At 51.6% G+C, this 250,945-nt stretch overlaps 8 protein-coding genes and 3 non-coding genes across 18 annotated transcripts; 5 read left to right on the top strand and 6 right to left on the bottom strand.

Moving 5' to 3' along the window:
- Positions 1-11,038: 11,038 nt before the first annotated feature.
- WRAP53 (WD repeat containing antisense to TP53) lies at positions 11,039-21,920 on the bottom strand. 2 transcript variants are annotated; one of them, XR_008309934.1, is made up of 12 exons: positions 21,792-21,920; positions 20,181-20,644; positions 19,627-19,725; positions 18,804-18,912; positions 17,567-17,655; positions 17,019-17,109; positions 16,541-16,673; positions 13,911-14,119; positions 12,950-13,053; positions 12,369-12,512; positions 11,699-11,978; positions 11,039-11,224 (listed from the first exon to the last, which is right to left on the bottom strand). XR_008309934.1 is itself a non-coding variant. In XM_053262239.1 (11 exons), exons 2-11 carry the CDS (start codon positions 20,459-20,461, stop codon positions 11,789-11,791), a joined length of 1,449 nt encoding a protein of 482 aa, XP_053118214.1. In that variant the 5' UTR covers positions 20,462-20,644; positions 21,792-21,920; the 3' UTR covers positions 11,039-11,788. The 2 variants fall into 2 exon arrangements, 1 of the variants encoding a protein (XP_053118214.1); XM_053262239.1 differs by having other exon boundaries at positions 11,039-11,978.
- Positions 21,921-29,511: 7,591 nt separating this feature from the next.
- On the bottom strand, positions 29,512-67,702 carry TNFSF12 (TNF superfamily member 12). Its single transcript, XM_053260878.1, has 14 exons — positions 67,594-67,702; positions 65,454-65,989; positions 62,636-62,674; positions 55,055-55,139; positions 53,894-53,947; positions 53,663-53,698; positions 53,362-53,486; positions 50,683-50,925; positions 44,356-44,619; positions 39,927-40,038; positions 36,595-36,642; positions 32,505-32,623; positions 31,438-31,579; positions 29,512-30,701 (listed from the first exon to the last, which is right to left on the bottom strand). The coding sequence occupies exons 1-14, from the start codon at positions 67,700-67,702 to the stop codon at positions 30,592-30,594; spliced, it is 2,022 nt and encodes a 673-aa protein (XP_053116853.1). The 3' UTR covers positions 29,512-30,591.
- Positions 66,869-66,940, bottom strand: TRNAG-UCC (transfer RNA glycine (anticodon UCC)). The gene has a single exon. It is a non-coding gene; the product is annotated as a tRNA-Gly (tRNA).
- Positions 67,703-68,113: 411 nt separating the features above from the next.
- Positions 68,114-68,195, top strand: TRNAL-UAG (transfer RNA leucine (anticodon UAG)). Its single transcript has one exon. It is a non-coding gene; the product is annotated as a tRNA-Leu (tRNA).
- A 144-nt stretch (positions 68,196-68,339) lies between these two features.
- TRNAG-UCC (transfer RNA glycine (anticodon UCC)) lies at positions 68,340-68,411 on the top strand. Its single transcript has one exon. It is a non-coding gene; the product is annotated as a tRNA-Gly (tRNA).
- A 3,205-nt stretch (positions 68,412-71,616) lies between these two features.
- Positions 71,617-96,249, bottom strand: POLR2A (RNA polymerase II subunit A). The gene is made up of 29 exons (XM_053263714.1): positions 95,786-96,249; positions 94,621-94,753; positions 94,343-94,479; positions 93,079-93,252; positions 90,648-90,929; positions 90,208-90,369; positions 89,296-89,516; positions 89,084-89,216; positions 87,951-88,075; positions 87,475-87,685; positions 86,959-87,168; positions 82,951-83,119; positions 82,162-82,256; positions 81,599-81,802; positions 81,236-81,458; positions 80,694-80,877; positions 80,130-80,301; positions 79,756-79,861; positions 79,249-79,454; positions 78,393-78,617; positions 77,554-77,800; positions 77,356-77,456; positions 76,360-76,464; positions 76,061-76,243; positions 75,696-75,899; positions 75,411-75,597; positions 74,622-74,735; positions 73,879-74,028; positions 71,617-73,767 (listed from the first exon to the last, which is right to left on the bottom strand). Exons 1-29 carry the CDS (start codon positions 95,873-95,875, stop codon positions 72,611-72,613), a joined length of 5,910 nt encoding a protein of 1,969 aa, XP_053119689.1. The 5' UTR covers positions 95,876-96,249; the 3' UTR covers positions 71,617-72,610.
- Positions 96,250-97,128: 879 nt separating this feature from the next.
- ZBTB4 (zinc finger and BTB domain containing 4) lies at positions 97,129-142,939 on the top strand. Of its 4 annotated transcripts, XM_053260268.1 has the most exons (4): positions 97,129-97,378; positions 105,863-106,048; positions 126,563-126,645; positions 134,405-142,939. In XM_053260268.1, exon 4 carries the CDS (start codon positions 134,420-134,422, stop codon positions 138,185-138,187), a length of 3,768 nt encoding a protein of 1,255 aa, XP_053116243.1. In that variant the 5' UTR covers positions 97,129-97,378; positions 105,863-106,048; positions 126,563-126,645; positions 134,405-134,419; the 3' UTR covers positions 138,188-142,939. The 4 variants fall into 4 exon arrangements, with proteins under 4 accessions (XP_053116243.1, XP_053116244.1, XP_053116242.1 ...); XM_053260269.1 differs by lacking the exon at positions 105,863-106,048; XM_053260267.1 differs by lacking the exons at positions 97,129-97,378; positions 105,863-106,048 and adding an exon at positions 114,702-115,234.
- On the bottom strand, positions 108,451-114,760 carry LOC128329315 (solute carrier family 35 member G3-like). Of its 2 annotated transcripts, XM_053260273.1 has the most exons (3): positions 114,572-114,760; positions 112,563-112,610; positions 108,451-110,709 (listed from the first exon to the last, which is right to left on the bottom strand). In XM_053260273.1, the coding sequence occupies exon 3, from the start codon at positions 110,631-110,633 to the stop codon at positions 109,575-109,577; it is 1,059 nt and encodes a 352-aa protein (XP_053116248.1). In that variant the 5' UTR covers positions 110,634-110,709; positions 112,563-112,610; positions 114,572-114,760; the 3' UTR covers positions 108,451-109,574. The 2 variants fall into 2 exon arrangements, with proteins under 2 accessions (XP_053116248.1, XP_053116247.1); XM_053260272.1 differs by lacking the exon at positions 114,572-114,760 and having other exon boundaries at positions 112,563-113,860.
- Positions 142,940-144,602: 1,663 nt separating the features above from the next.
- Positions 144,603-158,735, top strand: SHBG (sex hormone binding globulin). Its single transcript, XM_053258891.1, has 8 exons — positions 144,603-145,352; positions 147,358-147,470; positions 148,482-148,671; positions 151,242-151,403; positions 155,160-155,328; positions 156,318-156,463; positions 157,175-157,394; positions 158,530-158,735. Exons 1-8 carry the CDS (start codon positions 145,257-145,259, stop codon positions 158,712-158,714), a joined length of 1,281 nt encoding a protein of 426 aa, XP_053114866.1. The 5' UTR covers positions 144,603-145,256; the 3' UTR covers positions 158,715-158,735.
- A 2,696-nt stretch (positions 158,736-161,431) lies between these two features.
- Positions 161,432-204,041, bottom strand: GRK1 (G protein-coupled receptor kinase 1). Of its 2 annotated transcripts, XM_053263113.1 has the most exons (9): positions 203,935-204,041; positions 179,097-179,207; positions 170,587-171,289; positions 166,969-167,096; positions 165,309-165,466; positions 164,540-164,623; positions 163,983-164,107; positions 163,173-163,374; positions 161,432-162,618 (listed from the first exon to the last, which is right to left on the bottom strand). In XM_053263113.1, the coding sequence occupies exons 3-9, from the start codon at positions 171,277-171,279 to the stop codon at positions 162,323-162,325; spliced, it is 1,686 nt and encodes a 561-aa protein (XP_053119088.1). In that variant the 5' UTR covers positions 171,280-171,289; positions 179,097-179,207; positions 203,935-204,041; the 3' UTR covers positions 161,432-162,322. The 2 variants fall into 2 exon arrangements, with proteins under 2 accessions (XP_053119088.1, XP_053119089.1); XM_053263114.1 differs by lacking the exons at positions 179,097-179,207; positions 203,935-204,041 and adding an exon at positions 197,897-198,049.
- A 4,077-nt stretch (positions 204,042-208,118) lies between these two features.
- Positions 208,119-233,502, top strand: ATP1B2 (ATPase Na+/K+ transporting subunit beta 2). 2 transcript variants are annotated; one of them, XM_053263012.1, is made up of 7 exons: positions 208,119-208,508; positions 217,779-217,907; positions 224,483-224,587; positions 226,466-226,668; positions 227,448-227,504; positions 229,944-230,042; positions 231,514-233,502. In XM_053263012.1, exons 1-7 carry the CDS (start codon positions 208,397-208,399, stop codon positions 231,676-231,678), a joined length of 870 nt encoding a protein of 289 aa, XP_053118987.1. In that variant the 5' UTR covers positions 208,119-208,396; the 3' UTR covers positions 231,679-233,502. The 2 variants fall into 2 exon arrangements, with proteins under 2 accessions (XP_053118987.1, XP_053118988.1); XM_053263013.1 differs by lacking the exon at positions 208,119-208,508 and adding an exon at positions 209,377-209,395.
- The last annotated feature ends 17,443 nt before the right edge of the window (positions 233,503-250,945 follow it).

The following is a 250,945-nucleotide window of genomic DNA, read 5'->3' as shown; positions in this document are numbered from 1 at the left end:
CTACTCCTGGTGCCCACAGAGCCCTGTGGTTGTCCTTGGTAGAATACAGGAGGGGTTTACCATTGCCTTCTCCCACGCAGTATGAGATGATGCCTTCCAGCATCTTCCTATATTGCAGCTGCCTGATATAGGAGTTTCCCATAGTCTGGGAAACATACCATCAGGGATTCGAACCAGCAACCTCTTGCTCCCTAGGCAAGTTACTTCCCGGCTGCACCATTAGGTGGCTCTATCACTTTATTAGGACCAACTAAAATATCACAGTGAGCAAGTTTTTGACCCGGACTCTTCTTCAGGCTGGTTGTTGTACAAAACAAGGGGAGAAAGAAAAAGAAAAATTTGGCCATGACATCAAAGCCTTAAAGTCTGCAGTTTTTAAATAGTCTTCAGGTGAGCAACAGCTGGCTTTCATATGTTTAAAAAATGGAGCAACGTCATCCTTGTTCCTTTGGCTCAGCAGCTGTTTCAGTGCCACCTGAAATCCGTTTTGCACCTAGCAGAGTCCAATCAACTCCTCCAGCACCTCATCTTAAGACTTGTACAGGCGGAAGACGACTTTGGGGCTTCCGCAGGGTCAGGTCTAGCTTTCTGCTTTCCCTCCATCTTTTGGTGGTTCAATTCAACATTGTGCTTGAAAAAGAGTTCTGGAGGACTCAGCCCTTTACTCTGGGTCCTACAGAAGGTATTACCTGTCTGCGGCTTTTTGATGAATAAATGATGTGATCCGGAAAGGATATCACTTGCGAACAGGAAGGAATCTTTAGCGATGGCCTCCAGTCTAGACAGTTTTAAAAGGGGATGAGACATATTCATGAAGGATAGGGCTTTCAGTGATGTAGCTACTCGCCTTGGTAGCTACATACTTCCCTCAAGATCAGAGGTGGTGGCATGCTCCTGAACACTAGGCGCTAGGGAGCAGGAAGGAAGGGGGTGGTTGCCCACTCCCTCCCCCATTTGTGGGCTTCCCAAGTGCACCTGGCTGTCTGCTGCGTAAGGCCTGGGCCTGATCCAGCAGCGCTGTTCTTAAGTTAGAATGGGCCCAAGCCTCTTTAAACTAAAACAGGATATTCTTGACCTGTTGAACATCTGCCTGAAAAGATCCACAGGAAGGCAATTCTACTGCCTTCTTAAATCTGAATATAGACCCCCCCATTTGGCAAGATTTACCTAACTCAGAGCAACTACCGTATTGTTTTCAAGTTAGTAACTATTTCGGTTCCCTACTTGAAAACAGTGAAGAATCCAAGCCACTTAACCATGAAAGGTGAGGATGTACGTGTGAGGTCTGCTTGAAGTTTTCTTAGCCACGCACCTTGCCGTTGAATTGCTCTCATGGCTAAGAAATTATTTCTAATGTTTAAGCGACACAGTTCCAGCTGAGGTTCTTCTCCCAGCAATGTAATTACTCTCCCTGCATTTGCCCCTCAAACAAATGAAACCACGCCAAGGGCACTCCTGAGGCTCCACCCTAATTTTCCTAGGGACCTTAAAGCAGCCCTCCTGAATCAGAGCCAAGGCCCAGCCTCCTGCCCTGCTTCCCACCATGGCCCCCTCTTGCTTTTCTTTCCCAGCATCTGATATTCAGATACACTGCCACTGAACACAGAGGCTCCATTTCACCCTTATCCATAACAGCCCCTCATAGGCTTCTTCACCTTCTCCAAGAACACTTAACAACAGTGTAAAGCAGGGCTTCTCAGATGTGGGTTCCCAGATGTTGTTGAACTACAATTCCCATCATCCCCATGGATGATGGGTGTGGTAGTCCAACATCTGGGAACCCACACTTGAGAACCTCTGCTTTAAAGCCATTTGAGCTCCTAGCCCAGGGATAGGCCACCTTGGCCCTCCAGCTGTCGTGGAACTACAACTCCCATCATTCCCAGCCAAATTGCAGTCATTATCATGTCTTGTGGCAGATAGCTCCATAAGCTAACCAGTGAAGAAGGGCTATCTTTTCTCTGTTCTGAATCTTCTGCCAATCAGTTTCATTAGATAACCTCTAGAGTTATGGGTGGTGTGTGTGTGCGAGAGTGAATTTTTGCTCTCTGCTTTCTCAGTGCCATGCATAACTACAAACCTCAAAGTACAAGGTGCTGGTCATCCTATACCATAAAAGCCTTCGGCGTGCGGCCGTGCTGCCCGTGTCTTTTTGGCCCATTCTGGGCATGCGCGGAGCGGAGCGCATGCCCAGATCGGGCCAAAAAGATATGGCCGCCCAGAGACGGGCGGCCATGTTGGCTCTAAGCAGGGAAAGGCGGCGGTGGCAGGAAGGACTGGCCCTGCTGCCGGAGAAGCCTGGCCCCGCTCACGGCAGCGGCGGCCGCCGAGAAGACTGGCCTTGCTGGCGGTGGTGGCGGCCGCCGAGAAAACTGGCCCCACTGGCGGTGGTGGTGGCCGCCGAGAAAAATGGCCCTGCTGGCGGTGGCCGCCGAGAAAAATGGCCCCTGGCTGGCGGCCGAGAGGAGGAAGAAGGGGGGGCCTGATCCAGCGCCCCGGACCGACCGGGCGCTCTACAAACGGGCGGGCGGCACAGCAGCGGGATGTACGCCCGCCCCCTTCCCTGCCATGTCTCTGCTCTGCAAAAGCGTTTTGGAAGGAAGCCTTCTGCGCGTGCGCGCGCAGAAGGCTTCCTTCCAAAACACTTTTGCAGAGCAGAGACACGGCAGGGAAGGGGGCGGGTGGGAGTACATCCTGCTGCCGCGCTGCCCACCCGTTTGTAGAGCGCCCGGTCAGTCCGGCCCGAGACCTAAGGGGGCGGCAGCTGCAGGGGGCTTCAAGCGTGGGAGGGGTAAGTAAAGCCCCCCCGCCCTAAATAGAACCCACCACCCCCATGCCGAAACAAAACCACCCCAAGTCCGGGGGACTGGGCCCGCTGGCAGCCCAAGGTGAGGCTGAGAGCAGCACCCCCCCCCCACTAGAGCCCGTTATTGAAACGGGCTTAAAAATACTAGTGACCTATAAAGCCCTAAACATCTTAGGCCCTGGTTATTTAAGAGAACGTCTTCTTCACCATGAGCCCCACCACCTGGTAAGATCATCTGGAGAGGTTAGTCTGTGGGTGCCTCCAACTCATCTGGGCAGCCCCTGGACGTTGGAATGAGCTCCCCGTTGAAACAAGAGCCTCCCCATCTCTGGCAACTTTTAAAAAGGCACCGGAGACACATTTATTCACCCAGGCTTTTAATGAGATTTATAGTTTTAAATAATTTTAATACAGGGTTTTAAATGTTTTTAATCTTTTAAATGATTTTAATTGTTAATTGATTAATGTTTTAAATGACTTTAATAACTGTAAAGCACCCAGAGATGCAAGCTTTGGGCAGTATAGAAATCTTTTAGATAAATAAATAAAATATACAAACCTCTAAAAATCCCACCTCTGCCAATCATCTTATTTCTAAGCACACCTTTCCTCCACTAGCCCCCTGACCATTATGATTGCCCTTCTCTGCACCTTCCCGGTGCTCAGATATCTTAATCTAGTCCTGGGAAAAAACCCCTACTCCACCACCACCCACAGTCCCACACACCCCTCCCTACCACCTCCACACACACTTCCTTGCACAGCGCTTGCTGTGAAGCCCCTGAGTCGAGAAGACCCCGCTGGGCAGCAAGGAAGGTGTGATATTGAGAAGGGTGCAGGGACAAGTCCAGGCAGGGCTGGTGGCGGGAAGGAAGGAAGGAAGGCCAGGAGGTGGGTAGGAAGGGGGCGGGGGTGGAAAAGGCACAGGGTTGGGGGGAGTCAGAGAAGCCAGCCTCTGGCAGAGAGGAGAGAGACGGGGTGGAAAGAATCCACAGCATCAGCACTGGCTCTTCATCTCACCCCTTTCCTTAGTCAAAAGGCATGCCACACCAGTGCCTCCTTTTGTGATTCGGTGTGCACGACTGCAGGGCTCCCCAAGCCAAAAGGCCATTGTGGCTGGGCATGATGGAGCTTGTAGTCCAACCCCATCTGGGCAGCCAGGCTTGGACGCCACTGCAGGAGCCTCTTCTGCCTGCAGAGAGCAAAGCCACGCCTTCCAAGACACAACGGTGGCACTCCAGATGTGGCTGAAGGCCAGCTCCCATCTCACACACACCCATTACAATTTATTGTGGCCGAGGATGATGTTGCCGTCCACCCACTTCCGGAGTGCCACCGGTTGGGAACTCCTGTCCGAGGAGATGCAGACGGAAGAGGGTGGAGGCCTTCTTAGCAGGAGATTGGAAGCAGCCCCTTTAAAGATCAAGGAAACAAGAACGTGTTTCGGAAACAGGCCTTCCTGGAAACCCCTGCCCCTACTCCTAGATGAGAAAGACTAGCCGTAGTGAGTCCTGTGGCGCACACCCTCAAGGGCCCTGCTAGAGGTTTAGAAGCTCCGGGCCTCGGGCCCACCGCCCCCCCCCCCTTTGATATTTTAACGCAAACATGCTCCCCACCAGGAATCATTATGTATGTGTTAAAAAGCATCTAACGTACTACAGCAGCTAGGAGTTCTCTCCTGCAAGCTGATGAGATTCGGGGTTCTGAGCCATTTATTGGGGGCCCGTGCTTCATGCACCACCCCTGCACTCCGTGCATGCTCAGAGGATGCTTGTACTCGTTCACCTTCCAGCGCGGACGAGGCCTGGCGTTCAGGCAGCTTCTGAGTCAGAGACCAGGCTCCGGATTACACCTTCGGAGGGAGGCCCCTTCCCAGCTCACCAGAGCCACAGGCCTCCTCAGACATAAAACGCAGAGGTGCGGCTCCTGATCTGTATCCGTTTCTATCCATTTTGTTATTCAAGCTATTTTAGCCCCGGGGACAGGACAGGCCTCCATCAACACTCCGGCACACGCAGGAGAGAAAATATCCCCCCACACAAGCAAGCCACGCACTCACTCCCAGGGCCGGTTCCGTTTACACGGTTGCCAGGCAACCGCCTCTCCGTGTGCGCGAGAATCCACTTTGGGGCCATTAACGGGAACTATTCCTACCAGCATGAAAGGGGGCCAGGACCAGTGGGGTGAGCGAAGAAGAGGCAGCCGGAGGGCCGGATCCTGCTCTCTCGGAAGCCTTTTACCAGCGGGCCTGAGCGCAGGCCGGGTTCAGGGGAAGCCAGGATCCAAATTAACCCGAGATGTTTTCCATCTGGCTTTTTAAAAGGCTTCCCCCTATCAAGCGGCTCATGCAAACCTCTGACTAGTAGGAGGGCACAGGAAGCCCTGGCGGGGCCTGCAACTCTTACAGTAAGAGGAGGACCAGAGGACTAATAGTGCACTTTTTAAAAAAAACAAAAAACGCTCCCCTGCTCCCAGGTGGCGCAGACTGTGCGGGGCGACATTCAGGCAGCCACCGCAGGGGTTGGACTACAACTCCCATCATCCCCTGCCACAATAGTCTTCGGGTTGATGCTCCTGGTGCCCAGTGGCACTCCTTTCTTAGCTGCCTGGGGACCCAAATTTGAGAATTCCCAGCATTTTAAGATTATGTTCAGAAGCCTCGGTACTAGGCTACTGAACAGCTACTCCTGATCTCAGAGGTTAGGCACATGGCAAACAGGGGGGAACGGCCCTTTTTGTGGTGGCCTCCGACTGCGGAATGTTTTCTCCCCACACTACTATCCTGCCCCTAATTCCCTAAAGCCCTGTTCAGACATTATGTTGGTACAAGAGTACCAGTGTCTGTACCCTTGTACATGTGTGTGTGTGAATTGACCAGGGCTGCTCAACTTCGGCCCCCCCTGCAGATGTTGGCCTACAACTCCCATAATCCCTGGCTATTGGCCACTGTGGCTGGGGATTATGGGAGTTGTGGGGGAAGCCCAACTGCTGCGGGGCCCAAAGTTGAGCAGGCCTGCAATTGGCTGTACTTGCATGCATGTTAGAAGTGAGCCTGGGTACAGGGCCCCTCTAAGGCATGGTACAGACCAGGAGTGTGCTGTGGTACCTGCGTTGAATATATAATGTAAAGAAGTGTACCTGTGTACAGATGATCTGTACATGAGTGTCAAACATAATGTGCCAATAGGGCTTAAATGTTCAGCGCTGGGCTAAGAGCTTTCTGCTCGCCCAATATTGCACCGAGTGTCCCAGTTGTTTGGGACTACTTACTGCTTTGCTGATGCTTCACTATCGTTGTGGCTTTTATGGAGAGCTCTTAATGTTTGTTTGTTTTTAAAAAATCTGTTTTATTTTGAAACTTGGGGGGAAATGACAGAAGGTAGGATGTATACATGGTTTTTGATGCAAAACAAATAGTATACATCTACCTTTGTGGAAAAGTGTAATTACTGGATTCGTGCACATCCAGACATTTATACAGGCACACAAGAGGGGCGAGAAGGTGCTTAAAGCACTGCATGTGAGAAAGCCCCCTGCACCTAGGAGAGGCTTTCCAGCTGCCGCCGCCACCCCTGCCAAAAGCAGGAATCTGGCTAATGCTGCCTTTGATGTTCTTTCTTTACATTTATACCCCACTCTTCCGCCAAGGAGCCAAGACCAGTGTACATGGGTATATGTTTCTCCTCACAACAATCCTGCAAGGTAGGTTAGGTTGAAAGAGAAGTGACTGGCTCAGTCACCCAATGAGTTTCATGGCTGAACGGGGATTTGAACTCAGGGCTGCCCAGTCCTATTCCAAAGCTCTAAATACTACCCCACGCTGGCTGCCTTGGTGGAAGACTCCGCCATCAGTGAAGGACAGCATCAAAAATGAGGATGGGATGGATATCTGTCCTTCTGTGCCAGGAATGAGCAAAGAGGTCGAGGTAGTGGGAGAGAAGAGTAACTGGCAGGTAGTAGTCATGGGTTCTCCGTGAAGGAGAGGAGCAGCAAAAGCAGAACCCTGGAGCAGAGAAGAGAGAGGCTGAATATTTCAATAAATTATGTTGCTTTCCCCACCTGCAGGTAAGGCAACATTGAAAGCCGAGAAGGAAACTCATGAAACTTTCCTATAGGGTACAGCACAAAGACCTGTAAATCAGCTCCCACTGTAAAGGGAATTGGCTGTCCTTTTTCCTAGCTCACCCAAGCAGTGGTCCCTCTAATTTTTTTCATCTCTGTGTGGAATGAATTTTGTTCTGGGTGGCAGTATCAAGGCACTGTGTGCACAATGCATTCAGAATGGGGCATTCCTAATCAAACCTGAGCGCGATCTAAAATTAACAGAGCAGACATCAGAAAACCTGTGAGTGCGCACATGTGCACATGCCTCACCAAGAACATCCTCTTGGATTGGACCAAGATAGGTCCACTCCGCTCATTCTCCTGACCTGTTGCCAACAGTGGCCAAACGAATGCCTCTGGGAAGCCCACAAGGTAGGCATGAAGGCAGTCGCCTTCCTGGTCTTTGTCTTCCATTCTCTGATCTCTGTATCTATATTTCTATATAATTATCTAAGGCGTACCTGTGGCTAATCCTGTGCGTGGCAGCTCTCACGTGAGTTCATGAGCAGAAGCAGCCTGGTGATTGGGCAGTGGAGATTCCATTTGCAGATAGGGAAGAGGAGCCTATGAGAGCAGAAGCACCATGGTGATTGGGCAGTGTGGATTCCATATGCAGATAGGGAGGAGGAGCCTGTGATGGTTAAGAACAGTTGGAATGCAACTGTTACTGGTCGGAAGATGTTCTTGATTGTAGAGGAGAGGAATCTAATCGATCTATCTGTCTAAAAGGATAGTGGGCAGGGGTCTGCGAAGGGAGGGATCATAAGGGAGGAAAGAGTCCCTTCAGGAGAAGGAGGCTGCCGCTGTATGAATTAAGATGAGGAAACAAGATGAACAAGATCTGTTAGCTCAGGAAGGGAGAAAAAAAGAGAAGAGGGGAAGAAAGACAGAGGGGAAGAGTGAATGGAGGAGAGAGAAAGAAGGGAGGGGAAGAGAATGGCCCCAGCCTGTCAGCGGCCTGAGGGGAAGGAGCAGCCATGGTGGTGGTAGCAGCAGCAAGCAAGGGCCCAGGTGCTGCTGCTGCTCCTGTGGGGAGGAGCAGGAGTGGGACTCGGGTGAGGGTGTCTCTGGTGATAGGGGGCTGCAGCTTGGCCAATAAGTGCCAGCAATGCTGCAGCTGCAGCTGCAACCAAGCGGGGGGGGGGGGGGAAGCAACAGGATGGAGGAGGAGCAGCAGGGAGGGCGGCTTAGGTGAGGATGGAGAGAGCTCTGGGGTGGGGGGGCCTGTGGTGGGGGGAGCAATCAAGTACTGGTGCGCAGATGCTCTGCCTGGGTTAAGCTAGTTTTAGTTATTTGATTCATATACCTCTATATATAATACGAGCCACCTCATGGCGCAGCGGGGAAATGACTTGATTAGCAAGCCAGGGGTTGCCGGTTCGAATCCCCACTGGTTTGTTTCCCAGACTATGGGAAACTACATGACACTTGATCTTAGCCAAAAGGCCGAGAGGTGAAACTCCTCTATCGGGCAGCAGCGATATAGGAAGGTGCTGAAAGGCTTCATCATCTCACACTGCGCGGGAGGAGGCAACGGTCAACCCCTCCTGTATTCTGCCAGAGACAACCACAGGGCTCTGTGGGCGCCAGGAGTCGGAATTGACTTGATGGCACACTTTACCTTTACCTATAATATAGAGGTCTATTATATACTTCTATATTCAGATATTATGCAGAGAGAGGCTTATGTGGCAACTCCTGATCACGTGATGACATTTGGCTCATGGAGCTAAGTGAATTCTACTTACTCCATGTCTTCTCATCAGTTTTGGGATTTCCCCTGGGGTGGGGCAGGGCAGGGCAGGGCAGGGCAGGGGGGAGTGTGCCTGTGTCTGCATGCATCTGCACGCCTTTCAAAAAACCCTAAATCGACTTTCTGCAAAATTTCTGTATTGGCCCAGCTACATAGAACCCTCTCCCCACTTCCTGCAGAGACGGGAGGAAAAACTGGATGAACTCTACAGGGGGGAAAAATGGGGCGGCAGGGGGGAGAGAGAGAGAGCGCACACCATCCCAGCCCCACAGATTGATTTACAGTCCCCAAGGAAGACCAAACAGACCTGCCAGAGGCTTGTGTGGGAGCAGACTGCCGCCTTGTGGCACGAGCAGAGCCTGACAGTGCTCTGCCCGCTTCCAGTCTGAAGGAGGGAATCCCGCAGGTGGGCGATTCCAGTCGGAGTTGCCGGTTTTCTGGAGTGCTGCAGTGGCCCATCCTAATAAGCTGGGGGGAGGCACCGAACGAAGCGCAGCTGCCTCTGGTTCCCAGCAGCTCTGTTTGTGCCCCCCCCATCCTACCCCCCGCGCTGAGAGCCACTCTGCCTGCAGGCTGGCCATGTAGAGTTGTGTGGCTCGACTTGACACACGGCTAGCCTGCAGGCAGCACGGCTTTTGTCAATGCTGGAGGGGGCAGGGCGAGAGAGGTGTGAACATTGCTGCTTCTGGGAACCGCACCCCTCGGCTCATTAGGATGGGCTGCGACTAGTGAGCGGAAGAACCAAAAATTCTGTTTATCAGGAATACACCTCTTCACTCCAGCCAGAACTCTTCCTCCAAGGACATAAGCACAGCCCTGCTGGATCAGGCCCAAGGAGGCCCATCTAGTCCAGCATCCTGTTCCACACAGCGGCCCACCAGAAGCCACAGGCAGGAGTTGAGGGCATGCCCTCTCTCCTGCTGCTGTGACTCCCCTGCAACTGGTACCCCAGAATTAAGTACATGGTTATGTTTCTCCTCACAACCACCCTGTGAAGTAGGTCAGGCCTAGAGAGAAGTGACTGGCCCAGAGTCACCCTGTGAGTTTCAGGGCTGAGTGGGGATTTGAACTCGGGTCTCCCCAATCCTAGTCCGACTCTCTAACCACTACACCACACTCACTTTTGAAGCAAAGTCACTGGTTCAGCTTCTTTATGGAGCCCAACATCGCCCCTCTGGAACTCATCCAGTCCCAGTTCTTAAGAGCGGTATTCCTAGTTGCCTGCTGTGTCTCCAATGCTGGTCTACAACTGGAGGAAGTATGGCTGTCCACACTCAGTTGTTGGCTAAGACTACCCTTCCCAATGGGCCCAGCCCCCTTAACCCTGGAGGATGGATGCCAAATCACCTGAAAGCGGACCCTGCTGGCGAAACTAACATCACTGGGGCTCTTCCCTCCCACCCACCCCTGCAACTACTATTCCTGGGTTATGAGCAGCCGGCCAGGACGTTTCTTAAACAGCACATAATGGATGCAGGGCCCCAAAACCTCCCTATCACTGAAAGCCTCAAGTACATAGTGGCACCTGTTGCATATCGAATGCAGCCAGAGGCCGCGGACTACAGAAGAGCCTTCTCCTTAGAGCGCCACAGTGCCCTCCCTTGGGCTGTGTCAGATGGAAGAGACAAGAAGATCCCCTTCCCAGAACGCCTGGGCCCCTGCGACGCTGGGCAAGTTGACCCTACCGAGCACGTCCTCCTACACTGCCTATTCTAGAGACCCCGACAGGACCCTCACTCTCCCACTACTTCCAAGGCTGCCTGGCCACACAAGCCAGTTTGACGCCTCCCAACTACACTCCGATGGCAGCCCTTTCAGAACACATCATGTCTTGCCACGTCCTGTGGGGCAGCGTGCAAAACCCTCCAGGAGCTGACCGCCAGCGAGAACTAGTCAGGCCTGACACAAGAGATGCCTGCACTGCCGCCCCTGCTACTCAGTTGGCTGTTTTCGTTTTGACCCTTTGGGCCCCGGATACCCGAGGGGACGCCTGCTTCCAAGGGTTCTGCCCACTTGATGCGGTCGTCTCGGGCGGGTGGGGGCGCTCTGCTCCAGGTGCCGACCACGAGGAAGGCGCGGCTGTCGTTCCTGGATCGTGGATTAGTCAGGGTGCTCAGACTGGTGGGAGTGGGGAAATTGTAGTCTGTCCCACAGACCACTGGTGGGGTGAGACATCACAATCCTCCAGAATGAAGCTCCTCAGAGGATATTATGTGCATGCACGCGCGCAAGCGCACGCACACACACACACACACACACACACACACACACACACTTTCATTCCATGCCCTCAAAAGCATCCAGCTTTTTTGTAATTTGCACTGATGCCCCCCTTCAAAGAAGAAGAAAAAAAGACAAGGGGGGTTGGAGGGAGGTACAGCATAATAATAAACTTCTATTTATTAAATATCTACCACCACACTTACTGGCTGGCTCCAGAGAGGGTGGATTCTTTAGTCCGAAAGCAAGTACTGAAGCTGAGTGTTCAGATGACCCCCCCCCGAAGAAGTCCTCCCCTCTCCAAGCTAGTTGGCACAACAGCCCACCTATCAAAGAGGTGACTGAAACAAGAAAAAACAATTTACATAGCAGGAGAGCAAGCGAGCACGTAAAAAAACCCTGAAAGAACAAATTATTCTCCCATAGCTTTAAAAAAGGACACAACTCATTCTCTCTCTCTCTCTCTCTCGGAACCATTCATTGGCCAGGGAAGAGGAGGTTTGGGCTACAAGGCATCAGCCCTCCTGGCCAAAAACGGCTAAGAGAGGGGGCTGTGTTTGCCCTGGCTTCGGAACAGGGAGGTGGGTCAGAATTGTGCCAAGGGTGGCGGGAATGAACCTGCCGACCAAGCCCAGGAGGCTTTGCCCCTCTTGGAATGCACCCCCAGTCTATGCTCCCCTCCCACTCCCTTCCGCCCAGCTCCTTCCCAAATTCCATTACTGTCTTCACCACACACATGTGCACCCCCTCTTGGGTATGGTTTTATATGCAGACACACTTCCAGACACACACACAGGAATACCAGCATCCCACACCTCCACAGCAGCTGGCAGTGTGAGCACTGACTCCCTTTGACTTCAGCGTCCAGAGAAGCCACACAGGTGGGGTTCCGTCTTCCCGGCCAGTCACGGCATGGCCTGTGGGGTCTCTGCCCCAGCATCTGCAGAGCAGCACCACCACAGCTGCAGGGAGTTGTCGCCGCGGGCCTGGGGGCGGCTGGAGAGGCTGCCCCCGTCCTCGTCCCCACTGTCCCACAAGTCCGGGAAGGTGCGCTGGCCGGAGGCGCTGGCCAGTAGCGGGAGGCTGGGGTGGAGGCTGGGGGGAGGGGGAGAAGGTCAGGCAGGTGCAATCCTCTGAGCCCCAAACGCCGGTTCCTCAACAGGCAAGCCGCCCAGTTTCGGGGCTGCCCCCGCCCCATCCCCACTGTTTGGGCTCTGCTACTCCCGGCGGCTATGCCGTGCTGGATTCCCACATTTCCATCTGGGCGCTTGGAGCATCAGCCCGAAGTCTACCATGGTTAGGGATGATGGGAGCTGTAGTCCAACAGCTCCTGGAAACCCAAGTTTGAGAACCCCTGACCTGCACCCTACAAGCCTCCGGGTCACACCCTTGAGTGTTCCAGTGCCCCACTTCCCTCTCTGAATAGAGGGTAAACCCTAGGCGCCCCCTTCCCGCCCCCCGCCCCCCACCCCACACAACCAGTACCTGATCCCATTGATGCAGTCTTTCAGGGCCTGGAACTGCAGGACGGGCTGCAGGAGGGGGCGAGGGTCGCTGCTCGGCGGCTGGGCCGTGTCCCAGGCAGTGATTCGCCCCTCGGTGTTGCCACTCAGCAAGAACCTCCCACTCCTGTGGAGGGAAGCCCAAGAGGTCCGGTAGCAAGGAGGGCGGCGACCCACGAGGTCTCCCTCTCTCAAGGCAGGTCCCAAAGGCACGGCCAAGATCTTGGTATGGTGGCCAGGATGTCAGCTTTCAACAGGATATTCTGCACATGGACTTTGAATGCACACCCATCCCGCGCTCTAGGGCAGGAGCAGGGCCGGGAGAAATGGGAGAAGCCATCTGGTCTCCATTTCTCTCTGCCTTTGCCCAGCGAAGCCCACCCCCATTACAGACCCCTCAACTCTGCCACACACACACACACACACACACCCCTGCCTTTATCCCGAGACCCTCCCCCAGGCCTGACTCCTATGCTGGAGAACCGGCGAGTCACAATTTCAAGCCACCACAGATATCACCCACAAGGAAAACTGCACAGAGGAGAAACACAGAGGGGCACTCACGGATCTAGGTCAAAATAGAGTCGCTGGTTAGTGGCAACCGTCCGGCTCATGGAGAAAAGCACCTCACCTGGCTGCCGGAGGTCCCAGCAGAGGATCTCAGAGTCCTTGGGTGGTGGTCGGGGGGGGGGGAGGGAGGAGAGAGAGAGAGAGAGAGAGAGAGAGAGAGAGAGATCATTATTATCAACAGCTACTAGTCGGAGGCTATAGGCCATCTCCAGCCTCAGAGGCAGGATGCCTCTTGTTGCAGGGGAGTCACAGCAGGAGGGAGGGCATGCCCTCAACTAGTGGGCCACTGTGCGAAACAGGATGCTGGACATACTTAGGCTTAGCTTCAGTAGGAGATGCAGACTGAAGGGTTTTGTCAGGGGCTTCATTGAAAAAATTGGTTTTGAGGAAGGAAAGAAGGAAGGAGGCATCATGCAGACAAGTCATAGCAACAGAGGAAGCTGCCATATACCGAGTCACTTGGTCCATCTAACTCAGTACTGTCTACCCAGACTGGCAGCGGCTTCTCCAAGGCTGCAGGCAGGAGTCTCTCTCAGCCCTCTCTTGGAGATGCCGCCAGGGAGGGAACTTGGGACCTTCTGCATGCAAGTGCTCTTCCCAGACTGGCCCCATTCCCTGAGCAGAGGCGCTTACAGTGCCCATTCAAATGCAAACCAGGGCAGACCCTGCTTAGCAGCAGGGACCACTCATGCTCGCTACCCCAAGACCAGCTCTCCTCCTGTCCAAGCATAAGGGGCAGCAAAGGGGGAATGATGGAGACGTTGCAGGGAGCAGGTAATGCTTCCAGGTCACAGGCAGGGGTGTAACAGAAAAGAAGAGGGAGAGGACTGCATTGCATGAACCAAACAGCAGCCACTCTGCACCTTAAACCACGCCCACCCACTGCAAGCCACACCCACCACCCACTCCTTTGCTCTTCCAAGCCCTCTGCGCCCTCCTCACGAGACGTCCTTACCTTGCGCCCACCAGTGAAGAGGTGGAAGCCGTCAGGGGAGAAGAGGGCATGAGTGACACCCCCCTGGTGCCCATGCAGCATGGCTAAGGGGTCGCCCTCGGCTCGCGAGTAGAGGCCCACTGTCTTCGCATACGAGGTGCAGGCATAGAGTGGCTGCGTCGGGCTGAAGGCGATGCAGGAAATGATGCCGCTCTGGCCTTGCTTCTTCACTGGGAAATGGGAAGGGGCGGGGTTAGGGCAGGCTCCTCCCACAAGGATCCCCGCCCTCCCAGGCACACACTCTCATAGGGCCCTCCAGAAATGAACAGTGCTAACAGGGCCTTTTCTGCCATGACCCCTCATTGAAACAGCCTCTGGGAGAAACTGCCTCAACATACAGGTTGAGTATCCTTTATCCGAACTGCTTGGGACCAGAAGAGTTCCGGATTTCGGACTTTTCTGGATTTTGGAATATTTGCATATTGCAATGAGATATCTTGGGCATGGGATCCAAGTCTAAACACGAAAGGTTACTGTACACTGTTTGTTTGGTTTTTTAGGTTTTATTTTAAAGTATAACAACAAATAAGCACTGAATTACGATAACTACAGGTAGCTGTAAATGTAATGAAAACTAATTGCAAGAAAATTTTCAACGCAATAATGTTGCTGGTCATGTTAGACTCAAACATGGCATTTTAGATGGAGATGAAATTCAGATTTCATGTGAAAATAATGTTTGGTTGGTGCTGCAGGCACACGCTGTGATGGTTTCCGGATTTTGGAGCATTCCAGATTTCGGAAGTCCAGATTAGGGATACTCGATTTGTATCTCCCATTCAGCCTCCCCAAAGCAAGGCAAGGTTCCCTCCTAAGCTATCTGGATGATGAGCAGGATATATAAATCTAACAACATAACAAAAAACAAAACTAGCATTAAGCAAGCAAGCAAGCTTCAGCCATATATAGTTTGCCTGGGTCTTTTACATTCAGCAGAGTTCTCTTTGTCCCCTGCTGTTGTTTGAGAGTTCTACAGTTTGCAGTATGCTTGCCTGTTTCAAATCCTTCACATGTATCATGCTTTTATTACAAGACTGAATTCTATCAGCCACCTTGCAATGATTTCAAATAAAACAATGAGATACATCAATACTACATAAATATCACCTGCTTTTTAAACAACTGCATCTGGTTTGAATGGAGATTTTAACACACACAACAGGCTTCTATTGATTTAAGATAGGCAATACCCCTCTCTTCAATCCTGGGATTCCCAGAGTGGCTTATGACACAATAAAACTAACACACAATTTAACAGAATTGCTAATACACGGCATATAAAATAATAAACTCAATAAGGCAACATCAAAATCATACTAAAAGGCCTAGGACAGGAGTTCTCAAACTTGGGTCCCCAGATGATGTTGGACTACAACTCCCATCATCCCCATCCAGCCACAATGGGAGTTGTAGACCAACAGCCTCTGGGGACCCAAGTTTGAGAACCTTTGACCTAGAAGGAGGAGAAGAGTTTCCACCTAAGAAACATCACCAGCCAAAGCTCAGTGCAAAGCGAATCCCACAGAGGGGGGCCGTCCCCACAAAGCAGTCCCTTCTCCCCAGCTGCCATGCACCTCAATTCTGATGGCAATCCCAGAGAGCCTTGGAGGGAGATCTTAGCACACAGATGGGACCACGTGGGAGGGCTGCAGTCTGTGAAACACGTGGGTCCTGAGCTGTTTACTGTCTGCCAATAGCTTTGTCTAATAGGCGTTACAACGCTAGTTTAGGTTGCTGACAAATTTGTCTTGTCTAAATTACATTCAACTTCTTAACTATTTGCAGACAGAACCATCTGACACAAGAAACTGCTGCTGACACTAAGCAAGCAAGAGAGAACTTTTTATAACATCTTAATGCAATCCATACTTCCATTTTTATTATTATTGGGACCTGGATATTTGAAGGACCTCCCTGCCCACAGCTCTGGTCCTCAGACAAGACCCTGCTCCATATTCCACCACCATTCTGGACTGCAATTGGTGGGAACAAGCAACAAGGCCTTCTCAGTGGTGCCACCCAGTCTGTGGAACTCCTCGCCACAGGAGATACAGCTAGCGCGCGCACCCACAAACACCCCGGTGCCTTAAGATTCCAGTTAAGGACTCTTTTCCCCCCAAATGTACTTTCCAGCAGCGTCTCTCTGAGCAAGTCAATAAATACCTGCATATTTATCATCACTGAACTGCTGTTCTTTTGTCTTCTTGGGTTTTGCTGTCTTTCTGTTATTATTATTATTATTATTTACACAGTCAGACAGGTGTTATTGACTGTTTTGTTTTATCCAGACATCGAGTCCTTCCCAAGGACCTGGGATGGCTGAATTTTATTTTCAGTGTTGTTGCTGTTATTATTATAGATATCATTGCAGAATATAGGCTGTTCCCAGTAATGTTGCTTTTTGTAATTGGTTGATGGCCAATTACAAAAAATTATCAGTTACTATTATTGCTTTCATAAGCAGTAGTTTGCTAACTTTTGCATTCTGCTGGAGCCTACTGCTAGAGTCAAGAGACACCCAGAGAGACCTCAGCCAGCAAGGGAGCTGCATTTCACTCAGCCACCTTGAAACCTAACCAAGGCCGACTCACCAAAAGTAGGCCGGTTCTCGCACATCCGGCCAGGTCTGGACGTATCGAACACCCGCACCATCTTGTCAAAGCCGCAGAAAAGCTGGGAGCCATCCGGGGTGAAGCACAGAGAGTGCGCGGCGGTGAGTTCATCCTGCGAGAGGAGAGGACAGTCCAGTGGGACACACAGACTCGGGCAGGTCGGGAACAAGGTAGGTTCTGCTCCTGCCTCTGGGAAGGGAACTCCACCAGTGGTCCCTCTAATTTTTCCCATCTCTGTGTGGAATGAGTTTTGTTCTGGGCGGCAGGACCAAGGCCCAGTGTGCGCACCTGCATTCAGAATGGGGCCTTCCCGATTCAACCTGAGCGGGATCCAGAACTAGCTGAGCGGACATCAGGACACTTGTGAGCACACACACACACACGTGCGCACGCCTTAAGAGGGAACAGTGAACCCCACCTCCCAGGTATTGCTGGGGACACAGACAGGCACACTCACCAGGTGATTGTAGGAGCGGAAGGTGGCCCGCAGGTCTCCGTAGAAAGCGTCCCATATGTGGATGGGGTTGTCGCGGCTGCTGCTGGCAACACTGCAGGGGCAGAGAGGCAGAAGGAGGGGCACGGTTGGGGGCTGGACCAGGCCAGGGAGGGCTACAGACACTGCAGGCAACAGCTCTCCCTGGGAAAGCCCCTCAGCCCTGGGTTGTCCATAGGCCACCACCGAATGCTGAGTCAGACCACTGGTCTGTCGAGCTCAGCGTGGTCTCCACTGACTGGCAGCAGCTCCCCGAGGATTTAGACAGGCGTCTTTCTTGAGTCTGGGACCTGCTGCATGTAGAGCAGATGGCCTTTTGCTGAGAGACGGCCCCAAGTCCAACAGGCCTTAAAACCTCTTGGCTTTTGAGGCAGACGCCAGTCTTGCTGCAACAGACCCAGGGCTATCCAGAGCCAGAACCCCGTTTGGCCACGATGCCGTTTTTAATCCTGTGCAGGTGGGGCTGGGTGGGGCAAGAGGGAGATGGGAAAGCAGGGGGCGGATGGATTTACAAACAAGTCTGTGGTTCAGCCGAGTTCATCAGAGGAAACCAGCAGTAATCGTAGACGGTGTCTCCTTCGGCCATGCGCAGCACGGGGCTCTGTGGAGCAAGCGAGGAAAGGTCAGTGGGTCTGGAGTGGGGACGGGCGGCAGGGTTCTAAATTCCCTGGCTCTCCAGCAGGGGTTATTCCAGAGGTTGTGCCGGGATTCTTTTCTGTTCAGGCACTTTTTACATATGGGAGCACATTCCCCACAAAGGGGGATTCATGACTCAGGATTTGTGTGAGGCTATCCCAGAATCCTCCTCTGCCCTGCATTCTAGGTAAGAAGCAGCCCTTCTCTCTATGTGCGACAGAGGAACGCGCTCCGGTATCATGCAAAAGACCAAGCAAGTTCAGGAGCAAGCGTAGCTGCTCCTCATACAACCCCAGAGTTGGAGAAACCTGCAGGCTATCATGTCCAACCCCCTGCTGGATGCAGGAGATCCAGAGCAACCCACACGGGCAACCATCCAAACTCTGCTTGAAGACCTCCAAGGCGACCTTAGAGTCTCTGGCTCCTTGGGAGTCCCGTGCATTTCATTTGGCCATGCCCCATCACTCATTTTAGTGTGTCTTGCCTCTAGTCCACAAAACATTCTGCTGCAAGAAATGTGTCTAGTCTTGAAAGTAACATAAACCTCTGCCATTTCTGCTACCACGTACCCCTCTGGGAGTGTCAAGGCTTTAATGGGCTTAATGGGGTGTCATCCGGATACCCCTTAAGGCAAGGCTGCACAACTCTGGCCCTCCAGCTGTTGTGGGACTACAACTCCCATCAGTCCAACTTTTGGCCACTGAGACTAGGGATCATGGCAGTTGTAGTCAACAGCTGGAGGGCTGAAACGGTTGCAGCCCTGCCTTAAGGGCTGCTTTCTCCCATATGACCCGGCCTGACCCCTGCTCTGTTACCCCTCAATGCTAGTGGCTAGGAAAGAGAGTCTTTTCTGTGATGGCTCCTATGCCTAGGTGGGGGGCCCAGCCTGGGGAGGTCCATCGGGCCTCTTTTCTTCCCCTTCCCCATTTCAATAAGTAATCAAGGCACACTGATTCGAACAGGCCTCTGACCAGCATACCAGCACATTAACAATCAGAAGCCTGCTTGAACCAGTTGAGCACTTGCCTGCCCGTCTGCGACGCACGCGAACACAACACACAACACACAACACACACAGAGGCGTACACAACACACACACGCGCGACTACATACCATTTCGGCAACAGCTTCCCATTCCTCAGCATACAGCTCTGCCGGAAGGTTGTAAATTCGCAGGGCATTGTCTGCACTGTTGGTGAGCAAGCAGGTCCCGTCAGGAGCCCTGGAAAAAGGGTGCGGCATAAGCACGCCAGAAGTTGGCCATCTACCCAAGAGGGAGACCCAAAGCCTTGACCCATCTCATGAATTCAACCACCTTATCCAGACCTCCGGTGGGCCACAAGCAGGGAAGGGGCAAGTTAGTTTCACAGATCAAGGCGCCAAGAGGCCCAGTCAGAAGGCAACAGGGAAAGCATAACCCCCCCCCACCCAGGGCTGTCAGCTAGTCACCATCTTTTCCTCCTCCCACCCCTCCAGACAACCCCCATGTCCTCCCCCACCCCAGAAATCTCATCTTCTGTTGGCGAGGCTTGGATCTTCTGCTGAAAGCTCTCCTCCTCCAGTTCTGTCTGGGGCCTGATCTCGCCTCCTGCTCCTCTCTCTGCCTCACAGCTCTCCTTGCTCTAGCCATCACATCTCCTCCATCCACTCCCTAGCAAAGCCTTCTCCCCTGACCCCTTACTCCTCCCTTGTGCACCCGTCTCCATCTCACTCCTCTTCCTGCGTTGCCTCCTCTGTGCAGAGTTTTCATTTCTCAGCCCCTTGGGACAGGTCCGGCCGTCTCCCTCTTTGCAAAGCGTCACGCAGGGCGACAGTGTCACCCAAAGAGATTAGCAAAAGGCCCCGCTGCAGAGCAGAGGGAGCAGCCATCATGCCCCCACTTCCCAAAGGCCAGGCAGTCGGTCAAGGCCCACCAGGCGGCTTCCTGCCCACTCACCATTTGCAGCCCTTCAGGAAGTTCTCCGCAACACGACTGTACTCAGCCCAAGAGCCTGTCAGAAGCTTGGGCGGCTGCAGAAAGTCGTATGTTGGAAAGCTTGGAGGAAAGAGCCAGGGAAGTCATGGCTGGAGTCTGTGTGTGAAATTAATCCCCACTGCCTCCCCCACAAGCACCCCATTTTGTAACACCCCATTTCCCCATCTCAGCTAGAGATGTGAAGGCCTGAGACAATACGGAAAACTGGGGGTGGGGGATTGTTCCCCCTCCTCCAAAAACTCACAAACGAAAAACACCTGGACATTGTATAAAAAGCCAAGGGGGGAGTTATAGAATTTTCCCGTCCTGCCCCCACCCCTCCAGCCCAAGCCCAAGAATGATCTCTTTGCTAGAAACGTTGGAACTTGGATTAGAACTCTCTCAGCTCTGGAACTCTGGGCTGTGCCTTCCCTGCAAGCAGGAAGAATCCTGGTTCCCAGTTTTCCCATCTGCCACAACTGGTTAAGCTCCAAGCGTCCTGCCCAGAATCAGAGAGGAGTTCTCTTCACACTTACTAATATTCTCCATCCTCAGCCGACGCTTCCTCTCCGTCTTTGTTCATTCCTTCCTCTGCTCTTTCCTCAAGATGCTGCATCACATCCCCCAAGGCGGGTTCCTCTCCACACAGCTCCGGTCCGGAGACTGTCTCACCTGTATTCCCTGCCTGGCCCCCGTTTAATCTTGGCACCTCAGCAGCAGACTCAGAAAACCCTCCCTTGGTTTCGCCACTACTGCTGGCTGGTCTGTCCAGTTCTGATACATCCTGGTCTTCGAGGGAGGGCTCAGCCTCCATCATGAAAGGCTCCAAGTTTCCCCAAGAGCCCAACTTCTAAGAGGTGCTACTAGGACAGTGTTTATGCAAGCTTTCGTCCCGCTTCCAGCCAGACCTCCAGATACAGCATGAGGGGACGGCAGCGTCAATGTCAGCTTTATACATCCCAGCATAAAAGTGGGGGGATGCCCAGAGGGACCGGGAGATCTGTAGGCAAAAGAAACATTAACAAAGCAAAACATGCCCAGGTTTGAGCAATACACAGGGCTGCCTGCATCCCACACTTCAGTATTATTATTATTATTACATTTATATCCCACTCTTCCTCCAAGGAGCACAAAGCGGTATACTACATAAGTTTCTCGTTCACAACAACCCTGTGAAGTAGGTTAGGCTGAGAGAGAAGTGACTGGCCCAGAGTCACCCAGCGAGTTTCATGGCTGAATGGGGATTTGAACGCGGGTCTCCCCGGTCCTAGTCCAGCACTCTAACCACTGCACCACGCTGTCTGGTGACAATTGCAGATTCTTCCTTCCTTTCTAATTTTCTTTGCACCCCACTCTGTCCCTCTTTCTTTCTGCCAGGTCTTTTTAGCCTCTAAGAGGGGCATGCTTAGCAAGCACTCCAGTAATCCAACTTCCAGGCATCCCTGTGACCGACAGAAAGCCAATTTCACATGTGGGGAAGGGGGCACCCTCCAGGCAGCAGGAAGTTTTCAGTAAACGTTTCAGCACTGAGATTAATGTAGTCTGAGAGGGAGGGAGAAAAGAGCAGGGAGCGACCCACTCCCTTCGAGGGGCCGAGTGTGGGAGAAAAGTTTAATAAAATCTTCTTGGAGAAGTTCACAGCCAAACCAGCCCTCTGCAGTAAGTCACCCCGGAAGTGTTTATACAACTGAAGAGCGGATATAAAACCGCTATAAAGACAAAAACAAATCCTCGCCAATGAGCCACAGAAGACACACAGCCTGGAGAGAGGGTGGCCAGATCTCCAGGACTGGCTTGGCAATCTCCAGGCCACTCTTAAGAGCACGCTTCAAGACTGCAATGGCTTGCTATTGTGAAAGAGAGGGGCGGAGCGGGGGGGCGGGGCGAGGGCCTCCAAGAAGAGCTTCAGTCAGAGTTGACAAGGCTGCCTGGGGAGAAGAAGCTGGCGTCTGGTCAACACCCCCCCCCCCATGCAAAATGCTTCTCGGGGGTGGGAAAGGGAGCAGGCATAGAGTCCATCTACTGGCATGCAGGGCGGGGGGGGGGAGGCAAACGGGGGGTGGGGGGAACCATAATGCGGGGGCAGGATGCTGGAAACCGTCCAGGCTCCCCTTAGTGGGTCAAGTGGGGCTGGGGATTCCCATTACCTCCCAGGGAGGACAAGATGCTGCAGCTTCCGGACCTCTGTTCCTCACCCAGCAACAGGCACAACACATGGGCAGCCACCGGAGGCAGCCATGACACCCGCGAGCCCCGCCCCTTTCCGGGCCCAGTCACCTCTCGCGAGAGCTGGGGTGAGGCGGTCGTATAGAGATACGGTCTCGGCTAGAGAAATTCGTTCGATTCCATTGTCTAGCAACGGGTCAAACAAAGCACAAGACATGGGGAGTTTTGGATGAATCCGTTCTTTGGTCCAGGCCAGCTTTTTGAAGTTACTTGTATTCCAGTCCTGGAGTAGAGAGGCGAGGCTAGCAAACTGCCTGCTAGCTTAGGATCGTCTACTCTGACTGGCAGCGGCTCCTAGGGTTTCAGAGAGGATTTCCCAGTCCTACTAGATGCTGCCAGGGACTAAAACTGTACTTTCTGCATGCAAAGCAGATGCTCTTCCACTGAGTTATGGCCTCATATAATGGCGTTCTGGATTTGGGAGTTTAAGGAGATTGATTGGCCTTTGCTGTAACTTGAGAAGTGTTTGGGTGGGTCCCCCCGTGGCCCCCGCCCCACTTTATTCTTTTCTAAAGGAATGCATTGAATTTCTGGACTGCCAGCGGTGTTCCTCTATGGCCGTTTGGAAGGAACCAGTGCCTTTCAGGCTTCTAGTTTTATAGTTTTGGTTTTGGAGTTTTTATTGCATTTTAAATTGTTTGAATTATGTTAATGTTTTAATGGTTTTATATTGTGAGCTGCCCTGGGACTTTTGTTTTTGTTGCATGGGGCGGTATATAAATGTACTAAATAAATAATGATTAATAAATCCTCTGTCGTTTTAGTATGTCCCCCTGCAAAACAGATCCCCAATCATGAACTCTTTTTCAGTTTGGGGGCCCTTTTTGCTCTCCAAATTCTGCCCTCTCCCCCCACTTGGCAAGCAGGGCCCTTGGCTCAGTCCTCCCACTGTCCGTCTCTAGTTAAAGGGCGCCGTGATCTCAATTGATCCCTGCTAGGATCCCTGTCTGTGAGTCAGGAAGAGGCGATCCCTTGCGTGCACAAGAAATTTAATCTGTGCTAGGACTGGGGCCTGTCCCTTTTCTGTGGCAGGTTTGCCAGAAAACTAATCCTAACACCATCTCGCCCCCCCCCCTTCCGAGCGTTCCAAAGCATGGGACGTGGGTCGGTTCAAGAGTGGGTTGCCCTGGCACCTCCTGATCCTTGCTTCTGGGTCTTCATTCTCCTTCTTGACAGCCTCCCTAGGTGAATAGCTGACCAACTAGGAGGTTGGGGGTTGGGTGGGGGGGGAAGAAGGGTGGGGGGAGACCCTTAAACAGGCCAGAGTCCAGGCCAGGCGAGTGGAGAGAAGCGATCCCAGAGTGGCCACAAGCTACATCACCTGGCCATGGGCCACCAGAGACCATGCAGCTTATCAGGGTGGGATCTTTGGAGAGGGGACTGCATTCTACAGTGGTTGCTGATAAGTTTCCGGGCAAAATACAAGGTCTTGGTTATAATCTATAAAGCCCTAAACAGCTGATAACAAATTGTTTAATCCAGGCCTACAAATTAGTATATAAAAGTGTGTATCAAAGTATAATTCAGGAAAGTTTGGTTCATATCCCTAATGGAGTATAGAGCCAGCAGGTTATTCAGAGTTGAGAAGCCTCTCGGTAACAGAGGCCAAAGTCAAGAGCGGGAAGCCCCCTCTCAAGAATGTGGGTTGAGAAGCCCACCAGAGATAACAGGTACCAGGAGTGGTCAAACACAGGCCATTAGCTGAATTCCTCAGTCAGCAGAAAGAGGGTCTTGCTGGTACGAAGAGATACCATAGGGATTAAAGTTGTCATAAAAGCCAGGTAGTAACTCATCTTCTCAGGCTCTAGATGGCACCTCTGGAATATGTAAGTTTAATAACTATTAACGTGTATTAATCGCTTTGTTGATATGCTTGTATTTTGAGACCTACAAAAACTAGCCAACTGTATGGCTCGGGCGCGCAGTATCAGCCAGATGCTCTCTGATGATACTCGTGCCTTTCATGACATGAAATAAAAGCTTTTTTGAGCAACACACCCTTGTTGTTTGACTCCATTCAGTTAGACAGCAAGTATATCGGCGAGAATTGAGCCTAATCCTCTTTGGTTCTGGCAAGACGCCCCATTCCCTATCCACGATAGGAGGATGAAAGCCAGTGGCTGAATCAAACAGGAAGGCTAGATTCTAGAGGTTTTTCCTGCAACACAGCTTGGGCCCTGGGTATTGAAGAGAACATCTTCTTCGCTATGAACCACACCGCCCATTGAGATCGTTTGCAGTTGCCACCGGCTTGTCTGGTGGCCTAAATCAGGCTCGAGCCTTCTCCCAGGCGCGGAGCCTGACCACCAGCAGCCCATATGCGGCCACATTAGCAGCCCCACTCACCCCGCCCACCCACCCCACGTCTGACGTCAGATGTGGGGGGAGTGGTCTGGCTCCCAAACGCTCCATTCGGAAGTGTGTGTCAGGCCGGCTCTACGAATGCAGAATGCCAATGTAGCGCTGCCTATTTAACTCCCGAAGGGGCCACGCGGACCCTTCGGGAGTTAGATTTGGGCTGGCGCTACGTCTGCAGAGCAGCCAGGAGTGGCTGAGCCACTCCTGGCCACGCCGCAAACGCAGCGGCCATTTAACTCCTGAACGGGGGCCACATGTTCGGGGGCTAAACCAGCATCCCTGTGTCTGATGTCAGATGCAGGGTGTGTGTCAGGGGCTGCGAAGCGTGGCCCCTGATTGGGTGCGGCCCGAGTTCTTTGAACTCGTTGGCCCAATGGTGACTCTGCCCCTGCCTTCTCTGTTGCTTCCCTGAGGCTTTAGAACGCACTCCCTGCTGAAATAAGAGCCTCCCCATCTCTTGCAACTTTTAAAAAGGCAGTCAAGTTGCATTTGTTCACCCAGGCTTTTAATTAGATACAGTTTTAATAGCTTAAGTGTTAATAGCTGTAACCTTTTAAAATTTTAAATTGTTGCAATGTTTTAACCTTTTTATTTGTTGTAAACTGCCCATAGACTTGCATTTTGGGCAGTATACAAATATGTTATATAAATTCCAGAACAGAATGGAAAGAGGCTGTGCAGAATACTCAAAGGCAGACATGGAGCTGGATTTCTGCCCACCGCCTACCACTGCTCCCTGCCTTTTTGTTGGGATGTTTATTGGGAAGAGGGGAGGCTTCTGTCCAGGAATTATTATTTTTTAATTCTTGAGAATGAAGAATCTTTTTATTCTTCATCTGGAGAATATTCCGCAAAGAGCTTGGTGGCTGCAGACCTCTTTTAGGAAGGAAAAGGCCTTCACACTACATCGTGGTCAATAATTCTGTCTTGCTTTTGCTCCCTTTAGGGGTGCTCAGAAGACTCCCACCCCAGGGTTTTTGTGTGGTTTTTTAAAGGGAGGTGTTTGAACACAGTGACAGTGATGGGTAGGATGACAGGATGACTCCTTGGAATCTCACTCCCAGAGAACCCAAGAGTCCTGGATTCAAGGGTGCAGCGTAACTGTATCTACCTCAATCTACCAACCCAACTATGCCAGTTCAGGGGTGGGGTGTGTGTGTGTGTGAGTGTGAAATATCTGGTGTCACTCTATCCTTCTTTTGTGTCTATGGTCAAGAGAGACAACTTAATAAAAAACATGGGTGGGGGGCTAGAAAGCCGCACCTCCTCCCCGTTCTCATTGGCACTTCCGGCCTAAACGGAACTGGGTTTTCTGCCCTTAACGTTCGCCGGGAGGTAATAGAGGGTTTTAATCATAGACATTTCAATGCCTAGAGTGACCATTGCATTTTAAGGATCGTTGCCAATGGAAGCGCTTGATTTTTACCGGAAGTTGAGCTCGATGCGGGAATGTAGAAACATAGACTTAATAGAGAGACTGAAACACAAGCGTGAACTTCCGGGTGCTTCAGACTTCACACTTCCCTGGGGTGGAAGTATAGTTAGAGAGCTGCCCATAGAAATCCATCCGGCAGGGGTTCCCTGCTATGGCTCCCCACCAGATATTTCTGGATTGCAGCACAAGAAGAGCCCTGCTGGGTCAGGCCCAAGGCCCAGCTAGCCCAGCATCTTGTTTCCCGCAGTGACCCACCAGATGCTGGGGGTTATTGTTGTGGCTGGAGATGATGGGAGGAGTTGAATGGAAACCACGTCTGGGGACTCTATGTTAGAAACCCCTGCAATAAAGCAACTTGATTTTTTTTTTAGCGTGGCTTCGATGGAGCAACAGAATTACACCAGAAGATAAGCCGCAAAGCAAAGACTTTCATGTTCTTCCAATCCTAGCTCGGGTCCTATTCCGCGTGAAAACCTTGATTGCATTAATAATATTTACATGGGAGCAGGCACTGGCAAGGGCAATTATTCAAATGTTTAAAAGACAACAACACAATTTCACATATAGGCTTAACTCCTGCCTTTGCTGGTGCACACATACTTGTGCTATCCAGTCGCACTTACACGAACATCTTGGATTTCTCGGTGCAGCTCATTCTTCTACCCAGGGGGACGGCAAAAATACGGTTTATAATATACACCCAGACGTTTCCCATAAACTAATGGATGGGTCACGCTGTCGTTGTCCTAGCTTTCTGCTCCTGCACCAATCCACTCCTACAGCCTCACTCCGGTTTCCTCTTTAATATAGCAAGAGTAAAACGCGCCCAAAGCCGCGAGAAAGATCACAAAGAGTCGCTCCCTCACAATCTGCTACATCATATCTCGCGATACTATGGCGTCAAGCCTTGCGAGACCCGGCTCCCATCAGCTGTATTCATGAGTTGGAGCTGCCTGTTGAGTTCTTCCAGGTGTTACATTGAAGGCTCAGAGCCTAGTACTGTGTCTCCAACAGTGGTCAGCCATGCCCTTTCCATGGAGACAACCAGCCTCAATGGTTTGGCCTGAAAAGAGGAAGTCCTGCTCTCAGAGCAATCCTTTGCCTGCTTACTCATGAGGAAGCCTTCCTGAGGTCAATGAGACAAATGCCTAGTGGGAACTCTGCCCAGGGCAAGGACCGCTCCTGAATGTGGCCTTGTTTGCAGCAGTCTGTGCTAATGGCCATAATCGAGTCTTGGAACAATGACGGATGATCTCATGCCTTGCCTGAAAAAGTGCTGCCTTTGTCCTTCTCTTGCAGCTTGTCCATTACTTGAGAGTGTTCCCTTATCCCCACAGGGCTTCTTTTGTTGTTGTTTTTATGTTCTGCAGTATGTGAGGGAATGGAAGGAAATAACAGTATCTCTAAGCATGCAATTAGCATCCCTCCCTTCTACAGAAATAATTATCTAGAACAGCATGTAGAGCAGGACTATTAGTTCCAAAGTCTTCCAAAGGGGAAAGTCTACAGCTCCCAGATTCAATTCCTGGTGTCTAAAGCAGGAGTAGCCAACCTCAGACTCTCCAGATAGGAACATAGGAAGCTGCCATATACTGAGTCAGACCGTAGGTCCATCTAGCTCAGTATTGTCTACACAGACTGGCAGCGGCTTCTCCAAGGTGGCAGGCAGGAGTCTCTCTCAGCCCTATCTTGGAGATGCTGCCAGGGAAGGAACTTAGAACCTTCTGCTCTTCCTAGAGCGGCCCCATCCCCTAAGGGGAAGATCTTACAGTGCTCACACGTTTACTCTCCCATTCGCAGGCAACCAGGGTGGGCTCTGCTTAGCTAAGGGGACATTTCATGCTTGCTACCACAAGACCAGCTCTCCTCTGGTCCTGTGGTAGCTACAACTCCTATCACCCCCTAACCTCAATAGTTGCCACCATATGTGAAGAATCACCCTACTAATGCCCAGTGAGCAGACTACAACCTCCCCATTACCACCAGTCTGAGTACCCTTCAGATACTTAATCACCCTGATTAATTTCCTCTATTGTTGAAGGTGATGTATTAGCAGAGAGATTGTCCCCCCCCCAAAAAAGAGAGAGATTAGATGCTACTAGATGCTATTAGATTTGTAACTACAAATCATGAGGGAAATAATTACAATAAACTGTCTAATTTAACAATAATAAAATTTAAGATAAATAATTGGACTGAAGGTTTCGTCTTGTTAGGCTGGGTTTAGTCCTGCTCCCTACCGAAGCCTCAATCCAGATGCCCTTTCTCCATCCAAAACCACTCACTGAGGCACCTCAGCGCCAAAAGCCTCACAATAAAGAGGACCCCCCGCCACTAGCCTCCAAGTAACATTCAGAGATTGGGGCCTCGGAGCTCCACTACAAGCTGCCCAACGGCCATCCTCCTGGGCCTTTGACTTGACTGCGGTCTAGTCTTCCTTTTGGTCCTCCACTCTGTGGCCACTTCACTGCCAGACTTCCTGAGGATAAGTCATCTTCAGTAGCCAGTGGCTAGGCTTTCTCAAGGTGCAGGTGTTCAGACCAGACACTCGGCTCTTTTGAAAATACCCTGGGCAGAGCTAGCCTTCCTAGTGACCAGCTCCTCAGCCTTTCCATTCTCCTCCCTGGGCTGCCTTCTTCCTTCTGCTCTCCAGACTCCAGAGCTCCCCATCTGACACCCCAGCCAACTCTCCAGAAGAGCCTGCTCAGACCTCCTATTTATTTACTCTCCAGCCAATCCTAGCCCAGCTGTCACCTTTTACGTTGATTGGCTGAAGACTTTACCTGCAGAGTCCCTTCTGCTTTAATCTGATTGGTCAGGACCTTTACCTGGAGGAGCCTTCTCACTGGACAGTTTAGGATACCACTAACCCACATCCCACGAAACTTTGTCAAAAGTCTTGCTGCAAACAGATCAAACTAGAACCAGCTAGCCCAGGGGCGTAACGATAGAGGGGGCAGGCAGGGCACATGCCCTGGGCGCCACTTTGTTGGGTCACTTGGGGGGCGCCAAAAAGTGCCATGGCCCCCCCATCCCCCCTGGATCGTGCGGTGGTGGCGGGCAGCAGCAGATTGCGTGGTGGTGGCGGGCAGCGGCGGATCGTGTGCCCCATGGCTTGTGGCGCACATTGGCGGCGTGGGAGTGACTGAGTGAGCGCGGCGGTGGCGCGCGGTGGCGGGAGTGAGCGCAGCGGTGGCGGGCGGGTGGGGCGGCGGATCGCCGAGTGCGCAGAGCAACGCCGAGGCCTGCCGTCTGGCCTGGCGTCACTTCCCAACTGCACAGGCCGCCGCCCGCCGCCGCCGCGCGATCTGCCGCCATGCTCACTCGGTCACTCCCACGCCGCCACTGTGTGCCACAAGCCATGGGGCACACGATCTGCTGCCGCCCGCCACCGCCACGCGATCTGCCGCCGCCCGCCACCACCCGCCACCGCTGCGGAGTCTGGCCAGGGCGCAGGTATGTGGGGGGGCAGGGGGCGCAATTTCAGGGGCAGAGCTTGCCCTGGGCGCTGTTTCCCCCCGTTACGCCTCTGAGCTAGCCAAGACAACAGACTCTTCACTGGTTACAATGCAACTGCCCCCATGAATATAGAGGTAATCTCCTACTGGAATAAAACCTCAACAGTTCTGCACAAACCAAATTAATGCACATGAATTAGTCACAAGAGTTACAGTCCAACAACTGCTGGAGAGCTCAGGTTGGCAACTCTGGGCCCACTGGGCGTCTGCCAGTCAGTGCAGGCAATAATTAGTCAGATGAACCAAGGTCTGACTCAGTATGGCAGCTTCCTAGGCAGACACCAGGTTCAAGATACTACTACAACAAATATTTATACACCACTCTTCAACAAAATTCTCAAAGCGGTTTACATAGAAAAATAAATAATACATAAATAAGATGGACTGACCTCTGAGTCTAACATTTGTTGGTTTCATCTTAAAATGCAGTCTCCTTTTCCACAAATCTTTGTGCAAGGCAACTTGTAATAAAACTTTTAATAACAATAATAATAGAGTTTAAACAACAAACTAGACATAATTTGCTAGGAAACTGCATTCTTTGAGGCAAAAGACAGTAAGCATCATAAAGCATTTGTATACCAGTTTTGTAAAAGGAAGAAAAAAGGAAGGTGTCCTTCATAGGAAGAGACATCCACACCTTTAGTCAACACTGATTTTGCATACAGAACAATATTGTGAATGGCGGAGAGGCAGTAACAGCACAACTTTGTACACAGTCTTGTAAGGATCCTTGTGCATTGCTTCCGGGAAGCAGAGGTATTATCCAGGGCCGTCCTCTCTTTTCCCTGACCGAAAAAACCTTGAACAGTTCTGCAGATTCAGTTATTCTTTCAGAGGCCCATTCACATGATGAGAAATAGTCTGAGCCTTGAACAGCTCTGCAGATTCAGTGATGCCCACTTCCTCGCCACCACATCTCTGTGCTAGGAAAAGGCTGCAGCTAAAGAGCGTGTGTATCTTTTCAACTGGAACCACTGCCTGGGGAGATAAAAACTGGTGGCAGCCTGCCTAGGCCAGTATAGCAAAACTATGACAGTCGCTTCCCAATTCCGGCAGGATTCAAAAACGGTTGTGACTGTACTGTGCTCTCACAATAGTGAGATCCCAGTTAATGAGTTTACAGCAGGAGGAGGCTCCCTACACACAAGTAAAGAACTTAGGTCGTCGGAAAATGGAGGGCCAGAAAGACCCCTGTGGGCCCCCCAGCTCTGGCCTAAATGCTCTAGCCAATTTGCTGCTGCAGGTATGCAGTCCCTAGCAACATACTGGCTGCAGACTTGAGTATCCCATGATGCTTGGAACAGCACCTACGATTCCTGGCTTCATCGTCTCCACCCCGCAGCAGTAGACCACTGGCCTCTCTCAGTCCTTCGGCGTGAGGAGGCTAGGGGGCCTGGCAGGCACCGCCTATAGCCGGAGCAATCCCAGGAAGGTCCCATGAGGGCTGGTATCAAAAGAAGCGTTGAAGCGTGGGATGCACAGATTCAAGCGGTCTCCCTGTTGCAGGTGGAATATCCCTAGGAGGAGGGAGGGAGGGAGGGAGTCAGAGAAGGTACCCACAGCCACCCTTTCTCGGAGTCCTTTCCGAGCAGGTAAGCTACCTTGATGTTTGTGCTAAAACCAGTCTTGGTACTCTGCCAAGAGGGATTCTGCAGTCTCCTTCAGACACGCAGACTAAGAACATGTGTGTACATTTCCTGGTTTTGCATCATGGGTTTCCTCCTGCCTGAAGCCTGGCCTCTTTGGCACAAGAAGAGCTGTCTTGTGATACTGAGATCTCCCCACCTCGCACTGCCCCATGGCCTGCATAGTCTGCAAGCCTCTTCTGGCAACCCAACAGGCTAGGAAGAGATCTGAGGGTTGGCTTTGTTTCTCCCCCAAACATTCCGCTCCTGATGCTGAATCCTATATCTGCAGATTGTCTGCATGGGCTACTGAATGCCATTTTGGTGGCCCTGCAGACCCAGTGGGGCTTTTTGCCGGCCCTTTCTGAATTGGAAGATTCATACGACAGGAAGCTTTCTAATTCCACAGAACAGATCTGCTTCCGCTCTCCCTCTTGCCTGCCCTAACCCACAGGATCCCATTCTCCTCCAAGGCAACCCAGGCAGGCGGCCTACAGCCTCCTCCCTCCAAGCCCAGAGGCTTGTTCACATGATGAGAAATAGGGTAGGACAAGCGTCCCACCCACTCATCCCACCCTATTTCTCACTGTGTGAACGAGCCTCAGGGCTGCATGACGCCTCCTCTCACCTCCGCTGTAGCAGCTATTGTAGGCATGGTCTGGATTTGCAGGCATGTTCTGGACACAGCGGAATAGGATCTGGCCCGGCTTCCCAGGGGCCTGCCGTTGTACCACCTGCCCCATAGTAAAGGTAGGATCATGGAACAGCACCTAGGGAGGGTGAGACAAAAGGGGGCAGTAGGTTCCTTCTACTGGGCCAGGGGGCTGATTGGAGAGGAGCGGAACTGGGGGATCAGGGCTTCCCTTCTCTGCTCACGCTCCACTGTTTTTATCCTGACGGCCTTTGCTTGCCCTTCTCCCCTGCTTTGGCTGCCTGAGCGCTGCCTCCTCCCACAAATGTCTCTGTCCTTTCTGGGGCTTTAGCTCAGTGCTGAAGAAGCCCCCGTTTTGTATGCAGAAGGTCACAAATTTGAACCTCCAGGTAGGGCTGGGGAAGACTCCTGCCTGAAACCTCGAGGAGACTCACTGCCTGTCGGTGTGTAGGCAGTAGCAAGCTGGATGGACCAAGGGTCTGACTCAGTCGAAGGCAGCTTCCGATGTTCCCTTCCCAACTGAAGTCCCTGCTGGAACCCCTGTGTGATGCCACCCTCTTACTGCCTTCAGATCCCTCCCCAAACCCACCTTTGACACAACCTCCTACTGCAAAGGAGATACATGTGTGGATTTGTTGGAACGGCTTATATACCGCCTCTCCCAAAGACTCTAGGTGGTGAACAACATATATGAAATAAACTGCATATTCTCCCCGTCTAGCCCTGCTTCCATCCCCTGCCAGACGCTTCCCCTGGGTTAAATTATGCATTGTAAGCCTCCTGGGGCAGGGAGCTGACCTCTTACGCTTTGTTCAGCATCATGCACAAAGGTGATGCAACACCAACCCACCAGTCAAGGGAAATCTGGAGCCTTCCTGCTCCTCTGAGGAGGGGCTCAATACTGTCGTGGCCAGGTGGTGGGTTATATGGAGAGACTGCCTCTTCGCCACCCCTGCCACCACAAAACTCTTGCTATTGGGACCCATCAGCCACCTGGAGCTGTGGCCAGGGGTCTTGGCTCCTTCAAGCCCTGCTCCCCTTACCTGGCTGTAAACAAAATAGAGCCCTGTGTGTTTCACCAGCACGTCCCGGCCACTCGGCTCCAGAGCCTGGCCCTGTCTGAGGGAGGGCTTCCACCAGATCTCTGTGGCGTCCCCCTCATCTAAGGAGGACAGGAAAACTGCAATTACATTGTGGTCCTATTGCAAATGGATCCATGGGTTATCCCAAAGAGAGCTGCCATCTCCCCACCCCCACTCCTATGCCTTTAGCAATTGGACAACAGCAGGCAGTAATTCAAGAGGTAAAGCTTTCTTCATCACTACTCTCTAGTGCAGGGGTTCTCAGACTTGAGTCCCTAAAGGCTATTGGACTACGACTCCCACCATCCCCAGCCACAATGGTTGGAGGCCAAAGTGGCTGGGGATGGACCCCAAGTTTGAGAAGCCCTTGGCTCTAGTGAAGTTTTGAGTTCCTGCTGTTCCCTTCCCACCCTTTTCCAAATTAGTACCCCTGACAGAAAACTTGGGAAAGGGGAACTGGGGAGGTCGGAGAGGCCCAACTCTTGGGGTTATCTAGAGTAGGAGTTCCCAACCTTCAGTCCCCAGCTGTTGTTGGACTACAACTCCCATCATCCATAGCAACGACGACTATGGCTGGGTGTTTTATAGCTGCTTCCCTCATAGACACAAATAAATCTTATGTAGATGTAAAGGTAAAGTGTGCCGTCGAGTTGGTGTTGACGCCCGGTGACCACAGAGCCCTGTGGTTGTCTTTGGTAGAATACAGGAGGGGTTGACCATTGCCTCCTCCTGCACAGTGTGAGATGATGCCTTTCAGCATTTTCCTATAAGGCTGCTGCCTGATATAAGTGTGTTTCCCATAGTCTGGGAAACATACCAGCGGGGATTCGAACCGGCAACCTCTGGCTTGCTAGTCAAGTCATTTCCCTGCTATGTCATTAGGTGGCTTATAACTAAAGGTTTATTCAGAAACAGCTCCATTTTCCCCTTCCATTTCATTTTTGTCTTCCCCACCCAACACACACACACACACACACACACACACACACACACACACACACACACACACACTCTACTCAATTTAGGGGCCCCCCAGCTGTTTTTGGACTGCAGCTCCCATAATCCCCAGACACAGTGGCCAAAGGCCAGGGATTATGGGGATTGTAGGCCAACATCTGCAGGAGGGCTGAAGTTGAGTATCCCTGCTCTACAGGCTCCCCACATTGGAAAAACATCTCAACAACATGAAAAGACCAGTACCAGTATACAGAATATTAGGGATTTTGGGAGTTGTAGTTCAACCAATGGCACAGTGGGGAAACGACTTGATTATCAAGCCAGAGGTTGCCAGTTCGAATCCCTGCTGGTATGTTTCCCAGACTACCTATATCGGGCAGCAGCAATATAGGAAGACGCTAAAAGGCATCATCTCATACTGCGCAGGAAGAGGCAATGGTCAACCCCTCCTGTATTCTACCAAAGACAACCACATCCCTCTGTGGTCGCCATGAGTCACCACCGACTCGACGGCACACTTGACCTTTGGGTTCAACCAAATCTGGGGAGTTGGGAACCCCTGCTTTAGAGGATTGTGGTGATGAAAGCTTTCTCTCTTGAATTTCTGCCTTTTTTTGGCAGTTGTCCCCACCTCCCACACACACACCCTGAAAAGAAGTATGGGGCAGGGGTGGGGGGCATTGAGTATGGTGTTTCTTCTTCTTCCCACTGCCTTAAATGACGACTTCTCCTTTCCCCCCCCTTACATTACTTGGTGGCTGGGACCTTTGCTTTCTGCTGGTTTTATCTGGGATGGAAGTGCCTCTTGCACTAATGGCACTGCACCGATCAATTACTAATTATAACCTTTATCATCGTATTGTATACAGTGACCAGACGTGTACAATAATTATATTAAGAAACAAACAAATCTTCTGGCAGCCTGAATCTAAAAGTCCTTAATCTAAAAGTCCTGCAATGTAAAAGGACAAGAATCCCATTAGGAAGTGGTATGGGGAAGAGAGGACACCGCTGCACATTTTTACTCAGAAGGAAATCCCACTGGGTTAGTGGCACTTACTCCCACGTAAGTGTGCCTAGGACTGAAGCCAAAAGGCAGGGGAAAGGAGGAGAGGCAGCTATTGGAGGTCAAAGGCTCTGGGGGAGAGAAAGCCTGTTTTCAGACTCCGTGGAAAGGGTTGCAGAGAGGGAGAGGGGATGGCAGGAAGGCAGAAGGCAGAGAATTCGAGAGAGAAAGGTCAGCAGCAGAAGGAAAAGGGCAGAGGCCTGAAATGGAGGAAGTAGCTCCAAAGAAAGTCTCTTGACTGTGCAAAATGTGACGTACATTCCTCAAGAAGGCAAATAATATGGATGGGGGTGGGCGAGAGGGAAGATGCTAAAAAAACAAACAGAAGCAGCTTGACGTGACTCCAACAAGGAAGCGGAAGCGAAGCCAGGGAGTGCAACCAAGAGCATAAGAACATAAGAAGAGCCCAGCTGGATCAGGCCCAAGGAAGCCCATCTAGTCCAGCATCCTGTTTCGCACAGTGGCCCACCAGATGCCTCTGAGAAGCCCACAGGCAAGAGCTCAGAGCATGCCCTCCTCTCTCCTGCTGTTGCTCCCCTGCAACTGGTATTCAGAGGCATCTGCTTCGGAGGCTGGAGCTGGCCTAGAGCCACCATAAATCGATATGCAGGGGGGAAATAAATGAGCAGCAAAGTGAAGAGGGAAAGGGTGGTGCTGAGAAAGAGGCAAACTAGAAGAAGGGAATTAAAACAGGATTCAAGCCAAACAACATGAAAGGAAGAACTCCTTGATTTTGCAGTGGGAGTGGGATGGAGAGAGATTAACAAGCTGGAAATAGCAAGTTTTGAATTCACTTCCGTTAAAGAATATAAGTGGAAAGGGAGGCATCAACGAAAGTGGTAAGATTTCACACATGGGTTCAAGGAAAAAACCAGAAGAGTTACTCAGCTGGCAAAATATACTAAATATACGACTATTACTACGAATATTTATAGACAGCTCTTCAACCAACGTTCTCAAAGTGGTTTACATAGAAAAATAAATAAAGCAGATGCTTGCCTGTCCCCAGAAGGGCTCACAATCTAAAACAAAAACAAAAACGTAACGCAGATACCAGCAACAGCCACTGGAGGGATGCTGTGCTGGGGCTGGAGAGGGCCAGTTGCTCTCCCCTTGCTAAGTATAAGAGAATAATCTCTTTGCTCAGTTAGCACGGGTTGAATATGACCATAACATAACATAAAACATATAATATAATATACAGGAGGCCCTTTGTTTGTGGGGGTTCTGTTCTCGCCTGACACGGTGAGTACAGAAACCACAAATACAGAAACCTTACCCCTATTTAAATCCAGGGGTTGAGGTTCCTTACCCGTTTTTTAAAAGCCCCCAAAGCAGAAATAAGAATAAAGCGCAGTACCTTGCTCTCCAGGCCTCTAGCACTATAGCAAAGCCCCCCCCCCCAAAAAACCTCAATTTTTTTGCAAATATTCTCAGGATTCTTTTTTTTTTTTTTTTTAGAAGTCACAAAACTGCTCTGTGCTGCAAAATGTTGGCCAGAAATGACATCAGAAGTCATTTCCAGCGACTTCAGGAACTGTGGATAGGCAAGTTTTGCTTTTGTTTTTACCCACCAATAAAGAAACAGAATCTCGAAGACCAGCGTTCCCTCTAACAGAGATTCCCAGATGTTGTTGACTACAACTCCCAGAATCCCCAGCTGCAACAGCTTTTGCTTTTGGAAACATCTGGGAATCCCTGGTAGAGGGAACACTATCGAAGACGCAGCCACGGATACGCGGAACCGTAATCCACAAGACTGTGGACCCCTGGTGGCGCAGTGGTAAAACTGCTGCCCTGTAACCAGAAGGTTGCAAGTTCGATCCTGACCAGGGTCTCAAGGTCGACTCGGCCTTCCATCCTTCCGAGGTCAGTAAAATGAGTACCCAGAATGTTGGGGGCAATATGCTAAAAAAAATCATTGTAAACCGCTTAGAGAGCTCCGGCTATAGAGCGGTATATATTGCTATAATGAGGGCTTTCTGTAATACAATACAAATTTCCTACATCATTGTGGACAGTACTCACCATTATTGGAATGGCGGTCAGGGACCATATGCAGGACAGATTGTCTTCCTGGAAGGAAAGAAAGAGAAGGCTTCAATTCAGACTCAGTTTTTAACTCCTTCCTTTTCCAAAAGTGCCCCTGGCCCCCGCCCAAGAAACCTCTAACCCAGGGCTTCTCAAACGTGGGTCCTCTGACCTTGAACTACAACTCCGATCATCCTCGGCTACAATGGCCTTCAGACATGATGAGAGTTGTGGTCCAACAACATCTGGGGACCCAAAGCTGAGAAGTCCTGCTCTAATTCTTTTGCTTTCTGTGGATATTCAGATTCCAAGTGCCAGTTCTAAAGAAGGTTCCAAGATGCTGCTCTCTCGTTCAGGCACTTCCCAGTGGGTAGTTTATATTACGAGCTTCTGGAGCTCAGGCCTGTGGGTTGCTTGCGATGACCAAGTGCAGGAAAAGCCCTCTGCACATGCTCAGGGGTGCCATCTCCTTGCCTGTTGCTTTGCAAGCTCCAAGACTGAGCCCTGACAACTAAACCACTTTTCAGGAAGAAAAGAGCACAGACCACACTCAATACCAAGCCCCGCTTGAGAACAGGCCTGGACCTAACACATATAAGAATCGGGATCTGCGGCTGTTGTGGCGAGTGGGAAAAGTTGGCAGAAGAGTTATTGCAGGGGGACCCCTTGGGTTCTTGGCCAGCAAGCTCAAGGACCTGCTGGCAGTGTGACCAGGCGGAATGAGGCACTGGATTTAGGCTCCCCTCTCTTTGGAGACATGGGTTCAAATCCCACCACTGCCAGATGCTTTCAAGGGAGGACAGCTGGTCTTGTGGTAGCGTGCATACATTCCCCCTCTCGGTTTGCATTTGGATGGGTGAGTGCTGTAAGATCTTCCCCGTAGGGCATGGGGCCGGAGCTCCACAGGAGAGCATCTGCATGCCTGCAGGCGGGCCGCTTGGGCAGGTCCCATAGGAGGCACTTCCCAGAATCCTCCTGGGACGATGGTGCAAAGACCTCCGGGGTGTTTATGTGCCCCAGCAGCGGCCCAAGCATTGCAGCAGGCAGAGTACCAAGCACGGCCTTGCCCTGTGCCGCAGGTGGGGGCCGGCCCCCTTTCCCATTTCAAAGTCTCCAGACCTAAAGAAAGTTGTAGACGCTTTGCTTCCTGTCTCCACAGAAGGCTTTTTCGGCTCCATTAACAAGGCAAACCAACTACCTTGCCTCTGAGCAAAACCCTTGTCCCCCTGATCACAAGGTCTGTTCCCCTCCCACCTTGATCCCTGGAACGAGCTGTTTGAGAGTGGGGGTCTGCCTTTCCAACCTGACCCTTGCAAGCTTCCCGGGGGCATCTGGTGGGCCACTGTGGAAATCAGGAGGGTGCTGGGCTGGGTGGGCTTCCTTGGGCCTGACCCTGCAGGGCTCGTCTCAAGCTCTGGAAGTCGGGTGGTGGGGTCGGGAGGCAGGTTGCCGGTTGCTAGAAGCCACCTTGCGCTTCTCGCAAACTTTGCAACGAGGGTGAGGAGAGGCACTCCGCGCCAAGCTCACAGGGGTCCGATCAGTTCCAAAGAGCTGCTCCCACAGCAGTGGTGGGGGGCATCTTGCCACACGGCTCGCACCCCCCTAATCCAACGTCCGAGGCAATTGCCTCACCCCACCTCATGAAAGAGCCGCCCCTGCTTCCCACGGCCACTGAGTGACCCCACTCCCGCTGCGACCAGACCTTGGAGAGGCCTCTTAGGCAAGGTTGCCCAGCTCTCTCCCAAAAGCTGGCCCTGATGTGCGCGCACACACACGCACACCCCGCCCTCCCCACCGTGCCAGTCAACAGGCACGGAGCCCCCACACCCCACAGGTCTCCACAGGGAGGGTGGTGGGTTCCTCGCATGGCACAACATGCCCCACGGCTGCTCATCTCACTTTCACTTCTCCCCTCGGCCACCTGCATCCTCCCCCTCCCCCTCCCCTCTTCCTTTCCCCCTGCTCTGTCAGGCCAACGGCAGGAAGTGGGTGACCCCCCACCCACTACCCCCTCCTGGCCCCCAACCCAACAGTGGCTTCTCTGCAAACTTGGGAGGGGGGGGGAATGGGAAGGGGTCTTGCATGAGAGAGCTGCATGTCTCTCGTGCACTGCCAGTAGCTTAAGCGTTGGTGCCCCAAGGACAGCAAAGTGTGTTGTGTGTCTTTCCCCCTTTTGCAATCATTTTTTAAATGCACTGATCTTCACTAGTTCTCAAGCGGGGGTCACTTGGGCAGGTGGTCTTCAGTGTGAGAGCCGTTTCCCTCTTGTGCTGACCCCCAAATGCAGGGGGCATGGCTCGGGGCTCGGGGGCACGCACGAGGAGGCCCCCTGGCTAAACGTCCCCTGGCCGCCAGGAACCTTGCTACGCCCCTGCTTTCCACCTGAGAGCCGTTTCCCACATGTGCTGAGCTCTGTGCGGTCCTGGGCTTTCCTCAGGGCCGGAAGGACCCTTCAGGAGAGACGGAGCCCTCTCCCCAGAGCTCTGGGAGGAAAGCCGAGGGAAGGGCCCGCCTTCCAAGATGGGGCAGGCAGGGGCTCCAGAGGGCTCCGTTCCCCTTCAAGGAGCCCCCCTCCCTCCCTGCACTGGGCAGCCCAGCGAGAACGGCCGTCTCCACACGGTTGGGCCAGAGGGGCAGTGCAGAGGTTTCCGCCTTGGCCGGAGCTTCCCCCAGGCCCAATCAAACAATGAGTCAGGGGCGGCACTCAGGGTGGGTGGCGGGGCCCCCCACTGGCCCTTGGGCCTTACCATGAAGGACACTGTCACAGAACAACAATATCTAGCACTTCTGTGGTGCAGAGTCTTCAAAGCCTGCGTGCTTCTGTACTACTTATTTATATCCTGCCTCTCAACTGCTGCTCAACGCGACTGTGCATTTATTAGAACTGCCCTAGACGGAGGGCCCCTATTTAGTAATCCCCACGGCATACTGAGGATTTGGACTGTCATTTTCCTGATCCCACCCAAGCAAGGCTTCGGCGGCTGCTTTTAGTTAACAGAGATATGACAGGCAGGAATCTAGCAGGTGCAGTCTTGCCTGCCTCAGAGGTGCAGAGACAGGTCGTGCTTGACCTGTTGCGTTTCGGGCTAGTGTACAGCAGTGAAAGTTCCCAAACTCCAGTAGGGCCAGGAAAGACTCCTGCCAGAAACCACGGAGAGCTGTTGCCAGCCCATGCAGGCAACAGTGAGCTGGATGGACCAGTGGTCTGACTCCATATGGCAGCTTTTTGTGTCCCTAAATACACAGTCATCTCTTGTTCCCTGTTTCGCTTCATGGGTTGCTCAGGAGTGGTCGTTTCAGGGTGGTGCATCTCCCATTTGTTTACTCACTGCGTTTCTGCGATCTTTCACATGGGGTCTTCTTCACGTCCCTCTTCCTCCTTTCCAGGTACATGGGATGCTTCCCCCTTAAAGCAATGGGCACCAGAAGATCACCAGCCCTCTAAAAATTAAAGCATGGAGGCATGAGGAGATCAACATAGGAAGCTGCCATATACTGAGTCAGACCACTGATCCATCCAGCTCAGTATTGTCTTCACAGACTGGCAGCGGCTTCTCCCAGGTGGCAGGCAGGAGTCTCTCTCAGCCCTATCTTGGAGATGCTGCCAGGGAGGGAACTGGGAACCTCAGATGCTCTTCCCAGAGCGGCCCCATCCCCTAAGGGGAATCTCTTACAGCGCTCACACATGTAGTCTCCCACCCAAATGCAAACCAGGGCAGACCCTGCTTAGCGAAGTGGACAATCCATGCTTGCTGCCACAAGACCAGCTCTCCAACCTGGTCCCTTGGCTAGAAGAACAAGCATGGTTTGCCCTTCCATCGCCTCGCCAGCCCCTGAAGCCAGGCACCCCCCCAGATCACCAGCCCCCTCCTCCTTCCACTTCAGACTCATTTTCCACCCCAGCCCCCTCCCCACAAGTATCACTCTTTTAAGAGAAATGTCACAGCAGCCAAGTGCCAGGCACTGAACTGAAGTGATAACTCAGCCTCTGCCCCCCTGAGATTTGCAGTTAATCTTAGAGGGACCAGAACATGCTCCCCCACTGAAGGTGCTTAGAACCACAGGACACCCATTGCTAAAGAAAAACGGTGGCAGTTGGAGCAGAACTTCTCTTCTTTGCAAAACCTGCACCAAGCAGAAACTAGCACAGACACAGCCAAGAGTATAATTGCCAACTCTTTCCACCCCACACACCAGGAAACCATTTCTAGGCATGCCTCCTCTGAGCAGGGTTGCCAACTTTTGCTAGGGCCCCTGCTCCTGCGCTTGTAACGGTATTCTGACATACAGAAATGGCGCCACTTTTCCGGGCATAGAGGCAGAATGATGGCAAACATGTAAACGGCTCACTTTTTGTGGGCCAGGATACTTTTTCAAAGCAGCAGAGCAGGACCAGCAGAAAGAGTTGGCAGCGGCAGCCCTGCTCAGAAAAGGCACACCTAGAAGCGGTTTACTGGCCTCTCACTGTGGTTGCTGCTAATCAGACTGTGGCTTCCCTCTTGCTTATAGGCGGGATATTGTGTGGGGTTTTCTAGCAAGCCGTAAATGAGCAGGAAGTTCAGGAACAAAAAGATAAGGGAGAGCTGCCTGCAGGCCGGTGGGGGGGGGGGGTCGGGGATAGCAGCTGGCTTGCATTTCTCCATTCTTCTCTAAGAAGAGGGGCTGTGAGGGGCCGCTGGACTCCTCCTCCTGGGTCCTCCTCCCAGGGCAGGATCTTTATCCATGTCCGTCTCCGGAGCCGACAGCAATGCACAGTCCTGGCATTTGCAACACAACACTGTGCCTCTGAAATGTGCAACATAACATTGTGCTTCTTCCTGATCAGTAGCTCAGAGGCAGAGCACTTGCTTGAGTTGGGGGGGAAATGTGATTACAGAGAGAGGTGACCGAGGGCTATACAGTTATGCGTGGAGTAGAGAGACTCGCATGGCTCTGTGGTTGCCAGGAGCTGACCCCTTTACTTTATTTAGAGAGAGGGGACAGAGAGAAATTTGTCTCCCTCTCTCACACAACACCAGAACCAGGCGTCATCCCATGAAACTGAAGGTCAGGAAATTTAGGACTGACAGAAGGAAGGACATAGGAACCTAGGAAGCTGCCGTATATTGAGTCCGAACCTTGGTCTGTCTAGCTCAGTATTGTCTGCACAGACTGGCAGCGGCTTCTCCAAGGTGGCAGGCAGGGGTCTCTCTCAGCCCTATCTTGGAGATGCTGCCAGGGAGGGCACTTGGAACCTAGATGCTCTTCCCAGAGCAGCTCCATCCCCTGAGGGGAATCTCTTACAGTGCTGCTCACACATCAAGTCTCCCATTCAAATGCAACCTCCTTTCCTGTCTATGGTCAAGAGAGACAACTTAATCAAAACATGGGGGTGGGCTAGAAAGCTGCACCTCCTCCCAGTTCTCATTGGCACTTCTGGCCTAAAGGGAAGTGGGTTTCCCTGCGGGGAAGATCTTCCAGTGCTGTTTACACATCAAGTCTCCCTTTCATATGCAACCAGGGTGGACCCTGCTTAGCTCAGGGGACAAGTCATGCTTGCGACCACAAGGCCAGCAATCCTCTCCCTTTTTCACACAGTGCATAATTAAGCTATGGGATTCTCTGCCATGAGAGGTGGTGATGGCATCTGCCACTAGCCTGGGTGGCTTTAAAAGGGGCTTAGACCATTTCATGGGGGACAGGGCTATCCACGACTACTAGTCTGGTGGCTGTGGGCCACCTCCAGCCTCAGAGGCAAGATGCCTCTGGATCCCAGTTGCAGGGGAGCAACAGCAGGAGAGAGGAGGGCCTGCCCTCACCTCTTGCCTGTGGGCTTCTCAGGGGCATCTGGTGGGCCACTGTGGGGTGACAGGATGCTGTACCAAATGGGCTTCCTTGGGCCTGATCCAGCAGGGCTGTTCTTATGCATGCAGAAGGTCCCAGGTCTAATTCCCTGGAGAACTCCTGCCCGTCAGTGTTGAGAACAAGTTGGAGCTGGACAGACCACCAAGGGTCCAACTCTGCAGAAGTCCGCTCCATAGATACATTCGTGTTCCTACATGCAGAGTGCATTTCTCTCACCCGTGTGCACACCAAGGGCAGGCTTGAACCAAAGGTGTGTGCAGAAGCAGCAGCTCTGTCCGGAGAGGCACTCCACACGTGCTCAGAGGCACCTTTCTTTGCATAGTCCAGGATTCGGCCTCAGAATTCCGTTCTGAATTCTGGCATGCAGGCCAAGAGAGGATGCCTGCTTCGTCCTTTACACACTATTTCAGGGGGGGTTGGGAGGAGGGATTCCCTGCCTATCCTGTCCCTCCCTCCCCCTCACCGCTCTTCGTAGACCGATTCCTGGAAATGGGTTCCAGAAATGAGTTTCCATCCAGGCAGGACAACAACTGGCCACGTGCCCAGCCTGAACTCGGAGAAGCCTTCCCATCCTTGTGGAAAAGAGGAGAGAGCGAGAGAGCAGATCTGCAGCCTTGACTGGTGGAGCCGCAAAACTAATCTGGTTTCTGGGAAAGCAGAAGTGAAAGGAATGTGCATGGCTGGAATGATGTGGGGTGGGTGGGGGGTGGAAACCCCACTTCTGGGAGAGCAGCTCTGCTTGGGCTAAAGGATCAGATTCGGAACGGTGCGCCCCAGTGCTCAGGGGCAGGTTCAGCTTTTTGCCACCCCTAGGAAAAAGGCTTTTGCCGCCCTTTGACCTTAAAAAAAGAGAACGGTTTGCCTTTTTACAGAAAAGGTTAAAGGCGGGACTTGCTTCTCGCCTACCCCGCCCTTGCTGCCGCTGCCCACAGAGAGGGGTGGCAAAATTTGGGGAGGGGCAAAATTTGCTGCCCCTCAAATTTTGCAGCCGCAGGCAAACGGCTGCGGCTGCGGTTAATCCACCACTAGCAATGTTGATTAAATGGCATGAATGTGCATGAGGCACTCCAATTTCACGCCAGGCATTCTTCACCTTAACCCTGAACTGCTCAGCCAGTAGCGCTGGGGTTCTCAAATTTAGGCTTCCAGATGCTGGACTACAACTCCCATCATCCCCTTCAACCAGTGCGGCAGGGGGTGATGGGAGTTGTAGTCCAGCGACATCTGGGGACCCCAGGTCACATAGGAGGATAGGGAGCTGCCTTATATGGAGTCAGACTACTGGCCCCTGTCTACACTGGCAGGCAGAGTCTCTCCGAGGTTTCAGGCAGGCATCTTCTTGCCCAGCCCTACCTGCAGCCGCTGCCGGGAACGGAACCTGGGACCTTCCGCGTGCAAAGGAAGGAGAATATGTCGTCTCCCATCCAAATGCAAACCCAGGCAGACCCTACTCAGCAAAGGGGACAATTCATGCTCGCTACCCCAAGACCAGCTCTCGGGCCCCACAGCAAGCAGGCGTTGCCACGGAGAGGTCCGTGCTGCTCATTCCTGGTCCTGCCTCCCCGTCACGGCAAAAACCCCCACCCCACCACCACCACCTCCACACCCCAGCCTGGACGAGGCTGCTTCCGGACTCCCCTCCCCGTCGCTGCCTGCCTTACAGCAGCCCTTTGGGACAGAGCGCTTGCCATTTCTAGGTCCCACCTGGGCTGCCAGGCTTGGGGAAAAGCAGGGCTTCCTCCTCAGCCGTTACCAGCGAGGCTGGTTGCAATGACCTTCAGCTCCGGGGTCAGGAACACGGGGGCAGCAGGACCCACACAGCCGGCAAGGCAGTGCCCCCGAACCCCCCCAGCCTCCACCCACTAGGCCCTACTCCCCCCCCCCGCTCCCAGTGCAAGCTGGGCTCGCTCTTACCTGGTGAGGCTTGGAGGGTCCCTGGTCTGCGGGAGCCCTAGACATCTTCAGCTCTTCTCTCAGCTGGGCGAGCTCCTCGCGAAGACTCCCCAGGCGGCACTGGACGGCGAGGGCCAGGAGGAGGCAGGCCACGAAGCCTGCGCCCAGGGCGCCCCCCGCCACCCAGACGGCAGCCTCCAGTGAGGACTGCCGAGGAGGGGACCCCTGCCTCCATCGGGACGGGGCCCGAGGGCCACCTGCTGCTGGAGCGGACATCTGGGGCCCCTGCCCCACACCGGGACTGTCTCAGGCGCCCCCAAGCTTCTCTGCTCTTCCTCCCAGCTTCTTCCCCGGCTGCAAAGCTCAAGCCCGGGGGCTCCAAGGGTGCCCCCACCCACCCACCCAGCCAGCCAGCCCAGCTCCCTCCCCCTCCAAGTCGGGGAGAGAAGAACCCCACGGCCCTGGCTGGCTGCCCCGCCTGGCCTCCCAGCAGCCGCCCAGCCCTGCTCGGAAGGACCCCTGCCCCTCCGCTAGGCTCCTGGAAGCCCCCACCCGGCAGGGCTCCCCTCCCCAAGCTTTCTCCCAAAAGGGACCCCTGGAGCAGCCCCACAGCTTGGCCTGAGCCCCTGGCTGCCCCCCAGGCCCCCCGTTGCACCCGCTCCCTGCCACCACGCCCCAGCCCTGCCTGTGCCCTCCTGTGCCCGGCCAGCCCCGGCCCACCTGGGCAGAGCAAGGGCCGCTGAGAGTGACGCTGCCAGTCTGGGCCCCTCAGCCGGCAGGAGCAAGGCTGGCGCGCATCTGCTGCGGGCAGGAGAAGGTGCCTCTCGTCTGCTTAGTGGCAGCAGAGCCCGTGCCAAGAAGGCAGCCGGGTTGCGCAAGGCAGAGGCTGGGAGGAAGCTGTTGACTGGCCACCGCGGCCAGCTCTACCCGCCCAGCGTGGAGCGCAGCCAACATGCCACTCAGCCCTGGAGCGCCTCAAGCCGAGGGCGGGGGCACCTTCCACACGAGCATTTGCTGAGCAGGGCATACAGGGGGCCGGGCCAGCAGGGGGAGGAACGACTCAAGGAGTCTATGGAAATATGCCTGGGGCGGGGAGAGAGAAGTCGCCCCCTGATATTGCTTGGCAGGGGGTCCAGGAATAGACCTCCTTCACACGGCTGAGAATTGACATACGGAACTCACTGCCACAAGGCCCGATGGCTACCGGCTTAGGTGCCTTTCAAAGGGGGATGAGGCAAATTGATTCCGGAGGGCTCTATCCGCCGCTATTATTCATGGTACATGAACTGAACCTCCATGCTCAGAGGCAGTGTACCTCTGACGATCAGGGCAACGGCTAGGGAGGGCTGCTGCCGCCTTCTCCTGCTGGTGGGCTTCCCAGAGGAATCCGGCTGACTAGTGGAGGCCGGGATGCTGGACTAGGCGGACCTGACGGTTGGTCTCGTGCAGCCAGACCGGTCGAACCCTCGGCTCATCCAAATGTGGGCGAGGCTCCAGTATCCAGGCTTGGCACGTACTGCCCGTTCCTGCAGGAAGGGAAGGCTTAAAAACCCCTCCCTGTGCTGCACTGGAGGATTCCTCCCAAGGGCACTCTCAGCCCCACACCAGAGTGGCCCTCGGGCCCCCCTGGAGACCAGCAGGTGGAGGAGGACTCTGGGCCCGTCCGTGGAAAGATGCACAGCCCGGCCAGAGGGGCACCTAGGTCATCTGGGAGCCTGCCTGGACCTATGGAGGCCCCCCTCCCCTGCAAATCAAGCATCATCATGCTCTGCCAGGTGACCACACCACCCGGGACAGACTAAAGAGGATTTGGGGGCCCCCAGGGGCGCTGGTGGAGGCTCTGGCCTCGAAGTCCAGGGGTCAGCGCGCCTCTGTGCACAGCCAACCCCCCCACCACCTGAGCAATGGCGAAAGGCAGAGGGCTGAGGCCTCCCGCCCCGGGCTGCAGGAGAGAGAGCCTCCCCCCCCTCGCCAAAACACGGAGGGTTAGAGGTGGTGATGACAGAAGCAGGCGGGGGGGTGGGGGTGGGGGGGTGGCGCAGCCCCCGGAAGAGAAATTCTCCTCCCCCTGCTTCTCTTTGTTGGAGCGGGCAGGGAAATCCCCTCTCCCGCTTTATGGCCCCGCTGCACCTTTCCTCATTGCATCACCTTCCCAGCCTTGTGCTTTCAAGTGTGAGTGCGCCTGAAAAGAGAGGACGGGCATTTCAAGGGGGCAGGGCCCCTTTCCCACGGCCTGAGCCGCACGTCATCCGCACGTCATCCGGGTTCAGGCACAACCCCCCCTGGATTGATTGATTGATTGATTGATTGCTATACCGCCCTTCCAAAAATGGCTCAGGGCGGTTTACGCAGAGAGATCACAAATAAATAAAATGGTTCCCTGTCCCCGAAGGGCTCACAATCTAAAAAGAAACATAAGATAAGACACCAGCAGCAGTCACTGGAGGTCCTGTGCTGGGGGTGGAGAGGGCCAGTTACTCCCCCCCCCCACAAATAAAAGAGAATCGCCACATTAAAAAGGTGCCTCTTTGCCAAGTTAGCAGGGATAACTGGAAGCATCCGCATACCTGGTGGGATAAGAAATGTCCCTGTGGAAATACCCTGCGGGGCTCTCTGGCCTTGGAGTGCTTCCAGATGTTCTGCTCCTGCATTTCCCGGGACATCTGGGAAGTCCCTACCTGCAAGAACCTTTCAGAAACAGAGGGAGCGGCCTTCTACTGAGTTGGACCCTGGGTCTATCTAGCTCAGGATTGTCTACCCAGACTGGCAGCGGCTTCTCCCAGGTTGCAGGTAGGAGTCTCTCTTGGCCCTCTCTTGGAGATGCTGCCAGGGAGGGAACTGGGAACACCCTGCACACCATCTGGCAGGTGTTCCTCCCCTGAGCCAGGGCACTGTCCTCTAAGGGGGGGGAGGGATATCTTATGGTGCTCACCCATGTCGTCCCTCATCCCAATGCAAACCAGAGTGCACCTTGCTTAGCAAAGGGGACAAGCCAGGCTTGCTGCCACGGGAGCAATTCTTCTCCCATAAAAGCTTCTCGCAGGTTTCAGGCAGGAGTCTGCTTTCCTGGCCCTCCCTGGAGATGCCGCCAGGGGTTGAACCTGGAGCCTTCTGCATGCAAAGCAGCTGCACAGTTGCCACTGAACTATGGCCCCCTCCCTCCCAATCAACCTTTTCAGGCTCCCAGAGGCCTGCAGAGGAAGGTGCACTTTATCCCTCTCCTCCTCTTGCCAGGCCAGGCAGGTGAGGAGAGCTGGTCTGGTGGCAGCAAGCAGGACTTGTCCCCTTAGCTAAGCAGAGTCCACCCTGGTTGCATATGAATGGGAGACTAGAAGTGTGAGCAGCACTGGAAGATATTGCCTTTAGGGGATGGAGCTGCTCTGGGGAGAGCAGAAGGTTCCCAGTTCCCTCCCTGGCAGCATCTCCAAGATCGGGCTGAGAGAGACTCCTGCCTGCAACCTTGGAGAAGCCGCTGACAGTCTGTGCAGACAATACTGAGCTAGATGGACCAAGGGTCTGACTCAGTATATGGCAGCTTCCTTTGCTCCTAGGTGTGTCTCAGGGCCATTGCCTCCACCACCCTCCTCCTGCCAAAAAAGGCTGCTGCCCAAGCACACAGAAGCCTCTGCCTTGCCTGTGAGTGGCCTTCTTTCACTGCCCTACAGCTGGTGAGGTGGGGTTGGACCAAGGTTTTCTATTAGAGAGACCGGGCAAGGCCCACGACCAGAAAGCTGTAACACTGCGCTTGATCTCTGCCCCTGCGCTTGATCTCCGTCCCATGAAACTGACTGCCAAGAAATTTAGGACCCACACAAGGAAGTACTTTTTAAACACAATGCATAATTAGCCTATGGCATGCTCTGCCACAAGATGTGGTGACAGCCACTATCCTGGATGGCTTTAAGAAGGGTTTAGATAAATTCATGGAGGACAGGACTATCCATGGCTACTAGTCCAGTGGCCACCTCCAGCCTCAGAGGCAGGATGCCTCTAAACATAAGTTGCAGGGGAGTAGCAGCAGGAGAGAGGACATGCCCTCACCTCTTGCCCATGGGCTTCCCAGAGGCATCTGGTGGGCCACTGTGTGAAACAGGATGTTGGGCTAGATGGGCTTCCTTGGGCCTGATCCAGCAGGGCTTTTATTAGGTCCTTATGCCTCTATGCCAAGGGTTCTCAAACTTGGGTCCCCAGCTGCAATTTATTGTGACAGCCTCAGGCTGGCCACCCCCAGAGGGAGGAGGTGGACCTTGGGGTGAGGGTATGTGTGCCAATCCTGATTCATCTCCCTCACTAGGCCTTGGGAACCTAGGAAGCTGCCTTCTACTGAGCCAGACCCTTGGCCCATCTAACTCAGTATTACCCACACTGACTGGCAGCAGCTCTTCGAAGGTTGCAGGCACCAGGCCTGCGGGAGGAGAGCTGGTCTTGTGGTAGCCAGCATGAACTGTCCCCACGGCTAAGCAGGGCCCACCCTGGTTTGCATTTGAATGGGGGACCATATTTGTGAGCACTGTAAGGTATTCCCCTTACACGATGGGGCTGCCTGGGGAAGAGCCCCTGCCTGCTTGCCTGCAGAAGGTCCCACGTTCCTTCCTTGGCAGCCTCTCCAAGAGAGGGCTGAGAGAGAGATTCCTGCCTGCAACCTAAGAGAAGCCGCTGCCAGTCTGGGGAGACAATCCTGAGCTCGAGAAGTGCTACAAAACAGGCGACGGAGCGTGTGCCTGGCTGCCAGGGACCTATCAGCTGCTGGGTCTCCTCAGGAGGAGCAGTGAGACACAGCCGAGGGGCTCCTCCTCCTGAGCCAGGCCTTTCCAGCCCACGCAAGGAAGGGGGTGGCTCTCACGAAGCAAACACGCGGCTTCCTGAGCTGTGGACCTTGCTGGTAGGTCCTCCTGGGTGCCTGGCTCTGACTCCCTTAGCCTCTGCTGCTGCCGCCGCCGCCACCACTGAGAACCGGTTCCCACTTTTCCTGGGAGTTTTGCTGCAGCTCCCAGCCCAGAACATGCCTCTGCTCTCTCCCGAGCCGCCAGGAGCCTGCATGGCCCATCGCCTCCCCCTGCCACCTGGGCCGTTGGTTTGCCGGGACCCACAAGGGGGCGCTCATCCAGCCGCACAACGCCAGGCCCCCATGACTTTCCAAGCCCAGGACTATGGCTCCTGCAGACCTGGAGGCTCTCCTAGACATGCAGAAACCTCCCACATAGCCGTGGGTGGCCCTGTGCTGATGCCCGCTGGTTGGCATGGGGGCGCCTCTTTCCACAATTAAAAGATTGCCCAGCTAGGAAGAGAAACGTGGGGGGGAAAGGTGGAAAACGTGCTCGGTCTCCCCCACCCCTGCTTCTACAGGCCCACCCATGCTCTGCTTGCCGTTGGGAGTGAAACCCACATGCAAAGAATTGCTTTCCAACACAAAGGTTCCTGTGTTATTAAGATGTCTTCATTTAAAGTTTTCCTTTCTGAATTAACAGCTAGAACAGCAGGAGCTGCTTTCTCTACTCGGACCCGTTCCCAAAAGCACCCGCTTCCTCCACAGCCAATGAGAAGTGCCTCGACATTCCATTGGCTGCTGACTGAGGTGGGCGGGATGCATAGACGACCGTTTCCTGTTCCTTTGTTCTGTCCCCTCCTGCTGGCCGCTGCCGGAACTGCAGCCTATATATACACACACAGAAATTCTTCCATACTGTCCCCAGCTTAAGAATGGTGGTGCAGGCTCCAGCCGGCAGGGTCCTCAGCATCTTACTCCACCACGTTGGCATGAGGCTTTTTGAGAGGGTTCAGCAACATCCAGCAAAAAAAAAAAAAAAAAGCAGAATAACCTAGACGTGTGGGGCACAGCTCTTCAGGGGGGCACAGGATCCCCCGTGGCAAAAGCGCAGCAGCATTGGGAAGAAAATACAGTCCAGGAAGGAAATGCAATGGCTGTCCGTAGAGTCGGCTCACTTCAGAATAAGGACTCCACTCCCTTCTTTGGGTTTACGGCTGGGCTCTAGCAGTCCCCAAAGGCCGAGCCGAGGATCCGCTGCTCTGGAGGAAGGGTGCAGTGGGTGAAGGGAGCCTTCCCCCCACCTCCTGCCCGTGTGAACACAAAAAGAGCCAGAGGGCGCCCGTCATCAGGGAGACCCAACGCGGGAGGTGCAGGGCTGCAAGTCGGAAGTGAAAGAGACCAGCGGAACGGAGGCGAGAACCAGCCCCTTGGCTGCCTGTTCCGACGCCGTGCAAAGCAGGGGGATCCACAGCGCCAGACCCCCAGGCCCCCTGCCTCTTCCTCTCAGCCCCTGGGGCCCCATCCGGCTCCCCAAGAACGCGGGCGCTCCAGTCCACCCGCTGCCCGGTCCCTCAGTGAACTTGGAAGAGGCCAAAGAAGGTGAAATAGCGGTCGGCCTTGAGCTGGACCTCCGCGATGGTCTGGAGCCGGATGGACTCTCCGGGCCTGAGCATCAGCAGTCCCGACACCTGGCAGACCCTCAGCTCAGCCTCCCGGTTGCTGGAGCTGGTGGTGGGGAACTGCTCCAGGCAGCGCAAAGCCCGTTGGCCGTCTAACATCACGTCCAGCTTCATGTAGCCAATGTTCCTCTCATTGAAATGCACCTGTGGGCAGCAAGGGAAGCGGGGAGAAAGGACTCGTGAGGTTCCAGGGGCCCGTTCTCACGGTCAAGGGCAGGGTTGGAGAGGCGTGCATGCTTCCGGTGGGCGGCCGCCAAGATCAAGGGAGGAGCTGGGGAGAGTGATCACGTGGGAGCCGGGAGGAGCAGAGTAGGGTGGCCTTTCGTCCACCCTCAATAAAATGCTGGGTGAATATGTGGGTTGCCCGCACCCATCCTACCCAGCTCCTGTCCCCCACACGTTCAAACTCTCCTCTTCCTACCTTGACCTTTGCAAACACACAGCTGGCAGCCAGGAGTAAGCTGGCTGGGCCCTCCTTGGACCCCGTTTGGGGTCGTGAGAACAGCCCTTGAATGTGGCCCCCAGCAGAGACGCCTTCAAACAAGGATTAGACACATGAATGGTATAGGAGATGCTAATGAGCATGATGGATAAACAGAGCCTTGATGTTCAGAGGCAGTATACCTGTGAATGCCAGATTTGCGGGGTGGCGGCGAATAAAAGGATATTGCCTTTAAGCTCTGTGTTTAAGAACCTCAGAAGAGCCTGCTGGATCAGACCCAAGGACTCTCTAGTCCAGCATCCTGCTTCCCAGTTCACCAACCTGATGTCTCCCAGAAGCCCACAGGCGGGGTGCAAAGCTCTCCTGCTGTTGCTCCCCAGCCAATGGTATTCAAAGATAGATTGCCTTTGAATCGGGAGGTTCCTCGTTGCTGTCACGACTAATAGCTGTTTAGATCTTTTCTCTTTTGTGGATTTATTTAACCCATGGGTTCTCCGGTTTGGATCACAGCATCTGGGGACCGAACTTGAGAACCCGTGAGTACTCTTTCCCCGCTGCATTCCCCCTCCCGCCCCCAGTATTCTTTTTGATATGGGGTGACCAGAACTGTGCACAGAGTTTTCCAGGAGGCTTGCCACAAAACTGCTGGGTGGCCACTGTCGGAATCACGGTCTCAAGCTAGAGGGACCGATGATCTGACCCAGAAAGATTATTCTCATGTTTTTGTTCAACCTTTCATCTATCCTGGATTCTCTAGGACGAAAGCTTATAGGTTAATGCAGAAAGGCTGATTAATTTAAATATAATTATTTATCTCTCTCTGTCCAATGCACTCACATCTGCCGTTCTGGCATCATCGTTCTGCTTTTCGACAACTGACAAGTGGATTATTTTGGAAAAAATAATTAGGAATTATGGCTTCTATTAGCTTCCATGACATTCTAGGCCAGGCCATTTGATGGGGGTTGGGGGTTGGAGGGTCAAACTCAAACTAATTGCAATAAAAATGAAATTGGGGTGTTTTTTTTTACTCAGGAAACTCTCTCAAGAAACATATCCAAAGTCTACCAAAATCTGAGTGGGGCATTTTAGGGGGAATGCTTTTTTCGGCCACTGTTTACTAAAGTGACATGAACTTAAACCAAGTTGTTCCAGTAAGAACTAATCTGCCTCCTTTCCCTTCTTTATCCCTACAGCTGTACCAAATTTGGTCCAAATCAGTTCCCACTTGCAGCTCAAACGTTCACGTGTCCGCCATCTTGAATCAGGGTAGATGGCATCATGACAAACTACGCCCTTGAGCTGTCCCTAGGTGTCCCTAAGCCTGTAGCAAGTTTGGTTCAAATCAGTTAAGGCAGTTCGCAAGTTAGCTCAATTGTGCTTCAAATGTTCACATGCCCACCATTTTGAATCAGGGTGGACGACATCATCACAAGTCCCTACAACCCTCTGTGTCCCTACAACTCTACCCAATTTGGTTCATATTGGTCCAGGCATTGTAAAGTTGACGGAGGCGGGGGAATCACACACAGACACACATGGAATGCCAGGTGAGCTCATAAGCCTACTGGAAAGTGGGCTAAAAATACACATATCAGGTCCGCTGTTGGTCCAATTCCTTTACAACTTGCTTGCCTAGCCTAAAGCTTATCTCAGACTAAAAGGTTAAAAAAAATAGTTATTGGTTCATTTGCACCGTTAAGCTAAGATACTTTCTCAAACAGCTTACACTAGGAATATGGAGAAACATCCAGTATACCCAATGTGTGGGTCATCACTACTATTACTACTACTAATTTACCGCTTTTCAACAAAAGAGTTCTCAAAGCAGTTTACATAGAAAAGGTGATGGTTTCCTGCCCCCAGAAGGGCTCACAAGCTAAAAGGAAACATAAGGCAGACACCACGACCAACAGCCATTGGAGGGATGCTGTGCTGGGGCTGGAATGGGCCAGCTGTTCTCCTTTGCTTAACAGAGAGTCCCCACTTTGAGAGGTGCCTCTTTGCCCGCTTGGCAGGAGCTGCTGTCTCTTCAAAGCCTCCGCTTTCTCCTCTTCCCCAAGAACTCCACTTCCTAGGCCCCCTTGCTCTTACCCATAAGTCCGCCCCCCCGAACCTGCCCCCCACAGCCCCCTCACCTGGCAGTACAGGTAATAAAGCCCCCTCTTGACCACCGTGAACTCCCCTCGGCCACTGTCATAACGAAGGGGGCTGGACGTGTTGAGTTTGGCTTCTGCCCATCCGCGGATGGTCCCGTTTGTATCTATGGTGGGGAGGAGAGGGTTGGAGGATTAATGCCCGGTCAAGCCCCCCAGATCGCACCCTCTCCCACCCGCTTTGACCCCACAGTCCCTCCCGGGTGCCTTTGCCCAGCATTTGTGAGCAGCCAACGGCCCCTCCTCTCCCCACGGCTGCCCCTTAGAAAGCCAGAAGTGTTACCTGCCTGGATCCCAGTTCGTCCTTCTGCGGGTTGCACTGGAAGAGAGAGACCGGGGTGAGCCCAAGGTCTTAAGGGGGAGGCGTGCTTGGAGGGAGGTGGGACCCTGCGATGCTGGAAGGGGAAGCCGTGGCCCAGGCACTAGGCTGCTTCCCCGCAGGGCGGGCTGGGGCAGAGGGCTGGCCTGGCCTGGCCTGGGCACAAGGGCCTGTTCCCGGCAGCTCTCCTCTCACCTTCGTAGTGTGCCGCAGATACAGGGCTGGGTCTGCGGGGCTTCCTCTTGGTAGCTGTTGGAAGAGGAAGAAAACGCTTTGGCAACGGCTCTTACTGGAGGGACAATCTGAGGAGGGAGAGCTGGCTGGCTGCTGGCAGGAGCCCCGCCTTTCTCCTGCAAGGAAACCGCTGGCCGGTCTAAGGGCCACAGGTGCCTCTCCCCGCATCCTCAAGCGTCTGTGTTAGGGGAGCAGATAGTATTCCCACGGGGGCCAGATCTGGCCATGTAGTTGCCAGGTGCAGCAGATCCCTGGGACAGAAGTGAATGGCGTCACGGTTGCTGGCCAATTATTCCTTTTGCTTGGCAGATGACTGTTTCACAGTCCAAGGGCCTGGCTGATGGGTGGGAAATGTCTGGAGATCTCTCAGGCATCAGCCATCAGAGTCGAGCATGCAGGAGGTGAACCCCTCCTAGCTAAGGGGTAGTGAGCGGCAAGGGGTGTGTGTGTGTGTGTGTGTGTGTGTGTAGCAGCTTAGAAGAGACAGGCAGTTTGGAACACAGAGCGCAGCTTGGAACACCCAGGGTGTTTCTCCTTGGGCATCTGATGCCTTGCCAAGAGAACTCCCCCTCCATTTTAACGGGGGCCATTCTGAGGCTCTCCAATGGCTGTTGGACTACAACTCCCATTATCCCCAGCCATTATAAACGGACTCTGCCAGTCAATGGAGTCGGCACTGGGCCGGATGCACCAAGGGCCTGACTCCTACAAGGCAGTGCCATGCGTTCAGGTGTGCAAGCACACTGACATGCCTTCCTAGGTTTTCAGCTTGATGGGGCCATCGCTCAGTGCATGCAGAGGGTCCCAAGTTCAATCCTTGGCAGCATCTCCAAGTAGGGCTGGGAAAGACTCCTGCCTGCCTGCAACCTTGGAGAGCTGCTGCCAGTCAGTGTTGACAGTACTGAGCTAGATGGACCGAGGCTCTGACTCAGCATAAGGCAGCTTCCTGTGTTCTTATGAGCTTTTTTCTCTAGCAGGAGATACCTGTGCAAAAAGCAAGGATCGCTTCCTGGCTAGGCTGAGCCCTGGCACAAGGCAACACACACTCCCACGCTCCCCCACCCCTGCTTTTTGCAGTACCCCACCAATGCTGAGGATGAGGTGAGAACGGAGCCGACTCACCGTGTCTTCGCTGCCGCAGCGCCCCCTGCTGGGCAAAATGGTGGAGGAGTTTCCCTTGGCTGCTCCAGCCTGCAGAGAGCACCACCTAGAGGGGAAAGCGGGGAACGCAAGCCAGAGTAAGCAGACGTCACAACAGAGCAAAATTCTGTCATTTATTTTCATTCTTCGACCCTCCACTTCTTCCAAGGAGCCCAGGGCTGACTCCAAGGGGTAGTGGACCCTCCAAAAATATTCCCCACTCCTCATTTTGCTCCCCACCACCACCAGACCAGAACTTGAGAGCAAAGTGTCAAATGATATAGTCATAGTGTATGATGATCTATTATGGTGCTAGAGCTGGGATTAATCGTTTTAAAAGACCTCAGTTGTTCAGAGAAGCCTCATCTGCTCACTTCTCCACCCCAGAACAAGCGGAGGAAGCCAGCACAGGAAGGGAGGGAGGAACCCCCTCCAGCCTCCCAGGAGCCCGGCCAGCCCTTTTACTGCCTTCCTGGCCAGGAACTGGGCTTCAGGGTGAGACCATGTGCGCAGCAGGGGTAAAGGGTCGTTTCCCCTGCAGACTTCTGCTGCCCTGGTACTGACCTCCCCCCATACACACTCTTCCCTGCCCCATAGAGAAAGCTAGCCTGGAAGGCTTGGCCTAATCCAAGAAGACACTATTTTCTAAGAGGCATATGACCCATTTTATGAATAAGTTTGAAAGTCTTAAGCAAGCTTTGCTAATAAGGTAAATAAACGAACAACTTTAATTGCCTTCCTTCCCTAAGTATTTAATGTACAGCAAAATACTAAAAAAACCCAAACCCTAAAGTTCTTTGCCACTCCTTTGCTCCCCCAAACTAGTTATTTTAGAGCAGCGGTTCCCAACCTGTGGTACTCCAGATGTTGCTGAACTTTAACTCCCATCATCCCCAGCTACGGCTTACTCTGACAGGGGGAGATGGGAATTGTAGTTCAGCAACATCTAGAGCACCACAGGTTGGGAACCTTGTTCTGGAGTGGCCCCTGTCCATGAGTATGGACCCACAACCACTAGCCCAGAAGCATCCCGTGAGTGTCAAGGCTGAACAGGGAGCTGGTCTGGTGGTAGCAAGCATGACTCATCCCCTTAGCTAAGCAGGCTCTGCCCTGGTTGCATAGGAATGGGAGACCTGATGTGTGAGCACTGTCAGATCTTCCCCTCAGGGGATGGAGGCACTCTGGGAAGAGCAGAAGGTTCCAAGTTCCCTCCCTGGAAGAGCCTCTCCAAGACAGGGGCTGAGAGAGATTCCAGCCTGCAGATTCCAGCCTTGGAGAAGCCGCTGCCAGTCTGTGCAGACAATACTGAGCTAGATGGACCAAGGGTCTGACTCAGTATTTGGCAGCTTCCTCTGTTCCTATGATCTGAACTTGGGTCTCACCAGTCTCTCACTCTAACCACTGCACCAGACTGCAGTGACCATTCGCTTAGGTTGCTTCCACACAAACAGCCCTTTTGTGCTGCCCACGCATTGCTTTCCCACCATTAGCTGGAAGCAGAATTAAAAGTGTTCCTCCTGTCGCTCAGTATATAGTGCTGAGTTGCCCTGTGATGCCCTTTCCCATGGCTGAGATCCTTTTATAACATTGCTTGGGAGGCCCAGCCAGCCAAGCTCGCCCGCAGCGTTCATAGGCTCCCACCCAGGGGCGTAGCAAGGTTGGAGTGGGCCCAGAGACAAGATTTTAAAAAGGGCCCCTTGCTGATACACACACACAAACACACTTCACACTATATAGTGCACTCACACTCACATCCCCATTATGAATATGGTGAATATCTAGTTCACATTGAATCTAGTTTTTTTGCTCTCTGCTCCTGCCGATCTCCAAGAGACTCAACATAATTCATAGGGGGTGCAACACGGGCGGGTGGGGAGTCATGTGATGTGCCTCTGGGGGCCCCTCAAGGCAGTGGGGCCCCAAGACGACTGTCTCCCCTTGCCTAATGGTAGTTACGCCCCTGCTCCCACCCCTTTTACGGCTTTCTGCCCAGCACAGCTGTGGGGGTATGTGTGTGTGAGAGAGGGAATGGGGCAGTGAAGGACTGACTCTTAACTGCACCTTAACTAGTCAATTCCTGCTCCCCACTCTGGGGGAGGCTTTATTTAGCATATTTATATACCGCCTGGTATATACATCCCCAGGCAGTGTATTTAAGGTATAATACTAAAAAAATATGAAAACAGGATGAAATAAATTACTGGCATTGCCCATCCCTTCCCCCCTTTTCTAAGGCAAAATAGCACTTTTTTGCAATTTTTTTTAAAAAAGGGAATATATTATAAAGGCGATTCCTGGGTCAACTAATAGGTTTTGCATCAGTAAGGAGACTGCTATGCTCAAGAGCACGGGGTTCCCAATGTTGTCTCCCCAGATTACTATGACTAAGATTTATATACTGCTATTCAACAAACATTTCCAAAGCAGTGTACACAGAACAAATAATCATAAGATGTCCCCAGTCCCCAAAAGGCTCACTATCTAAAAAGAAGAATAAAGGTAGACACTGACAGCCGCCACTGGAGGGATGCTGTGCTGGGGTTGGGAAGGGACAGTTGCTCTCCTCCTGCTAAATATAAGAGAATCACCACTTTGAAAGGTGCCTCTTGGCTCGGTTAGCAGGTGATACAACTCCCATCATCCACAACCACCATTAGGAACATAGGAACATAGGAAAATGCCATATACTGAGTCAGACCATTGGTCTATCTAGCTCAGTATCGTCTTCACAGACGGGCAGCAGCTTCTCCCAGGTTGCAGGCAGGAGTCTCTCTCAGCCCTATCTTGGAGATGCTGCCAGGGAGAGGAACCTTCTGCTCTTCCCAGAGCGGCTCCATCCCCTGAGGGAAATCTCTTCCAGGGCTCACACATCAAGTCTCCCATGCATATGCAACCAGGGCAGACCCTGCTTAGCTATGGGGACAAGTCATGCTTGCTACCACAATACCAGCTCTCCTCTCATTGTGGCTAGGGATGATGGGAGTTGTAATCCAACAACATCTGGGGACCCAAGGCTGGGAATCCCTGCTCAAGTGGAAACAATACATGATAACAACAAATAATAAATGATAACAGAAAGAAACTACAAGAAGCAATTGTGCAGCTTCTGGCTAAGGGCTGCTTTGGAGGGCTACTGTGTTTTGAATTCAAGACACAAGCCCTATTCAGACATTATGCTGTACAAGTGTACAGATGGCTGTACACTTGTACATGTGTTTGTGTGAATGGCTGTACCTGTGTTCCATTTTAAAAGCGGACCTGGGTACAGGCCCCTCGAATGCAGCGTACAGATAGAAAGTTTACTGCTGTACCAGCATTCAGCACAATATGTGACTGACTGCACCTTTGTGCAGATCTGTACTTGTGTACACGGTACACTCGTTGTGCGAGTGTTGAGCATAGTGTGCGAATAGAGCTAGAGTATCCCTTTAAACACCTCAGTCGGACTTTGCCAGTTCACAACGGATGGAACTGGCAAAGTTCACAACTGTGAAGCAGTTGCATTTTTAAACTTTAAGAAGATCACTCCAAATCAGGCCTGAAACACATACAGAAAGCACCAGAACGCAACGTGTGGGCAATGACGTTCTCTGGATGTTCCGAAGAAAGTGATGACCCCTCCAGATTCAACTGCCAGTGTGGAAACAGCCCTCCTTGAGTCACCAAGGGCACGGGTTTCCTACCCTGCTGCCAGACAAAACGTACAGTCTTGTCGGGGGTGGAGGTCTGCAGATTCATAGCCATGCCAGAAAACAGGAAGATCCATCGCTACTACTATTACAAAGATAGCAACAGACAGCAGCTACTGAAGAGAACTCCAACAAGCCCCATCACAGCAGGACACGCAAGCAGAGAAAGTGATGCCCAGTGAGAAGAGCCCTGCAGAGCGAATGGCTCAAGAAAGTGAGTCCAGCGGCACATTGCAGGAGAAGGACAAAGAGCCCCAGACTCATCTGCAAATGCAGGGTAGGGTTGAGAACCTTTTGGACTGGCCAGTCTTCGCTTCCTGCAGCAGGCAGGAATTCAACAAGGGCAGATTTCCTTAAGGGAGACTGCTTCATACTGGGGACTGTGCTTGCTTTAGGCAGTGCCAATTGGGTGGCTGCATGCCACACACCTTTTACAAGGCTGGGGGAAAGGTGGCAACCCTAACCTGGGCAGGGGCAGGGGGCCAGCATCTATTTCACCCAGCCACCTTTTGCTTTCTCATGCCTACACCCACCTCAAATCCAAACAACTTTCAGTTGTTGACCACTTATATGCATCTTTCTTCTTCCCCCTCCCACCTAACCAGAGGCAAAGAGAACAGCATTCTCTTGTTTTTAATAGTGGGATAGAAGAGAGAGCTGGTATTGTGGTAGCAAGCATGACTTGTCCCCTTAGCTAAGCAAGGTCAGCCCTGGTTGCATAGGAATGGGGGACTAGAAGTGTGAGCAGCACTGTAAGATCTTCCCCTTAGGGGATGGAGCCACTCTGGGAAGAGCAGAAGGTTCCAAGTTCCCTCCCTGGCAGCATCTCCAAGATCGGGCTGAGAGAGATCCTGCCTGCAACCTTGGAGAAGCTGCTGCCAGTCTGTGTAGACAATACTAAGCTAGATGGACCAAAGGTCTGACTCGGTAGACAGCAGCTTCCTATGTTCCCAAGAGTGACTTCTCTGTCCTCCTGTGCATCTGATCAATCGGGGTGCATGGGCATCCATGGGACCTTTTCCAAGGGTGAGGCAAAGTCAGCAATCTAATACTTTCTTCCCTGGGAGTATGCCCCATTGAATTCAATAGGAACGAGCTCAATCTGGGGCAGGGGGTGGGTGGCAGAGGAAATAGAATTACCTCCCCACCCCACAGATGCTCTCTTCCTCCTGCATTTCTCTCCTACTTTTCTCTCAAATGTTACTCCATTAATTGGCAAGATTAAATCAATTAAAAAACCTTTTTTAAAAAAGATATCCCCAATTAATCAGGCAGCATTTTTTTTAAAAAAATGTTAATGATTCTTAGCTTACTTTCTGCACAGAAAGTACCCTTGCTGTTCATGTGTGTGTCTGTCCGTGTGTCTTCGCCCACAACAGCTTCACAATGCCTGCACCCATTTGCACCAAATTTGGTACAGACTGAATGGCATGGTTTGTGATGACATCATGCACCCGACCCAAGATGGCGGCCACACGGAATGTAGGTGGATTAGTTCCTACCTGAACTGAACATAAGTACTTATTAAAAGAGCAGGTGCCTCAAAAGAAGCATTTGCCTTTTGCTCTAGGTAATTCCAAGGATAACGGAATCAAACACGTTACCCTTTTCCCACCAACTGCAGCCATAAGCAAATTGTCAGGCTGATATGATATACATTATACCCACTGGCAAAAGAACATCTTCTACAATATTTTGACAAAACCCCTACATATTATAGAGACTGAAATGTACAAAATTCGTAAGTGATGGAATCAGAAGCCATGTCCAAAATTCTGATTCTGTTACCAACATATTTTGCACGTTTCAGGGTTTGCAAAGATATGGCTTTATAGGAGATGTTCTCTTGCCAGTGGGTATATAGAATATCAACTTGGAAATTTGCTCATTGACAAAGCGGTAACATGTCTAGTTCCTTTACCCTCGGATTTCCCTCACATAGGAGACAACACCACTTCTAAAACGGCACCTGCTGAACCATCTGAGAAAAAAAGATGGCAAGGGGCACCTTAGAAGAAGCCTTCCCACTTGACCAGCACTCTCAAGACAGAATGCCTCTTCTAAAATGGCGCCCACTGCAATATATGCCAGCACCATCTAAAAATGAGGAACGGCAGCTTTTGTTTACAAAATATGGTTTTGACTGTATACACACACCTGCAGATTTAATTCATTGATTAAAACTGATCTGATTAATCACACTGGGTGACAGGCCAATGTTGTACTCTACTTCTTCTCTCACCAAAATAAAACAGGGTTGATGCCTCTGGTACAATGACCCAAACATGTTTCCCGAGTTGGCTCACTAGTTAAAGTCCAGGTTTTAGTCAAATCCTCTATCCCAAAGACAGAGCCCATCCATCACCCTTATGTAAACCAGACTATAAAAAAGATGGGGTGAGAGCGGGAGGCAACCAAGATGACCAGGGACCTGGAGCATCTGCCTTATGAGGCAAGGCTACAACACCTGCGGATTTTCAGTTTAGAAAAAAGGCAACTCAGGGCAACTCTACATGATGCCCTTATACAAAACTATGGTGCGGCTACACCTGGAGTACTGCGTACAATTCTGGTCACCATATCTAAAGAAGGACATTGTAGATGCATGGTGCAGAAGAGGGCAACCAGGATGATCAGGGGCCTAGAGCACCTTTCTTATGAGGCAAGACTACAACACCCAGGGCTATTTAGTTTATTATTTATTTATTTATTGGATTTATATACCGCCCTTCCAAAATTGCTCAAGGCGGTTTACAAATTAAATTTAGAAAAATTTCATCGTTCAGAAAAAAGACGACTGCAGGGAGACATGATCGAGGTCTAGAAAATCATGCATGGTGTGGAGAAAGTGGATAGAGAGAAATTCTACTCCCCCTTACATAACACTAGAAGCAGGCATCATCCCATGAAATTGATTGCCACGAAATTTAGGACCAACCAATGGAAGTACTTTTTCACACAACGCGTGATCCACTTGTGGAACTCTCTGCCACACAATGTGGTGTTGGCTACTAGTTTGGATGGCTTTAAGATGGGTTTGGATAACTTCATGGAGAAGAGGTCTATCAAAGGCTACTAGTCAGAGGGCTATAGGCCACTTCCAGCCTCAAAGGCAGGATGCCTCTGAGTAACAGTTGCAGGAGAGTCACAGCAGGAGAGAGGGCATGCCCTCAACTCCTGCCTGTAGGCTTCCAACTGCATCTGGTGGGCCACTGTGTGAAACGGGACGCTGGACTAGATGGGCCTCCTTGGGCCTGATCCAGCAGGGCTGTTCTTATGTACATGACAGAGGTCTACAACAGAATGCATGGTGTGGAGGGAGTGGGGAGATTTTTCTCCCTCTCTCACAGCACTAGAATCAGGGGTCATCCCTTGAAACCAATTGCCAGGAAATTTAGGAACAACAAAAAGTAGTACTTTTTCACACAGCACATAATTAATCTATGGAATTCTCTGCCACTAGGTGTGGTGATGGCCACCAGCTTGGATGGCTTTAAGCAGGGCTTAGACAAATCTATGGAGGACAGGGCTATCCATGGCTACTAGTCCAGTTGACTATAGGGTGTCTTCAGGCTCAGAGGCAGGAGAGCCAAGGACCACTTGCAGGGGAGCAACAGCAGGAGATGGGGCATGCCTCCTGAGGGCTTCCCAGAGGCATCTGGTGGGCCACTGTAGGAAACAGGATGCTGGACTAGATAAGCTTTGGGCCTGATCCAGCAGGGCTGTTCTTATGTTCTCAGAGGAGGTGAATTCCAGAAATAAACTCTCTGCCCCACCCCAAAACATACAAAGAGTCATGCAGGCATCCGGCCTTCATGCACACAGATCACCCACATCAGAGCCTGAACAGCGGCCAGAAAGATGAGCCACATACCGGGTCCAATTCCTCGACATCATCCTCAGACAGCAACTCCTGAGGGCCAGAAAGAAAGAGAGTGATCACCCCTCCAGACTGGGCAGCACAAGCAGGATACCAGAGAGGCCTCCAGCAAACAAATCCCCCTCTCCAAAGAATTAGGTTTCAGTTCAAATGTGAAACTAAGGTGTGTTCCACTCCAGAGTCTGCTGCATCCAAGAACTGAACCAGACAGCCCCGTGCATCAGCCAACCCCACCACCTCCATAGTTGTGGCAGCCTCAGAGGGCCCAGATCCAGAGTTTGTTATTCCGCAGCTGAACTGCCAGAGAAGAGTCCTTGGCTACTTTTATACCAACAAAGAATTGACGGGCCGATCTGATGGGGCACTAGCCAATGGGAAGTGCTTCTGCAGGACCCCCACAGAAATGAAGGGGAACCAAGTTGAGCTCAACGAGGACAACCTGCCCGAGGTCTGGACTGCACGAACAAAAATGTTCAGGGAATTTAATCCAGAGAACGAGCATTTTTGCCATGTAATGTTCTGGGATAATTTACTGCTTTGCACCTGGGGAGTTCAGCAACACAGGGTGGAAAGGTACTTGGCGGTGTTCTGCATGCAGAGGGTTACTAAGGAAACGCAGCAAACAACTCCCACAACATCCCAGCTGCTAGTGAGTTTTAAAATGTCAAACTTCCTATTCCGCCTCTGCCCCCTTCACCTCCAGCATGTAAGTTTGCCTCGGCTGTCTCGAAGCACCAGACCTGCCTTCTTGATGGTTCACTTCTAAAACAGAAAAGTGCCAGGGGCTGAAGGCTGGATACGACTGTATTTACCTGAATACAAAATGACTCTGAATTTAAGAACAGCCCCTTTTTAAAAAGAGAGAGGTTAAAAACACCCAAAGGGATGTACTCACCCAAAAGGGCTCTGAATGTAAGGCAACCCCCTGATTTCCAACATCAAAGAACGTCATCTTGGATTCAGGTAAATCACACAGTACAACCTCTGGCCCAAGGGAGCTGGACTCTCCAATGCAGAAGAGGGGTGGTCAGAAGAGGCAGAAGAGTTATAAAGAGGAAACACTCTGCATGTGCTCAGAAGTACTCCCTTTCTCTCCCAACAACCACAGAGATGATTTTGCAAGTCGTACTAGAAGTGTGACGGTTGTGCCATCCATTCTGGAGCTGGAACCTGAAAGGAGGTTTTGGAGTCTCCACCCAAAAATGCGTCTCTTGGGTCTCATCCACACTGAACACCTGCAAATGCTCTATATTCACACAGCATCGAATGCCAAAGAGAACTCGGGAGGGGAGGTTCAGAAGGCCGTTTACAGAGTTGGGGCCAGAGCAGGCATGTGTCCAGCCTTTGAGGTCAGCCCAGCTGTTGGGTGGGAGAGTCTGGAGGGGTCACACATAGCCGCCACCTCTGAGCCCCACACCAACACCTTGTTTGCTTGGGGATCTCAGCACAGCTCCTGAGCAGACCAGTGAAAAGGGTCCAGCACTGGTGGAGGGCGTGGAACAGGCTGTCACACCAAGGGTGAAGTCAAGAAGATGCCGGCCAAGTCTCCACTCAGGCAAGAGCAGGCTTCTTCTCAGGCCAGGTCAGCGGTGGACTCGCTTGGGTGGCCCTGGCCAAGACGCAGAGGCTGGAAATGGAGGAAATTCTCCGGAGAGCCTCTCCCACCCTGCCCAGAAGCGTGGGGCTGGAAGTCTGCCTGTCCCACACGCAGCTCCGCAGCAACGTCAGGCAGGAGTTCAACAAGCAAAGCTTTCCCCACTGTTGCAATGCCATGCTGAGAGAGGCTGCACCTGCTGGATTTGGGGCTGTCATGCAGACAGATTTGGGTCTGTGGCAAAGGAAATCAACACTGGCCTCCCAGTTTGAGGCTATTTAAAGTATTCTGAGGAAGCCTCCTGCCCACTCCAGAGACCATAATAACTACCAGGCTGTTTCTCATGGCCCCAGGACTCAGTGGGGGTGGGGAGTAGATGCCACGTACTGTTGTGTGTGGTTGCCTGTGTGTGTTTGTGTGAGATTTTCCCCACCCCTAGAGGTGTAGGCCGGACCCTCTCCAACCACCAATGCTACACGTGCAGCTCCCAAGTGAAGTGGAGACTCACCAGACTGATCTTGTCTACACTTTGCACCGAAACACTTCAGGAGGAACCTCCACTGCATGGCCTCTTCTTGCCCTCCCTCTTCACCCCTCCCCATCTGTCTCTCTCCCCTTCTCTACCTGCAAGCGGAGGTGAACACTTCGTGCATCCGATGGGAGGAAGTGGGCAGGAATCCAGCAAAGTTTCTGCCACCACAAACCTGTTAACCCTTAAAGGGGCCGCTCGGCTGCGCCTTGTTGCCAGGGAGGGGTCTGGCAACTGAGTGACAGGGTGCCCCCCCCCCGCCCCGCGGTCCAGACCCCCGTGCCTCTGCGTGGGGGGGGGGGGTTACAGCAGGTGGCCGCCGCCGGGCGATTTGCTATTTATAATGCTGCGCGAGCGGCTGGCCGGGCGTGCTGCTGTTGACCCCCGATGCCCACGAAGGCCGCAGCTGCCCACGCACTGATGCCCACGCACGGCAGCCAGAGCGCGCCGCGGGGTGTCGCGTGGTGGTGCAGCCCCGCTGCTGCGCGCCTTGCCAGCTAACGGGGCAAGGCGCGTGTGCGCTCTTCCAGGCGTCACCAGGCGGGAGAAGTCGCCGTGCCGCGCAGGGAGGAGGGCTGCCGCTGCTGCGCCCGGGGAAAGGCGCGCTTGCTGGCCCGCCTACCTGCCTGCCTGCCGCGCTGCGTGTCGGGGTGCCTCGCCCGCCCGGCCCCCTGCGCTGCGCCCCTCACCTGTGGCGTCGCGGCGGCGGCGGCTTCTTGCTGGAGGGCGGCGCGGGCGCCCGAGCGGGGCCAGGCGGCGAGCAGAAGGCTGAGCGAGGCGAGCAGCAGCGCCGAGCCCGAGGCCAGCGCCAGCGCCAGCAGCAGCAACCGGGCGGGCGGCTCCCTGGGCCGGCGGCGCCTCCCCATGGCCGGGGCAGGAGCGGCGGGTAGAGGCCGGCCGGCTGGCTGGCTGCGCTGGACTGGAAGCGGGGCGGCAGCTGCGCCCGGGAGGGGCGGGGGGCGGAGAGGCCGTCGAGGGGAGGCCGCGGCGCTGGGCGGGCAGCCAGCCAGCGGCGGCGGCGAGAGGCCGAGGCGGAGGCGCAGCACCAGAGCCCAGGACAGGAAACACCCGCCGCCGGGAGGGAGGCGCAGGGGAGGGAAGAAGGAGCGCCGCGGCGGCTGCAGGAAGCCGCGGCAGAGGCTGGGGGGCGGAGAGAGGAGGCGGCTGGGGCCCTCGAGGTAGACTGCTTCTGCGCCTGGAGGCTTCCTCTGGCTCGGCCGGATCCCTGGCCCAGCCAGGGGGAGCCTCCCTGCTCAGAGGCAGTCTACCTCGGCCTCCCAGTCGCTCGGGAAGTGGCTGGCTGGCTGACCGACCGGCCCCTGCTGGAAACAAGAGGCTGGGCGAAGAGGCTCCCTCCAGCAGGGCTTTTCTTAGCAAGGGGTCGGCGGGGTCGCGGAGGAGAAGTCCCAACCAGGGCAGGGCCATTCCTGAGAGAGAGGCGCCCTCTCTGGCAGCGCGATATAAGCTGCCGCCTTCTTGCGGACGGGGAGGGCCGGGGACGGGGGCGCGTGGAGGAGATTAGACGGGCCTAAACTTCACACATTACGTTTACTAGGTGTCGAATGGAAACCGGATTAAATACCCACGGCCTTGTCAGCGTGCCCTTATTTGCGCCATCTTCTCCTCAGGAGCATGGGCGCCCCTCTCCCTCCGAAAATGGGGGGCTGCAGGACAGGTTGGAGTGCAGGAGGTGGCCTCGTGAACGTGTGGACGGTCGAGCCAGCATTGCGTGGGGAACATGGACCTTGGGCATTTAAAAACAAAGCGGGTCAAAGAGTCACAATCCACGTGTCTTTATTCCATTAACCTCCTTTGGAAACATTACGCAGAGTTATGAGTTTGTTTTGAATCTTCAAACACTGGATCCACGGGCAGCTGAAAAATTAATGGCACCGTGTCTGAAATAAAGACATGTCTAGCGGGTACTCTGACGTGACATGTGACCTGTAAACTGATCTACAAGTTTCTCAGCTCTGGCGCCGAAGGACTCTGGATGTCCTTGGAACATCATTATTTCCAGCTCCATAGTTACAGCTCCAAAGCTGTGCGCCTTTGCAGGAGGCACTTAAAAAGGAGGAGGAAATATGGCGCAAAACTTCGGAGCTGCGTTGGCCGGGAATCGAACCCGGGTCAACTGCTTGGAAGGCAGCTATGCTCACCACTATACCACCAACGCATCTGGAAGAATTTCTCACAGCTGGAGGATGCTCAGCACGGAAAGAACCTCGTAACCCTTTCCGAGTGTATTACCGGCGATCTCTCCGAGAAAAACCAGGAAGAATCTTGCGGTGCCTTAAAGACTATTTTGTTTTGTTTGGTAGCAGACATTTTTCCACACTGCAGTCCCGGTCACGAGATGCAGGAAGGACTTTTTTTTCACTCAGCCAACCTAAATTAGATTAGAAAACAATGCAAAAATATGAGGTCGGACGGCGGTGAAATGCTCACTAGACTGGACTGAAACAAAGTCGCAAGAAAAGTGGCGGTTCACAGCCGCTGTATTTAGCGGCAACACAGGAAAAGCAGTATATAAATCACCTGTATTGTGTTTTATCTGCGGCTATTCCTCGCGTTGTTGGGGCTTCTTTGAATTAAGATGCTTTCAACGCCATTGAGAGGACGCAAATAATTACAGCAAGGGAATGAAGAAAGCGGCTTCTGAAGCGTGGGTCCCCAGAGGTTGTGGGAGTGCCACTCCCCTCATCCTTAGCCAGAGCAACTTCTGGGGAGGGACCCGCGTTTGGAATAAAACATGCCCAGCGTTGCCGTGTGAACAGACACTTTTGGCGGGGAGAGGAACCCCTTGCCTCGAGTCAAGCCTAAACAAACGGATTCGAACTTCCTGCTGGAGGAGCCCCTCTCGGAGGTTCCCGGACTTGCTGCAGGCTGGAGCGGAGCGGCCTGGGAGGGTGAAGGGGAAGGTCTGGATGATGCCCATGATCCTCCCCCCACCCCCGCCGTCTGCAGACAAACGGGGCCCATTTCTGCAGGTTGCTTTTGTGAACCTTTGGGGTGCGGGGAGGACCCACCAGTGGCACCTCTGGAGGGAATCAGCCGGCGACAAGGTCTGCTGTTTCCCTCTCCTCTCCTCCCTTGCAAGCACAAAGGTTCGCGTGCTGCCAGGCCGAGCAAAGGAGCGCAGGAAGGAAGCCTTTTTGTGCCGCGTGTTCTCCGCCCGCGAGCCTCTCCAGGGTCCCATCATTCAGGGCTTGCCTTGGCCTGTTGTTGGCCAGAAAGCAGCGAGTCCAAGGGGAGGCGGGGCACTTGGGGTCATGCCGGGTCAATCCCCTGTTCCACGCCCCTCCCTTTCTATCTGGGCTTCTCTTTCCAAAGCGGCACCTCTACTTAAGGTAGCGTGGCCGAGCGGTCTAAGGCGCTGGATTTAGGCTCCAGTCTCTTCGGGGACGTGGGTTCGAATCCCACCGCTGCCAGATGCTTTTCTCCAGCGGGGGCGCCTCTGGTGTGGGCGGGGAGAGTGCGAGTCTGCTTCGCGCTGCTCCCCCTATTCTTTTCTTTCGCAAAGCGCACAAACATTTCAGCATTTCTGGCTCCCAGCAGTAGTGAGTTAGTAAGCAGCGTTGGTGGTATAGTGGTGAGCATAGCTGCCTTCCAAGCAGTTGACCCGGGTTCGATTCCCGGCCAACGCAACTATATTTTGTTTCTCTGTCCTGTTCCTTTAAAAAACAAAACAAAAACTACCACATTGTTCCCAACAATCTTGGCTTTCCACCTTTTGTTACAACCCCCCCCCCCAAAAAAATACCTGGGAGGCAAACCAGGACAGTCGCAGCAGCCATGGGGTCTCCTCCAAGTCCAGGAACAGTTTTGTCTCAAACCAGCCAGAAGAAAAGGCAGTGTTGCCTGCCTAAGAAAGAGTCCTTCTAGATCAGACTGCCGGGAAAGGCACATGCCCAAAGGCAATACATAGCCCTCCTCTGCTGTTGGTGTTTAATGTCTGATATTGAGGGGTAGACTGCTCTGGCTATGGGTTCTCTACTTAGCTACTGTGGCTAACAGGCACCAAGATCCCAGTCCACCTCCCTCCCTTTTAACAGCCTCACCATCCCTCAGGTGGCTTGTTGCTGGTGTCTCCCCCTCACACTTCTTTTCATACTGTGAGCCCTCCTGAGAGGGGGAATCATCTTATGCACTGTTCAGTTTAAACTGCTGAGATTTGATTTTTTCTAATTATTTGTTTTTAGCAACAAGAGATATGTATGTCCATAGTAACAGGTCCTACTGGTTAGGTGTGCTCACATATAGAACACTCAACCACACTTATGTTCATTCCGGTGCATTGAGCAGCCCAGGGAATCCCCTCCATGGCCAAAAGGAGAGTCCCATGGGTAAGTGGACAGAAATCCAAGCAGCCAAATGCTTTCATCTTTCTCTTGCTCCTCCCCACTCGGAGTTGAAAGTGTACCTCTCACTTCTTGTCAGAAGCCATAGCCTAATGGGCATCTGCTTTATGGCCAGAAGGTCCCGGGTTCAATCCCTGCCCTCTAGTTGGGTGCTGTGGAAGAGAGTTCTCTTTCTGAGGAAGTTGGGTTCACTGCCAGCTGGAGCAGAGACCACCAGAGCTCACTCCAGACATGCACACAGGTGTTTGGGCACCTGTACATATTATGAATGACCATGCATAGATGCATTTTGAAACTGAACCGGAGCAGAGGTGGAAAGCATACCACTGTGTGTGCATTGAAGATCATGTGGCGGGCATGTCTTTATGCTGCCCAGAGACTGTTCGTGCATTGAAGTTTGCACAGAGAGGAGGCTAGGGGGAGACATGATTGAGGTGTATACAATTATGCATGGCGCAGAGAGAGTGGACAGAGAGAAATGTTTCTCCCTCTCTTGCAACACTAGAACCAAGGGCCATCCCGTGGAACTGAAGGTTGCAAAATTTGGGATTGACAAAAGTGCTTTTTCATGCCGTGCATAATCAATGGAATTCTCTGCCATGGGGATGTGGTGATTGGCCACCAGATTGGATGGCTTTAAGCAGGGCTTATACAAATTCATGGAGGACAAGTCTATCATTGGCTACAAGGTCTGATGGCTATAGGCCACCTCTAGCCTCATGCAAGATGCCTCTCAATACCAGTTGCGGGGGGGGGGGAGGAAGAGGGCATGCCCTCACCTCATGCCTGTGGGCTCTACAGCAGGGATTCTCAACGTGTGGGTCCCCAGATGTGATTGGACTTAAACTCCCATAATTCCCAACCAAAGGCCACTGGGGCTGGGGATTATGGGAGTTGAAGTCCCAATCACATCTGGGGACCCAACATTGAGAATCCCTAGTCTACATAAGCACTGAGAGCAAGCTGTACGCTTCCTCTTCAGGTGGAACACTGATGTCATCATGAGTTAGCAATCACTGTGACGCCAACTTCAGCTGGTCTGAGAAACAAGACTTAAAATAGTCTTGAGCTAAGCAGCGTGTGGACCAGAGAAGCATGGTGTTTCACAAGAGTCTGTGCATGGTGGAAGTCAACAGTACAATGTGCGTGACTTCCACCATGCACAGACTCTTGTGAAACACCATGCTTCTCTGGTCTGCACGCTGCTTAGCTCAAGACTATTTTAAGTCTTGTTTCTCAGACCAGCTGAAGTTGGCGTCACAGTGATTGCTAACTCATGATGACATCAGTGTTCCACCTGAAGAGAAAGCGTACAGCTTGCTCTCAGTGCTTATGTAGACTAGGGATTCTCAATGTTGGGTCCCCAGATGTGATTGGGACTTCAACTCCCATAATCCCCAGCGGCCTTTGCTGGGGATTATGGGAGTTGAAGTCCAATCACATCTGGGGACCCACACGTTGAGAATCCCTGCTGTAGAGCCCACAGGCATGAGGTGAGGGGCATGCCCTCTTCCTCCCCCCCCCCCGCAACTGGTATTGAGAGTCGCTGTGTGCGACTCCCATGGAGCATTTCTGCTGAAGAAAGCCATTCCAGTTTATCCAAGCCCTGCAAAGCAGGATCTGGTGGCGCTGAGAGTCTGGCCTTTGGTTAGCAACACAGGCAAGTGCTAGCCCTTATGGCAGCAAAGCTAACCTCAAAGAGTCCATGTGCAGTATCAGGTCTGCAACAGCAGCTCTCACAAGGACCGGTTTCCAGCCCACTTGCTGGGCTTCTCCATGACAAGCACAAGAGCACTGATGCCAGAAACAGGCACAAATATGTAACATCAAAGGGGCTGCAACGTTTAGCCTTCCTTGGTGCACAGGACACCAACCTGGGTTAGGGGCTTATATTTTTTATTTATTTTTAAAGCTCAACAGCTCAAAGGTCCCATGTTCATGGCATGCTAAGAGAACAAGTTGACATTCATCTAGTGCTGGGAGTCTGCTGTGATGTTCTTCTCCATTTGAGTCAGCCTGATGGCTGTGCCAAGGCTCCAGGCCATCTGCTCTGAGCAGCAGTGTCTCAAAACCAGTTTGGCCAGGGCTGGAACGTGCAGGAGCCTCCCCTCTATGGGCCAGGGCTTGTCCTACCATATGGGCCTACTAAGAAGGGCTCCATGCGTGCCTCTGAAGAGCCTGGGTAGCCTAGAATGGCTTTCCCCAAAGGGGAGACACAATGGAAAGCCTGAACCCTAATCAGGTGCGCTCCCCACAGGGAGCATCTAAAACGGGGCTGGAAATCCTGGCCCAGCCACATCAGTCGTCCCTTGTCCCAACCACGGACTTGTCCGCCATCACAGATGCAGTGTTTACCTCTTTGGACAAACTGACTGTGAGCTGGGTGCTGACAGAGAGGACTGATGGGGCTGAGGATTGTATCACGCCCAATGAGGGCTAGACAAATCACACTTATACACAGCTTTAACATTCCACAGTTGACACACAAGGCTGGAAGTTAGTAAAAGGTTTTTTTAATTATTATTTTCTCTCCAGAAAGGTACAGCTTAGAGCTCACAGAAAAGCAAGAATTTCAAACACCGCATAAACTGACATCCTTGTCATGGTTCTGGCCCTCTCCACTGCCCCCGTGTGTCTTGCACAACAGTCACGATACTTCTCCAAGAGCCTTTTCTTCCTCAAAGCCAAGTGGAACTGAAAGTAGCATCCAAGGAGCCCCCTTGGCAGGGAGACAAGCAGAACCAGGGAACAATTTTGAACTGTTAAACATGCAATGCAGGGCAGAAATGGCTGATTTGACAAAAGTTTTTTTTAAGAGTTAAAAACAGCTTTTCTTGAGAGCTTTTATTCTCAGACCAAAATAATAATAATAGAACACATAATGCACCTAAGTCAAGAAACTTCCTAAAGTTTTCAACATAAATAATTCCCGACAGACAAGTAGAGAAGCACAAGATCCTTGAAGCCAGAAGATCGTCAGAGCAAACAGGGGCACCCAAAGCCATCAATGCTTTGAAGTGCCAGATTCTTCTCTCTGACACAGTTGAGATCTGAAATTTGGCTCCATCTTGCTGAAGTGGTTGTTGGGGTCTGCATATCCCACCCCCTTCACCCTGAAAGGGAGATTACCCCATAGGGTATGGTACGCATTTATGGTTTCACTAGGTAGTCTATGAGATTATTTACAAGAGATTTTTTGAAAGATAAAAACGCCAAAGGTGGCTGACAGCAGAGATCAAAACCGTCTCTGTTGTGGGGGAGGCGTAAAGGGAAGGGGAGACAGGTATCGGAATCACAAAATCACAAGATTCCTTTCTGCACCCAAAGAGCTCCTTGGATTTCCCTGCAACTAGGAAAGCGACAGAAACTGCTGGAGATTTTATTTCTGTCTCCCAAGGGGTTCAAACATTTAACCAAATTACAAAAGCACATCACCAGGAGATCACACCCCAACTGATCTCCATGGTAATGGGCGCCCGTTGCTTTCAGTTTTCTTCATCACTGTCATCTGGACTGATAGCTGGGCTGGTGAGGCTGTAGGTTGGCGAAGTGGGGCTGTAGCCAGGGGAAGTTGGGGAGTATGTGGAGCCTTTTGGGGAGGTTGGCGAATAGGTAGGCGATGTTGGGCTGTACTTGGGGGATGTCGGCGAGTAAGTTGGACTTGTGGGGCTGTACTTTGGTGAGGTCGGCGTGTAGACAGGAGACGTTGGCGAGTAGGTAGGGCTGGTTGGGCTGTACTTTGGTGTGGTGGGGCTGTAGGTGGGCGAAGTCGGGCTGTACTTCGGCGAAGTCGGGCTGTACTTGGGGCTGGTTGGGCTGTACTTGGGTGACGTTGGGGTGTATTCTGGTGAGCTGGGGCTGTAGGATGGGCTGGTTGGGGTGTACTTGGGGCTGGTTGGGCTGTAGCTGGGGGAGCTGGGGCTGTAACTAGGCGATGAGGGGGTGTAAGTGGGCGACTGTGGGGTGTAGCGCGGACTGGAGGGAGAGTAGCTGGGTGAGGTGGGGCTGTAGGAGGGACTGGTAGGAGAATAGCTAGGCGAAGTTGGGCTGTAGTTTGGAGAAGTTGGTGTATAGTTAGGTGATGTTGGGCTATAGCTAGGGGAAGTTGGGCTGTAGCTGGGAGAAGTTGGGGTATAATTGGGAGATGTTGGGCTGTAGTTGGGGCTGGTGGGGCTGTAACTAGGGCTGGTGGGGCTGTAGCTGGGTGAGGTTGGACTGTAGCTAGGGCTGGTGGGGCTGTAGCTAGGTGATGTTGGGCTGTAGCTAGGACTGGTGGGGCTGTAACTGGGTGAGGTCGGGCTGTAGCTAGGACTGGTGGGGCTGTAGCTGGGCGAGGTCGGGCTGTAACTGGGGCTAGTAGGAGAATAACTTGGCGACGTGGGGCTATAGCTGGGGCTGGTGGGGCTGTAGCTGGGTGATGTGGGGCTGTAGCTGGGGCTGGTTGGAGAATAGCTGGGTGATGTTGGGCTGTAGCTGGGGCTGGTGGGGCTGTAGTTCGGGCTGGTAGGTGAGTACGAGGGTGACGTTGGGCTGTACGAAGGCGATGTTGGGCTGTAGCTGGGGCTTTGTGGTGTGTACCCTCCAGGGGAGCGGGGTTCGTAGGCCGGAGAAGTTGGGGAATAGCTGGGAGACATGGCTCCACCTAGAGGAATGGAAGAGGAACAGCCATTAGCTAGTGATACCACCATGCGAGCTGTGGAAGCCCAAGAGGTCAGACTGGTTGGGGAGGCACCATGGTGAGACCACTACTAACCTGGTGATGGGATATATGGGCTGGAAGGTCCTGGAGACCCAGGAGAGCCTGGGGTGGGTGACCAGGCTGGAGAATAGCCTGGACTAAAACCGCTGGCATCTGAGGCGGCGCTGGGAGAAAAGCCAGCTGCCCCCGGAGTCATTCCACTTCCTGCATAGAGGACAAAAAGGAGAAGTGAGAAAGAGGCCTATCAGAAGGGAGAGCCACAGCCCAGGAGCCCTTGAAATCCCAGGGCCACGACTGCTCATGCACACCACAACCCTGGATGGAGCTGGCAGTGATGACGATCACAACCCAATTTTGAAGAGCGAGCTTAAAAACAGAAAGCAGGAAATCACCATCGTTTCCCCTTCCGTGCTGGCCTCAGCAATTGGCGGCACAAGCCTGGCTTTCAAAGCCCCAACCACGCAAAACCTGGGGTTTGCTTGGGGCGATCAATCATGTGCTGTGTTTAGCAGCATGTGAATGCAGAAGCCCCCAAAAGGCCTGCTCACACATGTCCACAGAGTGGTGTTCTGTGCTTGAAATTCCCAACACTCAATGAAAACGCAAACATGCAAAGTTAACCCGTACTTAGTTCTAGCTACATGAAGAACTTCCAAGATGTACAGAAAGCCTGCTGAGAGCACACACCATGGCCCCACCCCACCCAATTTTGGCGGTGATCTGCCCACTTCTGCGGCCTGAGGAATCTCGGGGAATCTCTCCCTCCCACCTCCTCCGTGGCTCCAACCCACACGTACCAACACTGGGCGACCATGCTCCGTATGCTGGTGTGGCACCTTGGTTCCATGGGGTCATGGCGGGAGACATTCCCCCCATAGGGCTGGGAGCAGAGCCAAAGAACATGCCGGTCGCTGTAAGGAAAAGAGTGGAGGTAGAGGTCAGGACACGGCCCAGAACCCAGAGGAGCTATGTGAGAGAAACCTTCTCCCAAGGGGGTTCTCCCCCTGCCCCAAGTTCTGGTTAAATACTCCCTTTTAGAGCAAGGGGACAGAAGGAGCAGCCTCTCATGCTAATCCAGCCTGCTCCACACACTCTCTTAAGGACATCCACCCCCTCCATGCACAGCCAGCCTTGCTCACCTGAATCCCCATTTCCCAAATGCTTTCCTAAACCAAATGACCTTCTCCAACCCAGCCATGCAAAGTTCAGTCCAGAGCCCATCTCAAGCTCACACCCCTCCATTCCAGAGGAGCCAGACTCACAGAATTTCATGGGTCAAGGCATCTGTGATATCGAAGGAAAACTGATCAACCCCTTCACATGTGGGGAATAGTGGCTACAACTCAAGATCCTGCAATCGTACGCTAACCCCCACTTTGTCACTCTACAGTCTCTAACTGTAGCCCTCTTGGGACAGGGAGCAGATCATGTCCACGTAGATCCTGGTGCCCTTTCTGCAGCTGTGCCGATACCCCGAACGGACTGCTCTTCACCAGTGCTCCCCTCTAAAAGCTGGGACAACATCTGGTCTGCTGCCTGCATGCTCCCAACACCAGTGAGGCAGACAAGTGGGGCCGAGTACTTACGCCCGCCCACGCCCAAGCCCGGGATGTTGGTGGGGATCTCCATGCCGTATTTGCACTTCTCGGCATCCAACAGGAGGTCAAAGCAACCAGTGCCTGCTGGGGCCAGCTGGCCCAGCATGATGTTCTCTGAGACGCCCTTCATGGGGTCGCTTTCCCCGTGAGCAGCTGCTTCCATCAACACATCAACCTGTAGAGGGCAGCATAGAAGCAGGCAAGCCAGTCAGTGTGCTCAAGGTTCCCCCCAGGGGCAGAACTGAAGACGTGCGCACTCCTGGCTGCCCTTACCGTCTCCTCAAAGGAGCACTTCATGAGCGGCCCCGTGTCCTGCCGGTTGACGCCATGCCTGGTGATGGCCATCAAATGCCCACGGCAGGTCATGGTGTCGCAGAGCAGCGCCAGATGGCGGTAGTTGACGTAAGAGCCGTCAAAGGAGATGACGTGGTACAGCTCCCTCTCCAGGGCCTTCCTCACCGCCTCGATGCCCAGCACCTGTGTGAGGAACACCCAAGCCCACAAGTTCACATGAGAGAAGCACCGCTTAGACACCAACCTGCCCCGTGTCCCACCCCCTCAAATCTGCAGGGCTCAACAAATGCTGGCTGCTCTCCAGCCCGGGCTCCTCTACAGACATGTGCCTCCCGGATGCCTACCGTGAAGATCTCCACAATGTCATTGGAGGTGGTGCGCACGGGGTCCACATCCTTCTCGCTCAGCACCCTCATGAGGCTCACGCCGTCAGTCTCCAAGATCCACTCCTGCAGGGCCTTGAACTCCCCATCCTCCGTGATAATGATTTTCTTCTTGTTGTCCGTCTGGGGCAGGTGCATGTATACCTGGAGACAAGGGGGGGGGGAACGGGGGGGAAGGTCACGGATGCTCCTGCAGGAGGCGGAGGAGGCCAGTCCACCCCAGCCAAGCCCCCCGCCCCCCGGATGCCAGCCAGGCTCACCTTGCTGATCTGCTCAATGCCTTGGAGAGTCATGTCGGTCAGCATGTTGGACTCAATGCAGCGCAGGAAGACATCGTCATCCATCTTATCTACCACCTCTTCCTCCTAAGGAACGGGAAAGTGAGGGAGGAAGAGTCAGCCCCACCTGACGCACAGCACCCCCTGCATGCTGCAAATGTGGAATCAGGCCCAGTTAGCCCAACCGGCAGCTGCTGCTGCATGAAACCACCATCTATGTATCAGTCACCCCCCTCCCCGCCGCCCTCAAGAGAGCCATCTATGCTACCCAGACTAGTGTGCATCAAAAGCACAAGCCAGCATACAGAGCTGTCTCACAGCAAGCAAGAGCTTTGCTGTCACAGTATTGGCCTTAATGTCGCATGGGATCTCTCCTCTGAGATTGCTTGGGGTGGGGTGGGGGGTGAGGAAGAGAGAGAGGAGGAAAGGGAGGAAGGAGACGGTCTGAGGCATCATCACGGCCCGATGCTGTAGGGCAATCTAGGAATGCCTACATGGGGCAGGGCCAATCTGTGCTATCCATCAACCCAGATGAAGGAAGCCACTCCTTGTCTCCGGACCACATGAACTGGCTACCCAGCGACACTCCCATTGGCACAACCAAGAGGGCTCCTTCCTCCCAACAAGATGCCTCCAAAGGCCTCCCTCCTCAACATAGGGACATAGGAAGCTGCAATATACCGAGTCAGACCATTGGTCCATCTAGCTCAGTATTATCTTCACAGACCATCAGCGGCTTCTCCAAGGTTGCAGGGAAGAATCTCTCTCAGCCCTGTCTTGGAGATGCTGCCAGGGAGGGAACTTGGAACCTTCTGCTCTTCCTAAAGCAGCTCCATCCCTTAAGGGGAAGATCTTGCAGTGCTGCTCACACTTCTAGTCTCCCATTCATATGCAACCAGGGTGGACCCTGCTTAGCTATGGGGACAAGTCATGCTTGCTACCAGAAGACCAGCTCTCCTCTAAACATGCGCCTCCTACCTCCTGCATCTTGTTCTCGTCGCTGTTCATGATGCGGATCCGCAGCACCAGCTTCTCAGCATTGTCATCATTGAAAATGCAGTTGAGGTCATCCCCAAAGCCTGGAAGCAAGGGGACATGGAAGCAGGTGTGCTTTCAAGTGGGAAGGCAACGGGGGGGGGGGGGGGCGCACCAGGAGGAGGAGGAGCAGGGCCTCACCAGCATTGATCTTCTCCGCGATCTGCTCCATGGTGAGCTTGCGGTCCGTCATGTGCTTGCGGTCCAGCTCCACCCGCAGGAGCCAGGGCGAGATCCGGGTCACGTCAAAGTCCGGCATCTCATAGTACACGTTCACCCACTCTTGGTCCTCGGCCACCACCGTGTTCTGCGGGTTGGGGTCGTAGTAGATGGCCGTGTTGGCCGTCACCTTGCGAAGGGTGGTGTGCTCCAGGCGGCACAGGATGTCCTGGGGAGGCAAGGAGGGGGAGAGTGAGGCTAGGGCGTTGGGCAAGGGGACCACCGGGGCTCAGTCGCCCAGAGAGCAGCTGACTCTGCTCCCTGGGGGCTTCCTGGCAACGCTTCCATCTTTCATGCACAACTTATGGAATTTGTTGCCACAGGACCAGTTGTGTCAGTGGCTTCGATGGCTTTAAAAGCAGACGAGACTAATTCATTCAGCCCTCCACCTGCTGGACTACAACTCCCATCATCCCCTGCTTATTGGCCACTGTGGCTGGCGATGATGGGAGTTTTACTCCCATGACAGCCATAAAAGCCTCAGGCGGGCCAACCCTGCTTGGAGGAAGGGCCAGTCCTGGAAAGTCGAGACACAGCACAGCTGCTCTCTGGGGAGTAGTAGAGAGATTCAGAAGATACACAGAGCTTTAGGAGTGGCAAGGAGTGGCAAGACAAGCAACTGGGGAAACCCTCTGAATGTGAGAACATAAGAACAGCCCTGCTAGACCAGGCCCCCCAAGGAGGCCCATCCAGTCCAGCCTCCTGTTTCACACCGTGGCCCCTCCCCCTGGCCTCCCTTCTTTAGGACGCGGCCCACTGACCTTGGCTCTCTCAGCATCGCGGGCAGACTGCCCCAGCAAGAAGACCGTCAGCGAGGGGGTCTTGGGCTTCTTGGAGATGTTGATCAACTCCTTGAGTCGAGGCACTCCCAGCGTCACGTTCTTGGCCGAGACCCCGGCGTAGTGGAAGGTGTTCAGGGTCATCTGTGTGGCAGGCTCGCCCAAGGACTGGGCAGCCAGCGCCCCCACCATCTCGCCGGGGTGAGCCTGGGGGAGGAAACCGCCAACATGCAGCTGTTTCCTCGTCTGGGAGTGGGAGCAAGACCCCGACCCTCGCCAGGCCAGCATTCTCCACCCTGCCCTTTGCCTATATAATCAAGTCTTGAAGCTTAATTTCCAGAGCTAAAAACGAGCAAACCGAGCAAGGGATTCTGGGACAGTCCAGCCTGCTCCTCAGTGAACCTAAGGGCCACCCACAGGCCACAGCTCCCTTTGCTGCCGACAATACGTTCACTTAACTAACAAGTCGAAAGGTTAAGCCACATGAACATGCACAAAGCTCCGTCCTGAGTAAGACCTCCGGCTAATCTATCCCAGTATTGTCTACACAGGCTGGCAGCAGCTCTCCAGAGTTTCAGACGGCTTCTTTTCCCAGCCCTCTCTGGAGAGGGTGCCAAAGACTGAGCCAGGGACCTTCTGTAGCCAAATCAGGCGCACTGTGGTGCACTTCCTTGGACCCTGGCTGAGGCTGCTCACTCCCTTCCACACCCTACACGCATCCCTTGAGGCGGAAGCGAGTTCTGGACGAACAACCCCACCCAACTGGTTTGGGTTGCCTCCCTCCATACTGCTGGCCCTGGAAAGGTCCCCAGCACCCAGGTGGGCATGTGGCACTCACAATGGCCTGGTTGAATTTGGACTCAATTTCTCCCAGCAGCCAGTCGAAGGCCTCCCCGCTCAAGCGGAACTCCTCAATCATGCGCCGGCTGCAGAGTGTGGAGCGCAGGTGGATGTTGAAGAGCAGCGTGGCGTTTTCCTGCGCCTGCTTGCTTAGCGGGTCGTCTCCATTCACAATCACCAGCTTCTTGCTTAGCTCCTTCACTCCTGTCCGGGGAGGGTGGGGGCCGGACGGACAGTGGACAGATTAAGAGATCTCCTGGGGCCATCTTGGGCAACAAGGTCTATTCCCCACCCCCAACCAATAATTCACCCCCCTTGTGATCCATCTAAGTGCAGTATCCCCTTCCTCTAAGTAGACCCAGTAAAAACTATCCTTTCCTGAGCAGACACTCTACAAAGCCTCTGATCTGGGAGTCCTGATCCAGAACAAGATTCAGGCATGGATTTTCTTCCTAGCATGCCCAAGAACACATCCACCCGCCTCCAGCTGCTCCTCAAAACTCACCCTCCACCACTTTGATGGGGTGCAGGTCAGAGGGCAGGCGCGTGTTGATGTGGAAGATTTTCTGGGCATTCCAGATCATACGCTGCAGGTTGCAGGGCAGAACCACCTGTTTGGGGAAGGAAACGTTTGCAGGAAGCACCAATGAGCAACCAGCAGTGTTTTCAACTACAATTCCCATCATCCCCAGCCACACTGGAGGGGAAGGGGGAGGGACAGTGCACAGAAGGGCTCCTCCAAACCTGCAGAGCCAGGGATCCTTAGGGACAGAACCACACGCACGGAGGGGCTGGGAAGTGGAAGGTGGGAACTTGCCGGCCCATGAATCCTTGTCAAGCCCAGCACTAGCAGAAGCGCAGGGTTGGGGCTCCCCTCACCTTGCTGTCCCCTGTGGGGAAGATGACCCTTAGCACCTCCCGGTCCTCCTTCATCTTCTCAAACTCCCTCTCCAGTTCGTTCTGGATGTGTGCATTGCTGAGGATGTCCTTCACCATCTCCTCCTGCAGGGTGCGCCGCAGAGCTCGCTCGTTGGTGTAGTCAAACTTGAACCTGAGGAGGGAGGTGCAAAGAGGGCCCTTCAGGGTGACAGCTGCAACACACACACACACACACACACACACACACACACACACACACACAACCCTGCCTCTGCGTCCTCCCCACAGGTCACGGGCAGAGGAGGCCTCTCTCAAGGGGCTTTGTGGGGCTCTCCAGCCCAGTATGCTCTCCTCGTTGTTGGGTGCAGCTGAGGAAGCCAAGTCGACTCTGCCTTAGAAGGCCAAGTGTGAAGGCTGGCCACGCGGAGGCCTTCCCATCCAGCACGTGCGCCCCATCCCAGAGCGTGGATCCCAGCCCAACCGGGAGCCCCACAGGAAAGCAAGCAAGCAAGCAAGCTCTCGTCTGCGCAGGCACCCACGCTCCGCCTGTGCGATGGGACTCACTTCTTCTCAAAGGCCTTGTTGGAGGGCTTGAGTGTGGCCAGGTTCTGGAACTCCACGCTCTCCCCTGCCAGCCCATCCTCACCGTAGCGTAACTGCACCACCTGGTTGATGGAGTTGCGCACCGTGGCGTCATACTTCACCATCACCGACTCCATTGACTTGATCAGCCGACGCTGGATGTAACCTGATTGGGAGGAGGCGGCAGAAGCGGCGTGGGTTAAAGCCTGAGGGAGCACTGCTCCCCTTCCTAAGCCCGTGGGTCAAGTCTGACCAACAGGGGGTGGGATGAATTCGCACAGCCACTGGAATAAGCTCAGCACTGACGCACAGCTCTTGCCTGAGTGCTTCCTGCTCCAAGCCCTTTCCCTTCTCCTGGCCTCTCTCATATGAGGCTGCCTCCTCCTGAGTCAGACTCTTGGTCCATCAAGGTCAGTACTGTGTGCTCTGTCTGGCAGCAACTCCCCAGGGCTTCAGGCTAGCCCTGCCAGGGACCCAACCCGGTGCCACCAAGTGATTGCCCCCTCTCCCCTGCCCCAACTCACCAGTTTCAGCTGTCTTGACAGCTGTGTCAATCAACCCTTCTCTGCCTCCCATGGCGTGGAAGAAGAACTCTGTCGGGGTGAGGCCAGCCAGGTACGAGTTCTCCACGAAGCCCCTGCTCTCCGGCCCATAGTCGTCCTTGATGAAGTGCGGCAGCGTCCGGTGCTTGAAGCCAAAAGGGATGCGCTTCCCTTCCACGTTCTGCTGGCCCACCACAGCAATGACCTGGCAGGAGAAGGGAAGCGGGGAGATGGGATTAGCACCAGGGGGCCTGCGGCAGCGTGCAAGATGGGCAGGAGGGAGGGAGGGAGGGAGGGGCAGCGTGGCACTCTGGGCCCCTTGGACAGCAGCGGGACACGGCCTACCTGGGAGATGTTGATTTTGGAGCCCTTGGCGCCCGACACCACCATGGACTTGAAGTTGTTGTACTCGGAAAGGGACTTCTGGGCAGAAGAGCCGGTCTTGTCTCGAGCATCGTTCAGGATCCGGTTGACCTGGTTCTCAAAGGTCTGCCTCAGCGTGTTCCCTGGGGTGGGCTCCAGCTCATTGTTGTGGGCCTTCTCAATGACCTGGGAGGCAGGGGGTGGCAAGAGCCCTCTGTGAGATTAAACCCGAGCTTTTGCCACCTGCCAATGGGCTCTCCCTTCCTTCCTGCCTGGCCCCCACCCGCCCCTCTGAAAGACTCCCTCTCATGCACTTTCCCACTGACTGGCCAAACGCAATCCAACCCCCCTCCTCCAAGGGCAGTCAGGAATATTTGCAAACATGCCCACGCCCTGGATCTGGCTGTTGCCAACCCTGTTCCAAAGGTGACCAGCCTCCACTGCACCCTGAACCTGCGCTTCAAAGCTCCCCCACACCAGGGCATCCCAAACAAGCCCAGAGCAAGGCCTGTCTGCTGGGGAGTTCTCCTCCGTTGAGCTCATACTTCTATCACATCCTGCTTGGCCTTCTTGATGGTGTTCTGGATGTCCTGGTAGGTCTTGGCATCTGCAATGGAGTCCCCAATGCCGATGGTGTGACCTGGGAAGAGATGGCAGGCTCAAGACCAGAAGGCCATATGGCATCCCACCCTCCTCCCTTGGAAAAGGAAGCGTTTCAGCACAATGCAGGTGCTTAAACGAGCATAAAGGCAAAGGGGCAGCAGCCATTTCCAAGGGGGTGCCTCTCTGAAGCCCTCTTTCTATGGGGATCAGACCCCACCCCCCAGTATAGGTCCCCTCTCCATTTCAGGATCCTATTGACTTGGTTCTCAAAGGTCTGCCGCAGTGTGTTGCTCGAGGTGGGCTGCCCAGCTCACCGTCATGGGCTCTCTCAGTGACCTGGCAGGCAGGGGGTGGCACAACTCTAGGGAGGCCCTCCCTAAAGAGAACTGCTCGACTGGGCAGTCACCTAGGCCATGTGGGTTCCAGAGACCACCCTTTTCTTGTTTTTTTGGTCACAGAAGGAAAGCAACAGTGAGACACAACCATGTGCCCAGCGATATAAAATTCCCAGCATCCCCCCAAGATTACAATCTCCCAGGTCCTTTGCTACATTTCATCCTACTCTTCTTCCAAGGAAGTCAGGACAGCGTGTGTGCCTGGCACCCTGCATCCCATCTCACAACACTCCTGTGAAGTAGGCTAGGGTTGAGAGAGGGACTGGTCCCGGGCGTCAGGGCTGAGGGAGGATTTCCTGGCACGCCGCCATAATCAGAGCCCAAGTTGAGACTTGCCTTCAATCAGCAGCCAATTGTTGATGACTGTCTGGATGTTGCTGTAGAAGAGGCGGGTGACGTCATGGCCCATCTCCAGGTAGGAGATGTGGACCAGCGAGCCGGCTGAGGTGCCCAGGGACTTCTTACACAGGATGCCCATGATGAGCTCCCCGTTCTCCACAATGACCTACAGAGAAAGAATGAGGAGTGATTGGAGGATTTCTGGCAGAAGGGCTTCTCTGGATTCCAGGCCACACAGCTGGGCTTCACAGACAGGAACATAGGAAGCTGCCATATACTGATTCAGACCCTTGGTCTATCTAGCTCAGTATTGTCTTCATAGACTGGCAGCAGCTTCTCCGAGGTTGCAGGCAGGAAACTCTCTCAGCCCTATCCTGGAGATGCTGCCAGGGAGAGAACTTGGAACCTTCTGCTCTTCCCAGATATTCCCTGTATCTTACAGTGCTCATACTTCTAGTCTCCCGTTCATATGCAACCAGGGTGGACCCTGCTTAGCTAAGAGGACAAGTCATGCTGGCTACCACAAGACCATCTCTCCTGTCCAGGAGATGCTGGACACAAGCTGGATCCTAACACCAGAGCTGAGCCAACAAAGGCAGCACCATTTCCCCACAGGGTGGCAGAGAGGTCACTATAGTCCCAATCATACCCCCACCCCCACCCTGGTGATCACAAGCAAGTTACCTTGGATCACAAGCCTCAGGCTACACTGCAGCTTCCTAATGAAGGTGGAAAGAAAGCTTGCCTTGTCTGCCAAGTGTTAAGGACATTCCGCTCCTGTCTGGAAGGAGCTTCGCTGTGCCTTTGCGGCCATTACATACCATCAGAAAAGCAGCAGCTTTCAGAATGGAAGCAAGTGGGAAGCCCACAAAGGGTTAAAAAGGGTTTCTGGCATGTAGCTCAGTCTAAAACTGCTGCTCCAGGAAAGAGCCCCCTAGATCTGCATAACACTTCCCAGGCATTTTGAAACTCCACTCTGAATGCTTGCTATCATTGCCACTCAGGTTAAGAGGTTAATCAGAGGCCCCAGGACTTGTCCCAGGGGAGAATGGCTAAGTCAGCCAGCCCATCATGAGCCCAGGAGAAGGGCTGACACACCCTTCTCTAATCTAAGAGCCATCTCCAGAACAATGCCCACTTTCCCACTGAAAAGACTAACTCAATCATGCCCAGAGGCTCCCATCTCAAAAGGCCAACCTTTGCAGAAGTCACCAGCTCTTCCCAAACCTCACTGCCCAGCAAAGCCCAGTCTAGAGCCTTAAGTCTCAGACTAGCAGAACGGCAATTTGAGCACAACCACTCTACAGGTGAAACTCGGAAAATTAGAATATCGTGCAAAAGTCCATTAATTTCAGTAATGCAAATTAAAAGGTGAAACTGACAGACGCATTACATGCAAAGCGAGATAAGTCAACCCTTAATTTGTTATAATTGTGATGATCATGGCGTACAGCTCATGAAAACCCCAAATCCACAATCCCAGAAAATTAGAATATTACATGGAACCAAGAAGACAAGGATTGTAGAATAGAACAATATCGGACCTCCGAAAAGTATACAGTGTACTGTGCTTGATTGGCCAGCAAACTCGCCTGACCTGATCCCATAGAGAATCTATGGGGCATTGCCAAGAGAAGGATGAGAGACATGAGAACAAACAATGCAGAATTGCTGAAGGCCGCTAATGAAGCATCCTGGTCTTCCATAATACCTCATCAGTGCCATAGGCTGATAGCATCCATGCCACGCCGCATTGAGGCAGTAATTGCTGCAAAAGGGGCCCAAACCAAGTACTGAATACATATGCATGCTTATACTTTTCAGAGGTCCAATATTGTTCTATTCTACAATCCTTGTCTTCTTGGTTCCATGTAATATTCTAATTTTCTGGGATTGTGGGGTTTTCATGAGCTGTACGCCATGATCATCACAATTATAACAAATTAAGGTTTGACTTCTCTCGCTTTGCATGTAATGCGTCTGTCTCATATATCAGTTTCACCTTTTAATTTGCATTACTGAAATTAATGGACTTTTGCACGATATTCTAATTTTCCGAGTTTCACCTGTAGAACACCCAGAGAGAAGCAAGGCCCGTCTCCCAGAGGAGCCTGGCTGTGTCAAAAGTGCCCTGTCCATCTCCCAGCCGCTTCTCTTCACAGACAAAGGAAAGGTCTCCTGGCTGAAGCTCACAAACTGCCCAGCTCCCCCTCCCCAACCCCATTCCCTCAAATCCACTGCCCAGTCTTTCCTTGTGTTGCTCCCAGCATTCTCCCCACAAAAGCAGAACTCCTCCTTCTTAAGAAGTTTGGTCCCTTGCTCCTCTGTTCTTATATTGAACAAGCTGAGAAGCCCCCCTTTGGTTGCCAGTATCTTGTCCCCGCCCTCTCCCTCCTCCGTAGTCTTGGACCTGCTACAATCCTTTCTCCCAAATCATCAACTCTCCATCCAAGGAGAGCCCCTGCTAACTTGGCAAAGAGGCACCTTTTAACGTGGTGATTCTCTTTTATTTGCGGGGTGGGTGGGGGTGGAGTAACTGGCCCTATCCACCCCCAGCACAGGACCTCCAGTGACTCTTGCTGGTGTCTATCTTATGTTTCTTTTTAGATTGTGAGCCCTTTGGGGACAGGGAGCCATCTTATTTATTATTTCTCTGTGTAAGCCACCCTGAGCTATTTTTGGAGAGGCAGTAAAGAAATAAAATAAAATATATTAAAAATAAGTAAGGAGAAGCCATCTCCTGGACTCCTCTGTGTTTCCCCCCACCCCTCCCACTTTAGCTCATAACTTCAGCCTATTCCCCTCATTTACTCCTGTCATCTTTCTCCTCCCCCTTTCCCTCTCCAGAGCCTGCCTCTTCCTTTCCCCAAATCATCCCCCCAAAGTTCAGGTGACTCCATTCGCTTGCTCTGCAGTCTCTATGCCACCCTGGCTTCCATATTAGTCTAGGAGTTCTATCCCCAAGAATGCTAGGATTTAAGTGGATTTCTGTTCACTGAATTGCCTTATCGGCAGTTCATTCACTATTCCGTCAGTCTTGCATTACAGCGGACTGCATTACAGCGGACTCTCAGACTTAATCATCGTGTGCATACACCTTTGATTTTTCTCAATAAATACATCCTCATTCATTAGACGTTTGCCTTGCCTTCCTTTGTGCCACTTTGTTCCAACAGACAGTTGAGTCCCTTTCGTTTAAGCAATCCGATAGGCAAGTGCCTTCCCCACACGCCCTGTAACCTTAGGTTCTTGCAACACAAGCCTAGAGCCCAAATGGGCCTTCTCGGTGGTGGCACCTCAACACTGCCTCTCTGTCATGCTGCCGCCGAATGGCTTTTGAATAACTTAATGCGGCTTTCAACATTTTCTGCTGCTGCTGATCTGATTTTTATTTGGCTTTTGCTGTTTCTTACTCTGTTCATTGCTGTTTGGATAGGTGATTTATCGTTAAAAGGTGGGATACAATCAACATTCTTTTACTCCTGGGGATGGGGGAGTTGGGTGGACAAAACTTGAGTCTCAGAGGACCCAGAGAGGCTTTCTAAAGGGTTGCATCCCTTTGAGATCTTGCGGTGGGGAGGTGTCCACTGGGACACGACAGGTAGGCAGGGAAGAGATGTTATGACACAGCAGCAGAACAGACACCATGTGGTACCCCAGGTTTCCTTCTGCCAGCAACTGGGGCCCACTAGCTGACAAGGTCTTCAAAAGCAGCCAGCCACACACAGCATTAAATGCATGGAAGCACATGAGGCAGGATCAGATGCACAGAAGAGTTGGGCAGACATCCCTGTGCCTCTGAGGCTCTGTGACTGCGTCTCCGTTCCAAGGCTTTCCCTTTAAAGGGGTAACTGACTGTGTTGGGTGATGTGTGTGCAGTGAGGCAACTTCACATTTACTAAAGTGACCCTGAAAAACACGGATGTTGAGATGTGGTGGTGGTGGTGGCGGCGGCGGCAGCAGAGTGCTGCACCACAGACCCCAAAGCCCCCCTAGGTCAAATACCTTGGTGTCTCCGGGGGAGATGTGCTTGTAAGGGCCGCTGTCTTCATCATCCGGGTGGGTGCTGTGCGTCCGGATGCAGTTGATGTGACCAGGGATGATCAGGGAGAAAATCTGTTTCCCGGTCCAGAGCGGGCGAGGCTTGAGGATGGCCGGCTGGGGCACTTTGCCATCCCAGGTGGAGAGGAACATCAGCAGGTTCATCACCTCGCCCTGAAGGGGAGGAGCAAGGGGAGAGAGTACTGAAGCCGCCAGGGAGAAGGAGCACTCAAGTGCCCAACCCTCAGTTCCTCCAGATTCAAACCATCCACACTTTCTAACTATGGGACATTCCTATTTAGAACACACACTCAGTTCTCCTCCTCCACCAACTCTTTATAGGAAAAGAGGGTTTTATAGCAGGTATGGGAGAAAGAGGGAATAAAACATTGAGTTCATTTCAGTTTCAGAAGCTTCTCTGTTCTGGCTGAAAATGCAGAGTCCAGGAGCCTTCTGGCAAGAGGGTGTCCCTTCACTCACCCTCTCTAGGAAGACGTCTCTCTTGGTGAACTTGCGGACAGCCGTCAGAGTATCCTGCACGATGCCCATGACGGGCCTGTTGGACTGTGGCGTGACGATCATGCGGGGCACCATGGCCAGCTCCTGGATCTCGGCTCGCGTCTCCAGGGACTGAGGGAGATGCAGGTTCATCTCGTCGCCATCGAAGTCTGCATTGTAAGGGGTGGTCACACTGTGGGCAGGAAAGGCAGATGTGTGAGGCAAAATTCTGGCCAATGAGCAATTGGCCAGAGTCTGTTGCGAGCCTAAAACCATGGCGTGGAGGAAGAGAGCATGCAGTCGTGTCCACAGCCAGGGCACCGCAAGCCTCCTCAGTTGTCTTTGGGCGCACCAACAGTGCAGAGGCGGCGCCTGGGCTCATCCGATCCCACTCAGGAGGAACGTACTGCAAACACAAGTGTGTCAAAGAGGAACCAAGAAGCGCCTCGTTGCCTCACCTGAGATTGAGGCGGAAGGTGGACCACGGCAGGATGCGGACCCTGTGCCCCATCATGGACATCTTGTGCAGTGTCGGTTGCCGATTGAAAATGACAATGTCGCCATCGCACATGTGCCGTTCTACCTGGAAAGCAGGACAGACAGAACAGGCATCGTCACTGACCCAAAGAGAGGCAGGAAGGTACAGTCGAGGGGGTGGTGAGCACATATGCCCACCCTCCTAAAACTAGCAAGTACCGAGCCCAGTTCAGGGCTAATCCTGTCCTCTTCACCGTGTGTCAAGGTTGCCCTACAGAGCAACTTCAGCCGAAGAGGATACAGGCCTTGCCCCCCAAAACTAGCCCCACTTGTGCTTTTTGCTACAGCAGTATTATTTATACATTGGATTCAACAAAAACATTTACATTGCTATAGGAATGAAAAAATGGTTCCCTGTCCCAAAGGGTCTCACAATCCAAGAACACCACAAGGGAGACACCAACAACAGTTACTGAGAGACAGTTGCTCCCCCCGCTAAATATGAGCACAGCTCCTCTTGAAAAAGTGCCCCTTTGCCCAGTAAGCAAAAATATCTGACTGCAAAATAATCTGCGAGCGGTCAAGGTGGACCATGTTCTCTTTCATTCCATTATTTATTTACATTTATATCCCACTCTTCTTCCGAGGAGCTCAGAACTGAATCAATTAAAGCCCTATCACTTTGCTAACATTTTCTAGACTAGCAACATTTCACCAGTTTGGGAAATGCAGTAAAGCCTCAGGTCACTCAAACATTTGCCACCAACTGCACAATGTGCGTTTATGTCTTATTTTGCCAGAACTTTAACTGAACATTGTGTGATCTGCTATGATCCACCTGAACCCTATCGAGATGCAAGAAGCTCTCAGTCCAAACAGCAGATACTGAATTGTGCAATACTGTGTGTACAATGCCTTAACGTTCTCCAGTGATGCCAATGTGGCTTGACCACTCCCTGTAGTCTCTCTTCTTTCCTGGAGGAAGCCTCATGGGGGCGGCAATATGGGCTCCCAAACCCCTCCTCTGGTCAGGCATCATCTTGGCCACCTCTAGGGGACTGTGGTGCTCGCTCTCACTCCAGCCAAAACCCACCCCCTCCCCAGCAGCACTGACCTTGTACCCGATCTGCAGGTGGAGGTCGCTGGGCTTGGGGTGAAAACGCAGGTCAATCCTGTCGCCATTGTCCCGGATAATGTACTTAGCTCCGGGATACTGGCTGTTCCCTCTGCGCACCAACTCCTGCAGCCTGGAAGGGGCAAGAAGCGTTGACAACCAGGCCAGTGGGGGTGCTGCCTCTGCCTGCCACAACACGGGAAGCAGCTCACCTGTCGTTGTTGAAGGGCGTCACGATCTCTGCGAAGGTCATGTTGGCAGCAATGGAGCGGGGCACGCCCACCTGGTCGATGGAGAGGTTAGGATCCGGCGTAATGACTGTCCGGGCAGAGAAGTCCACTCGCTTCCCCATCAGGTTCCCTCGCACGCGTCCCTCCTTCCCCTTCAGCCTCTGCTTCAGGGATTTAAGAGGCCTTCCAGATTTCTGCATCGCCTACAAATTGAAAGGGCACACAAAGAGTTGAGGAAAGGCCAATCCACACTTGTGCTCCTCCCGCTGGAAGGGACAAGTTTAGTGTAATCTGTGCAGCCTGCCCGTAGGGTTGAACAAGAAGAGTAAACCATTCCTTTTTCCTTTTGTGGTAGGATTGTTTTTATGTCGAGTATACACTTTCCCCCTTTAATTGCACTTGTTCTGCTTTTCTGTGGAGCTCCAGGTGGTGTGTGGGGTTCTTCACCCCACAACCCTGTGAAGTAGGTTTGGCTGACAGAGAACGACTAGGCCAAGGTTGCCCGGTGAATGCCACAGCCAAGTTGGGAGCTGAACCCAGCTCTCCCAAGCCCTAACCTGAAGCTATAACCACGACTCCACACTGATGTCAGCAGGGACTCCATTTGCCAGTGTGCAGTGATTTAACAACCCTACCAGGAGCCTAGGTGGCCAGATTTGGCTTTAAAAAAGCCAAATTCTGGCTTACGGCCCATCTGACCCACGAGTATACCCCTTAGGTTCTGGCAACTCTGCCAGGAACCCCATCATGCAATGCTGCCCCCCAACTCAAAAACTGGATGCCTGTTTCCATTGGCAGGTTATGGCCAAGGAGGGGAGCCAATCCGCAGCTGCCCTGTTGGCATGTGGCAGCCTCTTCTCAACAGGCCTGGGCATGGGCAGCCCAGACACTCACCCTGGGCAGTCCAGGCAGCTCGTTGTCCACCATGGTGGCCACATGGAACTGCAGCAGCTTGACATCTTCGGCGATGACGTGAGCGGCCGCCCCGTTCTGCTCATTCCTCCGCAGCTGGTTGTTAATTTTCACAATGTCAGCCAGTTTGTGAGTCAAGTCATCCTTGAAGGGGGAGGGGAGAGGATTAGGGCACAGCTCACCCATGGGCCAAACCACCTCCAAGCCTCCGCCTCCACCCGCAAATATCTCACCCACCGAGTAAGAGCAAACATCACCAGCAGGAAAAGCCGAAACCCACTTGTCTGTTTTAACTGTGAACCAAACAGCTGCAATCTGAATCAACTCTTTTCACAGATGCGAGCACACAACCTGTCCTTGATGGGCATTGCCATCACTGCGAAGACCCAAACTTGTTCTCCTCTCAAGCCTGGCCCCCCTACCTGATTCCTGGCAGAGCCTTGCATGACAACAGCAGGCCGGACTGAGAGCGGTGGAACGGGGAGCACGGTGCAGATCATCCACTCAGGCCGGGCGTATTTGGGGTCCATGCCCAGGATGAAGCACTCCTCGTCCGAGATCCGTTTGAAGATCTCATGCACCCGCTCTGGGCTCAACAGGATCTTCTTCTCCTGGGAGTCCTCATTAACGTGCTTCCACTCAGCGTACAGCTCTAGGCCTGAGCGCCGGATCCTTGGTTGGTAGCGACCACAGCCACCGTGACCCTTGAGGGAAGGAAGGAAAAAAAGCATGGCTATTAGGCCGGAGCCTTCCCAAGAGTGGGCTATTCACAAACCTGACATCAGGCTGATAAGTTCCATTCAGTCTGAATCTCTCCCGCAAGCCTTGTTTTTTAATGGGAACTGAACACTTTATAGGCAAAGTTCATTTTTGCGGCCCCAACATGTAGAGAAACCTTGAGAGTATCAATGGAATTTTTCACTTTCGATACTGCCAAGAATATGGAACAGATCACTGCATGTAACAGTAACTTTATATATTATTAAGTATATAACACACGCAAGACGGGGGAAACAAGTGTTACATAAACATCTAATATTTTGATTAGGGCTAAATTATTTGAATCCACAAAAAGGATTTATAAATGCTGTATCAAAACAACTGAAAAAGAGCATTCAATAAACCACCTCCAGTTTTCAACTAAAGTATTATTTTCTCTGTTTCTCCTCACTAACTCTAAAAAATGCTGCTAAGCCAACCATTACAGCAAAGTGCTATAGATTTCTCTCCAATTCTTCATATGAAGGAAGGGTTTACTTTCATTTCCCAGTACTTTGCACAGCATAATCTGGCAGCAGCAAGCATAGAAGCAACGACTCCACTGCATAAGAACAACCCTGCTGGATCAGGCCCAAGGCCCATCTAGTCCAGCATCCTGTTTCACACAGTGGCCCACCAGACGCTGCTGGAAGCCTACAGGCAGGAGTGGAGGGCATGCCCTCCCTCTTGCTGTTACTCCCCTGCAACTGGTACTAAGAGACATTCTGCCTTTGAAGCTAGAGGTGGCCGTTAGCCCTCGAACTATTTTATTTATTTAAATACATTTTTATACCGCCCAAAACGCAAGTTCTCTGGGCGGTTTACTAGTAGCCGATGATAGACCTCTCCTCCATGAAATTATCCAAACCCCTCTTAAAGCCATCCAGGTTGTTGGCTGTCACCAGATCTTCTGGCAGAGAATTCCACAAGTTGATTATGCGTTGTGTGAAAAAGTACTTCCGTTTGTTGATTTTATTCTCCACTACAGGTTTAATTTGAATTCAATGTCTTTTGGTGTCTGGACACAGCCACCACACATGGAAGAAACTTCCAACATCTATTATCATAATTTATATAAATTTAATGTAATATATCTCAGGGGCAATATACTATCAGTCATTAATTTGCTACAATGTTTTTGTATATTCAGATACAAGGAAAAGTTGCTCTCAATCTGCCAGATATACTCCTAAACATAAAAAACCCAACATCCAAGATTTTGCCCTCATTTTATCATAGACCCCTTTCACTTGTTCCTCTACACACTGAAACTTAAACAAAACGGTATACGTTTGACAAGCAGTGTTTTGGGGTTTGCCACTGTCAGTTGGCTTTCCCCAAATTAACAGCTAAACTTCGGGGGGGAGCCCCCCCCAGATAGAGGCATGCAGCACAATCCAAAAGATGCTTACTGAGCTAAATTCAACGGCACTTCTTACACAGTAGTAAATCTAGTAGCAGAAAAAGAACACTAAAATGTTTTTATTTTGCAGCCCACTCTTCCATTAGCTGATTTTTAAAAAATTGTTTTGTTGTATTTTGTTTTTATGACAGTGTTGTACTGTAAATTTTATTTTATCCTTTAATTTTAAGCTACTCCAAATTTTAATGAACAGAATATTAACACATTATAAATAAATAGGCCAACAATAGTAAGTGTCTGGGCCTGCAGCCTTGTTACCTAAAATATGGGAAATGCTGTATTCAGTTAAGTCAACCTACTTCCTCCATTCTGTCATGAACAGAAATTCTTGAAATTTTGGATGAAATGTATGAAATGTTAGCAAGGCCCCATTACTACAAAAATCACATCAGTCTGCAACTTTGCTTACATATTAATAAGAGATGCACCTTTCTCAGTTATTGCTTTTGTAATCAAAACATATAAGTGGGTTTATATAATATGAAAATAAATCCATAAAGAAAGATTCACAAAGAAATACTGCTCAGAAACTCATGTCTTTGGGCCTAAGGAGGAGTAAGCCCTAAAAGGCTCAGAAGCCAGAGGTGGGTGGGATGACCCAAATATATTAGAACTAGACATGTCAACTGCACATCCAACTTTCCCCCCTTTCAGCAAGTTGATCCTCTGACCTTCTCCTTTGAGATGTCTTCATCACCCTCTGTCTGCTCCACTCCGAATTTGTTGTCCATCTCCTCTCCCCCTTCGCAGATGTTCTTGCCTTTGCAGAGGTCGTAAACATGGGTCAAGCGCTTCTTGGGCTGCCCTTTGGATTTTGTCAGAATGTCTTTAATTTTGGGGTTGTTCTGCAGAAAGGAAAAGAGAGCAAAGGGGTGAGATTCAGGTCAGAACCTGCACTCTCCCATCATCAGCCACCCCCACAAGTATCCTCAATGCTATGTTTTTTAAATCAATGTTATGCTTTGCAGAGTCCATGAGTACGTTCAAGACTAGCTCCTGTCACCTTATGTCAGGGTAGATAAAAGGCCAACAGTGGTCCACCAGTGGACTTTTGGCCAATTTTTGGTGAATTTGCTAGTTACTCGTATTTTTGCAAAGAACACTGGATGGGTGTGATCCAGCAAGCTACCACTTATGTTCTTAATAATGCATAGTGTTAAATTTATTTATACCCAAGATTCCCTGTTCACATTGCCTGGCCAGACTAATTATGTTTAGAAGTACAGAGTCTGAGCTTTTCCTTTGTACATTTTAAGACACACTGGTGACCACAGGGATTAAGACAGTACAGATCGTGAAAGATTGAAGTCAGACCACCCCAACTTTGTTTGTTGGTTGGTTCTTATAACCTGCTTTCTGGGGGTCCCACAACATCATCTTAAGCTGGCAGGGACACAGAGTGGTCCCTCACTGTGGGCTTTGCTCTCACTAGAGAACTGTGTCTGTTCCTGCACACACTTAGTTGCCAGATGACTGAAGATCCACTGCTGGTTATCTTTAGGGCAGGGATTCTCAAACTTGGGTCCCCAGATGATGTTGGACTACAGGTCTAATCATCCCCAGACTTCAACCACTGGGATGATGGACTGGACAATCCCAAGGTCAGTCTCCAGGGCTTGTAACTACCCATTTAACCAGCTGCCTGTGGCAAGTAAAGATCAGTTCAAGGCAACTGAGGTCTCAGGGCTAAAGCTAAGAAGGTCTGGATGGGAACCCCTTGTACACCACCTTGGGTTCCACCAAGGGGGGGGGAGGCGGGGAGAAGAGAGAGAGAAATGTAACAATCTAAAATAAGCCGAAAGGCTTTCAAGGTTGGAGACCTTCTTGTCTTCCTTGAAATGGTTGAAATCCCACAAACTGCACTGATAAGAAAACTCTTGGCAGCTTGAGCCTTGCCTGGACATATTTCAAGGTTGCAAACTAGCTGTTACTCACAGAGTCAACCAACAGCTTGGAGCAGAAAAAGCAAACGCAGCGGAGAACCTTCATTGTCTTGCCCAAGAAACCAACATGGAAGACCGGCTTGGCCAGCTCAATGTGTCCAAAATGGCCAGGACACTCTGTCATGTTACCTGTCAACGCAGAAGGAAAGAAAGTCCCATCAGCTCCGCTCTCAAGGAACACCTATATACATGGGCACTTTATATAACACACACCCCTAGCCCTTTCTGTTTCCCCACAGAATTGGTGCCCCTTTGGGCCAAAGCGCTCACCAGCACACGTCTGGCATCGCCCCGTCCGTTCAATGACTCCCTGTCGAGGGTCCATTAAGCCTCCCAGCTTGGGGCGACCCCCTTCTGTTGTCTCAGGATATTTGATCCCACCTTCCGTCACTGACATCCGTTTCTAAAGGAAAGGGGGGGGAAATTAATGGAAGCCGGATCCATAAATGCCCCTGCAGACCTCCAGTGCGGGAAAAAGGTGTCAGAAGTGATCATACACCAGCCTCCCTCTAGAAATTCAAACACACAGAATCTATGGTAGGAGAAGCATTTCTATGCAGTGAAACAGAAAAAAATGTTCTCTCCAATTATGTCACTTCCTTGGTGGCCCTCACAAACTCAGAAATTTTAATTATCAGGAAGACAAAAAGATTCTCAGGACAATCTGCCCTGCTGACTCTTACAGCCTCATTTTACCATCCACAAGCAACTGTGAAATTAAACATTAAAAAAAATACATATAGCAGTTGGGGAACAGCACTGGTTACTTGAGAAACTATTTTGAAGCAGCAAAAAATATGTAACGGGTGTATTTTTCTTCTTCAATTCATGCTTTGTTATAATGTAACTCACAGGGTCAAAATCGTTTAGAATCAAACTGCTGCATGAACTCACACTCTTAAAAAAAATGCAAAGCAATCTGCAGGTCCTATCTGTGAATCCATCTGAAGAGGCCCCACAGTGCCCCACACACTTGCCAAAAAAGAAAAATTAAGGCGATATCAAGTGTCAACAAACCCCTGTTTTAAGCCGTACACACGTAGTCCTCAATCACAAGCTGCTACTGTCCAGCAGTTAGAACTACAGGTGGGCAGACTGGCAGAAATGCACATGCCCCTCTTCTCCCCTCCTCGGACTTTTTTGTTTTGCTTTTACAGAAGCCTCAGCCCGCCCCGCAAAAACAAACAAACCCCAAAAACCACACACCTGGACCCAAGTTTTCAGAACAACGTTTAAAAATATGAAGTGACTCTAAAAACCTGCTGCTCTCCCATTCCAGGGCAAGTTGCCAAAGGAAGGAAAACCAAACCGTGCACCCCCAGCCACCGTTCCCCAACTTGCACCGCACTGTACAGAACAGCCACAGAAGTGCAGACAGAGACCCTCTTCCTGCCACCCTCCAACCCCACCCCACCGAGAGGCCTGCGCCACCCACCATCTCATCGGGGCTGAGGACCCCGAACTGCACGCGCTTGATGGTGCGCAGCGGGCACGCGCTGTCCCCGGAGGGCGCTCCCCCGTGCATCTTCCCTCCTCTCTCTGGCTCGCACTCTTTTGGGATCACGTGACGCAGGCGCCGCTCCGCCTCAGTCAGTCACCAGGCAGGAAGCAGCGGCAGCCGCCCCTCCCCCACGCCACCGCTCTTAAACCGAGACCCGGCGCCCTGGCGGAGCTCTGCCGGCCGGCCACCAAACTCGACACCGACCGCGACAGCAGGCTGGCCACACGCTGAGCAACAGCCGCCTCCCGCCGGCGTCGCCTCCGCCGCCTCCCTCGCGCGCCCGCGACCACGTCCGGCCGCTTCTCCCCTCCCTCCTGTCCTCTCCCTCCGCGCTCCTCAGCGCGTCTGAGCTTAGAAGCGCTTAGACGCCGCCTTATATAGACTCGCCCCCCCTACACGGGGCTACAGGAGCAGGGCTGCAAGGGCCAGTTCGGGTAAGAGGGCGGTGCTGCGTCTGCGTCTTCTCCGGCGAGAGGCGGGCTTTAGGGGGCGTGGTGATGCCGAGGCGGGAAAAAAGATTGAAAGGCGGGGCCGTCGCTGGGGGAAGGGTTATACCAATTCGGTGGGGGGGGGAGTTTTGTGTACTCCAGTATTATTTTAGCAGTAGTGGTTGTTTCGCGTGAATAAAGAAAAAATAATATATGGAGCCCAGAGACGCTCATGACTGGGGCTTCTTCCAAACAAGAGTGTGCACATCTATGCAGTATACCATTAATCCTTTTGCTCTGAACTTTAAGACGGAATTCTCTGAGTCACTGTAACTCAAAAATTCGCTTTAAAGGTTTTTCTGAACAGCCCCCAGCCCACTTGCTCTGTGTTTCTCAAGGGCTTCTATTTTTTTTAGATGATGATGATGATTATTATTTTTATTATTTGTTGTTGTTGTTATTGGAAATAAAAGTAATGTACTTGCAAAATATATTTGCTGTATTCACAACTTATTTCCAAAGTTTCCAATCAGAATGGTTCCAAAAGGAGAATTCTGAAATTGGAAAAATCTAGCGTACAGAATCCAGAAACATGTATCGAATGCATCGGAAGGCAATCCCATTTTTTTCAATCGGATTTGCTCTTAAAGAACCCATAGGAGACTGCATCAGCTCCCCTTCCCCCTTTGTTAATGGTACAGTCTGCAAAGAAGGCGTAACTTCTTCACCGTTCCGGCTGCCTTCGTGAAGACTGCGGCCCGCCTTATTGCCTATGCATAGGTAGAAGAGGGAGGGGGAAGTAAGCTGCCTCGAAAGGGGAGGGTGTGGCCAATGGCCCGAAAGTTGCCGAAAATGCCCGAATTGGTCCGAGGACTGAGAACGGACTTGCTTTCTGAGTTCGCTTTTAGTAAGAACGAAGTCGAGGTAGATGGAACTCTGCAGAGAGCGGCCTTCAAAGCCTCGGGCTCGCTTGGCACGCTTGGCCGGGAGATGGTGCGAGATTGCACGGACGCTTCGTCCAAGGAAGGGTGCGGCTTCGAGGCCTATCTCCGGAACTGAGTCGGGCCTTCGCGGGGAGGCACCTACAGCAGCCTTGGGGGTATGGAGGGCTGGGAATGAGGGGAATTACGGGAAGGAGAGGATAGAACAGAAGTGGATAACTGAGATAGGGGATCATATATGTAGGGGATCCATGGCGTTGAGGGGGGGGGAGATACCGGGGGGTGTCTTGGGGGTAGTTTCCCTGGTAAGCGGGCACTTGGGGTTCAGGGGGTTGACTCATATGAGTGAACGAGGTGGTGGAGGTAGTTGAGAAAAGGGGGAGTAAAGCGATCTACGGGAGGGGGGATAATTGAGGGGGGGTCGCTTGGGAGACCCCAGGAGTCGAGTTTGGGTTTCGGGCACTTGGGGTTCAGGGGGCTGAACCTCAAGTATGTATATGAGTGTGTGAGGTTTTGGAGGTAGCTGAGCCAGTGAGAGTAAAATGACCTGGGGGGGTGTAGTAAGGGTGGGGGGGAGAAACACCCCAGGAGTGGAGTTTGGGTTTCCCTTTGTTGGGGGCCAGAAATATTTGGGAACCCGTGAGTTCAGCAGAAGCAAAGGAAATACCTGAGGCTTAGAGGATGAAGGGGAAAGAAGCTGACCTCTGGGTGAGGACCGGCAGAAAGCTTGGCGTGGGTTGCGGGGTGGTGGTTGGGGGTTAGAGGCTCCCAGGTCTCTAGGAAGGCCTCAGATAGTTGCTGTCCGGGAGGGAGCACTGTGTGGGGGATGCTGTGTGTGAAGGAAGAAGTGCAACGAGCCTGCCTGGGCTTTGCAAGCGGGCAGGGTGGGGAGGAACGGAAGCCGGAGGTCTTCGTAAGAAAATGTGTTTTGGATGGTGTGTTTTTATGTCTTTTTAAAGTAGTTGTCCACCACCCAGAGCCTTTGGATGGGGTGGTTTATAAATGTAATAAATAAAATAATAAATACAAAAATACATACATAAAATGGCCTGGGAGGGTTTATACTTGGACAGGGTACAGAAGGCCTACTTCCGTGCGAGTCTCCCTCGGAACAGGAGAGGTGTGAGCTGAGCTGGGGGGAAGAGAGAAACCTTAGTAGTGAGCAGTGGTGGGAAGGGTGGCTTAGAAGCAAGTGGGCAGGGGAGAGGCTAGTGGTTTGGGGAAACGAAAGCTGGTTAAAAGGAAACTTGGGAGGCACGGCTGGGTGTACAAAAAGGACTTGGGTTGTTGATGGGGCCATAACTGTTGTAGAACATCTACTTTACATGCAGAGGGGCCCAGGTGTCTCCAGGTAGGGCTGGGAGAGACTCCTGTCTGAAATCATGGCGAGCCGCTGCCAGTCTGTGTATTGTAGACAGTGCTCCGCTCGATGGGCCAAGGGTCTGACTCAGAATAAGGCAGCTGTTGAACATCCAGGGTGATCCTTTGGGAGAAGCTTTGGGTTGAGAAGTATGTGATATATGAAACTTAAGGCTATTGAACTAGAAGAGCAAAGAAGTGGGGTGTGGGTGGTGTTGGGGAACATGAGGACTGTATGTTTGGAAAATTAGGGATAGAGGGAATCTTGAGTATTGGGATCCAGGAAGCCAGATTGAAGATGGGAGAGCTTGGAACTTAGGAGACCAGAGGGAAGGAAGCAAAAGACAGGATGGGAGACCCAGGAGGATTCCTACACAGGTCTAAGGACATCTGAATTTGGGGTGGGGGCAAGTTCAGAAGCTGCGATTACAGGGCGAGGGAGCAAGATACTTTGGGAGAAAGCCAGGATGAGATAGGGTCTGACTAGGACCTGAAAGACTCTGCTTCAGATCTCATCATGTCCATGAAGTGTGCTGGGTGACCATTAGCAAGTCATGAAAATCTCAATATATAAACAACTTAAACCTCGAGGTATCTCACTTTAATTAAATTTGCGCAATAAATAACAATTCATTAGTTCCAATATGTAGATCCTAAATACTAAAATTCTTCCAGTTATACGCACCTTAAAAACACACATTAAAAATACACTCCTATCGTCAAAAGTATATAGTCCACCACCCACCCCAAAAAACCACCCAGAGATTATTTCTTCCATGGTTCCCAGCCAGTGCAATATTTGTCTGTATGATGTCCTTAACAGGTAAAGATAAAGTGCTCCGTCGAGTCGGTGTTGACTCCTGGCGACCACAGAGTCCTGTGGTTGCCTTTGGTAGAATACAGGAGGGGTTTACAATTGCCATCTCCCACGCAGTATGAGATGATGATGCCTTTCAGCATCTTCCTATATTGCTCCATGGATATATCTTGAAAATCCATATGGAAGTATCCATTGTTTCAGAGAGATTTGTCCAATAATTCTTTACAATACGCCAGACGCGTTTCGGCTGTTTTTCAGCCTTAAGTGGCGTTGATTCAAGAAATTCTTCAAAACAGTTTTGTATATGTCATGTGTAACTCTTGTAGCTCAGAATGTAGCGCTGTTTGCCAGGAAGAGAAAATGTCTTCACTTTGAGCTACAAGAGTTACACATGATATACACACCACTGTTTTGAAGAATCTCTTGAATCAATGCCACTGAAGAAGGATGAGAAACAGCCGAAACGCGTCTTGTGTATTGTGAAGAATTATTGGACAAATCTCTCTGAAACAATGGATACTTCCATACGGATTTTCAATATATATCCATGGAGCTCTATTAAGGACATTATACAGACGTGTATTGCATGAACTGAGAACCATGGAAAAATATTCTCTGGATTGTTTTTGAGACTATGTTTATATACTTTTAATGAAATGAGTGTATTTTTAAGATGTGAGTAATTGCAGGAATTTTAGTATTGCGGATCTATATATTGGAACTAATGTGTTTATTACACAAAGTAAAGTGGGACACCTTGTGTGTTAAGTTGTTTATATATTAAGGTTGAGATTTTCATTTGGGGTTCTTTTATGTACCACTTACTGTTTCTTTGAACCCCCCAAAAGTTTTAATTCACAAAGCAAGTCATGGTCATCTTAGCCTAACCTACCTTGCCAGGCCTGACACAATTGGTTACACACAAGGACTGCTTTTGCGTGAGCCCAGAGGGTTGATTTTTCAACAATCTCCTTTTTCCTCTGCAGCTGCTTGTATCTCCCAGAAATATGTTCCTGAGGGTTGTGGGGCTCTTGGGGACATATTTTTGGAGATGCAGCTGCAGAGGAAAATGTGGTGGGTTTTTTTAAACTAAAGATGGCTGCTCCTCTCTGAACAGCAGTGGAAGTATTTTGTGCACACATAACTCTATCTTATGTTTGGCAAGGTGGTTGGGGTAGAATTGGAGGTAGGGTATGAGAAAATGTTTGCTGCCTTGAGGTAGGGCAGGATGGATGAAGACATGTATGCATTTGCAAGTCTCAAGCTTAGATGACAAGGACATCATCCACTTTCCCCCTTGGCTGGTCTTTATCTGAAAGGACTGTCCTTATTTCCAAATTTGTCATAAATACAGGTTAAAATCCTCACTCGAGCCACAAATAGGAACATAAGAAGCTGTCTTCTACCAGTCAGACCATTGGTCCATCTAGGGCAGAGATGCACAGCTTGAATGCCCCAGTGGGCCAGAATCGGCCACGACTTGATATGTGGGGGCTGAGGTGAATTTCCAACACATTATTACATTATAAATATTAAATAGGGATGTGCCCAAAGTGTCTCGGAGGCCATTATAAAGGCCTCTGAAATGTTTTGGCTTTGGGGGCTGTTTTGGCTCTTCGTTGCCAGCGGGGGTAGTTCTTTAAGGGCGTGGGAGGGTGCACTCACCCCTCCCGCCACATTTCCCCTGCCGGCGCTCCGTTATTTTTAAGCCCCTCGGGGCGGCAGCGTTCCTCCCTGGTGCCCTGTTTCCCCCATCGGCCGAGAGTAGCACGAGCGTGTGAAGTAGTCCCTTCTCTGCACGCAAAACAGATGCTCTTCGACTGAGCTTACTGCCCCATCCCCTAAGGGGATTATCTTATAGCAAGCAGTCTCATGTGTAGTCTCCCATCCAAATGCAAACCAAGGGGTACCCTGCTTAGGAAAGTGGACGATTCATTCTTGCAACCACAAGATCAGCTCTCCTCACCAAATCTGCACCAAAAGGATGAAGAAACACCCTCTCCCCGAACTACTCTTCTTCTCCATGTTTTTTAATTTTTTAATTGCTATCCTACATTTCCTCCAAGAAGCCCAGAGCAGTATACATGATTATATCTATCCTCACAACAACCCTGTGAGGTAGGGTAGTCCGAGAGATATGTGAACTGGCCCAGAGTCACCCAGTGAGTTTCATGGCTGAATGTGGATTTGAACTCATTCGTGGTCTCCCTGGTCCTAGTCCAACACTCTAACCACTGCAGCACACTAGCTCTCCCAATATACTCTTCTTTTCCATGATGATGACATTTATATGCTGCTTTTCAGCAGAGTTCATGAAGTGCGTTTTTGTAGCAAGCGGAAGCGTTTCACTGTCCCAAAGGGGTTCACAATCTAAAAGAGAAGGGGAGACCCCAGCAACAGCCGCTGGAGGGCCCCTACGCTGGGTTGAATAGGCACAGTTGCTGTTCGATAGAAGGGAGTCTGTACTAGGAAAGGTGCCTCTTTGCCAAGTGAGCAGGGCTTTCATCGCTCTGGGTGACTACAGTGCGGCAGTGAAGGGGTGCTGCTGAAGATCAGTTGCCCCTGGAGCAATGCTAAGCATGTTACCTGTGAAAATGGCCAGAGGAGCAGGCGCTGGGCCTTGGCGTGGCAGCAGGATTGGACTCTGTAGCGGGTGTGTGGGCATGTTTGGCAAGGGGGAGATCTTGGGGCAGGAAGTGGGGGTCCTGGACCCAGAGGGGGTCCTGCTGGGTGGGCAGCTTGCTGAGGTCTGAATATCAGGATGCGGAGTCTGGACTGGAGGTGAGCTGCCTGCTTGGAGTTCAGCAGGGAGAGGAGGGTGGAAGTCTGGAAGGGCCAGGAGGTGGTGGCAGGATCTCCATGTGAGGGCCACCTGCCTCCCTGCTGTGGGCTGCTTGTGTGCCCTCTCGCCCGCTAGATGGCAGGAGTGCACCATTCTGCCTCCATGCTGTGCTTTCGGCCATCCCATCTGGACTGGGCTCCGAGCCAGCAAAGCTGATGCTGGAAATGGCTGCGAGGCCGGGCCCGCCCGCCTGCCTGCCTCCCTCCCTCCCTCCCTCCCGCTGGGCAATGGAGGCTCCTCTGGAGGTTCCTTCGGGGCTGCTAGGACCCACCTAGCTGGCTCCGTGCATGGTGCCAGCTGGTCTGTGGGGTGACGAAGTTAAGCTTGTGGGAGGGCATTCAGTAACAGGGGAGCTAAGCGTGTAGTTGGAGGATGGGGTGGGAGTTGAACCAAGGAGGAGGGAATGTTTGTGTTGCAAAGGTAAGGTCTCCTACGGATGGATAGATGGGCTGTAAGGAACAAGAGTAGATTGGTCTGAGTTTGGGGGATGCACATTGTTTATAAGATTACATAATGTTAAAAAAAATCCTGAATTGCAAATCATTCTGTGATATGCACAGTGGCGTGGACTGCCCAGAGGAAGAGATGGTGTTAAGATATGAGTTTGGAAGCTTGAATTCTGGTCCCCTGGACTAGTTGGGTCCTTACCGCCCCCCTTTTTCCAGGGGACACCATCCAGGCAGATTCCTAGTAGAGGGAGAAGCCCCCCCCCACTCCTCCTAGCTGACTGCACCATGGACCTTCTGGGGTCACTTGAGGCCGTGCCCAGGAAGACTCCGTCTTGGCCCTCCCCTTCCCCCTTGAGCGTGATTTGTTGTGTGAATTCTCTTGGGAAATGCGTCTGATTTGCGCTCATAAATACAAATGCCATCTGGTTGTCAGGGACGTCTGCTGCCTTAAAGTGCCTCTGATTACATTTGCATTTTAATGAGCTGCTGAGAAGAGGTGCTTGGAGTGTGAGAGCTCCTGCCGTGGCAGATCCAGCCTCCTCTTCCTCTCCCCCCTCCCCCATTAAGTCTGTTTCTGATCAATACTGTGAATGGATGGCCTTCCTTTAAGTCTCTTGCAGTGTGTGTGTTTCAAGAGGTGGGTGGCTGCTGACTGCTCCCCTGAGGTGCTGCTGCTCAAAAGAGGCCTTTTGTGGCTCTAGCCCTCATGAAGGCAGAAAGATGGTGAAACTGAGGGCGGTTCCAAAAGGTCTGCAAAGCAGAATGCAAACAGAGACCTTCAGATTCCATGTTTGTTGTTTTCCAGACCTCACATCTTTGACTTGCTGAGTCATGACTCTGGAATTTAGAAATATCAGCACTTGTGGTCAGCTCAGCTGGTAAAAGGGGGCTGTTTACACAGTGCAACGTGCAGGGAATTGTCTCCTCAAACAGGAAAACTGCAGAAGACTGTGCTGCATTATGTTCTGTTTTTCCACTCGCCTTCAAGGCCTGCGTAGGTTGGTGTGCAACTCCAATGAAGCCAAAAACAGACGTGGGGACTCCTGGTGGAGCCACCCACGTCTTCACCGTGGCATAGTGGGAAAGCTCTGGGTGGGAGAGAGGGGGGTCTCTTAGCAACACTGCTCTGAGGGGCCAGATCAGTCTCTCCTGACTTGTGGGTCATCCGGTGAAATTAATTGGCAGCAGGTTTAGGACAAATGGGAAAATGGACTTCACACCACCACAGCAGATGCCCTGTTCCTGCTGCAGCTGGACTTCTGCTTGGTTCAGAGTGGAAGATTAACTTCTTTCTTGCATCTTATCAGTCTTGTGAGCTGCTTGGGGAGCTGTGCTTGAAAAGTGGGACAGAAAACGGATCAGTGCACAACTGAGGGGATTTGTTCTTATAAGACGTGGCACTGAAGGCCAGTGGTCTCTTTGCGGTTACAAAATGGAGCCTCCATGTTCAGAGGCAGAATACCAGATCCTGGGGGCAGGGTTTAAAAATGGGGGAGGACTATTGTCTTCATGCCTTGCTTGTGGGCTTCCTAGAGGCATCTTGCTGGCCACTCTTCAAAGTAGGATACTAGACTTAGGGACCTTGGCCTGATCCATTAATAAGGGGGAATCTCAAATATGGGTCCCTGCACATTAGATTACAACCCTTATCATCCCCAGGCATACCATCTAACAACATAGGAAGCTGCCAGATACTGAGTCAGACCATAGGTACATCTAGCTCAGTATTGTCCTCACAGACTGGCAGCGGCTTCTCCAAGGTTTCAGGCAGGAATCCCTCTCAGACTTATCTTGGAGAAGCCACGGAGGGAACTTGAAACCTGCTCTTCCCAGAGTGGCTCCATCCCCTTAGGGGAATCTCTTACAGTGCTGCTCACACTTCTAGTCTCCCATTCATATGCAACCAGGGAGGACTCTGCTTAGCTAAGGGGACAAGTCATGCTGGCTCCCACCAGACCAGCTCTCCTCTCTGAGAGGATGTGGGGACCCCCGTTTGAGAAGCCCTGTCTTAATGTGCTTATCATGTGAGTAGCCCAGGGTGATGTGCTGGCTTCCAGCCAGCAGGCCTGAGCCTGCCTGTTAAGCACTCCTGATCTGGATCCATCCAGCGCCTGTAGTCTTGACTGTGATAGGCAGTGGCTTTCCAGAGCCTTAGATGGAAGCCTCTTCTGCCTGGGCTGCCTGAGCTCTTTTTTATGGGGGGGGAGGGGAGAATGAGTGCAAAAATAGCGTGCATCAAGACCCAGTTGCAGGGGAGAGAGGACATACCTTCATCTCCTTCCTGTGGGCTTCCCAGAGGCATCTGGTGGGCCACAGACTAGATGGACCTTGGGCCTGATTCAGCAGGGCTGCTCTTATGTTCTTATCCCAGGTCCAAAGCAGAAACAGTAGCATGACATGCCTGTCCTCCCTCCTCCTCCCACTCAGCCCCACCACTTGCAGTTGTGAGGAAGGAGTGGAGATGGGAGCCTTCAGTAGTACTGGAGGAGCTGGGAAGAGTGGCTCAGGGAAGGCATTGTCGTGGGATTTCGAGGATTCGGATTTCTGTCACAATACTAGAATGAGGGGTCATCCCATGAAACTGATTGCCAAGAAATTTAGGACTGACAAAAGGAAATCCCTTTTCACACAATGCATAGTTAACCTATGGGATTCTCTGCCACAAGGTGTGATGACAGTCACTAGCCTGGATGGCTTTAAGAGGGGTTTAGAGCAGGCCTGCTCAACTTAGGCCCCCAGCTGTTTTTGGACTACAACTCCCATAATCCCCAGCCACAGTGGCCAATAGCGAGGGATTATGGGAGCTGTAGACCAACTTCTGCAGGAGGGCCGAAGTTGAGCAGCCCTGGTTTAGATAAGCTCGTGGAGGAGAGGTCTATCAATGGCTCATGGTCTGAGGGCTCTAGGCCACCTCCAGCCTCAGAGGCAAGATGCCTCTCAATCCCAGTTGCAGGGAGGGGAACAGCAGGAGAGAGGGCCTGTCCCTTTCAGCTCTTGCCTGTGGGCTTCTCAGAGGCATTGTTGTAAATTGCCCAGAAACAGAAATTTGAGTGGTCTACAAATGTGATAATTGAAATGAATCTGGTGGGTGTTGTGAGAGAGACGAGCAGGAGCAAGGAGGAGTGCTGAGGCCGAGCTTCAGACGTGGACTAAAACCTTGTTCTCGATCCAGAGCAAGATCGAAAGGCAGTGCCGGGATTTGCGAGCGAGAAACATACCACACTCCGCCCACTGCTTATCTGAATGCTTGCAGGACTCTGGAGAGCAGAAATGGCGATGCTGGAATAATGCACCAGGATGTGCTGTGAACTTTCTGGGCCACGTTCTGGCTGCGCACGCAGTGAGCCCTTCCTGTCTGGTAAGTTCCACAGGCAGCCAGCCAGCAAAGCCGCCAGAGGGCAGGATGGCGGCCCGGCCAGGCCTGTTCCTTCTTTGCACACAGCTTGCTCCCGCTGCAAAGCCGAACTGCCTCTTCTTGGGAGAAGCTCTGCTCCAAATCGGCCTTAACAAAGGCAGGGCCTGTTGTGTGGCCCAGGTGAAGCTGCGCCTTCTCTGGGGCGGGAATCCAATGGGGAGCAGGGGGCGGAATCCGAAGCAGACCAGGGAAAGCTCCCAGATTGTCTGGAGCCAGCACCCAGTTTTTGTAGCTGCCAGTGCTTTTGATAGAGGCTCTGCTCCTGGCATTCTTGCCCTTCTGTTCTCTTCATGCTTTCTTGGGAAAGTACACATTGAGCAAAGGGGAAATACCCTGTAGATAACGATGACTTTCCTTATGAGCCAGGTGGGCCTCCCTGGGACCAGGTCACCTCTTGAACTCTGAGACCAAATGGGCAAGAGGGAGGGTGGGAGGAGATAGCCCTGTGATTCAGGATGGCTGGAAATGGGGAGTGGCTGGGAGGTCTGCCTTCTGTGCATTTTTCTGCTTTGAAATTCTCGGGAATACCTGTGCTTCCAAATGTTACAAATTAAAACATGCAGACCTAATGATCAGAGCTTATAGTGGTCAAGGCCCAGGTCCTGATCAGCTGTGAATGCTTGCTGGGGAGCCGTGGTCATTGCCAGACTGGCTTGTGGTGGGGAGAAGGTAGGTGGCAATCCACCAGTGAACCTCTGGTCACCTTCTGCGAGGTGGCCATCGTGCCTGCTGGGTTTCTTGCAAAGCATGCTGGAGTTAGCTAGACTTGGGTCTGACCCAGCAAGACCACAGCTTCTGTTCTGAAGCAAGAGTGCAGGCTCAGGATCCCTCAGTGTAGACTAGGGGTCCTCCTGGGTATGCAACTCTGGGGTTTGTAGATTCTGAAGTGTAAGGGTTTTAAATGTGGCGTCTGGTAAGGATAAACCAAGGACTGAAGCAAGCCCAGCTCCTGCCATAGAGGTCAGTAGCTATCATTACACTCTCTCTCTCTCTCTCTCTCTCTCTCCCCCCACCCCCTCATTACTGGAATTCAGTACTGTGAGGTGATGCTCTTTTCTGCAGTATTGAGGGTTCATTTGTGTCTCAAGTGCTTAGTCTTGGTTCATAAAGAAAAACATTTCCCCAGAAATTCGTCTGCACTCCACCACATCCTTCTTGCTAACCACCATTACCTACTACACATCAGTGTCTGGATTCTGAATTAGGCCTGTTCAGAATCGGCAGGCAGGCTGTCTCTTTCCCCCTGCTCCCTCTCGGAGAAAGCTCTCTACTCCGCAATTCCTGTTCTGCAGGTCCAATCCGTGTATGTTTTCATTGATGGAATTGTCCTGCTGTGTTTATGATTTTGGTTGCTTTGGAGGTTTGATATGCTCCTGATTGGATTTGCGGTTTCCCGTTGTGTTCCTTAACTTATTGTTTTCTGGGTGCTTTGGGGCAGAAAGGCGGCATACAAAGTTTACAACAGACCTCTCCGCCCGTCCATCGGTTGCACTTCAGGCTTCACAGAAGTCCCCCCTGGAACCCTCTGAGCTGGTCTTGTTCCCCCATTCCAGGTCTGTGGCTTTCAGTCCCTGGGGAAATTGAGCTTCACCTGGTGTAGCCCCCTAATCCCCATGGGACCCAACTCTTGCTGCCTCTCCCCCTGCCATGTCCTATCATGCTTATTAAATGTATTTAAAGTTCCCCAACCCCAGGGACTCTCAAGCTTGGGTCTCCAGATGTTGTTGGACTACAACTCCTGTCATCCCCCAAACACAATGGCCTTTGGGGATTGTAGCTGGCCAACTCCTGATGGGACTTGTAGTCCAAGAACACCTGGGAACCCAAGGTTGAGAACCCCTGCTTTATTCCCACCTGGTCAGGATGGCCTACAACTCTGGCAAAGTTCTTCTGATCTGAGATGTAATCTATGCTGCCTCCCTCATTGAAAGGGGAGGCACTTCCCCACACTGCACCCCTTCCTAACCCACCCCTTTCACAAACTGATTTTTTTAAAGCCTTGAAAAGAGGTTCTTGGCTGTGCACTCACTCACTTCTCTACCGCCTACAGGAGCCAATTCTCCTTTCCCAGGACCTGAACTGACTTGTGGTGGGTGCCCTTTGGCAAGGCTTCATATACCAGGCATCGTCTTCTACAAGCAACAGATGGTGGCTGTAGAGAAAATGGGCATTCCCGCAGGGGTCACGGGCAAAATGAGTGCCCGGCTGTTCTCCCAACCCCTTTCCAGCTGTAGTACCCCTGGGGTGGCATTTGTGTGCTTGTAGGCTTCCTTAATTATCCAAGAAATTAACAAAACTGAGAAATGAGCATCTTAACCAACCAGAAGAAAGATACACATGGCATGTAAGCAGATGTCCTTACAATCTATAATGTCTTCTGAATGCAGAATGTGGATTTGCTTCTTGCAGAATTTAGTTGTTTTTAAGCACAGAATTCCAGTACCTTCACTGAAATTGTTGGCAGGCAGTCCGTTGGACCCAAGGCCCTTGCAGCTCCCTCTCTCTTGCAGATGCTTTTTGGGAACGGGGTCTCTGTGTGTGTGTGTGTTTGTGCCTTCCCCATTTTGGGGTTCTTACTTCATTGGGTCCCATCACGTCTTTCTCTGACTAAACTTGATTTGGTTCTCTCCAGTAGTCTTCCCTCCCCACCAGGTAAACCCCAGATAAAAAAACAAATCCCAGGATGTGAAGGTCACTGTCTCCTGGGTTGTATTCACGTAGGGCCTGAGAGCATCCAGCCTCTGTGCAAACAGGGCAATGGAGGTATCCCCCTCTCATCTCGTTAGACTTTCTCTGTCAAAAACAGTTCCATCGGCAGTTCTAATGCCATCATCTTCCACCTCCAGAGACCAATAGGTGTGAAAGGAACAAGCACTATGGATGTCCTGTCTCTTGCCTTGGGGCTGCATCTGCTTTGAAGGAGTTGGCAAGTTCTTGTCCACCCTGGCGGTCAGACAGTCACGGTGGTATGCTGGGCCCCAAAGCAATTCTCCAAGGACTTCTGTGGATGGTTGAGAAGGGCTTTCTCCATCTTTGTCGTAAAGACACTTGGAGGTAGGTGGATAGATCCCATCTGCTTCAGCTTCATTGTATGGGTCAGGAGTGCCCTGAGCCCCCTTAAATCCATAACCCGCAGTGGAGGTTTGCTGGGGAAAGAAACTAGCCACCTTGAGCTGAAGTCTGCAAACCTTAGAATTCCTAGACAGGCAAACTTAATTCGAAAATTCAGGCTGTATCCAAGTCTGGGTTATGTTGCATAGACGTCCAGAGGACTACTACCATCTTCCAGTTCATTACCACTCTCCAGCTCTCCTTGCCCCAGAACAGCAGCCAGGGGCCTTCTAAATCTCAAACATGCACACCCTCTGCAGTGGTAATCTTCCCCCCCTTTTCTTCCCCTGCTCCTGCTTCCAGTCTCTTCTGGATTACCTCTAGGTGTTGCTCCTTCCTGTTCGTTTTGCTTCTGCTCCTATCGGCCAAACCTTCCAACGGCAGTATCATCTTCCTCGGCAGCATCGCAGCTGATGTTCTGGGCTGTGATGATAACAATGCTTCCTAGGATGACCCCTGCCCCCATGATGTCAAAGGGCGTGACGGCTTCACGTAGCACATAGTACTGGACAGCTAGGGTTACCACCACTTCGGAGTGCAGAACAGCACACACGAGGGCCGGGTGTGCCTTAGTCACAGCATAGCTGGCACACAAGAAGGACAGCAAGGCAAGGAAACTGATTGTCACCACACAAGTCCAGGTCAGGGGATCCAGGGGCATCACCGGTTCCTGCAAGAGGAACATCATTGGAGAGCACACCAGGCTCCCAACCACGCCAAACAAGAAGGCTACAGTCACCAGCTTGGCTGGGAAGTCCAGCGCCCGGAAGATGACCAGGCCGAAAGCCAGCGCTATGCCTCCCAGGCAAGCTAAGAGATACCCAAAGGTGTCGTCCAGGCGGGTGCTCTTGTCCAGGTTCAGCACGTCTGGGACCACCATGATGAGCAAGCCCAGGATGCTCCCCACTAACCCAAACCAGTCGTAGCCCGTCAGGTGGCTGTTCTCGATGCACAACGCCAGCAGGACGGAGCTGATGGTGGAGGAGCCCTTGCGGACGGTGGCGGCGTTCCCACTGGGCACCACCATGAAGGAGCTGTAGGCACAGCCAATGGAGATGACGTTGACGGAAGCGTGCAGCAGGGCACGCTGGCGGGCCTCTGGAGGCCCAAAGAATGGTGCTTTCTTCCAGCGGATGTGGCAGATGAAGAGGAGATGAAGCACACAACGGAACAAGAGGATCTCCAGTGAGGGGATGCCCGAAGCCTCGTTGGCCATGCGGCTGAAAGGGGCCACAAAGCCGGCTGGTACACCACCCCCTAAGAGCGCCACCAACAGCCCCTTCATGCTCTCTGACAGGCGGTAGCGAGTCCAGGCTGGGCGACGTGGAGGTGGCGGAGGAGAGCAGGGAGGAGAAAAGTGCAAGAGATCTGCCACGGTCCATGCCCCTTTGTTGGCTGGCCTTGGCTCAGATGCCATTGGCCGCTCTTCCGGTGTGCACAGCGGTGGTCCGGTACAAAAGGATTGCAGGCACTCGGAGGAATTGCACCACAACCTGTGGGAGAGGAGGGAGGAAATGAATGGAGCTGGAAGCAACAGCTGGATTTACAGCCAGGTTGAACCCCACCACCCGCTCTGCAGTGACCTTTGGTGACTCCCGCTCTCTGCTTCCGCTCCCTGTGTTGTCACCTCCCCTACCTCAAAGGGTGGTTGAGGCTGAACAAGCTATTAAAACATAAAACTAAATGTGCTACGTTCATGACAGGACCATGTACGTTAAGCTTTTTCTTTAAAAAACCAGTATTCTGGGTGGAAAGAAGCCGAGCTCAGGGGTCTGCATAAAGTATGCAAATGAAGCCCTTCAAATGTCTGTCATTTGCGTCTCATCTATTCTGGTTATTTGGGACATGGGAGGAGTAACGAGCGGTGCGGACTGCTCAAGTCCTGTCCTTCCCACAGGGAAGTCTCTCCCTCATCCCTTCCTGCATCTTCTGAGATGCCCACACACTTCAAGCCTGAAGCACTAGAAAGTTGAAGAGGTCTTGGAGTCGGGGAAATCCAGGATTCTTAGAATGGTGAATTCTAAGGCCGGTAACAATGCTGGGCATGAACAAGGACCATGCAATCTGGTCGTCCACCTTCTTCTGCCGTTTCTTCATATCCAATTCCTTTGTTCCCTCTTACCGTTCTCTCACTACTTCCGCCTTTTTATTCTATGTTGCCCCTTATGAATAGGGGTCAGGGAGAGAATGGATTCCATCGCCTACCCAGCTATTCTAGGTCAGGTGGCCAACCGGAGACTCTCCAGGTGTTGGACTACAACTCTCATGACTCCCAACTGCAGTAATTGCAGCCGAGGATGATGGGAGTCATAGTCCAACAGCACCTCAAGACCCTCAGGTTGGCCATCCCTGCCTTGGGTGCTATGTTAACTCTGCCCGCCTCGGTCGCAAAGCTCACCGGGTGACCTTGGGTTGGGCTGCAAGATGGACGAGTTGCTATCTTGCAGGATTGTTTTGAAGAAAAATGAGGTACAATGAGCATGTATGTTGCCCTAAACTCCTTGGGGAAAGGGCAAGCTTAACATGTAATTAAACAAATAAATTACAATCCTTAATCTCATTGGCACAGTAATTCTGTCAGGTTAAATTGCCAGCATTCTGGTGGAAAACTGAAGTGAAAAGAAGCCACCCAGTGGGGTTAATCCTAGGCCCGGATCCGGGGTCAACTTAGCTTCTCAGAAACCAGCGTGGTGTAGTGGTTGGACTAGGATCATGGAGATCCGAGTTCAAATCCTTCTTCAGCCATGCAACTCACTACGTTCCTCTGGGACAGTCACTGGTCTCTCAGCCTAACATACCTCACAGGGTGGTTGTGAGGATAAACATAACCATGTTCCCCACTCTGGGCTTCTTGGAGGAAGAGTAGGATATAAATGTAGTAAGTAAATTATTTCTCACCCACATACCACCCACATCTCAAAGTTATCCTTCTATAGAGAGGCGCACCCCCACCCTACCCAGCTCTCCTCGTGTTTGATGTCAATAACTTTTGTCACATCTGGTTCTAGAAGGGCCTACCTAAGCCAGTGGTTCTCCAAGCTTGGGTGCCCAGATGTTGCTGGACAACAGCTCCCATCATCCTCTGCAAAGGATGGTGGGAGTTGTCCAGATAGGTCAAATGGATGGTCTGCTGGACTACAACCTCCCTCATCCTCGACAGGGTGTTGGGAGTTGTCCAGCAACATCTGGGCACCCAAGTTTAAGAACTGCTAGCCTGGTAACCTAGGCTGGGAGCCAGGAAGGTGGGTGAGGGTGTGGAAGGATTCCCGAGGTCCCCTCTCCACAACTAGGTCAGGAAAGGAAGGGGTTAGAAAATCAAACTCAGACCCTCGCTTGTCTGACTTACCTCAAGCTGCCATAAAAACACAGCAACAGCCTGGTCTGCTTCACTGTCCTGCAAGAAATTGTGATGTCATCATACATCCTCCCATCTCTATGACATCACATCTCAGGGAGCTCGTGGGGCCTTCCTCTGTATGGGGGTCACGGAAGTATTTTGTGTGGGAAAGCAAGGCTCTCATGTTTTGCTTATCGGTGCCAATTTTTCCCCATTGTGCATAGAATTGAAACAAATTTGGAGGAAGAAACGAATGCAAAATCTCCCTCATGACTTTATAAAATCCCCATGCTTTTAACAAAAAAAAGTTCAAGATAATGTTATACATGTTAGTAGTTGTGTTTATGGCTCTGCCCTTTTTTTTTTAACGAGTTTTATGGTAGTTTTGATGCTGTGTTCTGATTTAACTGCTGATTGTGTTTTTTTTAATGACTTAAAATTGGTTATATATCGCTTTGTAAAAACTCTGCCTGAACGGTGGTAGTTAAATTTTTAATTAAAAACTTTTGGGAAAACATTTGCTTGTAAAGTTTTAGATTTGTATTTTAATAGTATTCAGCTAAAGATGCTGTTAGATTTAGAGGGTTTTTAGAAAAAGCAGGCTGTACTATTGATATCGAAGATTAATTCTAACTTTAAAATCTTAGCAACAAGATTTGCTTCCTTTCTGTGTATGGGCGGGTAGGGGTTTACAATACCATCTTTCTTACGATTGTGCCATATAAACTATTTTCCAAAAATTGTTTTGTTTGATTTTGTTATCTGTTGCAGAATTGCCCTGAATGACCTGTTATGGCTAGATTGATTGATTGGCGTGAATTTTCAATCAATGAATAAATGAGGTCTGTTCAGATTTGGCCAAATCTGCCCTATTCTGAGGCCTTAAATTAGGTAGGAGCAGTTTTAAAGGATCCCTATAAAACCAATAGAATAAAGGAGATGGTGGCAGCCATTCTTGAGTGTCCTTGGTAATAATCTGTTTGTTCACAAATGTCCTGGTGTTTCGGTAAGCATGGCGGGGTGCATAGAAGCAAGCACACTGGTACTGCTAGTCCCAAAGCAGCAGGAACTACACTTGAAATCACAAAAGAAGCCTTCTTCTCCAGAAGCCTCTTAAAGCTATTCCAAATCAGGTAAAAGAAGTTTCGGACCTTCCCACCCTTCTAGTCTGCATGTGACTCAAGGTGGCTTCTGGCCAGAGTAGACAGATTGCCTATTAAAGTCCTTTGACCTCCATCAGTGACATTGTAGACAGAAGGCTGTAAAGTTAATCAAATTCAAAGGGACCCAGACCAGTTTGAGATGAGCCAAACTACAGGCTCAGCCTTTGGCATGTCTCCAACAAAAGGGTCCCTAGTGACAATCCTTATCCACTCCCCATGAAAGAAGTGGATTTTCATGATCCTACCCAGCAAACCGAGACAGTGAAACTGGTTTTAAGTGCCGAATGTAAACACAGACAACCACAAACATCAGCTGTTCCTTCTCTCAGGTTTCCTTGTGGCATTCTGCTGTGAGGCTCCCTTTAGGTACGAAGCGCAGTTCCAGGCAGCTTCCTCGGTTCTTCCCACAGCAGGGCTTTTCCAACTTGGGTCCCCAAATGGTTGGACTACCACTCCTGTTATCCTTGGCCACAGTGGCTGATGGGAGTTGTGGTCCAACAGCATCTGGGGGCCCACATTTTGGAACTCCTGTCCTACAGCAAAACGCCCTTCTGCTAAGAGGACTGCAATCATCCAAGGCTGGAATCCCATTTGTGGGGCTAGGCCTGGGATCATATGTGAGTGTACTGGAGGACCTCTGAACATCTATGGGTATTCTTCAGTACTTAAGGCCTCATCACAGCCAGCCCCCACCTCTTTGGGGCAAGGAAGAAAAGCTGCCAATTGAGTTTGCATCTCAATGGTGAAACCGCAGGCTTTCAAGACGGTGTGGCCCCAACTCGCAAGGATCAATTTCCCCGCCATCTTGCCCCCTCTTAGGCAACCTTTTCTGGGCGTAAAACGCATTCGGCTTACTTGAGTGAGCATGCCTAGGTGTGCATGCTAACCTCCTGTTTTTAATCGGGATTCGGCTATGCAGGATGACTTTAAAAATAAAAAAATACCACTCAGGGTTGATAACCCAGAATCCCACAGGTGAAGAGGGGGAAAGCGGTGCTGTTAGGAAGAGGAGGCTAAACTCTGCACATCCCCTTATTTCCTGCTCTACGCATTGGCGCCGTGATGCGCGACCCGAGGGTGCGTGCGGACGGAGGCCCGGGCGGCTTCCCTGATCCGCATTAGCGGGCGGTGGGCGTGGCGCGCAGCCACCGCGGATTGGCGAGCCCGGGGTAGCGCGCCTCCACGGCCAGGGCTCCGCCGCGACTGCAGCCGGCCGGAGTTCTGGGGAGTCGCCTTTGCGCTCGCCGCGGGGCGAAGACCCTGTTGCGCGCGAGGCTGAGCGGCTCGGTCGGACTCGGAGCCTGCGAGCGATGATGTCAGAGGGGGAGGCAGCGGCGGTAGCAGCAGCAGCAGCGGCAGCGGCGAGGCTGGGCTGAGGAGCGAGCGCCGGAGCTGGAGCGAGAAGGAGAGGGAGAGGCGCCCCGTGCCAAGCAGGCTGCGAGCATGAATGGCGGGGCGAGAAGACTCCATCTTGGGCTGCCACCAGACGCTTGCCGCCGCCGCCGCGCCGCCACGCAGGTAGGAGCCCCCGCCGCCAGCAGCCCCGGCCAGGGATCCCCGCTTCGGCCCCCCAAGGGGCGAGGCCAGCCAGGCGGCCAGAGGCCGGGCACGGCTTGCTGCTGCGCTCCTCTGCTGCTGCTGCGCTCTTGCGTGCCAAGCGCGCCCCCCGCTCGCCACCGCACGCCCACCCACCTCCCTGCCGTGCCCTAGCCTGGCCTGGCCTGGCATCGCCAGTGGGGAGGGGGTCGCGGTGCCAAGCGGGGGAGGGAGAGTGGCCCGATGTCGTGGCAAGATGATCGCCCCAGTCCTGGCTTCGCTTTCGCCGACCAGCTGCGGGTGTTTGGGGTTGGGTGTGTTTTGTTTTTGGCACGGAGGGGAGTGGGGGCGGGGGTCAAAGGATTTGGGCACTGGGGTCAGGCTGAGTTCCCTCCTGCAGTCTGCCTCCCCGGCCCCAAAGGCCCCCCCCCCGACCCACCCCAATGAAAGGAAAGTTTTCCTCCCAGGCTTAGGGAGGGCGGCTTGGGTATCAGGACGCGGCTGGATCTAGAACTCTCCGGGACCTTGTGGGCTGGTCCTGGAATCCAGGAGCTGGGGCGGGTGATCTTTGGTGATCCCTTGTGCGGGTTGCGAATTGCCTTCTTGAGGGGAGAGGGTTTGTGGTGAACGGATCCTTGAATTCCCCCCCAGATCTGTTTTTCTGGGATGTATAGGGCAAGGCTGACATTCTTCCAGGGTGGCTCTGTGACTTTGTAGGGTGGATCTCTCTGGATTTTTTCTGGTTGATCCTGGGTGGTCTGAGATTCTGTGGGAACAAGAAGACTAACTAGGGTGGCATATGTGTCTCTGGGTTTAGAGGAAGCAATTAAAATATAGGATGGTTTGGCATCCTATGGGGTGGATCTGGGATTCTAGCAAGTGGAGCTGTGGGTCATATTTTGGGGGGCAGGGGCAGGGGATGGAGGCTTGTGGACCCTAGAGATTTGGTGGTAGTGGCGGCAGTTCTAGAATGTTGCCCGTCAAGGGATCTGGGATTATAGGAAGGGTCAAGGGAAGGGATCCATGTTTATTGGAGGCTCAGTTTGAGGGGAAAAGATTTGCTGTGGGCTCCTAAGACCAAAAGGGTGATCTTCTTGAAGTTAGTTGTGTGGGGGAAGGGATCTAGGGGTTAGAAACAGGAGCTGAGGATCTTGGGGTTTGCTCCAGCTGGGAAATGGGACCTGGAAACCAGGGAAAGCGAGGAGATCTCCTTCAGCAAGTGCTATTTTTACGGAAACCTTGTGTCAGTGGGTGGGGAGGGGCAGCTGAAAACGGGCCCCCAACGTGGTACAGCAGGAAGAGCTGCGACCTCATTAGGAAAGGGCCACCTTTTTCTGAGCCTCTTCCTCTCCTCCCAGTCTTCTCCTTGGTTTTCTGCTCCTCAGAGAAAACCCTGAGGGTTAAAATAATAGAAGCCTTTCAGGCAGCCTAATGCAGTTCATCCCTGATGCACCTGAGGAGTCTGTTTCCCCAAACATTAATAAATGTTTGGGCAGATGCTCCTACTACCCAATAAGCACTCCCTGCTACCCTGCAGTCTTTGCCCTCATTTGTACATAGCTTCACAACCAGCTCTTTGCCTTGTATTTTCCACACGACGTTCCTTTTGACCCTAAAAAAGGAGCTTTAGCGCTGCTTCCTTCCTCACGGTTGCTCAGACTTGGTGTGCCTCAGATCCACCTCCTTACATAGCAGCCCACCCTATTTCTCAACCTCTTGGCAGTCCTGTAACATCATGTCGTGTTCTTGGGCTAAACAGACCCTCGTGTCCACCGCAGCCTCTCTTCGTTTCCTCACACAAACCCACATAGCGCACACACGCACACGCACGCTCTGTGGTTATCCCCACTTATCCCTGGCATCTCTTCCCCACAAGTCCTCCTCTCGTCTGAACCGCATCCCGCATCTATCACGTGCACATGCGTTTCCACACGGCCCTCTTCCACTGTCGGAGGCAGGCCTGAGACACTTTGGCGCTGCCAGAGGGGAAATATTCAAATGGCACTCCTCCGCAACTGATTAACACGTGGCCCAGTCTAGTGGGAAATGCTCCTGCTCTGTGACACAATGGCCTCAGGGCAGGAGAAATACCTGTGTGTTGGGCCTGTGGGTCTCCTGCTCGGCTGCCCTGAATGAGGCCCCAAATGGGCTGCCCGCGGTGCCTGTTTCACACTGCCTCATGGTACTGGCAGCCTCTGCTGTTTGTTCTCCTTAGGCTCATCACCATTCGGTATGCTGTCACACGCTCTTGAGCCGAGACTGGGAAAATATTTTACATTTCTAGGGGCCAGCCTCGGACTTCTTCGTGGCGAGCGCTGCACAGGGATGGAAACTATGTCTGGATTCTCAGGAGCCATTTTCAAATTCTGAGGCATGTGCGTTTTTCCAGCTTGGTCCTGGAAAATGTATCCCCATATCCCTCCTAACCATCTGCTCAGCCCCACTGCCACGCGTGCTTGGGGCACGCATGCACTCAGGCATGTTATTGCACAACCTTCTTTTATACACAGAATGTTTTGTTTTCCTCCTCTCCCTGCCCCACAACATTTTGGTCATTTCCCATTGAGTCTCCCTTAAACAAGACCAAATTTCCTCATAACTGTGCACACATTTTCTTCTCTACTGCACAACGCACAGAACACATCCTGTGGTCATCGCCCGTCTCTGGCTCTCATATACACATACGTTTCGATATCCTCCTCAGCCCCATTTCCCTCACAACTCTTGTTCACACCTTCTGTCATTCCCCTACCAGGTTCACATTATTTGTACATGCGTGCCTCCTACCATGCACTCTCACCTCCACTCGGCTCTTCTTATATGCTGTACCCTTCAAACGCCCCTGCTCCATGGCCTGTATCTCTCTCGCGTGCCTTCCTCTACCCTTTCACACCCATTAGGACTCTCACTAAGCTCTCCATGTTCACACTGCTATGCACTTGTGGACACGCAGAGCTAGGGACTGCCATCGACGTTCACACCAAGGGCTGCCCTTTTCACATGATGAGGATGTATGTTGACGACGCTCAACAGCAGCCATGCAAATCTGATTATAATTTGTGAGAACGTAATTATGAGCAGATACGCGTCCTTACTGTGTTGCTGAGAGGCTTTGTGCATGCGATACTCTGTTGTGCAAGTATGTGTAAATAATAGGATGTATCTTGTGCACAACAGCAGTGTCATTCTGTACATTATGCTCAGTGCCTGGATGTTTGCCTTGATGAGGAAAGTGGCTAGATTCCAGAGGGATGTTGTGTGGTCCTAGTTGTGTTTATGTGCAGGCTACCACAGCAATTTCAATATGGGGTGGGGTGGGGAGGGAACAAGGCCCCATCAACAAAATGCCACCACCCCTTGACGCAGCGATACGTGAACCAAGATGTGGAGATGCCTTCCACGGTGTCTCCATCTCAGACGTGTTTGTGACATCATTTTTAAAAACTCCATGATGTGTGCAAATATAATGGGGAAGATTTACATTTTCTACACACTCATGCATGCACCCACCCACATGTTTGTTTGTTTTAAGTGGCGTGCAGTCTGTGTTGTCTTTCGGAACTTTGCTGAAGGGTGGGGAATAGATGCACATTTCCTTTCCTACGTTTGAGGGCTTCAGACAGAAGGTGTGCAGGATTTTTGTCCACCTGTGGACTTTACAGGAGAAGTTCTGATGTGCTGACTCAACCCGCTCTTACCCCTGCAATCTGTATAGCATCTGTATCTTGCTTGGGCATATGCAGCCCACACCACAGACTAGAAGAATCATAAGGATGGTGTGGACAATGCAGTCAAGAGTAGGAAGGCTGCACGGAAACCATGCAACGTAGCAACATGTTTCCAGGTAATGCTTCCAGTACTTCAGGTTTTGCGCTAAAGTGTGTGTGTGTGTGTGCACACGCATGTGCACGCGCACTATTCTCTCCCTTCCAGAGGCCTTTTCATATCTTCAGCCATTTTCCAGTCAAAAATAGGTACACTTTGTTTGGCATCATGCAATTCAATGAGGGGACTTTAGTAGCCAATGCTCTCCACTGAAAACATTTGGAAATTTCAACTTAAAAGCATACATTTCCCTTCCATCTAGAGTTAAAAATAAAAAGGCCAAATATGTGTTTCCCCCACTGTGTCATGCAAATCTTATTTCCTATGTACTCTGCTTCCGTGTAGGTATATAGTTGCATGGTTTGTTTGTGTTTGTATTACATTTATATCCTGCTCTTCCTCCAAAGAGCCCAAAATGGTGTACATGGTTTTGTTTTATTCTCACAACAACCCTGTCAGGTAGGTTAGGGTTCAGATTCCTGCTAGTGCATAACGTTGGGCCAGCTGTGCATTCCCAGCGTAACCTCTGCACAGGGCTGACACCAGGCTTGACTTAGGGCAATTCCAGAGGACAGTGTGGCTGGCTTGGTTGTGTTTCCCCCTAGAGGGCTTCCAGTTTTTGTTTTCTGTTTCTTGTTTTGTCGTTGCGTTGGCTTCTCTCTCTTTCTCTTGTAATTTTCTCCTCTGTCAATTTAGTGTGGCCTCTTTCTTGCTGCTGCTATGAGTCAGGCCTCCTTCTTGCTGCTAACAGGAATGAGCTCTCGCCAACGAAAAGGTCATTCTTGCATGGAAAGCATCCCAGTTGTACGTCAGACAGGCCTTGCTTGGGAGCAGGCGGCCCTGAATCGTCCTGGGAAGGGCTCATGGTGCAGGATCTTTCCCCATCATACCAAATGCACCCTGAGGTGGGCTATCAAGGTGATTGGATGTAGATAAGGTAATGCTTGGTTCATTTGAACCATTTTTCATGCTTTTCAACCAGAGCATGTATTCCAGATGGCTGAACATGGATTAGGCACTATTCCCCACAACCTTTTCCTGTCCTTTTTGCTCACAGTCTGGGGTGGCTAGAAATGATGAGAGCTGGTCTGGTGGTAGCAAGCATGACCTGTCCCCTTAACTAAGCAGGGTCCACCCTGGTTGCAGGTGAATGGGAGACTAGAAGTATGAGCACTGTCAGATATTCCCCTCAGGAGATGGAGCCGCTCTGAGAAGAGCAGAAGGTTTCAAGTTCCCTTTCTGGCTTTTTCAAGATAGGGCTGAGAGAGATTCCTGCCTGAAACCTTGGAGAAGCCGCTGCCAGTCTGTGAAGACAATACTGAGCTAGATAGACCAAGGGTCTGACTCCGTATATGGCAGCTTCCTCTGTTCCTAATAGATCTGCCCCCCCTCCACCACCATTACAGGCACACACTTTCTTTGAGAGGCATAAACAAAATTAAGTAATAATACTAGTAATCGATATTGGTGAATATGAAATATGGGGTGTTAATAGTTATGGGCATGTATGTATGTATTTTAAGGATTTATATGTGGTCTTTCCTGTTAAAACAACCCAAGGTGATGACAACAAAACAAGTGAAAGCAATAACATAATACAATAAACCCTCTAAAAACATAAAAATAACAACTTTTGCTATTTTAGTAGACCCTAACAGAAGGTTGTCAGTTCGAATCCCCGCTGATACCTTTATCAGGCAGGAGCAATATAGGAAGATGCTGAAAGGCATCATCTCATACTGCTTGGGAGGAGGCCATGGTCAACCCCTCCTGTATTCTACCAAAAGAAAACCACAGGGTTCTGTGGGCGTCAGGAGTCAACACTGACTTGACGGCACGCTTTATCTTTACCCCAAGAGAGACCCTAAACACACTGAATCTATTCAGTTGAATGACAGCCATATACCGTATTTTATGGACTATAAGACTCACTTTTTTCCTTGAAAAATATCCGCCAAAATTCAGGCGCGTCTTATATGTTTTAACAGTTTAATATGTCAAAACTCTGAAAAACTGGATTAAAATTAAGGTGCGTCTTATAGTCCGTAGCGTCTTATAGTCCGTAAAATACGGTAATTAAAGAGACCTTGCAAAATACAGCAATGAAGTTTTCAGCTTCCCTTTAAAAATGGCCAGCCTTCTCTTTCCTGCAAAGGTACTCTGAAGATAGCCACCTAATGAATGGCTCAGCGGGGAAATGCTTGACTATCAAACGCCCAGAGATGAAAGTTTGGGGCAGTGTACAAATTTGATAAATAGATAAATAAATAAAGCCAGAGGTTGCAGGTTCATATCCCCGCTGGTACACCTATATCGGACAGCAATGATATAGGAAGATGCTGAAAGGTATCATCTCATACTGCGGGGGAGGAGGCAATGGTCAACCCCTCCTGTATTCTATCAAAGACAGCCACAGGGCTCTGTGATCACCAGGAGTCGAAACGAACTCGATGGCACTTTACCTTACTCTCAAACTCTCGATATGGTACTTCCACTGAAAAGGCTCTGTCTTTGGTACCCATCAAACAAACCTCAACCAAGAGCGGGACCTGAAAGCAGGGCCTCTGCAGCAGACGTTAAAGATCTGGTAGGCTTGTATGGGTGTACAAAGGTAGTTGGCTGGCATGATGTCAGTGGTAAAAAGGAAGGAATTCTGCTCCACCTTTTAATATGCATTCTTTTTTTTTTTTACATTTATATTTCGTTCTTCCTCCAAGGAGCCCAAAGCAGTGTACATAGTTAAGTTTTTTGTCACAACAACCCTGTGAAGTAGGTTAGGCTGAGAGATAAGTGACTGGCTCAGAGTTACCCAGTAAATATGGCTGAATGGGAATTTGAACTCGGGTCTCAGTCCTAGTCCAACACACTAACCACTACACCATGCTGGTGGTATATGGACAATGGGGAGAGGATCCAGATTCTTATTACATGGAATAGTATCAGTACCAGATTAAGGAATCCAAGTAAAGGGATGTGAGGAATGAGTTCTAATTCTGATTCCAAGACAATACTCGCTCACTGACTGGTAAGAGAAGTCAGTCTGCCTGTATTTTCTTTTCTTTTTGGTGATTCCTTTTTAGTCAGTTTATGGATGCTGTGGGGATCCCTAATGAGGGTTGCTACTTCTGTTTTGTTGAACTCCATTGATTGAAAAGTGACAGCTCATGCTTTCAGAATAATTACTACTGTATATATTTCATTGTTTAAAGAACTTTTCTGCAGGGTTTGTAGATAAGCTACCCTTGTTTGGGTGTGATCTTCCAGTTGAGGGGTTTTGTGCCCCTGTCCCTGCCCCCCCCCCCGAGTTCTCTGGGCCAGGAAGTGGTGCTAGCATCAACCAATGTCTATTTGCATGAGACAGCAATCTCCTGTCTAATCATCACCTTCAGTTTTGTGAAGTGACTCTAGTCCTTTACCCCCACACCCGAAACTGGAAAGGAGGTATAGAGTGGAAGCCCCTCTCTGGGTGCGAATTTCCCATATGAGGGCTTATTTCTTTACGTTGAGGAATAGTATTCTTGTCTGAATATGCATGTTTCTGGAGTGTGTAAATGGGGGGGGCGGTTTCAGCCTTGGGTCCCCAGATGTTGTTGGATGGATGACAGCTTCCACAATCCCCAGTCAATGGCTGAAGGAGATGGTGGGAATTGTAGCCCAACACCATCTGGGGACCCAAGGTTAAGAACCCCTGGAGAAAAGGTTTGCTTGTGTATATTTCCAGTTGCCACAGTTCATGCGAGCACGTGGGCACGATGCATATTTAGATATCTGAAAGCAAAGTGTTGGTGGGGGGGGGGGTTGAATCAGTGTGCATACCTGCTTGTGTGTGCATACAGTTGAGGTGTTGACTAAGAGCTTATTTGCCACAAACGTGTGTGTGTGTGTGTGTGTGTGTACATATGAGAGCTTCATTTGTGGATGCTTAAAGAGAGGTTTCATACTGGAAGACATTTCTACCAATTCTGTGCGCATGGGTTTGCGATTGTGACACCCATTTTCACGGGCTCTGAGAAGAGGCGTGTTGGTGTCTGCCTGTGTGCATATTTTTCAGAGGGTGCGTCCATCTCTTCAGTGGTGGGTGTGTTTGTCACTTCAGCGGGGGGGGGGGGGAGGAAGGGAGCAGGATGACCTCATAGGTAAGCTGGCCAATGAGAGCGCGCATCTTTCCAAGTGCCTTTGCTCCCTGCCATCCCATTGGCTCTGGAGGCTGTGAAGCCTGGGCGGGGCCTGCCCTTCTTTTTAAAGTAACAGCTTTGTAAATAGTCTTGTGCTAGTCCGAGAGGGAGAGAGCCCAGCCGAGCTGAGCAAGTCCTTCCTCTTGTTTCCAGGTCTCATATTTCTTTGCTGACCGGGGCTGCTGGTGAATGTAAGCGGCTGTTTCCAGGAGAACCATTGAATCTGGTCCCGGTTTTAATGGCTTCCTTTGCTGCTTGTCCTCTTGGTTTTGGAAAAAAAAGGTTGAGTGTTAGGCGTTTCTGTGGCAACGCCTGGTGTTGTTTTTCAGTTAATGATTTGTGAGTGCTTGGCCGCTTCCTTTGGCTCAAAAGCCATTTTTCTTGTGCTTGAAAGGAAAAATAATTCCGCTGGGTTATTTATTAGCTCCGCCGTGACATCGCCGGACTCTGCCTGGTGTGAGTGCTCAAAGCGCTGCTTGGCAAACAAACCTTGGTTCTGGCCAACTGTACATGTACGTCCACACACCTTTTATCCGACTGTACTCAGTGCCTCGTCAGAATTTCACCCCTGCATATCAGCTGACATGCCGTGCAGTTTGTTGCTTCTGAACCTTTGACCTCAACCCTACAGTTCTGTTGGGCTGTATCCAAAGCCTCTTATGTCATAGGGCGAAACAACATGTGATGTTTAAAGTGTTATCAGCCCCGATGGGGCTTGGATTTCTTTAGTTAGCAGCAGTTAGATGGGCCTCCCCACAGATCGGGCTTCTAGAAGAGGGTGGGGGGCATTAACCCTACATTTCACTATTTGCCTGGTTGGCTGCTGGGCGGGGTGGGGGGGCTCTTTTGCCATTGACTAAAGAAAAACTAAGCTCGTCAGGCCTCATAATGTTTTAAACATCCTGTGTTGTTTGGGCCAGACAGTGCCTGTCAGCTGCTACTAGTGTTGCCAGCAATCCACCTATAATTGGTACAACTTGCTTCTGATTTCCTATGGCGTGCACCCAAGTTCAACCGGATTTGGTCCAAAATTTCTCCCTTTCTCCCCTGCCCCCCCAACAACCAAATTATGCTAAAGTATGCAACTGCTAGTGGGTACAAGACACCGGAAAGTGTCAGCCATCTGTATCAGATAGTGTAACCCAGTCATCAGATTCAGTATTCCTGACTACATCATGCTCTCTGGAATAGCGCTATGATCAGTGTATGCAAAAGACACACACTCATTTTTTGGGGGGGGGGTGTGCGTTTGTGTGCTGTTGTGAGGTCCACACAGAGAAATCGTACCAGATGACGTCTGCCGCCACTCTGCCTGACTTAGCACATTGAAGCTGCATCTGACTGTACCTAACAGGAACACAACATTCATCTTTCATGTTGTTTTCCCATCCGGCACAGGAATTCTGCAGCCTCCTCCCCTGGTTGTACAAATCCTGGCCTAGCCAGACTGTGAGTGCCACAGATCGCATCCCCATCTTCAGTTACATCCAGCTGTAATGTTGGCACACGCAGGCAAGAGGCTCCAATTTCTCCCCCACGCACAAATGTGCACCTCGACCACTGAGTGATCCTTGTGCCCTGATCTGTTGCACAGCAAGGGTTACGCTGTCAGAATGGCTCTCTGAGATTGCAGCCCCTTTTTTGTTGGCAGCTGGAAGGGTTCTCTTCTCCTCCGCCTTGCTGCATTCTTCCAGTGCTAAGCTTAGGAGGAGGATGCTAACGCAACACGGCCCATTGGCTCTGCTGAGATCACAGGCTCTCCGGAAATGGAAGGGGATCAGGTTCCCTCTGAGCTTGTACTGCAGAGGCTTGACGCTTTCCGCGGCTTATGGGATATGGTGGGAACGTGCAAAGGACTGTAGGCAGCCAGTGGGGGAAATGGGGTAGGCACTGCTGCAGATCACTCAAGACTGGGAGCCAGGAAATATGTGTTCTCTGAAAGGAAAGGATGGAGGAAGGTGTCTGTCAGATGAGAGTCAGGATTTCAGATCCTGCCGTGAAGGGAGATTGATGTCTAGCATTAGAAGCAGAATTGGGCCAATGCTTTCTGGATTCTCTGTTCTAAAAGTGGGGCCTTGTGAGGTAGAGCAGAGAAGTCTGGATTGGAAACGAGAATGTGCTCCCAAATGTTTCGGTTGGGGAGGAGTTTGTAGCCCAGAGCAGATGATAAAGCCAATGAATAAAGCGATGCAAGGTAGTCCTTATGTGGGCATTGCCCCCTTGGCTTAAGAAAGTTGCTTTGGGTGGTAAGCAGGGAGGAGCAAACTCTCTGAGCCCCACAACTGACAGTGCAGCCTTTGAGCAAATATCTCTGCAAATCGGCATCTAAGGGCTATAAAAATAGCAATCATGTCATTTCAGAAAAAGATGCTGAACGCATCTTCTGAGTGCTACCAAAGAAATACGTTACCATTTTTAAAAATGCAGTGGGAATGGTTTCATTTTTATTTAACCCAGCCTCATCTGAGGATTCTGCATGAGGCATTGCATGTAAATAATGAGTCAGTCGGTGCTGTCATCTCTGCTGTACTTGACAAAGAAGAAACCGTGGCTCTTGGATCTCCACAGTTTGCTTCTGCCCTGGCAGGGTAGTCCATCACCTGGTATTTGTGCACATGGAATTTGAATTCTTGAGAATCTCGGCTTTCTTCCCACCCCCCCACCCCCACTTTTAAAAGCAAGTTTCTAGTCCTCATGAATGAGGAAAGAGGTGTTAATCCATACTCTGGAGGATGTGGTGGTGGGAAAGTCCTCTTTTAGTGAGTGTGGGAGGCGGGGTGCTGCACCCACTCTGTCGCTCCTTGGAGCCCTGTAGGTCCTGACCTTCAGATCTCTAATGCAGTAGCCCTAATTTTCCCCATACCCTGTGTCTGACCATGCTTTCCGCTTTACCATTTCTTGCCTCTTCTATAAAATACCAAATCTAAGCAAGTTGCTCAACAATCTTGAAATAAACAACATTACATATGTTTCACAGGACATGTTAGTTTGAATTGGATTGGTTGCCCTCCAAACTATTATCAAAGAGGGTGGGTTGACTTTGGGGTATGTATTTCCCAAATAAATGAATACCAGTTTGGATGTTTTGCTGCTACCCTTAGTTTTCTGTTTTGGTTTTTACATTGCTGTATTGTATTGAATTATGGTTGCAATTTTATTCTTATGAGATGCCTTGAGTTTTCTTTTGATTGGAAAGACAGACCTTTTAAATTCCCTAAACAAATAAAACTGTCTGTTAGAGGGGTCCTGTGGAGAGCCCAGATGATGATCAGTTAGGATTTGGTGTAATGCTTTGCTTCTTCTTCCCCAGAGGGTCCCTTCCTGGCGTATTTGGAGACAGGGGCTTGAGGAACAGCCACACAGCTGCCCAGTAGATGTGGTCAACCTGTCCAGGTAAAGCAGTTTCCATTACCCTTTCTCTCCACAAAGTCCTCCTGGCAGCCTATTTTGTGGTAGGCCTCTCTAGAAGATATAAAACCAGGGGTTCTCAAGCTTGGGTCCCCAGATGATGTTGGACTACAACTCCCATCATCCCCTGGGGATGATGGGAGTTGTAGTCCAGCAACATCTGGGGACCCAAGCTTGAGAACCCCTGATCTAGGCCCGCCTGCCTCGAGTCTCTATGAAAACGCTGCCTGCTTCTAGACCCACACTGTGTTCCTGTTCTGGTTGCCGTAGCAACAGCCGCTGTATCTAGGCCAGTCTCTGCCTCTTCCTTGTGTCTCTACGGCAACAGTGCCTGGATCTAGGCCAGCCACTACTTCTAGCTCTGGTCCCCATGGCAACCCCCATTGGATCTTGTGGCCTCTAGTCTTGTATGTCTCCATGGTAGCACAGGCTCAGCTTAGCCGGGGTGCCTGCCAACGTTGTCGTCTTCTAGAGCCTTCACTTTGGCTCGTTGCTTTCTTCTGGAACCTTCTGTTTGGCTTGCTTGTCTGTTGCAAGAAAATAGTGGGTGCACTACAGCTGAATTTGGATTACCCGAGGCCTGTCTACTCCAGTCCCTCTACAGGTTCCCATAGTAACAAAGTCTGTACCTAGGTCTCTGGTCTAATAAACTTCAGATCTGGGGGTTTCAACCAGCCGTGGCCCAGTTTGCAGTCCAAATTGTACCCATAGTGTCCCATCTAGGCTCTGCTTCAGTGTGCCCTCTAACAAGGTTTCCCAGATGTTGACTACAACTCCCATCATCCCCAAGCAAAAGCCATTGCAGCTGGGGCTTCTGGGAGTTGTAGTCAACAACATCTGGGAATCCCTGTTAGAGGGAACACTGCTCTGCTTGGCTCTTACTTGAACCTTGGATCTCCCATGGCAACAGAAATAAGTTTAAAAGGCAGAAATTGTGGTTTTACTGCCTTTCTAGGCTCCCAGTTGCCATAGCAACCTCTAGATTGACAGCCAGTATGATGTAGCTGATGTCAGCTGTGGAGCCACATTCTTGCTAAGCAATGAACTTCACTGAGTGGCCTTGGCTGATCACTTGTTGTGAGGAGAAAAGTGGGGAACATTGTGTACTACTCTGAGCTTGTTGGAGAAAGGGTTGGGATCAAAATATAACAGCAGCAATAGCTACTGTTTCTCTGTTCTAGGTATTTATGTTCAGATCTGCAACCTGAACTCTGCAATCGCTAATATTATTATTTGTAGAGTGCTATCAGTATACATTTTATTCTTATTTATTTATTTATTTAGCACATTTTTATACCGCCCTAACCCAAGGTCTCATGACACATTACCATGTTATATAGGTCAAATAGACAAATCCCTGCCCGTAAGAGCTTACAGTCCAAAGCAGACAATGGGGAAACTATCCAAATTAAATATGGCACGTAGAAGAGAGGAATGCCATGGCAGGCCCTGACTCCATTTGGGGGCTTTCTTTTCTTTTCTTTTCTTTTCTTTTTTTGCATTTTAAATTTTTATTGGCTTTTACAATAGCTTTACATTCAAATTACATTCATTTATTTAATTAAGTAAATATTGACTTCCCACTTACTTATCTGCGCAGTTCACGTTAACTATACATATAAACCATTGCTATAATAATTCAAAACATAGATATTCCACATTACTACTTGACTTTACCCAACCCAACCTGCTGTTATTACTATATTTCAAACCCTGCTGAAAAGTCCATATTAGAAAAATAGTTCTTTAAGTAAAGTAAAAATGGTTCCTAATCTTCTTTGAAAGATTCCAAAATTTCATCCCTTATAAGTGCTGGAAGCTTTGCCATCTCAGCATATTCCAAAATTTTTATCAACCAGTCTTCTTTTGAGGGCATTTTGGTGTCTTTCCATTTCTGTACATATCATTTGGGGGCTTTCTAGCTTAGGAAACAAAAGGATATGGGGCCCTTAACCTGCAGTTATTTTTGATCTGTTTCTGAAGAAATGTGGTAAACTATGAGATTCCTGTGGCATTATGGGTGCTGGGGCCAGGGTGCCAGGTCATCCTTTCCCACTCTTAGTGCTAAATCATATCATAATGACTTCATTTGGCCCATAGGCCTTTCTACAACCAGAACAGAATACAGAAAAATTACAATTAAAATGTGTATATATAGGTAATTTTCCAGTTAATATTTCAGACATTAAATAAGACTCTTAATATATAAAAATATTAAAGTTGCATAGTGAACTTTATTACAAACTTTGAAAAACATAAATTCCTCAGTATTTCAAAAAATAATAAAACTCCAAAATAATGGTGTGGTTTTTTGGATGTTAAATTTAACTCCTTTTAAAAACATTAAAACACTATTTAGTAGTCACTTGAAATCCTTATTTTAAAGCAAGGAATTTGTCTGTTTTCAGTCACTACACTGTCTAAACCAGATGGGAGATACGTAACATAAAACCCTCTTGCCCTGCCAGGGAGCGAGATCAAAAGTGGAGAAATGAAATGTTTCCTTATATCATTATAAAAAATACATTCTACAGGCACTAAATCCTGTTTTATAGACCTCACTTCTTTTTGATAGGAACTATTGTTCCCATTTTATGGATGGGGGGGAAACTGAGGCAGGAAACAGGGGAAGAGATACGTTTGCCCAAAGCCATCTAATGGGTTTTGGAGTAGCAACAATAATTAGGACTTATCTGCATTTTTAATACCTTTAAGGCTGTTATCTATCACTTCCTAAGCTTGCAAGGTGACTAGAGAGAAGGTTATCTGCACATGGCATTTCCCAGTCCACTGGACAACCAAGTCCTCACAAATCTAGGATTAGAGAACTGGTTCAGTTTATTTCTCCCTGCCTGCAAGGAGTTTTAAGCGAGCCAAAGTGAGGGTAATTCCATATATATTCTCAACAGGCCTGTGAGGTAGGCTGGACTCAGATATAGTGATGGTTCTTGGTCACCCAGTGAGCATCAAAGCTGAGTGGGGATTTGAACCCAGGTCTCCTCAATCCAATTCCCAAGTCTAAGCAACAGGATCAACATTTTAGGGGACGGCCTTCAAGCAGGGATTTGGTACAATATGTCACAGTTTTCAGGAACCTGCATTATATAATAATTAATAATAATAAAATATTATTTGCTAGCCACCCCATAACAAATTGTCCTCTGGGCAACTTACAACACAACATTAAAACATGAGATTAAAAAACACATTAAATCATAACAGACTAAAAAAAAAGGGAGAGAAAGAAAATACAATACAAATACAATCTTTAAAACTTTTTTAAAAGTTACATCAAAAAATGTTAAAAAATTAAATTTAAAAGGCCTGAGTGAACAAAAAGGTCTTTACCTGGAGTCTAAAATAACAAATGATGAAGCCAGGCAAACCTCACTGGTAGGCTATTCCATAAACGGGGTTCAACCACTGAAAAGGCCCTCTCCCTGTAGGTACATATTAAATGTAGGTACTTGTCAGCAGTGTTCCCTCTAAGGCGTGTGCACGTGTGTGCGCACACAGGTTTTTTGATGTCCACTCAGTTAATTTTAGATCCCGCTCAGACTGAATCAGGACAGTGCCACTCTGAATATACATACACACACACACTGCCTTGATACTGCCGCCCAGAACAAAATTTGCATCCGCACACAGATGAAAAAAATTAGAGAGAGCACTGCTTGTCAGTTTTCCAGTCCCAGGGCAGGCCTTCTGTAGGAACTTACCCTTCTAGAAGGTGGTATCTCCTGCACTCACGCTCTAAAATGGAAATTTTCACTTTTGGATATACTATTTCTCACACAGATGAGCTTTCCCCTTCCTGGCCTTGCATTCACTCTCCCTTGATAGGAACTTAAGAAAGGTCCTGCTGGATCAGGCCCAAGGGCAGCATCTGTTTTCCCACTGTGGCCCACCAGATGGTGCTGGGAAGCCCACCCACAGGAGATGAAGGCATGCCCCCTCTCCTGCCGTTGCTCCCCTGCAACTGGAATTCGGAAGCATCCTGCCTCTGAACTTCAAAATAGCATATAGCTGTCTAGACTAGCAGTCATTGGTAGACTTGTGCTCCATTAGTTTGTCTAATCCCTTTCAAAGCCATCTGAGCTATTACCGCATCCTGTGGCAGAGAGTTCCTTAGATTAATTATGCACTGTGTAAAGCAATACTTCCTTTTGTTTGTTCTAAATCTCCTGCCAATTGGCTGCATTAGATGACTGGTTCTGGTGTCGTGAGAGAGAGAGGAAAACTTCTTGTTCTTCACTTTGTGCGTAATTTTAAATGCCTCTTTCATGGCAGTCACGTTTTTCTCAACTAGAAAGTCCCAAGCATGAATCTAGGATTGCTGCTGTTCCCCCTACACTGCCGTTTCCCTGCTCCACTCCCTACAATCTGCTGACCTTGTCCTCTGTGACTCACAAGCTACAGGCCCGCAGAAATTCATCCGGCTTGTCATCTTGTTTATGTTCAGCTTGTGCATGTCTTTGTCCTCCCCTCCTCCCCTCCCCACACCCCAGCCCAGCCTTACTCCACCACCTTAGATGGTAGATATGGAAAGAGCTACTTGATCTCAACATTGATCTCAGAACCCAAATAGATTTTCTTTCCAGGAAGAACAAAACACAAAAAAACCCAATTCTCTTTCTCTTCCATCTCTTCCGGTGATTGTTTTCTTTTTGGGGACAGACATTCCTCTCTAAATTCAGGGTGGAAAATCTTACAAAATGTTGTGCTGATGGGTGGAGAAAGTCGTCGTATCAGCTAGGTAGGTAGCCATTTTGCACATCTGTATACCACCAAAGCCAGATATCTCTAGACAGTTTACACAAGGTTAAAATACAACTCCAAAATTAAAACAAACAAAACAGATTTAAAATCTTAACTACATGCTAACTGAGTCTCTAGCAACTATGGTAGTAGATTAAAGAGATCCTTCTGGATCCTGGGGAGGCAGGTGACGTGTCGATTCCTTCCTCTCTCTTTCACATTCCCAAAGCATCAGTTCTTAAGCTTGAGCCAGAAAATGTGAAGTCATATTCTCAAAAGTGCCTCTGTGCATGTGCCGAGTGTCTTTCACCACTGGAAGTAAAGCACAGCTGGTTCCTGATGGCCTTCAAAGTCAGAGACACGCTTGAATCCCAGGGATGGATCCCAGGCATAGATAGCTTTGTGAGAGACTCCAAGCCACAGGTGGCCAGCCTGAAGTTCTTCAGCTGTTGTTGGACTACAGTGCCATCACCCCCATCCACAATTTGTTGCAGCTGGGGTTGATGGGAGTTGCAGTCCAACATCTGGAGGGCCTCATTTGGCCACTGCTGTTTCTGGGTCTGTGGGAAGGAGCTGATGAGATCTGTGATTTCCCCGGATCTATAGGGAGAGGCTGGATGCGGTGGGGTCTTGGTCAGTGAGATCTGTGACTTTGGGGATCTTGTGTTGAGGGCTGCGGGGGGACTGCAGATACAACCAAGCTCAACTTAGGACCACTACTACCCCTCTTTCACAACATTAGAACCGGGAGTCATCCCATGAAACTGAATGCCAGGACATTTAGGATTTAGGCCAAGGAAGTGCCTTTTCATGCCGCGCATAATTAATCTATGGAATTCTCTGCTATGGGATGTGGTGATGGCCACCAGATTGGATGGCTTTAAGCAGGGCTTAGACAAATTCAGGGGGGACAGGTCTGTCAGTGGCTGCTAATCTTGATGGCTATAGGCTACCCATGTTCAGAGGCAAGATGCCTCTGAATACCAGTTGCAGGGGAGGGCATATGCCTTCACCTCCCGGTTGTGTGGCTTCCCAAGACCAGATCCAGCAGGGCCTGATCCAGCAGGGGTGCTCTACCGTTTCCCATGGCCCGTCCCTGCTTGCTTCCAAAAGATTGGCTTGAGGAAGACCTGTTCAGAAGCCTGCAGAAGGAGGGGACAGGAGCGTGGGTGTACCCCAGGTGGATCCGGGATCTCTTGGCCTCCGTGGACGACACACTCGATGCTTGACCTCTTGCCGTTCACTCCGGGACCCAGAAGCTGCCTCCTGACCGCTTTGTATTTCCCTCTGCGTTGATCTGCATCCCGGCCCTCCTCGCCACATTCCTCCGACTCGTGCTCCCCCCCAACACACGCATCGCTTCCTCTGTCTCCCCTTCCCCCTTTTTCTCTCTCTCTCTTGTTCTCTTTCCCCTCCATCTCTCCCCCCCAACACCACCACCATCCAGACTGTTTCCATAGAAACTCCCTTTCCATTTGGATACTCCGTCACAGCCAGGAAGAGGGTGTGCGGTGTGTGAATGTGTGTGAAAGAGAGATCCCCCGAAGGAACTGTTGTTGTCTCCTCTTTCTCTTTCTCTCACCCCCTCCGTGGAGGCCCAGACCCCTTCACAATAACCCTCCAAGCCCCATAGCCCCAAGGAGGGGGTGCCCTGAGGCCTAGACTCTCCCAGTGAGGCCAAGGAAGGTCAAAGAGACCCGAGTGGGGAGCATAAGGGGGGAAAACAGCCGGGAGGAGCTGTGGGGGCTCCACTTGTGAGCCCCCCCCCTCCGCTTGTTTTCACGCACTTCTGGTCCTGGGGGGGGGGTGCAGCATGCTTTCAGGGACCAGGCGAAGTGAGGAGGGCCAGGCAGGGCGCCAGCACTTGGCGCGAGGAGATGCCAGCAGGCCCGAGGAGCCAGTCCAAGCGTCTGGGGCAAGGGGGTGAACGGCTTGAACCAGCGCTGGTGCCTGCCCTGAGCCGGAGCCGGCTGGGCTAGCACGTCGGCTGTTAATCCAAGCTGGCACCAGCCTGCCTTCCTTCTCGTCAGCCATTTTAGACGGCCAGCTGGGGAACTCCTTCAGCAAAATGGCTCCTGAAGGAGAAGCGGGGTGGGGAAGGAAATCGAGCCCCTGTGGGGAGAGGTCTGAGTCTGGGGCCAGAGAGACCGGCCGTTCTCCCAGGCCAGCCTGGGCCCCACCGTTGCTGCCTCGGAGTGTGACACATCTTGATGGCAGCCCAGTGGCCTGTATGGGCCGACAAGGGCTGGACTCCCTGCCTCCTGAAGTGTCGCTGCTTCATTGGGGGCTGTTCCTAACGTTTGGCTGCTTTTCCAGATCTCCAGAGTCCTGGTTTGAAGGCTCTTCTTCCTGAGAAACTGGATGTTCTGGTGCATTGCCCTGGACCATCAGTGCCCTGGTTCCCATCCTCCCGGCTTCAGCCCCGTAGAGCTGACCCCTGGCCTATCTGGCCATTCTCAGACTTCTGTATTTCTGGCTCCTGTCCTCCCACTTTCACCCGATGGACTTTCCTCCCTGGAAACGCTCTCCAGCCCCACCTTCAGCTCAGAGGCCTGCCCTTCACCCCAGGGCAGGGGTTCTTAACTTTTGAGTTCCCAGATGTTGCTGGACTACGACTTCCATTATCCCCAGCCACAATGGCCTTTTGTGACTGGGGATGATGGGAGTTGTAGTCCAATGATATTTGGGGATGGACGATTAAGAACCCCTGCCTTGGGGGACACAGACGTCTTGTCTTCTGCCTCTGTTCCCAGGTGGTGAGCCAGGCTTATGTCACATGCTGAGAACTCGGTCCCCATTTTGAGTCTCAAGGTCAGATGTCTCCCAGAGCTCTTTACCACCACCACCACCAGCACCCCAAACTTGGTAGAACCCAGGAACCCTGGCTCGTGCCCCCTGGCAAAATCTAGCCCCCCCAACCCGAGTTGCCGTCTTTTAGACTCGGGCACCACGAGTCATCTCTGCCTCTCTCTTTCTCTTTCTGCAGCTCTGAGGCAGCGCGATGGCTCCGATTGTGGAGGTCACGGACGTCAGCCACTCCAGCTCCCTTCTGGTCCAGCTGAACGAGCAGCGCCTACGTGGCCAGTTCTGCGATATTACCATCATCGCCGAAGACACGAAATTCAAGGCCCATAAGAACGTTCTCGCAGCCTCCAGCCCTTATTTTAAGGAGGTGCTTTCGGAGGAGTCAGCGTCTCGCCAGCCGAGCCAGATCCTGGAACTCCCAGATATCCAGGCTGAAGTCTTCTCGGACATTCTCAACTTCATCTACAACTCCCGCCTCTCGGTGCCCAGCCCAGCTGCTGCCAAGGAGATTGGAGCTGTGGGCCGACGGTTGGGCATCTCCCGCTTAGAGAATCTGGATGACCCCTCAGCTGATGCCAACATGGACAGTCCCAGCGTTGACTCCTCCAGGCCTTGTGGCTCACCAATCGACCTTACCTGCTCTTCCCGCTCAGCCGAGCCTTCCAGCCCTCTCTGCTTCCAGGATTTGGCCAAAGTACCTAGCCCAGTGAGGGACCCTCGTCCTGACACTGAAACAGAGACCGCCAAGATCCTCTACAACCTCAGCTCGGTGGCCACTGCCCCACCACCTGACCTGGCTTTCACACTGAAGGGAAGTGTCGGTTGGGACCAAGACAATCCTTCTGGGAAGCCCCCTGCTGCCACCACCGCCACGACCACCACCGGTTCTGAAGCCGCCGAAGCACCAGCCTCCCCTTGCTCATCCCCATCAGGGGCTTCCCACCCGGCCAGTAGCACCTTCTGCTGCGGAAGCTGCAGCCGCTCCTTCACCACATCGTCGGCGCTCAGCCTCCACACGAAGCTCCACAGAACACGGCGTTCCTTGTCCTGCCGACACTGCGGGAAGAATTTCATCCACATCAAGCGGCTGCAGACCCACGAAGTCTTATGCAAGGAAGTGGAGAAACCCGAGGAGGGCGCTCCCGGGGGCGGGACGCTGCCAACTCCCATGCTACCTTCCAAGCCTGCGGCAGCACCAGCATCTTCCAAGAAAGGCATGCTCTTCCGCCACAGGGGCCTGCCACGCCTGGACTATATCTCTGACCAAGACCATTTTGTGAAAGTGGTGGATGGCCACATCATCTACTTCTGCACTGTCTGTGAGCGGTCTTACATGACGCTTTCGAGCCTCAAGCGCCACTCCAACGTTCACTCGTGGCGGCGGAAATACCCGTGCCGCTACTGCGACAAAGTCTTCGCTTTGGCTGAGTACCGCACCAAGCATGAGGTCTGGCACACGGGGGAGAGGCGCTACCAGTGCATCTTCTGCTGGGAGACCTTCGTCACTTACTACAACCTGAAAACCCATCAGAAAGCCTTCCATGGGATCAATCCTGGCCTCATCTCTTCCGAGAAGACCCCCAACGGAGGCTACAAGCCTAAACTCAATGCGCTGAAGCTCTACCGGCTCCTGCCCATGCGCTCCCAGAAGAGGCCCTACAAGACGTACAGCCAAGGACTGGTGCCTGATAACCTCCTGCTCCCAGCTCAGCCCCTCTCCATGCCGATGGGTGACGGGGAATCCTTGGATGCAAACCTGGTCTCCTCGTTGGGTACTAACGATGTTACTTCCGTCTTCACTGCTAACAGCGGTTCCCTGGAGTTGCCGGAGGCAGAGTCCTTTCAGCGGCAAGAATCTGTGGGTGCCCCAGAGATGCCCACACTCCCAGCTGTAGGTGAGAAGGCTCAGCAGGAGAAGCAATCAAGGCCTGTGGGCACAGAGGCCCCCACAGTCATTGCCTACGGACGTCCAGCCTCTTCTGTGATTGTCCACAGCACTTCAGTGATGTCGCAGCCCTCTTCGGTGATCACGTATAACAGCAAGTCTTCAGAGACACCATCCGATTCGGGACCCCCACCTCCGCGGTCATCGTCACAGCTGCCACCTTCCACCGTTGTGGCCAAGCCACTCAAGAAGCAAGTCCTGAAGGAATACATCCAGTCACAGAAAGTGGCTGAGCAGGCCTTGGAAGAGAACGGGAGTGACCACGGGCACATGGCCAGGGGACCACGGGCTGGACGTACCATGACGTACATGGCGAAGCCAGCGTGTATGGGAGCAGCCTCGGAAAGCCGCTCTGCACCGCTCTGCCAGATCACAGTGCGCATTGGCGAAGAAGCCATTGTCAAGCGGCGAATCTCTGAAACAGACCTCATGTTGGACAAAGGTGGCCGCATGGGGAGTAAGCGCTGCTTTGATTTTGGCAGGGACCAGAACGGGGAGAGGCAGCAGCCATTACCCCCAGCCCCTCACAGCAAACGTGCCGACCGGGGATATGCCAATGAGAGTGGTGAGGAGGACAGCGACCGGGGAGACACCGAAGACCAGCTCTGGCGGCCGTACTACAGCTACAAGCCCAAGCGGAAAGCATGTGGCAGTGCCGGCAGCGCCGTGCCTAAAGTGAAGAAGTCTCGGTGGCGTCGTAAGCTGCGCTCGTTGCGCTGGATGAAACGGTCGGAGAAAGCTGAAGAGGAGGAGGAGGAGGAAGAGGAGGAGGAAGCCAGTGTGGGGACCAGTGACCCGGTGTCTGTGGAGGTGTCTGCAGGCCTTGTGGGGGCCTCTGGAAGTGAGGCGACTGACTTGCCCCTCAAGGCAGGGAGTGGGAGCGGGCGGGGCTCTGAGTGGAAGCACGAGTGCAGCATCTGTGGCAAGCTCTTCTCTGCGCTCAAGAAACTGAAGAAGCACGAGCGGGTGCACGGGCGCCTCAGCCGGGACGACCAGACCCCCACGTCCTTGCCGGCTACGCCCCACCGTGTCGGCCGCAAGCCGCTGGTCAAATTCACCTGCACGCACTGCTCCAAGGTCTGCAAGACAGCGGCGGCGTTGAGCCGCCACATGAAGCGGCATGAGGGCGAGCAGCCTGAGCAGGCCCCGGTGCCGGCCCTCACCACTGTCATCGCCTACTCCAAGAAGGCGGCCGACATGTCTCCGGCAGCACCCTCACCGGTCGTCAAGGAAGAGACCATGCAAGAGATGCAGGTGTCATCGTCCAGTGGCGAGGCCCCTGTGTGCCAGCAGGAGGCACCAGACGAGGGACCTGTGGCCATGGAAATGCAGCCCTACGATGGCTGCCCCCTCGTGCCGGCGCCCGAGGAGGAAAGCCCCCCGCCGCTGAGGGAGGAGAAGTCCCCCTTTCACGAGGAACTGCCTGTTCCCCCAGCACCCCCGCTGGAGGCGACCACCAGCCTCGCCGAGATGCCCCCAAGTTTGCCCCACTCCCTCCAAGACCCCGTCATCTCGCATACAGGCCTGGCCCAGAAGGAGGTCCTGGTGCCGCAGGAGGTTGAAGAGGACCGGTACCCAGTCCAGGAGTACCCGTTGCCCTTGCTGGTGCCCGGCAGCTGTCGGACCCGGAAGGACCTGGAGGACAAGCCCTCCTTCCTTGCCTACCCCAGCGCCATCCAGTTCAACGCAGTGGGCAAAGCTGGTGGCAGCGAAGGGGACGGCAAGGTGAGCTTCTACCCCGACCCGTATCCCCTGATGTACGGCCACCAGCTCCTGGCCGCCTACCCGTACAACTTCACCCTGCCCGTCGCTCTGAACATGGTGGTCCCAGATGACAAGGGGCAGCCTCTCCCCTTCCTGCCCAGCGTCTTCAGCTACTCGATGAATCCGTGTCGGAGCGAGGTCCACGACGGAGGAGCCGGATCCCACGGGGGTGTGGTGATGGGGGGCGGTGCAGCTCGCGAGAGCAGAGGGGAACCAGCAGCACCCGAGCGGCTGAAGAAAGGAAGCCTTCTGTGAGGGACCAAGGGAGCTTGGGGTGTGTGGTGTGGGGCAGGCACTGTGATGCTGGGCGGGGAGGGGGGAGGTCTGGGGAAGGCGAGGGGAGGCATGCCGGTCTTCCTGTCGGTCCCGAGAGTGGGTCCACGTGCAGAGCGGCAGAGGAGCAAGGCTGGGCCGTGTCAGAGAGTTGAGAAGCCGGAGGGGAGTGGGACAGAGCCATCTGGCCCAAGGTCTCCCCCACCCACCCACCCACTTCATGTCTGTGGCGTATTGCGTGGGGCACATTGTAGGTACAATTTAAAAGTAGCAAAAATAGGTACAGGGTAACCCCTCCTTCCTCCCCTCCCAGCCCTCCTGCTCAGTAGACGCTGCCGTGAAGAGTGGATTTGCACAACCAGGCCGCCCCCCACCATGCGCGGCCGTCTGTCCCTTTCCCAGCACTGGTGGCATCACCCCCTACCCAGGAGGAGCATCAGTTGTGGGACCCACCAGAGGGTGTGTGTGTGGGGGGGTGCTTTCCCACGGCCCCTCCCACCAGATGGCGCTCCAGGGTTTCCCTGGTCCTCCCTCCCCGCTGCTGGTTTTTCTGCAAAGTGGGAAAGGGGTGTGTGTGTCTGGAGGCACAGACCTCCCCCCACCGGCCTTGCCAGCCCCTTCCTCTGGTCTCTTCTTGGTTTGGGGTTGGGTTCTCCTTTTTTGCTCCCAGCTGCTTTTGGTCCTGCCCAGTTCAAGCCGCTTGGCCTCCGGCCAGACCTCTGCAGCTGCTGAGCAAATGCGAGAGAGGGGCTTTTGTGTTTTGTTTTGCAGCTTGAATGGGATGAATCACATTTTCCTTTTGGCTGGAGGAGGGCGGTGCAGGGGGGCGGGGGCTGTGTGTTTCAGGGGGCAGGGCGTCTCTCTGTTGAGGCGCAGAGGGAGCATTTCTGTTTGGGTTTTGGGTCTTCCGGAAACTTCCTTAGCCCATATTGCCAAAGGCTAGGGTGGTGTTGCAGAAACCCATTTTTTACATTGCACATACACACACGGGTTGTGTGGGGCAGGGGGGAGGAGAGATGCCGATTGTCACCATCTTATCATGCCCTGTGCTGGTGGTGGCGGGGTGGGGGGGGAGCTTTAAGTATCAATGGGGTGTGGGGTGGGTAACCAGACCGGATTCCACTGTGTACCGTGACTTTAATTTTCCCAATGTTCATCCCACTTGCAGAAGGAGGGGTCTTTGCCCCACACTGCAAAGCCCCTACGCACACCTCCAGCCTTTCTTTCAGCAGCCCCTCATCTGCAACACCCTCCCCACCTAGACTATCTAAGATCAGCAATAGTTAAATTCATAATTACGTTTAGCAATCAAAACTTCCTGTTCTGTCCTGTCCTTGTTTTTCAAGAACTCAATCTTTAAGCTGCCTACTTCAAAAAAGAAAAAAAGGAAAGGGAAAGGGGGGGAAGCACCCTTCTTAAAGCAACAAGACAGTTTTGGAGAGAAAGCATTTTCATACATGTGGCTTAAATGTGGGAGAGCCTAGCTGCTGTGTTTGTCATGCAGATGAACATTCTGGTCAGGGCAGGGTTTGCATTTCACATTACAACACTCCCCCCCCCCCCCGCCCCAATGAAGCAAGTCCTGCCTCGAGCTTCCTGTAGTCTGTAGCGCTTGCAGCTGAAGTTTTTTTTTTTTAAAAAAAAAACCCCACAAAAGTTTTAAATTGTGGATAAGTTCCTTCCTCTCCAAGAAATATCCAGTATAGGCAATTGAAAGGTTGTTTGGGATTTTTTCTCCCTCTCTTGCTACAAACCCAAAAAAACGAGTCTCTCATATTTTTTAGGAGATTAGAGATGACTGATCCCTAGTACTGCATTCCAGAAGGACAAAAGCTCCATGTTTTGCAGGAATGAAAACGTGAAAAATAAGAAAAGCTGGCAATTTGTGCACGAAAAGCCAAAGGGTTAGAATTTCTGAGTTGCTTTTCAGTTCTTGGGATGATGATGGCTTTCCCCCCTTCCCTGATGAAAATGTTCCGAATTTCAATACAGTCTATGAACACTTTTCAGAAAAAAGGACCAAAACAGTGGATATCTTTATACACTGACCAGTTTTTCAGGGGAGAGAGACCTGAGGATTTGTTCAGGGGGAAACTCTCCACACGCTCTATTCAGTGTGCATCCAATCTCTGCAGAGTGTACACTTCTGTAGGCACATACAGTTATTCACACCTGCTGTCCAGTGCCCGTAGCTCCCTCTCTGGATCTTATACTTGAGTGGGCCTGTACCCAGGCTGTCTTTGAAAATGGACAGAGGGCTGGTCATTCACGCAGATGCATGTGGACAGACAACTCTCTTGCAGCTGCACTGTCATGTCTGAATAGGGCTTAGGTGGACGCTCGAAACAGTTTTCCAAAAATTGTCACTGTATGGAGTTTTTGGATGTCCACAATAAAAAAGGTGGGGTGGGGGGAGGGAGTGGGTCAGTGGAGTAATCCAGGTAACTTCCAAAAGGGTTAGGAAAATGAGGAATTGAGGAGAGAGAAATGTTACAGCAGATAGAACATATTTTTTAATGAGTGTCACCCTTATGAAAATTTGCAGACATTCCATTTCCAGTGCTCCAGCACAGCTCCCGTTAGGTTCAGTGGGAGGTTTGTGCAGGAGATTTTCCTGCTGGGTCACAGTTGCACCACTTCCAGTAGGAACTGGGATCGCCTCCCCCCTCCGCCAACCCTCAGGGCGCCCACAACTCTCTCTGCTTCCTACAGGGAGCTCAAAACGCTTGCTCCTTTGCACCTACAGCCTTCCTGCTCACAGAAACGTCTTTCTAAAATGGGGGCAGGGGTCTGAAAGAGGCGGGTAGTTGTCAGCTTTCAATCTCAAGGCTTCCCTGGTTTTTAAGGGACCCCCGGTTCCCTCCCCAATGGAGTCGTCTTTAGGGCTTGCAGTTGGCAACTTGCATCCTGGCGCAGACCCCACCAGGCCACTCAAGGTTCAGCACGTGTGAGTGGATCTGGGGCGGTGTGGAACGCGGTGGGTGGAGGGCATGCCATTTCTCTTGCTGACCCAGGGGTTCTCAAACCGGAGCCCCCAGATGTTGTTGGACTTCAGCTCCCATGATCCCCAGCCACAGTGACCAACATCTGGGGACCCAAGTTTGAGAACCCCCAGCCCTTTCCTTGGGTGCCCTGACGGCAGCTGTGCTGTCCTGAGAGTATAGGAAGGTGGGGGGGGGGAAGAGACCATGGGGCAGTGCCGGGCCGCCGCCTTGCTTCTGGAGGAAGGGCTTCCATCAGTCTTTGGGGGAGGGGGGCATGTGGCCTCTGAGCCTGCCTGAAGCGCAGCCGAGGACCCCCGTGCTCCTGTCGTGCAGAAAGTCAACTGACGCTCTGGGCAAGGCAGCCCCCCTCCCAACGCAGCGGGGGGGGGCACCTTCTGCCCACAAACGGCCCTCCCTGCCTCACCTTAGTAGCATCCACGTCACAAGAGTGGGATGCTCCCTCCCTCCCTCCCTCCCTTTCCAGCATGGCTCAGCCCTGAGATGCCCCCCTGCTTCTGGCAAGGGTGCCTTGTGGGGCAGAGTCTTCAGCGCGCCCTCCCCCCCCCCGCGCGCTTTTTGCTGCAGCGTCTGATGCATCCCACAGAGCAGCGCCCTGCCCTGCTGCTGCTGCTGCCGCCACCGGAGGCCCCTGCTTTGCTGCAGCGGAGCTCTCGGGCCCTGCTTTGCTGCAATGCAGTCAGTGCAGATCGCGCCTCCCCCGCGCCCGGCCGCCTCATTCCCCCAGCATAAGTGACGCATTCTTCAGGGCTGGCCTTCTGGAGTGAACTGCTGGAAAGGGCAGGCCCTTCCGCTGGGACCCGGCTCTCCTCCTCCTCCGAGCAGCCCCACCCCCACTTGGGCAGGGAAGGCAGTTTGCAAGCCGGGCCTCCAGACCTTCCCCAAGGCGGCCTGCGTCCCAGCTGGGGGAGCTGCAGAGGCCTGGGGGGGGGCGGCCTTGGGTGCTGCAGACCCCGCTTGCTTCTTGGCTGAGACATCAAAGCCAACGCGGCCGCTGCATTCGGCTGCAAGAAGATCTCGCTCCAGTCGGGAATGCACTGCCAGCCCTCGACCCGCCACAAGGAGGCGGTGTGGGGCGGCCCCTTCTTTCCCTGGGCAGCAGCCACCCCCACCCCCCTCCCCGTGCATTTTTTGGAGAGCAGTTGTGAGGCTCCTCCCAGTGAGGAAGCCCCTGCCGTGGGAGTATGAGGGGGCAGGGTTGGCCAGGTGGCCGAGAGAGAGCACCAAAGGTATCTGGGCATGGGGCCCTGCGCCCCTCCAGCAGGGAAGGGGGCTTGGGGTCACCACCGGGGGCGGGGGGGCAGAAAGGCGGTCACTGACATGTACATAGAGCTGTCCGTGTCTCTCCGATCTTTTGCACTTTGTCACTGGGGGGGCTCTCGGTGATTGTTGAGCGTTTGCTACTGAATGTAACTTGTCTTTTGTTTTTTTTTTCTCCTAGAAGCACCTCTAGCTAGTTTTATGGCACTTTAGAAATTTACTGAAACCATTTAAAGAAAACATAAAAAGGAAAACAATACCAAGGGTTTTTAAAAAAGGAAAGGAAAAACAAACAAACTATGGAAAATGTTAAATAATAATGAGGATGAGTAATTTCAGCCGCTTTTTCCCGGTCTCTGCTCCTAAGTGTGACAGTGTGAAGTCTGTTAGACAAAAAATGTATTTATCTTTCTGCATCTTTGTGTGTAACTCAAATAACTTCTTCAGAATAAAAAGACAATTATACACTCAACGCGAAATGGTTGACGTGCGCCCGGCTGCGCCCGCTTTGTCCAGTGGGAGGTGAGGTGGGCGTGGATCCCTGCGCGGGGCAGAAGTAATCCAGTTTCAAGCTGGTTTCCTGCTCCTGGCCCAGCGGAGGGAGGGGGCACTCAGCTTGAGTCCAGATCTGGAGTGAGGGCTGCAGTTGTCACGGGCAGACTTGGCTGGGCAGCTGCTGCTGAGACCCGGCCTGCTCCTGGGCACAGTGGCCTTTGGGCATTCCTCAGAGGAGGCACAGGCAGATCTGACTGGTGGCGAGGTGTTCTCTTGCACAAGCCCCGTCGAGATAAGCAGGGGCTCTCTGTTTAAGAGCAGGGCAGTGCCTCTTTGATGTTATGTATTATCCACTCCCTCCAAAGAAATCAGTGTGACATACATGGTCGCCGTCCCCCCTGCCCACAAACTTATTCTCACAACAACCCTGCAAGGTAGGAATAGGCCAAGAGTGACAGAGGACGAAGGTCATCCCCCTGAGTTTCATGGCTGAGTGGGGATTTGAACCTGGTTTCCCAAGGCCTGGTCTGATAAATCAAGCCAAGGTGCACAACTTGGGGCTCTTCCGGCTGTTGTGGGACTAAAACTCCCGTCATCCCAAGCCACAGCGGTCAAGAGGGTAGATGGGAGTTGTAGCCCAGCAGCAGCTGGAGGGCCAGATGGAGCGTTCATGCACATGCACGGCGGCCAACTGTCTGCAGCCTCCCAAGACTGACTCCGCCAGGCAGGCTAGATCTTTGCACCTTCCCTTCATTCCTCCTGGGTGTTGCAACTCTAGGCAAACAGCTGTTCACTCTTTCGCCTCTGGGATGATGACCGCTCCACCCTGCTGCGAAAGCGAGCGAGGTGTGGGTGGCTGCTGGCCGAGGCGTTTCAGGGTTTCTCATGTGTGCGATGGGTTTCCAACCTGTGTGCAATGGTTTGCGGTGATCTAGTTCCTGTTTTGCTGCAGCTTGGACAACAACCCAAACGACCCGGCATTTTTGGCCTCTGGGAGCCTTTTCGCCTGAAAAGCGGGGACAGAATGAGGAATCTGCCAGATGCACCAGTAAGGCATTGGGGGTGGGAAGAAGGGGTGTGTGTCTGTGTCTTTTGGACAGGCCTATCTAGGCCAGCATCTTGAACAACCCAACCTGGGGAGCCCACAAGCAGGGCATGAGTGAGCCCTGTTCTTCATACACATTGTCTAGCAATGAGAGGCATACTACTCCTGAACAGGGAGGTTCTTCCTTGCTAAAACTGCTGCTGGTACTGACCTGTCTTCAGTCTGATCCTAACACGGCCTTGAAAGGAAAAATGCCGTGTGGGTTCTGCTTGTTCCGGCAGCTTTTCCCATCCTGCATTTCTCTCCATGAAAGTTGTCGTCGGAGTCTAATTCTAATGGGAAAGGACGGAGGGCATATGCGTCGCTTTCCCCACAGCTGGCCTGTTGGGACCCCACAATTGCCACAAACAGGCACTGTGCAGAAGGCAGGGGTGACGTGGCCCCTGCCCCACAGGAGCGGCACTGAAGGGCTGGCGAGGGCCCTCCTTTGATCGAGCCGCTTCCTGCAGGCTTGTTTTGCTTCACAACGTTGCTGCGGAGCTGAGCTGCCAGGAGGCCGCGCACAAAGCCGGGCGTTGGTGAGGGGCTGCGTCAGGCTTGCAAGGCGTCCTAGGCCCATCCCCAGCTCCCAAGACCTTTCTGCAAGGCTCGCCTTCCTTCACTTGTGGAGGGGCTCCGTGGGTTCTCAGGCCTAGCCTGAGGATGGGTTCTCAGTGAGTTCTCAGGCCTTGTCTCACCGGCAACGCTTTCCAGCGGAGCTCTCGGCAGTCTCACGCCCTACATCCTTCCCGGGCGTGCAGAGGGGCTTGCGGCTTGCAGTCGGTGTTGGGGCACCTGCAGGATTTCCTCGCTTTGGAATCAGAAGTGGACTATTTGGGAAGCCACAGAGAAGCCAGGCGGCATCCCAGCATCGTTCAAACAGAACCGCTTGGCCAGAGAGCGAGGACAAGGTGCTCCTCCGAGTTGGCGGAGCATAACCACTTCCTGGGCTCTGAAAAGGATGGAGGCCCCACAGCCTCTCTCCTGCCCCATGCTGCAGGGAGGCCGAGAGCTGCTTGGAGGCCCCCCACCCCCCGGCCCTGTCCTGCCTGCGGGATTTTCTCTCTGCAGGCCTTGACCCCTGGAGTTTAAGTCAACAACGATTCCTGTGGTCAGCGAAGAATCACGGAGTTTGCCCGCTGCGCCTTCCGGCCTCGGCCACAGATCCCACTGGTTGTGCAGCCCGCCCTGGCCTCCCTCTGCCCTGGGCATGCCGCGACTCTCTGCTTGGCTGCTGCTCCTGCTGGGCCTGGGCCCCCTCTGGGCGACGGCGTCCCGGGAGACGGAGGAGCAGGATGGGGCCAAGGTGAGTTGGGAAGGCTGGTGGGCTGGCAAGACGCAGCTGCCACTCTGGTGAGCTGGGAGCCCCGATGCACAGGAGCACACTTGGGAGGATGGAGCAGAGGCACCCATCTCCCCTGACATGCACCCCAGGCCTGACATGCTTGGTGCTGGCCTCCCCCTGAGAAGCTGCTTTCCATGCCTTGGGGACATGGGAGGCCAGGAGTGCCTCTGAGCATGTGCAGGCTGCCTCTCTCCAGTCACCACAGCCAAGCATCTGGGTTCGGGAAGCCGGCTTCAGGAGCACGGACAAGATCTGTGGCTCCTTCACGAAAGGCTGGCCCTGGGTTGCGCCCTGTACCTCTGTCTTTTTGCAGCCCCCCCCCCCCCAATTTCTCTGAATGGACACTCTCGTTTTTAAAGCTGCCTGTCTTTGTCCTTGCAAAGTTCCAATGCCTTCAACATCTGCATGACAGGCAGGGTTTCAACTGGTAACACTTTCCCCCAGAGATTATCCCAAAGCATCATGGGGCTTGTCATTTGCAAGCTGCAATCAAGAGGTTTATTCTTCTGCTCTCACCCCCCCCCCCCGCACGCTGAGTTAGTGGTCTGAGAGGGGCTTCTGATACAGGTCCTCTGACATTTTGCATTCTGGGTAAAGCCCTGAATAAGTCATTGGCCCAGTATAGCATTGCCATCCCCCCCCCCCACACACACACTCTCGCCGGAGCTGTGTAGCATTTAACTGCTGCACACAAGTAAAAAAATAAAATAGATGCCCTGTCTCCCAGTGCGGAAGGCTTTGCCTGTTCAGTTTCTGCCTGCCACACAGCTGCTGTTAGAGCACAGGTACCCCTGTCAGAAAAAAGCTGACAGTCCTAGTGCCTCTTGCACCATGTTTAAGTGACTCGTTGTGTTAAGAGCGGTTCTGTGCTGTAGCAGCTGCATTATGGGCAGAAATCAAACTGATAAAGGAAAGCTGCCACTGCCATTACATCATACTAGGAATAACTTTACAGGTTGAATTTCTGCCTGTCACAGTTTATAAACGTGACATATAGATAAATCTCAGAGCTGGGAAAGGTAAAGGAGCTCTACTAGCAAGAAGAATGGGGCAACTTTGGTCTGTTTCTTGCACATCTTGCTATAAAATGCCAGACTTACTTCTCTCGGTGTAGTAGGGAATTTCTCGGTTCTGGCTTTGTTTTTCCCTTTTCGGTTATGGCCCCTCGGCTTTGGAACACCCTCCCTGAAGAGCTTTGCCAGGCTCCCTCCCATAGTATTTTAAAAATACAACTAAAACCACATGTTTTTAAAGAGGCTTTTTAATGCTCCATCTTCTGGTAGGTTCTTTAGTTTTTAGTTTTTATAACTCTCAATTTTTAGCTTTTAAAATAACTTTTAATGTGAAACTTAATACTGATTGTGGTTTTTAACCTGACTTTTAATGTGTTTACTTAATTTGGTTAATTTTATTACTTTGATTTTATATTGTATCTATTTTATTGTTGTGAGTAACCCCGAAGCAGTAGTGTACCGGACGGGTGGGGTATAAAATTTATACTATAAATGTTTTAAATAAATAAATAAATAAAATTCATATATGTAGGTCCTGGCTGTTTGAAGAGAAAGAGTAGGCAGGAAATACCATATACCGACTTGCGAATTATTGTCTCTTAAGCAGTAGTAGCATTCAGAGATAGACTTCATTCCCACGAGACGGAGAGCAAGAAAAGCCTGGTAAATCTGGGACCCCTCGGAGCGGCATCAAAATGAGACTCGCTGTTAATGAATGAATTAATTTTGCAAAGTAGTTTTTGAAACGAATTTCTATGCATTTCACGGAGCGACACCGCCCCCATGTGGCGCCTATGCGTAACCCCCAGTGATCATTTCCTTCCCGACACAGCAGTGACACACCAACTAGCCAGTTTCGGTAATGCACAGTCCAGATTTCCCCACTATCGGTCGCTGGTGCCACCTCGTGGCCGATGGGGGTAATGCCTGTTCTTTCTTTCCCCCCCTTGTAGGACCAGTGCTTCCAGACCCGCCCTGTTGAGGCAGGTGCTTTGAACCTTGGACAGAAATGGGGAGACCCCTCCCCAACAGCTATGTTAACTATTGACCTGCGTATGGTGACAAGGTAAACGGGGAAGGGGCTGGGGATTAATGCACCAGTACTCAACCCTGGGTCCCAGGCCAGCCCCCAGATGTTGTTGGACCACAATTCCCACCACACCCAGCCACAATGCCTGGAGACTCAGGATTATGGGTGCTGTAGTCCAACAACCTCTGGGCTGTGACCCAAGGTTGAGAACCCCTGGACCCTTGACGTGACCCTAAGTATTCACACAATGGGGATACGCGCCTGCGCAGAAGAACATTCGGGAAGCTCCTACAAGCTCTGTGCGGTGCTCCCGGCTCCGCCCCCGGTGCGCATGCGTCCGTTGAAATAGGCGGCCGGAGCACCACTCTCCTTGGTCCCTGGACAACCTTATCAGTTACAGGGAAGCAACCTGTTGTTTTTTAATAGTTTAAAGATGCTGGTGTGAGGTTGGGAATCCATGGGCCTTTAACAGCTGTACAACTGGTGGGCATTTGCCAAGTATTACTTTTCTTGTCCTGAAGAAATGTTGATGAGGCAGAGGAGGCCATAAGCAGAACAGCTGCTTTGCATGCGCAACGCCCTGGGTTCAGTTCCTGCACCATCAGTGCCGGGATTTCAGAACACAGGCTGAGAGAGGTTTCTGACCAAGAGCCTGAAGGACTCCTCCTGCTACTACTAAGAGCAGACCTGCTTTCAGCCTTGCGTCCCCAAGTGGTGTTGGACTACAGCTGTCATCATTGGCAGCCGCAAAGGCCGAAGGGGGTGATGGGAGTTGTAGTCCAACAGCATCTGAGGACCCCAGGCTGGAAACCCTTGAAGTGGGCAATGAAGACTAGTGGCTTGACTCATCCGTTTTGCAAAGCCTGCTGGATTTCTGCCTGCCGAGGCACAAAGCCCAGCCCCACAAAAAGAGGGCAGCTGTGGAACTTCTGGATTCCCTGTTCTCCATGGGGCGGGGTGGTGGTGGTTGTTGCTGCTGCTGCAGTATGCCAGCCCGAGCCCGGACACCTGCTTCTCTCCCTGATGTTCTCTCCCACCCACCCGCAGCGCTGCGTCCTCCTTTGAATTCCGCACCTTTGACCCAGAAGGAATCGTTTTCTACGGGGACATGAGCACCAGCGCCGACTGGTTCGTCCTGGGACTACGCAGGGGGAAACCCGAGATGCAGATCCACAACAGGGTCACCAACATCAGTGTCTCTGGCGGGCAGCGCCTCAATGACGGCCAGTGGCACCGGGTACGGGGTGTGCGTCTGCGCACCAGGTTTTATTTATTTACTTATTTTAAAAATTTGTATGCCACCTGACTCCAAAGCTCTAGGTGGTTCTAGGTGGAGAGGAGAGCTGGTCTGGTGGTAGCCAGCCTGACTTGTCCCCATAACTAAGCAGGGTCTGCCCTGGTTGCATTTGGATGGGAGACTAGAAGAGTGAGCACTGTCAGATATTCCCCTCAGGAGACGGAGCCACTCTGGGAAGAGCATCTAGGTTCCCAGTTCCCTCCCTGGCAGCATCTCCAAGGTAGGGCTGAGAGAGATTCCTGCCTGCACACTTGGAGAAGCTGCTGCCAGTCTTTGAAGACAATCCTGAGCTGGACAGACCAATGGTCTGACTCAGTATATGGCAGCTTCCTATGTTGTTATTATTATTATTACGTTTATATCCCGCTCTTCCTCCAAGAAGCCCAGAGCGGTGTACTACATACTCGAGTTTCTCTTTCACAACAACCCTGTGAAGAAGGTTAGGCTGAGAGAGAAGTGACTGGCCCAGAGTCATCCAGCAAGTCTTATGGCTGAATGGGGATTTGAACTTGGGTCTCCCCGGTCCTAGTCCAGCACTCTAACCACTACACCACGCTGGCTCTCATATTCCTATGTTCACATCAATAAATACACTAAAAACACAACAAAACAAACTATTAAAACAAAAATGATTTAAAACAATGCAAAATATTCAAAGATTACTAAAAGCCAGGTTAAAAAAATGTGTCTTAAGGGCTCTTATAGAAACGGATGCAGATGTTAAGCTACAAGTATCTCTAGGGAGCACATTCCACAGCCCAGGAGTGACTGCAGAGGAGGCCTGCTCCCGAGTCGCTGCCTGATGAGCTGGTAGCCTCTGGAGACGGACCTCCCTTGAGGACCACAATGTATGGTGGGGATCATGCAGAAGAAAGCGCCCGCTGAGGTACAAAAGAAAAGCCTGGCTGGATCAGGCCCAAGGCAGTTAGTGTTTCGATAAATGCATGGAGAACAAGCACAGTCCATGGCTCCTAGAGGCCACCTCCAGCCTCAGAGGCAATCGATTTCTGTAAAGGAAAGCAGAATTTGCTTTGCGAGCAACCTGTTGAGAAGTCAGGATTTGACCCACAGTGGGTCTTGAACTGCTGACCCGGGAGAGAGAGGGATGGGGACCTTGCTGCAGTCAGTGCCACAAGCTCTAGCCGAAGGAGGGAAACTGCGGGGTGGGTGGGGGGGGGCTGCCCTCCTCAAGCCCACTTGCACTGATTGGACAGAGTGGGTCAGGTGATATTCCACCACCCCTATAAAAACTCCTGGGTCAGGTTTGCTAAATGAAGCCTTCCAGCTGTTGTGGAGTTCTAGTCCAAGAACAGCTAGAGTGCCTCAGGCTGGCCACACACGCACTCCCAACAATGCCGTTGCTAAAGACAGCTTGCCTTCCGCTTCTCTGCCTCCCTGCTTTGTCTGGTTCCTGGAAGTTCGAAGATGAAGGCAGAAGGCAGTAGTAGTTGGATTGTGGGGGAACGGGACAGGATAGGACGCAGGACAGAACGGCCTTCTCTTTGCAGCACGTGGAGGCAGGCCCGTATTTCTGCAGCAAGGAATAAATCCTCCCCGCTCCCACCCAGCTGTTAATATCTCAAAGAGACAGCGCATCGCAATGGCTGGTTTGGGCCGAAAGAGCATCAGGGTCCAGTGACAGGCTCACCTAATGGCGCAGCGGGGAAGTAACTTGCCTAGGGAGCAAGAGGTTGCTGGTTCGAATCCCTGCTGGCATGTCGTGGTTAGAGTGCTGGACTAGGACCGGGGAGACCCGAGTTCAAATCCCCATTCAGCCAGGAGACTTGCTGGGTGACTCTGGGCCAGTCACTTCTCTCTCAGCCTAACCTACTTCAAAGGGTTGTTGTGAGGAGAAGCTCAAGTATGGAGTACACCGCTCTGGGCTCCTTGGAGGAAGAGCGGGATAGAAAATGTAATCAATCAATCAATCAGGCAGCAGCGATCTAGGAAGATGCTGAAAGGCATCATCTCACTCTGCTTGGGAGATGGCAATGGTCAACCCCTCCTGGATTCTACCAAAGAAAACCATGGGGCCAGGAATTGACACCAACTCGAGGGCACAACTCTACCTTGACCATAGCTAGCCTAAAAGTTTGGGGCTGGGGCAAAAAAGTAGGGGGTGGGGTAGAAGTCCCTAGTTGCTCTCCACTGCATAACAATAGAGCAGTTTTAACATTACTTGTGTGTCAAAACTTTAAAGGGGGGCAGAGAGAGATTCTGGGAGGGCAGGCGGCCCACACCCTGCCCCACTGCCTGGCTACAGGTCTGTTAAGCGAGCCGCTCTGAAGGGCTCTCAAGTCCGCTGGGTGAGCTTTAATCTGTCAGGGTGTTGTCTGCTTATCTCTCTTGATCTGGTGAAAGGCAAGGGGGTTGGTTTCCCTGCGGCAGAGGGTGGGGGACAACTATCAAGTGAGCGGTGGCTCTTTCCAGTGGCTGCCCCCTTCCTGCGGGGGCTGAGAATCGAGGAGGGGCCCGCCACGTGCCTTTTCTGCTTCTAATTCTGCCAACAGATCGTGGTGAAGAATGAAGGGCACAGCGTGATGCTAGAGGTGGACGAGGACGACGCGCTGACCCTCCGCCACGTCTCCCACGCCATCATCCAGGACCCTTCCTTCCATGTGCGCATCGCCGTCGGGGGCTTGCTCATCCCCAGGGGGGAGTTGCTGACTCCGGTAAAGGCCCCCGGGCTGCTCGCCTGCCCCAGAGGAGTCCTAGCAGGGTTGTCGGTCTGTGTGTCGGAAGTGTGGGACTGCTTACGGAACATCTGTTCAGATAGAGTTGAAGCAGCATTTTTTTACTGGGGTGGTGGTGATGCTCTCCGCAGCACCTGCTTACCCCAAAGCAGAATTAACCAGCCTCAAGGCTACAGTGCAGGGTAATATCTCCCACGAATCCTCGCCAATCAGTAGGAGAATAGCAAATGAGATGCTCTCCTCACCAGTACCTCCTGAGGATGCAAGCAACCATTTTATTTATTTATCATATTTATATACCGCCTGATAGATACATCTCTAGGCGGTGCACACAGTCCAAATTACAATCTAAAAACCAAAGCAAACAAAACACTTCCACAGAATACACACAATTCACAGAATGAAACAATTAAAATAATTTCACAGGATAAAAACAATTTAAAATTAATTTTTACTAGCCTAAGAAAACAGATGTGTCTTAAGGGTCTTTTGAAAAGCAATCGGAGATGGAAAAGCTCTTGTTTTTGACAGGGAACGTATTCCAAAGCCCTAGGGCAGCCACAGACAAGGCCTGGCCCCAAGTCACCTTCAGATCATGGCAACTGTGACTGGACCTCCCCAGGTGATCTTAATAGGCGACAGGGTTCATGACAAAGAAGGTGGACCCTCAAATACCCTGGACCCAAGCCATTCAAGGCTTTATAGGTAATGACCAGCACTTTGTATTTTGCTCAGAAACGTACCGGCAGTCAGTGCAATTCTTTCAGAATTGGTGTTATATGGTCTCTTTGTGTTGTCCAAACCAGGCTGCCGCATTCTGCACCAGTTGTTGTTTCTGAACTATGTACAAAGGCAGCCCCACGTAGAGTGCATTAGAGTAGTCAAGCCTAGAGGTCACCAGCATATGTATTACCATTTTAAGTTCGTTTACCTCTGGAAATGGGCAGAGTTGACGTATCAGCCAACACTGATAAACTCCTGGCCATTGCCTCATCCTGAGAAACCAGAAAGAGTTTTGGATCCGAGTGCATTCCAAGCTATGTACGTGATCTTTCGGGGGAGTGTAACCCCATCCAGTACAGACCCATCTCTCGGGTCTTGACCCCGCCACAATCAGTACCTCTGTCTTATTTGGATTCAACTTCAGTTTATCTCTCATCCGGCCCATTACCGCCTCCAGAGTCCAGGCAGGCATTTAGGGAAGCTGTGCAATTTCCTGATGAAGTTGATAGGAAGAAATAAATGTGGGCATTATCAACCTAACACCCTGCACCACATCTGATTATCTCTCCCAGCAGTTTTATATAGAGCATTGGAGATAGTATGGAGCCTTGTAGAACTCCACACAGTAACTCTTGCTTTGCAGAATGACAGTCTCCAAATTACACCATCTGGAATCTACCCGAAAGGTAGGAATGGAACTACTGTAGAACAGTGCCACCTAATCCCACCTCCCTCAGGCAATCCAGAAGGATACTGTGGCTGATGGTATTGGAAGCCACCGAGAGATCCAAAAGGATCAGCAGAGTCACACTCCCTCGGTCAATACAGAATTGGACATCATCCATCAGGCTGACCAAGGCAATCTCAACCCCATAGCCTGCTCGAAAGACAGTTTGAATTGGGTCTAGATGATCAGTTTCCTCCGAGACTGTCTGGAGCTGAGAGGCCACCACCCTGTCAATCACCGTGTCCAGCCACGGGAGATTAGAGATGGGCCTATAGCTGAATAACTCTAAGGGGTCCAAATTAGTCCCCCCCGCAAGTATGGTCTAATGATAGTCTCTTTAAGACAAGGGGGCATCCTACCTTCCCTCAGGGAAGCATTTATAACATTTACCAGACCCTCTTTGATAATACGGTTACCAGATGAGATAAGCCAAGTTGGGCAAGGGTCAAGAGAACAGGTTGTAGGGCGCTCAGTCCGAAGCAGCTTGTCCACATCCTCAGGAGTCACAAACTGAAAGTGATCCAGTCTGACCACATCCGAGGAGTTGCTGGATACCTCCATAACAGACTCTGCCCTAATTGTAGAATCCAGTTTGGCCCGAATATGAAAGATTTTGTCTGTGAAAAAAAATCATGACAAGCAGCACGGCAGGTAACCACCGATGGTTCTAAATTTGGATTCAAGGTGGTGAGAGCTCCTATGAGCCTTCTCACAACCCTAGACAACTCCACTGGACGTGAACTTGCAGATGCAATGCGGGCAGAAAAAGAATGGCGGCTTTGCCGCTCGTATTGCCAGAGCATAGATCTTCAGTTGTGCTCTGTGTTGTAACCTGTTGGATTTGAGTCGAGTCTTCCTCCGCGTACCCTCTCTAGCCCTCTATCTCACCGCCTCTGCTCCTGTAGTTCTTCTGAATACCACGGGGCTAATTTTGAAGCAGGCTGGAGAGGATGCTTAGGAGTGATTGTGTCTACTGTCCTAGTGAGTTCGCTATTCCAGGTTTGCACCGGAGCATCGACAGAAACGGAGCCATCGGCAGAGCCAACTTGAAACCCTTCCAAGGCTGCTGGGAATCCCATGGTATCTTAACAACATCCACACATGTTGCAAAGCAGATAACACCTTAGATGTGAAATGATCAAGGAAAGGAAACTTGCACACCCTGAGAAAGAAGACGTACTTAGTTTGAAATGAGCAGCTATTCACAGTATGCATGGGTGTGTGTGTGTGTGAGAGTGTGTGTGTAGCTTATTTTTTCAGTCTCAGGGCTGTTAAATGAGAGAGGACCATCCTTCGTTCTACACACTTAATAGCCTTTTATCAGCTTGTGAGAAAAGAGCTTCCGGTGCCCATTCAGCTGCTGGCCTAGATGTGTCTCTTTTGGATGGTGCCTTGGCGCTTGTTGGTTGGGGGAAAATGACCAGCAAGCCTCTTTTCACATTGCTCCTGACTGTGCCCCACAGATCTGATATTCCCCACAGCTTGGAGAGAATGTTAGTTGACTTTTTTTTAAAAAAAATGTGTCTTCAGGAGTGTGTCAAGTACAGTGGTCCCTCTACTTACGAAATTAATCCGTTCCGAATGCACATTTGTAAGTCGGAAAGTTCGTAAGTCGAAAAGCGGTTTCCCATAGGAATGCATTGGGAACGGATTAATGCGTTCCGGAGCCTAGAAAAAAGACCCAGACCCCCAGTAAGGCTTGCAAACTGCACAGGAACATTTCTTTTCAAGAATAAACAGGCAGTAAACAGGCAGGCAAGTCAAGGAAACCGCATGTGAAATTCGTAAGTCGAAAAAACCGCATCTAAAACTGGATCTAAAACTGCCGTTTGTAACTCGAAAAATACTTATGTCGAGTAGTTCATAAGTCGAGGGACCACTGTACCTCACAAGAGGGCTTCTTGCAACCCCTTATAATGCATGCACAAGAATAAAAGCAGACTCCTGGGGGTGGGGGTGGGGGTGGGGGTGGGGGGGTTGACTGACTTGTAATGAGGGCCCTAGTTCGTGTGCAGCTGTTTCTTTTCTATATGGTTGTGGGGGTTCCCCCCCCCTCTGAGGGAGGGGTGTGTCTAAGGCAGGGATTCCCAAACTTGGGTCCCCAGATGTGTTGGACTACAGGCCATTGTGGCAGGGGGTGATGGGATTGGTAGTCCAGCGCCATCTGGGGACCCAAGAGCTTGGCAGCTGCTGATCTGAGGGCTCAAGGAGTGCCTTTGGTGTTGTGGGGCAAATGGGGGGGGCGGCCTTTTGCTTCCTTCTCAGCTTCCCCTGCTGTCTTCCAGATGAACCCGGCCATGGACGGCTGCATGAGGCATTGGAACTGGCTCAACCAGAGCACGGAGTGGCCGGAGGAGGCCTCTCTGCAGGGCAAAGGCTCCAAGGCCTGCTTCGCCACCATCCGCAGGGGCGCCTTCTTCCCAGGAGACGGACGGGCCACCTTTCCCCTCTCGGGTACAGCCGGCGGTGGGAGCCTGGTTCCCAGGGGCGTGTGGGTGGGGAAGCCGCTCTGCTATTCCTGCCCTCATAGGAACATTGCAAGCTGCCATATGCTGAGTCAGACCCTTGGTCCATCTAGCTCAGTGTTGTCTTCCCAGACTGGCAGCGGCTTCTCCAAGGTTACAGGCAGGAATCTCTCTCTCAGCCCTATCTTGGAGATGCTGCTGCCAGGGAGGGAACTGGGAACCTTCTGCTCTTCCCAGAGTGGCAGCTCCATCCCCTGAGGGGAATCTCTTACGGTGCTGCTCACACTTCTAGTCTCCCATTCATACGCAACCAGGGCAGACCCTGCTTAGCTAAGGGGACAAGTCATGCTGGCGACCACAAGGCCAGCTCTCCTCCTCCATTGCATGGCTGTTTGTTAGTTTTGTTAGCAGAAGCAAAGAGTGCAAACAAATGTGTAGGTGTCCTAGCAGCAGCAGCAGCCTTCCTACGCCTCCTAGGGGGAAAGACCACTTTCTGGAGAAGGTATATAGGCCTTATAGGTTTAGTCATGGTAGCTCGGTGGAACCTCCATGCTGGGAGGCAGTCTATCTCCAGGCACCAGTTGCTGTGGAGCAGACAACACAGGGAGGGCGCCTGCCTGCCTGCCCTGCTTGTGGACTTCCTGGAGGCATTTTATTGGCCACTGCAGGAACCTAGGAAGCTGCCATATACTGAGTCAGACCCTTGGTCCATCTAGCTCAGGACTGTCTACACTGACTGGCAGCGGCTTCTCCAAGGGTGCAGGCAGGGGTCTCTCCCCCAGCCCTGGACTGAACCTGGAGGACCTTCTGTGTGCAAAGCAGAGCGACAGCCCCCTCTGGACTAGGAAGGTCCACTCTGCTCTGCTCCAGCTGGGTGCCCTTCTCTGTGTTTCCGAGCAGCTCCCTGGCGTGGACGGGCCCCCTTCTCCTTGGGAGTGGCTCTGAAGCCTCCTCTCCCCTGCTCGCCTCTCCCCACAGGCCTCCCCGCTGGACTCGGCACTGACGGCGAGAGCTGGTCCCTGGCTGTGGAGATGCAAGTCAGAGCTCCCCAGCAGGTGGGGACCCTGTTGGCTGTCTCCGCTGCGCAGCAGACTCCGGTTCTCAGCTTGAAGCTGCAAGGCACGGTGAGAACTGCACGGCTGGGCCCCCCCCCCTCAGAGCCAGCCTCAAGGTGCTTAGTGGCCGTGGGGGCTCCTTTGCAGGAGAGCTGGCTGGGCTGTATTGCGAGCTTTGTTGTGGAAAAGCGGCAGATGCACACCCACGGTGAGAACCACAAATGACCCAGGGGCAGAACTGGGGCACGGCATCCATACAAAAGGCAGCCCAAGAGCAAGACGCTGGAGTGGAGGGCCATTCCCAAGGCTCGGCTAAATCCAGGGCTCACTTGTGAAAGAGTTGGTAGCCCTTTTCTCCAGACCAGCCGGGGGTCCCAAGCTTGTGATGGGACTATAGCTCCCGACATCTCAGCAGCCATAATGGCCTTTGACCACTTTCAACCCTTGTGTGGCTGTGGATGATGGGGATTATAGTCCAACCGCATCTAGGGGCCCAAATGTGGGAGACCGTATGCTAGTCTGACCTTGCCAAGAGAGGAGGCCGAGGAAGGATTGATGTCCTCCTGAAATGTACTGCTGAAGGAGCTGGTCACGTTACCACCAATGGGTACAAGCAGGATGGGGTCTGATGGGACCTGAGATCTGGTCACCATCCAGGTTTTGTTACACGTCATGTGTCCATGAGTTCCTGAAGCCCCTTAATTTGGACAAGGGAGGGGCACCAGCCACATGCAGTGCTCCCGCTCACCATCTTTGTGTCACCTCTCTCTGTGGCTTTAGGATTTAGTGGCCCAACTTGGTAATCAGACAGCCGTCTTGGTCCCGCTGCCCGTGGGGGGCTGCTTGGATGCACCCCTTGCAATGCACATCACTCCAGCTCACCTCACACTGCGCCTGGGAGACAGGGAATCTGCTGGGCAGACCGAGAAGCCAGATTTTGAAAGGCTGCAGCATCTCTGGCTGGGCAAAGACGGGCGTCTTGACGTTGGTGCACTGCCTGGTACGTCTTTCCTTGAAATGGGAGGAATGTCTTGAGATAACTTTATGACTTGCATGTTATTTTCTGGCATATTAAGTCGCCATGAAGGAGTGTGTAGCCTACCGTGCTAATTGCATGTGAATGTTCAAATTAGTGCGCCCTCCTGTGGTGATAGCTGGTAATTAGCTCTGTGCGAGGAGAATCTAGTTTGCCCTCTTGGGGTAATACCAGCTCTTGCCACAGGAGGGCTCCTAGCCGTAGGCTAGTAACTTAATCCAGACCAGATACTGTATTTACCCGAATAGAAGAGGACTCTCAATTTAAGATGACCCCCTTTGAAAATGCAGGTTATAGAGACCCCCAAGGAATGAATGAATACATTTCTAACATCAAAGAACTGGATTAATTTCTAACATCAAATAATCTAACATCAAAGTCTTGGATTCGGGTAAATACAGTACTCACTATACGAAATTGACAAGGCAAACTCCAGCAGCAGCAGCTTTACAATGGCAAAGCGTCACACGAGGATCAGGGCCGCTGGAAAAGAGTTTGGGGCTCTGGGGCCACAGGAGCTGGGTGGGCTGGATTCCCAGGGCAACAGCGATGGGCCGGCTTGGCTCCTACTCTTGGGTCTGATGCCTGCCAGGTTTGGGGCCAAGAAGAGGTTGCTCCACAGGTCAGCTGGGCTTGTGAGCCGGGACTTCTCTTGCCTTGCTTCACAGCCTGCAAGTGGGCTCATTGACCCGAGTCATTGAGGGCTCCGGGCTCCACAGGAATCTCCGCTCTTCCCTTCTCCCTACCGGCCCACACCAGCCAACCAGATACCTCTGGGAAGCCCACCACCAGGGTGTCCTCTATCCCACTGGGGCTCTCCTGTAACTGGCCTTCAGAGGTATACTGCCTCTGAATATGGAGGGTCCATCTTGCCATTGTGATGGAAAGCCATTGCGAGACCTCCCTCCGCTCCTGCCGTGTATCTGTCTGATCCTCCTTCTTAAAGCCATCTAAGCTCGCAGCCATCTTCATCTTGTGGCAGACGGTTCCAAATGTCAATTGTGCATCGTATGAAGAGGCACTTTAAGCCCTGGAAGGTTCAGATGTTTGAGAAGCTTCTGGCTCTTTCCTTACTGTGGCTTTCGTGCTTGTATTCCAGGACAGGAAGAGACCCCGCAGGCCCAGGAGGGGACGTTTTTCCGGGGCTGCCTGCGTGAGATCCGGGTCCAAGGCCACCAGCTGGACTTTGACGCTGCCCAGTCCAGAAGCAACTCCATCTGGGCACACAGCTGCCCTGGGGACGAGAGCCACGGGACCAAACCCAGCACAGATGGTGGGAATTAAAGAGTGTGGCGGAGTATCAAAGCTTGCTCTCTTTTTGCACAACACAAGACAACCCACCTTTCCAGCACCCGCCTCCCTTCACACCCTGGAGTGTCCCTTGGCTACTGCTTTGCAGTGGGGTGGGCCTGGGGTGGCCGCTGCTCACTGTGGTTGCGTGTGGCTGTCCAGCTGCGGGGTCTGTAGCTGGGAGTGGGTGGTGCTGCTGGGGTGGCCGGCTTGTGGCTGCTACTGCCGGCCAACTGTGAGCCGCTAACCCTTCGAAGGTGTGCGAGGGAGTGACACTGGCTGTGCCAGAGAGGCTGCCTGACTGGTGGTGGGAGTGGGCTGCGAGTGAAGAGCTTCAGAAGAGCCTTGATGGCCCAGACCCACTTCCATCTGCTGGCCCAGTTTCCCGATTCCAACAGTGGACAGCCCTAATTCAGGGGTTTCCAAGTTTGGGTCTCCAGATACCAACGCAAGAACAGCCCTGCTGGATCAGGCCCAAGGAAGCCCATCCAGTCCAGCCTCCTGTTTGCCACAGTGGCCCACCAGATGCCTCTGGGAAGCCCACAGGTAAGAGGGGAGGGCAGGCCCTCTCTCCTGCTCTTGCTCCCCTGCAACTGGGATTCAGGAGCATCTTGTCTCGGAGCCTGGAGCCCATGACAGACCTGTCCTCCATAAATTCATCTAAGCCCCTTTTAAAACCATCCCAGCTGGTGGCCATCACTACATCCCATGGCAGAGAATTCCAAAGATGATGTGCCCTGTGAAAATGTACTTCCTTTTTTCGGTCCTAAACTTTCTGGCCATCAGTTTCATGAGATGACCCCTGGTTCTTATGTTGTGTGAGAGGGAGAGGTGTATCCACCCCCTCCTCACCTGGAAAGTGCATAACTTTATACCCCTCGATCATGTCTCCCCTTAGTCGCCTCTTTTCCAAACTAAAGAGCCCCAGATGCTGTAGCCTAGCCTCATTAGGAAGGAGCTCCAGGCCCCTGATCATTTTGGTTTCTCTCTTCCTCACCTTTCCCAGTTCTACAATATCCTTCTTAAGATACAGTGACCAGAACTGAACGCAGTACTCCAAATGCGGCTGCACCAGAGATTTATATATGGGCATTATTATAATAGCATTCTTATTTTCAATCCCTTTCCTAATTCTCCTTAGCATGGAATTAGCCTTTTTCACAGCTGCCGCACACTGAGTCAACACTTTCAATGAGCTGTCCACCATGGCCCCAAGATCCCTCTCCTGGTCAGTCACCAGCATATTTTTTGCCCCAATATGCATCACTTTACACTTGCTTACATTGAACCGCATCTGCCATTTTGTCGCCCACTCCCCCAGTTTGGAGAGTTCCTTTCTGGAGCTCCTCGCAATCTGTTTTGGATTTCACTACCCAGAAGAGTTTGGTGTCATCTGCAAATCTGGCCACTTCACTGCTGCCCCAGCGTTGTAGTCCAATGAGGTCTGGGGAGCCAAGGTTGGATCCCTTGTCCTAAGAGGCGACCTACTGGCAGGGTGTGAAGGGAACCACTCCCCACCACTGTTTGCCGGCAGCATCTGGCATTCTGAAATTGACTGCTCCTAAACATGGAAGTTCCACCTAGCCATCTTGCCTAACTGCCATTAATAAACCTCTCCTCCTCCAAGCACATGTCTACTCCCCTTTTAGATTACTAGTAGCCAGAACCACAGGGGCCAGCAAGACCAAATATTAATTCTGCGTTGTGCAGAGGTCTGCCCTGAATTTCCTTCCCATGCATTTCATTTGGAGACCCCTGCATTATAGCAGCAGTATGAGAAAGAACTCAGCCACCCCTTTGCTCTGCACCATATATATTTTTATAAACTGCTTATTGCATTTAGTTCTAAATTAAAAACCTCAAATGTGTTTGCTTTTTCTCACAAAGAAAGAGGAACAGCTGCAGCTGAGGCACTTCCAGATAGTGAGATATTCCAGCTTCTGTGCAAGTCACAATGAAATATAAAATGGGGCATCCACATGATGTAGGAAGACACTGCACAATATCATCAGCTCCATCTGCTGGCAATCTGCAGCAATGCATGCAAAAACTGTGGAACTGTGCTTTCTCAAACTCCTTTTATTCTGACTTTGAAATATTATTTATTATTTTTATTTATTTATTCGATTTTTATACCGCCCTTCCGAAACGGCTCAGGGTGGTTTACAATAAACAAAAAACACTGTTCATTCCTGGACTGCCAGCCATTGGAGCTGATAATATTGTGCAATGTCCTGGGGTGTCATCCGGGTTTCCTGTTATATCTCTCATTGTAATTTGCACGGTAGCTAGAATATATCACTCTCTGGAAGAGCCCCGAGATGTTTGCTGTGTGGGGCACACCTGCCTCAGTTTCAAACAGAGTGTGTTTATGCTGGTAGCTGAGTTTGGCCAGTGTGGGTGGGGATCATGGCAGTTGGGAAAGCCCAGTTTGGGAACCCCTACAGCCCACCTCCATGGGGAACCTCACCCCGGAGCTTGAGGGGCCTCCTTCGCCCACAGGCACACAGCCAAGAGCCGTGCCCCTTCCCAAAGGGCCAGGTAAGAATCCCAACGCGTTCTCCAGCTGTGGCGGCCACAAGCATCTTTATTGTTACTGGAGGTGAACTGCCACTTCACAGGGAGGGGCGGCCCTAGGCCACCCACCCAGGACTGCACCCCAAATGTGGCCCAACATGCAGCCCTCCCACCCCGCACCCCAGTAGGTCAAAGTGGCTGGAGAGGGGCCTCCGATGGCGGCGTCGGGGGGCTGAGGACCCTGTCGTGGCTCCATGCAGTCTTCCTGGGCCAGAGTGTGTCCACCCTCCCTTTCCCAGCACCACCCTGCTCTAACTCCCTAAGGGTGGGTGGGAGATAACATTACATAACAGAGGAATCCAGAGCCCTAGGAACTCTATTGCCAGAGACAAGAGACTATGCCTTCTGGGTTCCATTCCTTCAGCACCAGGGATCTCAGCCGAGTCCGGTGCTCCACGAGGAAACTGGGAACGGAGCAGGTCTTGGGAACGTCTTCAAGGAGGAGGAGGGGACCTGAGGCTCCCCAGCTGGCTTGGACCACAGCTGCTCCCGCCGCCTGCAACAGGGGCTGATGAGAGTTGTGGTCCAACAGGGGCTGGAGAGCCTCGAGGTGGGCCCTCTCCTGCCTGAGACGGCAGCTCCCTCTCTCCCCGCCACCAGGCCACTCGCCTTTGCTCGAACTGGCAGGGTTCGCTTTTCACCCGCAAAGTGGACAGACTGCCCAGGGCAGGAGTCCGCGGAGGAGGGAACCTCCTCCTGGGCTCCAAAAGAGGCCAGGGAACACAAGCAGAACTGACCGGTCGGTTAAAAGCAGGGAGGGCCTCCGGGCGGCATCTCCTACCTCTAGCAAGGATGTACAGTCTAGGGGTTAGGGAGGAAAGTGGGAACAAGCCTCCCCTTGAGTTTGGGCTCCAGGACACGTGGCGGAAGGGAAGGGGGCGAGCCGGGACGCCGGGTCTCTCCCCCACGACTCTGGAGCGGCATTGTGGCCCAGGGGTTTAGCCTCGACCTGTATCCCAAAGCTTGTCCTTGCTGTACGTCCTCTCCAGTTCTGTGAGAGCGGGAGGCTGCCGGAGCAGCCCCCTTCAGAGCAGAAGGCAGGTCCCTGATTTGCTGGAGACGGCGGAGGGGGGCGCGCTGCGGTCCAGGTCCCGAGGAACGGAGCCCTTGGCCCCCCAAACGTTGAGCTCCCCAAAGATCCCCGTCTCGATCATCTCCTCCTGCCAGGGGATGGGGATGTTCCCTGTCGAGAAGTCGTCGTAAAATGCTTTGTCTGTGTCGTCCAGCATGACTCCCTTCACCGTGGAAAAGGCACCCACGTCTCCGATGTCCTTGGCGTACACCACCTTGGGGTCCGGCACAAAAGGGGGCTCCACCAGGCCTGGAGGGGAGGGAGGGAGGAAGGAGGAGGAGGAGGATGCAGAGGGCAGGCGCACCCCCCCGGCCACACCCTGACCCTGAGGGCAGGTCCAAGCCCCCCACCCTGGGGAGCGTAACTGTCATTCCTGCTCTCCAGGGAGCCCTGGAAGGCAGGCGAGGAAGGAAGCCAAGGCAGCTGGACTGGGGTGGAAACAAGAGACTTCTGTAGCATAGACGGGCTCGGAGTCTCCCCTACGCCGTAAAGAGCCCCGCTACTGGACCCCGTAGGGCAGCAGCTCCCTCCACGAGCTGAGGCTGGCCACAAATCAGGGGTGGGTGGGGGGACATAAGAAGAGCCCTGCTGGATCAGGCCCAAGGCCCGTCTCGGCCAGCCCCAGTCTTCTCTGTACCTGACGACAACTCCCAGCACCCCCAGGCAACTAATTCCTGGGGACCCCAGGGTGGGGGCCCCGGCTGCTTGAGTCTATTCCCCGCCAGCCTGCAGAGGAGCGGAGCAGCGGGCCCTGCCCCCCCCCCCCGAGAGGGACCGGGGCTGCCCGCTCGCTCGCCCGTTACCTGCGTCCAGCCGGCCCCAGTTCACCTTCTGGAAGAGGGGCTGGCTCTTCAGCTCCGCGCACTCGTTGTTCCTGAAGCCCAGCCGCGCCGCGGGGTCCTTGGCCATCAGCCCCTCGCAGCAGGCCTTGCACTCGGCGCTGAACGTGTCCGGGTAGGCCACCGGGTCGTTCAGGATGCGTCGGGTCACCTCCTTGTTCTCGACCTGCGGTGGCAGGTGTGGGGAAAGCGGGGGGGGGACAGGCGGGCGCGTGACTGGGTAGCGAATGGGGGGCATGCAGTGACCCACGCTACGTCTGCTGCTTCACCCCAGCGCTGTCCTTTCTGTGAGGGGCCCCTGCGGTGAATTCCCAGGTGGAAGGCTTGGAGTGCCTGTCAGGGCAACATGGCGAAGGGTCCTCTGGTCCTGGGGGAGGCCACCTTGGGGCATGCCGGCTGTTATGGGTCTGCAGCTCCCATGAGCCTCTGCTGGGGATGATGGGAATTGGGGTTCCACAGCCGCTGGGGAGCCAAGGCGGAGCCGACCCGCCGAAGAGGAGTGGCCCGTGGAACTCCAGGGCTCAGTTTCTCCAGCTCAAGCCTGCAGCTCCAGCAAGTGGCCTCAGAGGCTGCAGAGCACACATCCTAGAGGTGTCCATCTCCACGGGGCCTGGGCGGGGCCCTGACGTGGCCTGGTGCTGGGGACCCAGACCCCACCAGGAGGCGGGCTGCCCTCTTCGACCGCCCTGCCTCAGCCTCCCCAAGCATCGCCCAGAGCCACCCACATGGCAAGAACAGACGTGGGGCGGCCCCCAGGCGGAGGGAGGGCCGTACCTTCTCCCCTCTGCTGCGGAAGGGCCCCTTGGCTGCAATCATCTCGAAGAGAGTGACTCCCAGCGTGAAGTAGTCGACACTCATGTCGTATTCCTCTCCTTTGAGGAGCTCGGGGGCCATGAACCCTGCAGGGGGGAGAGGAGGGAAGCGGGACTCAGGCACGGGGGCGAGCCTTTCACGCGGGGCGGGCGGGGGGGGGGACCCCTCTCTCCAGCAGCCGCTCAAGCCGGGAGGGGCTAACCAGCCAAACGAGGTGCAGTTGCCTCTGGTCCCCACAGAGCTCTCTCCCATCCTGGTCTCTCTGGCATCAGCAAGAGCCCTGCTGCCTTCAGGCTGGCCACTCCTCAGGTGGAGCTGTGCAGCACAGCTCCACCTGACAGATGGCTAGTCTGCAGGCAGCCTGGCTCTTGTTGACAAGAGAGAGAGAGAGGTGCAAATGGAATGGCCAGGATGGGAACCAGAGGCAGCTGCACCTCATTAGGACCCCCTCCCCCGCTCGTTAGGACAAGCCATCCCAGCTTCTACCTGCAGGCCGCCCCGCCCGCCCAAATGCTCACCTGGGGTGCCCGCATAGCCTTTGGTCTTATCTTTTCCATCCTCTAGTTCCACTGCCAAGCCCAAATCCGAAAGACGGACGTGCCCTGGGACAGGGGGCAGAGGAAACCACAATAAGACAATAGGTCAAAAAAACCCAAACCTCAATCAATCAATCAATCAATCATTCAATAAAGGGGTTAGATAAAGACCTTGGGGGTGGAGATGGGGGGGTGGAATTGCACAGATGGAGGGTGCTTGCTTATCAGTGCTGGGTCAAAGGGCGGAAAAGGACAGCTGGAAACCAGGGGTGCGCACGAACCTACTCTGGCCACTTCCGGCGCAAGAAGAAGAAGGGGCAGCAGGGAGTTATGCTGCCGCCCCCCCCCCGGGATTTTACAAAACTCCAGCACTGGGGGGGGGAAGCAGGAGGAGGGTAAGTTCACCCTCCCCCACCCATAAAGTCCTACCCCCCCCCTTGAGCCACCCCTGCCCGGTTCCGTGCACATCTCTACTGGACACCTCGAGGACCATTTTGCAGGTGGCTGTGCACTGAACAGCTGCCGCAGCAATTAGCGCCCAAGAGATCTTCATGTCCAAGCCAGGCACGGGGAAGGGTTTCCTTCACGGGCCGGTTTCTATAGCTCAAGCTTCTGCTAAGGCACAGGAGCAAGCTCGGCTGCTTGCTTTCCTGGCCAGCCCTCAGCCAGCCTGACCTTCTTTCAGTTACGTCTTCCTTTTTGCTCACAACTTTGCACACACTCCTGTTTGTAAAAACCAGCATCTCTTTACCTTCATTGTCCAATAAGACATTTTCTGGCTTGAGGTCCCGATAGACGATACGGTTTTGGTGGAGGTGCTCCAAGCCACAGATAATCTGAGCCGTGTAGAAAATTGCCCGGGACTCTGAGAACCCCGGGTTCTTCTCGTCAACGTTGTAGACATGGTACCTGGGGGAGGAAGGACACCTGGCTGTTGCGATTTGGAGCTGAGATACAATTCAGCCCAGAATGGTAATCCAAATATTGACATTTCAAGGTGTTCAAAGCTTGATTTCCAGATCTGATGTTAAGACTTCCTTTTTAAAGCTCTTACTTGTATCACAGAAATAGAAGTGAAGTGCTTTGCACGCTCAGAAAGTGCTGTCCTTGGCAGCATCTCCAGGTAGGGCTGAGCGAGGCTTCTGCCTGAAGCCTTGGAGAAGCTGCTGCCAGTCAGTGAAGACAAGACTGAGTTAGATGGACCAAAGGTGTGACTTGGTATAGGGCAGCTTCCTGTGGATGCCTCCAAGGCCTCTTCCAGCTCTAAAAGCAAGTCTATGATTCTATCTGGCTGATAAAATTTGAAGACAATCGTGTCAGGTGTAACCCTGCTGACTCTCATGCTTTACATGAGAGAACAGAAACTGGAGGCCTCCGTGTGTGTGTGCGTGCGTGCGTGCGCACGCATTGAGCTCCCACATCCCAAAGATTTAATTTCTGTGACCTGCTGCAGTAGAGGCCTCTGGGATAGAAAGCTGCCCTTCTGCTGAATCCTTTGGTTCATGGAGCTCCGTATTGTCTGCTGTTCTCCAGGGTTCCAGACAGGAGCCTTTCGCAGCCTTACCTGGAGACGCTGCCTGGGATTGAACCCGGGACCCTCAGCAGGCAAAGCAGAGGCTCCACCACTGAGCTATGATTCCTCCCCTTGAACCAGAACCTATTTTTGTAATTGTCATTTTATTTACGGTCATTAGACCAAACAGAGAATAAGAACTAATAAAAACTAATACTAAAAACTAATTTTAAAAACTAAGAATAAAAAACTAATATACACACACAGTTTACAATTAAGATGATGTCCCATTATACCTCTTAAAAGCAATATAACTAAACTTAGCTACAGAAATAGAAACTGAGGCATCTTTATCTGATAGCAGATAAACCTAGAGAGGTGAGCTTATTACTTACTGTAATACACCATAGTGACTGGCGACTAACTGAGAGAAACTCAGGAATTAAACCAACTGGTCGCAGATGTATTTTTCAACCAAAAATAGATAATTAAAAGCCAAGCCCAAGATTCAATTTTTAACAAGCCAGCCTCCGTCCTTAGAATCACATTCGCTGTACATTTCGGAGTGCCAGATAAGTTCCTCAAGAACCCTGACTGACTTCCTTCCAGAACGTCAAACCTTGAATATGGAACTAATTGAATACCATACAATAATTGAGGAATGACCTTTCCAGAACAGAGCTTTAAAGCAGCACCCTGAGTTCTAAAAAATCTTAAGATTGCTGTTGTGCTACGTTTCGCCGACTCTGTGACCAGACTTCTATGTGCTGATTTCCCAGTGTTCAGCCAGAACCTATAAAGTCACCCAGTGGTTATTTGCCCCAGAGCAAAGGAGGCCCACAGGGCAGGATGGAGCTGCCGGCCGTGATGGAGGCTCTTCCCCAGCCAGGAATCTCACCGAAGGTCTCCCCCGTTCATCAGCGTCATGACAAGGCAGAGGTCTGTCTTGGTCTGGAAGGCGTACGCCAAGGTGACAATGAAGCGACTGTGGACTTTGGCAAGGATCCTCTTCTCCACTATCGCCCCCTGGGAGAGAAACATGACAGGTGGGCAGCCCAGCCATGAAAGCAGCGGTTTTTAAGCTTCTTTCCTCGAGACCCAGGGTCCTCCCAGGCAGCCGTCAATGGCACAGGTTCAAAGCACTGACTTCCTGGTGGCACAAGCTCCCATAGGCTCCTGCACTCCTTCCTAGCAGGCTTTGATTCTCTGGCCACACACCGGAACCGTTCCCTTTTTCAAGACTACCTTTGTGGCAATTGCTGGTTCTTCTCAGAATACAAGCGCGGGCCACCAGGTGGCACTGTGGAAATTGCACAAGGCCACTGATCAGCATGTGCCCAGAGAATAAGGGAAGGTTTGCAGAAGTCTACGGAGCATGTTAACCCTAAAGTAAGATGGCGGTTTAAGCTTGGGCAGAAGCTTTAAATATTGCTCATTTTATTGCTGTCCAGAAAGACTCCCAATGAAAGACAGTCACTTATGCCCCATGACTCTCATCAGAGTTCATATCATCACAGTAGGGCAATACATGCTATTTAAGTGACTTAATATTCGATGACACATATAGGAGATCATAAACAGATTAATTCGCAAGGGGCTCATTGCCTAATATCCTGTGACCCAGGAGGACCAGGCTGCAACCTGTATTTTGAAAATCGTTGCTCTAAACTCTCTTTTTCCTGACAAGGCTCTGATGTGCATCCTGTGGAAGCAGGTAGGATGTGAACAGTGGCTGACATCCTGACTGGATTTACTCACAGAAGTCCCACTGGAGTTCAAAGAACAAGCTAGGCATGCACAAGTTCTGCACATGCTGTCCCAGGGAGAAAAGTAGAACCCCCAAGTCCTGCACAACTCACACTACCAATCAGTGTAGACCAGGAATTCCCAACCTTGGGCCTCCAGATGTTGGACTACAACTCCCATCATCACCAGCCACAAGACCACTGTGGTGAGCGGTGAGGGGAGTTGTCGTCCAACAACATCTGGGGACCCAAGTTGTGTACCACTGGTGTGTAGACAATACTGGGTTAGATGAACCAATAGCTTGGCTCTGTAGACTGTAGATCAGGGATTCTCAACGTTGGGTCCCCAGATGTTATTGGACTTCATCTCCCATTATCCCCAACCAAAGGCCATTGGAGCTGGGGATTATGGGAGCTGAAGTCCAGTAACATCTGGGGACCCAATGTTGAGAATCCCTGCTGTAGATGGACTTCATATGTTCATATGATACCTGTTCTTGATTAGGAGTGTGCATGAACCATGGTTCGAGCGCCGGTTAGAGCCCTGGTTGGGAGCGGGAGCTTTAAGAAAGAGGAGAGCAGATCCTTACCTGCTCTCTGCTGCCCCATGCAGCTTCCTGCTGGGGTGGCGCTTGGCCCAAGTACCCCCATGCAGCACCAGCATGCATACGGCATCTGCGCATGCATAGGAAACTGCACGGGGCAGAGGAGAGCAGGGAAGGACCTGCTCTCCTCTTTCTTAAAGCTCCCGCTCCCAACCAGGGCTCAAACCGGTGCTCGAACCGGGATTCGAGCACACCCCTACTCTCGATCACATGGTGAGCAGAAGCATTAAAACCCAGTTCTGGAGTCAACCCTTAGCTCCGATGGAGCTCTGAATATACAGAAAGCAGGCGCCATTGAAGAGGGACGCGGTAACAGAGCCGCACAGCAGCAGTGGCACAGCGGCACCATTGGGTGAATGGAAGAAAGGAGGCTTTGGCACCCCCTATGGAAGGAAGCAGATCATTGTGCCTCCATGTGCTGAGGAGCCGTATTACATCTGCGCAAGGGAGGTCTCTCGCTTTTGATCACCAGGGGGGAGCACCCACACCATCGGTGAATGGCTGGCATTGCACGGGGAAGGTGCCCCCGCCTGATCCCACGGCCACCCGAAGCGCTGACGCTGATTGACTCGGACACCTTCTTTGCCGGGCCCGCTGCCGCGGCTCAGTCGCAAGCTTCTTTGGGGGGAATAATTGGCCAGGGGATTAGCAGGGCTAATTTGCCCAGGCTGAAAATAATCCGGGGAGGGGGAGAGTAAACTGAGAGGGGGTGACGGGCGTGGTGCCAGGATGCCTGCGACACGTGGACCAGGTTGGGACGCCTGGTCAGGAAGGGGATCCTGCACAGTTGCATGCAGACAACTTCCAACAACGACGTAGACACTGGAGCACGACGTCATGGTGTCCGGCCCATCCTTCGCAGCCCAGACACAGCATATGGTGAGACATTCACCGGGAGAATGACACAGCCTTAGGCTGTTACTTTCCTACCTGATAACAGAACCACCCGCTCCATGATTATTGTACACACAGTAGAACAGCCATTTTTGCAACTCCGCCAGTCGCACACACACAACTGCTATTTACGCAACTCTGCACAGTCAGACGTACACGGTGCACTCGCTGATCCTTCCTCCCTGAGAGGAGCTGAAGAGGAAAGGTGGATCTCTGTGGGTGAAGAAGAGGGATTCCTCTCCCACTCACCCTCATGAACCTGACTGAGTCTCCATCAGCCCTGAGGCAATGCCTTCAGGGGAGGGAGGAGAAAGTTGCAAAAGTGGGTTGTGGGGGAGAGACACAAGACAAGGACCCTGTGTACACAGCCATTTGAATCTAGGTTTAATGTGGGTTACTAACATTACTGGGATTGTGTGAATCCATGCCAAGGCAGGGATCCGTTTCCTCCCAGGCCACAAAACACTTTGGAGCGTGGGTTTACACAATCACACTAATGTTGGTAACTCACGTTGGACCTAGATTTGAACGATTGTGTGAGCCAGTCCAAGATTGGGCCCTGGGTGGCAGCTGCCAACATCCATCGCGCACGGTATGAAAGGTAAACAAACAGCCCAAAGGAAGTCCGTTGAGCCAAGATGGTGGTGTACTGCCCCCTTCAGGATTGGCTCAGACTCTGCAGGCAACGGCATCCATCTCCCAGAGACCGTTAAAAAGAACCTGGGACATTTTAATGGTTTGATCTTATCAAAAATATTTCCAAAACTTGAAAAAGTATGGGCGGGGCGGGAATTATCCAGGAATAGCTTCATAGGAACCTAGGAAGCTACTGTATACCGAGTCAGACCCTTGGTCCATCTAGCTCAGTATTGTCTGCACAGACTGGCAGCGGCTTCTCCAAGGCTGCAGGCAGGAGTCTCTCTCTACCCAACTATTACAGTAACCAGAGCCCCGTATGAACCGAAGAAGGACCCTGCTGGATGGCGCCCCTGCATCTTCTTTCTCACAGTGGCCCACCAGATGCCTCCAGGAAGCTCACAAGCAAGGTCTGAAGGCAATAGCTCTCCCTTGCTGTTGCTCCCCTGCAAATGGCTTGGTTGCCAGATTGGCTTTTTTAAAAGCCAAATTTTGGGTTACGGCCCATTTGACCCACGAGTATACCCCTCAGGTCCTGGCCTTTTTGTCCTGCCCCTTGAGATGTTGGCCCTCCAGTGTGCATTAACTTGGGTTCTTATCAGTGCAGGACACCCCCAGCCTTGACTGTCCCCTCACCTCATATCCTTTGCGCTTCTTGAGTCTCTTCTTGTTGAGGCGCTTGTTGGCGTACATCTTGCCGGTGGCCTTCATCTGACAGGCACACACCTCCCCGAAACCCCCTTTCCCCAGCACCCGGAAGTCCATGAACCACTCGTCGGTGACGCTCTGGGACTCCAGCCACTTGAACTGGAGGAAGCGGAAGAAATGGAGGCTGTCCTTGTACTTGCTGAGGGCCTTCTGCTCCAGGTACTTCAGCAAGTGCTGCTCGGACTCCTTGAAGAGGTCCCCATGTCCATGCTTGGCGTCTTCTTTCACCCGCATGATCGCCTTCTCCTCGAGGAAGGAGCAGAACTCCTTGGAGGCCGAATCGAAGTACTTGTTGACGCTCTTCTGTGCGCTCTGAGGTCTCTCGGCCTCCTCCGATATGTTGTAGTCCTCCATGCTCTTCCAGAGCCCGGCGGCCGCCTTGAATTCGTCGGTCTCCTCCAGGAACTGCTGGAAGATCCTCTTGCCGATGGGCTGCCTGACGCAGATGTAGTTGAAATCCAGGTTCAGGGTGTCCTTGAGGTGCTCGCACTGGGTGATGTGCGGCAGCTTCAGCTTCGCCCGCATCTTCTTGTCCCGACCGCCCCCGCCGCCATCCCCGCTCCCACGAGCCGAGACGTAGGCCGAGTTGGCCACGACGGTCTCCAGACCTCCTATATCCATAATGTGTCACCTGAAAAGCAAGGAGACCGGGTGAGTTCTGGAGGGAAAGCAGGGCGGCCAAGGTGGCGGCGGTGGCGGCGGCGGCTGTCTCACCTCTTGTCCCCAGTTCGGGGGGTACCAAGACGGTTTTCTGGGCCCAGTGCACTGTATATCAGGGGTTCTCAACATCTTGGGTCTCCAGATGTTCTTGAAGGACAACTCTCATCATCCCCAGCCAATGTCAAAGGAGTTATAGGCCCACATCTGGGGACTCGGGGTTGAGAACCCCTGCCCACTAGACCCCTCCACCAGCATTCCCTGCAACAGGAATTTCCAAATGCTCTTGAATACAACTCCCATTACCCTTCGCTTCAATGGCCTTTGGCAGGGGGTTATGGGAGTTGTAGTCAACAACAACACTGCCCGCCCCCACTCTACCAGCAACAACTGCTGTTTGGCAAGGGTCTCTTACTACGATGACAGTTTGCAGCTCTGCGCCCAGCAGTTTTGCCTTCCCCTCTTTCAATGGTGGGAGGGGCTGAGAAACAGGCCCCGATGCCTGTTTCCACAAGAGGCTAAACTCTAGTCCTTGTAGAAGTGGAGTTATGGAGCAAAATGTGCCGTCACTCTTCTGCTCAAAAAATATTTTCAAGCAAATGCACATAATATGCAATTTAGGCACCCGGACTGGAAAACAGGACTAGGGCAGCCCTCGCCTGCATTCACTCTCCTTCCCAGGGAATCTCCAACCCAAGGCATGCTGCAAACCCTTCACCATTTGGGGAGATGCGACAACCATGGTTATGCTCAGTCGTGAATGGTCAGCTCTGCAAGTTTACTCCTCAGCTCTGCTGGGATCCCCTCCTGTTTAAAAGGAGAGTCTGGCGGGATCAGACAAAGTCTCCTCTGGGCCAGGATCCTGTTTGCGATAGTGGCCAACCAAAGGCTTCCCGGGAGCCCCCAAGGGTTGAAGGGATGAGAGCAAGAACTGGTATTGTTCTTTGTGTTCCCTAGCAACTGGTATTCAGAGGTATACTGCCTCTGAATCTGAAGGCTCCTTAGAAACATCATGCCTAACAGCCATTGCTAGATAGATTCCTCCTCCTCCATGAATGTTGTCTAATTCCCTTTTAAAGGCATCTAAGCTCATGGCCACAAACATATCTTGTGGCAGTAAGTTCCATAGGTTAATCATGCATTGCGTGAAGAAGCCCTTTCCCCACCCCAACCCCTCTTCTGATTTCTGAACTTTTTGCCGATCAAGTGATTGGGTGATGCTGAGTTATTGAGAGCGGAAGGAAATCTTTCTATCCACGTTCCCCACAACATGCAGGATTTTATACATCTCTGTTGTGTTCTCCAGTTGTCAAGCCAAGGGTTCCCATCCTTGGGCCCCCAGACATTGTTGGACTATGACTTCCAGCAAATGCTACTGGGGATGATGGGAGTTGTAGTCCAACAACATCATGGGAACCAAGGTTAGGAACCCCTGTTCTAAACTAAACAACCCCAAAGACTGTAGCCCTTTCTCGTGAGGAAGGTGCTCCACATCCCCACACCCCGGATCATCCTGGTTGCCATTTTCTGCCACTTGTCCAGCTCTGCTGTGTCATTTTTTTGCAGAAGGGCTTGAAGGTAAACCCATTGACAAAAGCTTTCAGTGCTTTACTCTGTTAACAAGCACAATGCTACCTTTATTTACTGAATATGCATAAGTGCAGGTGGCATTCAGAACCAGCCCTATATGTCTTGTCTAGGATTTTACACATTTATACTGACAATTAACTGACAGAAGGCAGGGGATTTGGTCTGCTGCTGACCCCCAGTATGGGAACCAAAGACAGTCAATATGCTACTGTGGCTGTGGTGGTCAAGTCTGTGACAACAATTGACTTTTTGACCATTCGGACTGCTGGGTGGGCGGGGGTGGTGGCAGCGGCAAATAGCTGTTGGTATGCTTGCAGCCCAGTTTCTGTGAGGGAAAGTGAAACTGGTTGTTTGGCTGGGATTAAAACCTAACCAACAAACTTGTGTGTTCAGGACTGACCACCTGAGGCAGGTGAAGACTCACATGATGGGGTGCTCCTCCACTAAAAACAGTCCTACTCAATCCACCTGTCCAGGAGAACTCTCCTTGAATCATGAGAGCTGGGTACTTGCTGTCTGAAATGGTACAGTACAGGCACTGGTTTATCACTCCATCTGATGTTGATGAGAAATGGGTCTGTATCAGACCCAGCTCTCATCACTCATTTGCTGAATGGCTTGGAGATAGAGTCTAGATTAGTACAGAGGAAAGTGCAAAAAAGGTGAAGCTATAATACTTCAGGAAAGACTTTAAGAAGAAAGGGATTAAAGGAGGCAGCTTGATAGCTAGAGAGGAGGAGGAGGAGGAGCGGCAATGGTGCCAGGAATCTCTTTCTGCCTTTGTTCCTGCCCCGAAGGTCTCTCAAAGATTTAGGATTGCCACCTTGTTATGGGCAGAAGCTCCATGCTAACAGATGGTGCACTCCGCACCACAACATCACCATGCTGAGAAAAAGCTGCACCGACTGAACCTCCACCTGTTGTGCAGCTGTTAAAGGCGCAGAGGGGTCTTTCGGGGAGGCAAGCCCTCCTCTTGGCCCATTTTGGCAGTCCTATGACCGGGAGGACCCTCACGCCACGAATGGGAACAGAGAAGATGCTGCTAAATCATGGAAGCCATAGACTGGCCACTGAATGGTGCCATGTTCCCTAGGGTGCCAGGGCAGGGGCGGCCATCCTGGTTGTGGGACTTCAACTCCCATCATCCCCAGACCCAATTTGTTGCAGCAGGGGATGATGGGAGATGTCATTCCGCTGTGCTCAGACGTTCAGCCATCAGGAAGGACGATGCTGTGATGTCGCATCATGTGCTTGCCTTCTGAGATGCATTCAGGGCTTATGACATGGATTTTATGGGCTTCGGAGGAGCTGCTTTTCTGTAACCCAGGGGTTCTCCGGCAACGATATAGGAAGATGCTGAAAGGCTTCCTCTCATACTGTGCGGGAGGCGGCAATGGTCAACCGCTCCTGGATTCTATCCAAGACAACCACAGGGCTCTGTGGGCGCCACGAGTCAACACCGACTCGAGGGCACACTTTACCTTTACTTCACTTAATACAGCACGATCTTATCCGGCAATGCTCATTCTGTGGCCAAGATCCTTCTATAACATTTACTCAGCAGTCAATCCTATCCAGCAAAAGTCCCCTGCAATGCTGATTAGTAGCTCCCTCCCCACAGCTTCTGCCCCAGTAGCTGCTTGACCTTATGATTTGGAGAATGCCAAACAAGGCCTCTCAGCCTGCTCAGCTCTACCTGACCAATGGCCAGCCTGCAGGCAGTGTGGCTCTCATTAGCGCCAGAGAGAGGGGCACAAACGGAGCTGCCGGGAACTCGCTCGGCACCCCTGTTCTTCTTCCCTTTGCTTCCTCTTCAGCCTTGCTTCTTAATTTGCCACCTTCTTAGGCAGAGTGGGAGGGAGTTTATTTCCTCTCCCGACGCTTCCTTTTCACGGACAGATGCAGCACAGAGGAAGCTACTAATTAAGCACCTTGAAAAGCCCCACGAGCGCTTCCCCAGGAGGACGCACTGCACAGGCTGCTGCTGCTGTGATTGGAACATAGGGACAGCGGAAGCGGCCTTCTACCGAGTCAGTCCCTTGGTCCACCTCGCTCAGTATTGTCTACACAGACTGGCAGCGGCTTCTCCAGGGTTAAAGGCAGGAGTCTATCTTGGAGATGCCACCAGGGAGGGAACTTGGAACCTTCTGCATGCAATCAGGCAGGGGCTCTTCCTAGAGTGGCCCCGAAGGGGAATATCTTACTGTGCTCACATGGATGATGATGATGATGATGATGATGATGATGATGATTGTATTCAATTTCTCTACCGCCCTTCCAAAAATGGCTCAGGGCGGTTTACACAGAGAAATAATAAATGAATAAGATGTCTCCCTGTCCCCAAAGGGCTCACATTCTAAAAAGAAACATAGGACACACACCAGCAACAGTCACTGGAGGTCCTGTGCTGGGGGTGGAGAGGGCCAGTTACTCTCCCCCTGCTCAATAAAGAGAATCACCACGTTAAAAAGGTGCCTCTTTGCCCAGTTAGCAGCCTCCCGTTCAGATGTAATCAGGGCAGACCCGTTCTCTTCCACCACCACCCTGACAGATTCCATGCAATTTTAGCTGCTATACCCTGTAAGCCTTGTAGCCGCAGCAGCCTCGATTGAATCCACCCGACATCTACCTGAGAACCTCAAAAGCCAATTGAACCCTGGACTTCTTCAGTTCTACCCAGATTTCCACAGCACGGTGATCAGCACATGGTGGACCCACTTTTATGGCTAGTGGGCTTGTGGCTCCTTCAGATAACTTCCTTCTTGCCAACTCCTGAGCTTTGTGAGTGTGGCCTGAAGTGGTCGCCCTCTTATGGGTTTCCCTGTAGTACGTGGGGTTGCTGCGTGAGAGCTGGGGAAGTGGGAGAAGGAGAGAGAGACCACTGCCCCTTGCTGAGTCTCACGTGCCAGAGGTGGGGGGAGGGAAAGGGCCTGTCCAACTCCATCAGGATCCAAGCGGCAAAACCTTTGATAATCCACGTGGTAAGCGGATTTCGTGGCCTAAGCGTGGCTCACGCCCTCTCTGTAGGATGCTGCAAGATCCCCAGTCATGGGACTGCCTCCCGCTGAGTTGCTCTTGCAGAGGATTCTGGGGACAGCTCCATTGTGGCGGCCCCAGGCAAGATGGCAGCCGTCCAGCGGAAATGGTGGACTTTCCCAGAGTCCTTTGCACCCGGCCTGTCACTGCAAACGGTTCTGGGAAGCTTTTGCATCAGGTTACGAGGCTCCTTATGAGCGCGGCAGGGTTACATAACATGCTTTCCTCTTTGCTTTGCGCCCACCTGGGGGACAAGGGTAGCTAGTGGCTCTCCCAGGATCCCTTGCACTGAGTCAAGGGACTAGCCGGGGCACTGAAGCAGCTGTGCTCTGTCAGAGGGCGGCCCGGCCAGGAGGCAAGATTTGGCCGCCTGGAGTGGGAGATGTTGGGTGCTGTCACAGGATGGCAGAGACCCAGACCTGACCCACTCTGGACTACAACTCCCATCACCCCCAGCCACAATTACTGCATGTATCCAAATAGATGATGACTCTGAATTTAAGACAACCCCCTTTAAAAGTACAGGTTACGCCTGTATTTACCCAAAGGAAGAGGGTTTGGGATTTAAGATGAAACCCTCCTGCTCCCCCACCTCTCCCCCCGCGCCCCTGATTTCTAACAACAAAGAACTTGGGGGAAAACTGGTCTTGGGTTGACCTGGCTTCAGGTAAAGCGAGTAAATGTTCCTCAAATTCAGACCTAGAGGCTGTGACACTCAGAATCCTGAGCACCAGCGAGGCACCAACAGTAACACACTGTTCATTAGCACAGACAAATCCCTTCAAAGGTATGCACAAACAAACAGCAGCACAAGAGAGCTTTTAAAGAAAGAGTTGGCCAAGGGGAAACCCACAGGTCTACTCACAGCATCGTAGGGGCGTGGGAATTTAGGAAGCGGCCTCCTAGTGAGTCAGACCCTTGGTCCATCTAGCTCAGTAGTGACTACCCAGACTGGCAGCGGCTTCTCCAAGGTTGCAGGCAGGAGTCTCTCCCAGCCCGACCTGGAGATGCTGCCAGGGATTGAACCGGGGACCTTCCCTACCCCCGAGCTACGTCCTCGGCGTCCCCCATAAAGTGTGCCCTCTCTGAGGCTTGAACTCAGGACCTTTAGATGATGAAGGCACAGCCTTCTCCCTTCCCTGCTTTCTCTCACTTGACCTAGAATCCTCCCTGCTGCCCTGACGGGGACTCACCCTCCGCTTGCCCATGGCTAGACCTCTCCTCCGCGGGGTCAGCCAACCCCTCCAGCTAGCCCCCTCAGGGAAACCAAAGAGGGGGAGATGGATCTCTTGGGCATCTTTCCCCCCAGAGCTCAGAGGGGGGCACTGGGCCTTGGCTTTAACCCACCACACACACACACACCCTGCCACTCAACCAGCCCCCCTTTCTACAAACAGTCCCCCCGCCAGCCAAATCTTAGCAACTCGTCCAGAAAGCTCACATGCAAATACTGTGCACAGAAGCCGAAAGGTCCCTCTGAAGGAACTCACGAGTTTGCTTTTTGAAAAGAGGAGCACCGAAGGCACCGATCTGAGTGCGGCTCCTGAGTCGAGGGGCCCGAGGGTGCCTTGCCCCTGCCCCTGATGAGGGGGGTCGGCCTGCTTTCAGACTCGACCCTTGAAAGCTCTGGAAGTGGGGGTGGGGTGGGGGGGCCGGTTGCCGGCAGGCTGCCTCCTTTGCCTTCCTGGTGCTTTGCAAGGCGGGTGAGGAGAGGCGCCCCACGCAAAGCTGGCAGGGGCCAGCTCAGTCCCCAAGACCTGCCCTGACAGCAGTGGCCGGGGGCAACTTGTCAACCGGCTCGCACCCCCGTAACCTGCCACCTGAGGCAGCCGCCTCCGCTTGCCTCATGAAAGGGCCGTCCCTGCTGCCGCCGCCGTTCCTCATTCATGGGAGCGCTCTCTCTCCTCCCCAAAACTGGCAATCCTGCCCCATTCTCACCTGTTCGGTCCTAGCAACATAGGAAGCTGCCATAGACTGAGTCAGACCCTTGGTCCAAATTGCTCAGTATTGTCTGCCCAGACTGGCAGCGGCTTCTCCAAGGTTGCAGGCAGGAGTCTCTCTCAGCCCTCTCTTGGAGATGCTGCCCGGGAGGGGACTTGGGACCCTCTTTCTCTTCCCAGAGCAGCTCCATCCCCTTAGCAGAAGATCTGACAGTGCTGCTCACACATCAAGTCTCCCATTCAGATGCAACCAGCCTGGACCCTGCTTAGCGAAGGGGACAAGTCATGCTGGCGACCACCAGACCAGCTCTCCTCTCTCTCACCTGGACTCAAACCAACCCACTTCCCCAGCTGGGGACCGGGCTGCAGTACATGCATGGGCTCAGGTTCAATCTCTGGCAGTATCCTCAAGTAGGGCTGGCAAAGCCCCCTGCCTGAAACCATGGAGGGCTGCTGCCAGCCAGTGCAGACAGTCGTGATCCGGACAGATCAAGGCTCTGACTCAGCAGAAGGCAGCTTCACACAGCCGCGGTTACGGCAAGACCAGCTCCCCACCCCAGACCAGGGCTTAAGCCAGGGGTTCTGCAGCTGGGCTCCCCGGATGTTGTTGGACTACAACTCCCGTCCCCTTGTCTGGGAATGCTGGGAGTTGTAGTCCAGCGGCATCTGGGGAGCCCAGCTGGAGAACCCCTGGCTTAGATGGCCTTAAAAAACAAAGTTGACAATGCATGGAAAGGCATGATGGCTAAATGGAACCTCCATGTTTAGAGGCAGTGTACCTCTGAAAACGAGTTGCTGGGGGGTGGGGGAGATGGCAGGAGAAGGTGTTGCCTTTGTGCCTGTGAGCTTCCCGGAGGCACTTAGCCGGCTACGGCGGGAAGCAGGTTGCTGGGCGAGACCAGATGGGCCCATTTCGACCTGATCCAGCAGAACACCCTCCGATGCCCTGCACCGCCCTCCCTCCGCACGGGCACAGGGCCTTTCTGTCCTCCAATGCCTCTGGTCCGACACTCCTTGGGCAGCCTCCAAGGCATCCTTCCTCCTCTCTCCACCCTCCCAAGGTACCACCCCAAATTCCTACTCCTCTGTGCCCCACTTTCTACCCTGCAATGTCCATGCAGCCCACCCCAAACCCACCCACAGCCCAATCACTGTTTAAGGGATGCCCCAAAGACCCCCACACACACAAAAGCAGAGGAACCCCACCTGGCTCACCTTTCAAGCTCCACGGGAAGGGGGGGAAGGTGGCTTCAGTGGGGGGCTCTGTGGTCCCCCCACCAGGCGTCACTGTTTGGCTGGCACCCGGTCCCAAGTGCTGGCTGCATCCTGAGAACACCCAACAGTGGGAATTAGCTGGGGGGGGGCAGTGGTTGCTGCAATCCTCCCAGGCTAAGATTAGCTCCCCCACCCAGTGCCAAGGCAGGGCTGGAATGGGAGGGGGCAGGGGAGGGACACAGCAGCAACTGTCAAAGGCAATTAAGGAAATCCTCCTTGCTTTGTCAAAGAGTCAAAGGGCATTTGCAACTCAGCGGGCCCTCCGAAAATGTTCCCACAATCCGGCGATAGAACCCTGGAGTCCAGGCTACCCACTGGGTGTTGCCCCCCCCACCCCCACTCCTTGGGAACCATAAACTGGAGTTTGTAGATTTTGTTTTCAATCTAGCGCGCGCGCACACACACACACACACACACACACACACAGTATAACGGAAGAAATAAAACAAAATCACATTATTTGACTGCCATGGGTTGAAGCAGGGACACTCAAGGTTCTGGGTATCACAGAATTCTCCGTCAGACAAAGAGTTATGTGAAACTCCAAACCTTGCATATTTCTATGCCAGTAAGAATAATAACAGCCCAAATCACAGAAATGTAGCAAAGCGTTTCCCTACTACTAATCTCCACGGCAGGAATTGTAATTAGATTTATAGAATCTATCATTGTTTTAAATTGTTCTAATATTTTGATGTTTTGACTTTGTTTTTATTCTGTACTGTTTTATTGGAAACCACCCAGAAATGTGAGGATGGTATACAAATCTGCTAAATTATTTTATTTTTTTATCAATTTGGCAAAATAAACTATAGGATTATTACTGGCGCGGAATCTTCTGTTCTTTTGAGACCAATCCAGCAAGCTACCAGAATTTGAGTGGCTTAGGACAGGAATTCAGAATGTTGGTTCTTTCCCCCAGATTTTAGCTGGTTATAGGATTACCAACCCCCCCCCCCGGATCTGCTCCTGTACCTTGAATAACAGCCCCAAGTCACGGAAATGTAGCCGTGCTTCTCCCCACTACTAATCTCCACTGCAGGGGGGAAAGTCCTTTGTTAAATGTCTGTCTGCAGATTAAAGGCACAGGAGTATATCCAGGAATAAAAGTTGGCAACCCTTGCCGGCTAGGGCTTGAGCTGAAGCTAGAAATTCACAACGCTGCCCCCATCCCTGGTTCTGCCATTCAAAGCTCAAGAGCGAAATTTCAGATGTGAAATCTGACATTTGCATTTTGAACACTCCAGTGCTTCAGACTCACTGGCATCACTGCCTTATTTTGGCTTTGGCAGCTGCCAGAGGCCAGTGGCCAACTGCCGGTCAGCCCAAGGGTCTCCAGCCAAGGCCTGCAGCAGCCAGGTCCAGGTGCCTCACTCCTTGCACCACCTGGCAAGAGGGAGCCGTTGACTTGAGTCCTGCTGCACCACAGCGCAGCCGGACCAGGCGATCTGGGGAAGCAATGGGAGCTTGCGGGACTCTGGGTTCTTCAGTCTGAAGAGTGCCTTGTGAGCAGCTGGCAGAGTCATCACTGGATCCCGAACTCTGCCCCCGTCTCTGATCCCTCCGGTCCTGACTTGCTGGCCCTGACCTTGGCCTTGCGCCTTTGGACCCTTGCCCTTGCCTCAGCAGTCCCCCAACTGGAAGCAGACCCCTGCTGAAGCCTGGCCGGAAAGCAATCAGTGTTAAGTATTAGGAACATAGGAAGCTGCCGTATACTGAGTCAGGCCCTTGGTCCACCTAGCTCAGTGTTGTCTGCACAGACTGGCAGCTGCTTCTCCAAGGCTGCAGGCAGGAGGCTCTCTCAGCTGTATTTTGGAGATGCTGCCAGGGAGGGAACTTGGAACCTAGATGCTCTTCCCAGAGCGGCTCCGTCCCCTAATAAGGGGAATATCTTCCAGTGCTCACACATCAAGTCTCCCATTCATATGCAACCAGGGTGGACCCTGCTTGGCTAAGGGAACAAGTCATGCTTGCTGCCACAAGACCAGCTCTCCTCTTCTCTATTAAATGTGATTGCAGTTCAACAGCGCAGTACTATTGCCATTGCATGTCTCCTATCAATAACTGTAAAGTTTCCAGGGTTGAGACTCAGTGGCATTTGCTGCCGATTACTAACATCAAATATTCAGCAAGTATCTTAATATTAGGACAACATCACCCCATCTGAATATCTGAGATCAACATTCACTCAGAGGAATTTGTGGTGAAGAACTTCATTTCAGCCCTACAGAGAGCAGGAGATTTGGGTAACCAAGACTGTAGGGAGCACTTGGATGGGATTGTGGGATTGTGGGTGAGATGGCGGGGTCTGGATGCTGGGACGCCTGGATTCCAAACCTTTAATACCTTTTTCTCCCTAACCTCCATTGTCCCACATCTCTATTTGTAGGGTGCAGTCCCTCCTGCTGTCACCAGGAGGTGCTAGAAACTTGTGGTTGGCAGTTAAGCTGTTCTTTGCCAAGAACTGGCTTTGGACATTCAGCATGGAAGGGGGGGGGTGTACATTTGGCTCTGGCGTTCAGCCCGGTCTGGACCCCTTCCAGGGACAAACAGTCATCCTTAATAAAGGCAGATGGTTACCTGGGAGCCCGCAGGAGATTTCATCTCCCCAGAGCGGCCTGTGAGATTGCTTCCACCACAATTCTAGGGAGAGAATTAAGGGCTTCCCACCTCCTCTTTCCTATTCTCTGGCAGGGTCTATTGGCTGTTAACAGGCAGAAATGCAACAGGTGTGGAATGCAATGCAGCAGTGGGGGGGGGAGAGGTGTGCCCTTGTAGGATTTCTGCCTAGAATGCACCTCTTTCAAAAAGCACTGGAGAAACCGATGGTAGCCTTTATTTATGTATTTTATTTATTGTTAAATTTATATACCGCCTTTCCTTATAACGATCCCAAGGCGGTTTACACAAAAATTGAAAATGAGACTATAAAAAATGACACAATTAAAATATTAAGCTAATATATAAAACAAATCTGATTAAAAAGATACAAAATACAAAGAAGCAGCAGTAGAGACAAACATTTAAGAGCCTGGGTAAAAAGCCAAGATTTAACACGCTTTCTACAAACTTGAGGAAGTCTGTGCTGCCTTTAGGTGCAGGGAGCAAGCCCAGGGGCTGTCTCCTGGTTATTGGTCAAAGACTGTAATAAAGACGGGCTGGCTGGCTGGCTTTCTCCTGCCTTCCGTCTTCCTTTGCCAGACCCGGTCCCTTTCTCAGAGACCAGGCCCTCGGCACCCCTTGCCACAGCTGATGCTTTGTCCTAGCCCCCCCCCCCACCCGGCCCAGGGCCCTCCCTCTGGGGCTCAGGGGAGGCTGCAATAGGGTTGCCCTGCAGCAAGGTATGACTCAGAGGAAAGAGGGAGATTTCTCCTCCGGGCCATGCTTGTCCCAGGGCTGTCAATCATTTGTCAAATAAATTTCTGACCCAAACCAGCCTGGCAGCAATCCAGGGATGTCTCAGAAAACCTGGCCACGGCTCTGTCCGGTTGGATGAAACTGCGGGATGGGGGAGCTTTTAACAGCTCCCTCTCTCTCTCTGTGTGCTGCTTTTAATTAATTTCACTGCTACATTCACAGCTTGTGCCACAAACCACAAACCCACTTGCCTCATCACAGCCAAAGGATTGGCTGGCTAGTTCACTTCAGACTTGGCTGGCTTTCAGGCCAGAGCCCCTGCAGCCTCCCAGCGCCCCCCCCCCCAAGCCCACTCCTGTTCTGGTAGCAGCAGACAGCCCTCCTGTCCCTAGGCCATGCATGAGGTTTTCCTCCTACGGGCCTTTCCTTTCCTTGAATCTCCGGGTCCTCCACTCCCACCCTTGCACAGACACTTTCTTTTGTACTTCTCTGCCCTTCTTCTATAGCTGCCAGCTTCCCCTTGAGCAGTTAGAATGTTTATGAGCATTCCATGACATCACAGGAGCTCAGCCAATGGCATAGAGGTGGGAGACTTTTTTTAATGAGTCTAGAAATGTGAGATGAGTGGGGGCTTAGACACAGAAACCATTAGGTGGTTTGGGAACTGAAGAAAGGTAGATTCTTGCCCCTTTCTATGGGATCCTGGCAAGGGCCGTGGTGGCTGAAACGGCCAAGCTGCATCCTGCCTTAAAAGGCCAAGAGCCTTCAATACAAGACAAGGATGGAGAGTTGTTGTGTGAGCCCAGAAGTAGTATGGTGGTCATTCCAGAATACATTAGGAACATAGGAAGCTGCCATATACTGAGTCAGACCCCCTCCTCCATTTAGCTCAGTATTATCTACTCTGACTGGCAGCAGCTTGTCATGGTTTCAGACAGGGCTATTTCCCTGCCAGCTATGCCAGTAGATGCTGGGGATTGAACTGGGGACCTCCTGCACGCAAAACATGCAACGAGCAAAATGACGGCAGACCATACAGTTGTCTGGTTGCCCTGCAAGGAGTGAGCTGTGAGTCTCCACTGGTTTGTACATTACAGTTTGGCACGGAAGAATGGATTCTCCTTGCCCTTTTCAACATATGCCAATGGATGGACTGGGGATCCCAACCTGTGTTGGTAGCTGCAAACACAGAACCAGGAAGCTTTTCACACGGGGCTTTTGTAGCCCTTTAACTCGCATCTCAGAGAGGAGAGCTGGTCTTGTGGTAGCAAGCATGCCTTGTCCCCTTAGCTAAGCAGGGTCTGCCCTGGTTGCATATGAATGGGAGACTAGAAGTGTGAGCAGCACTGTAAGATCTTCCCCTCAGGGGGTGAAGCCGTTCTGGGAAGAGCAGAAGGTTCCAAGTTCCCTCCCTGGTGGCATCTCCAAGATAGGGCTGAGAGAGATTCCTGCCTGCAACCTTCGAGGAGCCGCTGCCAGTCTGTGTAGACAATACTGAGCTAGATGGACCAATGGTTTGACTCGGTATATGGCAGCTTCCTATGTTCCTATCTCCTCTGCAAGGGAGGGTGTGTGTTCACATACATGCTAGATTTACCCCGAGGTCTCTGCAAGTTATCAGGGAGCAATTCACACACAATTTGGGGTTTTCACTGTGCATTAGAGTGTAACCCGATTTATATCCGGATTAATAAAATCCACTATTTGGGGAGATTTTTGGGAACAACTTCGAGTTCGAAGTAAAGCCTCCCCATAAACCCGCGGTAAAACCTGTTGTGCATAAAAGCTCCAGGAGGGGGACGTTATTCTGGCTTCTTTAATCTAGAATAAAATAGTGTGATCTTGCAGGTGTGGTGCAAGTCACACAGGCCCAGCCCAAGACATTTTTGGTGGGTGGGGGTTGAGGCTGAAACCCAAACGGCTTCCCACTGGCTAGCTGGGTCCACAACCCGGCAGGAAGCTATCCTGCTCAAGCACCATTGAAATGCACAGGGGCTTATCATGAGCCACAATTTTAAAACCAGGTGGGGGAAATGGCTGGCATTCTGTACACCAGAATCCATGCGGCATTCTGTATTTACATAGGAACATAAAAGTAAAATGTGCTGTCAAGTCAGTTTTGACTCCTGGTGCCCACAGAGCCCTGTGGTGTTCTTTGGTAGAATACAGGAGGGGTTGACCATGGCGACCTACCACGCAGTGTGGGTTGATGCCTTTCAGCATCTACATAGGAACATAGGAAGCTGCCATATACTGAGTCAGACCCTTGGTCCATCTAGCTCAGTATTGTCTGCACAGACTGGCAGCGGCTTCTTCAAGGCTGAAGGCAGGAGTCTCTCTCAGCCCTATCTTGGAGATGCTGCCAGGGAGGGAACTTGGAACCTTCTGCTCTCCCCAGAGCGGCTCCATTCCCTGAGGTGAAGCTCTTCCAGTGCTCACACTTCTAGTCTCCCATTCATATGCAACCAGTGTGGACCCTGCTTAGCTAAGGGGACAAGTCATGCTTGCTACTGTTATGAGCACCCCAAAATATTAATACATATATAGGCCTGTGTCTGATTTCATTTTATATTAAGAGTTCAATTAGATCTGCCTGGGTACTGCCTGGTAAATGATTTGTAGAGGCAGGGGTAATCTAGCATTGGTTATCAGCGTCTGTGGAAACTCACTGAGACAATGGGTCAGGCTTAATTACCAGTCTCACACTGCTGAGATTAACCTGTTGTCCAGTAACAGGATGCTTCTGCCTTAAGTCAAATGTGTTGATTAACCTGCCTCACACGTGTACACCTTTTGATGTTACTTTAAATACACACTAGATAGAGGTACACAAGAAATAATGTAATTGCTGTCTCACAACTAATTTTCTCACTAACTCTTGAAAATTTAACACCTTTTTGGGACCAGGCTAGCACATCTGGGATGCAGATTTGCTTTGGACTATGTCCCCTCCTCAAGATAGCAGTTTACAGATAAGATTGAGATCTCTCTGAACTGACCAAATATCCTGAGAGATTTTTGGTAATTAAAAGACAACATTCAGAGGATAGCAGAAATAAATGCCTTTTGTGATCCAGAAGACTCAAATGGACATCAAAGGATGGAACCACTATAAGAAGGAGTCTCTGGACATGGCAGTTTAGCAATCTTTTGCCTACAGCAAAAGCTGCTCACGAGGATCCCAGAGTTTGCTGCTAAGCCGCGGGGCAAAGCAGGAATTCTGTTCATGAACAGAAACTACAGCAATGCCTGAGTTTTGCTGCCCAAGCTGCCTGATCTGAGCACTGCAACAACTCCTGTCTCCGCCAAAGACTTCAGCTGAAAAGATCTCCGCTCGAGTCTCTGATCCTGGTAAATATGCTGCTCCTTTACAAGCCTTGGGTCCCTCCATCCTTTCCCTGCTCCCTTCTCCTCCCCCCCTTCTTTCCCCCTACTAATTCCAAAAACCATGCCTGCCCTCAGTCTCCCCACCCCCATCTTTTCCGTCTGTATCTGAACTGTATTAGGCTCTAGGAAGATTTAATTGCACACACATATGTTAGTTAGGCACACGGGTGAATATTGGTACTGGTTAGGATGTTCTGTTTAAATACTGTTGCTAATATTGATAGAGGGTTCTGCTTTCTGCTTTGCTAGATTAGTCTTTTATACTCAATAAAGCCCATTGAATCCTTTTGAGTGGTTTGATCTCCTTTCTTCCTTGCATCCAGATCATACATGGTCACTAATATAAAAGAACTTGGTCCAGACCTATTTTGTATACTAGCTAATGAGCATATTTAGTATATAAATCAGGCCTGGTCTGTAACACTACCACAGGATCAGCTCTCCTTTGCTGCTTCCCCTGTAAAAATATAAAAGACAGCCATTATACAACCTTCTGTTGTTGGTCCCTGACACCCTGTGATTTAGCGAAGATTTCCTGAAAAGGCTTTAAGCCTAGTAGAGATTTTGCAAGCACTCCGTGGAACTGCAAAGTGCAACAGGATACAGGCCTGTTGAAAGGATGTTGTCTTGATAACTGGATGTATAGTTTAACCTACAATGTATTTAATCTGCAATCACATTTTGGCTGGGGATGGTGGGAGTTGTAGTCCAACACCAAGGCTGGGAACCCTATAAAGCACTTCTGATTTAGGGTGGAACTTAGGAAGTGCAGCTAAAATCCTCATAGTCATTAAACAATGTGATTCTAAGGCCCTGGTCATCAAAGCTGGCACCCAAAGACCTGATAGTTAGCTCTGACTGCTAAGCTGTCGGGACATATCCCCTTGCAGGATGGCAAGTTACTAGCAGAAATGTTCCATGGGGCTTGGAGGCTGTTTGTAGCCTACACTGAGCACATACTATCAGATGCACTGTAATTCATATGTTGCTGCTGCTGTCCTAAATGTATTTGCAATTGATGGTCTCAGTTGTTCAGTTTCTAGATGCAGTGCCTGAAACACAGTCCAAATGGTATCCCTCTTTGCTACCAGTTTACTGGGGCATGATCCAGCAGAAACCTCTTCTGTGCAAGGAGACGAACAGGAGCTGAGCCCTGGGTGACGTCACAGGCATTAGCCAGAGGGTGCCTCCCATGCTGTTAGTGCTCTTGCTTCCCTTCCTTTCCTTTCCAAGAGGCTTGTGCAGCCCTCTTTTCTGCTGTATTGTGCCAAATCCATCTGGCACAAGATTGCCAAGTTGGCTTGCTTTGTGGTGGGGCTGGTTTTGAACTCGTGTCCTTCACCACCCAAGCAGAGAAGGAATATCAACCTCTATTTGCTCCTACTGTTTATTCTTTAGCACTGAGCTGCTCTCTCGGCTCCCCACTCCTGTGCCATTCAGCTTCTGAGCAGACACTTTAGACTTTGATCCAAACCTCTTGAGATCTTTTTACTAGCCCCCCTTTCTTGAACCTTGCAACATCTGCACATTTATTGGGGCTGGACTTGTTTGCTTTCTGGAGGCCCGAGGAGATGGGTTGTAGCCAGAAAGGAGGAACTTGAAAGCGGCTTCCTCCAGCTGTGAGGCAGTGATGACAGTTCCAGAATAAAGCTGCACTGCAATAATGTGATGTGCAAAACCAAGGCAGGTTCTCGCCTGAGGCAGAATCAACAGCCAGAAAGCGGAACCCTTCCATCTTAGCCAAAAAAGCAGGCACTGACTTGGAAATGCCCTGGATATGGAGAAACTGTGGGAAAATATTCTGGATTAACCCATGAAGGATCAAGAAACACATGCTTCCCAACCACCTTGGGGTGCCTTATGAAAGATGGCATATAAAGACATGAAGGGAAGGGAAGGGAGGAGGGGAGAGGAGAGGAGAGAAGGGGAGAGGAGGGGAAGGGAAGGGAGGAGGGGAGAGGAGAGGAGGGGAAGGGAAGGGAGGAGGGGAGAGGAGGGGAAGGGAAGGGAGGAGGGGAGAGGAGGGGAAGGGAAGGGAAGGGAGGAGGGGAGAGGAGAGGAGGGGAAGGGAAGGGAGGAGGGGAGAGGGGAGGAAGGGAGGGGAGAGGAAGGGAAGGGAGGAGGGGAGAGGAGGGGAAGGGAAGGGAGGAGGGGAGAGGAGGGGAAGGGAGGAGGGGAGAGGAGAGGAGAGAAGGGGAGAGGGGAGAGGAGGGGAAGGGAAGGGAGGAGGGGAGAGGGGAGGAGGGGAGAGGAGGGGAAGGGAAGGGAGGAGGGGAGAGGAGGGGAGGGGAAGGGAGAGGGGAGAGGAGGGGAAGGGAGGAGGGGAGAGGAGGGGAGGGGAAGGGAAGGGAGGAGGGGAGAGGAGGGGAAGGGAAGGGAGGAGGGGAGAGGAGGGGAGGGGAAGGGAGAGGGGAGAGGAGGGAAAGGGAAGGGAGGAGGGGAGAGGAGGGGAAGGGAAGGGAGGAGGGGAGAGGAGGGGAGGGGAAGGGAAGGGAGGAGGGGAGAGGAGGGGAGGGGAAGGGAAGGGAGGAGGGGAGAGGAGGGGAAGGGAAGGGAAGGGAGGAGGGGAGAGGAGAGGAGGGGAAGGGAAGGGAGGAGGGGAGAGGGGAGGAAGGGAGGGGAGAGGAAGGGAAGGGAGGAGGGGAGAGGAGGGGAAGGGAAGGGAGGAGGGGAGAGGAGGGGAAGGGAGGAGGGGAGAGGAGAGGAGAGAAGGGGAGAGGGGAGAGGAGGGGAAGGGAAGGGAGGAGGGGAGAGGGGAGGAGGGGAGAGGAGGGGAAGGGAAGGGAGGAGGGGAGAGGAGGGGAGGGGAAGGGAGAGGGGAGAGGAGGGGAAGGGAGGAGGGGAGAGGAGGGGAGGGGAAGGGAAGGGAGGAGGGGAGAGGAGGGGAAGGGAAGGGAGGAGGGGAGAGGAGGGGAGGGGAAGGGAGAGGGGAGAGGAGGGGAAGGGAAGGGAGGAGGGGAGAGGAGGGGAAGGGAAGGGAGGAGGGGAGAGGAGGGGAGGGGAAGGGAAGGGAGGAGGGGAGAGGAGGGGAAGGGAAGGGAGGAGGGGAGAGGAGAGGAGGGGAAGGGAAGGGAGGAGGGGAGAGGAGAGGAGGGGAAGGGAAGGGAGGAGGGGAGAGGAGGGGAAGGGAAGGGAGGAGGGGAGAGGAGGGGAAGGGAAGGGAAGGGAGGAGGGGAGAGGAGAGGAGGGGAAGGGAAGGGAGGAGGGGAGAGGGGAGGAAGGGAGGGGAGAGGAAGGGAAGGGAGGAGGGGAGAGGAGGGGAAGGGAAGGGAGGAGGGGAGAGGAGGGGAAGGGAGGAGGGGAGAGGAGAGGAGAGAAGGGGAGAGGGGAGAGGAGGGGAAGGGAAGGGAGGAGGGGAGAGGGGAGGAGGGGAGAGGAGGGGAAGGGAAGGGAGGAGGGGAGAGGAGGGGAGGGGAAGGGAGAGGGGAGAGGAGGGGAAGGGAGGAGGGGAGAGGAGGGGAGGGGAAGGGAAGGGAGGAGGGGAGAGGAGGGGAAGGGAAGGGAGGAGGGGAGAGGAGGGGAGGGGAAGGGAGAGGGGAGAGGAGGGGAAGGGAAGGGAGGAGGGGAGAGGAGGGGAAGGGAAGGGAGGAGGGGGAGAGGAGGGGAGGGGAAGGGAGAGGGGAGAGGAGGGGAAGGGAAGGGAGGAGGGGAGAGGAGGGGAGGGGAAGGGAGAGGGGAGAGGAGGGGAAGGGAAGGGAGGAGGGGAGGGGAGAGGAAGGGAAGGGAGGAGGGGAGAGGAGGGGAAGGGAAGGGAAGAGAGAGGGGAGGGGAGAGGAGAATCCATAAATAAATATAATGTTCAGACTTCTTTTTTTTTTTTAGAAAGATGAAGTAATGTGAAGGAGGGGAGGATTCGAGGAGCCAGGACTCCTGGCTTCCCTAGAGAACCCCCCAGGCACTCTGGCCCCAGACATCTTCCTGGCTTCTTGTGGGGGGGGAGCCTCGGGGCAAGCGATGCCTCACTGAGGATCCTGTGGCACTTGACCCAGTTTCCTTGAAGAGGACGGAAACGCAGCCCCTGGGTGCCAATGGGGAGCTGATGGTGGTGGGAATTATGTGGGTCACTCCTGTGTGTGCGGCAAGGCAGAGGCAGCCTCGCTCCAGGCCAAAGGGCAGGCAGAGCAGCACAATGGGCGCTTCACGGCTTTGCTGTTGGCAAACGGGGGGGCGGGGCGAGGAAGGGAGCCCGTGTGGCTCGCTGCTAGAGGACCTGGCTTACATTGGAGTGGCCTGCCTTCAAGTTCCGCCCTTGCCACAGATCTGCTGAGTGGCCTGGAAAGAGTATCTTTCCCAGCCTCATCGTTCACCCTCACAACAACAACCCTGTGAGGTAGGCTAGGCTCAGGGAGAGACTGGCTAAAGGTCACACAGGGAACTTCGGGCAATGTAGGAATTTGAACCTCGGTCCCCCTGGTCTCAGTCTGAGACTTTAACCCAGGAGGCCTACACTGCAGTCAAGGCTGATTATCATCAATAATAATAATAATAATAATAATAATAATAATAATAATAATAATTCTTCGATTTCTATACTGCCCTTCCAAAAATGGCTCAGGGCGATTTACACAGAGAAATGAGAAATAAATAAGATGGATCCCTGTCCCCAGAGGGCTCACAGTCTAAAAAGAAACACAAGATAGACACCAGCAGGTCCTGTGCTGGGGGTGGAGAGGGCCAGTTACTCTCCCCCTGCTAAATCAAGAGAATCACCACGGTAAAAGGTGCCTCTTTGCCAAGTTAGATGGGAGTTATCGTTTAGAGAGCCCTCAGGCTGACCACCCCTCCGCATCCCACTCCGTCACCACTCCACTGCCTCATGGGAACGAGGCTGTAGCTCAGTGTGGTCGATCCTCTGCTGGCATGAAGGAGGACCCAGCTGCAGTCCCTGGCTGGCAGCATCTCCAGGTAGGCCTGGAAAGACCCCGGACTGAAATCTTGGAGAGTTGCGGCCGGTTAGTGTAGACAATACCTGGCTAGATTATGGACCAAGGGTCTGACTCGGTAGGAAGCAGCTCTATGTGTTGCTACGGCATCAAGGCCAGGGGCCTAAATGAAGTTGCCACTTACTTTTCCTGGCAAGGCACTTTTGCTTTTAAGAGGCACACAGAACAGGCATTACTGAAGCAGCAAAGCCACATGTTCCTGCCTTGAGGCACACTTGAGTAACCTCCCCTCTTCGACCCGGGAAAACTGAGCCAGGATGCCTGGGTTTGTGCCCGCCTCGTGCTGACTGGTTTTCCGGTTGGTCTCGTGCCTCTCTGTTTCCCCGTCTGCGAAACGGGTGTGTGTGTGTGTGTAAGTAAGTGTGTGGGTGGCAAAAGGACTGCGACTCCTCGTGAGAAGGGCGTTGCCCTCCGCCACAGCGGCCCTGACCTGCTTGGGGAAACGGTTAGCGCCTCCCTCAAAGCGGCTTCTTTGGGGACAGGTGGCCCAAGGAGGAGCCCTTCTTCCTGGGTTAGATTGGCATAAGCCTTACCAATGGTTTTTGAACTGCATGGCCGTTGACAGGCAGACTTCAAAGGGGGACGGAGATCGGTTTTTTGATCCTGAGGCTCAGCCCTGGGACATGCAAAAGCTGGAGAGGGTGTCAGCGCCAGCCAGGTACCTTTTGCTTACCGCTAGTCAACCATAACCAAGTGGTGCCCATCTGAGATCACAGCCAGGATCACTAGGTGCAGGGGAGTACTTCTGTGGCAGCTGGAGGAAGGTAACGTGTGCCGTCAAGTCGATTTTGACTCCTGGCGGCCACAGAGCCCTGTGGTTGTCTTTGGTAGAATACAGGAGGGGTTGACCATTGCCTCCTCCTGCACAGTATGAGATGATGTCTTCCTATATCGCTGCTGCCTGATATAGGTGTTTCCCATAGTCTAACATCACCTATTTCAGAAATGTAGCCCTTAATAGAGATCTTGGCAGATGAGCAGCTGGGCTGGGCTGGATGACCTTGTGGTACTCCCAAGCCTGTGATTCCAAGAGGTCAGGGGAGGGAGGGAGGGAGACAGAGAGAGATTAAAACAATTGGGAGTGCCCAAGATCTGCTGTCACCCTCCTGCCCCAGTTAGTGGTAAGGACTGGTTGAGCAGGCTTTGCTTTGGAAAAAATAATGTAGGTTGGAGAAGAGAGCTGGTCTTGTGGTAGCAAGCACGACTTGTCCCCTTAGCTAAGCAGGGTCTGCCGTGGTTGCATATGAATGGGAGACTAGAAGTGTGAGCACTGTAGAATATTCCCCTCTGGGAAGAGCAGAAGGTTCCAAGTTCCCTCCCTGGCTTCTCCAAGATAGGGCTGAGAGAGGTTCCTGCCTGCAACTTTGGAGAAGCCGCTGCCTGTCTGTGAAGACAATACTGAGCTAGATAGACCAAGGGTCTGACTCAGTAAGTATATGGCAGCTTCCTATGTTCCTGTGGCTCAACAACATTAAATTTGTTGACGAATTAAAAAGACGACTGCAGGGAGAAATGATAGAGGTCTGGTGATAGAGGAAGGTGTGGAGAAAGTGGATAGTGAGAAATTCTTCTCCCTCTCACATCACACTAGAACCAGGGGTCATCCCATGAAATTGATTGCCGGGAAATCTCAGATCAGCAAACGGAGGTACTTTTTCACATAACACATAATCAGCTTGTGGAATTCTCAGCCACAAGATGTGGTGACAGCCAACAACCTGGATGGCTTTAAGAGGGGCTTGGATAACTTCATGGAGGAGAGGTCTATCAAGGGCTACTAGTCGGAGGGCTATAGGCCACCTCCAGCCTTAGAGGCAGGATGCCTCTTAATACCGGTTTCAAGGGAGCAACAGCAGGAGGGAGGGCATGCCCTCAACTCCTGTCTGTAGGCTTCCAATGGCATCTGGTGGGCCACTGTGTAAAACAGGACTAGATGGGCTTTCTTGGGCCTGATCCAGCAGGGCTGGTCTTATGTTCTTAATTTAAAATAATAACCATACACCTTAGGTTTCCTCAGGACTTGGAAGGTTTGCAATTTCCTACCACTAGTCCCCTGGGGTGGAAGAAGGGAGTGAAGATTGGTTTGGGGCTCCCTGATTCTGTATGTTAATTGCAAGATTTATAGGGGCTTCAACAAGAAAGATCATCATAGGCGGATGAAGTTGTGGCTTTTTTCCTCTGGCAAGGCTCTTGTGCAGGGGATCCATTTCAGATTTCAGTGGTGGGAGTGTGGATTTTAAAGGCCCCTCTTGGATATATTTGGGATTGTGCTCCAACAAAAGTGATGCAAATCAAGAGCTTTTATTGTTGCAATTTCTTATGCTTCGTAATAAGGAGAGCCAGGTTATCAGTGGGGGTCAAACATTCCACTTTTTAATATGCAACTGTATCGGGGGCCTTTGAAATGCTCACTTTGTACCCAGGCTAATTTTAATAGTAACTTGGTGCCAAATGAGATGAAATCCCTGATTGGATAGCTCTTTTCTTTTTCGGTTTTTGAAGTCTAAAAACAGCTGCTGATCTGCAGGGTCGGTGGGTGGAGGGAGAGCTGTTCATTTTTCCACACTGGGCAAATAGCAGCATATAAAGTGAACAATTTAGTTCAGAGAAATTGCATGCGGGGATGCATGTAATCCTGTCCCTTAGCACTACAGCCCAGAACCAATTACTCCCCGCTATGGCTGTTTTAAAACTTTGGGGTTTTTTAAGTGCACAGATCTTCATGTCTCATTTAGCTTGACCTGCCGTATTTAGAGATGCACCAGGCTGGCATATAAGGTGCTTCTAATTATTATTTTTATTTCAACTTATTTCTTCAACTTCTGTCATGCTTCCTGATTAATTTGCATGCTCCAAGCACTTCACACACACACACACACACACACACGATAATATATATGGCACGCTGCACCCTTAGTAGAATGCACCTTAACAGAAGGGAAATGCTTGACTAACAAGCAGAAGGTTTTCAGCTCGAATCCCACCTATATCAGGCAGCAGCGTCTAGGAAGATGCTGAAAGGCATCATCTCATACAGCACAGGACGAGGTAATGGTAAACTCCTCCTGTATTCTACCAAAAGACAACCACAGTGCTCTGTGGGCGCCAGCAGTCGAAATCAACTTGATGGCACACTTTACTTTACTTACTCTTAGTTGCTGTACATCAGGCTGAAATTCAACAGGCACAGGTTTTCTACAGAGATACAACAATCTCAAAAGTGTCATTCGCTGAATTTCTGCCTGCTGTGTTGCTGCTAAAGGAACCTGAACCCTGCCAGAATGTTGTGGTTTTTTTAAGGAAAAGAAAGAATGCAAGTTTCGTTGAGTCAGATGCACACCCAGTCCTAGTCTGTGCTCTGCAAGACAGGTACATGTTTCATGTTGGGTGCAGTGAAATCACCAGTGTGCATTATAAAATAATGTCTCTTACATGCATAACAAAATAGTGTACCTCGCTGAAGGGATGTCCTTGGGGGCAGAATGAGAGGGAGAAGGTGTGAATTGACGGTGGTGACGGAAGGAGGTACTGCCCCACCACACACTGTATTTAACACCTGGCTACAGTCCAGTGAGATCTGTAAGGCTTGCACAAGAGAACTTCCTCCTGGATGGTGTGTCATGGGACTGATCTGCCTGTGTTCCATTCTGCCATCGTGGCGCCCCAGCGCGTTGCAGAGGTCACATTTAGGAGTACTGCAGGTAAGGAGTGGAAGACGCGAATTCACATACTCCTCAAGCACACCTTAAGTGGTGCAGCAGGGAAATGCCTGACTAAGAAGCAGAAGGTTGCCGGTTCAAATCCCCACTGGTACTATATTGGGCAGCAGTGATATAGGAAGATGCTGAAAGGCATCATCTCATACTGCGCGGGAGGAGGCAATGGTCAACCCCTCCTGTATTCTACCAAGAAAACCACAGGGCTCTGTGGGCGCCAGGAGTCGAAATAGACTCTGGCACACTTTATCTTTACCTTTATCTTTACCACACCTTATCTTTATCTTTACGTTGTCCATTATTTTACTTAAGACATTTTTAGCCTACTTTCCAGGAGGCTTATGAGATCACCTGGCATTCTCTGTGTGTGTCCGTGTGTCCCCACCATCAACTTCGCAACGCCTAGACCTATACAAACCAAATCGGGTACGGGTTGGGACACATAAGGACACCTCAACGGCACAGTTTGTGACGATGTCATGCACCCTGACCCAAGATGGCGGATGTGTAAACTATTGAGGTACAAAGTGGGATGGCTTGTGAACTGCCTAACCAATTTGAACCAAATTTGCGACATCAGTTTATTTATTTATTTATTTGCATTTTATATCCCACTCTTCTTCCAAGGAGCCCAGAGCGGTGTACTACATACGCAAGTATCATGGCTGAATGGGGATTTGAACTCGGGTCTTCCCGGTCCTAGTCCAGCACTCTAACCACTACACCACGCTGGCAGTAGGGACACATAGGGATGCCCCAATGGCGTGGTGTGTGAAGATGTAATCTACCTCAAACCAAGATACTAGAAGCCCAGTTAGAATGTATACCAAAAAGGAGGAAAGTTATCACTAACTCCAGGAGGATGCCAGCATGGCTAACAGGTAGAGTCAAGGAAGCCATAAAGAAGAAGAAGACTTCCTTCCGAAGTTGGAAGGCCTGTCCAAATGAAGAGAACAGAAAGGAACACAAACTATGGCAAAAGAAATGCAAGGTGACAATAAGGAAGGCGAAAAGAGAGTCTGAGGAACATTTAGCTAAAAGCATCAAGGGGAATAACAAAAACTTCTTTAAATACATCAGAAGCAGGAAACCTGCCAGGGAGGCGGTTGGACCATTAGACAATGAGGCCGTGAAAGGGATTATTAAGGAGGATATGGAGGTTGCAGAGAAGCTAAATGAGTTCTTTGCATTTGTCTTCACGGCAGAGGATACTGAGCCTATTCTTGAACCATACCTGTTCTTGAACCAGGCTTTTTGGGGACGGAGGCTAAAGAACTGAGTCAGATAGAAGTTACAAGAGTTGATGTTCTAGACTGTCTGAAAAAACTGAAGACTAGCAAATCACCAGGGCCAGATGGCATCCACCCAAGAGTCTTTAAAGAACTCAAATGTGAAATTGCCGACCTCCTTGCAAAAATATATCACTTATTCCTATAATCAGGCTCTGTACCGGAGGACTGGAAAGTAGCAAATGTAACACCAATTTTCCAAAAAGGGATCCAGGGGCGATCCAGGAAATTACAGGCTGGTTAACGTCTGTTCCAGGCAAATTGATGGAAAGCATTCTCAAGGATAAAATTGTAAAGCACGTAGAAGAACAGGCCCTGCTGGGAGAGAACCAGCATGGCTTCTGCAAAGGTAAATCTTGCCTCACGAATCTTTTGGAGTTCTTTGAGAGTGTCAACAAGTGTGTAGATAAAGGTGATCCAGCTGACATAGTATACCTGGACTTCCAAAAAGCTTTCAACAAAGTTCTTCATCAAAGACTCTTGAGGAAACTTAGCAGTCATGGGATAAGGGGACAAGTATATGTGTGGATTGTTAACTGGTTGAAAGACAGGAAACAGAGGCTAGGGATAAATGGAGAGTTGTCACAACGGAGGGAAGTAAGAAGTGGGGTCCCCCAGGGATCTGTACTCGGACCAGTGCTTTTTAATTTATTCATAAATGATCTAGAAGTTGAAGTAAGCAGTGAGGTGGCCAGATTTGCAGATGATACCAAACTCTTTTGGGTAGTGAAATCCAAAACAGCTTGTGAGGAGCTCCAAAAGGATCTGTCCAGACTGGTTGAGTGGGCAACAAAATGGCAAATGCAGTTCAGTGTTCGCAAGTGTAAAGTGGTGCACATTAGGACGAAAACCCCCAAATTCAAGTATACGCTGATGGGATCTGAGCTGTTGGTGACTGACCAGGAGATGGATCTTGGGGTCGTGGTGGACAGCTCGTTGAAAGAATTGACTCAATGTCAATGGCAGCTGTGGAAAAGGCCAATTCCATGCTAGGGATCATTAGGAAGGAGATTGAAAATAAAACTGCTAATATTATAATCCCCTCATACAAAACCATGGTGCAGCCACACCTGGAGTACTGCGTACAGCTTTGGTCACCACACCTATAAAAGGACATTGTAGAACTGGAAAAGGTGCAGAAAAGGGCAACCAAGATGATCAGGGGCCTAGAGCACCTTCCTTATGAGGCAAGGCTACAACACCTGGGGCTTTTTAGTTTAGAAAAAAGACGACTGCGGGGAGAAATGATAGAGGTCTATAAAATCATGCATGGCGTGGAGAAAGTGAAGAGAAATTCTTCTCCCTCTCCCAGAACACTAGAACCAGGGGTCATCCCATGAAATTTATTGCCAAGAAATTTAGGACCAACGAACGGAAGTACTTTTTCACACAAGGCATAATCAGCTTTTGGAATTCTCTGCCACGAGATGTGGTGACAGCCAACAACCTGGACGGCTTTAAGGGGGATTTGGATAACTTCATGGAGGAGAGCTCTATCAACGGCTACTAGTCGGAGGGCTATAGGCCACCTCCAGCCTCATAGGCAGGATGCCTCTGAGAACCAGTTGCAGGGGAGTAACAGCAGGAGGGAGGGCATGCCCTCAACTCCTTCCTGTAGGCTTCCAGCGGCATCTGGTGGGCCACTGTGTGAAGCAGGATGCTGGACTAGATGGGCCTCCTTGGGCCTGATCCAGCAGGACTGTTCTTATGTTCCTAAGATGGTGGGCACGTGAATGTTTGAGGTCCAAGTGGGCTAACTTGTGGGCTGTCTAACTGATTTGAACCAAATTAGGTACAGTTGTAGTGAGTGACACACAGGGACACCTCAATGGCATAGTTTGTGATGATGTCATCCATCCTGATCTAAGATGGCGGACGCGTGAACATTTGAGGCGCAAGAGATCTAGCTTGTGGACCTCAATTTGAACCAAATTTTATCCAGTTGTAGAAACAGAGAAAGGAATGTAGCCTGATTAGTTCTTACTAGAACAACTTGTTATCATCATCCGGCCATACACACCCCACTACCATCTACCACATGCACATACCTGCTAACTGCAGTCTTCTTCAGAGGCCCTTTTCTGCTTTCCCCCAGCTCCAGAAGTTAGGCTGGGAGGAGGCCTCTTCTCTGGTGGTGTCCAAATAACGGAATATTCTCCCTAGATAAGATCACCTGGCATGTTCTCCGTTATCTTTTTATTGTGCAGATTCTCACATATTGAACCACCCAGCGACAGAAGTTTGGGGCGGCATACAACTATAATACATAAATAAAATAATTAAATATCTCAAACTGCTTTTTACGATATTGGATCCCATTCCAAGTGACTGGTTGCCTGTTTTATTTTTATTTAAGATCTCCAACTCAGATGCTTTTAAAAATAAAATACTTTGTTTTATTCTGTTCTGAATATCAGATTATTTAATGTGGTATCACTTGCTTTTTGGCATGTGTTTTTATTTTATTGAATTTTGATCTTTTTTGTAAGCTGCCTTGAGGCTATCATGGAAGGCAGAGTGTAAAAACACCGTAAACAGATGAATAATACACACTTACACCCCATTGTAAACCAGGAGCAACTCCGTACTGGCATGTGTATGTGTGTCTGTGTGCTCCCTAAGGTTGCCAGTCCTCCAAGATTGGTCTGGAGTGTCTAGGAATCAACATCAATCTCCAGATAACTCCAAAAGCAATCTTGGATATTTTAATGGTGTGATATGAAAATACTGAAAACGACATGTGAGTGTGGGGAGGATCTCCAGGAATAGCTGCAGTCAGAGTTGCCAACCCTGATCTATCCCATCATATGGGGGTTGCCAACTCTGTCTGAAGCTGTCTTGGGAGATATCCCCCCGATACTTTTCAGCCATTAAAATATCCCAGATTGCGTACACAAGGCACTGGGAAAGAAGAACTGGTCTACAGAGGAGAGCTCGTTTTGTGGTAGCAAATAGGGCTGAGCACCGGTTCGAGCCCTGGTTGGGAGCGGGAGCTTTAAGAAGCTGGCACTGTGCGAGGGTAATTGGGCCAAGCGCCACCCCAACAGGAAGCTGCATGGGATGGTGGACAGCAGGTAAGGACAGAGAACAGAGACCTGTTCTCCTTTTTCTTAAAGTTCCCTCTCCAAACCAAGGGCTCAAACTGGTGCTCGAACCGTGGTCCGAGCACACCCCTGGTAGCCAACATGAATTGTCCTCTTTGCTAAGCAGGGTCTGCCCTGGTTTATATTTGAATGGGAGACTCCACGTGTGAGCACGGTAAGATATTCCCCTTAGGGGATGGGGCCGCTCTGGGAAGAGCAAATGCAGGCTTGCATGCTGAAGGTTCCAAGTTCTCTCCCTGTCACCTCCAAGACTGCGTTCAAGAATCTTGACATAACTTAAGAACATAAGAACAGCCCTCCTGGATGGGTCTTGTGGTAGCAAGCATGAATTATTCCCTTTGCCAAGCAGGGTCGGTCCACCCTAGTTTGCATTTGAATGGGAGACTACATGTGTAAGAGATTCCCCTTAGGATGGGGCCGCTCTGGGCAGAGCACCTGCATGCTTGCAGGCAGAAGGTTCCAAGTTCCCTCCCTGGCAGCATCTCCAAGAGAGGGCTGAGAGAGACTCCTGCCTGCAACCTGGGAGAAGCTGCTGCCAGTCTGTGCAGGCAATGCTGAGCTAGATGGACCAAGGGTCTGGCTCAGTTTAAGGCAGCTGCCTATGTTCCTATGGATCAGGCCCAAGCCCTACCTAGTCCAGCTTTCTGTTTCCCACAGTGGCCCACCAGATGCCTCTGGGAAGCCCACAGGCAAGAGGTGATGGCATGCCCTCTCTCCCCTGCAACTGGGATTCAGAGGCTAGAGGTGGCCTATAGTCACAGTGATTGATTGATTGATTGATTGATTGATTGATTGATTGATTCAGTGCCGTCAAGTCAGTGTTGACTCTTAGCAACACAGCATCATGCCATTAAAACCCCCAAGATTGCTTTCAATAGTCACCTGGAAACTGATGGCAATTCCTGGAGAGTTAGCAATCCTACATGGACAGTGAATGAGCCAGGGAGATCTGGGTTCAAATCTTCCCGCAGCAGCCGTGAAATGTACTAGATAACTCCTGGGCCTAACCTACCAGGCTGAGCTTGTTGTGTACCTACTAAAGCAAGAGATCCCCACATAGGCCCTTTCAGATCCTCAGAGGAAGGGCAAGAATACAAATGTGATAAATCAGCTTATCTTGGTCTCTGTAAGATAAGAATAACGGTGACAATGGTGGAGGTGGAGGCAGGCAAGCCACATGAGAAGATTTGCAGATCTTTTTTAAAAAAAAATGCTGCATAGATTGTGGCAAAGTCAGTGAAGCAGCGTTCAAGCACCCCAGGCCCTTTTATTTGGGGTCCCTTTGTCTTCTTCCAAGCAGGAATGTACAGCCTGGAAAATGTGCATTGCTCTGTTTTGCGTCTCCTTGCGTGACATACAGATTTTGTCCTTGAATATTGTGAGGAGATAACAGAAAACCCCGGGACCAGGAGCCGTTTGGCCTGCAGGCGAGGGGACATATCTTTAATGACCAGGTGTAGAAATACAGGCCCGATAACAGCCTGGAGTGGAGTATCCGCTCTCAGCTGCACAGAGAAGCTATTTAGCCCTGAAGGACCAGTCAAACAGGCTCCCTTCTCCCCCCACCCCGGCTGCCCCCCTATTATAGAAAATTAAATTACTCCTTGTCTTGAGGGCTAAAGTTCCGGCAGACAGAGAGGAGGAGGAGGGAGAGGCTGTCCCGGCTGTCCTGGCTTTGAGGTTATTCACATGAGTGTGAGGAAGGGTTGCCAGCCCTCCTGGGTTGACCTGGGGTCTACTGGAAGTCAGCATCGACTTAGGTGCATAGGAAGCTGCTGTATACTGAGTCAGACCACGGATCCATCTAGCATTGTCTATCCAGACTGGCAGCAGCTTCTGCAAGGTTGCAGGCAGGAGTCTCTCTCAGCCGTATCTTAGGACAAAGGAAGCTGCCATATGCTGAGTCAGACCACTGATCCATGAAGCTCAGTATTGTCTTCACAGACTGGCAGCGGTTTCTTCAAGGTTGCAGGCAGGAGTCTCTCTCAGCCCCTGTCTTGGAGATGCTGCCAGGGAGGGAACTTGGAACCTTCTGCTCTCCCCAGAGCAGCCCCATCCCCTGAGGGGAATATCTTACAGTGCTGCTCACACATCAAGTCTCCCATTCAAATGCAAACCAGGGTGGACCCTGCTGAGCAAAGGGGTTAAGTCATGCATGCTACCACAAGACCAGCTCTCCTCCCAATCTTCCCGTCCAGCAGGGCTGTTCTTATGTAAAACCTGAGGGGTGGGGAAATGTGTGAGAGTGTGGGGGGAGAACCTGGAATAATTTCATCCGGTTGGCACCCCATATCTGCAACGACGCTTGTGTCTCTGGTGGAGGCGAAGATCAAGCTTCCGCTCCCGCCCGACACTGCTAGATCAAGCTGGTTCTCACAGGGTGGCTTCCGTATTTTTGCTGACCTCATCTCTTAGTTATCCCAAGATGCCACGTTGTGAAATGGTACAACCTTCCCACAACCCTTGATCTTCAACTGCCCCCTGCACCATTGGTGCCCCTCAAAGCAGGAGAGGTTTGTGTCGGTCACAGTGGCGTTGATTTCACCACAAATGTTGCCCATCTGCCTGTAACTGGGAACTTCCTAAAACATGCCTCACCGTTTAGGACAGGAGACACCCTTGGGCTCCGCCAGAGAAGCCTTTCTCCCTTGTGGAAAGGACACCATGTCCTGAGCGGAGAGGGAGGTGCTAGAAATCTGCTGCGCAGGAAAGTGGAGGAAGGGAAGCGAAGTGCTCTGTGGGCATCGGCTGAGATGCAGCCCAGGAAACGTGTTTGATCGGAGGCTCTGTTCTGTGGCATACCGGATGTATCGATTGATGCACTCCCAGGGCTGGCCCACAGCCAAGGTTTATAAGGCTCTGTCCAGTTAATGCCCACCTTACCTGGGCCTAATGTACTCTTCACATTCCGTACCCTGACGACCATGTTTTTATGACCACCGCAACTCCCGAAAGACACTTAGCTGGCCCGTAATACCACAAGCCTTGTATTTGCTTTGTCATCTTGTTCCATCTCCGCCTGGCCAGGTCCTTCTCGGCAACCCTTTCGTTGCCCTGCCAGGGTGAATGCTGTTAAACATTCATCATAAGCCCTTTGAGCACACACTAGGTCTATTTGCATCTGTCCTCCCAACCACCACCCCGGGAGAGAGAGGTCATTATACAGTGATACACACAAGTCACAGGCTTACCATCTCCATTCTACCAATGGGGAAACTGAGGCTGGGAGAGTCTGAGGATAGCTGTGGCTGAAACAGGGCTGGATTTCAGTGGGGGATGGAACATCAGAACAGCCCTGCTGGATCAGGCCCAAGGAGGCCCATCTAGTCCAGCATCCTATTCCACATAGTGGCCCAACAGATGCCTCTGGGAAGCCCAAAGGCAAGAGTGAGGGCATGCCCTCTCTCCTGCTGTTATTCCATTGCAACTGGTGCTGAGAGGCATCCTGCCTTTGAGGCTGGAAGTAGCCTGTGGCCCTCAAACTAGTAGCCTTTGATAGACCTCTCCTCCATGAAGTTATCCAAACCCCTCTTAAAGCCACCCAGGTTGTGGGCTGTCACCACATCTTGTGGCAGAGAATTCCACAAGCTGATTATGTGTTGTGTGAAAAAGTACTTCCATTGGTTGGTCCTAAATTTCTTGGCAATCAGTTTCATGGGATGACCCCTGGTTCTAGTATGATGTGAGAGGGAGAAGAATTTCTCTCTATCCACTTTCTCCACACACCATGTATGGTTTTATAGACCTCTATCATGTCTCCCTGCAGTCATCTTTTTTCTAAACGAAATAGCCCCAGGTGTTGTAGTCTTGCCTCATAAGGAAGGTGCTGTAGGCCCCTGATCATCTTGGTTGCCCTTCTAGTTCTACAATGTCCTTTTTTAGATGTGGTGACCAGAACTGTACGCAATACTCCAGGTGTGGCCGCACCATAGTTTTGTATAAGGACATTATACTATCAGAAGTTTCATTTTCAATCCCCTTCCTAATGATCCCTAGCATGGAACTGGCCTTTTCCACAGCTGCCACACACTGAGTCGAGATGATGCCTTTCAACATCTTCCTATATCGCTGCTGCCCGATATAGGAGTTTCCCATATTCTGGGAAACACACCAGCAGGGATTCGAACCTATAGCCTCCTGCTTTCTAAGCAGGTTACTCCCCTGCTGCACCATTAGGTGGCTCATCCTGTTGAACTAGTTGCTTCTAAATAAACACGCACAGCTGTTAGGACTGTAATTATTATTTTCCATTGCATTTTAGAGTTGGAATGGATCTTGAGGTCTTCTATCTAGTCCAACCCTCTGCATTTGTGGTGAAGCTTTCCCTATGTCTTTGCAGGAGGAAGGCTGCACCTGTTGCACTTCTGCCTGCCCTGCCACTGCTAAAGGGAATCTATTATGTATATCATTTTCTCATAGGAGAGGAATTACCAGTGCTTAAAGAAAGCACTTAAACGATGAAGGTGTGAAAGGGATTATTAAGGAGGATAAGGAGATTGCAGAGAAGCTGAATGAGTTCTTTGCATCTGTCTTCACGGTGGAGGATACTGACCATATACACTCTCCAGAATTGAGCTTTTCAGGTTTAGCGGCTAAGAAACTGGGCCAATTTGAAGTGACAAGGGAAGATGTTCTAAACTGTCTTGAAAAGCTAAAAATTAACAAATTGCCAGGGCCAGGTGGCATCCACCCAAGAGTTCTGAAGGAACTCAAATGTGAAATTGCTTATCTCCTAGCAAAAATATATAACTTGTCCCTACAATCAGGCTCTGTACCAGAGGACTGGAAAGTAGCCAGTGTGACTCCGATTTTCAGAAAGGGATCCAGGAGGGATCTGGGAAATTACAGGCCGGTCAGCTTAACTTCAGTGCTGGGTAAATTGATGGAAAACATACTAAAGGACAAAATTGTTAAACATATAGAAGAAAAGGTTGAAGGAGAACCAGCCTGGCTTCTACAAGGGTAAGTCTTGCCTCACTAACCTTTTGGAGTTCTTTGAGAGTGTCAACAGGCTTGTGGATAAAGGTGATCCAGTCGTCATAGTATACTTGGACTTCCAAAAAGCTTTTGATAAATTTCCCCACCAAAGGCTCTTGAGTAAACTTAGCAGTCATGATAGGTTCATGTGTGGATCAGTAACTGGTTGAAAGACAGGAAACAGAGAGTAGGAATAAATGGACAGTTTTCACAATGGAGGGAGGAAGGAAGTGGGGGCCCCCAGGGATTGGTGCTGGGACCAGTGCTCTTTAACTTGTTCTTAAACGATCTAGAAGTTGGGGTGACCAGCGAAGTGGCCAAATTTGCAGATGACACCAAACTATTTAGGGTAGTGGTATCCACAACGGATTGTGAGGAACTCCAAAAAGATCTCTCCAAACTGGGTAAATGGGCAACAAAATGGAAAATGCAGTTCAGTGTAAGCAAGCGTAAAGTGATGCACGTTGGAGCAAAAAACACCAACTTCACATATACACTGATGGGATCTGAGCTGTCGGTGACTGACCAGGAGAGGGATCTTGGGGTCGTGGTGGACAGCTCGTTGAAAGTGTCGACTCAATGTGTGGCAGCTGTGAAAAAGGCTAATTCCAAGCTAGGAATCATTAGGAAGAGGACTGAAAATAAAAATGCTAATATTATAATGCCTTTATACAAATCTATGGTGCAGCCACATCCGGAGTACTGCGTACATCTTGGAGTGCAGAGGGTGGACAGAAACAGAGAGAAACTTTTCTCCCTCTCTCACAACACTAGAACCAGGGGCCATCCCATGAAACTGAAGGTCGGGAAATTCAGGACCGACAAGAGGAAGTAGTTTTTCACACAGCGCATAATTAATCTATGGAGCTCTTTGCCATGGGATGTGGTGATGGCCACCAGCTTGGATGGCTTTAAAAGGAGCTTAGACAAATTCATGGAGGACAGGTCTATTAATGGCTAGTAGTCTGGTGGCTGTGGGCCACCTCCAGGCTCAGAGGCACGATGCCTCTCAATACCAGTTGCAGGGGAGCAACCGCAGGAGAGAGGGCATGCACGTACCTCTTGTCTGTGGGCTCCCCAGAGGCATCTGGTGGGCCACTGTGTGAAACAGGATGCTGGACTAGAGAGGCATCCTTGGGCCTGATCCAGCAGGGCTATTCTTATGTAAAGGTGCCAAGGTTCAAGGTTGCCAGGAGAGTTGTGGTCTCTCACCTCAAGGTGTTTCCTTAAAACCCACATGTGTGGAGGCTTGGATGTGACAACACAGTATAGTGGTTAGAGTGCTGGACTAGGACCGGGAAGAACCGAATTCAAATCCCCATTCAACCATGTAACTCTCTGGGTGACTCTGGGCCAGTCACTTCTCTCTCAGCCTAACCTACCTCACAGGGTTGTTGTGAGGATAAAAACAATCATGTGAGCTCCTCGGAGAAAGAGCAGGATATTCATATTTTAAAAAATAAACTTAGTAGCAAAGAAAAGTCACTCTGCATATGCTCAGGGCACTCCATTCTTTGTTAGTGCTTTGCGTGACCTTCACTTCTGAGCCTTGACATTGGAACAGGTTTCTTTGCTAAAGCTGTGATCTTAGGAGGAGTTAAATCCTTCAAAACTCAGGTGGGGTTACTTGTGAGTAAGCATGCATGGAATCAGGCTGTAAGTCCAGTTAAGGCAGGGGTTCTTAACCTTTTTTTACATCTATCATTTGTTTTGTTGTACACCGCCCAGAGCCTTTGGATGGGGAGGCTTATAAATGTAATAAATAATAATAATAATAAATCTATCCTCAAATATTACCCAGGGACACTGCCCCCCCCCATTTTCATAATCCATTTTCATAAGGCTCCAGTGAAAATTAGAGGGGGAAACATGTACTTCAAGATAGTTACTTTCAAGAACTTTATTCTGGTTTACCAGGAAGCAAATTAAAAGCAGTACAGCAGGGCTTTCCCACGGACTTCCTCTTAAGTACCCCTGAGTTAATCCCCGAAACGGACAGGCCCGTGAGCCCCACAGCAAGTCAAGACCAACCACCCCCCAACCAACCCACTTCCCACAATTCAGCAGTGTCTGAACGGCACACCAAGATTATGAAGACCTTAGACTGGAGGAATGTTGCAATCAAACATTCCTTGAAACCCATGGCTGGTTCTCCGTGGCACACCCAGCCCTCATGCGCTCACGGGGCCTGTCCGTTTCAGGGATGAATGGCCCTTCCCACTTTGAATGCCTACTGGCCTTTCTGCTCGATCAGTTGGATCCTCTCTGATATCCATCAGAAGAGAGCAACACCTTTTTCCTCCCTTCCTCTCTGGCTCTGGCTGGATCTGTTTGTTCCAAAGGGCTAAATCTTAGACAATAGCTAGGAAGGGCACTTCTGGCATCTTGCCTCCCCGTCAAGGAAAAGGTCCAGCAGAGTCGAGAGTTAAAGTGATGGCAAACAGCAATAGGCCTGGTTGGTTCACACCACCGTTTGGATCTAGATTTAATGTGGGTTACTGACATTAGTGTGACTGTGCGAACCCAACGCCAAGGAGGGAATCCCAAATTCATCTTGGGCCACAAACCACCTTGATGTGGGTTCACACAATCCCACTGAGGTTGGTAACCCACATTCAACCTAGATTCAAACCACGGTGTGAGCCAGGCCATGTTTCAAGTGCCACAAATCAGAAGAGGGGATTCTGGAGTCTCCACAGTTCTGCTGCCGCTTCAAGAAATGAAACCGGGGTGAATTTGTGGAAGAGGAATCTGTCACCTCTAGCGTCCCCAGTTTTGAATAAATACATGAAAAGAGGCTGCATTTGTGTTCCTCTGCCTAGCACGGTTACCAGTTTTCTCCCAGGTGTGCCTATCATTGTTTTCTTCTTCTCATAGCTAGGTCTGCGGTTAGATCAATTATTCAGTTAGAGCAGGGGATTACAACTCCCATCATCCCCAGTCCTTCAACCATTGTGGTTGGGGAGGATGGGAGTTGTTGTCAAGCAACATCTGGGGAGCCAAGCTTGGGGCTGAACTGCAACTCCCAATAATCTTTAGCTGGGGATGATGGGAGTTGTAGTTTAGCAACATTTATTTATTTATTACATTTATATGCCACTCTTCCACGGTGTACTGCATAATTAAGTTTCTCCTCACAACAACCCTGTGAAGTAGGTTAGGCTGAGAGAGAAGTGACTGGCCCAGAGTCACCCAGCAAGTCTCATGGCTGAATGGGGATTTGAACTCGGGTCTCCCCGGTCCTAGTCCAGCACTCTAACCACTACACCATGCTGGCTCACATTCGGAGTACCACCAGTTGGGAACCCCTGTACGAGAGGATCCCAGCATAGCGCCTTTCCCAGTGGCTGTCCCTCGTGTCTCCTTGCAGGCGGGGATCCATATTCCTTTTGCTAAGTAAACCACTTTGAAAACTTCTTTGTTGAAAAGTGTTGCTGTTGTTATTATGGCTGCCCTATGAGGAGTCAGTCTGTTAGGCCCAGCCCAGAATGGACTGACCGTGGGCTCTCCGCCAGAGAGGGCTCTTTCTCCTGACCTGCTGCTCTTTGATGCTTTGCCTTGGGGTCTCCTGCATGCAAAGCAGCTGCGCTTTGGGCTTTGGGCTTCCCCCGCCTAGGCAAAGAGGCGCCCACCCCAACTCCTTTCTCTCTCTCACCAGGCCACTTCTAAGGCAGGGCCTGCAACCCCAAGCAGGCAAGTACACCCTCTACTTGGTTTTGCTTCCAAACTGTCGTTTTGACTTGCTTGCAAATACAATCAATCAAGATCAAGATCCTGTTAATTCTGTGATAGCCCTATCAAAACTTACTGCGCTTATTCCCCAGCCCGGGGAAAGGCTCTCCACACACGCTCAGAGGCACTCTTCTCCTGCCTCAGGAATGAAGCACGGAAATAGGATTGACGGAAATAGTCGGGAGCCGCCCTGATCGAGGAAAGGGAGCCTCCGCCTCACCCGCTCCCCTCCCAACCCACCCCTCTCCCTTCAGCCTCCATTCAGTCAGTGCGCTGTCTCTTTAAGAGAGCCAGCCCTTTGGGAAAATCCTGAATGGGTCGAGAGGTGCGAGGGGGAGGACAGGTCAGTCAGTCTTGCTGGAGACCATATTTGCATATTAAAGAAGGGGCGGGGCCAAGTGGGGAGGAGGCGGGGCAAGGGGCGGCGGGAGAGGGATAAATAGGAGTCTCCTGGGTGCGCTGCTTTCTTTCCCTTTGCGCTAGGGCGCTGCGCTGAGCATCCTTTGCAGCCGCCGCCGCCGCCGCCGCCTCCTCGCGCTGTCCTCTCCCCAGGTAGCTGCTGCTTCATTCATTGCCGCCGCCGCCTCCTTGCTCTTCTTTTCATCCCTCGGGAGGGGCGCGGAGAGCGGGGCAGCAGCAGCAGCTTCTCCTTCTCCTTCCAGGGACCCCCCCGCCCGCAAGCCCACACTTGAAGCCTCGCCTCCCCGCCACCCCCCTCCCCCCGGCTTCCTCACCATGGCCATCGAGAAGGAGAAGAAGACCTGCGGGCAGGTCATGACGGAATGGAAGGAATTTATCTGGAACCCGAGGACGCATCAGTTTATGGGGCGCACCGGCAGCAGCTGGGGTGAGTGAGTCCCTGGAAGGGACGCGCGTCATGATCCCCCGGCCCGGGGCGGGCGGAGGCCCCGCTGCATCGCTCTGCCTCCTTGGCGGGGCTAAATGACAAGAAGGGAGTTCAAGGACTTCTCTAGCCGCGGGGGATTATTTAAAGGGGGGATTAGTGGAGGCTGGGGCGGGGGGAGCAGGGCCATGGAAGAGGGATTATTTTAGGAAAAGTCGGGGGGGGGGGCTGAGATGGCCTCTTTCCCAGTCTGAAAAACTACCGTAAGTGCAGCCTTTCCCCGGAGATTGTAGAGGGTTCTTCTAAATATGGGGGTGTCCTCTTATGGAGGGATAAGGAGGCGCTTCCCCTAGACGGTTCCTTTTTAAAAGGGGGTGTTATTATGTAAAAGGGATTTCTCGGTTGACTGATGAGATGATTTGGGGCTTTTATGTAGGGAGACTAGGAAAGATCCCTCCCATAGATATTTTGGGGAGCTTTTCTTTTTTGGGGGGGATACTGTGAGGAGGCTGAGTGGGGAGGCAGGAGGTGCTGTTCTAGGGGGCTCTCTTGGGAGCCCGCTTAGGGGGGGGGAAATCTGTGGGTCTTGGCAGTTATAGGCAGCTGGGGAGAGAAGGAAGTGATGGTTCTACCCAGATTTGACATGGGGGGGAAGGAAGCCTCAGTGGGGGTGTCCTGCAAAGCTAGGTGCCTCCTACAGCCCTGAGAGGCGAAAAACCTAATGGAAGGACAAGGGACTTTTGTTTTTATCTTGTCTCTTTTGTGGGGTCTTGGGGACTCCTGCTTGGGTTGCTGAACTGCACTTCCAGTGATTTGTGGAATGGCGGAGGGAAATGCAGAGGGTGAACATATTCTGCAGTCTTCTGGAAGGTGAATAATTAAATGAGCAGGTGGGTGTTGTCTTCTCCGAGTTCCCCTCACCTTTAAAAAAAATCTAGACTCACTGTATTAACAGAAACATCCCGAATAGGAGATGAGGGATAGGGTGAAAATTTGGGGTGCTCACCACCTCACTTGAACAGGAGGGGCTTATAACCACAAAACCTGGTCCTTATATAATTGTCTGGGGAAAGTGGGGCTGGGGAGGCAGAAATGGAGGGCTAGTTATTGGGGAATAAGTAACTCTGCTTCAAATAATGGGGGTTGGATTTGAGATGGGGCAAAGAGAAGAGGGTTTGATTGGTGGGGAAGCTGTTCTAACAGGGGTGCTTTGCAGATGAGGAAGGGGTTATATACCTTCTTGGGAGCGAGTAGCGGTGTGGAGGGGGTGATAGCAGATTGCAAGGAAGGGGGGTGTTGTCACATATTTGAAGCCCTTTGCAGATAGAGGTGGGGGGGAGATCAGAAGAAGTTGGGGGCTTTCTTATGGATCGTGTGGGGTGATGCAGGGCTTATGGCTGCCCAGTTGAACTGACCCTAGGCCTAAAATGTTGGGGAGGGGGCTTGTGATCCCCAGATGTGGGGTCCTGCATAGGGTGGTCAGAGGTAGCAACTGGGGGGCAAAAAGAGGCCTGGGGTTGCCTCTCTGATGTAGTGTTGGGGGGGGCGCTCTCCCCTTCCAGTTTTCAGCACTGATGCAGCAAAAGGTGCCGCTGTTGGAGAAGGAGGAAAAGTGGGTCATTATTTTTTCCTTCTGCTGAGTTGGCCTAGAAGCCCCCCTCCCCCACCACCCACCCAGTCTGTCAACAAGCCCCCCTCCCTGCACTGCAGGGGAGGGGGCTTTGCCCGTTGCAGCTTCTGCTGCTCCTCCTGTTCTGTCCTTTGGAAAAATAACTTCTCTCACTCTGTCAAGTGCAGAAGGAGAAAAATACAGAGTCCTGGAGTAGGCCCTGGATCAAAATTGCCACCCCCAATGTCTTGGCATTGACTTGTTCACAGACTTCCGACACCCCCCCCCAAATGTGCTTCAGATGTTCTTACACCCTTTCAAGCTTTTACACTGTGACCCCCACCCCACAAATCTCACTCTCTGGAGATAGACTTTGCATGCACATTAATATTCCCAGATCCACTGTAGTGAGTGCACCTTTGCTCCAATTAATAGACTCTCTCCAATTGTAGATCTCTTCCCCCCATCACCCCACAAGCAAGCACTGTGGGCTTCCCTGCCAAGCATTGCCCCATAGATGAGGCCTAGTCTCCCTATCGGTCCTGTTGCCAGCCTTGAGTCTTGGAGACAGTTCTCCTGTTTGCAGATTCTCTGCCTCCCAAGTTGCTGTGCCCCTTGAATACTCTCCCCCCCACCACATCGACAGTATTGCACCCCATGCTGCAGAGGAGTCGGAGCTGGATGACGGGGAAGCTGGCTGGAGAGAAAAAGAGGAGAAATCTCAATGGGATGGAACTGAGGAGGGGAAATTGAGGGCATTTGGGTGGACCTTTATTGATGAGGAGGGAAATCCAACCTTCGGATCTGTCTCTCTCCAAAACTGAAACTGTCCAGAGACTGGGATGTAATCCTTGCACGTATTTGCATGTCTGTCTCCAGATTTATCTGTGGCAAAATCCTTTTGCAAAGCTTGTAGCCTCCACATCAGACCATGCCCCCCCCCCCCAGTCTGGTCTGTTTCCCCCTCTTATGTTGCCTCACTTCTCCCGCTCTTCATCTTTGCGCACCCCTACCGTCTCCCCTTGATCTCATGCCATCTTTTTTGCCAATTTATTTCTGTGCTGGAAAAGATGCTGCATCTCCACACCAGCCACTGCCGCTTTCTTGTTTTTTTTTCCAGGGAGGGGCTGCCTTTAATTCTGAAACAGAGCTGCCTTTATGGCCTGCCCCCCTCCCCTAGAAGGAGATGTGCCTTTTCTTCCCCTTGCCTTACCACCCTCCCTTAGCATTTTATTACAATTTATGGCTCTACTTTGTGGCTTTAGACAGTGCTTGTGTGTCTGGGTGGTTTTGTGTGACTGGGGGTGGGGTGATGGGGGTGGTGAGGGAGAAGGTTGGCAAAGGATCCGCTTTTAGCCTGACTTGCCTTTCACTGCAGAAAGTGTGCTGCTGCTCCCCCACCCCCAGCCCACTGCGGTAGTTGATATTGATGGCGGCGGGGTGGGGGGAGAGAGAGGCCAAGATGGAACAGTAGTTGTAGTTTCCTACTTGGCTTTGGCTGGGCGGGGGGGGGGGGCGCTCCCTTGGCGTTGGCACTGCAGAGAGGGAAAGCGGGATGGGGGGGGAGCGCTGGCGCAGGCTTGGCCCGGTCTTATGCGGCTGGGAGAGGAGACGGCCAGCAAGGAGGAGACTTGGGCATTGGGTGCAGAAAGGGGTGCAGGGACCAGGAGGCAGGGTCTGCGTGCCGGCGGGTTTCCCCTCTCCCTTTGCATGCAAAGAGATTTTAGCGGCAGGTGGAAGGGATGTGAGTGGTGCTTGCAGAGGCGGAGCAGATCCTCTCCCTAAAGGGAAGGGGACAGAGACCACCACCCAGGACACACTGGCTGCCTAGGTTGCTTATGGGTCATTGGTGTGAGTAGGTGGAGGAAGAAGCTCCACGGGGACGGGGGGGGCGGCTGGCAGAGGGCTTTTGGTGCCGAATGGGGGGAAACTGAGGGAGCCGAGCTTCTAATGAGGGCTTTCCTGAGTTTGGGGGTGTTCCTAGCCCAAAGGAGGGGACCCTTGCTTGGATAGCAGGCAGGGATGTTCAAGCATGGACACTTTACTGACATGAAAATGAGAGTGAAGATATTAGCCCGGCGGGGGGGGGGGCACATAGCAAGGGATGATGGCTGGGTAGTCTTGATTCTGGTCCCAGAGCAGGGTTCTTGGCCCCAGGAATGAATGGCCATCAGAGGTGCCCTTTGGTCATTTTGGAGCCTGGACTGAAAGCCTTTGGAGGCCCCCTGCAAATTAAGCGTCATCATGCTCAGCCAGGTGACCACACCACCTGGGACAGACTAAAGAGGATTGGGGGGCTCCCGGGGGCTGTGGAGTCCAGGGGTAAGAGTGCCTCCGATTGCAGTGTCTTCTAAGTAAGGCTTAATTTGAGCCAAGTCTTGGCCGAGGTACCTCAGAGTATATGCAGAGTGCATTTCCTTTTCCAAGGAGGCACTGTTTCCAAATAGCTGTGAAAGAGAGAGGAAGGCTCCCCGATGGAGTGAAGGAGCAATCTAGGATGCTGGACGATTAAGAGCCATCCAAGGTCTTGAGGGAGGCAGGAGGTGTTACTGCCAAAGGAAGTGTGGTGGGGCACTTTTGCTGGGGGTTAAATCTCGTGAGCCTCCGTGTTTCTCAGAGAAGGTTCAAAGTGCAGCTCAGGGCTTGCTGTGAGGGGCTGGGACCTAGAAAAAGAGGCCCTGGCTCATCTGGGGGTCCTCGGGTGGTGCTGGGGCTCCTTGCGGAGTGAAGAGCCGCCCTGTTGGAGCCGTCTCCTTCCTGCCGCCTTCCCGAGGGCTGTCTGCCCCCTCTGCATCTCTTGCTCACAACGCACACACACAAGAGGAAGATTAACACGTTGCCTTGTGTGTCGGCTCAGCTCCTGCCTCCCAAGGCCCAGGATTTCTGGGGTTAATGTCTGATGAGCCGCAGTTCCCCAGTCTGGGCCAGAGAGCAGAGCACAGAAATGCTGCTGGAGCAGGTGGGCGTCCCAGAGCCCCCCTTCAGGCTTGGGCACAGGGCAGCTGACGGGAGCTGAGCGCTGCTCTCTCCTCTTTAAAGTTACTCAGAGCTTACTCCAGGTTTGCGCTTAGGGCCCCCCCTCCACCCCCGAGAGACACAAGCTCTTCCCGAGCACAGACTATCTGCAAGGGAGGCTGCTGAGGGGTTCAGAGTTCATGTCGGCAGCCGCCTTAAGTTTATCCTGGGATTACTCCGGCTTGCTCGCGGCCCTGTGAATTGCTTGCCGTGCAGGGGAGAAGGAGAAGAAGCAGCAGCAGCAGTGTAACTGCCGTGGATTGTTGGGCAATTCATAGGCATCACTGCGTTGCTTCTCAGCGCCAGTCCGAGGCTTGGCTTGGCTCTCCCTCCGTGTGTCCCCTCTCGGGCGCTGCCTTCCTCTCCTCCTTGTTTACTCTGGCTGTGCCTCCGTCTTCGCTGGGGGTGGTTTGCATGGAACATTGTCCCAGAGAGGACTGGATGCGCCTGGGTTCCTCTCTAAGAGATGCTTTCGCAGGTGTGCACGTGGCCTCTTGACCTGGAGTGTTGGTTGCAGCTGGAGGCCTGGCTGAAGAGCCCTTTTCAGCCGCTGATTCTCTGGCTGGGGTTTTGACACGGCACTCCCTCCTGGCCGTAGCCTCCCAATCGGCATCATGGCAATAGTGACCTACCTGAGTAACAGCAGCGTATTGGGAAAGTCTGCTGGACTTGGAGCCTCTTTGGCGCTAACCTATTATTATTGTCATTGCAAAGAGCCTGTGCGTGAGGAGAGCCTTTCTCTCCTGTGAGGCCATGTATGAAACCTCGAGTAAACCCTGCCTCATGCAAGAGAGCTGCTGTGATTCCTAGCCCAGCCACTTCTTGAGGCTCAAGGTGATCAACTCCCAGTCTGGGTATGGGCTCTGTGGAAAGTGACGGTGCAGATCTTAAAGCCGTCTCTCTACAGATGATAAAAGGACTGTGTCTTAGCACCATTTCTGTCTGCCTTCCATTTTCGAGTCTTTACAGCAAACATTTCTTGCATAGGTTACTGGAGGGGCTGTGGCCTGGGTCACCTCTGTCTCACTGGAACTCTCAGTCGTTATAGGGGTTTAATAGGGTCACAATGGGGCCGTGGAGTTTAAATAAAGTTCCACATCACAGGACCTCAACTGAATTGCCTTTTATTTCAAGGACTTCAGGGTAATGCAATTAGTTTTCTGTCCATTGCCTTTGTCGTTGGCCTACTCTTCCACTTTAGGTTGTTAGCTCTTTGGGGCTTAGGATTCTAAGCTATGGGTTCTGAACACATTCAAAAAGAAAAAGCCATTTCTCAGTTCCTTTCCCCTGAAATTTGGTGCCCGAAGAACAGAGCTGCAACTGCCACAGCTACCACACTGTCACTCACATGACAAATTGTCACTCAGAAAAAGACCACTAAAAACTTGATGTCTGTGCAGTTTTCTTTGGGAAAAGGCTGGCAGGGGTGGGCGGGGGGGGTGGCAGTGCACCACAAATTCCAAACACTGTTAACCCTTTTACCACATCTGAAAGTTTTGCAAGTGGAACATCTCTGGCCTCTCTAGAAGCAAGATTTAAGTTGGTGATTATGCACAATTTAGGTCCATGGTGCTTTACAAGTAATAAGACAGGTCTTTGTCCTGAGGGGCTTACAATCTAAAACCAAAGCCAGGGCGATGGAGGAAAGGGAAGCACAGAAGCAGGGAAAGATTGGAGGGCAGGAGAAGAATCTTAATAGGAAGGACCATGGTGGAGACCCTCCCACCCCTCTCTGTCTGCTCTTGCTATACAGCTGAGTGTTGTGGGCTTGGTTCTGGCATCTTATATCTGCCCCCACCTTCTCCTCTCACTTGCTGCCCTCTCAACGTTTAGAAGTGGAAGCCTTCTTGGAACATGGGCTATTGCCAACAGGTTGTTGTCCAGTCTCCTAGTAAACTTCTAATGGGATCGACTGGAAGTTGGCACCTTTGCTTGCCTGGATGTTTCCCCCATCAATAGTCAAAAATGCCAAGGAATGTTTACAACTGGAAGTACTAAGATGCTTGGGGGTGCTCCGGTGCTCTTGAGGTCTAGAAAACTGTGTGGTAGCTGAACTTAGGTGGAAGAGGGAAGCATGAGAATGTTCCCAATATGTATGAAGTGGAAGGAAGCCTTATGGCAGGGTTCTCAACCTTTGGTCCTCAGTTGTTGGACTACATTTCCCATCATCCCCAGGCACAGTGGCTTTCCAAGGTTGAGAACTTCTGCCTTAGTACCCCTGAGAGGGCCTAGCTAGAAGATTATGTGTGTGTTCACCTCTCAGTAGAAGAAAAGACCCATGTTCAGTTAATATCAGTATGCGTTTCATTCTGTTTCTTTCATTGCTTGGACCTTGCTTTTTGTTCAGGAAGGAAACCCAAAGCGGCAATTTCAATAATGTGTGGAATCTATTGAACTAAAAGATGGCTCCAGTTACAAATGCCAATCACATTTGTTTCAGTAGACCAGAAGTTCACAACCGGAAGCCCCCAGATGTTGAACTACAACTCCCATCATCCCCAGCCAGTGTGCTGGGGGAGATGGGAGTTATTGTTGCAGAACATCTGGCAAGCCAAGGTTAGGCCCCCTGTCGCTGAAAATAACAGCTTAAGAATTTCAGAATCAATTATACAACAATGCTATTAATATTTCAAAGGCCATAAAGGTAACAAAGTTAAAATAAACCACAAGCATTTCAAAAACAGCAGGGCAAATTATTCAAATAAGCAAAACTGAGTGAATAAATAAGAGCTGGCTGCATGTTTAGCACAAATTTCTACAGTGCTGGGGGGACTTGGGATAAAGACTTACTCCATTGTTTCGCCTAGAAGTGTGTGTTCTTAGTGGAGGTGAATACGTTAAGGGAAGATAGACTATTTGTTAGAGACTTGTACATTGTAGGAGGAAAGGGGAGCAGCAAGATGTAATCTAGTGCAGAAATGCTGCTGGTTGATGGGTGAGAGCACTGGAGAAGGCCCGGTAAGGGATACAAGTAGTGGCTCACTCAGCACTTACACCTTGGAGTCGCATGGGAGCAAGGACAGCTTTTCATTTAAGAAAGTGAAATGGGTGCTGTTGGGAAGGGTTGGCCCTTGTGGCAGGAAGCAAGGTTGAAGGAAGTGGTGGTTGGTCATGGGCTGATGGGTTTGGGCTGCTGGCCCCCAGGGGCTGGCCTCCATTCAGAAGCCAGTTCTGCTGGCCAGCACAGCTTGATATGGGGCATCGGTATCCCACCAGCAAGGGTCCTTCCTTAAACGAGAGGAGTAATTGTCTTTCCTCCTTGCTAGATTATGTAGACAAACCCTCCAGATTGAATACGTTCTTGGTAGAAAAGAGGCAAAATCTCTTGATGGTGCTAGAAGACAGTGGCAAAGCAGAAGAGAGTCCTTGGTTCTGCAGTGCTCCCGGGCTTTGCTGCGTTCTCCCACCCTCACACCTGATCTCATAAAATGAGAAAATCCAACCGCTTGGCCATCCTCCTCCTTTCCGCTCCTGCAGCCCTCTGCCAAATTCTGAAATGCGTGTGGTGGGTGGTTTTTCAGGAATGGCACTCTGCGCGTGCTGGAAGGTACCATGCCTGAGCACTGAAAATGGGCCCCCCAAATGAGCCCTGCTGCAGACAAAGCTCTGCTCCAGCTGTTAGACCCACCTTCCTCTTGCCAAGAGGCGGAGCTGAGACCCAGGTGTCTTGTTGCCCAACTGTATCTGCTTCCAGTTGTTATCAAAGGCTTCCAGATGTTGGTTGTGGTTTGCCATCTCCGCAAATCTCAATAAACTTGGTTCGCCTTCCCCCACCTTGGTTATCTGCATTCCTGACACCCCAAGTTGTCTCCAAGATGCAGACATGACCTGGGGGGGGGGGCCTGCAGTTGTGCCTAAGGGGAGTATAGATAAGGACTGCCAGGGAGGGAGAAGCTAGGAACATAGGAAGCTGCCATATACCGAGTCAGACCCTTGGTCCATCTAGCTCAGTATGGTCTTCACAGACTGGCAGCGGCTTCTCCAAGGCTGCAGGCAGGAGTCTCTCTCAGCCCTGTCTTGGAGATGCTGCCAGGGAGGGAACTTGGAACCTTCTGCAGGCAAACCTGCAGGTGCTCTTCCCAGAGCGGCCCCATCCCCTGAGGGAGATTTCTGATAGGACTCCCCTTGAAATGCACGCCAGGGCAGACCCTGCTTAGCAAAGGGGACAATTCCTGCTTGCAGCCACAAGGCCAGCTCTCCTGCCTTGAGAGTTCTGTGTGGGTCTCCCCCTCCAGCTTCCTGCCATGGATAGGGCCGCTGTCCTCTTGCTGAACCCCTTGGATACCTAGAGATGGTGTCCGTGCTCATGTCAGGGTGCTGATGGGTCTCAGGTTTCCTTTCCCTTTGCAATCACCTAATTAAACGGGCACACAGCCCTTCTTTCTAGCGAGGCTGGTGCCAAGGGGGCAAGGATGGCAGTGGGAGGGGCTGGGTTGGAAGAAAAAGCCGGGGGGGTTGGGAGGGGCGGGGGAGGCCATGTGGGTGAACAACCCAGTTTCATTTTTGGTGACGGCCGTTCATAGGCGCTCCTTTGAGGGTGCTGGAGGGGCTGTGGATCTGCTTGGGGAGGGCCCAGGGGAGAAGAGAGGGCTGTGCTTGTGGACTGGTGGCCTGACTCCTCCCCACCCCCATGCTGTCTCCTCCCATAGCTCTGATCCTACTCTTCTACTTCGTCTTCTACGGCTTCCTCACCGCCCTCTTCACACTCACAATGTGGGTATTGCTGCAGACGGTAGATCCACATATCCCCAAATATCAAGACCGCCTCGCCGTCCCAGGTAAGACCTTGTGCTGTGTCCCTCTTCTCTCTCTCTCTCACGCACCCAATGCACGTGCAGGAGACTGAACGTTTCACAATTGTTCTTTCAGGTGGCCAAGTCTTGTTCCAGCCTCTGCATTTAACTTTAGGGGCATCCAACCCAGGCAACTGCTTAGGCCAGGGTTGGGCAACCTAAGCCTCTCCAGCTGCTGCTGTTGGACTACAACTCCCATAATGGCAGCTGGGGGTGATGGGAGTTGTAGTCCAACAGCTGGAGAGCCCCAGGTTGGCTGTCAGTGGCCCCTCTAATTTTTTTCATCTCTGTGCGGATTGAGATTTGTTCGGGGCGGCAGCATCAAGGCACACCTGCCTTCAGAGCGGGGCCTTCCTGATTCAACCTGGGCAGGATCTAAAGAAACTTGTGAGCATGCGCATGTGCACATGTCTTAGAGGGAACGGTGTTGGCCACCCGCCTGGCCCTGGGCACCCATTGGGGACAGACAGGCTTATTTTTAACACTAAAAAGCTTCTATTAGGTCAGAGGAAATAACTTTGTGTTTATTTACTTCTCTATATCATGAATAAATGTGAATTTATAGGTCCATGTGCCCTCTTCTATGATGAAGATGAACTGTGCATACAAATTGTGTGTCAGATTCATGGAAGGGGCCGGATGTTCAAAACTGGCCAGAGATGATCCTTTTATCTAGGACGGGCCCTGTTTCTGTGACACCCCCTCTGGGGATGCTTTTCTGACACAGCTCCTGTTTCACTCTTGGCACAGGGGATACACGAGGCCCCACCCTCGTTAAATGAGGCTGGGGCTAGCAAGCTACCTTGGTGGAATCGGATGAGGGTTGTGTGAAAGGCCAGGCACTGATGCAGTAGTACTGGGTGTCAGTGAGGTGTAAGCCAGTGAGGAGACCGCCTGGACGTGCACGAGGCTGGCTAGGGTTGCTCAGTTGCCTGGTTACCTTCACTTTGTAGAGCTGGGGGGGTCTGGGAGGGCATATAGTCCACCCTCTTGCTCAATGCAAGAAATCCAGAGCTAGAAAAGGCCCCAGCAGGTGGCTGTCCAGGCTCTGCTTAAAGACCCTCACAGGACATTGTTCAACTCTTCTTACTGTTAAGACATTTCTCCTAATGTCCAACTGAACTCTCCCTTTTGAAGTTTGGAGAGGGCTGTCACATTCCGTCTCGGTCTCCTTTTCTCCAGGTTAAGCGTACCCAGGTCCTTCAACCTTTCCTCATAGAGCTTGCTCTCTAGATCCCTGGCCGTCTTGGGTGCCCTCCTCTGAAGCTCTACCAGTTGGTCTACATACTTTTTGAAGTGCAGCATCAGAACCAGACACAGCATGGAATAAACTGGAACTATTACCAAAGCACGAAGGTCATCCCAGCTGCCCAGCTAAAGCAAGCAGGCACCTATATTGGGCAGCAGCGATATGGGAAGGTGCTGGAGGTGGACGATCACTTCAGTGACGACAAAGGCATCATTTCATACTGCGCGGGAGAGAAACCAAGAAAACCACATGAACAGACAAAATAGAATGATTGTCGATGTAGTGCTGGATGACCATAGGCCCCTCAGGTCGGACGGTACTCAACATGCTACTGAGGAAGAGCTGAGGAATGGATCTATCAGAGTATCGATGGTGTTTATGACATGGTTAGATTAAAGCCTTTTGGACGTCTAGTGGCTGATGTTGCCATGCGGGAAAAGAAAATCTGAAGCTGCAAAGACAGAATTAGAATGGGAACGTGGAATGTAAGAAGCATGAATATGGGTAAGTTCAACTCAGTGAAAGATGAAATGAATTGACTACAGATTGACGTCTTGGGCATCAGTGAATTAAAGTGGACTGGAATGGGACACTTTCAGTCAGAAAATCATACCGTTTACTACTCAGGACACGAAAAACAAAGAAGGAATGGTGTTGCTTTCATAGTCAGGAAGGATATCGCAATGACAGTACTTGAGTACAATGTGGTCAGGGACCAACTAATATCAATTAGATTTTGTGGACAACCCTTTAACATGACAGTGTTTTAAGTCTATGCCCCAATGACTGATGCAGAAGAAGATGAGTTTTATGCTCGAGTCCAGTCTGAAATTGACAGAACATGCAAGCAAGATGTGATGCTGGTGGTTGGAGACTGGAATGCCAAAGTTGGAAAAGGTGAGGAGGAAAACACAGTCGGCCTATATGGCCTAGGAAACAGAAACGAAGCAGGAGAACGACTTATTAGTTTCTGCCAAGCCAATGATCTCTTCATTGCTAACACATTCTTCAAACAACCAAAGCAGCGCCTATACGTATGGACATCACCAGATGGAGTACACAGAAATTAAATTGATTACATTATTGGTACAAGGAGGTGGAAGAGCTCAGTTATAACAGCAAAGATGTGGCGAGAGGCAGATTGTGGATCATGAACTGCTCATGTGCAAGTTCCAAGTCAAGTTAAAGCGGAAGAACAAAGCTATCCAGCTTCCATGATATGATCTTGAGAATGTACCCACCATTTTCAAGGCAAACATCAGGAACCTTTTTGAAGTTCTGAACCACATTGCTAGGGAACCAGAGGAACTGTGGAATGAAATCAAAGAAGTTGTTAAGGACAAATGTGAAAAGAGACTGCCAAAGACCAAGAAATAGAAGAAAGCAAAATGGATGTCAGAACTAGGTGGAAATTGCTGAGGAGAGAAGCCAAAGTCAAGAAAAACACCTCAGGAAAGAACTTAATAGGGAATTTCAGAAAGCTGTAAGAAGAGACAAGGAGCAGTACTACAACGACATATGTAAAGACCTTGAGGATGGAAATAGACACAGGAAAAAAAGGAAAGTTTTCCAAAAGATATCTGAACTCAGAGGGAGGTTCCAACATCGAACTGGTATGTTAAGGGATGCCAAAGGACAGATAGTAACAGAGAAGAACAAACAGAGATGGAAGAGTATACTGAAAATCTGTACAGCAAGGACATCAACATCAAAGATACTCTAGAAGATATTCCTTACTTGCAAGAACCTCTAGTACAGGAAGATTAAGTTAGATCAGCACTCCGGTCATTACCAAGTTGGAAGGCTACAGGAATGGATGGAATAGCTACAGAAATATGGCAGGCAACAGAAGAATCAGTCAAGGCTATAACCAAACTATGCCAGCAAATTTGGAGAATGACACAGTGGCCAACAGATTGGAAGAGGTCAGTCTACATACCCATACCAAAGAAAAGAGACTTAACAGATTGCTCAAACCATCCCACAATATCCTTAATTTACATGCTAGCAAAATAATACTCAGGATCATCCAACACAGATTAGTGCCCTATGTGGAAAGGGAAATGCTGATGTTCAAGTTGGTTTGAGAAAAGGCCGAGGAACAAGAGACATCATTGCTGATGCATGCTGGATAATTGAGAAAGCTAAAGAATACCAAAGAGGTCAATATGTGCTTTATTGACTACAGAAAAGCCTTTGATTGTGTCAACCATGTCAAGCTGTGGAATATCCTTAGGAAAATGGGCACCCCAGAAATTCTCTTTGTTCTCATGAGAAACCTACACACAGGACAGGAAGCCACAGTCCAGACGGGACATGGTGAGACAGACTGGTTCCAGATCGGCAAAGGAGTAAGACAAGGCTGTCTACTTTCTCCTTTTTATTCAACTGATATGCTGAACATACACTAAGAGAAGCTGGATGGGAAGAAGATGAGTGTGGTTTTAAAGTTGGAGGAAGAAACATCAATAACCTGCGCTATGCTGATGACACCACTCTGATAGCTGAGAATGCTGATGATCTGCAAGCTCTAGTAATGAAAGTTAAGCAGCACAGTGAAAAAACGGGACTACAACTAAATTTCAAGAAGACTAAACTAATAACAGGTACAGCAACCAGCCTCAGCATTTAAATGAAGAGATTAAAGTGGTGGATAGCTTCTGTCTTTTAGGATTGACCATCAACAGTAAAGGATCCAGCAGTCAAGAAATACACCACAGACTAGCACTTGGTAGGGTTGCAATGAAGGCCTTGGAAAGGATATTTGGATGCCTTGACGTATCTATACTTTCAAAGATTAGAATCGTTCGAACAATGGTTTTTCCAGTGACACTCTATGGATGCAAAAGCTGGACTTTGAAGAAGCAAGATAGAAAATGTATTGACCCTTTTTAAACTTTGGTGCTGGAGAAGACTTTTGAGGATACCACGGACAGCCAGGAAAACAAACCAATGGATCCTAGAACAAATCAGTCCAGAATTTTCACTCAAGGCACAAATGACCACCAGGCTCAAACTATCATACTTTGGACACATTATACGAAGACCCAGCTACCTTGAGAAGTCCATAATGCTGGGGAATGTGGAAGGCAAGAGAAGAAGAGGACGACCAGCAGCAAGGTGGATGGACTCGATGACGACAGCCATGAATGCACCACGGAGAGACCTTCAAGGCCAAGTGGAAGACAGATCAGCCTGGAGAGAATCTATCCATGTGGTTGCTAATTGTTGACAACGACTTGACGGCACTTAATCAATCAATCAATCAATCAATCACTCTTCACAGGCTATTGGAAGAAGAGAGAACTATTATTTGATAGAACTAATGCTGCTTCTGAGTGCTGAAAACTCCCACTTAGATCAGGAAAGGGGAGAGTGTCTGGCATTAGCAGAGGTGCAGAAAGAGTGAGGACTGGTTGCTTACAGGAGAGACCACAAAGCAGAGCACAGTCATAGGAACATAGGAAGCTGTCTTGTTTCGAGTCAGACCCTTCGTCCATCTAACTCAGTATTATCTACACTGACTGGCAGCAGCTCTCCAAAGCTTCAGGCAGGGATCTCTCCCAACCCTACCTGGAGATGCTGCCAGGGATTTAACCTGGGACATTCTGCATGCTTAGCAGATGCTCTACCACCAATCTAGGGGCCCCACCCTCTTAAGGCAGGCTTTCTCAAACTTGGGTCCCCAGCTGTTGGACTACAACCAGTGTTCCCTCGAACAGGGCTTCCCAGATGTTGACTACAACTCCCAGAATCCCCAGCTGCAATGGCTTTTGCTTGGGAGTTATGGGAGTTGTAGTCATCAGTGATGGGAGTTGTAGACCAACAGTGTCTTAGGACCCAAGTTTCAGGACCCCTGCCCTAAGGAGAATATACAGCACTTGTGTGTAGTCACCCATCCAAATGCCAGCCAGGTCAGACTCTGCCTAGCAAAGGGGATAGGTAATGCTCACTCCACAAACCAGTGGAGAGGAGAGCTGGTCTTGTGGTAGCAAGCATGACTTGTCCCCATAGCTAAGCAGGGTCTACCCTGGTTGCATATGAATGGGAGACTAGAAGTGTGAGCAGCACTGCAAGATATTCCCCTCAGGGGATGAAGCCGCTCTGGGAAGAGCAGAAGGTTTCAAGTTCCCTCCCTGGCAGCATCTCCAAGATAGGGCTGAGAGAGACTCCTGCCTGCAACCCTGGAGAAGCCGCTGTCAGTCTGTGAAGACAATACTGAGCTAGATAGACCAATGGTCTGACTCAGTATATGGCTGCTTCCTATGTTCCAGCTCTCTTCCCCATTGTGTTTTTTTGCCCTCAAGAACTCAGGGCAGCATTCTGTTGTCTTAAATGCTGTGAGGCAGATCAGGGGTGTGAGAGAGACGTCTATAAAAAGCTACTGAAGGCCAGTGTGGTAGCCACGGCACCCTCTTGGGTTGCCAGAGAGGGGAGGCTGTTCTTAAATCTGTAGACAGAACTACAGTTCCCAGAATTCTTTGTGGGCAGCTGAGACACTTAGTGGCATGGCCCCAGTTGAAGTCTGTAAGGTTGAAATACTCCTGTCTCATGTGTCTTAAAAACTAAATGGGGTTTTAAGTGGTTTAGTTTCTTAGGGCTTCCCTTAAGCAACTCATGGCAGATTCTTCGCTTGTGGTCAGGGGCTCTGCAATGATCTAGTCCAATCTTGCAATATGAAGCTCTTTACCTGTTGCTAATTCTGCAGCTGCACTCGGTGGCTTGTACTGGAGAGTTAGGACAGAGTCTGCCACAGCTTGATTGGCTGTTGCTTGCCCCTTCTTTAAATTCAGGATCTGATCTGTGGCTAGGAGAATATTCTCATTCCCCGGAAGGCAAGGGACTGGTTTTAAGGGCCACCCTTAATCCCCCACCTCTGTGAGGCGCCCCTGGATCTTTCCCTGCCTTTCTCCCCTCTCCTGCTCAAATTCCCAAAGGGTGTGTTCACACATGCATTTCCATCAGCTCCCTGACCATCCCGACATCCAGTGGGCCATGGGCACGTGTGAGAACAGCCGCTGTGAGTCAAGCACCGCAGATGTTTCTCTCGTCATTTCCGCCCCAGATGCTGGGCTGTTCGCTGGGCTGCCCACACTTTGATAAGAAGTCCCCGAGTGACTCAGCGGTTCAGTGCTGTAGATGCACCTCTGAACTGGGCATCCTGCGGGATCAGTCACAGCCCTTTTTGGCTTAAAATGGGTTTGCAGAGGGATGCCTGGGAGAGAAGGCAAGGATGGCCGTGAATAGATGTGGCTCTCCCCAAATGGTAATCGCTTCATTTTCAGTCTGTTCTTCTTGGACCTTCTCCCAGGCATGATGATCCGCCCCAAGACCGAGGCTTTGGATATCACCTACAATGTGAACCGCACTGAATCTTGGGAGAACTATGTGACCATGTTAAATGCATTTTTGGAGGGTAAGTGATGGGTGGGGGCCACCTCCCCTAATGCTCCCTGCCAGTTGAAATGAATTAGCAGCTTATGGCTGAAACGGTCAGGGAGGGAGAACTAAGGAAGTGTTCTCCCTCCAGCAGCGGGAGTGCCTGCCACTTACTACCACTGCCTTCCATGGCAAACAAGTTTCCAGAGTGCTGGTCCCCTTTGCTGGATCCTCTTGAGGCCCTCTAGTAGTGGCAAGTCTAAAAACAAGCTTGGTGTGTTAACCTGAGGAACTCCTTCCTGTGTGTAACATAAGATGCCTTTTCAAACTGCTGTGTAGACTTTGGCCCCCCACCCTCGGTTTTTTGCCAAGGGATTTCCCATCCCTTCATAAAACCCTGTGTTCCCAAACAAACAATGCTGTGATTAACTGGAGGTCTGGTATAAGGGATTGCTGGTGTGGCACAGGGGCTAAGAGATGAGCTCTGAGTTGGAAATTCCTGGTCGGAATCTCCCCTCTGCTATGAGTTCCCCAGGTTGGCTGTCAGCAAACCACAATCTCTCAGCCCAACATCTGCATTGTGGGGACCATGTTGACTTGCCTTACTGCAGGGGTGCTCAACTTTGGCCCTCCTGCAGATGTTGGCCTACAACTCCCATAGTCCCTTGCTATGGGCCACTGTGGCTGGGGATTATGGGAGTTGTAGTCCAAATACAGCTGGGGGGCCTAAGTTGAGCAGGCCTGCCTTACATCAATTGGGTATCATGTTTTCAACTCGGGGTCCCCAGATAGTGTGGAACTACAACTCCCATTATCCCTAGCCATGGTGGCCAAAGATTGGGGGTGATGGGAGTTGTAGTCCAACATCATCTTAGGACCCAAGGCCAAGAACACCTGCCTTACAACATTGTGATACGAGAGAACTCGGAGAGAAGATAGCAGTGTTCACCTGTGTAGCAGAAACCACCACCACAGAGAGGCTACAATAAACCTTATTTTTCATGTTATACCTTGAAGTATCACTACTGTGTACAGTGCTTTGCACAGTGTAGCCTCTTGATCTTCCATCAATATGCATCTGGACTATGTCAAGTGATAACTTCCCATGGACAGAAAAAGGCGTTCAAAAACAGCTGCAGCTTCAAAGAAGGGATTCTGAATAAAACAAAACAAAAACACAAAAGATCCCCCTCACAGGAAGATGAATTAACCTGTTTGATCTCCACCCGGAAGGGCTCTTCATCTGGCAAAGGGTTCTGCAAACTGGCAGAGCCGCAATCCTTTTAAAATATTTACAGCCTGCTGCCTTCAGTGCTTCACGCCACACACACACGGGGCCCACAAGATGGCCGCTGACCTAGCCTTTAAAATGGGATTGCACATATTCAGAGGGCTGCTCAGAGGTGGCACAACATCAGGCATTTCCATGCCTTGGTGGAGAACTTCCTAGAAGCATCTGGCTGGCCGCAGGTGGGTCACTGCTCTAATCCTCTGGCCACTGTGGCTGGGGAGGATGTGAGTTCAGTCCGACATCACCTGGGGACCCCTCTTATCCCTAAACAGGGCTGCTCTTGCATGTTCTGGTTCACACCTGCTGAACGGTAACGTTTTCTGCCTGGAGAAACAGGGGTCATGTTTCCTTGTACCAGAGAATCAGAATGTTCTGTCCAGTTTGGCGAATAGGCTGTTGGCAGGTACTCTTTCCACCCTGTTTGTTATCCACCACTGACTTGCTTTTTAAAAAGGACATTTCCCAAGGGTTTCTGAGGTTTTAAAAATACACTGAGACTCCAAGTGACTGCCACTGCAGTCCGTTGTCGATCAGTGGCCAAGAAGGGCTGGAGTCCAGGCTCTCCACCGGACCCACAGTTCTTCTTGGGAGCCCCCTCATCCCCTCTTTCCTCTCCTAATGCAGCTTACAACAATTCCCGGCAAGTGGCCACCAATGAGCAATGTCCTCCGGGGAAATACCACGAGCAGATGGACAACGGGGTGAAGAACTACCCCAAGACGGCGTGCCAGTTCAACCGCACCATGCTGGGGAACTGCTCCGGCATCAACGACATCAGCTACGGCTACCGGGAGGGGCGCCCCTGCATCCTTGTCAAAATGAACCGGGTAGGTTGCCTTGGGCATCGGAGGGCAGCCCAGAGAGGAGCCAGGAATGGTGGGCCCTGGCCCCAGTGGGATGAATCTCACTCGCTGGGGTGCTTAGTGCTTCTAGCCCTGGTCAGCACCTGGTTTTTGCAGAATGGGCGGGTGAGAGGCCAGCACCTCAGCCCCCACCTCTCAAGTGGGGTGCCAGGTTGCTTTTCTCAGAGACGGCCACCAGGTGAAGTTAGCACCTGGAGGGGTCAAGCAGCACTCCCTGGAGGGCCAGGCCTGGCAGAGAGGGGTGGGGCCATAGCTTAGTGGCCGAGCATCTAATTTGCATGGCTTCTCCAAGATCGGGCTGAGAGAGACTCCTGCCTGCAACCTTGGAGAAGCTGCTGCCAGTCTCTGAAGGCAATACTGAGCTACATAGACCAGTGGTCTGACTCAGTATATGGCAGTTTCCTCTGTTCCTAAGGTCTCAGGTTCATTCCCCAGCAGCCTCTCCAGCTGGGGTGAAAAGATCCCTGTCTGCAGACCCCAGAGAGTTGCTGCCAGTTGGGAGTGGTCAGTACTAAGCTAAATGGACTGAGAGACGGCAGCTTAGTATGTTTGAATGGCCCCAGCTTTGTGTGTGTCCAGGACAGAAGTGTCAGTCCTGAAAGTGAGATACTGTCGCTGCCTCTTCCTGCAAATGCCGTGTCTCTCCCAGCCCTATACTCAGACCGTTTTTAGACAAGCTAAGACGTGTGGGGAGGCTGCTTCAAGGTCCCAACCCCTTTTCTTCCTCCATACTGTCTTTCCAGGTCATCAACTTCTATGCAGGAGCCAACCAGACCATGAACATCACTTGCACGGCGAAGGTAAGTCTCCAAACTTCTGCTGCATGCATTCTTTCTCCCCTCCGTCTTGCCTCGATTTCTTTTGCCATTTATTCACTCATTCCATTCCACTAACACTCCTCTTTTTACCTTTTTTAAAAAAAAAATTTAATTCTGTGCATTCAGAAACCCAGGCCTAAGCATGAGGTAAGGGCTTATCTCTCCAAAATACTGAAGGATACATCTAGCATTTAGTGCAGAGAGTGGGCCAACCTGGGACTCACCAGCTTTTGTTGGGACTACAATTCCCATCGTGCTGGAGTGCCTCAGGCTGGCTACCTCTGACTTAGTGGATGGTAGAATCCAAGGGGGATCACTCCTGCTTTGCTGCCCTAGATGTTATGTTGCTCCCGGAGATCGCGATAGAACCTTGCTTCCCCACCCACACCCCTCCCCAAAAAACTTACAAATATTAGAGAAAACTGTTGCTTTAGTTCCTTGGATCCTGTTGGGGAGCACCCACCTAGTAAATGTTTAGCTGGGTAAATTTTGTCCAGGATGGCATTTTAAAAAACATTTCCCCAGAACTGAAACTTCATGCCCCCCTGTAGAAACAGTCCCACTCCCAATACATTTCGTGGGTCAGGAAACCTCTCTGATTATTTAGCCTCTAGATCAGGGTGGGGATCAGTGTCCCCTCGAACAGGGATTTCCAGCTGTTGTTGACTACAACTCCCAGAATCCGCAGCAGCAATGGCTTTTGCTTGGGGATTATGGGAGTTGTAGTCCACAACATCTGGGAATCCCTGTTAGAGGGAACACTAGTAGTGATGAGTATTGGCACAACATTCGCCTTCCTGCAGATACTGGGATTAGAACTCCCATCATACCTGACCATTGGCCAGTGTGGCTAGGGATGATGGGAGCTGTAGTCCCAAAACAGCTGGAGGGCTGAAACTGCTCAGCCTTGCTCAGTTCAGTATGTCATTCATTCAGTATGTCTTAAAGGGGCCTTAAAGTCAATGAAAGTCTTCCTAACGAATGGTGTGTCATTTCCATTCTTTGGAATCTAAAGCCTTCTGGATAAGCTAACCTCTTGGGAGTGACCTGTGAAGAACGACCTCTGGCTTGATTTAAACTCCTGCTCTTGGAACTCCAGCGTTAGCAGCTTCAGTAGATGCCCAATAGATTTAAATGCTGTTTGCTGATAACATACTTAATGTTGGTTCCCACAGTTTCCTCCCTTCGTTGGTAATCAAGGTTGTGTATACTCTGTGCTTAGAAGCAATTAATTGAAACTTACTGCACCAACGAATGCTAATTTTTTTAACATAAATTATGTAAATAGAGCAAACAGCGAGCAAATGGCATGTTTTTGCACAATTCTGCCAATCCAGAAGCCGGGCCAGAGAGCAATGAGCTGTTCTTCCTGCTGCCCCGACACTTCAGATGACTGGAAATCCTGCTCTGCTCCCTGCCCACATCTGAACTTTTTTCCAGGCCGTGTATCCAGCCCCTATCTTCACAGCTTGCAAAACCAGAAAGACCGCTCCACACTTATGGAGAGGAGAGCTGGTCTGGTGGTCGCAAGCATGATTTGTCCCCATAGCTAAGCAGGGTCTGCCCTGGTTGCATATGAATGGGGGACTAGAAGTGTGAGCAGCACTGTCAGATCTTCCCCTTAGGGGATAATGGGGCTGCTCTGGGAAGAGCAGAAGGTTCCCAGTTCCCTCCCGGGCAGCATCTCCAAGATTCCTGCCTGCAGCCTTGGAAAAACTGCTGCCAGTCTGTGTAGACAGTACTGAGCTAGATAGACCCATGGTCTGGCTCAGTATATGGCAGCTTCCTATGCGAGTCTGGGTTTTCCAGGGACTGCTGCTTGTGCAGAGCAGAACCTGCTGGTTTTTAGATGGTGCGATGGCAGAGTAACAGACGGCCCTGTTAGACGTTGGTCCTGCTCGTTCCTCTTCCTTTGCCGTTTTGGTTTCTTCTTTCCCATCTATTCATTCATGCCTTCTCTCTGTCTGTCTTCCACATTCCCATCATCAGCAGAAAAAAAAACCTCAGGATGATACAGTAAGGACAAGGTTGGGTGGGGCTTGGGAAGGGCCTCGGGAGGTTGGGTGGGACTGTCGGGCGCTGGGGCATCGTGGCGGGGCGGCCCTTCCTCGGACAGAAGATTACTGGGTTGCCAGGGTGGCAGCAAGATTCCCTCCTGCCCCTCGATTTTAAAAAAAAAAAGGGAAAGAAGGGCAGGATATGGTGCCATACGGGCACAGAGTTCTTGAGCCCCCCCTGCTTCTTGGTGCCCTGACAGAGTTTGGGGTGGGGCTGAGTAGTGGAATAACCAGTTGATGGGCTCGTGGGGGGGGTGATGTGGGGGGGATTCACTGCAAGGGGACAAGGAGGTAGCAATGGAGTGGGGAGGGATGGAGTGGGGAGGAGTTAAAGTTGTAACGCGCATCTTCTTCATTCCCACAGAAAGAGGAAGATGCCCTGAAGCTGGGGGACTTGGCAATGTACCCAGCCAATGGGAACATTGACTTGATGTACTTCCCTTACTATGGCAAAAAGGTCCATGTAAGTATTGGTGCATGCTGGGAGATGCCAGGTTTCTTTCCCCTCCATTCCACCGTTCTTGCCTCTTTCTGGTCTCCAGGGTGCTGGGATGTCTTGCAAATGTTTGGAAGAGAAGAGCCCTGTTGAATTAACCCATTCCCCCCCCTCCACCCTTTCAGTACAATTGTAGAGATGTCTTCTGTTAAAGCCAGTGGGTGGGGGCGAATGAGTGGCAAGATCCGTGGTTGCTTAGGCTAAAAGTGTCATCTTAAGTGTCAGAGGAGAGGACAGATGGCTCCCACTTCTGGTGCTCCGTAGAAACCCTGCCATCACAATAGCCTTTGACCATTGAGGCTGGGGATTATGGGAGTTGTAATCCAACAGCATCTCATACTCAAGTTGTGAAAACCCCTGACATACATACATACACAAAATTTCTGCTCAAATAATTAGGGGCACTTTTAGTTGATTAAAATAACTTTAATGCATTAACCTGATTAAATGTTGCAGTCCTAAAAAAGTGTGGATGTTTTTGAAATAAGCTTGTGGTTTAGTGACCTCAATATCTGTACTAAGATTTTTGTTAGATTCGGAGTCTAAGGAGTTACTGTGATTTTATTTTATTTTTAAGGGCAAGGGGAGAAGTACCTGGGGGGAGGTGTTGGGGGGGGGGGAAAGGACATTCATGGATGATTTACTGTGACTTTTGGCTGGTCCTTCCTCTGTTGGCTGGCGCTCTTTAGACCAGTGGTAGAGCCAAGGAAGTGGGGGCTTGGGTTCTCTGTGACCCCCAGTGGCCCTGCTGGGGGTATGCTGTGCGCACGTACCAGTCACACGCAAGGGGCGCACGGCCCAAGCTCCAGAGGGCCCATGCAAGACCGCCGGAGTTCATTTCCAGCTGGCATTTGCTGACTAGGTGGACGTTTTGTTTGTTCTCTCCCTCATGGAGAGAATGAACAAAATGTGCACCCAGCCAGTACATGCCAATGGGGAATGAGCTCTGGAGGGTTCACGCGGCCCTTCTGGGGCTCTAGCCACAGGGCAGGGGGCACCGATTAGGAACTCCCACAAGCTGGGCAGCTGGGTGGTTTGAACTTGCTTGCTCAATTAGAACTCGGCCCCTGCTTTAGACATCATACTTCAGATGACATGATGTATGTGTGACCAGGTATCTGTACATTTTTGTGCAGATAGGGTTGTACTTTTTTTGTCTTCACTGTTCTAATTTATGTAAACTGCCTCGAGTCTAAGGAAGTCAGGCGGTCAATAAATTTGCTAAATAAATAATCCCCCCCCCTGTGTGAATAACTGCTTTTCACTCTTTACAAAAGTCAACCTTAATACAGGCTCCCTCAAATGCAAGGTATAGACAGGAAGCCTACTGCTGCACCTATGTGCTGCATAATGTGTGAATGACTCTATGTGCACAGATCGTATGTGTGTTGAACATAACGTGTGAATGGGGCTTTGCCCCAATTGCCATCTCTCTCAGGTAAACTACACACAGCCTGTCGTGGCAGTCAAGTTCCTCAACCCTCAGCCCAACTTTGACCACAACGTGGAGTGCAAGATCAATGCTGTCAACATTAACACAAACGACGAACGGGACAAGTTTGCAGGGCGCGTGGCTTTCAAGATCCGGATCGACACCGACTGAATCTTTCTCTCGGTCCCTCCTCCATCCCCTCGCACCCCAAACCCTCAAAGTGAATATTTCCTGAGAGGCTCTGTTTGCTGCCTGGACAGAGTCTGGAATGATTGGTGCATAATATTGAAGTGGGGTGGGGGGGTTGATGGTGGGGGGGGGGGGCTCTCTTGACTGCTGCTCACCCTAGGGTCACTAACCATTGCTGTTAGACAATCCCAGCTCCCTCTTCCCTATAACTGAAGGCTTTGCTTCCACCCATCCCTTCATCTTCCCTGCCTTCTCTTTACCGCTCCCAAGATCTGGAATGCAACTTGGGCTCACTCTAACCACATGACTTGCTTTCTCCCTTCCTGCCCCACATATGGTTTGTGGGGCGCTCAAAAGGCTGTAACCCCTCCCTTGAAAACCCCCTCCCCTGGAGATTTCCTAATATAATAATAAATGTATATATAGATATTTTTATATATATATTAAAAATTAAGGTACTGCTGAATCTTCTGTATTTTCCTGCTCTCTCTACCAACCTTCCCAGGACTGTTCTGCCACCTCCTCTCCCTCTTACCTTTCCTACCATTTTAGCTCCTGCTTCGAAACCTGTGGAATAGCTTCTGTTACGGAGATGTGGCTCCCTTGACACACTGGGTGGTCGGCCACCTTGTTTTCCTGGTGCCCGCAGGAAGCGGCAGACGTGCTTGGCTTAAAGAGTGTCGTGGTTAGCCGCACTGACGGTCAGAAGCCATTTTGTCGTTGTCACCCAAAAAACTTGTGGTTGCCATAATGTGCAGAAGACTCCGTGAACAGGGGAATAAAAGTGACTTGGTTTAGGTAGCAAGCAGCTACAAGGTTGACTGGAATGCTGGCTAAGCAGCAAAATGGTTGCCATCGTTCGGCTAGAGAGTCAACAAAGCAAAATGGCCACCATTACTGGTCTTGATTTGTTTACTGTGGAGTGTCAGATACCTTGTTGCTTGGCCAGTCATGTCCATAACTGCTACAGAATTCTGGCCTTTCATGGTGGACAAACAGGCTTGGCCATACTGGCTGTACAATAAGGCCTGAAATCACAAAATGGCGCCATTGGCCCTGAGGGCCCAAAATGGCTGCCATAGTTGAAGTCTTTTTAAAATTCCTCATCTGTGTGGCAATAGGTTTGTCATATATTTCTTGACTGTAGGCTGCATTTTCAAATGGGCAAAAGGTTTCTCTGTGAATGGTGGCCATTTTGATTTCCTAGCAAAACATACTGTCATGGCAGCTGTGAATGCAGTTTGTCAGTCTTAATTGTCTTACCCCCTCCATCCTTCTTTTCTAAATAGGATCTACTCTGACCTTGTTTGCTCTTTAGTGTACAGTTATTTTAATCTGTTATAATAATAGTGGCACATTGCACTAAGGTAAATATATATAAAGAAATAAAACCACTGGTCCTGCCATAGTTGAAGGGGGTGGGGAATCTTGACTGAACCCAGTAATGCCTCATTAGCCACCTTAATTAACTGGAAGATTTTTGCTTCTCTCTACCCTCACCTGCCTGATCTCCCCTTCCCATTAATATATGTTGAAGAAAGTGTGTTTTTAAAGAGAGCAAACTTAATTTGGCATTGGAGGTTTTTAATTTTCCTTGCTTTTTTATTTTTTAATAATTAAACTTCACCCCTTTACCTCTTATGGCTGCATCTTTGAGAGGTCACACACGTATGGATGGGAGACATAACTTAAATCCTTGGCTTTTTAACTTTTTTGGAATTTTTTTCTTTGTTTTTATTTGCAGAATTATTTAATTGCCTGTATCAGATTTACTGTAAAAGATGAGAAATAAAACTTAAAAACCTGTTTGTTTGAATTTTTATAAACATGTGTGTAAATCTACACATGCACACTTCTGTGAGTGTGTGTGTGTAAATAATGTGTGTGATTGCACCATGTGGAACTGGCCTGTTTTTGAAGCAATGCAGAATTAAACACCGAAAGCCAGGTTTATGGGGATGGAGACACTCTGGTTGTACGGAGCTGGCGGTATTATCATTATCATTATCATCATTGTATATCCCGCTCTTCCTCCAAGGAGCCGAGAGTGGTATACTACATAGGTTTCTCCTCACAACAACCCTGTGAAATAGATAAGGCTGAGAGAGAAGTGACTGGCCCAGAGTCACCCAGCAAGTATCAGGGCTGAATGGGGATTTGAACTTGGGTCTCCCTGGTCCTAGTCCAGCACTCTAACCACTACACCATGCTGGCTCTCATGTGTGTCACATGAGTGGCCACGTGTGTTTGGCCTAGTCCCCTCATGGAGAGGAGAGCTGGTCTTGTGGTAGCAAGCATGACTTGTCCCCTTAACTAAGCAGGGTCTGCCCTGGTTGCATTTGAATGGGAGACTTGATGTGTGAGCACCGTGAGATACACCCCTCCGGGGATGGAGCCGCTCTGGGAAGAGCATCTGAGGTTTCAAGTTCCCTGGCAGCCTCTTCAAAATAGGGCTGAGAGAGACTCCTGCCTGCAACTGTGGAGAAGCTGCCGCCAGTCTGTGAAGACAATTTTGAGCTAGATGGACCCAGGGTCTGACTCAGTATATGGCAGCTTCCTGTGTTCCTATAGCCGTTAATAGGTTGCAGGCAGCTGATAGCCTTTCATGGTGGCTGTATAGAGACTGGCATGCTGTTCTTCGGTCTCCTTTAGTGGTAGTTTCTCAGCTACACAGCGGCTGCGCTCATTACTAGGCTGTGGCCTGTGTGGTCTGTGTTCCAGCTCGTAAGAAGTGCCTTGCTGGAGCCAGGCCCAAGGCTTGCCTAATCCAGCATCCTGTTTCCCACAGTGTCCCAGCAGATGCCTCTGGGAAGCCGCCTGGGACCTGGGCCATGGCAGTGTTGCATTGTAACAGCAGTTGCTCGTCTTTAATATTGGCATAGCGGACAAAGCGTCTTGGTTTACCTGAGTTCACCGTGTGGATGGTACTGAAGTGAGGTCCTAGCAGGCTGAAGCTACTTCTGGAGTAAACAGCTTGCTGCTCGAGAGAGGACATGTGATGCACCCAGATCAAAACTGCCCAAAATAGAGCAAACTAAAATAAGAATTGTGTAGGACTGTTCTTTGGAAATAAGGACAACCCTTTCAGATGGGAGATGTGGCCTTTTTAGCCTACTTTCCTTAAGGAAAGCAAGCTTACGAGATCATCCAGCATTCCGTCCATGTGTCCATTCCCCCAGCCCCCATCAACTTTGCAATGTCTGGATCAATATGAACTGAATTGGGTACAGTTTCAGGGACACTCAAGGATGCCTCAGTGCGGCCTCGCTTGTGATGCCATCCACCTTGATTCAAGATGGCGGATGCATAAACATTTGAGATGCAAGTGGGCTATCTTGTGAACCACCTAACTGATTTGAACCAAACTTGCTGCAGGTGTAAGGACACAGGGATGGCTCAAGGGCATAGTTGGTAATGTTGTCCACCCTAATTCAAGATGGTGGAAGTGTGAACATGGGCTACTTGGGGACTGCCTAACCGATTTGAATGAAATTTGATACAATAGTAGTGTGACACCTACTGTATCTCGATGTCACCCACCCAAATTCAAGATGGATGTGTGAACATTGAAGGCTGAAGTGGGCTAACTTGTGAAGATGGTAATTATCAATTATGGTGGGCAGATTAGTTCCCTCGAGAACTTGTTTCTGGTGGGGAGCATCCAATGCAGGGAAAAGGGTGTTTACAGAGATGTAGCAGGATATTTGGGGGATTAGCAAAAGTGGGGAACAGAGAGGGCGTGTATGAGATGGACAGTGCTCAAATTAGGGAAAAGGCAGATAGACAGTCCCTACCCCGGCTACCCCACCCCATTTTAGCCCAACCTTGCCACCTCTGCAGGCTGCCTCCTAAAAAAGGAGTGAAGGGACCTCTCACAACAGGTAGGCCCCCCCCGCCTTTTGAGTGCTGGCTGTGGGGAGCACAATAGTCCCCCCGCCGCTAGTTAAAGGCTGCACGTGAGTAGGGCTCCCCATCCTCGCTTGCGCTTAGGCAAAGCTGGCATGCCAGGGTCTGCAAGCTCTGGCAGGAGCACCCTTGTCCCCTACGAGCCAGACCCAAATGAATGGCTTTCATTAAAGGCCCTGACTTTCCCTTTTCACTGGCTGACAGGGTGAGGAGTGGGGAGGAAGTTCTTGGCCTTTCAAAGAGCCATCTCTCCCCACACACGTTGCAAACCGTCTGTGGACACATGGGTGGGGGTGGCAGAAGACCCCTGCTTCCCACAAAGCCCAAAGGGATCGGGTTGAGAGCACGGATGTGTCTGTGTCTAGGAAACCCTTGCACAGCCCACCCCCCCCCCGCCAAGGAGGCCGAGTTCCTGGCGGAGCTTTGAGCCACCCGCGTTCGCAGGTGCGGCCCATGTGCTTTGTCTGCGCTAGGTACCAAAGCCGTCCCTTTCGACTGTCTCCTTTGCAGGGCCCTTGCTGCTGCTGCTGCTGCTGCTTCCCTTCCTGCCGCACTCAGCCACCCATCTGCTCCGTCTGCTCCAACCTTCCAAAGCTATTCTTAGAGCAAGTACACAGGCTGTTCTCCAGCCCCTGGCGACTTGTGCAGCATTCCTGGCCTGGGAATCCGAATGGATTTCTCCAGGAAGTGGGGGCGGGGCAGGTTATTGCAAGTGCCCTATTATTGCAGGATGATGATGATGATTGATTATTATTATATTATATTATTAATATCTTTGTTTGTTTGTTTGTTTGTTTATTTGTGTATTTATTTACACAGTCAGACCAGTGTTATTGACTGGTTTGTTTTATCCAGACATCGAGTCCTTCCCAAGGACCTGGGATGGCTGAATTTTATTGTCAATTGTTATAGATATTGTTGCAGAATATAGGCTGTTCCCAGTAAAGCTGCTTTTTGTAATTGGCTGATGGTGATTTCTGTGGCCCCTCTGGTGTTGAGGTGCTCTTCAAGGTCTTTTGGAACTGCACCCAGGGCGCCAATTACCACTGGGATGATTTTGGTCTTTTTCTGCCACAGCCTTTCAATTTCAATTTGTAGATCTTTGTATTTTGTGATTTTTTTCTATTTCTTTTTCTTCTATTCTGCTATCCCCTGGTATTGCTATGTCGATTATTTTTATTTATTAATTAATTAATTTATTTATTTATTTATTATTGCAAGCACCTCACATACTCAACACTACTGGTGGGGGAAAGTGAAAAGGCTGAACAAACTAGCACTCCTGTGTAACTTTAATTTAAAAAAAAAAATCCCTATTGAACACACTGTGGCTTTACTTCTGAGTAAACACCCACAGGACAGTGATGCAAAGTACAGGACTGTGACCATGAACAAGAAATGTGTACTGCTTTGTGATCAAAATGGCTTCAGGACTTATAGGGCCTTTTCTGAGTAGGAGTTCGCTGTTGTGTGGCATATCGGCTCAGGGTGCCCTTGATGGAAGAGCAAAGGATTGCTGCTGAAGGTCTAATTTGGGGAAGAAAGCGAAATTTGGAGCATCTTGTGGCAGACAGTACTGCAGGCCTTTTGCCGTGCTGGCTGGGAGAAGAAGGCCAAGAAGCATCTTTGCACACCCCAAGTGCAAGAAGTTAGTGAGAGAAGAAAGGGCTTGTCTAATCCTGTGGCTTGCTAGGCTGAACATAAGACACCACCCGGAGTCTCAGTTCACTGCCTGTGTGGAATCGAAGTGTGTGTGTGTGTGTGTGTGTGTGTGTGTTGCCATGCGCGTGGCAGATCTCACAGCCACTGGCCTTTGTTTGGCTTGGCGGGTCACAGTGTGTGCAGGACCCTGCTGCCCGCGGAGCCAGCTGGTGGCAGACGAGTAACACAGTGCAGCAGGGGAAGGCGGCAGCACCTGAGACAGCTCCCCAAAGTGGGATGGTTGCCATGGTGACGGGAGCACCTCTCTGCAGAAGGAGGGTTGCTGTGGCGACCAGAAGCACTCCATTCATTGCGGGGGGGGGGGGGGTTTCCAGTGCTTTGCAGCTGTGGACTAGGAGGGCCCCCAGGGAGAGACCCAGGACCAGAGACAGCTGCCTGTGGATGCACCAGGATGCCAGCTTGTATTCAGCCACCTGCTGCCAGGTGGGGGGGCGGCAGATGGGGAAATGCCCCTCCCACAGCTGCTATGGCAATATGTGTCCCAAGCCGGGGGGGGGTGTCAAAAAGGGGACGCAAGGGAAACTATGGCAGGGCATTTCTTACTGGGCTGCCTTCAGCGTTAGAAGTATTTGGTGGCCTAGAATTCTGCACCTGACAGAACCGAAAAGGTTAGGCATCTCACACAACGCAGGCCTGGAGCGGCCCTCCGAAGGAAGGCACCAGGGGCCTCTGCTGTGTAGCCTTTGCCTCCTTTTAAGGTTTGCCGGACAAAGGGCTCTGCATTACTTAAAAGCTTGCATGCTTCGGCACCAGAACTTGCGACATTGGTCTCCCTTGCGCTCTGAGATAACGGTCTCTGTCTGATTCAACAAGGGTTGACTGCACAAGTTGGGGTGGAGAGCTGGTCTTGTGGCAGCAAGCATGCATGGTCCCCTTTGCTAAGAAGGGTCTGCCCTGGTTTGCCCGTGGATGGGTGACGAAAGGTGAGCACTCCCTGTTGTTAAGATAAACAAATAAATTGCTCTTGTAAGAGGGGTTTGGATCAATTCATGGAGGAGAGGTCTATCGACGGCTTCTATTTGGAGGGCCATAGGCCACCTCCAGCCTCAGAGGCAGGATGCCTCTGAGTACCAGTTGCAGGGGAGTAACAGGAGGAGAGAGGGAACGCCCTCCACTCCTGCCTCTAGGCTCCCAGCAGCATCTGGTGGGCCACTGTGTGAAACAGGATGCTGGACTAGATGGGCCTCCTTGGGCCCGATCCAGCAGGGCTGTTCCTATGTTCTTAGGATATTCCCCTTAGGAGATGGGGCCATGACTCAGTGGAAGTGTATCTGCTTGCATGCAGAAGACCCCAGGTTAACAACCTGGCAGCATCTCCAGGTAGGGCTGGGAGAGACTCCTGCCTGAAACCTTGGAGAGCTGCTGCCAAGTCAGTGTAGAGATAACACTGAGCTAGGCTTGGTAGAAGGCAGCTCTGCGTCCCTATGATCTGAGAGGGGATGCTTACTTGTCCTCCCCCAGTGACGGATGTTTTCCTCCCGGGGCTTGGAGGGGGATGGGAAACAGACCTTCCTCCAGTCTGTTGGCACTTTTCCCCTAGTAACCTATATTTCTCTCCCCTCTTCTGCTATCATAATGCACTCGCCCCCACCCAGGGTTCTTTGCTTGCTGGTGCGCGCTCTCTCTCTCTCCCTCTCTAGGCTGGATCATCTGTAATCCCTTCTCCCCCACCCCTCCCTCCGCCAGCCTCCCATCAGCTGCTGCTGCAATGAGACAGATTGAATTCCTTTAATCTCCATGCGTAACGCAATCTCTAGGCTACGTCTCGGCAGGATCAGCTTCTGACCGGGTGCACAACATGCCCCCACAGACCAACTTGTGAGGTTCAGGGAGATACCACTAGGAATACATGTTTGAAGGTACAAGCCTCTGAGCTCTACCCTACCACCTTCCATGGTCGACAGATAATTTTGTGCTTAAATAATAATTTTTAAAAATGTGCTATGTAATCTCAGATTCTGCAACTAAACTCCCATAACTGGCAGGGAGAAGCCCTCGAAGAAACGTCAATACTTTCAAATCACGAGATCTGGGGGCCTGTGTATCATACCCCGTGGTTAGCAGTGACTTGCTGGTGAGCAGAAATGCACTTTGCACATGCTTTAAAGCACCCTTGTTTAATATTATTTTACATAACTTGATAGCTTAAAGCTGGCCTGGAAAAATACATTCTGGTGCTATCTGGGGGTGACACTGCAGTTTTGAATTGCAGGAAGCTAGATTTGATTGTTGGGGTGGAGAGGTTTTAAATTTACAGATAAATGAGTTACATTATTTATTTTATCCAAGAAGTTCAGGGTGGCAGATTTTCATCATCAACATAGGAAGCTGCCATATACCTTGGTCCATCTAGCTCAGTATTGCCAGCAGTGGCTTCTCCAAGGTGGCAGGCAAGAGTCTCTCTCAGCCCTGTCTTGGAGATGTTGCCAAGGAGGGAACTTGGGACCTTCTGCAGGCAAGCGTGCAGATTCTCTTCCCCTGAGCTATGGCCCTCTCCCCTAAAGGGAATATTTTGCTGTGCTCACACATGGAGTCTCCTATTTTAGCAACGGGGGGGAATGAAAAGGAACAGACGTGGGTCAATTATTTGGGATGGAAACCTCCCTGAAAGAAAATTTTTAACTGACATGGGGGGAATTGGTCAGGTTTGAACCCCCATTTATCCTGCCTTTTACAAGTCTTGCTGAAAGGTTTTGCTGGATTAGTATCAGGCCCAAGGTTTCGCCTCTAAGAGCCGTTCAGTCATGGAACAGGCTGCATCAGGGTGTTATGAACTATCCCATGACATGTAAATAATATATGGGGTTTGCTGCCACAAGATATGGGGATGACTCCGCGCAGGAACCCCCATCCTTGGGTTCTGAGATATTGCTGGACTACAACTCCCATCATCCCCAGCCACAATGGCCTTGTTGGCCCCTGGGCTTCAGGGTCCTCTTTGGCCTGCTCCAGCAGGGTTCCTCTTAACATTCATATATTCTTCCTTGGAGATGTCCAAGAAGCCCTGAGACAAGCCCTTGCTTGGGGTCAGTGTTCCCTCTAACACGGATCCCCGGGTGTTGACTACAATGCCCAGAATCCCCAGCTGCAATGGCTTTTGCTTGGAGATTCTGGGAGTTGTAGTCAACGACATCTGGGACTCCCTGTTAGAAGGAACACTTCTGGGGGGGTGGGTTGGACTAAATGTTCTCCAGGTGTCCTCTCCAAACTCTGTATTTACTGATTTCCTCTCTGTTGTTTCCTCGGCACCAGCTTCTAATGCAACAGAAAAGTTGCGATCTCTGTCAGGATCTTGGCAACGCCCTGCTCTCAGTGGCCCAGCACTGCGGAAGCCCAGCTGGCTCTTTGTCCACGCATCCACCTCTCTGCCGCCAGCTGCAACTTTCCTACTCACACAAAGATCATCCTCAGCCTAGCCCTGGGCCCGCCATGCTAGTCTCCAGCTGCCAGCAGGGCCCCCAGTACACCACAGACCTCTTCCCCTCCAGCTGAGGAAGTGTCAGGCTCACAGCTCTGGAAAAGAAGTGGGGAACTAGGACTCCTGGGTTCTCTAGGGTGGGCACGCAGGCACCTGTATAAGCTCTGTGCCACCGCTGCATCCCACCCACCCCCCTTCAAGGTAGAGAGATGGGAGGAGATCAGGTGCCGGATAACCAAGATGCAGGAACTGTGTGGACCCAGTTCTGCTAGCAGACAGAAATGCCATCCGATGTTTATTCAAAGATGTCTCTACCTCCCCGTTCAGGGCAGCATCTGCTGTGGACAACATGGCATGAGAGAGAGAGCGAGCGAGCAGGCTCAGAAAACACCCAGCCAGAACTGGATGTGGCAGGCAGGCAGGCTGCTTCCGAAAGGAGGCAGAGGGCTGTCTCTGAAGCAGCATCGCCCTCAGAAGCATCTCTACAGGCACTCCCCCCCCCCCACCGCCAACCACCGCCCAATGCAGCCTGGGAGACAGAAGGAGCTTGTGGGGCTGGCTGCGGGGAGGGCCTCCTTCCCTCCGGCTTCTTCCAAAGGTGGAGGGGGGGGCGGGTTTTCAGCCTGCTGCATTTCTGTCTGCCTGCCCATCCGGATCCCTGCCAACCTCCGCTTCTCCGCTGGGTGGGGGGGGGAGGGCTCTTGTTCTCCGCCACGGTGGCCTGGCTTGCCCTCGCCTCTGCAGAGTCATGCAATGCATCTTCACTTGGCTCTAGGCCCAGCCAGCCCTGCCACCCCAGAGCACCCCAGAGCCCTCCTCTGCCTGGGCCCCACCGCACACACACACACACCCCACAACTCCTCCTGCACCCCCACCAGCTGCCAGGTCAATGCTGACCCAAGTGCCAGCAATTACCGGATTGATCCAGCCCCAGAGCGGCCAGGAGCTCGGGGGCTGCTGTGGTGCTGCTGGCGGTGCCATGGAGGACACGGCCGCCACGCTCACACAAGAACAGGGCACAACTCCTGCTCATTTCAGTGAGGCTTGCGCAGGAGAACTTCCCCTGGGAATGTGCTGCAGGTTAATTCGTGCGTGGCCTCTTGGAGTTTTCACCATAAGCCCCAGACCGATGTGGATTTACCCGATTGCTGGGTGGAGACGGATTGCTGTGTAGCCCTTTCTCAGTGGGCAGGGAAATTAGGACGGAGAGAGAGGAGGATGTTGACTTGTGGAGATGGGCTGGGAGAGGCAAGGACCTTGACTGATGTCCAGCAAGAGGCAGTGGGGAGGGAGGGAGGGATTGGGGTCACATCACTGTGTAGGTGAGTGGGCAGCAGGGGCGTAGCAGGGTTGGAGAGATAGGATTTTAAAATGCCCCCCATCACTGAAGCTCAGCTCATGAAGTAAAGAAATCTTAAATGAGGCTGAATAGTGATAACACAAAGTGTGTGTGTACACACATATACATATACACACACACACCCCTATATGCCACAATAGAACACCATCCTAAATTATTTTTTTAAGGGTTTTGTAAATTGTGGACGATGCAAGTCATTAATGGTACTAGAGAAAGACATGCTGTTGTGGTCGCTCCAGGTCTTAACACTCACATCCATTTTGGAGGATGAATACAACTGAAAGAAGCCCGGGCGGGTGCGTGGCTGGGGAGTCAGTCGTGTGACTTGCCTCTGGGGGCTCCCCAAGGCAGTGGGCCCCCAGACAACTGTCCCCCTTTGCCCTATTATAGTTACGCCCCTGGTGGGCAGCAATGGTTGCCTGAAAGACAGGAGCACAAGCTGGGATACCAGCAGTTAAGGAGGACACGGGCAACAGCGAGCCATCAACTGGTGACAGACAAGGAGGAAGCAAGCATGGAGGAGGCAAACACCATCCTCAGCCAGCACTCAGAGATCTGCATCCTTTGCCGGCTAGATTCAGACTGTTTCTCTCCAGCCTCCATCTGAGCAGGAACGTGGGCACCAGCTACTACCAACCAGCCACCCAAAGCTATCGGTGCTCACTTGAGCAACGCTCTCGTTCTAGCCACTGGTGCTCATTAAAGGAAAACCAGTAGGGCTGCAGCCTTTAATCCGTTATATTTAAAACTGCTTCGATGGACTAAAACCCTCTATACATTGGGGAACACATTTTTTTAAAAGTTAATTATCCTTAACACAAGACCTTAGAATTTGCTACCTGCAGTTCTTACCTCTGGAAGAGGCGGAACCTCTTCTAACCTGGCACCTGCTGTGAGCTCAGCTTGCATATCTAGAAACAAGGTCTTCTTTTCCCCCCTCTTCAAAAAAGTGATATGTGTATCACCATATATTTAATAGATTCTTCCTCATTGGATGAGTCAACTAACATTTCATCATCAGCTGCATGACAGCTAAGCAAAAGTGAGTGCCATCTCTTCACTTGATGTAATGCAGTTGCTTTCCCCTTAGATTACAGGGAAGGATTGCTGAGCTTGTGGTAACAAGCATGAATTATCCCCTCTGCTCAGCAGGGGTCTGGCTTGGTTTGCATTTAGACGGGTGACTACATGTGAGTGCTGTAAGATATTCCCCTTATGGGATGGGGCTGTAGCAAAGTGCAGGAGCATCTGCATGCTAGACTCACTCCATGGCCGCATCTCCAGGTCGGGTTAGGGGAGACCCCTGCCTGAAACCTTGGAGAGCCACTGCCAGTCAGTGTAGACAATGCTGAGCTAGATGGACCAAGGGCCTGACTCGGTAGATGGCAGCTCCCTCTGTTTCTGTGGCAGTAAAAATAAACTCATGGACCAATACTTGTATTCATGGACAACATAGTACATACAACGAGCAAGACGAAATAATGGTGGGCAAGTGTCTCTCTTGGCCCCTGACCTAGACATCTGAAGGGTCTGGTGACTGGTGGGGGGAGGCAGGAGGAGGTGAGCACAGGGTGTTCCCACCCCGATCCCAGTGGGCCAAAATGCATCTTCTGCCTGGAGAAGCTAATGGTATATTCTATCTTGCAATTTTCTGTCATATTGGATTTATTTATTTCACATATTTCTATACCGACCAGAACTTGCATCTCTGGGCAGTTTACAATTAAAACCATTGAAACAAACATTTAAATCAGTTAAAACTGTACATCTAATTAAAAGCTTCCGTGAATAAATATGTCTCCAGTGCCTTTTTAAAGTTGCCAGAGATAGGGAGACTCTTATTTCAACAGGGAGCATATTCCATAGTCCGGGGGCAGCAACGGAGAAGTAGCTGCTGGACAAACTGGTGGCAATCGCAGACGAACATCTCCAGATGATCTTAATAGGCGGTGGGCTCATGGCGAAGAAGACCTTTTGTTAAATACCCAGGGCCTAAGCTGTTTAGGACTTTCTAGGTAATAACCAGCCCCTTGTATTTTGCCCGGAAACTTATCAGCAGCCAGTGTAGTTCTTTCAACACAGGAGTGATATGGTCTCCTAGATGGCCCAGAGACCAAGCTGGCTGCCACATTCTGGACTAACTGCAGTTTCTAGACTATGTACAAAGGCAGCCCCACATAGAGCACATTGCAGTAGTCCAGCCTAGAGGTTACCAGCAGATGTACCACTGTTCTCAAGAAACGGACGCAGCTGGTGTATCAGCCAAAGCTGATAGAAAGCACCTCTGGCCACCACCTCAGCCTGGGACACCTGGGAGACGCTTGGATCCAGAAGTATCTAGAGACTGTGTACTTGTTCCTTCCAGGGAAGTATGACCCTCATCCAGAGCAGGCAAATCAAAATCATCTCCTGAGTTTCAACTCGGCACAATAAGTACTTCCGTCTTATATGGATTCAGCCTTAGTTTGTTATCCCTCATCCAGCCCATTACTGCCTCCAGGCAGGCATTTAGGGAGGTTATGCCTTCTCCTGATGATGTTGAAATGAAGGAATAAGATTTGGGTGTCATCAGAATATTGATATCACCTTGCACCAAATCTCCTGATGATATATCCCAGAAGCTTCATGTAGATGTTAAACATTGGAGACAATATGGAGCCCTGAGGGACACCATACAAAAGTTCAGATTTTTGTAGAACAATCTCCAAGAGACACCATCTGGAATGGGCCTGTGAGATAGGAACAGAACCACTGCAAAGCAGTGCCTCCCACCCCCCAATCCCCTCAGACGTTCCAGAAAGATACTATGGTCAATAGTATCGAAGGCTGCCAAGAGATCCAAAAGGATCAACACCCTCCCTCTGTCAATTCCCAATTGGACATCATCCATCAGGCTGACCAAGGCAGTCTCCCCCCATAGCCCACCTGAAAGCCAGTTTGAAATGGGTCTAGAATAGATAATCATTTTCCTCCAAGACTGCCTGGAGCTGGGAGGCCACCACTTTCTCAATCCCCTTGTCCAGCCATGGAACGTTGGAGGCAGGCCTGTAATTGCTTAACTCTGAGGGCTCCAAGGCAGGCATTTTCAGAAGCGGTCTAATGACTGCCTCCTTAAGGCAAGGAGGCATCCTGCCCTCCCTCAGAGAAGCATTTATATTAACTACCAGGCCCTCTACAACAGCCTCCCTGCTAGATAGTATAACCCATGTTGGGCAAGGATCAAGAGGGCAGGTGGAAGGCCACAGCATTCCAAGCAACTTGTCCGCATCTTCAGGAGTCACAAACTGAAATTGATTCAGGATCATCACGTGAGAGAAGCTGTTGGACACTTCGGCATCAGACTCTGTAATAATTGTGGAGTTTGAATCTAAGTTGGCCCTAATATGAGGAGAGCTGGTCTTGTGGTAGCAAGTATGACTTGTCCCCTTAGCTAAGCAGGGACCACTCTGGTTGCATATGAATGGGGGACTTGATGTGTGAGCACTGAAAATATTCCCCTCAGGGGATGGAGCCGCTCTGGGAAGAGCAGAAGGTTCCAAGTTCCCTCCGTGGCAGCATCTCCAAGATAGGGCTGAGAGAGATTCCTGCCAGCAACCTTGGAGAAGCCACTGTGTCCAGCGTGGTGTAGTGGTTAGAGTGCTGGACTAGGACCGGGGAGACCCGAGTTCAAATCCCCATTCAGCCATGAAACTAGCTGGGTGTCTCTGGGCCAGTCACTTCTCTCTCAGCCTAACCTACTTCACAGGGTTGTTGTGAGGAGAAACCCAAGTATGTAGTACACTGCTCTGGGCTCCTTGGAGGAAGAGCGGGATATAAATGTAAAAATAATAATAATAATAATAGACAATACTGAGCTAGATGGACCAATGGTCTAACTCAGTATATGGCAGCTTCCTATGTTCCTATGAGATATTTTGTCCCCAAAAAACTCCTCAAAAACATCACAGCGAGTAATTGTTGGTTCAGAGTACTGATTCAAGGGGGAAGGGACACATACACTAGCCCCTTCACAACCCTGAACAACTCTGCTGGACGTGAACTTGCGGACGCGATATGGGCAGAAAAGAATCGCTCCTTTGCCACATGTACCGCTTGAGCATAGATCTTCAAATGTGCTCTATGTCATAATCTGTCAGCTTCAAGTCTTTCTCCACTTGCACTCCAGTTGTCTACCTCACCGCTTCAGCCTCTGTAGTTCTTCCATATACCAAGGGGCCAGTTTCGAAGCGGGCCAGAGAGGACGCTTGGGAGCAAACCTTCCACTGCCCTGGTGAGTTGGTCGTTCCAATTCACCAGAGTGTCAACAGGGTCACCGGCAACACTAAATCCCTCCAAGGCTTCTTGGAATCCTATTGGATGATGGGAAGAAATGGGACTGTTTGAGACTTTGAGGCACGCGTGCTATGAGAAAAGAGCGAAGGGCATCTCATCTCAGGAGAGGAATTTGATCTTGCCTCCGGCTTTGACCTCACAGATGAGGCTGACGAAAGTGATGGACGATCCTCTGTACTGGCAAACAAATCACTAACAGCTCCTGTGCCAGAGACCCCAAGATTTAGGAGAAGTGTGAGCGACGACAGGAAACCACCAAAAAGACTTCAGTACTTTCCCACTGAGTTTTAAATGAATTCAGTTCTGGTGGTTATAAAAGGGGAGAGATGTGTTGTATTCTATCTTGCAGTCTTTAACATCTTGTTGATTAGAAGGTCGTCCCAGTGGGGATCCTGTGGGGAGTGTGTGGGGTGGAGTCAGAAGAAAGAAACGAGGGGCAGGAGAAGGAGAACGATGGAGTTGTTTCTGAATAAAGCTCAGTCAAATGGCGCAGCAGGGGAAATGACTTGATTAGCAAGCATGAGGTTGCCGGTTTGAATCCCTGCTGGTATGTTTCCCAGACTATGGAAAACACCTAGATCAGGCAGCAGCGATATAGGAAAGATGCTGAAAGGCATCGTCTCACACTGTGCGAGAGGAGGCAATGGTCAACCCCTCCTGTATTCCACCAAAGAAAAGCACAGGGCTCTGTGCTCACCAGGAGTCGACACCCACTCGACAGCACACTTTCCCTTTAAACAAACATAAGATTGCTTTGTGTTTATGAGGGAAACTGCTACAAAACAGGCAGCCAGTGTGTTCCAAAGCAGCTGTGCAAAAGTGCTCCCCACTCCAGCACCACCCAGCTCTGGGCCTGCCACAACCCGCAGTTCAGCGGGGGTAGGGAGGAGTATGCCGGGGAGATGCATGCACCTGTGTCATTTCTGCCTGTCATACTGCCGCAAAAGGTGCAGAAGCTTCTTTTGGAGGTGAGGGCGGGGAAGCTCCCCTGAGACTGCAGCCTGAGCCATGCTCTGCCGAGAGGCTGCCACAAGCATGCTACTACTGCGCGACAGGCCTACTGCTGATGCACGCCACAGACTGTGAGTGTGAGTGTGTGCATGCATGCATGCATGCTTGGCCACATCCTTTTGTGATACGTGTTGCACCAGGTTCACCCCAAAGCAATGCCCCCCTCCCTCCCACCCACCCCCAGCAAAACAACCCTGCCTCTCGGTCTGAAAGTGTTCACCTCCCCCCAAGTGCACCCCACTAATCTTTCCACAAGGACAGCGGAAGAACAGTGACAGCAGTAGCAGCTTATGGGATTTTCCTTCGGGTGGGGTAGGATTATCTGGCCTCCATGGGGTGGGGGCGGTGCTGGACAGCATCTCACAACCCCCCCCCCCTTCCACTGGCCTGAGCGTATGGTGCCAAGGACCTCCCACGGTTCTATAAATACGCCGTTGCCTCTGGCCACTTCGGGCTTTCTGTCCCGGACACCCTGGGATTGGGGTGTGTGTTGGGGTGGAGGGGTTAAGAAACTGCAATGGCCTGGGAGAAAACCTAGACAGACTGCTGGATTGGTCTTTTTTGGAGGGGGGGTGTTAATTGGCAGGGAAAGGGGTCTCAAAGAATGTAGGAGAGACGCAACCAATGGGCAGGAGCTCAGGCGGGTGTCTGTGCAGGGACTTAGAAGATCTGGGGGGCCAGGACTCACAGCCCCCTGTTGATAATTAAATTAAAATCATACCCCCCCACACACAAATAATTACGTATGTTTTTAAAAGTCTCTCTGTTATATTGCAGCACCTATGAAAACAGAGAACCAGGTGATGAGGCGGCCAGGAGCCCCCTCCTCTGTTCTCTGCAGGTGCCTCCCTTGCTGTGCCCCATGGGGGCCACCCCCTAATGTTGGCCCTGTGCCAATGGCATTGTTTGTCCCCCCCCGGGGGTGGGTGGGGTGGGGGCAGAGCAGATCACAGGGCCTTGGGAAGGGTAAGATCCCCCAGTTTTTGCTTGCAAGCAGAGGGCAGAGGAGGATTTCTGTTGCCCAAAGGGAGAGCTCTGCTGGGCTAAGGGTCTTTCACTGAAAATATGCCACTTCATTTACAGAGAGACCAATGGAGAGGGGAGTTGGAGCCGGGAGGCAGCGGCAGCAGCGCTGGCTGCCAAGAGGGGTCCCTGCAGGAATCCCGGGGTGGGGTAGGGAAGTGACAGCCTGCTCCTTCCTTCCAAGAGCCAAGCCTCGCTGCCTCGAGGGCCCGACTTTCCTTTTCCTTCAGGTGTGGCGGTTGAAAAAGGGCAGGCCTGCCCAGCATCAGCCCTCCCATAATCTCTGACTATTGACCAATGTGGCTGGGAATGATGGGAGTTGTAGTCCAACATCATCTGGCAGCCAGTGCTGAGAATCCCGGCTTTTGTGTGTGGAGGAGAGCTGGTCTTGTGGTCGCAAGCATGACTTGTCCCCTTAGCTAAGCAGGGTCTGCCCTGGTTGCATAGGAAAGGGAGACTTGATGTGTGAGCAGCACTGTAAGATCTTCCCTTTAAGGGATGGAGCTGCTCTGGGAAGAGCAGAAGGTCCCAAGTTCCCTCCCTGGCGGCATCTCCAAGATAGGACTGAGAGAGACTCCTGCCTGCAACCTTGGAGAAGCCGCTGCCAGTCTGTGCAGACAGTACTGAGCTAGATAGACCAAGGGTCTGACTCAGTAAAAGCAGCTTCTTATGTTCACCACTACGAATCCATAAATCTTCCATTCCCACCAACAGCAGGAAAGTCACTTTTCTGAAAAGCGGAGTCAGTTCTCCAACCTGTGTCCACGGATATTTGCTTATTTTGTATACATGCATACATCACCTTTTAGCAGCCGTAGGGAAAGTCCCCCCTCTGGCCCAGGCCTGCCAAAATTCAAGCCTACCTTTGCATCAATGAGGTCTAGGAGCTTGGTTCAAAAACCATTTCTCTCCAGCCTGCGCACAAAGACCCCCAGAACATACCACTCTGCACCTCACGCCAAGTTTAGCGGGCTGGTGCCACCTGGCCAGCTCCATCCAAGTTGGGCCCCGTTTGGAGGGAAAGAGATGAGCAGTCATTTTGCCGGGGAGGCGGTCCAGGAGTCTCGGGAGATTCCCAAAGCAAGTCCTCCATCAGCTGGCAGGAGAGCGGCTTCCGCTGTAGGTATTGGGTGGGGCGAGAAGGGCACTCCTCCTATGCAGAGGCGCTCTTACCCCCTAGACTTCTGGGCCAAAGTCTGGGGCCTCCACAGCCAAATCCTATTTAGTCTGTGCCGGATGCCCGGCCGGGTAGGGTGATGCTTGATTTGCTGGGGGGGCGGGCTCCAAAAGAATGAGCTAGGTGCACCTCTGCTCACATGCTCAGAGATGGACTTTGAGGGGGGGGTAGGACCATGTGACTTTCATGCTCCCCCAACCCAGGAGTCCAGCATGGGGACTGGGGAGCATCCTCCTCCTCCCAGCTCCCATCAATTAGCAGAGGAAAGGTTGGACTGGAGTTCTCATCCCGAAAGCCACAAATGCATTTCCCCTCTGAAATCACAGCCCAAGAAGTGTCAGGCCACCACCCTGCTAGGGCCCTGCAGAAGTCATGCCCATCCAGAGCGCCTTCAAGGTCACCTAGAGGGTAGGGAGGAAAGCTCCAGGATGCTGGCTGCCTGTTGGCCGGAGGGACTTGGACCAGGCCCCAGTGCTTGGGGTGGGGGGGAGAGATGGGCCCTCCTGCTCTCAGCAGACCCCTCCCTCTTTTCCCACACTGTGACATCACAGCCCAGGAGCTACTTAGTGGGCAGCAGCCGGGGTGGGAATCTCCTTTTGCACATTAAGACACAAGGTTGGGGGGGCTCGCTTGGCTCAGCCCCACCCCAGATACAGACATTGATGTCAGAGGGTGGGAGGACGAGGTTTCAAAACACTACCTCCTCCCCTCATTTTCTGGGAGTGAAGGGAAGGGAATTCAGGGCTTTGGCAACGGCAAGCTGTGTCCTCCTCTTCTATTCAGCACAGCAACTCTCCCCCCCCCCCATCTTGCATCTCTCTCATTCATAGAGTCCTGTTTTCGTTCTTGAATGGATGTCGCCAAAAACGGATCTGCGCGCGGGCATCTGCCAACACAATGCTGCCCCCTCCTGACACCAGGAAGAAACTGCAGCACGTAGACTTCTTCACAAACCCACAATGGAAGAACTGTGCAAGCTGGTTGCCACAGAAGCTGCGAGCGCACGCGCACACACACACTCACACCCAAGGCCCGTTAAAAGGCAATCCATCTTGCGAGGTCAGGAGGTCTGATAGCCCAGAGCCCAGGCCATGAACTGCAAGCTCCTTGAGGGCAGGGATCTTCCCAAATTGCCCCAGTACCACTACTGTAACAGGCATGCCAACAGTATTAACACATTAGGCCTCTAAAAAAACCAGAAAGCCCTTCTGGCTACCTTAGCAGGCCTGTGGTGCAGCAGAACAGGGCAGCCAAGCTGAGGTCCCCAGCTACCGAGGGACTACAACTCCTATCATCCTCA

Source organism: Hemicordylus capensis, chromosome 6 (genome assembly GCF_027244095.1).
Source record: "Hemicordylus capensis ecotype Gifberg chromosome 6, rHemCap1.1.pri, whole genome shotgun sequence".
In the NCBI taxonomy this organism is placed as follows: Eukaryota; Metazoa; Chordata; class Lepidosauria; order Squamata; family Cordylidae; genus Hemicordylus; species Hemicordylus capensis.
This window is presented reverse-complemented; position numbering and strand designations above follow the sequence as displayed.

What these genes read in the sequence shown, in the direction of transcription:
- POLR2A (XM_053263714.1), bottom strand. Translation starts at nt 95,875, where the DNA reads ATGCACGGGGGAGCGCCCTCCGGGGACAGCGCGTGCCCGCTGCGCACC. An exon ending in ACCTGCAGATCGGGTACAAG is followed by an intron (nt 88,076 to 89,083) that starts GTCAGTGCTGCT and finishes CCTGCTTTCCAG; the next exon opens with GTAGAACGGCACATGTGCGA. An exon ending in AACAAGGCCTTTGAGAAGAA is followed by an intron (nt 80,302 to 80,693) that starts GTGAGTCCCATC and finishes CTCCCTCCTCAG; the next exon opens with GTTCAAGTTTGACTACACCA.
- ATP1B2 (XM_053263012.1), top strand. Translation starts at nt 208,397, where the DNA reads ATGGCCATCGAGAAGGAGAAGAAGACCTGCGGGCAGGTCATGACGGAA. An exon ending in GTTAAATGCATTTTTGGAGG is followed by an intron (nt 224,588 to 226,465) that starts GTAAGTGATGGG and finishes CTCCTAATGCAG; the next exon opens with CTTACAACAATTCCCGGCAA. An exon ending in ACTATGGCAAAAAGGTCCAT is followed by an intron (nt 230,043 to 231,513) that starts GTAAGTATTGGT and finishes CATCTCTCTCAG; the next exon opens with GTAAACTACACACAGCCTGT.
- GRK1 (XM_053263113.1), bottom strand. Translation starts at nt 171,279, where the DNA reads ATGGATATAGGAGGTCTGGAGACCGTCGTGGCCAACTCGGCCTACGTC. An exon ending in AGAAGCGCAAAGGATATGAG is followed by an intron (nt 167,097 to 170,586) that starts GTGAGGGGACAG and finishes TTTCTCTCCCAG; the next exon opens with GGGGCGATAGTGGAGAAGAG. An exon ending in AGGCTATGCGGGCACCCCAG is followed by an intron (nt 164,108 to 164,539) that starts GTGAGCATTTGG and finishes TCCCCCCTGCAG; the next exon opens with GGTTCATGGCCCCCGAGCTC.
- SHBG (XM_053258891.1), top strand. Translation starts at nt 145,257, where the DNA reads ATGCCGCGACTCTCTGCTTGGCTGCTGCTCCTGCTGGGCCTGGGCCCC. An exon ending in ATGACGGCCAGTGGCACCGG is followed by an intron (nt 148,672 to 151,241) that starts GTACGGGGTGTG and finishes TTCTGCCAACAG; the next exon opens with ATCGTGGTGAAGAATGAAGG. An exon ending in GGCCACCTTTCCCCTCTCGG is followed by an intron (nt 155,329 to 156,317) that starts GTACAGCCGGCG and finishes CTCTCCCCACAG; the next exon opens with GCCTCCCCGCTGGACTCGGC.
- WRAP53 (XM_053262239.1), bottom strand. Translation starts at nt 20,461, where the DNA reads ATGATGGAGGCTGAGCCCTCCCTCGAAGACCAGGATGTATCAGAACTG. An exon ending in CGAGAACCGGCCTACTTTTG is followed by an intron (nt 14,120 to 16,540) that starts GTGAGTCGGCCT and finishes CCCATTTCCCAG; the next exon opens with TGAAGAAGCAAGGCCAGAGC. An exon ending in TCTTCACTGGTGGGCGCAAG is followed by an intron (nt 13,054 to 13,910) that starts GTAAGGACGTCT and finishes CCACCACCCAAG; the next exon opens with GACTCTGAGATCCTCTGCTG.
- ZBTB4 (XM_053260269.1), top strand. Translation starts at nt 134,420, where the DNA reads ATGGCTCCGATTGTGGAGGTCACGGACGTCAGCCACTCCAGCTCCCTT.
- LOC128329315 (XM_053260272.1), bottom strand. Translation starts at nt 112,639, where the DNA reads ATGTATGATGACATCACAATTTCTTGCAGGACAGTGAAGCAGACCAGG. An exon ending in TGTTTTTATGGCAGCTTGAG is followed by an intron (nt 110,710 to 112,562) that starts GTAAGTCAGACA and finishes CCTCTCCCACAG; the next exon opens with GTTGTGGTGCAATTCCTCCG.
- TNFSF12 (XM_053260878.1), bottom strand. Translation starts at nt 67,702, where the DNA reads ATGGGCATCATCCAGACCTTCCCCTTCACCCTCCCAGGCCGCTCCGCT. An exon ending in ATCTGCGGCACACTACGAAG is followed by an intron (nt 53,699 to 53,893) that starts GTGAGAGGAGAG and finishes TCTCTCTTCCAG; the next exon opens with TGCAACCCGCAGAAGGACGA. An exon ending in TGACCGCCATTCCAATAATG is followed by an intron (nt 32,624 to 36,594) that starts GTGAGTACTGTC and finishes TGTCCTCCTTAG; the next exon opens with ATGAGGGGGACGCCACAGAG.